Source organism: Taudactylus pleione, unplaced genomic scaffold, assembly GCF_031769625.1.
Source record: "Taudactylus pleione unplaced genomic scaffold, aTauple2 ptg000541l, whole genome shotgun sequence".
NCBI classification, from domain to species: domain Eukaryota; kingdom Metazoa; phylum Chordata; class Amphibia; order Anura; family Myobatrachidae; genus Taudactylus; species Taudactylus pleione.
The window spans coordinates 4,016,291-4,304,648 of record NW_028284943.1 but is presented as its reverse complement, the minus strand read 5'-3'; positions in this window follow the sequence as shown (position 1 = coordinate 4,304,648).

Below are 288,358 nucleotides of genomic sequence, written 5' to 3'. Positions count from 1 at the left end.
CCTTTGATAAAATATTTTTCTTCAAGCTGATGGCAGATTTCTTAAGACATAACACTATAAACCATGAGTGACAACTACCAGAAATTAAGTTATGTTTTTTTGAGCCCCTCCTCCAAACAAATGCTATGAAAGACTTCTGAAAACGCACCCCTCCATCTCTTTATCTTCTTTCACTTCCCTGTTTTCAATAGGAGCACCTCTCACCTCATGTGCAACCTGCTGCTCCCCCCAAAAGGCAGTCATCTTGGTCTGCACATCTAGGTGCACTTGTGCAAATGTAGGTGCGCTTGTGGAAAGTGAGGTATATGGCTTGCCCAAAGGTGTATTTGTGTTGCAGAGCAGCCATTTTGTACTTCGACAATTGCCTCCACTATGTTCTTCTCTGAGGACAAATTGTGATATGATGTAATTCATCTTGTAGTCCATCACTGGAAAGAAATAATACATTCCTAACTTTATAAGTTGTTTCATTTCTGTTTTCATTCTGTTAGCTGAATAATACATGTCTTCTTGTAACATTCATTATGTTACATTTATTGTAGTAATAAGAGCTGTGCCCTCCAGTTAAACTGAAAACATGTTGTGGTCCTGATTTTCTATAAGAACTTCACAAGCCTGATTTTAAGAAGTAACTAGTTTAGATTTTTGACTTTGGAACAGGCATGTGTTAACAGAGTTACTGATTATAAAAGCTTACTTCACAAAGCCAACTGGTGGCAATGTATGTGGTGACAGGGAATATATACAATCAGTTGATATGCTACTTATAATGATATTGTAGATCCCAATGCATGCAGCAAGTGCTACATTCTTCTTTCTCACCTTACTTACTGGTTGACTAGATTGTCAGCTCCCACCTCACTACTGATTACACTGCCTCCTGGCTACTTGTCAGCTGGCCCCAATTCTCCATGTTCTCCCTTCATATAATTTCTGTTTTCTTGCCAATATGAGCAGCTGAAATGCAATTACTATGTGAAGTAGGCTGGGGGGCCAAGTGAGACACGTACAAATCAGATTAGTCTCTCTGTTAGATGGACGAACAGTACCTACTTTGTAATTCTAAAATTTGTGGCTCTTCCACATAATGATCAAAAATATTAAATGAGTATGGTACATTGAAAATAGGGCCTAGATCTTATTGAAGCAGGTTCAGACCTGTATAAGAGCCAGTCTCTTGAGAATGTTCTGCTCTCCTCTTGACATTTCAATCCAGTATTTTGGCGGCAAAACTGGAAATATGCAGATGTCTTTTACTTCATGCTGCTTGATTCTCATATTGCCTGTATGTGATTTCCTGTGTTGCCAATATTTTGCAACATGTGACAACACTAGAGATAAGCGGATCAGTTTTGACTTGGATTTTCCCGGCAAGTTCAGATCTTAGAACAAGGTAAAATGTCATGTTCAAGGACATCTGTGCTGTGATGTCCATGAAAGATTAAGTTGTGCCTCGTTCCAAGATCCGAACTTCCCAGAAAAATTTGAGCCGCTCATCTTTAGACATGCCATGTCCTGTAAGCTTATCACATGTTTGCTTTTAAGGGTACCTATTAGCAGTGGCTAAAAAAAATATATTTAGTAGGGGCTGATTGTGAGTCAGACACAAAGTGGCTGTATATGCGTCAGACTCACAATCAGGAAGTCAGATTATACCTCATGCTATTTGTGCATCTGCAAGCAGAAAGCTGTGCCGTCCACAGATTTTACGCCAACCGCTACCACCGTCAACATTAGTACTGGCACTTGCACTAGTTTCATTCTAGATGCAAGAGATCTATCAGAAACAGGCTTGCCCTCACCATGCATATGACTCGCAGGGAATCCTAGCTACACTCCCATGATACTCCTACATGTCAGGACAGTTCCGTGTGATTGCACTGTCGCTGCCCACTTCCCTCCCTGAAATGCCCAATTTCAGGGAAGACAGGTCAAGTGGCATAAATTGGCATATGCGCATGCGCTAAAACTCACCATTTGTGTCCAAGGATCTGTCGACTCAGAATCAACCAAAAAGTTTGTTGACATATTGAGTGTCGACAAACTAACTACTTCCTCCTTATCCTTCATCCATTTACAAAGACTATGGGCCTCATTTATCAACGAGTTTTATCATTCACAACGAGTGATAAAACTCGTTGTGTGTCATAAATGGTGCTCCAGCCAATCAGCTCCCAAATGGCATCTGTTTGAAAAATGGCAGTTGGGAGCTGATTGGCTGGGGCACCAGTTATCACATGCAACAAGTTTTATCACCGTTGTGAATGATAAAACTCGTTGATAAATGAGGCCATATGTCATGAGTATCACTAGTAAATCACTAGTAAGTGGCTCTGGATGCAGGATTGATTGCAGTCCAATCTGTTTTTGCTTTATGCTATTTCTTCAAACTCCTTTCTCTGTTCACCAATCTCTCCTTTTTTCTTAATCTCAGCGGCTGTATGTAATCCCACTGCCAAGTCCTGGAGCTGTCTTTCTCCCCCTCGCAGATCACCTATTGCACCTTCTTGTCCAGCTCTAACTCCACTGTAACAGTCTCTAACTGCCCTCTCTGTAACTGTCACTACAGGCTATGCATGTGTTCATCTCCCTAGGCGTTCTAGGTGGCCGGCGGTGGCGGATCCAGGCACCGTCGGTCCCCTCCATCAAGCCCAGGCTTGGGAAATTACACCCACCCCTTTTCGGTGCTACAGAAGACTCCTGCGTCACACAGAGTGTACACTCAGGTGCTTTTGTGATCAAGATAGACAGTATCAGAAATGTTGTGGAAAAGTGATGGGCGTTTCTTGGCATTGACTGGGAGGTAGCTAGCAGTGAATGCAAAAATTAGCTATTCAATGGACATGTCACCAGGTCAAATGCTAGGTTTCTCAGCACCCAACGCCGTCCTGTGATACTGTACTCTCAGCCACAGGCATAGGAGGCCATGTTCAGACAGAAAAACTGCACCTGCCATAGTACTGGTGTAAGTTTAGATGGTGTGACCGATGGTGGTGTACAAGGACGCTAAAGATGGGCATCTCAGTCCTTGCACATTCAGCCACATGGATTTATACAAGGGAAGGAGTTTGTAGAGACATTTGTATAAACTGTCAGAAACCACCAATAGATGCTTCTGCATGTGATTCAGAATCAGGCACATGAATGTGCCAAGGTATTACTACAGCTGCAGATTCTGGGATCATTCATGCTCATATACGCTAATCTTTATACAGTATGCAGGCACTAAAATGATGTTCTCTGGGTCTTAGGTATGTGTTAGGGAAGGAAGTTTGGAAAAGGACATTTCAAATGTAGCTATGGTGCCCAACCTAATCCTAATCCCCCCTTTCCCCGCACCCTAAACCTAACCCTACCAGGGGGTGCCTAACCCTAACATCCCCCCCAGTGGTGCCTAACTCTAACCCTCCCCTAGCCTAACCCTAACTCCCCCGCCCTTACGTGATGCCTAAACCTTACCCTCGCCCCCGTGGCTAAGACCTAAGAAGCCCCGCTACACTTACATCTCGGCTGCCGGGATTCCGGCATCGGGATGTACACTTACTGTCGGTATCCCGGCGCCGGTCTTCTGGCCGGTAGTGGCATTTCGTCAGCCGGGCTGCCAGTTGTAGGTATCTTAACTATAAACCGTTTGACAGCCATTAGTCAAATTACAGGACTGTCCAGGACAAAATATTGTAAAACTACTAGTAATATTTTATTAGAGATGAGCGGGTCCGGTTCATAGGGGATTCGAATAGGATCTGAGTACGGTTCGGGTTTTCCCGCCTGACTCGGAATCCAAAATGAGGCAAATCGTCATCATCCCGCTGTTGGATTCTCGCAGGTTTGGGATTCTATAAAGGTCCCGGTGATCGGCGACATTTTCACTCCGGCTATAGAGAGTGTACAGAACAGACATGCTCTGTTCTTCTCTGTTGCTCAAGGGTGCAGTGTTTTCGGGCTGGGGCTGCAGTACATAAAGTGGGGGGTGCCGCTGCGTCACTGTTGTCCTGTCAATCAAGGGGCTCTGTTCTCTGTTGTTTAAGGGTGCAGTGTTGTAGTTGTTCAAGGGTGCAGAGTTGTCGGGCTGGGGCTGCAGTATATAATAAATAAATCTTTTTGTGTGTGTTAGCTACACAATTATTGTTCCGTTCGATGGAGATAAAGTGAACGGAGATAAAAAATCTTTTTAGCCAGACCGCAGTTTATCATCCACGTATTTGTGACTCTGCAGGTGGTCCATCCGGATTCCGCAGGGGTGCTTTGTTGTCCATAAAGGGGTGCTGTGTTGTTCACCAAGGGACTACTGCCTCGTCCAGTGGTGCTCTTCCCCAGTGTAAAAAAAATAAAAGTTAAATAAAATTAGCATTCCACAAAAAATTTAAATAAACAGATATTTTTTTCAGGTTTTTCTTGTGTGTGCTAGCTACGCTATTATTGTTCGGTGACACTGCCGGCTAGACCACAGTTTGTCATCCATGTGTTGTGACACTGTAAGCGGTAGCGCAATGTTTTACTCATAAAAATCTTGTGACACTGTAAGTGGTAGCGCAGTGTTTTACTCATAAAAAAATCTTGTGACACTGTAGGTCATTGATACCGCTGTGTAATATTTTAAATTGGTACAAATCGATATGGATGCTGTACCCCCCTTCATTTGTGTTTGTTTGTTAATATGGAGAACGGTCACCTGAACCAGAAACCATATACTAGGGTCGGAGCTGCTGCCAGTGCCACCAGTCATGACAATACTAGTCCATCTACGTCTACTAAAGCCGATGCCCAAGGGCATACAGGGCTTAAGTCGAGGCATCTAAAATCAAAGAACCAATCTTTTACATTGGTAAAGAAAAAAACATCAAAGAAAAGTTAGCTGCAGAAAGACATAAAATTAGCAATATGCCTTTCACCACACGAAGTGGCAAGGAAAGGCTAAGGCCTTGGCCTTTATTTATGACTGGTGGTTCTTCCTCTTACGATGATGTAAGCCCTTCTCCCTGTAGACATTTCAAAAAAATTAAAATCGTTAAGGCATAGAAACCAACTGTGCGCTCCGAAATGTCACAAATCCTTGAGGAGAGTCTAAGTGTGTCGGCGGGTGCCATGTGTGAGCCTGACCTTTCCAAAACTGTACTCAAAGAGGAGCCTTATTCCACATATTGTGCATCCTCTGCAAATGTGGGGATGAGCAGCACAAGTCAATATGCTTACATAAAAATTGAGGATGCTTCTGTGGAATTGTACCAGGATGAAAAGGATATTTGTGTAGCTGATACTAATAAGGATGTTGATGATGAGAATGTAGGAACCCTCCTACCTCTTACATCATCTACAGCGCATTCATCAAAAGTATTTGCAAAATTCAGAAACTGGCTAAAAAAGTAACAACAAGCAGTCCAGCATCAGCTAGCTCCCTTCTCTCTGCTATATCCAAGCACCTGACATCTTCACCACCAACACCTTCATCAACAATATCCTTAATCATGATCGGAAGTAGTCCTGCATCCAATTTGGTAAGGCTAACTCAGTCCTCCCCTGGATTCCTGGATTCCTCAGAAGAATCATTGAGTGCTACGCCTGCTGCTGGGAGTGGATCTTCATCCCAGAAGGGGACTAGGAAAACTACTAGTAGTTCTAAAAAACAATTGACTGTTAAACAATCCTTTGCAAGGGGAAGCAAATATGACAGCCGTCACCCAGTTGCACAGCGGATCACTGACACCATAACATCTATGCTGGTATTAGATGTGCGTCCGATATCTGCCATTAGTGCACTGGGTTTTAGACAGTTAATTGAGGTTCTCTGTCCTTGCTGCCAAAACCCATCTAGGTTCCACTTCACTAGAAAAGCAATTCCCAGCCTGTACAGGGACATATAAAAAACTTAATTAGTGTCCTCCTAAATGCCATTATACCCACTGTCCACTTAACCACAGATATGTGGACAAGTGGAACAGGGCAACAGCCCACTGGCTGGATGTATTGCCTTCAGTGGCACCAGCAGCAACAGCAGCAGCAACTAAGAAAAAGCAACTTATTCATAGGCAGGCTATTTTGTGTATAACTCGTTTCACTAAGAGGCATACTGCTGACAACCTTTTAGAAAAACTCAGGGAAGTCATTGCAAAATGGCTTAACCTGCTTGGACTCTCCTCGGGATTTGTGATTTCTGACAATGCCACCAATATTGTGAGAGCATTACAACTGGGTGAATTCCAACATGTCCCATGTTTTGCTCACACTATTAACTTGGTGGTGCAAATTTTTATTAAAAATGACAGGGCTGTGCAGGAGATGCTCTCCGTGGCCCGCAAAATATCTGGACATTTTCGCCATTCAACAGGTGCATGTAGAATATTGCAGCACCTGCAAGAAATGTTGAATTTGCCCTGTAACCAACTGAAGCAAGAGGTAGTTGCCAGGTGGAACTCCACCCTTTATATGCTTAAGGGGATGGAGGAACAGCAATAAGGCATCCAAAGCTGCATAACATAGTATGACATAGGAAGAGGAAGGGGACTGTACCTTACTCAAGCTCAGTGGAAAATACTTTCTGAGTGCTGAAACCCTTCAAAGTAGTCACCTGTGAAGTGAGTTCAGACACTGCCAGCTTGAATCAGGTAATTCCCCTCATTAGACTGTTGGAAAATCAGCTTGAGAAACTGAAGGAGGAGTTGAAACAAAGTGATTCCACTAAGCATGTCAGACTTGTAGATCAAGCCTTTCATTCACTCTGCCAGGATCCAAGGGTTGTCAGGATCTTCCAATCGGGGCAATACATTTTGGCGACCGTGCTCAATCCAAGGTTTAAGTCATACATCACATCTTTCTTCCAAACAGACACAGATCTAAAGAGATGCAAAGAGCTGTTGGTAAGCAAATTGTCAGCTCAAGCGGCACGTGATGCAGTGATGGCTTCTTCTTCAGTTTCTCCAGCAAGTGCGGCTGCCAGGAAAAAACTAAACTTTTCCCAAAAAAGACCCACTGGTGATGCAGATGAGTCAACACAACCAAGTTTTGACATCTGGTCAGGTCTAAAAGCATTGCCTACAATTAATGAGACCTCTACCATGACTCCAACTGATACAGTTACCATTCAAAGAATGGTTGAGGAATATTTTAATGATAGCGTCCAAACAGGCATGTCAGACAGTCCATTTCACTACTGGCAGGAAAAAAAGGCAATTTGGAGGCCCTTGAATAAACTGGCTTAGCTTTACTTGAGCTGCCCACCCTCCAGTGTGTGTGCTCAGAAAGAGTTTTCAGCACAGCCGGGAACCTTGTCAGCGATCGGCATAGGAGGCTACTTCCTCAAAATGTGGAAAAGATGATGTTCATCAAAATTAACTACAAATTTCACGAGGAAGACCTTTACCACCAAATACATCCAAAAATTAATGAGGCACCTGAGGCTGTAATGGTGGATTCCAGCGGGGATGAATTAATATTGTGTGAAGATGATGTACACACTGATGAGGGTGAGGAATCGGATGATGATGGCGACAACATCTTGCCTCTGTAAAGCCAGTTTGTATACAGAAGAGATCATTGCCAGCAATGTCAGCTGCCCATTGGTAGCTTGTTTTGTGGAGGCCCAAACAGACCCATCAATTCACCCCAATTTGCAATCCCTGTCGCTGAAGTCATTGGTTTGTTAAACTGTGCATGTCCTATATTCAACATTAGGGTGGGTGGAAGGGCCCAAGCACAATTCCACCATGGACCTTTTTTGTTTGCATTATGTGCTGTTTGGGCCATTGCTGCCTGACATTCTGCCAATGCTGTGTTGCAAAAGTTTAATAGGTGTCCTATATTTTTTTAAACTGCCGTGCTTTTGTGCCGCTGCTCTGATGCTTACTTTTTTTTGTTTCATACTGTATTTATTTAAACTAAAATCACAAATAGGTATACTTTCAAAATACTCTTATGCCATTTTGCAACCTCGATTTGTAGATACCAACCTGGTGGGCTTGGTTTTCCTTGATTATAACAGCCATGTTTAGACAGATCCAACTCAAACACCAGATGGAAGTATAGAAGCCGGATAATTGGCTGAGACAAGATCGATTTAAAATTAGATCAGGGCGACGCCATTTTACGAATGGCAATGAGACGCCATTTTGCGACTGGCCGCCCAGCGCCGTCTTAGTGAATCTCGCCCATTATAAGTACATACGGCGATGTTATTATATAGCGTCGTGCGATTTCCACGCAATAGAAAGAAGTTAAAAGTCCTCACCACATAAATGCAGACAGTCGCTAAAATATATAAACTGATTAAACCTGCAAAACACGTACCATGGTGTACTCCACAAAACACATAGTCGCACAGCGCTAACTAGCATCTTTTCCCAATTCCCCAATACTTACACACTGCACACTTACATAAAAGGTTCCCTAGTATTAAAGTGTAATATTCAAGGTTTATTCAGTAATTATTAATGTTGTGAAATAAAGGTTATTTGAGATCTAAGGTTTAGTACATGGTAAGCAGACCATGTTTGGTGTTGTACTGATCCACTGTGTCTCAACAGATTTCCAGTATCATCAGTGAGAAGATCGCAACATGCGTCTGCAAACTATGGACTATAGAGAGTTAGAACATTAAAATGTACTTTGTAATGTTACCAGCTTAGATTAGCATGCAGCGGGAAAAAGAATACAAAGGGCTGTTGGAGACTGAAATGTGTCCATTTGAATTTACCTATGGACTATCCTGTAACAAAAGCACCTTTAAGAAGAACCAATGGAATCATGCCAATCTGTTCTATTGTATTGCCTATCCCTGTAAGTGTATATATGTGCGCTCTCTGACCCCAGTTGAGAGTCTTCTTGCTGTGCTGTTGACGGAGGTTTCTATTGCTGATGCCGGTATCTGGGCCCAGAGCGCGTGCGTATGTAACAACTGTACCTTGGGTCTGTATGATTTATTTGCGCTAATTGTCTTTAGATCACAGGGTGAAACCATCTGTTTTTATATTGAATAATAACTTTTTGTGCTTTGGAACCACACTCAAAGTCTGAAAGCATTTATTTACTGTGCGACTCATTACGCTAAATAGCGACAATTTTAGAAGGTATAGGCAGGATTTTAGAAGGTATAGACAGGATTGCATAGAGATTTTAAATAGGTATCGATAGTTGGGGGCTCGCAGTGTGAAATCACGCTACAGGTCACTAGGTAACACTCGGTAGCGATCTCTCAGCAAAAGGGTGGAGGCGCCATAGCAGGAGAACACATTGTGCCTTCGAAATCTGCTACCACTGTGTTGCTGAGAGTCCGCTACCTGTTATTGTGGCTTTAGGACCACTGATTAAGAATCCAGGGATGAGGGAGGAAAAAGTTTGTTTTCCTTCATCGATAGTTTTTTGTGTGCTAAAAAGGGGAAGTCGCATTATTGTTTATGCGACCAGTCGCACTATAGCGTAAAAGTCATAATATGTTTTGTGTAGTGGTCGCATTATTGTGTATGCGACTAGTCGCACAATAGCGTATACATACTTCCGGTAGTGTTACTACGTGTTTTGAACAAAACCATTGAGAGCACATTGATAGATAGCATTGTTGTAAGCATTTTGATTAGTGTTGCCATAGTCTGGGAAAACGTGTATTTTTCTGCACAGGAAAAGGGTGTGTATCAGTGAGTATTTCTTGATAGGGACAACTGTTCCCTAGTTAAGGGTATTGTAGGAGCCTTAAGGACTAGGCGCAAGGGTCGACCTAGTAGCTCGGTAGTAGATACCGTTAACACATAAGCAGGTGTATTTGTTGTCTTTGTTGTAGGTTCGGCTCTCAGTGTGATTACAGCATTCAGTGATCAGTTAGGGTTATTTGAACATTGTAATTGAACCACACAGTTTTGGCTAAATTGTGTTTGTGAACTGAGTAGAGGGAGTATGAAATCACTGAAAAGGGTAGGTGTTATTGGAATGCATACATACTAGCAGTTGAAAAGTAGACAAAAAGGGAACAGGTGAGTGGAGGCATCTACACTTTCTTCCATAAGTGAGTGGAGGCATCTCGATTTTCTTCCATAGGTGAGTGGAGGCATCTAGACTATTCTTCCATAGGTGTGTGGGCACATCCTGTTAACATCGTCTGCAGGTAAGTGAGAGTATCTTGACTGTCTTTCACCAATTTAAATCTTTATCAAAAAGCTTAGGGCTCTCCCAGAATGGGGGCCAAGCAATTGTAGAGATGTTAGATGATGTGCTGCTGTTGGAAGCGCCACTTAGATCGACATGAGATATTATGCATACTAAGTACGGTGCTTAAGCAACTAGGTACTGTGATGTATGGTTTAAAATGACGTGAGGAGTGTTAGACCTTTTCCCAGAATTGGTAGCTTTGATAAGGAGGTATTGAACAATGGCCCTCATTCAGAGCCGCTCGTTAGCGGCAGTACGCTCGTTCCGAGCGATGTTTGCACATCTGCGCATGCGTACGGTTTTTAGTACGCATGCGCGAACCAGTCAGTGCGGCCGAAAATCGTTTGTACGCTATATAGCGAGTGCCTGCTATTTTGAGTGACAGAATGAGGCGTATGTGGGTGGTAACAGGGGAAGGTGCTTGAAAATGGGGAGTGGAGATCCGAACGCAGGCGTGCTTAAAGGTCAAAACGGGCGTTTTATGGGTGTGTATATTTAAAACAGCAGCGTCATTGACCACATCACTGGGTTATTTTAGAGCCAGAACTGCTCGCAAATTTGTGGTAGCAAACACCAACCACAAGAATAGCGAGCAGTTCATACGCTGGTCGATGTACTCGATTAATCTAATAAATAGCGGACATGACGTATGGTGCGAGCGGCCAGGGGGCGTTTTTAACAAATAAACGAGCGTATGTTTTGCTCGTTCGTTCAGACTTAGAGGTGTGAACAGACTGCAATGTGCGTACGGATCATTTGAATAGCCACCCCTTGTTTTTAAACGAACGACCGCAAATAGCGAACGGCTCTGAATGAGGGCCAATGTCCGAGATAGTATCTGTATGGTGCGTTCTCGAATGAAAAAGGTAAAATATAACGAGTGTTTAAAGTTATGGCAGCATGAGTGGGATGCATGGCTTAAAAGTGTGCACGCGACGCAAATTAGCATCAATGAGCATGTTACAGAAGAGCGCAACCGCAGCGCTAAACTGCGGTGCATGCGCGCTACAAAATGGCATGCACGTGCAGCAAGGTAGCATTGCGGAAGGTATTGCCAGTGGTTCACGCACACCACCACTGCCCTATGCGGATGGTGGTGCAGGTACAGTTGTTGAAAAAACCCATAAAAATGTAACAAGTAACTTATACCCTCTCTTGAGTAATCACAAAGCATATGTTTATGATGCGGATGATGAGCCTATTGTTATGTCTGCCATTTACCATGCTGTACACATGTTAGATGCTCCATCACAACAAGCACAAATGGTGGCCCCATCTTTATCAGTGACAGTACAGGAAGTGTTAACAGCCCCTGCACCCGTACATGAAGTTGTTAACCATATACGTAGCAGTAATAGGCTGAATCCCCAGCCAGGTAACAAGATCAAAAGTAGCAGTGCGGCCAGTCTGCATCCCATTAGGATAATAACTGTTCCGAATAGGAATGCGGATGCGAAAGGTGTAGTGCCCACAAGGGAGGTAGCAATGCATTGTCCTTGGACAAGAGCAGAGCTAAATTCCATAATGAATGATTTCCCTGACCCTAAAAAGGAATTAGCCAAATGCCAAAGATTTTTAAAGAATTTTGGTAGTGCTCACGAGCCAACCAATAAAGATTGGCGACTGGTGTTAAGGGCTTGTCTTCCACGCAATACCGACGTGAAAAAGGTTATCACGGATTGCATATTGGATGAGATGTTCCCTTAACAGACGAAATTAACCAAGGTAACATTACCCACATTATAACTCAATTGTATATTTTCCATTAGTAGTTAACTGGAGCAAAATTTTCACCATAAAACAAAAAGAGAGTGAATCTGCAGAGGATTATTGTAACCGAGCTCTGCAGGCTATCATCCAGTTAGAGGATATTAAACATAGCACTCATCACTGGGGAATGATCATCACTGTACTTATGGATGGTCTAAAAGAGAACCTAAAGACCCGAGTTCAGACCTCACTACCTGGCTGGAGGGGAGTCACTGTAGACAACCTCTTAGAATCCACTATTGAACATGATAAGAACATTCTTAAAAAGAGAGAGACCCAGAGCGAGAAGCTAATGGCTATTAGTATTCAAGCTATTGAAAGAATGACTGTGACATCACAGCCAACAGACACACTTGCACCTGTACAACTACACGTTCTCACCAATCCTGTACCACCACAAGCACAGCCCTACCCCACTTATCACACACAGCCACAAAACCCATACTATCCACAACCACTATATTTCCCTCAATATCCTTATCCACACCCACCATCTTTCCCTTCCACTCAACCAACACAGCAATCCTTTCACCCACCCCACTCACGAAGGTGCCTTAACTGCAACCAAGTGTAAGTAAGAACTGTAAGGTGAAGAGGGCGGGACCCCCTAACCAGGGAGTACCTGGATATCCCCATAAGGTACAGGAAACCCACAACTGTCACCAGCTCCAATTGTGGCCGTAAATGCTGTATTGGAGAGTGAGAGTCAATGCTAGGGGTCAGGTCATACCAGGCATTCTTTCCTCCTGGCAGCAGCGGCTCCTACTAACCTACTGGGAAGGGATTTGTTATGTAAAATGGGATGTATCATATATTGTACCCCTGATGGTATATTTCTAGATATCCCAGAGAGAGTTACGCACAAGGTGAGGGATATGTTGGACACTCCCCAAAGGATAATGTATCACTCTACTGGTTTAAGTAAAAATCCATCTCAGGTAGATCAAATGTTATCCCAAATTCCAGATTCACTTTGGACCAAGGATGGACAGGACACTGGATTAATGGCAAACGTAAGTCCCGTAATGGTAAATCTAAAACGTGGTAGGCAAGCTACAAAAATTCCCCAGTACCCATTAAAACAGGAAGTAGAATTAGGGGTTTATCCCATAATTGAGCGATTGTTACAGCAGGGAATTTTAGTTCTTACAGAAAGTGTAGTCAACAGTCCCATCTTTCCTGTGAAGAAGAGTGGTGGGAGGGGTTAAAGACTGCCACAAGACCTTAGAGGGGTTAATAAGGTGGTAGAGAGCAAATTTCCCATAGTGCCAAATCCATCTGTCATTCTCATGCAGATCCCACCAAATGCAACCCATTTCACTGTCATTGACCTCTGTTCTGCTTTCTTCTCTGTACCTCTTCATCCTGACTGTCAGTATCTATTCACTTTTACATACAGGGGTGTACAATATACATGGACACGATTGTCCCAGGGTTTCATAGACAGCCCCAGTATCTTCTCCCAGGCCTTACACGACTGTTTACAATCTTTTCAACCTGCCAATGGATCTATTCTAATACAATATGTGGACGATTTATTGTTATGTTCTGATTTGTTTATGTCATGTTTAAATGATACTAAACTTTTATTGCTTCATCTCTCACAAACAGGACACAAGGTTGCTAAGGACAAACTACAGCCATGCCAGTCCAGGGTTAAATACTTGGGTAACGACATCTCACAAATGACAGAATCCAGGCCATACAGAACATGACACTGCCACAGAACCAACAGCAAATTCGTACCTTCTTGGGAATGTGTGGATACTGCAGAATGTGGATCCCAGGTTTTTCTATTTTGGCCTTGCCATTACAGAACTTAGGGCCTCATTCAGAGGCGGTTGGAGGATGCAAGCGGTCGCTCAGAAACTGGGCGGCCTCTTGCATCTTGACTGCCCGCCTCTGTTGTGGTCGTTAGGCTGTGGGTTAACACCCACAGCTCTAACGACTGCTCCGGTGATGGTCACAATGGTCAGAGACCATCGCGACCATCGGGGCTTACGACGAGACCCTAGGGTAGGGTCTCCCTTGTCGTAAGCCCCGGAGAGCTTCTGGCTCTGTCAGAGCCGGAAGCTCTCCACTGACATCACTAGAGATGTCAGTGGAGCTGCCCCCAAACGGTAGGCGTTCCCATGGGAACGCCTCCATTTGGGCTGCCACCCCCCCGGCCCGCCTTCCAAACGGGGCGAGCTGTCAATCAACATCGACAGCTCGCCCCCTTTGGATCGAGACCCGCTACGACCAGCGCTGTCGGTCATAGCGGGCCTCACGCAAGCGCACGACGGCGCCGGCGCCATCGTGTGCATGCTCTGTGGGGGGCATCGACCCGGTCCGAGCGCATCGGCGCTAACAGCCGGGTCTGAATTACCCCCTTAGTCTCTTCCTCAAAGCCCGATCATGTCATGCACTCAGAGGAATCAGAGCAGGCTTTCCTTAATCATAAGGATAGTCTGACAAGAGCACCTGCATTGGGAATACCTGATTATGAAAAACCTTTTGATTTGTATTGTACGGAAGCTGATGGTTGTGCAGCAGGTGTCCTCACACAAAAACATGGTGATGCCAGTATGCACATAGCATACTACAGTGCACAATTGGACACTGTGGCAAGATCACTCCCAACATGTTTAAGAAGTGTAGTAGCCACTGCTCTATTGGTTAGTAAGAGTGAGGATGTGGTACTAGGCCATGATATGATTGTCTATACTCCCCATGCTGTATCTGCTTTGCTAGACTCTGCCCAAACCAGACATGTTTCCTCAGCTAGGTTCACAAAATGGGAACTAGCCTTAATGGCACCTGCAAACATCACCATCAAAAGGTGCAGTACGTTAAACCCAGCAATGTATTTACCATATGTGCAACATGATGCACAAAGAGTGGAGAGAGGTGTATCATTGGCGAAAGGTGAGTTCTGCAGGTATATTGATGCACATGATTGTATGGAATATCTGGATCAAACCTTTACTGCAAGTCCTGACATACAGGATACACCTTTAGAAAATGTAGATGTGACATTTTACAAGGATGGGAGTTGTCATAGACAAACTGAGACTGGAGAGCTATGTACAGGTTATGCTGTGGTAAATGACAAAGACATCATAGAGCCTCAACCTTTAGGCCCACCACACTCGGCTCAAGTGGCAGAACTGGTGGCAGTAAAGAGAGCATATGAATTATCAGAAGGTAAATCTGCTAATATCTACACTGACTCTAGGTACGCCTTCGGGGTAGTACATGATTTTGGTGTCCTATCGCGTCTGAGAAAGTTTATGACAGCAGTAGGCACACCAATTGCACATTCCAAACATATAAAAGGACTATTAACAGCAATCCAATTGCCAAAGGCAATGGCAGTAATTAAGTGTAAACCCCATACATGTGAGGATGATCCGGTGTCACTGGGCAACAACAGGGCAGACAAATCTGCAAGATGGGCAGCAGGGTTAAAAATGAATGTACCAACTGAACAAATCATGACTTTTCAAACAATTGACATGCTGAAATTAATTGAGATGCAAAATTTGTATTCCATTCATGAAAAGGCAGTCTGGAGGTCCAAGGGATGTGGGCAAGAGTCCTCTGGACTCTGGAAAGACGGACAAGGTAAGCCAGTGGCTCCCAAGGCATATTATTATTATTATTATTATTATCCTTTATTTATATGGCGCCACAAGTGTTCCGCAGCGCCTTACAAAGTACATAAACAAATAATTTGACAACTGACTTACAGTACAAAATTGGACAAGGACATTGATAATATACATTGATACATAAGTGACCATAACACCTAGATATGCAACAGAGTGTAAGCAACCAAGTGTTAGGTGCCCTGGAGGGGGGTAAGAAGTAGGCGAAAGTAATGTAAGGAGAAGCACAAGAGGGTAGAGGCCCTGCTCGTAAGAGCTTACATTCTAAAGGGGAGGGGCAGACAAACAGGTGTGACACAGATGGGTTAAACGGAGGAAGGAGCATGTTGCAGCAAGTTAGGATGGGAGCTGGAAGGCTTTGATGAAGTAGTGGGTCTTGAGAGCCCATTTGAAGGATTGTAAAGAGGAGGAGAGTCTGATGGAGAGAGAGAGAGAGAGTTCCAAAGGTCGTGAGCAGCACGGGCAAAATCTTGGAGGAAGTAATCAGTTGGCATGAGAGGTGGTGTGCATTGGTTGATCGAAGGGGGCGGCCAGGAGAGTGGAGGGAGATGAGGTCAGAGATGTAAATGGGAGAGGAATGGGTGAGGGCTTTGTAAGCAAGTGTGAGAACCTTGAATTGGGTTCTAAAAGGGAAGGGGAGCCAGTGGAGGGCTTGAAGGAGAGGGGAGGCAGATGTAGAGCATTTGGAGAGGAAGATGAGTCGAGCAGCAGCATTGAGGACAGACTGGAGAGGTGAGAGATGGGAGTTGGGGAGGCCAGATAGGAGAAGGTTACAGTAGTCCAATCTGGATATGACAGTGAGTGTCTGAGGGTTTTGGTGGCATCCTGGGTGAGAAAGGGTCTAATCTTGGAAATATTTTTTGAGATGGAAGCGACAGGACTGTGAGAGGCTCTGGATATGTGGATTGTAGGAGAGGGAGGAGTCCAGGATAACTCCAAGACAGCGCACTTTGGGGCTAGAAGAGATAGTTGTGCCATCAATTGTTAAAGAAATAGTGGGAAGTGAGGTTATGTTGGAGGGTGGAAAAATGATCAGCTCAGTCTTAGTCATATTGAGTTTAAGAAATCGCTGGGACATCCAGGAAGAAATAGCAGAGAGACAGTTGGAGATACGAGTGAGGAGAGAGGGGGAGAGGTCAGGGGAGGAAAGGTAGATCTGAGTATCATCAGCATAGAGATGATAATGGAGGTCTAATGAGCTGATGAGTTCACCTAGAGAGGACAAATAGATTGAGAATAGTAGAGGTCCAAGCATGGAACCTTGGGGAACACCTACTGTAAGAGGCTGTGGTGGGGAAGAGGAGTCATGAGAAGAGACAGAGAAGGACCGGTCTGAGAGGTAGGAAGACAGCCAGGAGAGAGCAGTGTCACGTAAACCAAGGGAGTGAAGGATTTGCAGCAGGAGAGGGTGGTCAACAGTGTCGAAGGCAGCAGAGAGGTCAAGGAGAATAAGCAGAGAGTAGTGGCCCAGGGATTTGGCAGCAAGGAGGTCAGTTTCAGTGGAGTGGAGAGAATGGAAGCTAGACTGAAAAGGATCAAGGAGGGAGTGGGAGGAAAGAAAGGTGGTAAGGCGTTTGTAAACAACACGCTCAAGGATCTTGGAGGCAAAAGGGAGGAGAGAGATGGGACAGTAGTTGGAGAGAGTGTTGGGATCAAGGGTAGGATTTTTAAGAATGGGGGAGACTATCGCATGTTTGAATGCAGAATGGACAGTGCCAGATGAGAGGGAGAGATTGAGGAGGTAGGCAAGATGGGAACAGGCACAAGGAGAGAGGTAGCGGAGGAGACGTGAAGGGATAGGGTCAAGGGGGGAGGTAGAAAGGGGGGAGGACCGGATGAGAGCCATTTCTTCCTCTCCAGATACAGGGGAGAAGGCTGTCAGAGTCGGTGAAATGGATGGAGATGGATGATCAGGGAAAGAAGGAGGTGTAGAGCAGGGGGACTGGTGGGATGTGATGTCCTGATGTATGGAATTGATTTTGGATGTAAAGTAGGTAGCAAAGTCAATGGCAGTGAGTGAGGAGGGGAGGCGGGGAGGGGGTGGACAGAGGAGGGAGTTGAAGGTGGTGAAGAGACGCTGAGGATTTGAAGACTGGGAGGAAATGAGGTTTTTGAAATAGGACTGTTTAGATAGGGAAAGGGCAACACTGTAGGATGAGAGCATAAATTTGAAGTGGAGAAAATCTGCCTTAGAGCGTGATCTTCTGCACTGTTGCTCGGCAGTTCTTGAACATTTTTGCAGATATCTGGTGCATTTGGAATGCCAGGGTTGTAGTGTGGATCTGCGAGGGTGAGTAGTGATTGTCGGTGCAACAGAGTCCAGAGCAGAAGTGAGGGAGGCATTATATAGGGAAGCAGCTTGTTCAGGGCAGGAGAGAGAGAGGATAGGTGAGAGAAGAGAGTCAAGCAGGGAAGATAGAGAAACAGCATTGATAGCCTCAATGTTATGCTTAGTGATGGTGGCCTTCGGAGGTAGAGGAGAGGAGGGAGAGAGAGAGAGGTTAAAAGAGAGAAGATGATGATCAGATAGAAGGAATGGGGAGTTGGAAAAATTAGAAATATTACAGCGGTGAGTGAAGACTAAATCAAGTGAGTGCCCACTCACATGTGAGGGTGAGGAGGTCCATTGTGAGAGACCAAATGAAGATGTGAGGGTAAGGAGTTTGGAGGCAGAGGATTTTGTGGGGATATCAATTGGAATATGGAAGTCACCAAGGATAATGGAGTGGAGGTCAGAGGAGAGAAAATGAGGGAGCCAGGAAGCAAAGTTGTCTATGAACTTAGAGGGAGGGCCAGGGGGATGGTAAATGACAGCTACTCGCAGGTGTACTGGTTGGAAGAGGCGAATAGCATGAACCTCAAATGTGGAGAATGTAAGAGATGGTTCAGAGGGTAGGAGTTGGTAGGAATAACCTGGGTATAGAAGGACCACCACCATGGCGACCCCCGGGGCGAGGGGTGTGAGAGAAGGTGAGGCCCCCAGAAGAGAGAGCTGCAAGGGATGTGGTGTCAGAGGGTGAAATCCAGGTTTCAGTAATGGCTAGGAGATGCAAGTTTTTGGAATTGAAAAGGTCATGGGTGGGAACCAGTTTATACACTGAGTGGAGGAGGAATTGGATGAAAACATGGTCATGGTGTGGCTGGGTAGAGTTTGGGGAGGCAATGTAGATGTAGGAAGAGAGTATATAGGTAAGAGAAAGTGCAGGAGATTTGCAGAGAATCAAGTAAAAGTACAGTGGAAGAAGGTTTATTTTTGTATTGATAAAAGGATATAATTGAGGGAAGGAAAAATTGAGATTTAGCAGGGAAAAAATGGATTATTAAAGTAAACTGTGTTAGAAGACAGATGACAGGCTTGGCAAATAATTAAGGTAGAGATAATTGGCACAGATACAGTACATTACGCTGTAAAATATTTGTGAAATCTCAGAGCCAGCCCAAATATTAGCAAGTAAAGTTCTTAGAGTGAGCAAACAGAGTCCAGTGATTATTGTCCAGGTTGAGCAGACAGCAGTTGCTTGTAGAGAAGAGATTGTGAAGTTACATATCTTGTTTATACTTTGTCCAGATGGTCTGGTTTTTTGGATGGGTTCAGGTTAGAGTAGTCTCCTTCTTTTTGACTTCGGTTTAACGCCGGTCTACCGCCAAAATATGGATACAGTGCACTTGTAAAATTATGTACTTATTAATATTATGCACCAGCAGCCTGCGGCCTGCAGCCTCTCAATGAAAGTTAAATAGTGAATGCTGACATGTGTATGCAATGATTGCAATCAACCCCCAAAACCCACCCACTAAAATGGCAAGTAAAAAAATTCCTAACACAAACAAACAATGAAAACCACAAAGCTAAGAGGAACTTGGTCTAGTTAGCAATACACTGTGCAGATAGTTTAGAAAGAGACATACTGCAGCAGTGATGGAATTTAGATAGCTATACCTAGTAATCAGTAGATAACTGCAAACATCAGAATATACTTCCAGCAATGTTTGGTTTTAGATATACCTAGTAATCAGTAGATAACTGCAAACATCAGAATATTACCCAAGCCTGGCTGAGGCAGCGCACGGTCTGACTCATTTGGGAAAGCAAGGTATGTGTAAATTGGTGAGAGCGTACTGGTGCACACCGGGTTTTTCTAATCAAGCGGAAAAGTGAGCAATGTCCTGTCTGATCTGCTTGAGGAAAAACATTGGGAAAATGATCCCTACCGAACCATCCCACATTCGACTAGGCAGATAACGTGCACCTGTCGATCGCGAGCTTATTCCGGGAAGGTTAAAAGGTTGCAGTGAGATATCTGAGCTAAAGATATTTGTAGGTCCTTGCTACGGCAATGGCCTGGTCTGCCGTGTTCATTTTTGTATTCTCTTCCAGAGTTTCCATCATCCTGGTTTGTTTGGGGATTTCTGGTTTCTGTGACAGGGGACCGATAGAGGAGATGGGAGATAATGGCAGTATTGATGGAGTGGAGTCGAGAGGAGGAGTGCTATGCCAATCAGGGGAGTGTCTGACCTATCTTAGTACAGTAATTATTAAGAGATCTGCTATTTTGGATACTCGTAGACAGTGTGATGGTTTATCGTCTGAGGATTATTGTATGTGTGAGTTCTGTGGGTCCGTAGTCAATGAGATATGCATCCAACAGTGTCAACCAAAGTATAATCAGTTTTGGGGTGGGTATCCTTTAGAGGATTATCACACCATGATGGGTAAAATTTTGAACCAAACCGACTGTTGGGTGTGCTCTCATGTGCCCCATGAAATTCTGCAGTTAAAATGGGAATTTTGGAAAAACCATAATGCTTCAGTGGCTGAAGTAGGGGAGAAGGTAGAGAAATGGGTTTCTTGGTTGAACCCAGTGAAATGGTTCTCAGGTCTAGGAGAGTGGGTCCAGGAAATGATTGCGAGTATAGGTAAACTCCTGATCCTCATACTGGTTGTCATCATAGTAATTGGCTTATGTGTCAGTTGTGTTCCTACTGTGTTGAAATGTGGAAAATGTAAAGATAAGGTGGATCAAAGGAATGAAATTATGATGGTGGTCAGTGGTAATGATATGACCCGAGGTAAATGTAGGACTGCATTACAACCCTGAACTAGGAAATACCATCATATAATGTATAATATTTAGACATGCATAAAATGTGTTATTAAAATGTTATTTTGAATAATGTAAGTCCCTATTCCCCCTCAAGACTTCCTTTATAGGATTGGTGCATCCCCACATCTTTCCCATGATCTCCCAAGAACCGAGGTGTGCATATAGGGGTAGTTTTATGTCCCTCCTAGAGACACATTATTGATGGATTAAGAACCACCTTGTGCCATCCCATAATATAACATTTAATAATATGTCATAATGTAAGCCTAAATTAATTTTTTTTAAATCAGAGTATGATAGCATGTTGTTTGCTATCAAAGGGTGGACTGTCGAAGCCAGATAATTGGCTGAGACAAGATCGGTTTAAAATTAGATCAGGGCGACACCATTTTGCAAATGGCAATGAGATGCCATTTTGCGACTGGACGCCCAGCGCCATTTTAGAGAATCTCGCCCATTATAAGTACATACGGCGATGCTATTATATAGCGTTGTGCGATTCAAACACAATAGAAAGAAGTTAAAAGTCCTCACCACATAAATGCAGACAGTCACTAAAACATATAAACTGATTAAACCTGCAAAACACGTACCATGGTGTACTCCACAAAACACATAGTCGCACAGCGCTAACTAATGTCTTTTCCCAATTCCCCAATACTTACACACTGCACACTTACATAAAAGGTTCCCTAGTATTAAAGTGTAATATTCAAGGTTTATTCAGTAATTATTAATGTTGTGAAATAAAGGTTATTTGAGATCTAAGGTTTAGTACATGGTAAGCAGACCATGTTTGGTGTTGTATTGATCCACTGTGTCTCAACAGATTTCCGGTATCATCGGTGAGAAGATCGCAACATGCGTCTGAAAATTATGGACTATAGAGAGTTAGAACATTAAAAGTACTTTGTAATGTTACCAGCTTAGATTAGCATGCAGCAGGAAAAAGGATACACAGGGCTGTTGGAGGCTAACTTGTGTCCATTTGAATTTACCTATGAACTATCCTGTAATAAAAGCACCATTAAGAAGAACCAGTGGAATCATGCCAATCTGTTCTATTGTATTGCCTATCCCTGTAAGTGTATATATGTGCGCTCTCTGACCCCAGTCGAGAGTCTTCTTGCTGTGCTGTTGACGGAGATTTCTATTGCTGATGCCGGTATCTGGGCCCAGAGCGCGTGCGTATGTAACAACTGTACCTTGGGTCTGTATGATTTATTTGTGCTAATTGTCTTTAGATCACAGTGTGTAACCATCTGTTTTTATATTGAATAATAACTTTTTGTGCTTTGGAAGCACACTCAAAGTCTGAAAGCATTTTATTTACTGTGCGACTCATTACGCTAAATAGTGACAATTTTAGAAGGTATAGGCAGGATTTTAGAAGGTATAGACAGGATTGCATAGAGATTTTAAATAGGTATCGATAGTTGGGGGCTCGCAGTGTGAAATCACGCTACCGGTCACTAGGTAAATAGCGACAATTTTAGAAGGTATAGACAGGATTGCATAGAGGTTTTAAATAGGTATCGATAGAAGGCTATTTTGTGATGGTATCTGGAGATGTTCTCTCTCCTCCTCTCCCAGCACATTGATAATAGATGATTAGTACCAGACTTTAAAAATCCCTCTGCCCCCTTCCTGATCAGAGCTTCCATTTTGTGTGCTGCCACAGACAGCATCTCCTGCATGCCCCTTTCATTTTTAAAAAAAAATGCTGGACCACCAAAAGAGCTCAACTGGGGCAAGGACTGATGTGAATGAGTCAAATATTCTTTGAAAATGACTCCCCACCTCCCTCCCTCATAAATTTGCTTTGAAATCCAAAACTTAAATTAAAGTTACTATAAAGTTGAACAGCCACGTGTTTGTGCCGGCCACTGCTGCCACCTAGCTTAGGCCCTCATTCAGAGCCGCTCGTAAGCAGCAGTACGCTCGTAGCGATCCGATGTTGTGAAACCACGCATGCGCCGGTGTTACACTGCGCATGTGCGTACGGCTGATTGCGAGCTTTTTTAAAGTCGTTCGTTGAATAGCGAACAGGAAGTGACATGTCAAATGTGATTGACAGAACAGGCCGTTTTTGGGCGGTGACGGGGGTGGAGATGCGAAAACGCAGGCGTGGCGAGGCATTTTGTGGGCGTCCCTAAATTATCTCATGTGAACGGCAAATGTGATCGGAACAAGTCATACGTCACTGTCTGATCCACTTTTGGTTCAAACTGCTCGCACAGCTTGTGGTATGGTATACTCTACCACAATGTCGATGGTCTCGTCCTCCTTCCCGTGCCTCTTCGATGTTTTTTTGATTAATCATTTCATGCCAGAAAAGCAATCAACTTAGAATTGAAAACAAGCTTGTAATGTGTCTAGCAACTAGTTTTTTTTTAGTAGCACAAAACCGTACGCAGGTGAAGTACTCAGCTGCTAATTTCTGGCTTAGACAATCAATTAGCGTTCCAATTTTTCATTTTAGATTTTTATTTGTTTGGTTTTTTTTGGTTTTGTGTTATTGCAACAATATTGTCATCATGTTTGTGTTTTAGCAACATTTTTAATGGTCCCGGAAATTTCTAATCCATTTTGTTTGGGCAAAGTGTTCCTTTAAACTCCTAAATGGTTTTTAACCCTTTGTAATCTTTTTTTTTTTTTTTCTATTTTGGTGCCGGGATTACCTAAAAACCATTTTCAGAATAATGTCACATTACAATGGAGAAGATTTTGAATTGTTTTTATTTTTTACACACATTTTTATATTTTCATGTGCATTTGCCAGTTTTCAGTTCTGGCTTACGTCAATAATTGTGCCAAAAATTGAAAACAAAAAATTTGTGGCATTTTGCATAAATAAAATAACACACATTAAAAACAATTCACAAGAAAGGAGAGGGAAGTTTTGGCCCTTAAGGAATATGGGGCAAGCACAGAAGGATTGTGGGAAAATTAGCCAGTGCTGTCATCGCTTTTTGCCCCGTTTGGCTGGGGTAGGGTGGGAGCCTGACCGGGTCCAGGATGTCCTTTGGCTGGCCTCTCCAGAGGCAGATGTTGGGGCCTCTGGAGTAGGCAGAGGGCTAGGCAAATTTGGAGGGATTGCTGTTGTTGTGCCAGAGGTGGAGGATCCTGATGTTCCGGCAGGAAGGGAGGGCGGCTCCACCATGTGCTGGCGAACGAGCTGCTCCAGGGCATTGGCAATTCGGATGTTGGCCCTGGTATTTACCGCCAGGGCCTGACCAATGGTCACGTTGGCCGCAGCATTTTGCGCAACATTAGAATCTACATATTGTCACAAACACATTTCAGAGTTGGTAACATAACAACATTTACCTGGGACAACATGAGGAGCCGCAAAGTCTGGCATGTCCGTATCCATGTTGGACACGCCAAACACCTCCTCATACTGCACACACCCCTGTGCCAGCTCTTCCAAGTCATTCAGCTCCAATGACACAGGGGTGGGACCCCCACCTGTCCCCCTTGCATGCCTAGCCCTCTCTGCCAGTATTTGTTTCAGCCGATATTTATAATCGGTCCATCTGTGGGTGAAAAAGTTGGCATTATTCCTGCAGTATTTGGTCCTGTAATGACTTTTTTAAAAAATTTAGTTTTTACGTACCGGCGTTTGACATCCCGGGGTAGACGTTCAAACTCACCCACCCTATTGACAGCACTGGCTATCTCCTCCCACATTTTCCACTTCTGGCTTGCACCCATATTCCGATCTGCCTGTGGCAGGTTGTCAACACACATTTGGACCAAAACCTCCATCTCCTTTCTTGTGAATTGTGGCTACCTTTTTTTTTTGGCTTCTTTTGTGGGCATACTCGGCCCAGCAGCCTCTTCCATGGCATCCTCAACACCTTTTTGCCAAAACATTGCTTAAATTTAGATGTTCAATTTTCTCTAAATTCTGGTTCTAAATAATCATTTAAGCCAAAAGAGTAAAATACTTACCGGGCGCCTCTTGGCCATTGTTTTGCTGCTCTGTAGCCATTTTGAGAACACCAACTTGAACTACAGCAGACCGTTTTGTTTTTTCCGTGACGTATTTATACATGCGTCCGTATTATTCGTCCGCATCATTGATTGTGCGCTCCTATGATCCGTCCTTAATTTGAGTGGGAAAATAAAGACTATTTATGGCTTTGGGCGACTCGAGTCGAGGTGGCGGGTGATGATTGTTGGAGGTTTTGTGTGTAGTAGTGGATTGTTGGCGGGATTAGTGGATTGAGGCGGGTTTTTGGAGTAGGAGTTGGTTGTTGTTTTTTTTTCCTTATTTTCCGTTCGCTTTTTTTTATTGCGGTTATTTTCTTTGTCAGTTATTTTTGGAGTAAGTATTTTTTACAACTCCTTTAAAAAATAAGGGATCGACAAACCAAATGTTCTTATTTTTTTTTGTATTTTTACTTTTTTACAGTTATTTTGGCTGGGCCCCATTGAATTTTTTGGACTGTGACTTATTAGTCGAATTTCTGTAAGTTTATCATTTTTCCAGATTTTCCAATTTTGATGTGTTGGTTTTCGCTTATATTTTGTACATTACTGTTTTATTTCTAAATTTAACAATCATGTATTAACACTAAATATAGCGTAATGTTTAGCCAAATATATTTCCTTTGTTTATCCCTTAAAAATGCGAACTATTTAGCGCACTAATGTTTCCTTATTCCCCATGTAAAAATGCAAACTATTTAGTGCACTAATGTTTCCTTATTCCCCATGTAAAAATGCGAACTATTTAGGGCACTAATGTTTCCTTCTTCCCCATGTAAAAATGCAAACTATTTAGCGCACTAATGTTTCCTTATTCCCCATGTAAAAATGCAAACTATTTAGGGCATTAATGTTTCCTTATTCCCCATGTAAAAATGCGAACTATTTAGCGCAAGATTGATTTTTATATTATAAATTTGGGCATTCTTGTTTGTCCACTCAATGTAGGGTGCATTTTCCAAATAATGTGTGCTCCACCCTATCTTTGAACGCATTTTGCCAATTTAAAAAAATTCAAATCTGGCCCCCCAAAATTCTAAAACGAATTTCTAATTTTGAACTGTAGGTTGTTGCACTCATGACAATACCCCGGCATGTAAGCATCTTTGGATTTTGCAGTAAAGATAAGTATTTTTTGGAAAGATCATTTTCAACAAACATTAACTACCTGACTTACCATTTCAGGTTGATGTTGGTCGTCTTATTTTGGCCATGCTTCCGGAACCCGACCAACCTCAACCTCGTCCCAGGCGTAGGCATCGTAGGTGTGCAAGGCCCAAGATATATAGAACACGTGTCACCCTTTTTGGAATGCCCGATGATGAGGTTTTAAGATGATACCGTCTTCCTCCACAAATCATCATAGACACTCTCTCATTAATAGAGAGTGATCTGGAGCGGCAAATTGACAGTCCTACAGCAATACCACCACTTACGCAATTAATGGCGGTGTTACATTTCTGTGCCTCAGGATCCTTTCAAACCACGGAGGGAATAGTGGCCGGAATCTCCCAATCCTCCTTTTCAAGGATCCTGAGGGCAGTGATGGAGGCCCTTTTCAAGCACCTCCATCATTTTATTAACATGCCATTGGATATGGGTTCCCTTAGTGTGGCAAAGGCCAATTTTTACCAAATAGCTGGCTTCCCACACATCATAGGGTTTGTGGATGGTACTCACATACCACTTCAGCCTCCAGCACGGCTGGAGGCAATATTTAGGAACCGCAAGCACTATCACTCACTGAATGTAATGGTGGTATGTGATGCCTCCCTCCAGATCCTGTCCCTGAATGCAAAATTACCCGGGAGTGCACATGACTCATTCGTCATCCGGCAATCAGGGATTTGGCATAAATTAGACAACCTACAAGCTGGTGATGCGTGGCTTCTGGGTAAGTGGAGCCCTTTAGTTGAAACCAATGCAAAGCTTGATACACAGTGATCCTGATTGTTGTATTTGTTTTTTCACAGGAGACAGTGGCTACCCTTGCACGCCCTGGCTGCTCACTCCTTATTTGGCTCCCACACCAGGGCCACAAAGTGAGTATAATTCCGCACTTACAGCCACCAGGCAGGTGGTGGAGCGCTGTATCGGCCTTTTAAAAGGCCGATTCAGATGCCTCCACCGCTCTGGTGGCGAACTCATGTATTTGCCGGCTATGGTTTTGAAAATTGTGGTCCTGTGTGGGATCTTTCACAACATCGCCATAAGGAGTGGTGTCCCAATGCAGCCAGAGGATGCCATACCTGAGGATGCCCCCCCCGAGGTTGGTCGGAGGTCAGTATGTGGGGGGGCCATACGCGATGATGTGGTGGCCAGATTTTTCAGGTAATTATTGACAAACATTTACTTAATTGTCCAAATGTCTACATGTACGATTGTAATGTGCCTTTTTAATCTTGTTTTTCTATTTTTTTTCTTGTCTTTCTTTTCAAACCATGTCAAAACGATGCCTACTACCTGATCCACTAAATTGTCTACATGTGGCCACATTGGAACTAACTTGTTGAAAAATTATTTCTTCACCTCATTTGTGGATTCATGTTGGCCTGCTACTTATTTCAACAGTTCTTGAGTGTTGTTTTTTTTTTTGAGTTTGGTGTAGGTTGTTTTTTGTAGTGTGTTTTCACTGTGTGAATTGCTTGTCACACTTTCTGTTTGTGTTTGCTGTGTATTAAAGTTTTCTTTTCCATTAAAAAGACTGTTTATTTACACATTACAAGCACGTGTAACCTAGCTCAAAAAATGCCACCTTTCCTAATGCCGAATCCTGTAATGTGTGAAATGGTTAAGTCTTTGAACATGCTTTGTGGCTTTGAAAAACAACAAAGGTATTAGGTTAAATCAGTAGTTTGTTAAAAATAGGCCTAAGCAGGTTTCAGTTTCTATTTACAATACTCACCACAAGAAAAACAACAAACTGTTGGTTTTTCAACAAACCAATTGGTATGGTGAGGTGTTTAATGTGGCAGCATACATACTTTCTAGCGCTTTGTACAATCTAATTTACCTTACTTTAAAGAACATGACCAAATAGTGGACTTATGGAAGGTTAAACAATGTCATATTTTCAGTCAAGAAATGAGACTCGTTAACATACAACGCTATTTTATTTTTAAAATAATACAAAATAGAATTCCAAACAAAAAAAAAATTAGATCCGAAGGAGCGCCGCCATGTTGTCCAGGACCACTAGCATGGCAATGACGTGGCCACGCAAGGCGGCCAAGCCCTCCTTAATACCATGCATCCGCCTCTGGTCCTCTGTTGGTATAAAAAAAAAAGGGATCCTTAATGAAATGACACCTTACATTATAAGTTTAATAAACAAACTAAACAAATAAATCTAGTTGCAAACAAGATCCAGTTTTGCAGAAAAAAAACAAGTACTGGCAAATGCTAAGATGGTATCAATACTAAATTATAAATGAACACACAAAAAGGCGACCCAAAAAGGACGAAGTACCCTTGTTAGGGTAAACCAAAAAACCCCAAGAATGAGTGTTTTCACATGTGTGATATGTATCAGTGGCAAATATCCTAGACATTGTATATCCAATTCAAAATGTATTTTTACAACAAAAGAAAGGGAAACATACCGTTCATTGGGCTGGATGGTCTTGGAGGCCCTCCATCCTCCTCCTCCTCGGAGGTGGGCTAGTGCTGGTGGGTTGAGGGAGGGGAGATGGCGGAAACGGGTGATGGGGTGGAAAATCAAGGGGGTGGTGGAGGGGAGGGGGAAGAAAAGAGAGGGGGTGGTGGAGGGGAGGGGGAAGAAAAGAGAGGGGGGGATGGAGGGGAGGGGAAATTTTGGGGGTGGGGCAAATTGGGAGAGGGAGGGGACTCAGCTATTGGCAGGGGTGGAGGGGGAATTGGGGGAAGGTTGGGGAGATGGGCTGGGACTGGTCGTCGGCGTCAGGGGCCGAGCCCGGCGACGAAGTCTGCGGCGAGGCCGGCTTCTGCGTTCAGCCCCTAAATGATTAATGAAAAATGTTTTTTTTTTTTTTTGGAGGGTGGGTGGAACACAAATTTTCAACCCAAAAATATTACAAACATTCAAAAAAAGGAAAACATGCACACACAGACATGTCAAAAAACAACAAACAGGGCTATACTGAAAACATGCACACATACATGTCAAAAAACAACAAACAGGGCTATACTGAAAACATGCACACATACATGTCAAAAAACAACAAACAGGGCTATACTGAAAATATGCACACACAGTCATGTCAAAAAACAACAAACAGGGCTATACTAAAAACATGCACACACAGACATGTCAAAAAACAACAAACAGGGCTATACTGAAACATGCACACACAGACATGTCAAAAAACAACAAACAGGGCTATACTGAAAACAAACATGCACACGCAGATAGGGCCGCAAAAAACAAACAGGGCTATACTGAAAACAAACATGCACACGCAGATAGGGCCGCAATAAACAAACAGGGCTATACTGGAAACAAGCACACGCAGATAGGGCCGAAAACAAATCATAAAACAAACAAAAAAAAACTTATTTGCCACGATCCGCAGCCGAAAACATGCCAGCAAGCGGGGGGTGCGGCACCGCAGATCCGACCACCTGCGCTCTAATTGGCCGATATTACGGCGTGAGCCGAGGGAGCGCAGGTGGTGGCGAACCTCCGCATAGGCCGATCGCTTGGCCCGGTTAGTGATGGGGGAAGGCTGGCTGGTGATCCTCCGGTCCATGACCTCGGTGAGGACCAACAGCTCCCGTGTGGTAAATGCGGAGGCTCTCATGATGGCAATGATTTTTTAACAACAAACAGTTTTAATAAAGGCCAGAGAAAACTTTTGATTGGCTAATGTACTTTGTAAATTAACAGGAACCATTGTATTGGTTATTGTATGAGTCATGTGTCCTACAGGCTCCAAAATATAATGTGAGTTATGATAGGCTTCATGCGGTGACATGCGTAAACTAATTTAAATAAAGAAATTAAAATCTGAAAATAGGAATATCCTAAACACAGGAAAACAATAGGATAATTGGTTACAACTAGGGGTGAGCGGGTTCGGATTTCTGAAATCCGAACGCCCCCCGAGCCCCCCCGATCTGAGCCGATCCGAGTCAGGCTTTTCCCGCCTGACTCGGATCTGAAATCGAGGCAAAACGTCTTCATCCCACCTTCCGGGTCTCGCGGGTTTTGGATCCTATATAAGGTACCCGCGTCGGTGCCATTTTCTCACTCGGCTGTGGACAGTGAAGAGGGAGGGTGGGAGTTAGGGCTGGCTGGGCTGTGTAGTGTAGTGTAGTGTAGTGCAGAGTAGTGTTGTGTTGTGCTGTGCTGTGCTGTGCTGCTGTTGTCCACTACTTCAAAGTCCATAGGGGCTGGGTGGACTGTGTTGTGCAGTCAGTTCTCCATAGGGGCTGTGTCCACTCCAAAGTCCTGTGCAGTGTCCCAGTCCTAAAGGGGTGCTGTAGTGTTGTCCAGGGGGTGCTCTGTCAATCAGGGGTGCTCCCCCCAAGTGCTAAAAAATAATATTTTTTCTGTGTTTGAGAATTGTGTGCGCAGTAGCCGCATGTGCATCAACAAAGTAGTGCCAAGCGTGCGCCTGTGTCATAAGTAAAGGGCCAGCTGGCTTGACCGTTAAAGGGTGCTGTAACCCCCAAAGTACACTCCAAACCAAATAACAAAATATTTTTTCTGTGTTTGTGAATTGTGTGCGCAGTAGCCGCACGTGCATCAACAAAGTAGTGCCAAGCGTGCGCCTGTGTCATAAGTAAAGGGCCGGCTGGCTTGACCGTTAAAGGGTGCAGTAACCCCCAAAGTACACTCCAGTCCAAACCAAAAAAATATATATTTTCTGTGTTTGTGAATTGTGTGCGCAGTAGCCGCACGTGCATCAACAAAGTAGTGCCAAGCATGCGCCTGTGTCATAAGTAAAGGGCCAGCTGGCTTGACCGTTAAAGGGTGCTGTAACCCCCAAAGTACACTCCAAACCAAATAACAAAATATTTTTTCTGTGTTTGTGAATTGTGTGCGCAGTAGCCGCACGTGCATCAACAAAGTAGTGCCAAGCGTGCGCCTGTGTCATAAGTAAAGGGCCGGCTGGCTTGACCGTTAAAGGGTGCTGTAACCCCCAAAGTACACTCCAGTCCAAACCCAAAAAAAAAATATTTTCTGTGTTTGTGAATTGTGTGCGCAGTAGCCGCACGTGCATCAACAAAGTAGTGCCAAGCGTGCACCTGTGTCATAAGTAAAGGGCCGGCTGGCTTGACCGTTAAAGGGTGCTGTAACCCCCAAAGTACACTCCAGTCCAGACCAAAAAAATATATATTTTCTGTGTTTGTGAATTGTGTGCGCAGTAGCCGCACGTGCATCAACAAAGTAGTGCCAAGCATGCGCCTGTGTCATAAGTAAAGGGCCGGCTGGCTTGACCGTTAAAGGGTGCTGTAACCCCCAAAGTACACTCCAAACCAAATAACAAAATATTTTTTCTGTGTTTGTGAATTGTGTGCGCAGTAGTCGCATGTGCATCAACAAAGTAGTGCCAAGCGTGCGCCTGTGTCATAAGTAAAGGGCCGGCTGGCTTGACCGTTAAAGGGTGCTGTAACCCCCAAAGTACACTCCAAACCAAATAACAAAATATTTTTTCTGTGTTTGTGAATTGTGTGCGCAGTAGTCGCATGTGCATCAACAAAGTAGTGCCAAGCGTGCGCCTGTGTCATAAGTAAAGGGCCGGCTGGCTTGACCGTTAAAGGGTGCTGTAACCCCCAAAGTACACTCCAGTCCAAACCAAAAAAATATATATTTTCTGTGTTTGTGACTTGTGTGCACTGTGGCTGCACGTGCATCAACAAAGGAGCAGCGCCAAGCGTGCGCCTGTGTCCCATAAGTAAAGAGCCGGCTGGCTCATTTCTTAAAGGGTGGTGTAACCCACAAAGTGCACTACTCTCCAGCAAAAATAAAAAAATATTTTCTGTGTTTGTGTGCGCTTTAGCCGCACGTATATATCAATATAACATAAATGGAGGACCAAACTTTCTCTGATAAAAATAAAATAGGGAAAGATCAAGAACCACTTCCTCCTAGTGCTGTTGCTGCTGCTGGGAGTTGTTCATCATCCCAGAGAGGAAGTAGGAACACCACCACTTTTACTAAACAATTGACCCTCCAACAGTCCCTAGCGATGAGGATGAAGTACGACAGCAGTCATCCTGAAGCAAAACGTATAACTGAGGCCTTGACTGCTATGTTGGTGTTAGACGTGGGTCCGGTATCCGCCATTAGTGCAGTGGGATTTAGACAATTGATGGAGGTAGTGTGTCCCCGGTTCCAAATCCCGTCTAGATTCCACCTGCGTCCTCAAAGCAGCAGCGACAAGCGTGCGTCTGTCTGTTAAAGGGTGGTGTAACCCTCAAAGTGCGCTCCACAAACAATAAAAAAAAAATTTTTTTTTTCTGTCTTTGTGAAATGTGTGGGCTGTAGCCGCACCTGCATCCTTAAAGCAGCAGCGACAAGCATGCGTCTGTCTGTTAAAAGGTGGTGTAACCCTCAAAGTGCGCTCCACAAACAATAAAAATATTCTTCTTTTTTTTTCTGTCTTTGTGAATTGTGTGGGCTCTAGCCGCACTTGCATCCTCAAAGCAGCAGCGACAAGCGTGCGTCTGTCTGTTAAAGGGTGGTGTAACCCTCAAAGTGCTCCAAAAAATAAAAAATATTTTTTTTATGTGTTTGTGACTTGAGTGCGATGTAGCCGCACGTGCAGCAACACAGTAGCAGCGCCAAGCGTGCGCCTGTGTCATAAGTCAAGGGCCGGTTTGGACATCTGGTCCGGACTGAAGGACGTGCCAACAATTTCTGACAAGTCTACTGTCACTGCATATGATACTGTCCTCAAAGCAGCAGCGACAAGCGTGCGTCTGTCTGTTAAAGGGTGGTGTAACCCTCAAAGTGCGCTCCACAAACAATTAAAAAATTCTTAATTTTTTTTCTGTCTTTGTGAAATGTGTGGGCTGTAGCCGCACCTGCATCCTTAAAGCAGCAGTGACAAGTGTGCGTCTGTCTGTTAATGGGTGGTGTAACCCTCAAAGTGCGCTCCACAAACAATTAAAAAATTCTTATTTTTTTTTCTGTCTTTGTGAAATGTGTGGGCTGTAGCCGCACCTGCATCCTTAAAGCAGCAGCGACAAGCGTGCGTCTGTCTGTTAAAGGGTGGTGTAACCCTCAAAGTGCGCTCCACAAACAATAAAAAAATTCTTATTTTTTTTTCTGTCTTTGTGAAATGTGTGGGCTGTAGCCGCACCTGCATCCTTAAAGCAGCAGCGACAAGCGTGCGTCTGTCTGTTAAAGGGTGGTGACACCCTCAAAGTGCGCTCCACAAACAATAAAAATATTCTTCTTTTTTTTCTGTCTTTGTGAAATGTGTGGGCTGTAGCCGCACCTGCATCCTTAAAGCAGCAGCGACAAGCGTGCGTCTGTCTGTTAAAGGTTTACATCGGTGACAGCATCCAAGTAGGCATGTCAGACAGTCCATACCTGTACTGGCAGGAAAAAGAATCAATTTGGAGGTCCCTGTACAAACTGGCTCTATTTTACCTGAGTTGCCCCCCCTCCAGTGTGTACTCCGAAAGAGTGTTTAGTGCAGCCGAGAACCTTGTCAGCAAAAGGCGTAGGAGGTTGCTTCCACAAAATGTGGAGAAGATGATGTTCATAAAATGAATTATCAACTCCAGAACGTACAGAGGGACCTGTGGTTGTGGATTCCAGCGGGGATGAATTAATACTCTGTGAGGATGAGGATGTACACAACACTGAAGAGGGTGAGGAATTGGAGGATGAGGACGACATCTTGCCTCCGTAGAGCCAGTTTGTGCAGGGACAGATTAATTGCCAGCTTGTTTTGTGGGGGCCCAAACGAACCAATCATTTCAGCCACAGTCGTGTGGCAGACCCTGGCGCTGAAATGTTTGGTTTGTTAAAGTGTGCATGTCAACATAAGGGTGGGTGGGAGGACAATTCCATCTTGCACCTCTTTTTTTTCTTTGAATTATGTACTGTTTGGGGCCTAGTTTTTCAAACTGCCATCCTGTCTGCCACTGCAGTGTCACTCCTAGATGGACCACGTGTTTGTGCCGCCCACTCGTGTCGCTTAGCATAATCATCCAGCTACCTCGGTGCAACCTTTTGGATATAAAAACACTATTGTGAGGTGTGAGGTGTTCAGAATAGACTGGAAATGAGTGGAAATTAAGGTTATTGAGGTTAATAATCGCATAGGAGCAGAAAAACACACAAATTCTGTGATTTTAGCTGTTTTTATGCTTTTTTTAAAAAAAATACAGATCCAAAACACAAAACCCAGAACCCAAAACACGGAAGGGTGGTTTTGGCAAAACCAATCCAGATCCAAAACACGAAGAAAGATCCAGATCCAAAACCAAAACACAAAACACGAAAAGCGGCCGGTGCACACCCCTAGTTACAACATGTATTTTTGATAAAGTAAACCATTGGTGAAACCGTACGTATTCTGTGGGAAAAATGACACACACGGACAAGAATAAAGTTTATTGAAAATGAAAAAAAAAATGGATTGCAAACATGTGAAGAGCAATTAAGCTAATTAATATATTGATTGGCATGATACGATTAAAGTATGTATGCAGAATGAACGAGCAGGTAATCGAAATCTGACAGGCCCACTTCCGGTTTGGACTTGTGCGAGCGTTCCCTGCAACCAAATTTGGAGATGGACGGTCGCAATTTTCCTCGTTCGTTAGCTATAGGAGGGGTTGGGAGACTTTGGGGCGGAAGATTAGCTACGAGCGAACTTACGAGCGAGCGCTTGAATTTACATTTTCTCGCTCGTTCGTCGAACGAGCGATCAGCCACTTGCGTACGGCTCTGAATCAGGCCCTTAGTCAGCCAGCTATCTTGGTGCAAATTATGGGCCTAAACCCCGGAGTGAAAACAATATTTTGAGCTGTGAGGTGGTCAAAATTGACTGGAAACGAGTGGAAATTAATATTATTGAGGTTAATAATGCTGTAGGAACAAAAACAGGCCCAAATTATGTGATTTTAGCTGTTTTTATGATTTTTTTAGAAGAAAATACAGATCCAAAACCAAATTCAGATCCAAAACCCAAAGGAGATACAGATCCAAAACCAAAACACTGGGGTCGGCACACATCCCTATAATTTATAGGGGATCGGTATGAAATACAGCCGGACCGATGCGGTTCAAATCCCAACGCTGGAAGCCCGGCAGCAGTGAAGAACCTGACAACTCCAAAGACTCATGCTGTGAGTTGAGTGTTTCATAATTATACCTTACATGCCCACTTTGACAACTATTAACCCATACATTTCTGGTCTGCTTTATTTCCTAGTGCATGCTGGGACTTACAGTATAATGACAATGTTTCTCTGATTATGTAGATCTCTTTGTAGGCTACTACTATATTTTGAAAACAATTCCCTGAGTGGGCCTATATTCGTACCTAGAATAATCTATTAGCAATTTGATCAATTCTCTCTGTACATTCTCATTGTTATTCTCTGTATGTGGGATAGGATTGCACACCATCAACAAATTAAAGAAATTGGATTTCAGGGCATTGTGTGGGATTTGCGTCTCTCCTTCTAATTTTGCTCTATTTCCCCTCTTCGCTTTCAAGCAATTTTCGTTATTTAGAGATTGAATGAAAGTCACAAGAAATTAACATAGTCTTGGATCAATAAAAAAAGGAACAAACTCCTGAGCTGAGAATTTATAGAATTTTCTGTGATAAAAACACAATAGTACACACCGCTCTCCTCTCAGAAAATGTGTGAAAGGCAGTTCTGTGCCAGTATAGCATATAGTTTAATATAACAGTCTGGATTCCTAGAGCAAGATTTAATAACACAGGGCATGCAGGGCTGAATCCAATGGTATAAAGTATTAGGGTGGGATGTTCTAGACACAGCAATGCAGTAAAACCCCAGAAAATGCAGTTTTTGAGGGTTTTACCACATACCCCATATGTACAGTACAAAGGTTCTTCCCCTAGGTAACGGCATCTTCAGGTGGTGTTATCCAATAGAAGCCTATGGACTTCTTTTATGGACACTCCCCCTGAGAGGGATCCAATCGGATCCCTCCCATCGCCACCCACGGCCTGAGGGCGCCACAGTTACTTCTGGGTGTTAAACCCGGAAGTCCCTCTCTCCGGGGGCAACGCAAAGGACAGCTCTTATCATGAGAGTTGTCCTTTGCGATATTCTAAGTGCATACTGCGGTAGTCAACTGCGGTATGTACCCAATGATAGGCGGGATGTACCACATTGCAGATGCGTTGCTTAGTACATCCCGCCCATGGTGGCATACACAAATGATCTAGATTTTTGATACACAAATACTATAGGTAAGCTTACCAATTTGCATTGTCTGTGGTAAAACTGGAGCATGGTCAGGTGGACCATTAGTGTGACTCAGCCAATTGCAGGATATGGTCAGATGCAGTGTGGCCACTGCATGTTGTTGGTGTAGCAGAATAGATGCTTCTTTGTTCAAGCATCAACCCGCAGGGAAAGATTGTGAGATAAACTTGACTGTGACTTGTACCAGGGCCGTAAGGAGGGCAGTGTGTGGAGAGACCTGCACAGATGCTCGCAGTACAGCAGTGCCCAGCAATGAAGGACCCCACACTCCACCGACCATCTGGGCGAGACTTTACAAAGGCAATGGTATGCGCTCAGGGGAAGGGATGGCAGTGGCAGTGTGGCACAGAGCGCATTGCTACCCTGTTATGGTGCTGACTTGTACATGTAAACTTTATAACATAACATGGAGGATAAACAGGAAGAATATATAAGAAAATACACTTTCACAATGCAGAGAACCTATATAACAGTTAAAGCATAAGATGCAGCACCATCTACTGTTTCTCCAGAGTAGCTTTTTAAATATACATAGGACTCATACTGTAACTGTATTAGCACTTGCTGAGGGGGCTATGAAATCTGAGTAGTATTTAGGAAATAGCAGTAGGTTTCGTTTACAGCACCTCTGTTTATTACTGTACTTCTTATACCTTCTATAGATGGTGTTAGCCATACGACCACCATTGCCAGAAATGGGTACGCAGCGAAGCCTTCCAGGCTTTACAGGTCCCAGCCAGGTTGAAGCACAAAGCTTCAGCAACCCGTTGCCGGCAGCATTAGGCAGAGGAGAGGAGGACGCTGTGGAGGAGGGGACCACTGGACCTCACCAGACAGGTAAATCATCTTAAATACCTGTGGCATACTTGTGTCACAGTCATACTACACCAAATATGCCACTGGTGTATAGTAACATTACATGGAGCTCTTAGTCTGCAGCTACTCCAATACCACTTCTCAACAGCAGAGTCTTAGAGGGAGATGTATCAAACCTTCTGCAGATGGAGAAATTGCCCATAGTAGCCAATCAGCTTCTAGCTGTCATATCTAGTACATATTAAGTGAGTTACAGGTGCGCTGCTGCACACAGGAAAGCAATGAGTGAGAATCCCAGAAATTAAACACCAGCTGCAGATATTCCTGTGCAGCCTCTGATCACATACACTAGCATCCAAGTCTCCTAGCAATGACCAGTATCAGTATGCACAGCAGTTACTGATGCTGGCATTCAGACCTCCTCGTAACCAGCGGGATCTGAGGAGGTAGTGAAATGCCATGCTGTCTACCGTGGTCCCTAACAATGAGAAGACCTGCTTGAGCCTTGAGTGGGAATAGTGGTGGCCAATCAGCTTCTAGCTATCATTCTATAGAATGCACTAGATAAATGATAGCTAGAAGTTGATTGGTTGCTATGGGCTACTTTTCCACTTGTCCTTTTTAAAAGGTTCATGACATCTCCCTACTGGAAGCTCAGTCAGTATCCATGTATGTTTGTCTATTGACCTTATTTCCTCCACAGTCATTTGTGTCCATCTGTTGACTTTCCTCTCTGATAGATTATATATTTCTTCCCAGGACATGGGTTAACGTATAATAATTGCTTTGTATGAGAGGCACACAGGTGGTTTCCCCTTGTTTAATTCCTTAATTTGGTCTCTGTTCCAGTCACGGTGCTCTCACCCATGGTGTCTGATCCTACAGCGAACTCAATTATTTGTTCAGCAAACATATTGGTAGCCTGTTTAGTATTGGATTTATCCACTGTACCTAAGTCTAGTGAGGTAATCACACCATCCCTCATTTCTTCAGCAAAAGTCACGCAAAAGGGTTAATGGTATTTGGAGTGTTACAGAAGTTGGACTTTGATATATTTAAACTTTCTCCAGTGTTCCTTGCAGAATTTTCCTCCTTTCCAATCGCCAAAGCTCGCTGCTAGGATGCAGATGCATTTACCTAAAGTGGAGGGTAGTGCACCTTGAAGTACATGGGTTCAGCCATCCAGATGCACAAGTGTGAAACCAAACCATGGTAGTTTGTGATTCATATCGCTGATGTTAACATACTTACCACAGGAAAACGCAGGAGGGGTTTCCAGTTGCATGGAAACCCCCCTCCCTAGCCTACACCATGATGACCACAATAGAAATAGCATAAAATACTAAAGTTGCATGTTTTTAAGATCTCAGTTTCACAAATGTGACAAATGTTGATCTTTTAAAATGTGTCAGACGGTAATGAATATACTTGTGCACAACTAGGAGATCTGGAGAACATGCACTGTTAGGGGTACACTGAAATAGACCATTTATAGGGTTAATCATTAATACTGTATAAGAATACACTATCCAGTACATAAGGAGACCAATCTGTACATATATGCCCAGGGCAGTGCAAGGTTTTCTTTACTAAGTACTGATAATCTGGGTTAGTAAAAGCATGCAATGATAGTCACTGTTAATTAGTCATTCATAATGCCGTTAGTGGCAAGTAGCCTACTTTATCTGCTTTACTTGTTATTCATGGCCAGGTAAAGTTTTTTAGTAAATCCAGTGTGTTAATCATGCACTCGTAGCAGGATAACAGTAATATCTCCCGGCTCCTGATGCTTTTCCAAAAATGGTAGCCTTATCTGGCGTATCCTTACTGTCAATCCTTCATCCGGGATGTTACTTTTGTGACAGTACCGGTTGCGGCGTTCAGAAGATCATGGCTCACGCGTTTCTCTGCTTATTCCGTGGCTTCATCAGAGGTCTGCAGAGTGATTTCAAGGGGTGATTCAGCTGCAGACACAATAGGGAATCTGCTCATGTGCCCGACCTGTACTGTGCATGGGCAGTACGGATCTGTGATCCAGCACGCAGTCTGGCAGCATACTGTCAGTGATTGACAGTCTGCTGCCGATTTTGGATGGAGAGTGGGCGGCAACAGCCTCCATTTCCAAAAACGGTGCCAGTGGGGAGTGGAGAGGGCAGGATCTCTATTGGCTGACGCCGATTTCCTGGCCTCTTATACTCATCTGTGGCAGCTGGCTTGCGTATCCCCATTGTCACTTAGCCGGCCGAAGGAGTTGCGAATGATCCAATGCTGTGACCTTGGACACAGCCCGGATCAGTAATGCATGTAGGAGATGTGACACCTCCTGCTGCATTACCATATTACAGCTATCACAGCTGCTATCACGTTAGCAGCAGCCATAGCATATCCGCAGCTGAATCTCCCCCTCTGTTCTGCAGTGATTTCTGTGACTTTGGAAGCTATACTGATTTCTGTTCTGTAAGTCAGTCTGCTCCTGATATGCCCCATTCCAAACGGTATGAGAATACGCTGCCTGCACTGTCACTTACTCCTAATGTGCATAGTTATCCAGGTTATAGGTGAGGACAATGTAAAAAAATTAAGGCTGCAGGTGTACTCCAGGGTCCAGTCTTCAACTCGGGCAACGCCGGGATCCCAGCTAGTATATACCAGGGTAAGTACTACTTTTCAAGGACATGAGGAAAGATAACATTTGGGCCTCCTGATAAATATATTTATGATCTGGTCATTCAAAAAGGGTCATGTGGGAAACACAGATGCCATACACAGTGAGCCACTGCCTATGGGTGCCTGTTTGCCATTATCAAAATGGAGAAGCCCAACTGTTTATTAACTAGTTGGACCACTCATGTCTTTCACGGGAAAAATTATCATTAAATAGATGTTACCATGGCCCTACCTGTGCGGAGTTTGTATATTCTCCCTGTGCTTGCGTGGGATTCCTCCGGGTACTCCGGTTTCCTCCCACACGCCAAAAACATACTGGTAGATTAATTGGCTCCCAACACAAATTAACCCTAATGTGTATGTGTTGGTGCATGTGATAGGGAATATAGAGTGTAAGCTCCACTGGGGCAGGGACTGATGTGAATGGTCAAATATTCTCTGTAAAGCGCTGCGGAATATGTGTGCGCTATATAAATAACTGGTAATAAATAAATAAAATGTTACCTGCTGTGCTGGATAAGAACCTGGGCTGTCCCTTTCATAATGGAAGCAGTTGTAACACAAAATCCTCTTTGTGGACAATTAAGTGGGTGTTCTTGGAGGCAAAGTCTGCAGGTAACTAGGATGCTGTGACTACATATATGATTATGTTATCGTATAACCTCCTCTTAGCTCTGTATTAAGAGGAATGAAGCTGTGCTCAGGTGAGTCATGTTTAACTTTCTGAGTGTTTTCCCTACATTAGGCAATGCCGCCTTGCTGACAGGATACATCTGCTGGCTTTCTGCACCGTGCTGTTACTGTTCTAGATTGCTGCTCAGCTGGATATGAAATGTGGCTTCATTTTCTGGGTAATAATGGTTAAAGTGTTTTATACCAGCTGTAATACAATAATACAGTGCACAGTGACAAGTCTTGCTAATTGCCTCTGTCTTTGTGCTAAGTGGCCTTTATTTAACTGGTTATTGTAAGGCTTTATTTTCTGCCCTCATTAGTTGGCATAAGGACCTCTCTCTAATGAGAGCTAGACGCGATCATTGTGAGGGGGTCTGTGAGATTAACACCATCCTTGCTGTACCCTTCAAAAACATAATAAACTAAGCAAGGTTTGTGAAAAAAAAATTTAACTAATGTATTCCACTTGTGTGATGCTGATTTTGTATCCCCTAAGTGTTTGCCTATACTAAAGTGTACATTTATTTAAAGTTGACACCAATATGTGTAAATTCATCAAGTACCTCCTAATTTGAGTATATTTAAACTAAGCTACTGCTTGTACATTAAAATGTATTAAAAATGCCTCTTCTATTTAGGATTACACAGTGTATATTTCAGTTTTTACTAAACACATTTAATTTATAATTAACAGATTAAGTACCCTTGAACCTATCAGAGTTTGCCCTTGGGGTGCACATTCCGTAAATTGAGATATTAACTCATAGGTCTACAAATAACAAATGAGGGTGGATAATGCAATCACCTGGCAGACTACTAATATGTTTCTTTTTATTTAATTTTTCATGTACTGAGAAGGTTCTATGCATGTGAAGAATGCTTTGATTGCATTTACATATACAGTAAGTAACTCCTACAGGGGACCTCAGTTAGAGAACACATTGGATGCATGCACAGAATGGTTTGGTTATGCATGGCTAAAAGGTCCAACCAGCGCATACAAAGGACCACACACATATAGGGCTTTATTTTGAGTCACGCGGATTTCATAGCAGGGACGCAAATGGTGAGGTTTGTCATACAGCGCATGCGCAGGAGTGAATTTACGCATTTTTGTGTATGTCAGTCCTATTCTGAATCGGACGGAACATTGTTGGATCTGTCTTTCCATCACATAAGGCGTTTCAGGGCAGGAGCTGGGCGGTGACAATACGATCGCATGTAACCACCCTGACTTGAGGAAGTGTCATGGGCAGGTATCAAAAGCTCTGTGCGATTCTAAGTCATGTATATGGGGAAGGGAAGCCTGTGTCTGGCATATCTCTTTCACCAGCATGGAGCTGATGGAACTTAGATAATAATATTGATGGTTGGGGCAGTTAGCTTAAAATCAATGGGCAGCACGGGTTTCTGCTTGCACATGCACAAAATCATATTTGTGGGATATCTCCTGAAAACACCTATTTTCGGGGGGTACCCACAAATATTACTTATCCCCTGAATGTATCTGCTGTGATCCCCCGTTTTCATTTGCAAAAGCAGCCACCATGCCATGGTGGCTTCTTCAGAATTTACCAAGCTTCGGATGCGAACCCATTGTACCCTATGGCAGGGGCGTATCTATAATGGGTGCAGGGTGTGCAGGGAACACGGGCCCCTGGTCCAGGGGGGCCCCGCACTGCACACCCTGCATCCATAATGTTACTTACCTCTCCGGAGTCCCACGTCGGCGCGGGGGTCCGGCGCTGTAAAACGACTGTAAAACCGTCGTCTTCGCATGCGCAGTACAAGGAAAATGGCCGCCACGGCAATTTTCCCGGTGATCTGTGCATACACTATAGACTCTAGGCACACTCTAGTGCCCAGAGTCTATAACTCCGGTGCTGGCCGCGCACAGCTCAGTGCGCTGCCGGCCGCCGGCCGGAGAGGAGGGGGGCCGCATATGCAATCACTTATTGATCGCCGGGACGGGCTCCTTCTGGAATCATACATTCCAGCAATCAGAGATTTCCTATTGCCCCAAAATGTAGCAATACAGAATCTTTGATACTAGGTGCTGGCCACAAGTCATAATGAATTTGTGCCTTAAGAAACTTTATCTGCACTACTGTACTTTATCTCATTTCAATTATCTTACTCACAAAATGAAATCTCATTTGTACACTGCTCCACACATGTAGGCACTCTTGTTCCTCCTCCGTACTTTGCAAGGCATGCACTCATAACGCTCAACTATTCCCCTCAGCCTGTAGGTGCTCAAACATTTGCACTTTGTAAATTACCTCAGTGTATGGAGGGAGATTATCCATGAAATAAATATTTTCAAGCACAGCAATAACAAGAAAATAGCAATCGTGACTAAAACTGTGACAGCTACACATAGGCTCTACATAACTATAGAGAGAACATAGAAACATGCTTCTATATGATTTTCTCTTTATTAAATAAATGTCAAAACTTCACTTAATATCACACTGAAGAAAAAAATACATTATTTATATTTTTGTGATTTCTCCCATCTAGATGTCCACAGTGAGTAGAACTGCAGTCTTGTCATCTATGTGCCTTAGCAACTAATTTTTGCACAATTTAATTTCATACATAATCCGAAGGTTCTACTACTACTAAGCACACAATCAATATCAAATGAGAAAAGAGAATTAAAATAGAGCAAGCACAATAAATCCCAAAGATCAGGATCAAACAGCCAATTATTCATGGAAACAGAGGCTAACATAAAGCTTCTTACAGCTTCCTACGTGAAATGTACATTGGTGCTTTGTGACTGTTTTAATTCTACCACACATTACGGTTTCTTAATATGTAATATCTAGGACAATGCTAGAGGTATTTCTTCATTGTTGTGGAAAAAGCTAACAAAATATATTTTTCCTTCCAAAGGCGGCAATGTAACTGCTGATAGAGTGCTGTATTGTTCTCAAGTAGCATATTGTCAATATGAAGTGCAGGTTTCTTCTGGAAAATTAATTATCCAAACGAATGCACCATGTATTTCTCATTAGAGCACAGATTAAAAGTTGTGATTTGCTATCTTTCGATTTTCTCTAAAATTTAGGAAGATAGTGTAGCTAAAAAAAATAAAAATGAAAACTCAAACAGAATACACAGGTTTTTATGTTGCAATATGGAATTATATATAGCTAGAGAATATTCTTTAGGCAAGGCACTTGCATTTTAGCTTCCGTTTCTTTTCAAATCTATCTGTATAAATATATGTTGATTTAACCGGAGTAAACTATGTTACTATATAGCAGTGGTAGGCAACCCTAGGCACTAGTGCCACAAAGTGGCCTCCGAGGATGTTTTAAGTGGCTCCCGCTGGATCATTCCCTCTTTTGCTATGCGTGCTGTGACAATACGACAAGAGGGAGAAATGTAATAGCCTGTGAGATGCAGGTATCGGCAAGATCTCAGTGAGCCTGTCCATATATATTCAAAGCGTCAATAACTTAAAATGCAAACCAATGTGGTTTGCCCATGGTTGTCTATTTATCAATGGGCAATAAGTCTTAGGATTGCTTTTCCCTTATTACTAATGGGGTCACCGCCTGTCTATTTTTTTCTGTATTAACCTCATTATTTTCAACAATTGTTCAGATAATTGCAAGATCATCTTTAGAATAAAAGAAAAGCACATTCAGCACAACCTCATTTATATACTATATAAATATATTCAAGGTCAAAACAAAGTACTATCTAATGTACTTTTCATAATCACATCTGTGCAAGGGACATCCACTAATCCTTTCATTACAAGCACAGACAAATGTTCTTTGTTGTAAATAACTGTGGAACACTTAAACAAGTGAAGGGGTGATGGACAATTCTTTAAATGATTTAGATTAATGTTGTGATTCCTTGCTTGCAATAATTGATATCTCCAGCTATGGCTTTTAGAAAGTATTATTGGTTAATCCAGGAACTTCATTGTATTGCTAGTCAGGGGATCAGTAAAGATTTTATTTTCACTATGAGGAATAAATTGCAGTTGACTTTTGTTTTGTCCTTCTCTGGACCAACACGGGTAGTTCATATAAGAATGGGTTGAATGTTTGTCTAAATCTGGCTTTTCTGAATTAGCATTTCATGTTTTCTGCAAAGAAGTGATTATGGGGTCTATTTACTAAGCTTTGTTAGGAGATAAAGTGAACTGTGATAATGTACCAGCCAATCATCTCCTAACTGCCATGTCACAGGCTGTGTTTGAAAAATGGCAGTTAGGAGCTGATTGGCTGGTACCTTATCACCGTTCACTTTATCTCCTAACAAAGCTTAGTAAATAGACCCCTATATAATAAACAGCTGGAATTGGTGTGGAAAATGGGAAGTTAGGAATTAGCGTTGGATTGAAACCTAAATTGGCAAAGAAAGAACTTTGAGAAATGTAGCTGTGTTCAGAGTAGTAATAAGCAAATTCAGAAGTGGGGAAAAAGGTCCATGGAATCACCATGAAGATAACTGTAATTATTGTTCATCTGATTAGGTCTTTCTGATACCAATTTGCATGTTGATGGAAAAAAGACAGATTATTATGACTCCAAGGGAGGAGCAGAAATTCTTTAAAAAATTGGATGTTCTGTGATGACTTATGGGATCTGGTGGGGTCTCTGGGCAGCACCTTCCAGCATTTTTTTGATGAAGTCTGGGGTTCATTAGACTCCGTGCTTTGATCCTGCCAGTGCAAAGCCTGGTCTGACAGCATCCTATCTGCCCAGAACGTGGTAAGGTGATTTGAACACCTCGATCTAAAACTATAGCACATTATCAGGAAAGCCAAATCTGAATATTTCCTAATTCAGTCATTCCACTGTCTGTTCAGCAGTGGCTACCCTTTTATTAGAAATAAATTAGCTACGTGTGTAAGATTATTGCCATGCCTTTAGAAAAAGGTAAATCAACAATGAAATCCACAGAAATTGAGCTCCAAGGGTGATTTTGGCAAGGAAGAGGTTGGGGTGAGTTATGTTAAATCTTGCTTCAGGAACATGTCAGACATGGAAAAACAAGTTTTTAAGATCTTTAAAAAAAAGAAGAAAAAAAGATGGCCACCAGGAAGAACATGTTAAACAATTCTACAAACAAAATGCAAAACGTCCAGTAGGTTTGGAGTCATGGAGAAATTTTAACACTTCTATTCCTGCTACCTATGGTACATAAAGACGATGAAGTAGAGTAAAATAGTCATTGTCATTAAATAAACACAGTATTTTTGAGAAAATGGTCAGTATAATACCCATCTATTACAAGTGTGAACAAATCCTTAGGAAATGTATCACTAAAAAAAATATTTTCTAGGAGAATAGTATTTCCAGAGTTTCCTTCTAGATAGGGTACCGAAAACATTCTATAGAGCTTTGTCATTTCTGTATCCAGGTCAATATGAGGTTATTAAATTAAAGTGAGGGAAAAATAAAGTCCACCTTGCTGGTCTAGGGCACAGTTGTTTAGAAGTGCGTATACATTCCAGATTTCTGCAATCAGAAGGACTGTGTCACTGAATGGACAGGATCCTCAAGATGGTATCTGCAATATGAAAAAGTACATTTGATGTCTAGTGCCTTATTGCCTTATTGGCAATACCATAACTCTGCACAGTCAATGTCATTTGGTGAGAAAAATAGGTACAGGGCAGTGGCAGATCCGGTGGGGGTGATCAGGCCGCTTCACCTCACAGATGAAGCAAACTGAGAGTTCGAGCAGCCTTCCAAAGACAAGTTGTGTGCATTATTCAGACTACCCTGGTCCCTGATAAGTTTGTCTGGTCACTGGTGCTTTGCTTCTGCTGACACTCCCAGGGGCAATCACAGGATTTCTAGAGGGAGTTTCCAAATACTTGGTTTGAGCGAGTGTGGCTAGCCCATGAAGAGGGCATAATTAGCACTTAACTAGCTGTTAGGGTTTCCTGGAGACCAAGTTTGGGAAACACTGATCTGTAGGGGAGAGGGTCTATGATACATATTTAACATAAGTGGTGGGGAAAAAGGTTGAATATCTGATTATAAATATATACATAATATAAACACTAGGAGATAAAGCTGAGCTTTCCAGGCACACATTTTCCACTTCATGTTAATACACCTGTCTCTTTATGCTGGCATCAGCTCTCTGGTCTGGTGCGCTAATTGAGCACTCAGATGAAAACACATAGAAGGCTTGGTAACAGAAGCTGCTGCCACTGGGCATGCACAGCAGCTCTGTTCCATTCCTTATACTGCATGTTGTGGCTGTATCTCTAGTAAAAATAATATTATATACTATTGCTATTGTGGTCATTATTCAAGCTGTTGGCTGGGACAGAGGGGAGGGTTTCCGGGCATCTGAAACCCCTCCTGCATTTGCCTAGGACTCCTACTGCTCATTTCTTCCTGTCCAACTAACTTCCTCTATGGTGCAGCCCAACAGTACTCCTCCCTCTCCCCACTGATGTTTGTAATGCGCAGCATCCAACCCCAACTGGGCAAGTCCAACAATGCTGGGGGCAGATCCCAGTCTAACTTCATCAGTAGAGCATTGATTAGGACCATTAAAACTTTGACCCATAGTAGAAATAAAGTATATAATAGTCTAGGCTTCACAAGATATCACTGTCTTGTACAACATAAGAGGCTCGGGCAAAGGCTTCCTCAGCCAAAATATTAATTATGAAGGAGATCTTCATCCTATCACTGAGGAAATCTTTGTACTGGCGACATTCCCCACTAAACTATAAAGGAGTAGGTAGATGTGGGAGTTGAGCAGCAGCAGACTCATTATTTCTTAAGGCTTCCTGAAACATAATTGTTTATTCTTGCTGAGATGGAACAAGGGTTTGTAATTCTTACTTTGCTAAACTCAAGCAAACTCTACTTCAATGTACTGTACATAATGGACTTCCTCCTTCAGGCCAGATTATTCTGCAGCGTATGAGGTTAGGCAAAGTCAAGGAAAATGTGTTAATGGTACACATGCAGATATTGAATAACTGAAGGTAGAATGCAGCAGAATACAGCAGTAATTAGATTACTGGGCACAAGTACAATAATCGGGTAAGACAAGGTCAGTCTTACATACTGGGGAGAGATGTATCAAATATTGGAGATAAATAAAGTGGAGAGAAATAAAAAACTAACCAATCAGCTTCTGTCATTTTTCTAGCATGGCCTGTAAAATGACAGTCAGAAGCTGATTGGTTGGTACATTCTGTTTCCACTTTATCTCTCTCCAAGATTTGATAACACTCCCCCAAAGTCTGGTGTGGAGATAGAACATGCTAGGATATAGTTCATCATGGTACTAGACTGAGCTAGACACAAAGCAAAAGCAAGGTACTGTCCAACAGCTAGACATACTGTGTGTGTGTGTGTGTGTGTGTGTGTGTGTGTGTGTGTGTGTGTGTGTGTGTGTGTGTGTGTGTGTGTGTGTGTGTGTGTGTGTGTGTGTGTGTGTGTGTGTGTGTGTGTGTGTGTGTATATATATATATAACAACAAGAATGGGATGGCACGCGATGAGACTCCAATAAAACCAAATAAATACAGCACTGCTTTGCTTTACTTGTCAACGTTTCAGTGTTCACACACTTTTATCAAGGATGTCTTGATAAAAGTGTGTGAACACTGAAACGTTGACAAGTAAAGCAAAGCAGTGCTGTATTTATTTGGTTTTATTGGAGTCTCATCGAGTGCCATCCCATTCTTGTTGTTATTTGACATACCTGCCAGGGGAAGTGCACCTGAGCATTCAGACTACAGAGCGAGTGCCTCTTCCACGAGACTTTATATATATATATATATATATATATTGTGACACAGTTAGGTTAGGGGGTCCCTCTCCTGGGTAGAGGACTCCTTCCTTTCACACAAAGCAGCTGGGAAACAGTACACCAGACTGGATGCAAGTACAAGCTGGTCGGCGCCAGTCTTTATTGTACAATGTCAGAAACAAACATAAAGAAAACATAAACATAAATCCTAGCCCTGTCGGGGAACTAACTTCACAGGTAGTTCCCTTACTACCAGAACCTGGTAGGGCCTAATGCCCTCACCAGCAACAAGGGCACAGCACATCACTTACAGTTAGGTTTTCAAGTGTCTCTGAGCAAACTCCCTGTCTGCTCTCCCAGGTGAGACAATCAGCCCTCAACACACTAGGCTTATATTGGCCACTCTCAGGTGGAAACCCTAACAAGCCTGTTACCAGGCTAAGAGAACCAAAACCTGGAGTGGCCATGGGTGGAGCCCTCCCTCTCCTCTCACCCACAACCCCCAGGTCCCAAACCGGCTTTTCAAAAAGCCGAGACTCAAGCCTGCTACACTGCAGACTTTCTCCTTTAGGTTTAAAACACATAAGACAGGAATCTGGGACAAATGTACCTGCCGCAGACCACTTTACCAATGATCCTATCACATATCCCCCCCCTTTGTTTCGACCTGTGGGGCGGAACAACTGAAGCCCCCAAACAATGAACGCGTGACAACGCGTCAGCATTGTCCAGCTGGCTTCCTGGCCTGTGTTCCACTGAAAATTTAAAAGTTTGTAACGCCAAGAACCATCTCGTAATTCTCGCATTACTGTCTTTATTTTCGGACATCCACTTCAAAGGGGCATGGTCAGTGATCAATTTGAACTTTCTTCCAACCAAGTAGTACCTGAGAGCCTCTAACGCCCACTTTATGGCCAACGCCTCCTTCTCCACTGTGGCATAGTTTCTCTCATGTACATTCAACTTTCTGCATAGATAGAAAATAGGGTGTTCCTCACCCTCCTTGTTCTGGGACAGGACCGCTCCTATACCTACTTCTGATGCATCGTTTTGAACTATGAATTCCCTGTCAAAATTAGGAGTCATCAGGACTGGTTGGGAACACAACGCTACTTTCAACTCCTGAAAAGCTTTCTCCGCCTCAGGACTCCATTCTACCATGACCTTTTGTTTGCCTTTGGTCAGGTCAGTCAGTGGGACTGCCATGGTGGCAAAGTTGGGTATAAACCTCCTGTAGTACCCCGTAATTCCCAAGAAGGCTCTCACCTGCTTCTTATTCAGAGGCCGTGGCCAGATTTGTATGGCATCAACTTTATTGAGCTGAGGCTTTATCAGGCCTCTGCCAATGGTGTATCCCAGATATTTTACTTCCTCCATGCCTAGACAACACTTTTTTGGGTTGGCTGTCAAACCTGCCTTATAGATGGAGTCCAAAACTGCTTGTACCCTGGGTAAGTGAGACTGCCATTCAGGACTATGAATGACCATGTCATCCAGATAAGCAGTCTATGGGGCCTTAGAATCCTGTCCATCATTCTTTGGAAGGTAGCAGGTGCCCCATGTAGCCCGAAGGGCAACATCTTGTACTGAAACAAGCCCTCTGGCACTGAAAAAGCTGTCTTTTGTTTGGCGCTCTCAGTTAACGGTACTTGCCAATACCCTTTGGTTAGGTCAAGAGTGATTAAATACCTTGCCGTCCCTAGTCTCTCAATCAATTCATCCACTCTTGGCATCGGGTAGGCATCGAATTTTGAAACACTGTTCAACTTTCGGAAGTCAATGCAGAAACGCACACTCCCGTCGGGCTTTGGAATCAACACAATGGGACTTGACCATTCACTATGTGATTCTTCAATAACCCCTAACTCTAGCATATTTTTAATTTCTTTCGACACCGATTCTCTTTGTGCTTCTGGCAACCTATAGGGCTTTAGATTAACTTTAACCCCTGGGTCAGTGATGATGTCATGTTTAATGACCGAGATTTTCCCAGGTACGTCAGAGAACAGCACCCTATTTCTGATCAGAAACTCATTCACCTCTTGTTGTTGAATTGCCGACAGGGTTTTTGCCACTGTCACTTCGGGAACTAAGGGCCCTGGATTTACTGGAGGGGCTCGGATGGCCGACAGTGCCGTTCTATCTTTCCAGGGCTTTAACAGATTTATATGGTATACCTGTTCCGGCTTTCTTTTCCCCGGCTGGTAAACTTTGTAATTGACCTGCCCCACTCTTTCTAAGATTTCAAAGGGCCCTTGCCATTTAGCCAAAAGTTTATTTTCCACAGTGGGAACCAATACTAACACTCTGTCCCCAGGAGCAAAGCTGCGTAACCGAGCATTGCGGTTGTATACCCTCTGCTGTGCCTGTTGAGCCTGTTCCAGGTGCTCTCTCACTATCGGCACTACCACAGCAATTCTCTCCTGCATTTGAGAAACATACTCAATCACGGTTTTGTAAGGACTAGACTGCCCCTCCCATGTCTCTTTGGCAATGTCCAGTAACCCCCTTGGGTGTCTCCCATACAACAAGTCGAAGGGTGAAAACCCGGTGGAGGACTGGGGAACTTCTCTTATAGTCAACAATCAATACAGCAATAAGTAATCCCAATCCCTACCATCCTTGTCGACCACTTTCCTAAGCATGTGTTTTAACATCTTGTTAAACCTCTCGACCAGCCCATCGGTTTGGAGGTGATAAACCGAAGTTCTTAACTGTTCAATTTTGAATAGGCGACATAACTCTTTCATGACTTTTGACATAAACGGTGTACCCTGGTCAGTTAGTATCTCCTTGGGTATACCCAGCCTGCTAAAGACATGAACTAGCTCTCTGGCAATGGTCTTGGTTGACGTATTGCGCAACGGGATTGCTTCCGGGTACCTGGTAGCGTAATCCATTATGACCAGAATATACTGGTGTCCCCTGGCAGACTTCATTAAGGGTCCAACCAAATACATCGCTATTCTTTCAAACGGCACCTCTATAATAGGCAATGGAACTAGTGGACCCTTAAAATGTGGCCTGGGAGCATGATACTGACACTCAGGGCAGGATACGCAAAAGTCAGACACCTCTTTATGAAGCCCGGGCCAGAAAAACCTCTGCATTATTCCCTCAGTGGTTTTCTCTACCCCTAGATGGCCTGCCGTTATATGACCATGGGCCAAATCCAACACTGTTCTTCTGAAGGCTTTGGGAACTATTAGTTGTTCCACAATATCTTCCCCCTTCTTAGTCACCTGATATAACAAATCCTGACACATTGCCATGTGGGGATAGGACAAAGGACTATCAGGGTCTACGGGTTTACCATCAACTACTTTTACATTCTCCCTGGCTTTTACCAAAGTAGGGTCATTCAACTGTTCCACGGCAAAGACCTCTCTTCTGACCTCTAAATCAGGCAGACGATCACCTGGCCCAACAACACTTCCCACCTCAATGGGAGGCACATCAGTTGGCGGGCCACCGTCACGTTCCGCAATCTCTAGTTCGCCAACCATAGTAGAAAAAGGGAATAACTCTGACTCAGAAGAAACTCCCTCCTCCACTACATCGACAACCTTCTCAAATGGATCGGGGTTGTTCACCTCTGGAACAAAACGGCTTTCCCACAACTTCCAGAAGTGAGCAAAGTCTCTCCCCAATATTGCATCGTACACCAGACCATGCACCAAACCCACAGAAACTATAGCAGAGCCACATGGTGTCTCGATGTTCACCTCGGCCATAACATAATATCGAGTATCCCCATGTATGCAGGTCACACCAACAGTTTTCCCTGTATGCCTCAAGGGGTTCACCAGCTCAGCTTTTATAAGTGTCACCAAGCTACCAGAGTCTAACAGTGCCTCTACTCGGTTGCCATCTACAGTGAGTACACACATGTGCTTATCAGTCTCAGCCTGTCTGTGCAAAGAAAGACCCCCTGCGGTAGACATGAGCAGTATCACATTGCATAGGTTCAGTTGTAAGTGAACAATTAGCGGCAATATGGCCGAAGCCACCACATCGGAAACACTGAGTCATATTAATGTCTAGTCATTTACGGGGCAAGAACCTTCATGGCCTGGCAGGCCTGTCTCCAGGTTCTACACCCTCAGTCTTAGGTACATTCCACCACCCAGCACCCTTCTCCCCTGGAACAGTCTTACCAGTGTCTGTGGGAGTTCGCCGGTGCGCCATCGGGGCTCGGTGGGGCATACTCATCAGCTCCTCAGCTGCCACGTACCTCTCCACCAGCTCGACCAACTGGTCCGCGGACTTAGGGTCCGCATGGCTCACCCACTTGCGCAGAGTCACAGGTAATGATTGCAGGTACCGGTCCATCACGACTCTTTCCACGATCTGTGGTCCCGTCAGCGTCTCGGGCTGTAGCCATTTTGAGGACAGATGGACGAGGTCATGCATCTGTGAACGTGGAGGCTTGTCCCTATGGAACTCCCAGCGGTGGACCCGTTGGGCATGAACAAAGGTGGTGACTCCCAAGTGAGTTAGGATCTCCTGTTTTAGTTTTTTATAGTCCTTGGCATCAGCCAGGCATAAGTCGAAATATGCTTTTTGTGGCTCCCCAGACAAAAAAGGTGCCACCAGACTTGCCCACTGCTCCTTGGGCCAACTCTCCCTTTCGGCCGTTCTTTCAAATGCGGCGAGATAGGCCTCCACATCATCGCCCGAAGTCATCTTTTGAAGGAAGTGACTGGCTCCTACGGAGTGAGTGGGGGTGGGAGGACCAGTAGCAACATCTCTGGGCCGTGCAACCAGGTGCTGTACCACCTCTTTTATGGCCTGGCAGGTTTCCTCGATGGCGACCTGTTGTTGCCTCTGGGCTGTCTCCAAGGCCAACAGTTGCACCCTGGTGGCTTCCTGCTGAGCTCAGGTAGATTCCTGCTGAAGTTTGTTCGTCTCCTGCTGAGCTCTGGTAGATTCCTGCTGAGCTGCTGTAGCTTGGAGCAAGGCCTTAATCATGTCCTCCATTTTGTCCTGGGGTGTAGGTTGGAAGCTGAACCTTGCCTCTATGAGCATTGGCTGACGCCTCCTCTATGGGACTCCAAGGACACAGTGTTATTTCCACACTCACAAATTGGGTGTCTGTCCCTTTAATTTTTAAACGGAAAGTTTTCCTCTTGCTGCAACTTCAGTGTGTGTGGTTGCCCGTATTCTCCACCATATTGTGACACAGTTAGGTTAGGGGGTCCCTCTCCTGGGTAGAGGACTCCTTCCTTTCACACACAGCAGCTGGGAAACAGTACGCCAGACTGGATGCAAGTACAAGCTGGTCGGCGCCAGTCTTTATTGTACAATGTCAGAAACAAACATAAAGAAAACATAAACATAAATCCTAGCCCTGTCGGGGCACTAACTTCACAGGTAGTTCCCTCACTACCAGAACCTGGCAGGGCCTAATGCCCTCACCAGCAACAAGGGCACAGCACATCACTTACAGTTAGGTTTTCAAGTGTCTCTGAGCAAACTCCCTGTCTGCTCTCCCAGGTGAGACAATCAGCCCTCAACACACTAGGCTTATATTGGCCACTCTCAGGTGGAAACCCTAACAAGCCTGTTACCAGGCTAAGAGAACCAAAACCTGGAGTGGCTGTGGGTGGAGCCCTCCCTCTCCTCTCACCCACAACCCCCAGGTCCCAAACCGGCTTTTCAAAAAGCCGAGACTCAAGCCTGCTAACTGCAGACTTTCTCCTGGAGGTTTAAAACACATAAGACAGGAATCTGGGACAAATGTATAAATCTTAGTCACCATGAAAACCTCAGATGGCCATTCGAGCACTTGGACAACATTACAATTTACCTGCCAATCCTGAAGCAGCTCTGTTACCAGCTGAAAGCTGCTCTATTTCCTGTTCTGCTCTTAACTCTCATTGACTGCTACAGTTACATTTAGGAAATGATTAGCCGTCAGTAAACAAAAGAAAAACCAAGGTATAGAGAAATACCAAGCGCCAAGAAGGAGTGTGAAACAGCTGCTATATGACTATAATAACAGTGTATACACCTGGGAGTATGTCACCACTCCCAATGAGCACAAAAGTGCCCGAAATGCAACAAATATAGGTGGGATGGTGCTAGTAACACGTGTTAAACATGAGATAAATATTATTGCATATAATGTTTATTGAAGGTAAAAATACACAATGCTAATAAGCAAAAATTAATAAAATGTAGGCAACCGACACAGACTTTCCAACAAGCCTGGGTAATCAGTAGATAGGTAGTTAGGTTTAGGGTGCTGGAAGGGGGTTTAGGTTTAGGCATCACCGGGGGGGAGGTTAGGGTTAGGCACCGATGGGGGAAGGTTAGGGTTAGGCACCACTAAGGGAGAGTTGGGGTGGGGGAGGGGAGGGTCAGGGTACTTACCAGCCCCAGTCGGGATTCTGACAGTTCGGGCTTCCAGCGTCGGTATTTAGTCTGCCTGCATTACAACCAGCGGCATTACAGACTGATTCCCCCCCCAAGGATGAGGCTCTCCAATGCTCAGCTATTGACACCAACTTATTATTACAGTGGTGTCCCCATTCCATAATATTTTTGGGAACAAAAGAGATACATTTTTATAACTAAATAAGGAAATACATTTTTATAATGAAATAAATATTGGTGAGCAGGGTGGGTGGATTAAAAATAATTCTTCCTTGGGGCTCTGACACCTGACATCCTCATACACCTCCTGCAAAAAATACAAACCAGAACAAATTATATGGAGCGTTTAACTTTTATGGTATATTTATTCACCAATACTGAAAACTCCTAATCCTAAAAAATAAATAAATAAAATAAACAATGAAATATTGTATTCCCCACATCATAAATACTGAAAGCAAATTATTTTTAGGTAGCAAAGATGAAGAAGCTCAAAAATTACATAACACAATCAACACTTTACTACTTATACACCTTCTTTCCTTTAACGTAGCATTTACTCTCCCCAAGCATCCACTTCCCTGCTTCAAGTATTCAAAAACACATTACTAAGTGATTTTATGGAGTCAGAAAACACTATTACAGGTGCTGCAGCTCTTATTTAAAATCAAGACTCAAGGGACTGGTCATATAAATAGCACACAAGATGTTCTAGTTGATTTCACATACTGTGGGTATCAGATGCTTCTCTCCTAGATTACCTTTATGAGCGGTCTAAATCCAACACTTATCTTTGCAATGCCGTTCCACCAGGAGGATTCTCAAATGATAACAATCAGCTTTTAATGTCTTCATTTAAACATGGAACATCAGTACAGGCACTAACGAGAAAAACAGAACCTTAATTAGTCTGCTTCATTTTCAGCAGGTTATTTGCATAAAGGATATTGTTATGCAATATTATGTAAGCAAAAATACAGAGCCTCATATACAAAGTGCACCATAGCAGCACATTGGTTGTGTTGCACACCCTGATTTCCTCCAAAGCATCTGGATTTGCAGAGCAAGAACATAGTAAGTACACTATTACGCCCTGTTATGCTGAGTAGTGCGAGACAAAATTTCATTGTAGAGCAAGTGATGGGGGTTACAGGGTGGTGACTGGGAGGTGCCCTGAAGTGAATGCAAAGAACGTATCATGGGCGTGTTATGGGAGTGTCACAGGCATGTTAGTGGAAGCAGCTGCGTTCTTAGATGCACAGCCGCAGCCACAGATGTACAGATGGAGAAACTGGACCTGCTATAGGGCTGATGTAAGTATTGATAGTGCACGTGATGGTGCATGTGATGGTGCACGTGATGGTGCATGTGGAGAACCACTGAAGGGGTTACAGTGCACACAGGGCTTGCATACTCAGACGCAGGCTACTGCACCAGGGGATGGCAGATACTAGCATTTGTATATTATCGCAGCCACAACTCCGGTAACAAATGCAAGAGCGGACGCAGTAGCCTACACCTCTGATTCAGGCCCCAAGTCTCATACTATACCTTTACAGAGAAAAGTATTCTGGGACCTCCTTGCCATGTCACAACAGACACACTAAAGTGCTACACCTCCCCTCAATGTTCTCATCATCTTTATAAATGGGGCTAAACAGCAGTATTTTAGGAGAAAAACATTTTTGTAATCTCCTAGAAATGGTTTGTATAAGAGCCAGTGGTAGCACCCTTGGTGCTCCCCAACCTTTGGTGCTGTGTCCCTAGCCTACCCTCCCCTACCATGATTATGAATGTGGCTAAATTGAGGAGCATTTTAGGAAAAAATAAAACAGAAATTCTAATCTTAAAAAGATCCATATCAGGGCCAGTGGAAGGGCCAGTGGAAGCTCCCTAAGTGCCTCCCTACCTTGGATGACCCTGAGGTGCTGTGCCTCAACTAACTATAATGGGTATAAAAGTTAAAACTAAGCAGTATTTTAGGACTGACACAAAGATTCTGAAAAGCAGCCATACCAGTGGAAGTGCCCTTGGTGACATCCATTGTGGGTGCTGCGTCTCAGGTAAGCCCCTAGCTTTTCCTCCCTTTTTATCTTTTATCTTTTTTATCTTGTATGCCTGAACTAGTTATTTTTTTTACTTACTTACTTACTTTACGTTCTGTGCTTGCACAGATACCAGCTGGGTGTCCCATTCATAAAGTAATCAACATGCTTCATCATCCCTATAAATATATAAATGGCTGGTCCCCAGAAAAAAACTGACGCTTAACAACCACTCTCCTTCTTTGTGTCTAGATCAAGGGGGATAACTAACAAGCTGAGCGGTGGCCAGCAGGAAGCTACTTTAATTAAGCTCTGCAGTCACAATCTGCATTGGACTTTGACATCTGATGGGCATATAAGGGGCATGTGGGGGCCATCATACGGGCATATAAAATGCACTTGGGACATTTGATGGGCATATACCAGGGCCGTGCAGTCAGGGGAGGCAGGGAAATGAGAGATGAGGCAGCAACAGCTCAGCCTCACTTCTGTATAGCCAGACACTGCTTGCAGAGTTGGGGGGACGGCCATACCACAAGTATTAAGCTGCACAGAAAGAGAGCTAATAGAGGCATGCCTCTGAGTATGGAGGGGCATGCCTTGAGCACTGAGGGACACCTAGGATGTGTCATGTGTCCAATAAGGGCACTACAGTGTTTAGAAACAAGAGTCCAGTCAGCAGCAGGTAGGAGAATCAATGGACACTGAAGTGAGGGGAAAGTTACAGTGTGAAGGGGATGAGACAGGCTCCCAGCACTCAGACCCATCTCCATGTGTGCCTCCCCAGCCATTGACCTCACTGCATAACACTGGCATATACGGGGCATGGGGGACATTTGACAAGCATATAAGGGGCATGGGGGACATTGACATATGATATATGACCCCGTCACTTTTGCAATATTCAATGTGTCACCACCTGATGGCGTCGGTACTGACAAGAGGGGGATGGCCAGGGGGGAGTCGGGATGGTCGTTTTCTGGTTTAAGTGCCTTGGGCCCCCAAAAGCTTAATCTGACCGTGTCACCAGCTGCCACTTCACTTGTATCTCCCCAAATCCTTGCGCCCTAGGATGCAGGCAAATGGTTGATCAGACACTCGCCCATCCCTTAGATTGTAAGTGGAATGGGCCTACTGGTCTTTGTATCCTCAATATAATTACATCATTTGAGCACTGTAAAGATATATTTATTTATTTATTTATTTATTTATTTATATATGTAAGTTTTTGTCTGTAGTTGCAGTTTGTTAAGTGTCACCCCTATGTACGGTGCTGCTAACCCTCGTGGCGCGATATAAATAAAATATCAAAATAAATTATTCCCTTGGCTTAATTGTCTGTATATTAGGTTAATAATCTGTCACCTAGGGTTAAGATTGAATGGTATGTTTGTTTTTTAGTTGTGTTTTTAATGTGTTCCCTGATCATACAGTGCTGTGGAATGCATTTGTCGGTCCTGAGAAAACATAAAAAAATAATACACATTTGATACCACTATGTAGAAAGCACAATAAAAGCAATGTGCTAATAAATAAAAACATAACTAACACAGTATATAGTAGTTTCCAATTTGTACAAACTCTTGCCACTGTTAGCAATAAATAATTGAAAGGTTAGAAGTAACTGCTTCAAATACAGTAACAGCAGGAGACCCTCACATTATGTAAAGATAACTATGCTTTTAATTTTCACTTAGACATATTGATTAATACTTAATATTTACTGTTCCTAGAGGTTTCATGAGGACATGATAATGATGCTGTGGATTATTTTATAATGCTAATTGTATGCTTTCATATTGTGCATGCAGATTTAGCACCCTGTTGTTTTATGTTATGGATTTATTATAATATCTTCTTTAGGTCTAGCACACACAGGTAGGTTACATCTAACCATGCTGCTTTGCCCTCCACTCTCAGTTCACAGCACAGTGAATAGAGTATTAAACAGAAATTATGTACAGAATTATTTCAATAACAAGGCATTTGCCCTTTAGACCATCAAGACATTTGGCACAGGGTTAAACTTCCTTATATGGTTCTAAAAAGCTCTCACATCAGTGCCGTAGTGTCCAGTGTCGGACTGGGACATGAAGGGCCCACAGCGGGAATGCAATGTTAGGGGCCCACTGAAGGGAGGTGGTGGAAAGCTAAAGGGGTGTGGCCAGCCAGGGGTGTGGCTAGCTAGCAGAGGAGCAGAAGTTATATTTAAAAAAAATGCACAGGTCCAGAGCCAAATAAAAAATAACATCAATAACGCTAAATCTGGTATTCTAGTTATAGTTTATAACCAGGTAAGTAATAATTTTTATGTCCAGTCTCCAGAAGACAGAGCGTTTAGAAGCTGTAGCTCTAGTCACCTTGGGCTAGCTTGTATACAGCTATCAGCATTGTCAAATCTGAAATGTATGTACGGTGAGGGAAAACCTATTGTTAGTCCTGTTATATTAAGGTGCCAGCGCCTGCTACACTGGCGCGACTGACTGGCCACCGCAGCATAAGTAGACTCTGGGCACTAGAGTGTGTCCAGAGTCTACTGCGCATGCGCAGATCATTTTCTGGCCTTTTGAGGACCACTGAGACACCCAACGCGGGACCTCGGAGAGGTAAGTTTTAGATAATTTGGGTGCAGGGTGTGCAGTGGGGCCCTCCTAGACCCAGGGGCCCGTGTGCACCACACACCCTGCACCCATTATAGATAGGCCCCTGGCAGAGAGTGCAGCAGTGCCCATCATATAATGCAGAGAGTGTCACAATACCCACCATATAATGCAGTGTCGCAGTACCCATAATATACATAATATAGAGTGCCACAGTCCCCACCATATAATGCATAGTGTCGCAGTGCCCATCATATAGTGCAGAGTGTCGCAATGCCCACCATATAATGCAGTGAGTGTCACAGTGCCTGCCATATACGTAATGCAGAGTGTCGCAGTGACCGCCATATAATACAGTGAGTGCCACAGTGCCAACTATATAATGCAGGGAATTGTCTTATTGCTCACTATATTATGCAGAGAGTATTGCAGTGCCCAGCATATAATGCAGAGTGTCGCAGTGCCCTCCATATATGTAATACAGAGTGTCACAATGCTCATCATATAATACAGAGTGTCGCAGTGATCACCATATAATCCAGATTGTGTTGCAGTGACCTCCATATAATGCAGAGTGCAGCAGTTACCATCATATAGAAGAGAGTGCCGCAGTACCTACCATATAATGCAGAGTGTTGCAGTGCTCACCATATAATGCAGAGTGTCGCAGTGACCGCCATATAATGCAGAGTGCCGCAGTTACCACCATATAGTAGAGAGTGCCACAGTACCTACCATATAATGCAGGGAGTGTCGCAGTGCTTACCATATATTGCAGAGTGTCACAGTGCTCAACATATAGTGCCGCAGTTACCACCATGTTACCACCAAGACTGAGCTGATCATTTGCCCACCCTCCCACATAACCTCACCTCCCACAATTTCTTTATCAATTGATGGCACAACTATCTCCTATAGCCACAAAGTGCACTGTCTTGGAGTTATCCTGGACTCCTCCCTCTCATTCAAACCACACATCCAGAATCTCTCACGTTTTCATCTTAAAAATATTTCCAAGATTTCCCTTTCTCACCCAGGATGCCACTAAAACCCTCATACACTCATTGGTCATCTCCAGATTGGACTACTGTAACCTCCTCCTATCTGGCCTCCCCAACTCCCTTCTCTCCCCTCTCCAGTCAGTCCTCAATGCTGCTGCTCAGCTCATCTCCCTCTTCCCATCAGACTCTCCACCACTCTACAATCCTTCAAATGGGCTCTCAAGACCCACTACTTCATCAAAGCCTTCCAGCTCTCATCTTAGCTTGCAGCTTTGCAGCTACTCCTTCCTCCCTGCCTACCCCATCTGTGTCACACCTGTTTGTCTGCCCCTCCCCTTTAAAATGTAAGCTCTTACGAGCAGGGCCCTCTACCCTTTTATGCTTCTCCTTGTATTGTACTGTAAGTCACTGGTCAACCTATTTGTTTATGTACTTTGTAAGGCGCTGCGGAACACATGTTTGCGCCATGCAAATAAATGATAATAATATGCCCACAAGACAGATTTTTTTTGCGTTCTCTTCAGTCCACCTCCCAGTTTGCAAACTGATAACCCATGTGCCTGACAAGTAGGCATGGTCTCGGCAGGGGTGTGGCATCAGGACATGTGCCCAGCGCACCCTAAGCAGCTGGCTGCCCCCAGGCTCTCGACCCTGCATTGTTTAGGATGCAGGATGTTTTTCCACAAAGTCTAAATGATAGCTTAGAGTAGAATAACATATGGGAGGTTTCAATTTTTTTTATAAATACACAATCAATATTTTATTTGTAATATGTTTCAAGCCACATGATTTGCTGTAATATATACATGGTGCTTGGTTTTGCTATGGATTTTTAGTTATTTTGTTGTTATATTCAAATGTATTTATATAGGAATATTCTATATCTAGATATGATGCTTCTAGAAATGTTATAAATGGTGCTATGGGGTAAATTTACTAAGAATCATGTTTGGTCGAGATTGCAATCTCGGGTGTGTTCAGGCATTTTTTTCAACTCGCAAATTTACTAAAGACAAACTCAGGTGAGTTTGGGAGAGATTTCTCTATGTACACAGTGTGATCTGTGTATTTTTCTGGGTCTATACATAGTTTGAAGTGTTCATTTAAAAAAAAAATTTACATAGGTCCTCCCCCAAAAAAGCATAACCAGCCCCGGGCTGCTCAGCCAGTTCTTCTACCTTAAAAATAGGGGGTTGAGAAATTGCATAGGGGTCCCCCTATTTTTAAAACCAGCACTGGACTCAATGACAGCTGGGGTGTAATGCCACAGCCAGGGGACCCTTTCACCGAGTCTCCCGGGCCAAAGCATTAGCACCCTAAGCCGGTTAGCCCAGCTGGAGATCTCAGGGGAGGTGGGGACTCCCACCAATAAAGTGGTCCCCAATTCCCTTCCCCCTATTTTTTAAACCAGGACTGGCTCAGCAGTGCTGGTTCCTAAAATACGGGGAAACCCTACTTGTTTATTTCCCCGTATTTTCATGAACCAGGATTGGCTGAGCAGCCCGGGGCTGGGTAAGCTTTTTTGGGGGGGGACCCTAGGTAATTTTTTTTTTAATTATCCCTTTTAATTACAATTAAAACACACAAGTAGAATTCACATATCTGACTGATATGTGCAGTCTGCTTGTTCGGGAGTGTTTGGTTGCGGTCAGACTCTGCAAACTCGGGTGAGAAAATCTCGATCAGATACACCATCAACCTTTAAGACAGTGTGGGCCACATTAAAAAATTCGACGAAGCCCGAGGACCACTAAGCTATACTGCGGTATTTAGACTCTGCCCCCTGCTAACACAATTATGTCCCATAACTGTCCCCTCCTACAATTTAAAATTAAGGCCCACCTCTTTTCACAATTATAATTATGCCCCATAACTGTCTCTCCTCCTCCATTAATTATGTCAGATAGTTGCCCCCATCCTCAAACAATTATGTCCCATAACTGCCCCTCTCTGCAGTGTCCACAGTAGTGCTACTTATACAGTGCCCCCAGTAGTGGTCCCCCCTATGCCGTGGCCCCAGTAGTGGTCCCCATTATGTAGTGCCCCCAGTAGTAGCCCACCCTATGCAGTGCCCCCCAGTAGTGTCCATTATATAGTCCCCCCAGTAGTAGTCCCTCCTATGCAGTGCACCCAGTAGTGCCCCCTTATATAGTACCCCCAGTAGTAGTCCACCTGTGCAGTGCCCCCAGTAGTGCCCCCAGTAGTGATCCCCCTTATGCAGTGCCCCCAGTAGTGGTCCCCCCTATGCAGTACCCCCAGTAGTAGTCCCCCTATGCAGTGCCCCCAGTAGTGCCCTCCATGTAGTGCCAGTGCCCCTTACATATATAAGACAAAGACACACAAAAATAAACCACTAACCCACTCCTGCGCCCACCACTGTCCCCTCCTCCATCCTCCCATTCCGCTCTGCACTATGGAAGAGACGTCATGACGTCTCCCCCTTAACCCACTGCAGAAGCCGGAAGGTGGAGCTCATGAGTGGTCCGGCCGTGGGTGCAGCAGCCAATGAGAGTCTGTCTGACTGTCATTGGCTGCTAAAACAAGCACACCGCCGCTGGGTAGTAGGAGTGCACTACCCGGCGCCGGCAGCAGTATGCTTGTTACTGTTTAGCGTGGACTGCACTCACTACAGTCCGCACTACACTAACTGAAATGGATCTGACCCGCGCCACTTGTGAGGGGGTGACATTAGGGTGCGCCTGTGCACACCATCAGCGAGCCACGGGTTGAAGAGCCCTGAGATACACCATCGGAAAACACACTCTCAGCAAAACATGATTCTTAGTAAATTTGAGTGTTTCAGACACCTAAAATCACACAAGTTTCAGCGAGTCAACTCAAGTTTAAAAATGGCAAAACTCGACCAAACATGATTCTTAGTAAATTTACCCCTATGAGTTTTATATTTTAATTTATGATTATGATGATTTTAGGGATTTCTTGATGAATATGTAATAATGTACAATGTCCATTTTTATACACAATGCATCTGCCTTTTTTATAATAAAATACTTCAGTTGTGATTTGGGCTACCTATTAGTGATATGAGTGTGTGCCTAAATCTCTGTGTACATATGGTTAAGGTATTTGTACTCCAAGAGAATGATGCTGAGTTGAGCATATCTTGTATTTACACAGGGGCATAACTATGGGGGAGATGGCAGGCAACCAGGGAGGGAGGCAGAGCCGGAATCGATATCATATACCGATGGATGGGATGCCGGCTGTCAGTACACTGACAGCGGCATCCCAATGGTTCAAATCCCAACAGGGGAACAGTGAGTAATGTTCCTCTGTCCTATTTACCCCCTAACCCTCCTTTCCTGCACCCTCATACTAACCTTCCTTACCATGCACCCTAACCCTCCCGCTAAGTGCCTAACCCTAACCCTCCCAACTTAGTGCCTAACCCTAACCCCCCCTGGTTGTGCCTGAACCTAACCCCCACTGTCTAGAGCCTAACCACAACCTCCCCCCTCCCGCAGCCTAACCCTGAGTCCCCCTGGAGTTCCTAAACTTAACCCTCCCCCCAGTGGCTGATACTTACCTTTCCCTGGTCCCCTTACGATCAGGATGCTGTCTGCCGGGATTCCGACGTCAGCATCCCCAGTCATGTCAGGATTCTGTTGCCAGTGTTTTCTCTCTCGGGGATCGGGATTCCAGTGCCAGGGTTCCGGCAGACAACATGCCAGTTGTCTGGATCTTAACCGCATCCCTCCAGAGCCACGGGGTGAGCAGGGAGGGAGGACATTCAGCAGCATACATCTTATCTCCTCCCAGGGCCTGTGCAGTGCAGCATCTCCCCTCTGATGACCTCTCCACACTCACAGTCTCTGCCAGACCTGCATGGCTGCTGCTTCCTGAACATTGATGTGGCTGCAACAATTGTAACAGATGAGATTACCAACAGGTAAGCTAGTGTATAGCGAGGAATGTATGTAGCTTACGCTAAGAATATAGGAGTAAGGGGTTAATGCTTTATTAAGGTTAATTAAGAAGTTTGTCTCTTATGAGACTGAAAGGGAGATGTATTGTATCAAATCTTCTAAAAGGGACAGGTGGAGAAGTTGTCCATAGCAACCAATCAGCTTTTAGCTATTATTTTATAGAATGTATGATGGCTAGAAGTCAATTGGTTGCTATGGACAAATTATCTCCCAGTCCTCATTAAAATTATTGATACAGCTTCCCCTGTGTTAATTAATTATTTGGTTAATGTACTGAATGTAATTATTTCATGATGTTGGAGCTAATTATGAAGGTAATGTTTGTAAATTGGTTATTTATATTAAATGGGGATTTTATGATAATGCTGAATTTAGTTAATAGTTTTTGATGAGGAGATAATAATTGACAAAGGTGATCAAAAATACTGTCTGTAACTACTCTCACTACTGTATGCAGGTCATTGATGTACTCTATATTATATGGCAGTCCTCCATGTTCCCTGTATTATATGACAGTCACTGGTGCTCTGATGCTCTCTGTATTATATGGCAGTCACTGATGCTCTCTGTGTTATATGACAGCCACTGTTGCTCTCTGTATTGTATGGCAGTCACCGATGCTTTCTGTATTATATCCAGTCACTAATTACCTCTGCTTTATATGGTGGTCACTGGTGCTGTCTTATATGACGGTCACTGTGATGTTCTCTTTATTATATGGCAATCATTACAATGTCTTATATGATGGTCACTGATGCTCTCTATTACAGTATATGATATTACTGATGCTCTTCGTATTATATGTCAGTCACTAATGCTATCTGTATTAAATGGCTGTCACTGATACTCTCTATATGGCAATCATTCCGATGTTCTCTATACAATATGGTAGTCAACTTTTGCTCTCTGTATTGTATTGCAGTCACTGATGCTCTCTGTATTATGGGATGCTCCATGTATTATTTTGTGGTCACTGCAATGCTCTGTGGTGGGTTAGGTGGTGTATTAAAGTCAGCAATACTTACTGAGTTTTGAGACAGTGGAGTCTGGTTGCTTCATTTAAATTAGAAGGTACCCCAGAATCACAGAATAAATGCAGCAGGTGCTGGCACCTCAATGTAATGGGACTAAACATTTGGTATCATCCTACTGTACTAACATTTTAGTTTTTACAATATTGACGTCTGACTGAAACAAGCCAAGGTGCCAAGCTGATTGTTTGCCCTGGGTGACAGAAAGCCTAGCTTCAACCCTGCCTCTGTTGAAACTGTTTTCAATGGGCTGTATTTCATTGTGTGTGTGTGTGTGTGTGTGTGTGTGTGTGTGTGTGTGTGTGTGTGTTTACATGCAAGTTGTCGACACATAAAAGGTTGACACTACTTTTATAATTTTCCTTGATTTTTAAGGTTAGGCAGTTGGCAGAGGGTTAGGCTGCGGAACGGGACGGTTAGGGTCAGTGGCGGCTCCAGAGGTGGGGCTGCAGTGCAGTCCAAAATTCAAATAGGGGAGCCACACCTATTTTACTTAATTACATGACTATATCCCAGAAATCACCTAAATACACAGAGACAACAATAGAAGAGAGGCCCCTGCTCATTACAGGATACATTCTGGAGGGATGGGATTACATAATGAGGGAATGGGGGAGCAGAGGTGGGGGGTGCAGGGGCTGATGCGTTAGTAGGAGGGCTGGTAAGCTTGTTTAAAGGCATTGTGGCTTATTGAAACTGAGCATATGGACCTCTATGTATTACAAATACATCTTTAGAATTAACCCTGTATTGTATAATGGTCACTATAATGCTCTATACATTGTATAGAAGTGCTTTATTGTACATTGTCCTAGGATGCTCTCTGTATTGTATTTTAATCGCTATGGGGCTGGTAGGTGTTGTAGTTGATTATAGCTATTTGACATAACAATGTTTCATATATTTCATTGGCTATATTACACCTACATTAGACAAAGTAGGTTCTCATATATTCTTTATGATAATTTTCCCATATTGGCATGCTGTTAAGAGAGCTTGGACCACTGGCTTGGGTTTGCACCCTGGGCCAAAAGTTGCCAGTCCTCATAGAGAGTCTACTACAGGTCTCTGTATACAGAGTTGTTAAATAAACAAATAGCTAACTTCTGGTGCTTCAAACTGCATTTAATGTATGATATTATACACAATGTACACACTGATGCATGAGTTACACTGAAAACAGAATTTGCTGGAATTGATGCAATAACGCTCCATGTTGCATTCTAAGTCAAAAACAAAAATCAGAAGAGGTTTACTAGTGTTAGGGGACCATAATCATCCTCCAACACATTTGCATCTGCCCCTGACCACTCCCATATGCAACTGTGTCCAAGTTCGTATATGTTTCCAATTGTGCAACCACACCCTTATTGTCCTTGCCTTATGCGAGAATGCTCCACCTATCCAGTAAGAGACACAATCATGCAAATCTGCAAAACCATTCTCTGAACTTGCGCAGAGCGTTTTCACGCAAGATACCCTTCATCAAGTAGTGTAATACAGTAGTTACTGCCATCAGGCCCACTGTTTGTAAAATGGAATCAGCAATTATTTCCTGTGAACCCATCTACAATAGAGAGAGAGTAATGCTCTGTATGGTAACATATGTTCCAGCTGTGCTTATAATTGTACTTAAAAAGCACATGTGTGAGCCCTGATATCCAATTTGTGTAATCGGGGTTTAATACCATCTGATAGTATAATGTATATTCATGATATGAAGCATTTTCTACAAAAAGTAATGAACTAGAAAACTGCAGCACAAATGCTGGCATGGGTTTGTAGGAGGTGCCTGCTGGTATGTACAATTTTTCACTAATTGACAGGAGGAGGACTTGTGCCATTTGTTGAGTATGGATTGACGCATGAGTATCTATAAGCCATATAAACATACTGTATACACTGTACAGGGGTTGGGTATGAAATACAGACGGCAACAAGCCGCCGGTTCAAATCACGACGAGAGAAGCCAGACAGGTGAAAATCAGGATAGTTGAAGTCCTCTCAACTATCCTTACAACATAATACTTATTCAATCCAGCAAACTAACTAAATTTATAGAAATGTGTACAGCCATACAGTCCCATCTCACAGACATCACTCTGCATACTCTTCACAGGCAATGCTGTTTAACGTAGTCTGAATCCAAAGATCTAATCCATATAAAGTCAACAATACAGTGCAGTCTCTTCTACAACCTACAAGAGCATGTATAACACCTGAAGAGTTATTTCTTATCGAATCAATTTAGCAACGGGTTGCATTCAAATCCGTACATCCTTTAAAGGATAGCTTACATTTTTTATTTTGTAGCGGCTGTAGGAAAGCCTTTACACTATATCTTATTACACCATAAACATGGTATTATACGGCTAGGTTTTCTGAGCAAACTACTTACAAATTAATAAATACATGCCATATCTAGTGTGGACTTCATTTTAATTCCAGGTACTTGTCAGTGGACCAGAAGTGCTTATCATATTGTATTTAATTAGTACAATGTTTAATTAGGTAATAATTTTCACTTAAGAGTGGGCTCTCAACCTATCCAAGTGGTGCCCACATGGTGGGGATAGTTGATTATTATTTTTCTGTGTTCTGCCGGCAGATGGGAAGACTGCCGAACACACAAGTGGCAGAGCTGTTAATTCTAGTCTTGCAAGAGCAGAGGCTTACATTTGGCACTCAAATGTTTCTGAAGGGAGAGCACACTGCGTTCATTCAGACTTATGGAAGAAATTGAACCCCAAGCAGTTATTAAGGAGGAACTGAGCTTAAAACCTGTGTTAGATAAAGGGCAACTAAAACAAAAGCAAAAATACATTCATAAAAACACATATGTACATGGTCCAATTACATGACACGGTTAGTTATGCAATCTTCATATTTGTGCACAATACGTGTTTATGTTCAAAACATGGATTTAAGGTTGGTATACTATAAATGTTATCTTATTTCCATAAAAATAATGAAACATCATGTTTACTCATGAGCTCATCCAGGAAAATTTATTTTCAGAACTGAATAACACAGTTAAACTGCAGTGAAATATAGCAATTAATTCATCCCTAAGCCATTTCCAAATGTGCAGTCTCAATGAAACACGCAGCACAGACATAAATGAAGAAAATGATATCTGCAAATTCAAATATAAGAGATGAAGGGGTCTATTTACTAAGCAGTGTTAGGAGACAGAGTGAAAAGTGATAAGGTTCAGCTCCCAACTGGCATCTCACAGACTGTGTTTAAAAATTGACAGTTGGGAGATGATTGGCTGACACCTTATCACTTTTCACTCTGTCTCCTAACACTGCTTAGTAAATAGACCCCCAAGAGTAGGTTCTGTAACACATTCCTGGCAGAGGACAAGTGGTTTGCTTAGTAGATGTTTGCTTACATACAGTATAGGAGTAAATGCTATAAGATGCGACTTTGAACAAGTGGTGCGATTCCGGGGTATTTCTGGTGGCTTTCAAGTATTTAATAGAATAAGAATACAGGTACATTCATCAGAATCGCGCTACTATCAATCTCACCGCAACTAACTTATTGGCCTGATTTTTCCAGTGCAAAATATACAACTTGCCAGATGTAATACATCAGTCGTGAGTTATAAACTCATTGAAAACGCGCCAGAATAACTCACCAAACAACAGATGGCTCTCAGTCTAAAGGCCCCCATACATCTGCGATGGATTGGAACTATTCCCCATTTTGCTGATTATTGGGGGGAAAAATTGGCAATGTATGAGATACATCATTCGGTAAATCTGGTTGTCCAACATGTTAGATCTCACAGACCAATCTGGTCTATAGATTGCTAGTGCATGGTAAAGATCAGCCAGGTTTGCAGACCGTTACAAGTACAATGATGAGCCTTTCAAGATTCACAGATCTGTCTTTCATTGGGCATTTTTAGATTGGGGGGAAAAAATTTGTGAATGCAGATGTATTTGCCCCTTAAGTCTGTATAAACCTTATAGCCCCAGGCTGTCAGTTTGAAACTTTTGGGAGTATTACATAAATGTGTATGACCAGAATCTTGTTGGATCTGCAGCTCCTCTTTTTTAAGATTACCGGATTACCATGGGAGCTTTTTCATATCTAAAAGTATAATAACAGAAGGGTATGATTCATTCAGTGTTTAAAAGTTTTAATGGATTAATTTAAACTATTTAAAATCAAACACAATCTTGCAATAGAACAAGTTTACATTCGTACAATGTTTTACAATAATAAAGGCATATCACCGACACCAAGCCACACAGAGAATCGCTTAGCCGCTGTATACTGCCTCCCAGCAATGACCTTCAGCCTTGTGCTTCACAACGCACCCAGGGCATTTGAATATCACAGCACAACAGCACACCCTAGAGTATATGTACTGTATATAGACAGAATAATAACGTGATGCAGCAATATACCAATAAGAAATTAGACTACTAGGGAGACTACCAGCATAACCAATATACAGTATATATATTGTTAAAGGGGAAATATATGAACGTGCCTAGTCATGCTGTCAGGAGTCACCGGCGCGCCTTGTTACATACCCGTGTTCCGCTTGTCTCTCCTCCTCCGGGTCATCCAGTTCGCCAGCCACACGCCCTGACTTCTGCTTCTGTGCAATGTACATGCCATATTGGGACGAAACCTTCAGTTTCTATGAGATTGGGACGCTGGACTGTGGCACGTAATACTGGGAATGCTGGATGAAATTTCCTATTCACCTTTGGATTATCAGCAATTATCTGAAGTGCAAGTCCATTGGTTCCTTACCTTTCTTAAGCCTGCTAGTTCATCACCGCCTTGCCAGCTATAGCGTATCTGTACGTGCCCTTCCAGTTCCTATCAGTCATGTTCCTGCTTGCCTGTGCCTGCCTCTACCTCCATTACGTAGAATATTTTCTCGTGCTCTCACTCCTCCATCTAAAGTTTGTTGTGTTAAAGCAGCGCTGCACTCCAGCTCGAACTGTCCCTGCGGCCTCACCGCTCGTGCGGCTACAGTATTCCATCTGGCTCTCATTTCGCACCTCGGCTTTCCAAGTCGCACCTCGGTCCTCAAAGCCGCATCTTACAGTCTAAATACACATCGGCTCTCAAAGCCGCGCTGCGACCCTCAAGGCGCATCTCACAGCCTAAATACACCTCTGCTCTCAATGCCGCATCTTGGCCCTCAAGGCCGCATCTCACAGCCTGAATACACATCGACTCTCAAACCTGCACCTCGGCCCTCAAGGCCGCATCTCGCAGCCTGAATACACATCGACTCTCAAAGCTGCACCTCGGCCCTCAAGGCCGCACCTTGCAGTCACAGTACTCATTGGCCCTCAAAGGCCACATCTCAGCTTCCAAAGCCGCACCTCGGCTCCTAGAGTTGCATCTGGGCACCCAAAGCTGCACCAAGGCTCCCTTAGCAGCACCTTGACTCTATTGTATTATCCTGTGCAGTGTGCACCCCATCCGCTTATACTTCCAGGATAGCCGTAGTTCTAAGACATCTACACGGTGATTCCTAGGAGACCGTAACACATACATAATCATATACATAATAAATGTAACACCGGGCATCATTTAAATTATTATGGACTGTTAACGAGTACATTTATTTCTGCAACAAATTTAAATATTATCTATTCCCATGCAGCTACTGAATTGTTATTATTAGCACGCATGTGTCTGCTAAGGACTTTTTTAACCACAAGATGATAATACTCAGGGCTGAGAATAATTAAAGTTAGCACTAAGAAGAGACAACTTAATATGTGATTAGATGAAATATCAGGACTGACCATTTTCAAGAAAAATGAAAGATAAAAACCAATCACAGACAGGCTGCTTTACATAATGAGCTCTAATGGACAACCGTAATTGAGACATTTCTCTTTAAGAGGCGATATCTGTCGATATCTCGGAATTGGAGTGACATGCTATCAATAATTATGAATATGTATTAGTCTAGATAGTTTGAAGTGAATAAATATCGGGTGAAGTTGAGATATGTTAGGATGTACTTACTGAAAACCTCTGAGAACGCATTACCCTGTGCTGCGACACACAAAGGGGCTGTTAAAATTCTTTATGAATACTTAAAGTAAAACTTTCAACTACTTCAATACTCACTGTGCGGACATTCAGTTATTATTACACTTTAATAACATATATATGGGTCTACTCTAGTCATGGAGCAGAGAAAAGCCTTGTTTTGCAGTAAACAGGGCTTTTCTCTGCTTGGTGCAATTCACAAAGCGGGTTACCATGGAGAAGTCAATACTTCTACAGCGGTACCTCTGCTCCATGGCTGAATTGCATCACCATATTTTCGAATCAATTTCTATTTATTAAAGAACGGAAAGCTCTGCTTTCCGCTTCTCCTTTGTGTTCAGATTCGCCGTCTCAGTACAGCATAATCTGAACAACGACACGAAGTGGGCAGGGAAGTTGCTTACCTCCCTGTCTTCTGCCCGGCACCTGGCGCTGGATCCGCCACCTTGATGTCCCAGCAGCCACTGCAGCCTCCCCTGACGTCATCCGCCGATGCATGCGCAGGAAGTACCTGCCTTCGCCTCCCGGCTTTTCACCCTGGACCTCAGCCGAAGACAGGACCGCCATACCCCTGGATACTGGATCAAATCACCGGAAAGGTAAGTATACATGAATTGTTACTTAACAAGGCTATATATCACATTGAACCATTGTAACAATTCAGTTTTAATTTTCTTAATGAATAGACCCCAAAAGAGAGTGATAATATGAGGAAGACCATCTCTGAGCAGACTGAAGTTTGAAAATTTTAATTTTTGGGTCACAACAGCAGAAGACCACACCGGATTCCACTCCTGTCAGCTAAGAACAGGGAACTAAGTCTACAATGTGGGACCAGGGCTTACAAGGGGCCTCAGTCATGAGTGAGAGACTAACTATACACACTCAGGACCTTATTCAGAGTCGGTCACGAGCGCTGAGCGCTCGCAACCGACTATGTTGGTCCACAGGGCATGCGCACGACAGAGACTGCTCCATCGTGCACATGCGCGAGCCCCCGCTAACGACGGATAACCCGTCGTTAGCGGGCTCAAAGCTGACGGAGCAAGCTGTCGATGTTGATTGACAGCTCGCTCCGTTTGCTGAGCGGGCAGGGGGCGTGCCCGGCCAAATGGAGGCGTTCCTTTCGGAATGCTTGCCGTTTTGTGGGCGTCCCACTGACATCATCAGTGATGTCAGTGGGGAGCTTCCTGCTCAAACAGAGCAGGAAGCTCCCTGGGGCTTAAGGTTGACGAGACCCTACCCTAGGGTCTCGTCGTAAGCTCCGATGGTCGCGATGGTCTTGACCATTGCGACCATCTCCCTTAGCAGTCGTTAGAGCTGTGGGTGTTAACCCACAGCCTAACGACCGACATGAAGGCGGCCGTTCAGGATGCAAACGGCCGCCCTGTTTCTGAGCGACCGCTTGCATCCTACGACCGCCTCTGAATGAGGCCCTCAATCCCTGACCTAATAAATGATGTTGCCACTGTGCTCTGGCTTCATTCTTCTAAGGCACAAACATGATACCATGAGGTAGCACCATAAAGAAAAGCCGACAAGAGCAGCAATACGAACACAAATGGGACGGACATGGGACACTAGTCATGGACAGAGAAGACTCAGAACAGCGTATATCTGCTGCAGTATCCCCTTGTTAGATAGCCCTGATACTAAAGAATGAGTTGATCCACCAAAAACAGCCATTTTCAGAGGCTTAAATAAATTTTTTAGCTTGACAAATAGGCCCTTCACTGTGTTCTATATCTGGCCACTTGACTACATCTTGTCCGTTTGGCTACCCATGTGTATGACCAAACTGGACAGTAATCTTATCTTTAGGCACCGCAATCGTACAGCAGAATGAACCTGTTTGCAGCCAATGTGACAAAAAAAAAAAAGTTAACTTTTAGAATTTTAAAGATGCATGACATGTAGAATTGTTACCTGAATATATGTTAAAGACTATCAGGTAGTGAAAAGCTTGGGCGTATGTAGTACCATAGGTGCAAGGGGTGCGGCTGCTATGGGACCCAGAGCTGAGGGGGGACCATCTTTCTTGTCAAAGTTACATGTGTTATATACATTTTTAACCATTGGGAGATACATAGGGGCCCTTACAAACTTTTGTTATGGGGCCTTCAAATACCTAGTTACGCATCTGCTTACATTGGTGATCTAAAATGTATTTGTTCATATCGCACATGTTTCGGAGAAACTACTTGGATATCAGCTATGTTCCCCCTTTAAACATGCTGCTTCCATCACCCTATGCTTCCTGCCAATAGCATGTCCTTTCTATAATTAATTAGTGGTAGGCCACACACAATTAAAAATATTTGTGTTGAAGAAAGGGGGAAAAATCTACAGAAATTGTATAAAAGTAATTGGAAGAGGAACAAGAGATAGTGTGATGTAGTCAAAAACTTGTTTCATCTGTAGAAAGACGGCTGCTTTGTCTCTTCAACTCAAATATGTTTATTTCAGAGATAATTAAGTTGCAATTACCACACAAATAACGGCCATGAAGCAATTAGGCAGAAAAGAATTGAAAGTTGTTTCTGACCTCCGCTTGCTCTTCAAATGTAGGTTCTATTTGGCTAAGTTTCTCCACACAGTCATGTGTACAGAAACAAATTAATGTTTTAAATTAAAATTCCTTTTTTTGTGTGTGTATCTAATTTTTTTGTGAACCAGTTACAAAGAAAAATATCCCCAAATTAACTTTGCTTAGAGCACATTATACAACAAAAATTGCTGTTTGAAAACTATACAATAAAATGGAAGGTACATTAAAATACATGTTTAATTCTTCTGCTGTTGTACAATTTGCTGAGTGCACCACAAGTTTCTGTCTTATACAGTATATTGAATTACAGTCAGGTGCATAAATATTGGGACATTGACAGAATTTTCATATTTTGGCCTCTATTCACCACCACAATGGCTTTGAAATGAAACAAACAAGATGTGCTTTAACTGCAGACTTTCAGATTTAATTTGAGGGTAATTACATCCAAATCAGGTGAACGGTGTAGGAATTACAACGGTTTCTATATGTGCCTCCCACTTTTTAAGGGGCCAAAAGTAATGGGACTATCAACTGAAAAGTTATTTCATGGACAGGTGTGGGCTATTCCCTCGTTATTTCATTATCAATTAAGTAGGTAAAAGGTCTGGAGTGGATTCTAGGTGTGACATTTGCATTTGGAATCAGTTGCTGTCGACTCTCAATATGAGATCCAAAGAGTTGTCACTATCAGTGAAGCAAGCTATCATTAGGCTGAAAAATCAAAACAAACCCATCAGAGAGATAGCAAAAACATTAGGTGTGGCCATATCAACTGTTTGAAACATTCTTAAAAAGAAAGAATGCAACGGAGAGCTCAGCAACACCAAAAGACTCGGAAGACCACGGAAAACAACTGTGGTGGATGACAGAAGAATTATTCCCTGGTGAAGAAAAACCCCTTCACAACAGTTGGCCAAATCAAGAACACTCTCCAGGAGGTAGGTGTATATGTGTCAAAGTCAACAATCAAGAGAAGAATTCATAAGAGTGAATATAGAGGGTTCACCACAAGATGTAAACCATTGGTGAGCCTCAAAAACAGGAAGACCAGATCTAAAAAATCCATTACAGTTCTGGAACAACATCCTATGGACAGATGAGACAAAGATCAACTTGTACCAGAGTGATGGGAAGAGAAGAGTATGTAGAAGGAAAGGAACTGCTCATGATCCAAAACATACCACCTCATCAGTGAAGCATGGTGGTGGTAGTGTCATGGTGTGGGCATGTATCGCTGCCAATGGAAATGGTTCCCTTGTATTTATTGATGATGTGACTGCTGACAAAAGCAGCACAATGAATTCTGAAGTGTTTCGGGACAATATTATATGCTCATATTTGGTCAAATGCTTCAGAACTCATTGGACGGTGCTTCACAGTGCAGATGGACAATGACCCGAAGCATACTGCAAAAGCAACCAAAGAGTTTAAGACTAAAAAGTCGAATGTTATGCAATGGCCAAGTCAATCCCCTGACCTGAATCCGATTGAGCATGCATTCCACTTGATGAAGACAAAACTGAAGGAAAAATGCCCCAAGAACAAGCAGGAACTGAAGACATTTGCAGTAGAGGCCTGGCAGAGCATCACCAGGGATGAAACCCAGCGTCTGGTGATGTCTTTGCGTTCCAGACTTCAGGCTGTAATTGCCTGCAAAGGATTTGCAACAAAGTATTAAAAAGTGAAAGTTAGATTTAGGGTTGTTTAGTTTGTCCCATTACTTTTGGCCCCTTAAAAAGTGGGAGGCACATATAGAAACCGTTGTAATTCCTACACCGTTCACCTGATTTGGATGTAATTACCCTCAAATTAAATTGAAAGTCTGCAGTTAAAGCACATCTTGTTTGTTTCATTTCAAAGCTATTGTGGTGGTGAATAGAGTCCAAAATATGAAAATTCTGTCAATGTCCCAATATTTATGCACCTGACTGTATATGTATGTATCATTGTCATTTTGCCTGTACTGCACTACAGACACTTGGTGGCGCCATATAAATAAAAGATAATACAAATAGCTATTATTTGTTAACCTGAACACAAGTTGCAAGCATATAAACATTCAGGGTCTGATTCAGTGATGGAAGATAATGAGAGCCATGACTGTGTCTTCTTACGCAGTGCGACTGCGCTTTTATGCTTATGCCGCAGCCAATGGGATTCATACAGAGACACCCACCAGCTGCGACTCAAATCCAATGCTTTGTGTAATAAGTCGCACCTTGGGACGCACATTGGTCGCACCGTCAGACATTAGAGCAGCCCTATAGTTGCTCAGAATGTACGTCAGAACATGGCCTCCGGTGCCAGTGCAACTGCGAAAAAAGACGCATTTGCTGGCTGTGACATGCCCGAGTGTAGCTAGACACCACCATCTCTTCTATCAGTGTGTCACATTGGAAAATGGGTACAACAAAAATGCAGTGGCATAGTTTGTAGGGGAAGCGGTTAATATCCCTGCAATTGGGATGCTGAATGCCGAAATCCCAGCGCCGGGATCCCGATTACTGAGAGAACACCAGTGCTGGAATCCCAACATGTCTCAGGATGCCGACATCACAGCAACCGGCATCCCGATCGTAAGGAGACCATGGCATGGTAAGTATTAGCTGCGGAGGGGGGAGGGGTTAGGTTTAGGCGCCTCAGGGGAATTTAGGGTTAGGCTGCGGGAGGGGGGAGGTTGGGTTTAGGCTCCAGACAAGCAGGTTAGGTTCAGGCACCACCGGGGGCGGAGGTTAGGGTTAGGCACTAAGGGGGAAGGGTTAGGGTAGGGGTAGGCACTAATGGGGGAGGATTAGGTTTAGGCACTTACTGGGAAGGTTAGGGAGGGCTAGTATGAGGATACAAAACAGGAAGGGTTAGGGTTAGGGGAATAATAGGACAGGGGAACAGTACTCACTGTCCCCCTGTCGGGATTCCAACCTTCGGGATGCGGCTGTCAGTGTACTGACAGCTGGCATCTCCGTCTGTATTTCTGTTAGGTAGGATGGCATGGGTTTATATAGCCAATTAAATATATGAAATATGAAGAATTATTATGTCAAAGATCTAAACTCAAATATAAATAACTACTAGCCCCATCTGGCTAGTATTCAATGCAGAGACTGTTTTGGTTAATTATGTACAATGCACAGAACTTTCTAGTGGCAGAGAGCATCCCAGTGATTTCTACATAATGCAGAACATTCTAGTGACTGCAATACAAAAAAGACAGCAGTGAATTTTCGAGTGATGTCTATACAATAGAGAGCAGTGGCAAAAGTACGATTTGCAAGAGGGGGGTTCCATATATATGTATGGGGAGGGTGCAGAGTCCAAATAACATGATATAAAGAATTATTGGCCCTGCCACCTCCACAGCTGCTGCTGAATGCATCTCTACAGGCTCATAGCAATTCTAAAATTTCATGAGTCACAGTTGTTCTTCTCTCCTTGTTACCTCTATTATGTGTGTTTTAAATGCTATTAACTAGTTTAGGTTGTGTGCATTAGGTGTAGGTGATTGCATATTTAAAGTGATTACTGAAGAAATCTTTAAAATGTGGCCTATTTGGGGGGGGGGGGATACCAGTCAGTACAAGGCTGTCCGAAGGCTGCCTAATGTGTTTTTTCACTGGGGTCTGAGAACAGAGGAGTCAAGGAGGGGTGGGCAGATAGGTAGGTGGGTGGGTGGACCATGGCTTGCCACAACCCAGATTGTGCAAATTATTCCTCCTCTCAGCCCCTCTCCTTATAAGGGCTGTGCACTTACAGTATTACTGTGATGTACTGTATGGCAGTCACTGCGATGTTGTATGTACTGTGTGGCAATCACTGGAGGCTCTGTTTACTTTATGGCAATTACTGAGTTCTGTATGTGTTGCTTCATACTGTTTTTGTACTGTGTGTGTTTGGGGTTCTTAATGTAATATCAGGGTTAATTATTGATGCAATTTGGATCCAAATGTATGTGACGTTATTTGTTATTATTTGCCAAATTCGCACCCTTCATGTCAAAAGCTGGCAATGCCACAACTGTTAAGCATGTTTAGGAGTCAATCCAATTCCACGCGAAGGGTGTGAGTTGCCGTTGCAACGGCGTAAAAACACAGGCAGTGACACCGTATCTCGCTCTCCTCACGTCCGGCTCCAAGCCCAAATTTGTATAATTTTGCTGAGAGCCCTATGGGGCTGTGAGCTCTTTTATGCGAATTCGGTCTGCCCTCAAGTGCCCCCGTTGTCACGATGACTTGCACCCGGAAGTACATTGTGTGGAATTGGATTGACCCTTTTATTTAAACCAGTCATATTGTTACATACTAATCTCTTGTATCATCATTATTGTGAGCTGAGTACTTTTGTTTTCAATACTTATGCTAATTGTCCTTAGTGATTGTAATACAATGTGCTCAAGTTCATATTAAACTTTTGTACTTAATTCTTCATTTTAATATTTTGGGGTCTATTCATCATCACTTATTTATCCAAAAGCAGGTAAAAATTATCACTTTCCCATACTTTTGTATAATTTAAGTGTAAGGGCCAATTATCAAGTTCAGAAAAAGCTTTTTTTTTTGTAACTTAGTGATCTATTTACTAAGCAGTGTTAGGAGACAGAGTGAAAAGTGATAAGAAAGTGATAAGGTGCCAGCCAATCAGCTCCCAACTGTCATTTTTCAAACACAGCTTGTGAGATGACAGTTGGGAGCTGATTGGCTGGCACCTTATCACTTTCTTATCACTTTTCACTCTGTCTTCTAACACTGCTTAGTAAATAGACCCCTTAGTGGTTTTACTGTATATCATCCTGAGATGGCGTACAGTCCCCAATAAGTTTCACAGGCTGCCGTTTACACAGCAGCATGTGAAGATTTACATGGCAGCCACTGCAGCCAGAACAGGGATCTATATCAGATACCTCCCTGCTGTATCTGCAGAGCTCCGTCGGCACCACAGCCCATTGCCCCCACACTGCCTCTGACTCAACACAGTTGCTCCTTCCAACCAGGATCTACGGCGCTGCTGCAAGGAAACAGGTGAGGTAATAGGATGCAAGGGGGAATACCAGAGAATAGGCACTGCAGAGAACAGTGGGGCGGCACAATACAAGTCCCTGCTTTACCTGTGCAGGAGGCGTGGCTCAGTACAAAGGAGCTGGTGTCTAAGTGGTAGAGATCACCAGAGTGCAGCCCACTGAGGAAGGAAGGCGACTGTCTAGGGAGAGACAGATCACTGACTTCCACCCAAGCGGAGCCGGATATATATATATACTGTGTATATATATATATATATATATATATATATATATATATAATATTGACTATTGAAAACAATGCTATATTCAAAGATATTCAATTATTCGATTTATTTTATTCTGTCATCGCCGTATTGTGGGAGTACATATTTGCAAGTTAAATAGGCTTCCCCATGTATGCACTGGAAAGGGTCTCCAGCAGTAGCTTCTTAATGTATAGAGCAAAACCCTATTGCTATAGAAAACATCCGTTTTCAGCAGCCATAAAATGTTTGTCCTTTCATACATAGGAGGAGGAGGGAAAATCTAGTGCTAGCTATTGTCTGTGTGCAGGATGCAGCATTTTACTGCATGCAAATAAGTTTGTATTTGTATTCCATGCAGTGCAAAATGGTTGCTGAACTGCTACCCTAAAGCTGGCCACACACTAGACCAACTTTCATCCAACCATCCAACTAGTTGATTGGTTGGAATAAAAATCTGGTAAGGAATAGGAGTAACTGATGATCAGCAATTTGCTCCTAAATGCCAGAAAACAGATGAAAGTGGTCGTCAGACAAGTTTGTTAAATGTTTGATCTAAACAATTTGTTCTAACAACAGTTTTTGTCCATTTTGCGTCGTTTGGGAGCAAATTGCTGATTGCCATTTGCTTTCATACCTTACCAGATTTTCATTCCACCCAATCAACTAGTTGGCTGGTTGGATGTAAGTTGGTCTAGTGTGTGGCCAGCTTTACTCTAAAGCTGGCCACACACTAGACCAACTTACATCCAACCAGCCAACTAGTTGATTGGTTGGAATAAAAATCTGGTAAGGAGTACAATCAGCAATTTGCTCCCAAACGCTGGAAAATGGACAAAAACTGTTGTTTGAACAAATAGTTTAGATCAAACATTTAACAAACTTGTCTGACAACCATTTTCATCTGTTTTCTGGTATTTAGGAGCAAATTGCTGATCATCAGTTGCTTCCATACATTACCAGATTTTCATTCCAACCAATCAACTAGTTGGAAGGTTGGACAGAAAATCTTTACGTGTGTACCCAGCTTAAGTCAGTCCCTATGTGTACTAAAGAATTCACAATGTTATTCCTCTGTCCATATAAATATATTGTTTAAGGCATGGAAATAGTTAAACTCTTTAATTTCCCTAATATCATTGAACAGAACCTGTAATGGGGGGGCAGCGAGCCATAGCTAATGGCCTGTAGATAATCATGCAGTGGAAATAACAGGACAAAAGAAGCCATTAGGAATGCCAGGTGATCTGTAATGTCTTATTATTTCTGGCCAATCAATACACTAATTAAATGATTTCTTAGTGCCAGGGCGGCAGTGATGGGTTTTATGGGCAACTGATCGTTTACATGACACTGTTACAGATGTATGTTAATTTTATTAGCTTTGGCTGGAGCACAATACGATAGATAGATAGATAGATAGATAGATAGATAGATAGATAGATAGATAGATAGATACTCAGACAGATATAGAAAGAGCTGGTGATATTGCTTTATCACTCTTCCCCATCTGCCGTCGGTGATAAGACTGTGGGGGTTACACCAGCGTTGTAAATGTGTAGGTTTTGGCAATGGCATGGGTAAAGCAATTCAACAAGCACTACTGAGTATGTATTAATGTTCCTATTTATCCTGCAAGCACCAGTGACGTAAATTCATCCCAGACGCCAGGAGGCAAGTTATAACTTGGTGCCCCCCCATCACAGTCGCTGACACTGTAATGTAGCAATTTGCATGCAGTCTATAGATAGACGAAGGCAGCAGCTGATGGTCTGACATGGAGCTCTCCACCAGTGTATGGTGGCTTCTCAGGTGCCGGGAAGGGGTGCCATGCATTGGGCGGCCGTAACGGTACACTCCGGGTACATAGTTACAGCCGTAAGTGGGCTGAATATGTTGTGGACAATGGAGGAGGTGCCCCTTCAGAGCTGGAACCCAGCAGCAGGCACTGCCATTGTCTCCCATAGTTCTGCCCCTGGCTAGCACACCTTATTGGCATGGTGTCAGAAAGTAGTTAATATTAGCACATTTCAAACTGAATAGGGGAGGGAGGGCAGAACAAAGAAGTATAATAGTAGATGCACATGTGTGGAAACAGAGTGAGAAGTACACATACAAAACTGGAGACAGAAACACAATCACAAAGGGTACATCAGAGGGTTCTTGATACATACAGACTGATGGGGCTGGAAAATACAAACACACAGGGGGTGACACAGAACAACATAAGGAGTGATGGAGGGAGGGAGGAGTCAGGGTTTGAGATGGAGAGGTAAGTCATAGATGATTGGTATGTAGGTAAGAAGGGACCAAGGGTGGGCAAGTTGTATGGCCACTGACCAGTTCCTCCTCTGTTGGAAGGGCTTATTATTGTGCACCACATATGGTCCCAGAGCAGGTCACTTACATTGACCTCTGCACAGTAATAGACCTGGCCAATAGAGGAAGGATGCCTGGGGTCTGTCTGCTGGGGCATCCATGTGCTGTTCTGTGATTTGGTTCCTGCGGTTACCATCATGGACGCAGCCATGACAGTCTACATCACCTGATTAGTCCTTTACCCAATGGTAGCATTGGTTGCAGTCAGCTGACACTATCCTCCAATGGACTGCTACCTTAGGGTATTTAGCTGGGCTCTGGACAACCGGAAGTCGCCTGTACAACGTTGTTACTTCCAGTGAACACTTGCCGTTCCAGGTTCCAAGCTCCTTTCTTCTAGTGATATATTGCTAGTGTTAGTCCACAGTGTGTGTACTCAGTACGTCATCCGAGTACTATCTCCTAAGCATCAAACTCCTGTGCCCGTTCTCCATCTGACACCACAGTGTGTGCACTCAGTATGTCATCTGAGTACAATCTCCTAGTGTCATCCTCCTGTGCCAGTTCTGTGTCTGGATCAACAGTGCATGTACTCAGTACATCACCCAAGTGCAAACTCCCAGTATCGTTCTCCTGTGCTTTCCCTGCAATTGTGTTCTTCCGTTTCCCACTTGTGCCGGATACCTGACTAAAGGGCCGCGACCTGCTTGCTGGGTACAGCTTAAATCCAAATCTAAATTGGATTTGGTCAGGTCTAGCCAACATCCGGTACTTGTGGATGAGGAAGGCATATATCCAGGCCCCTCACCTCCGGTTTCTTTCCCAACCTGGGACCCCGACTTCTAATCCCTCAGTAGAGGATCTCCACTCAGTAGAGGATCTCCATAGTCCAAATGTGACAGTGGAGAAGCTCTGGGGTGCTACATGTGCATGGCTTAATTGTGCATTGAGGGACCCAGAACAGGTAGAGGCTGTATAGGGCCATATGTTCATGCTTTCAAGGTTTGTAGTTGTATTCCATAAAATGCCCATATGATATGCTGCTAGGTTTTTGTTGTGACTGCACTTAAATAAAAACAATGACAATGACAAAATATCTCTGTGCCTATATACTCTAGAAAGCCTGCACAGAGTCTCTAATGACAATCAGTGCTTGTGCAAGTAAATTAGAACAAATAGATTCCACATTTGTATGGATAAAACATACAGGCACACAAAGGGCCTATGGGATATTAGTAATCATATACTTATAAGAGCATTACCAAGTTATCTAACATTTGTGAGGATTATATAAACAAAATTATTAATAAAAAGGAGAGCTAACATTCTTGCTTGTTCAATTAATATAATAGTTGCAGATACTGGGAATAGGAAGCTAAATCCCTATAAGCAATACCCACTTCCCCGCACCCTAAACCTTACCTTCCCCCTAGTGCCTAAACCTAACCTCCCCGTCCCCGCACCCTAAACCTAACCCTCCTCCCTTAGTGCCTAATCCTAACCCTCCCCCTAGTGCCTAATCCTAACCTTCCCCCTAGTGCCGAACCCTAATGCTAACCCTAACCCCTAACGCTAACCCTAACCCTCCCCCTAAATCAAGTACTTACTGAAGGGATGCCGGCAATGGGATTCAGACGGATGTTGGGATCTCGGCGCTGGCATTCTAAGGCATCCCGTTTGTCAGGATTTTGACAGGATCTTGTTAGGGATATACGGCAACAAATTAGTTACCTAGTATCAGTTATTTTCAAAATGAATCCCAGGGTTTAAAACGTGTGTTTAGAAAAGTCTATCTCTGAATGTCCCCATTTAGCATGATTGATCAACTGGTAAATAAAAATTCTGTTTATTCAAGTTAAATAAGATTTTTAGCCTCTGGACTTTATATAACTAATTATATTGAAGAGGAACATTTAAGTGAATATGTAATAATCAAATTAATTATACAGTAGTGCTTCATGCATAATGTGCTGGGACGCAGCAAAGTACCCCATGGAATTATTTGAAAATAATGGTAAGCATTTGATGTTGGAATGATGGAGTAATACAGAAAAAAGGATTTAGGTCTATTTACTTGGCAAGATGTTTGGGATCATAGACACGGGTACAAGGAGAAGTTAATGATAAACAGAAGGTACGTTATATGTCACTGTGTGCGATATGATGGACTTTGTTTTCCTAATGTATTGGTATATTATTATGCAGCTCAGCTGGTTCAATTAGTGCAGAGTCATGTCAGACTGTTCTGTACGGGGAAAGAGAATGAGTTACTGGCATTGTATCAAATAAAGGTCTTTCTTTGGCTGCAACCCCACAGCACATCACAGGCAACACAAATTAGGCTTATTATTGCTGCTTATAGTAAAAGACTGGACACAGTAAATATAGGTGTTCATTGAATTTTTTTTTCAAACATGATCAATGACTAAGATTAGAGACACTAAGGACTAAAGAACATTTTCTATATTTGTACCTAATATACTAAACCCATAGACCACCACACGCACTGAGCAAAGGTTTTAAGTGATCCTGTCTCCTACACACAGTGATCAGGACAAGTCCAGTTGAATGCATTCTTATGAATATTAGTTCAGGCCTTAAAATGTCTGCACTGTGTGTATGCATCTGTTACACTATTTTGTGCCCTATATGTATATATTTGCATATAGTTACCAGTACTATGAAAAAGGAACAGGTCAGGGCTTAATGTATTCCTAGAGAGGTGGTGGAACTCATCTCCCCTGCTGCCCTCCCACCCTCACGTTCGACGGAGCTTCTGTGAGATGGTGCCTTGCCACTGCCAGAGATATACAGTAACTAGGGTTGATGGCGCCCAGGGCAAATTAAGAGTATGTTGCAGCCTTAAAAACTGTTCTTTAAGATGTTGGCTCTATACTTATATTGGTACTGAAACACATATTGGAAACACAATAAGGAATGCACAAGAGCAAGCTAAAACCTTAATATCACTGGGATGAATACCATGTCTGCTGTTGATTATAGGAAAATCTAAAGTGAATGGCTGATTGCCACTTAGGTCGCTCAGATGCTTTAGGGACTACAGTATGATAGTGTGAAATACATTTTAGATGCTTTTTTAACACTCTTGCAACCAGCTGAGACAACATTAGGTCACTAACAAAGAAAAAAATGTTCTTTGCCATCAGTATCACTCTTAGTTATTTTTCTGCCATCCCTCTGAGTTTTATTTAAACGGGGAACCCCACCAAAACACTGCATAGCCTCAAACATGACCCCTTCCACCAGGTACAAAATTCTCCACTCCTGGACTTCATTCTTAATTGATTATTGCCGTCACCTGTGCTGAACCTGTGTTGAAACACCCTTCACATCAATTAATCAGTTCAACACAGGTGACTGCAATCATATGTTAAGAGGAAAATCCAGGAGCAGAGCACTTTGTACCTGGTTGAAGGGGTCATGTTGGAGGGTCTGACACTGTGGTTAAGCATATGGTGAGTATCACTAATGTATTTAAAACCCATATAAAAACAAAATATGTACTGATGCAGGTAGTATGTGGTGAGTCAGCAACTGACTTAGGGGTCTATTTACTAAGCAGTGTTAGGAGACAGAGTGAAAAGTTATAAGAAAGTGATAAGGTGCCAGCCAATCGGCTCCCAACTGTCATCTCACAGGCTGTGTTTGAAAAATGACAGTTGGGAGCTGATTGGCTGGCACCTTATCACTTTCTTATCACTTTTCACTCTGTCTCCTAACACTGCTTAGTAAATAGACCCCTTAGAACCTGCTGGAACCAGCTGCAGGTTCTGAGGGAGACAGTTATCTCAGTTATACCCCTTTTACACTGGAGCTAAAACCCGGGTTTTTGAAGGGTTAGCCCGGCAGCTCCCTGGTGTAAAAGGGGAGAGGGTTGGATTGCCGGGTCGAGTGACCCAGCAATCCAACCCAGGTAACTAGCAGGGTTTAACACGGACGTAGCCCATGAAACCCTGCTGTGAGAACAGCGCACTCTGGGTCACGATGACCTGGAGAGCGCTGCTAGCCGGCCGATTGGTCCGGCTTCAGTTGCGCTTGGAGATGACGTCATCTCCAAGCAACCACTTTCACTCTGGAAAAGCCGGGTCTATGCAGACCCGACTCCGGTGTGAGCGGCGCCGACTCAGGAATATCCCGAGTTTGCGCAGGCAAAATTCTGGGTCTGATCCGGATAGGAACTTTGTTCCAGCTCCAGGTCAGACCTGGAATTTAGGTGGAAAAGGGGTATTACAGGGAGTCTCCAGAGGTAACGGACAGTTAGGGAATCCTGAGGCAGCAGTCTAAAGGAGCAGTCACTCTGTGAGAGAAGGTGTGAGGAAGCGTGCATGTGTCCTGAGGCATGGTACCTGCGTCCTGAGACAGTCCAGGCTGCAGAGGGAAGCTGACTGTGGAGGCTGTGGCTGTGGAGCCATATCTGAGTGACAGAAGCCAGAGTCCTCTGCTTTACAGTCTGGGAAGGAGGCGCGGTTACTGGTGAGAGGAGGATGCTTCAAGCTCCCCTATGTGTACATTGACAGACTCTTATATACAGATACTTAGTGAAGACGTCCGGAGAGAGGTCTGTAATAATAAAATATCCATCATAGCCCTGCAGAGAGAGTTACTAACCTCATGTGCAGGATAAAGAGACATTGTTCATTGAGATAATTGGCAGTACCTCAGGAGACATTACTGTGTCACGGATTGCATCCTTAGTAATTAACTTTGAGGAACAGTTTTCTCAATTTAAAGCAACTCGGGCAATGAAAAGTGCACCATCGGTAAAGTAAGTGTTGAACTTTATTGAGGGCAATAATTCACATGTATACAGTAATTATATTCAGATAAATAGGGAACTAAGCAAAGGATTTACTTAAAGTGTAAATTGTACTGTGCATTTCTGTTATATTATTGCTTTATTTCTGTTTACAGTATATTGAAAGTTTAACGGGTAAAATTATACATAATGCGAACCATTGTTTATCATCCTGCTTAATTTGGTATGTTTATTGAAATAACCAATTCATTTCCACAGGCTTCCTAGTTTGCCTTTTGCTTAGATGCCAGGGCCATCCAGTGTTCTAGTGCAATAAAATATACATTTTGTTGGATGTGTAATTCACTTGTTAATGTAAAATTGGTAGTATTACACATTGTTGTGATGTTGTCAAATCTACATTAGTCTTCTGTATTAAAGAGTAACTTTAAAGTGAAGCTCAAAGTGGTAGCTTCATATGTCTGCTGCAACCTCCTTACCTCTCTGATCAACTAAAAAGCAACAAAGAACCTGTTTCGACTTGTTAAGAATAGACAATTCAACATCACACTTTTACTATTTCTTATGGGGGATATCACAGGAAGAAATGGAGATTGTCTTGTCAGTATTCAGTATGCATATAGGAGATCATGAGATACAGAAGCCACCTGTTTGTGTAGGAATAATATCTTTATATAACAGATATTCAATTAGATAATACATAGTAATAGTAGTTTTCGGTCAGGGCAAACTGTGAACTTCCTGATTAAAATTCCTGGAGAAATATCATCCTCCTATGTCTTTCTAGTACCATCCCTTGGAGTCTCTACAGCACCATCCCCTCTGTCTCTATAATGCTACCCCCCTTACAGTGCCATCCCCTCTACATTTCTCCAATACCATCTCCCCTGTGTTTCTCCAGCACCATCCTCCTACATCTCTCCAGGATCATGCTCCTGCATCTTTCCAGGACCATGCTCCTGTGTCTCTCCAGATTAGGCCCTGTGTCCCTGCACTTCAGCCCCCTACATCTCCAGCTCAGTCCTCTGCTTCTCTTCAGTGCCATCCACCATGCTTATATACAGCTGTATCCCCCCAGCATATCTCCAGAGCCATCTTCCTGCATCTCTCCAGCGCCATCCTCCTGGATCATTCCAGCACCATCCTCAACAGTATTCCCCCTCCATCTCTCCAGGATCAAGCTCCTGTGTTTTTCCAACTCAGTCATCTGCATCCCTCCAGCTCAATCCCCTGCGTCTCTCCAGCTCGGCCCCAAGCATCATTCCAGGTCAGCTCTATGAGGCTCTCCAGCTCACCACCCTAGTGTCTCTCCAGTTAACCCCTCTGCATCTCCCCAGCTATCCACTATGTATTGCTTGCTTATGCCCTTGTATCTGTCTAGTGCTCCCACCTGTGACTCTCCAGCCTCCTCTTACTTTCTTGCCATCAGCAGAGGCTAGTGGTCCCTGCTTCTGTTCACATCAGCAGCACAATGTCATGACATTATGTATGCCACACCACAAAGAAACCCAAGAAGCTGCTTGGATCTGAGGAGGGGGAGGTGACCACTGCCTGACAGACACTAGCGCCATCCACATCATCTATTTATGTGGGTGGTAGGGCTGGCAGGGTGATGGAACACAGTTCCGCCTAGTTCCTGCCCACTTTAACCCTCTGGTACCGGTACTCTCACCTGAATTTCTAATGGCCAGGTAAGTGTCTTACCAGTCTATACAGTAGATACAGTGGAGAAGTCTGGTTATACAAGTGCTTGGCAGGACTGATAAAATATACCAGCAATGATGATAGAAGAATTTCCAGTTTCCAGGAAAATATAATGGTGTCTGTGCTAGAGACCTATTAGAATAAACAAAGCACTGCCTGTAACTAAGTCGGTAATATAATGCTTATGTGTTAAAACAAGTTGAAAGACACTGAGCAAAGAGTGGGCTCCAATTTGTTTCAGCATATAATTGGAGGGAGTCAAACTGATGCTGTGGACTAATATGCAGTACAATGATTCTTGTGTCAACCAATTGTGACCTATGTGAGTATTATAAGTAATAGTATTAGTATAGGTATAGGTAGTATGCATGTCATCGTACAGCTTATGCATTATGTTGGTAGAAATATGTTTTAAAATACTAGATAATAATTTATGTGTTTTTGCAATGGGCTTTAGATTTCAGGAAAATAGCAAAGGCATTTTTTAAGAGACAGTGGAAAGTTATTGCTATAGTTTTTATATTAAAGCTATCTCAGTAAGCGGGCAGGAAATATATTGTAATCAGAAAAAGAAAAAAAACATGAAGAGTTCTGAGACATTCATATTGCAGTGAATGTGGTTAATAAAACGGTTTGGGCTGCAGCTGCTGTGAGCTATCATATATCTTGTGGTGAAAGCAAAAAGTGGAACTGTAGTTTAGCTCTAAAAATGTAATGTTATTTAACTGTATTTACGGCTGTTAGAAAACCCAAGTTTTGAATATGAATATGTTATAGTACTGCATTTTCTGTTCAGAGAGAAATAGTAAGTTTTATTTATAAAGTTTATTGTTAGAAGGTCATGTCAGATGATATGAAGTCCCTAGTGTAACAGTTCAAACAGAAAATACTAGAATTAGATAATTCAGTTAAACTCACTGTAGGTAGTACACTACAAAGTATTGAAGAAACACAAGAGTAAATAATAATCTTAGACAGATACTGCATAATCTGAAATAGAATTTCCAGATTAATGAAGGTATTTATTTTAACACATAATTCATTTCAGAGTTACATTGAATTAGATGAATAAATGTAAGTACCCAAGAGACATGTATAACCGGTGATTTAGAGGCATATTTACTCTATCAAATGATATTTGTGGGATATAACTAGTGTTCCACAACCTGGCACACTACAATATTCATCATCACTCTATATGCTTCAGGCTGCATCTGTCACTATAACTTTGTACTTGTTCAACCCTGTGTCTACAGCCACCTGTTTCTATCTGGTTAATAAACCATGAGACCAGGTTAAGTTGCCTGTTGTGTAGACTAATCATCAATCGCACACCCAATATATCATCATACACAAACCAGCATACTTCCATCCAGAACTCTGCTAAAATATTTTTGTTGTGTATTTTGTTGTGTTGTTTTTGATAAACTGATCTGTATATGACAATCACTCATATAGATATTTTAGGACCAGTGGGTGTTATGGTCGATCTGATTCCATACAACACTACAGAATGTTTTCATTAATCAAGAACTAGAGCAGAAGCCCGAGGCTAGCACAGGTAAATGGAGGTGGAGTATTTAGTGGAAGCCAGGTAAAGCATTGTTAAGAACAAACTATTAAAAAAACAAGCTTCTAAAATTCCAATGAGATTTTTAAAATGGAAACTGAATCCAAACAGCAAATCACAGGCCTCAGGACAATACAAGAGATTTAAGGCAAAGTAACAGCCTAGTCAAAGTAGATCATTTTTAATTATTTGATTATATGATTTATGATACTATTCTGTATCTGTGGAGAAGCTGCAGGAAACAAAGCCTATCTGCCTAGATAAGAAGCTGGAGATGGATGGTCTTGCAAGATACAAAATAATATGAATGCCCCAATAAAGTACAGTAATATGCAGGTCTTCTGCCTGTCAAACACACGCAACCTTGGGAAATCCCATAATGAAGAGTGGTGCACAATGGAATTGTCTTTGGAAACGCCCATCCACCCAACCTGTTTAATTTTGGGGAAAGTCCATTTTCCCTTGAAAGTTTAGATTATGACAATCAGTCAACATTCTCATTATAGTTATGTTTGAGTTTTTTGTTTAAGTAAATATTTATATTTATTTATTATTTATAGTTATGTTTGTGATTGGTTAATTACACAGGTCTACGATGAAAAAGCTTTTTTAACAAATTTATGTGGTACTTATACTGTAGACTTTTGGCTTCTGAACATGAAAATGACTCCCGATTTTGCATATCACATCACGTTTTTCTGCAAAACTTGTATTTATGAATTAGTCTTTTTTTTCATATTCTTTAAGGTAACAAATGTATTCTGCCTACATTTATTATAAAACATTGTCTCAAATGAATTCAGTCAGTAGTATAGAACGTTGCAATTCAGTTCTCGTCATAAAACTTCCCCCCACCCAGTGCCAGATTAAGGACCACATGGTCCTGGAGCTGAAATTTACAAAGGACCTAAACCCATACTGTCTAAAGAAAAATTGCACAGACTACAAGGTGAGCTGGCAAAGGTGGAACCAAATACAACAGATTGCCCTGTGCAGGCTCATTTTAACCCCTGCCTACCACCACATACACACACAGTACACACTACACTCACACAGTACACATATAGTACACACCACTCATACAGTACAAGTGATTTAAATATTTTTAGGCAATGTCAAGGATCCAAACTACAAAGAAATTGTCAGGGAAATGCTTAATATTTACAGAAACTTTGGCTGCAATATGAGTTTAAAGGTACATTTTTTTGAATTCCCATATTGAGCATTTCCAGAATAATCTCGGAGACTACAGTGAAGAACAGGGTGAACGGTTCCACCAAGACGTTAAAGATGTAGAAAGAAGATACCAGGGTCGTTGGGACACCAGCATGATGGCTGACTACTGCTGGATGATACACAGAGACGTCACAGAAAAAGCTTATAAGCGAAAAGCAACAAAACAAAGTTTGAAGACAAAAAAACAACATATTAACAATCTTTTCAATAATTAAGGTTTTGTTTCTATTATGGTTTGATTTTATTGTTATTTTATTATGTAATTAAGACAAAAACACAGTGATATCATTTACACTTATTCGTATTTCACAATAAATATGTCAAAAACAATTAAACTTCTTGTTTTTTCTTAAAATGTATGTAACCCCCTTATAGGTAAATGTGATGTGGGTAATATATATAGTATAATTAGGAATATAAAAGTATTATTAAAAAAAGCTTTCAATACCTTAAATTTCACAGACCTGTGTTATTTATGAATTTACTTGAAAAAAATAACATCTGTGTATTTACTTTATGAAAGTAAATATAAAGTAAATACACATTGCTCCTGAAGAAAAATACATGAAAGTAAATATAAAGTAAATACACATTGCTCCTGAAAAACTTGAGTTATTGCCTCACAGGTCTCAGGTATTATCTGTCGCAGGGCTTGCAAAGATATAGCTGTGCTGTACCTAAGATCAGGCAGTATCCAAAAAGCGTAATGCAGCCACCAGTCTATGCTTTGCAGAATTGGGTATCCCATACATCCCAACATGACCTTCTCCAGGAGGGACACAATGCTCTGGTCCTGGACTTCCCTGGTAAGAGGTGGGGCTGCAGCACAGTTCAAAATTCAAATAGGGGAGCAACACCAACTGTCATTTCACACGCTGCCAAACATCACTGGCTGGGACTCATTGGCAGTTGGTGTGACTCCCCTATTTGAATATTGGACTGTGCTGCAGCCTCACCCCTGGAGCCTCCACTAATCATAAATTACCAGGGAAGTCCAGGACCAGAGCATTGTGTCCCTACTGGAGAGGGTCATGTTGGGAGGTATGGTATCCTAAAATAGGTGCCCTCCTTTTCTATGAGTGGGGTGACCAGTTGGAGATGTTCCTGGTAGCTAGGGTCATCCATATGAAAGAAATTCCTGGGGCAGGATGCAGTAAACTAAAAATGCGGTAAAATCCCCGTTTACCGCATTCTCCATATGCATCAGTCTCCTGGCCGCCGGGCTCCGATGCGGAGTGTAACGCTAGCTTTTGCTGGCGTTACCCTATAGAAGCCTATGGGCTTCTACCACATTGCGCTGCTATGAGGGATCCGATCGGATCTCTCCCAGCATGCCCCGCGGCCGCCGCGTCACTCTGCGCATGCGCAGTTGGTCTCCCGGGTCATAAACCTGGAAGTCCACAAGGCAGCACAAATCACAAAGGACAGCTCTTATCGGAGGAGCTGTCCTTTGCTGTACTGATCGCATATGTTAGTGCATATACGATCAGTACAATTGCGATGTCCGGCGGTAAGTGTTACTGCTTCCCGCCCCTGATCACAAATTCCTGATCACAAATCTCCTGTAACAATGGTTTATGGGAATAGGTGTCTTGCCTCTGCAGCCAATCTTTGGTCCAGCTAATACGCTTCATGTTTAGCTTTTTTTTCCTGCAGTGCTGTCACCATAGCAACAATACAACAAGCACTAGTTTTTTTTTTTGTTCAAACTCATGATGGAGGCGTTAACAGAACTTATTCTACACTACACTACACTCAGCACTACTGTAGAAAATAGCAATGCTATGCTTCCAGTTCCCCAGTTCTCTTGCTGTATATTTGTTTATATGCTGTTAAACAAGCTCTTTTTCAGCCCATTATGCTAATTCTGTTTAGATTTGGCATCAGCAAAGCCTGAAATCTGTTGAGTGTGTATGATGGCACAATTTTATTTTCAGATATTTTGGACACATGGGGATTGAAATTAGTCATTTTGATTGTATAGGTGTGTACACACAGATCGGCAGTGTGACCGGGACTTCTGTACATACAGTAAGTGATATCAAAAGCAAAATAGCATCGGAAGTGTGATTGTGGAGGTGTGTACCAAGCATTACTGCCTATCGTGGAGATCCCCAAACATGCACTCAAGCTATTTAGACATATTACTATGAGTGATACAACCTGCTTGATCACTGCTGCTTGGAGAGCCCATCTCCCACCACTATTTCATTAGTCTGCAATAAAGTTTGCTACCAAATGTAGCACATTCCTGCAGATCTCCTCAGCATATTTTCTCAAAGTGTGGGCCCCTTGGACTTTATGGTTTAATCAACCTCTCTTTTTCTCTCATCTCATTACATTGAGACTGTCTTGCTCAGCTCTTAGCTTCTTGAACACACACAAACCAATCATCTTCTTCCCTCTTTATCTCCACTCTCCCCTCCCTTCAACTTATTGCTAAAATGCACATGACTGTTTCATAAGGGCCCCATACATCAGGCGGCCGTTTCCTTGATTTTCCGATCTGACCAGAACCTCTGATCGGCCGGTCGGAAACGCTGATGATTACGATGGATGATTGCCGATCCATCTGGGAATATTTTGGTCAGGATCTGCAAATCAGGGAAATCCAACATGTTGAATTTCACTGATGCCCCGACCCTGGCATCTGGGGATGGGGTATTGCAATAATCCATCGATGATGGATGGGGCACCAATATTTCTGTTTGTATTATTGAGTTAAAGTAACAATTTGCTTATCATTGATTAGGTAGTTAACCCATTGATGTAGGCTGCCAAGGAGTTGATAGGGAAAACATGATTAGTAATTGTTTTGCTAGTTTAAAAAAGTATTTTATCAATAGAGTAAACTATAGAATACAAATGGTTTGATGAACATTGTTGTCAGTTCCAGTCCTCTTGCTCATTGTGTGCACATATTTTTCTTTACTGTTACTTTATATCAATATACTGTATAGTTACCCACGTAGTAAGGGTGTAAGCACCTATTTGTACATGACATGATAGAAGACAGAGGAGTCACTAGGGGGGCGTGGATGCCAGATCCTCCACATGCACAGAAAGCTGGGTGCTGCACACTAACATCACAGTACAGCGCCAGGCTCCCGGTCACTGCGGAGGAGTTGGCAGTGCAGAGAGAAACTCTGGGAGCAGGCCAGCATCTGGGAACGCCCCTAGAGTGATGAAACCGTGGGCGTGCAGCAAGGCCATGCCCCTCCCAGTGGGGCCACAACACTTTTCAGCCATGCAGGTTACCTTGTTGCACTACGTGTCACTAACCCCAGTGCTGCCACTGATAGTAAATTTAGCAGTACTTGTTACAAAGGGCCTGATTCAGAGATGTACACTAATGCCAGCAGTGCTGCAAAATTGTATACAGTGGCTGTGTGAAAATATGCAAACTTCGGAGAGGCCGGGATTTGTATTGAGACGCCCACCGTCGCAAATCCAAGCAAATGCATGCAAAGACGCAGCATGGGTTGCTTTTCAGAGTTCTGAGTAACCCTATGGTTACACAGAATGGCCGCCAGGACTGAGACGCCAGATCTATTTCTACTGCATACGAGATTGCAGTCACAGTCTGCAACATGCCCGCAAAACGGTCACCACACGCCTCATCACTACTACCCAGTTACCTCCCCCAAACGTTCCCTCACTGTCAGTTACACTGCAGCCAAGTTCTCGCTGTGACCACCAATGGGAATGAAGCTTGACACGTACAAACATCGGGATTGCTTCCGTCACTGAATCAGGCCCAAAGTCTGCACTGCGGCAATGTGCTTTCATTGTGCTGTGTCATAAGCAAAACCCTCTTGCTGTCCAAATCTCATAGACATTCATTGTGGTGTAGGGCTCCACCTTGTTACTAGGTTGGAGTTGGTCCCTCTTTCCTGCAGTCACCACAGCTGTTTTGTTTTACAAGCTCGGCATGTACTTAATTAGTCTCATAATTCGCATGGGTTCATTAAGCCGCTGATTGAACCTTATAAGCATGTCTCTGATAATGAGGGGATGGGATTTAGATACATTGTGAAACCACCTGCTTTTTGCAAATAACCCTTTACTTGCTGTATTATCACTGAATTCCTACAAGTTTGTAAAAAGTAAGTCAGCGATTTACTGCTCTAATTTTGTTTTTAACTCCTTTGTTGTCACATTTAATAGCTTTGAAGTACAATAAAATGAATCTGAAAATTAGCCTCTAAGGGTAATTTATCAACCACAAAACCATACGCTGGTTTATATACAAGAGTGCTTACCTACTTTCCAAGCATATACTGTATACAGGTGCACAGAAGTTCTCTCATACAGGAACACTACCCCGTCCCACCCCTTCAAATATAATATAATAAAAATACATCTTGTTTTGCAGGTTCACAGATGTTCCAGAATCTACACAGGGTGGAAACAATAAATATATTCCTCTAAAGTATTGTTTAGTATAGATTAATTTATCATTGTAATTAATCATCAGATTAAAGGAATATTGGGACTGGTTTTATAGATGTATGACGTGTGTGGTTAAAGGTTTTTGTTACATTAGGCCTGAATCAGAGTTGTATTGTATTCGCAGCTGTGATCGCACTCACAATTTATGTGTGACAATACACTAATACCTGCTAACAGACTCACCACCTAATATAGTTTGCGACGAACTGAGCAAATGCTGCTACACCCACTTAATTTATCTCCGTGTGCTCTTCCCTGGTCGTCAATCTAAAAGGAGGACATTTTGACTTGTGTATTCCAATATACCATGACACAGTGACCTAATTTATATGTGTACTCACAATAAAATGTAATTCTGTGATAGCGGACTTACTTATTTTCTATTTCCTACATTCTGCATATAAGTAAAATAAGTAAAAACACTGGCTATAAGCTGTTCTAAATCAAAATACCAGGACCTCAGAGGTGGAGGTGATTTCTAGTTCCAAAAAATGATGTAAGCCTTCCGAGCAGAGAATGGCCCTATAAATGTGCTCTCTTTATTTTATTTTTCATTTAAATAATCACAACCAGCAAACTGAAATATAGTATCTGCACTTCAATGCAAAATAAAACACACTCACAAACCTAATCCACACATTGGGGCCTATTATTAAGAATGTGTGGTGAGAAAGGCTTTATATCGCCATTTTGTGCAGCAGTAGATAATCTTAGTAGGTCCAGTTTACCAGTAATATATGATTGGGGCAGCTCAGTGCTCCTTAGCTCTCCCTGTGATATAAGAGGACTGGTCCTGACTGTGCATTGGGTGACACACATACACACTGCACTGGAAACTTCCATTTGTAGATTAAAAATATTGGTAAAAAATATAAAAATATATTTTAATATAATTAGCTAGGAGAAAAATGCTTTAATGAAGTATGTTTTCCTGTTCAGACCCCTGCTGTTGCTATCCTGAGATGGCAGTAGTGATGTCAGGAAGGCAGCAGCAGCAGCAGAATGTGTTGCATGGGAAGCTATCACCAAAGAGCCCAAGCAATGCCGATGATGCTCAGTCTTAGCCACTGCCGGTGGTATGGTTTAATAAATTGCAATGAACCCTGTCTCGAAAATGTTTGATAAATAAGCCCCTTAGTAAGGAATGTCTTGGATCCACCCTACTCCTCATTGCAATTGTTGCCTTTGCAACTCTGTAGATGCTACCATATCACCCCACAAATCCATTCAATTCCCTATAAAAGCAGGTGCAATTGTGCAAACATAAGCATGTTCACTGTGATTATATCTTTGCAGTTGGTTAAATGAACAATTTAATTGATATTTATAGTAAAAATTAGTTAATGATAATACCTCCCTCTAAATTTGTCTTAATTTCACACCAAAGGCAAAAATATCTTTTTAAAACATGTTTTTTCTATTGTCTTACAATATTCTTCTGCCAATTACTGGTGTAAATGAGCCAATTACCTATATTAGCCTCTTCATATTAATACTTAATAATTGTTCTGTTCCTCTAATGTCAGCACTGGGATGTTTAATTACTTTTTTTCAATGTTTAAATTATTTAGTTTTGCATATGATTGTCTGAAATTCCTGTCTGTTTTGTTTTAGTGTGCATTGTTATTTGAGCTCTTTAATTCTAGGGGTCTATTTACTAAGCAGTGTTAGGAGACAAAGTGAAATGAGATAAGATACCAGCCAATCAGCTCCTAACTGCCATGTCACAGACTGTGTTTGAAAAATGACAGTTGGGAGCTGATTGGCTGGTACCTTATCTCCTTTCACTTTGTCTCCTAACACGGCTTAGTAAATAGACCCCCTAGACTCTTTACCGAATTTTCCTCCATGTCACGCATAGAACAATATTAAAGTGTTTGATTAGAAGACATATTTGGTAACATCTAGTATTGGGCTTGCAGAAGAGTGGAACTTCTTTTGATGCTACAATAAGCTAAAGAATTTAAAAAAATCTTCCAACAAGACGACTAATGCAATGAATGAAGCCGCTGATAAAATTCCATGGAATTATCCACCAAAGCAGAAACACTCCCACAAGACAGTAGTTCATGATCTGAAGACATAAAAATAGAGTATTCAATAAAACTAACCATCCAATAAATAAGAGAGCCCAAATCAGTCTCTGTGTTCCCAGCAAGATGAAGGAAGAAGCTCCCAGAATAATCTCTGGCAAGAGAAACAAGGCCACTGGAGAAACGTTGTAGAAAGCTAAGAATAGCACTTGTACAGTAGAACCGTTGCACAGACTACGAGCCAGCCATCGGAGAGCTTTCCATAGACTCCATTCTATCATAACCACCAACAAATGTAGCATATTCCAAATACTCTCATCCACTGTTGAAACAATCCTAGACATAGTGTCCTTCAGAAGTGTCGCAGAAGCAGTGTTTAGGCTTTGAACGTCCTTTAACATCTTCTGCAGAGGTAAAAGTATTTATTAAGGTCTTTAATGAGATTAAAACATTAACTTAATAAAAGTTTAAAACTGTTTACTTTCTGTCATCCATGACTTGGCATAACTGTATTACAATAATTCCTAAATAATACAAACAGCTTTGTGTCATACATACCCAGTGTTGTTCAAGAAAACTTCCTAACCTAGGTAGTTAAAAGGGCTTCCAAGAAAAATATTCTGCAGATAATTGTATCTTCACGCAGTCTCACACTCCTAAACTATAGGTTTCCCATGAGCAGCAAAAAGTAATTTCTGTTAGGGTTTCAGAACAGAGGACACAATACAGGAAGACACAATACAGGAGCTCATCCTACAGGGACCCCATAGACTTTGCTAACAAACACATCAAGCTTCTCAAAAAGCAGTGGGGCAAAGCAGAGAGCATTTAGAGGCATAACTAAACCACATCTCCCTCAAACAAAAACAGCTTTGCACACGTTAAGTACGGCTGGCTGCATAAAATCCATGTTTTCCCACCATTAAAACTATGGCTAGAATTCCCAAGGCGATCTATGCTTTAGCTTTTAATTCTGCTATAAAATCTCAGCCTGGCCAGAGATTGTTCTGTAAAAAAAAAACTGTACAAAAGGATTAAATGAGGCTTGCAAATAGGCTACAGGCTCAAAAATATAATTTCTTATAAAACCAAGTGGTGTGAGGAACTGCATCTTAGTAAGGGTTGCACGAAGTGAGAAGTACAGGTATTTGCCAATCACAGTGAATGATGGCCCAGTGAATAAAGCACTTAGTAATGTTATCATTACTGCATGGACAAAATGCAGTTACTTTCATAGATGTTCCCAGTCATAATTTAGCCCCAGTGATGCATATATGGTATACCATGCATGTAATGCATTTCATTAAGGTCTTAAAAAACCTCAGAGTAGATCATTCTTGCTGACTTTTTAACTAGGCCATCTGAGAGTGGTGGGTGTCAAGGTGAGAAGCAGTTTCGTATGAGTCATGACATTGAGAATCTCTTTACTGAGTACCTGGACTGGGAAGGGGACATATCCGGGAGGTTGGTCTACTACTCTCTTGGGAGTCTGGACATTTTTATAGAAAAGTAAAGTATAGTGCAGATTTACAGCATACACTAGAGTGTACAATATGAATATTATGAAAGTCTACGCTGTTAGAAACACATTACACTCAGTTATATAAAGGAACCTAATAATATTAACAACTGAAAAGGCCAACAAATAATAAATGTCCTGATAAATATTGGACCATAATATGTCCCCTTGTTTTGTTTGCAGCACCTGCTCATATCAAGTGGAAACTGTCTCGTTCCCACCTCTCATCACCTCCAGCTTATTGCTGATCTGCTTGTATCACATTCTAATTGTCACCATTCAGACCCAGACCTGTACCTTCCACTGAGCTAATCTGCGCACATGAAAAAAGGACTTATCGTGCTTCTAAGTGTGCTCTTTTAATTAGGAATAAGTAATTGGATACAGGCTGTATTACAAATCTAATTAAAGGGGGATTATATAGCTGGAGACATAATTTTAAAGACATGTCATATGCACAAATGGGTTAAAAACCAGTATGTTTGCTACCAGGAATGCTGAACAAAACTGGAGTATGGGAGAGAACTGAGGGCCTGATTCAGAGCCGGACGCTATTTGCGCTCGCTCGGTCAGACAAAGGGGCCGGCTATTTAAATTGAGCGCTCACTCTTTGCGGTCAGTTGACGCCTCTATGTCTGAGCGAGCAGACGAAACATGCGCTCGCTATTTTGTAAAGACGCCCCCTGGCCGCTCGCATCCTACATCATCTCCGCTATTTATTTGATTAATCGAGTACATCGAAAGGCATCTGAACTGCTCGCAGTGCTTGTGGTAGGTTTATCCTACCGCAATCATGTGAACAGTTCAGGCTAAGAGACAACCAAGTAACGTGGTCGATGACGCTGCTTTGTTAATTATGCACACCCTTAAAACGCCCGTTTTGGCCGTTTGGCACGCCTGCGTTCGGATCACCACTCCCCGTTTTCAAGCACCTTCCCCTGTTACCACCCACAAACGCCTCATCCTGTCACTCAAATTAGCAGGCACTAGCTATTTTGCGAGCGCTCAATTTCCGACCGCAATGACTGGTTGGCGCATGCGCATTACAACCCATACACATGCGCAGTTGTGCGAACATCGCTCGGAGCGAACGAGCGGCCGCTTACGAGCGGCTCTGAATCAGGCCCTGAGTACATTAATTAATATATAGAGAACTGAGAGTACATTAATTAATATATAGCCAAATACATTTTAATAACATTTCATAGAGTTACTCGGTTAACACACTGCTGAAAGATACACTGCTGTAAAGGTTGTGGGCAAAATTTACTTAGCGGCGGTTTGACGGCTGGTTCTATTTTGTTCTAAACCTCGCGGTCAGATCCACCAGTCAGAGCTACCGGTCAGATCTGCCGTACTGCGGTCCGGGCAGCGCTGAGCTCCTCTGGGAGTCTCAGGCGTGCCCGGGCCATCACCTATGCAGACGCGGCGGTGTGACATCACAGGTCACGCACGCCGCGTCTCTAGTCAGTCAGCCCGCCTGCCTGCTCCGCGGCCCCTAGAGAAGCCCTGCATGAAGGCCACCAGCACCCCCAGTCAACCAGCTTGCCTTGCCAGCCCTGTGGCCACCAGATCCACCAACACCGTCAGCCCGCCTGCCTGCCTGACCAGCCAGCAAGCCCTCGGCTACCAGCACAGCCAGCCCCACGCCCAACAGCACCCCCAACCAGCCCTCGGCCACCAGCCAGCGAGCCAGCCTGCCTGCACGCTGCACTCTACTGACAGCTCTGCTGACGAGGGACAGGTAGGGGCAGTAAAAAATTAAAATTTATATTTTATTTGTAGCAATGTGGGGTTTATTTTTCTTTGGGAGCCAGCAATATCTTTTTTTTTTTTTTCTGTGGGGGTCAGCCAATTTAATTTTTTTTTCTGTGGGGGCCAATGTATGTGTTTTATTCCTATGAGGGCCATTGTATGTGAGTTTTATTCCTATGGGGGGCAATTTATGTGTGTTTTATTCCTATGGGGGCCAATGTATGTGTGTTTATTTCTCTGGGGCCAATGTATGTGTGTTTTATTTCTCTGGGGCCAATGTATGTGCATCTTATTCCTATGGGGGCCAATGTATGTGTATTTTATTCCTATAGGGGCCAATGTATGTGTGTTTTATTCCTATGAGAGCCAATGTATGTGTGTTTTATTTCTCTGGGGGCCAATGTATGTGCGTTTTATTCCTATGGGGGCCAATGAATGTGCGTTTTATTTCTCTGGGGCCAATGTATGTAAGTTTTATTCCTGTGCAGGCCAATGTGTGTGTTTTTTTATGTGGGAGCCAATATGTATGTTTTCCATAGGTTGCGCACGCCGCATCGCCGGATGGTGTGCCTTGGCAATTTTAATATCTTGCGTAGTGTGCCTCAAGTTAAAAAAGGTTGAAAATCACTGGTGTACTGTATATGTGTGTCAGTGTACTGTATATGTCAGTGTGTATATGTCAGTGTGTATGTGGCAGTGTACTGTATATGTGTGTCAGTGTACTGTATATGTCAGTGTACTGTATATGTCAGTGTGTATGTGTCAGTGTACTGTATATGTGTGTCAGTGTACTGTATATGTCAGTGTACTGTATATGTGTGTCAGTGTACTGTATATGTAAGTGTGTATGTGTCAGTGTACCGTATATGTCAGTGTGTATGTGTCAGTGTACTGTATATGTGTCAGTGTGTATATATGTGTCAGTGTACTGTATGTGTCAGTGTGCATGTCTATATGTGTCAGTGTGTTGGTGTACTGTATATGTGTCAGTGTGTGTGTATGTATATGTCAGTGTATGTGTATATGTCAGTTTGTGTATGTGTCAGTGTGTGTGTGTATATGTCAGTGTGCGTATGTGTATATGTCAGTGTGTATGTGTCATGTATGTGTATATGTCAGTGTGTATGTGTCATTATGTATGTGTATATGTCAGTGTGTATGTCAGTGTGTATGTGTCAGTGTGTGCGTATGTGTATATGTCAGTGTGTATGTGTATGTGTCAGTGTGTATGTGTCAGTGTGTGTGTGTGTGATATATATATATATATATATATATATATATATATGTGTGTCAGTGTGTGTGTGTATATATATGTCAGTGTATGTGTATCTGTGTCTGTGTTGAGAGACAACGCAGGGGAAGATGATGGTGCGACTGAGAGACAATGCAGAGGGGGAGCTGATCGCCTGACTGAGAGACAATGCAGGGAGGGCGGTGATGTTGTGCTGAGAGACGACTAGGTGGGGAGTTGATGGTGTGTTGAGAATTGACGCAGGGGGGGGTGATGGTGTGCTGAGAGACGAGGCAGGGGGGGGGCGATGGTGTAGCTAAGAAGAGATGACACAGGGAGGGAGATGATGGTGTGGCTAAGAGAGGATGCAGTGAGATGATGGTGTGGCTGAGAGACGCAGGGGAAGGAAGTTACACAGGGGGAACGAGTCTGGTTGAACCGCTGTTTTATGCTGATTATTTTTTTAATACACAAACAGGCATGTTCCGGACGACGTGACCTACATGAATAGTGAATACCGACTGAAGACGCCATTGTCCCAGGGAGGATACATTTCTTCAGAGGTTCCACATTGTGAGAAACCACCGCAAAGGTAAGGTGCATATGGAATGTGAAGAAAGGTGTGTATGGAGCTCTAGTGAGGATCAGGTGACCACGATGTGTAAATTGTATTTATTAAACCTCTTATTAAAAATGACAACGTGCACACAGGATACAATAAGTGATAAGTATCAAATCACAATAACAGAAAAAACGTGGGTAAAGAGCATCTGAGAACACCTGGAGATGTAATACGGAACTGCTATGAAAGTCCCTCTCCTAAGACGGAGCTTAAGACGGAGTCTCTGCTACCTTTTATTTATCAGACGACAGCCCGGGGTGGAAGTCTCCACAGTGGTACACACAACACACGGCACCTCTGCTCTCAGTCGCAGTGATACATACAAGTGGCCTCCATACCCTCCACCAGGATATGTTACTAGCGGCAGATATTCGGGACACTCGGGAGCGATCTAAGCGCTATACAGGTGACTGTAATTTTTTTCACCCTAACGGGCTATTCACATCGGCCTACACTGTCTATAGGAATACTTCCCTCCCCATAGAGGCATTCAGCCCTTGGACCAGAGGATCACATACAGAGTGTGGATATACTACAGGGCTTGGGACATGGACACTATTTAGGAGAGGGACTTTCATAGCAGTTCCGTATTACATCTCCAGGTGTTCTCAGATGCTCTTTACCCACGTTTTTTCTTTTATTGTGATTTGATACTTATCATTTATTGTATCCTGTGTGCACGTTCTAATTTGTTATAAGAGTTTTAATAAATACAATTTACACATCGTGGTCACCTGATCTTGACTAGCGCTCCATACACGCCTTTTTTCTTGTTTATCATATTAGCAGGTGCAGATTCTGCTATAGGAGCAGCCTGTCATAATCACGTTGGCACGCCCCATTTTCAGCAGCCACGCCCCTTCTGGTAGGTGACCACGCCCATATTTTTGATATATCTGCCTATGTAGTGGGGAGGGGGCGCCAATCTGAAACTTGCCCTGGGCTCCGAAGACCCTAGTTACGCCACTGCACACACTACAATTCTTTACCCTTAACCCTGCTCACTGCACACACTACACTACACTATCCCTAGCCCAGCTGCCACTTCCCGCACACACTACACTACACTACCAGTAACCCTGCTCCCGCTGCCCACACACCCTGCATTACATTACCCCTAGCTCTGGTCCCGCTTCCCGCACACACTGCATTACACTACCCCCTAACCCTGAGCCCGCACACACTACACTACCCCTAACCCTGCTCCCGCTCCCCACACACACTACCCCTAACCCTAACCCTGACTGACTCACTTTTTCAATGCTTACTGCTTTCCACACTCTTTTGTCGCTGCATCCACAAAATATAGTCCATTGTGGGGTCTATTTACTAAGTCTGGGAGAGAGATAAAGTAACCCTGCTCCCGCTGCCCACACACCCTGCAATACATTACCCCTAGCTCTGGTCCCGCTTCCCGCACACACTGCATTACACTACCCCCTAACCCTGAGCCCGCACACACTACACTACCCCTAACCCTGCTCCCGCTCCCCACACACACTACCCCTAACCCTAACCCTGACTGACTCACTTTTTCAATGCTTACTGCTTTCCATACTCTTTTGTCGCTGCATCCACAAAATATAGTCCATTGTGGGGTCTATTTACTAAGTCTGGGAGAGAGATAAAGTGGACGTAGAACAATCAGCTCCTAATTGTCATTTTAACACAGCCTGTGAAGTGACAGTTAGGAGCTGATTGGTTGGTGCTTTATCTCCATCCACTTTATCTCTCTCCAAGGCTTAGTTCATAGACCCCTGTCTTCCCGCTCCCCGCACACACTACACTACCCATAACCCTGCTCCCGCTCCCCGCACACACTACACTACATTACCCGTAACCCTGTTCCCACTCCCCGCACACACTACACTACACTATCCCTAAGTTCAGGCTGAATGGGGGGGGGAAATCCCCTCCTGTGGGATTTTGCCCTCAAAAAACCCTGCAACCAATTTTTTTTATTTGGATACTGCAGGTATTGGGAGTGTGCATACTTGTAGTAATCCGAAATTGTTCGTGAGGTCTGCGTCATTTTTGCGGACAAAACTTTGCAGCCAATTGGAAATATTCCATAGATGTCTCCTAGAGGTGAGAGAAGATGTATAGCCAGCTTCCCGAACACACTACACTACTCCTATAGTATAGCCAGCCAACTGCTGTGATTACAAAGATTCAAAAAGTGTTATCATATACAGTATATTCCTATGGGGGATGGAACACCTCAAAATAATTTTATTAATTATTTTTATGTGCCTAGAGATCTGTATAATAATGGTTTCTGTGATGTTAGGCCTTATATATATGTTAAGATTAGAGTTCTCCTTAATATCCAACATACTGAAACCAATAATTAATTATTTTAAACAGTGATATTTGTTGTCAGTACATAGAAGGGATGTAATTAATAGACCGGCGGACTAAATGCCGCCGGTCTATTTCCTGACTGCTAAAGCCCGATAGGGGACTTAAGATAGTCAAAATACCGGCGCCTATCTTAATCCCGACACCGGAAGACAGACAACCGGACCGAACTAGGTAAGTCCGGGCATCTTAGCACTTAGCTGCGGGGGTTTAGGTTTAGGGACTCCCGGGGGGACTTAGGGTTAGGCACCTCCCGGGGAGGGTTAGGGTTAGGCTAGGGGAAGGAAGGGTTAGGCGCCACTGGGGGGAGGTTAAGGTTAGACACCCCCCAGGAGGGTTAGATTTACGGTGTGGGAAGAGGGGGTTAGATTTAGGCACCCCCAGTGGCAACTTAGGGATAGACATCACCCTGGGAGTTTTAGGGTTAGGCACCACTAAAGAAGAGTTAGGGGGGGGAGAGGGGAGGGTTAGGGTACTTAACAGCGCTAGTAGGCATCTTGTCCTGTAACTGCCGGTATTTCATACCCATTCCATATAGAATATGTACATTATGCTTATTGAAGGTAATATTGTGATTATGTGATGTTCGAGATTTAAAGCTTACAGTATATATGTATTTCTAGCTATTCCTGAATAGATTGTGATGCACACCCAGGTGTGATATCCTCCAATTTGGTATATACATTATCTGAGTGAACTCACAGGGAAGCCGAAGGAGCATCTCTACATTTCCATAGTATATTACAGAAATATTGTCATTCCTTTGGGAGTCATTTCATATAGAAGATTTTTTCAACTTTTCCAAGGTACAACAATATGAATATAAGAGACGTTTCTGTGTTTTTTTTATTTTAAGAAACATGTTTGCATTTTAATACTGTATGTATTTATGTAAGTATGTTTATTATTATTATTTATATATTTTGTTATCTTAAGCAGTGTTGCCATTTTGTCATTATAAATTCCATTTAATAATGTTCTGTTTCTGTGTTCTTAAGAAATGCATGTGTTAGGTAGCTCATATAAGATTAAAACTAAATAACTGTAATACAGGGTATTATTTAATTTATTGATATCTCTGATTGATGTAAGTTTGATGATAGGGCAGGATGTAACTGAAGGATTCCTGTAAGAGCTCCAGTCTTGATACAAATCTTGGTGTTGGTAGAATTTCAGAACTAATAGTCAGCATATAATATAAAAAGGGTATTTTAATCATTGCTAGACAGGCCAGGTGGGCGTGCTGTGATTAACTCTTTGTAATACATGCATCACACAGGCGAAAGGCCCCCATACATCAGAGATTGATTGCAGCAATCGTGCAATTTGCAATCGATTGTGTATAAAAATCTTTCCCTTTTTCAATCGATTGCAGTTGCAGAATTGCCACAATCGTTTGAAAAAGGGAAAGATTTTTATACACAATCGGTTGCAAATTGCACGATTGCTGCAATCAATTGCTGATGTATGGGGGCCTTTAGGTGGATGTTGTTCGTGACGCTGCAGCTGCATGTTCCTCTTGATTAAAAGTGCTAACCCAAGGCAAATGTTGGGATCTATGAGAAACCTCAAGTGTAACTTTAATGGAAGCAAAAACTTGAGGTAAAAATAATCAAACATTGCCCAATTTTATGCTATATTCATCTCTGTAGGTGGCGCATGCATCCAGTAGACTCTGGCACTGTGCCACAGTTGAGAGAGGCACATGATCCAGGATGACCACAGAACTTAAACTGGCACTCTGGGGTTCTGTATAGAATACAAACACCACACCCAGATCTCCATTTTTTCCTACAAATCATTACAATGAAAGCTCAACACTGCTTTCTACTGTTTATCAAAGTGGCTTAACCGCTTGCCTGGCAGTGCCATAACAGATGCCACCACGCCAAGGTGAGCTTTCCCTAATACAGACGTAGGGAAATATGTGGCTGCCAACGTTGGTTAATAGCGACATATTTACTGTTGGTATTTCTGTATAGAGCTGCTTCAATATCGTAGATAGATAGATAGATAGATAGATAGATATCACATGTAGACATGTAGATATATAGACAGACAGATTAGATACCAAAGAAAAGGCACTCTTTGGCAGAGCTGCTTTGTATGCAAAGGTCTAGAACAGTGGTTTTCAAACTCGGTCCTCAGGACCCCACATAGTTCACGTTTTGCAGGTCACCCAGAAGGTGCACAGGTGTATTCATTACTCACTGACACATTTTTAAGATCCACAAGTGGAGCTAATTATTTCACTTGTGATGCTGTAAGGGGACCTGGAAACATGCACGGTTTGGGATCCTGAGGACCAAGTTTGAGAACCTGTGGTCTAGACAAAAGACATGGACACTTCGCACTGGCTTTTTAGGGTCCAGAGCTGATGGGATGTCAGCAGTTTGTTATCCCAAGGGGCGCAGAGAGAGGGGGTGTACTGATTATCTGCCAAACATTTTGGGAAATTGTAAGTATGTACTGTCATGTTGTTCACCATAGGGCTCAATAATGTCAAATTTCACAGCAATATCTTCTGTGGTGAGAGCAGCTTGAACTGAAATTTCTATGGGCACGAAACTAATACCCACGTGTATATGCCTTTGCAGCTTTCAAACACAGACTGGTAACATACAATGCAAAGCAACAAAACAGCAATGTAAGTTGATTATGTTGTAGGATGCAGACACTTTTGGGAGACAGATCATTTTAGAACCAGGGAGGGACAACAGCTGGCAGTTCAAGGGAGAACAGTGATGTGTCAGAACATTTACTGCATTAAATAAAACTGAATATTCTTATTAAAGAAATGTAAGATACATAGTCCAAGCAATTGTCATGTAAGAAGAATATAGATGCAACGATTTTCACTTGCTTGCATGAATAATTAGTGCAGTCAAGTCAGTCTGTCAGTAGTGCCCACATGATTATATACTAGCCAGCAGTAACCATATAATTATATACCAGCCATGCAGAGTAAGCAAACTTATAAATAAAATCTTAGAGTGCGCCCATATAATTAAGTACATTCGACACAGTAGACATTTGATTATATGCCAGTCCGCTAAAGTGTTCATAGCATTATATACAAGTCCTGCAGAATCTATGGGGTCTGTTTACTGAACCTTGGATGGAGATAAAGTGAACGGAGATAAAGTACCAGCCAATCAGCTCCCAACTGCCATGTCACAGGCTGTGTTTGAAAAACATAGGGCCTGATTCATTACGGATCGCTATTGTGATCGCAGCTGCGATTACGCATGCAGGTCTGCTGTGAAAATATGCTAATGATTGCAATGGCAAAGCCATCACACGGTCAGCATAGAGACGCCCACTACCGTCCACTACCGAAATCTCACATCTGTAATACCTTGCAGTCCTGCGTATACATCGGGAATATCAAGTAACATCGGCCCCTCACGCACAATTACAACAGGTCTGACCTTACTCAAAAATTGCTAACCTCGTCACACGCAGTGAGCACTCAAGCTGCGTATGCTGTCGCAGTGGCTAATTTATGCACGCCCATCATACACATGACCACAGTAGAAATAGTAATATAATAGAATTTTGCTAGTGTTGCATGTTCTTCTCAGTATCACAAATAAAATAATTAGCACCATATGTGGATCTTTTAACATGTATCAGACAGTAATAAATAACCTGTGCACCAACTAGGAGATATGGAAAACATGCACTATTAGGGATGCACTGCTATAGAGCCCAATACATACATATACGTCCAGGGCAGTGCTAGGTTCTTCTGCTGCTCCTCCAGGCTCCCGGACTTGCTCCAATAGCCTGGAATGGTGCCCACATCTAAAAAAACCATCCAGCTCAGGCAGGATGGCCCGACTGCCGCATCTAATGGCTTATTGTGATCGCTGGTCCTGTATATGCTGGAATTATGATACACAATACACTTTGTATGACGCATAATAAAACTGGTTGAGTACTAATTCTGCTCTTTTCATTGACTGGCCACATTTTCTCTAAAATCAAGTATTTGGAAACCCCCCTCTAGAAATCCTGCGTTTGCCACTGCCCATGCAACAGCGTTCAAACGGACAGGCACGCCTGCGTTTCTCAATCCACTCCCCTGTCAACACCCCCCAAACGCTGACGTCCCGTCCCTCGGTCTGCGATGGCTTTGTATCTTCGTAGGTGATCGCAGTGCGACGGCAATGCTAACTCACGCATGCGCTCTGTGGTGCATGCGCAGTACGCACCATCGGCCAATCTGCATACACCCCATGGATCCCTACAGGAGTGGCTGGCTCTGAGAAGAACCCATAATAACTGTTACCTGGCACAAATTATTAAGGTACAGAGAAGCAGGAAGTGGCACCGCGGTTTGAATGAATCACTTCCACATTTTTACTAAATCTGTATATTACCCAGCCAGTCTGCACAGTAGACCCGCAGCATAAGCTTGGTTACTGCAAGGAGGGAAAAAGAGTTCTACTCAATGCAGGCATGGATACAGTTATGCCATGACAAAGGACTGAGCCAAACCAATACCATGGACAATTTGGTGGATTTTGACATTGCACCAAACTGAAAAAAGGATTTGATACACTACAAAAATAATATAATTTTGGCTGTATGTCACATCAAATCCTACTTCCTACCTATTTATTACTACATCTTTCAATTAAACAAACTTTTCCATTTGTCTTCTAAAATGCTGCTTGGGTTAGCCTTACTTTTAATGTAAATAATTCACAACATGCGCTATCGGCACTGTTACATATTAGTTTTGTGTCTACACTTCTTATTACATGACTTGGACGTGCTTCTTAACTTTAGTGCAACATAGAAACACAAAATGGTCATACAATGGCAATACCCCAACTCTGGTGCTGATCCTAACAGGGCCATAAATACAGTATTTAAAAAGTAAAAAAATAAATAAGAGACAGCATGCCAGCAAATCCTCCACAAGCCCTCAGACAGCTCCAGCACTGGACAGCTTGGGCTAGTATCCATTTTAACAGGCAGATCATAAACATGAGGTGAAACCAGCTCAATCCTGCTCAGCAGTGCACAAGACTCATGTCTGCACCGGAGCTATACACACACTAGGGATGGACATTGATGGTCGATGGTTATAAACCATCAACGTTTTACTTTCGATTGTAGTATTTTTACCATTTGATGGTGGCAATACAATGTTTGTCACCATCAAATTTTAATGATTCAATGATGTTCCAAACGTTAGCCTTTTTTTTATATGTGACAAATGTAACAGTAAACTTGTTACAGTCATATACTCAGCTCATCAGCACGAGGCCCGAGCAGCGAATGAGCGGAACAGTATGGCACACTAACGGCTGAGCAGTCACTGTGCTGTGTTGTGGGTGCATTTGCGCTTTGTTATGCTGTCAGTCACTGGCAGTCGGCATAGGCAAATGCAGGGGGGGTTTCCGGTTGCCTGGAAACCCCCCCTCCCCAGCCCATACCATGACAATAGAAAATGTAATATAATAGAATTTTACTAGTGCTGCATGTTCTTATCAGTATACAAATGAAATAATTAGCACCTCCTCTGGATCTTATAACATGTGTCAGTCAGTAATACATACACCTGTGCTCCAATTAGGAGATCTGGAAAACATGCACAGTTAGGAGTGCACTGCTATAGATTATCAATAGGGCTAATTATTAATACCAAATAATAATACACTCTCCAGTGCATAACAAGGCCAATATGTACATATATGTCCAGGGCAGTGCTAAGTTTTTCTGTGCTCCCCCAGACTCCCGGACTTGCTCCAATGCTCTGGAATGGTGCCCACATCTGAAATAAAAACATTCAGCCCAGGCAGGATAGACCTACTGCCGCATCTAATGACTTACTGTGATCGCTGGTCTTGTATATGCTGGAATTATGACACACAATACACTTTGTATGACGCATATTAACGCTGCTTAAGTGCTAGTTACGCCCTCTTCATGAACTGGCCACACTCGCTCTAAAATCAACCATTTGGAAACCCCCCCTCTAGAAATCCTGCGTTTGCCACTGCCCATGCAACAGCATTCAAATGGACAGGCACGCCTGCGTTTCTCTAACCACTGGTCGGGTCAGTGTTTTCCTGTCCTGCTCCATCTCCTCCAGTGATAGTCCAACTCTGCCCACTCTGGCCAGAGTATTGCTCACACCCAAATTCTGCTAACTGTGCATGTGCAAACCATCGCAATGCATTTACCATCAAATGCTTGTGATGTGATGGTTAACTACCATTGCATCGCAACATTCGATGGCGGAAGCCTGTCCCACCATTCGATGATGGGTTTCCATCCCTAACACACACAATTTTTTTTTTTTGTTAATATTTTATTGGAGTCAACACACCACAGAAAAAAAAAAAATCAAATAAAAACAGTGTGAAACAAAGATCTTGTTTTTGGCTATCATTAATTCCATTTAAACTGTATTTTGTATTATGACTCTATTACAATTGAAAATATTCTTACAATTACATTTATCATACCACTAAAGGTTAGAAAACTTAACAGAGAAATAATATTTTTTTTTAAAAAAGGGGAACAGGGAGGAGTGGATGGGGAGGGAGGAAATTATAGCAATCACTAAAACTTTATTACCATTAGAGAATCTTAGACTTTATTTACCATTCAGTATGTTCAAATATTTTATATGTGTGTTTGTGCCTGGGGTTCCAGTTGTTTAATATCCATTTTTCATTTAATATGGATTTTTTTAACACCTTCTTCTATATCTAATGTAGCTGATCTGTGATCAAAATATACAGTAATAGTAGCAATAAGAAGTCTTTAATGTCCGTAAGTGTAGGTGCAGTTTTAGTAATCCAATTACGCAGAATAGCCTTTTTTGCAATCGTAACAATAACCGTGAGTAGGGGGAGGATAGATTTTTTTCTCATAGCCTAGTTCCCAATTTTTAAAGTTAGCACATAGAAATGTTAAAAGGTCAGGTTGAACAGATAGAGAAAAAAGAGAATTGATAAATACTGTTAATATATTCCAAAATCTGCGTATTTTTAAGCATTCCCATAAATTATGAAGAATGGAAACAGAATGAAAGGGGATGTAGTTAATAACCGGGCGGACAAGATGCGGCAGTTGATATACTGAAGCCGGTATCCCATTGCCGGGCAAAATGCCTACGCCGCTATGTCTGCACGAATCAGGATACCGGTATCGAAATCCCGACAGCCAGCATGCCAATTGTAAGAGACCGGAGGCAGGTAAGTATGAGCCGCGGCAGGGGAGGGGTTAGGTTTAGGCACGTCCTGGGGGGACTTAGGGTTAGGCATCCCCCCTGGAGGGTTAGGTTAAAGGTGCGGGAAGGGGGGTTTAGGTTTAGGCACCCCAGGGGGGACTTAGGGTTAGGCACCACCACGGGAGTTTTAGGGTTATGCACCACCAAGGGAGGGTTAGGGGAGGGGGAAGACAGGATTAAGATACTTACCTTCCTTCGTCGGGATCTCCTCCTTTCGGGTTTCTGCGGCCGGTATTTCAATCCCATTCCAATGGGACATTTCGTCATTGGCCAGTTTCATCAGGAACCATATGTTTTCTTTGCAGTTGTAAAATGTAGGCTCTATTAATTGTTGTAAAATGTACCTCTTGTAGCATAGCAGATTCTAAAAATCTCTTTGTGGAATCAAAATGACAAAAAATATCAGTATAAGAAGGGCTGGTATTGATATCTTTACCCCAATTTTGGACAGTCAGACTCCATAGTTTCCCCGGGTTAGCAAAGATAAGTTCTTTATATAGGTATTTAGTATGGTGACAGTAATGTCTTTATAGGATCGAGCAAGTGTGCCTCCTTCATTGGTGGTGGCATAGAAGAAATGAAATGACGCATTTGCAAATACATAGTCAAAATTAATATGTAAATCAGTAAAAGATCTCAACTAATATTAAAAAAGATGAGGCATATACATATAACTTTGAAAGTAGTGAGTAAAAATTTTTTATCATATGTATTAGGAGCGTATACATTACATATTACGTAAGGTACATCATTAATAAGTATGTCTGCGATTAAGAAATAACCTGATGGATCACTGTAAAAAAAATGTATCATGACATTTAAGCATTTCTGTGTTAATACAACCCCACGAGATTTAGAAGAGTATGAGGCAGAGGTAATCACCTTCCAATTAAGCATATTAAGTTTCAAAATTTCTGGATCCAGAAGGCGTGTCTCTTGTTGACATATAATGTTATTTTTTAATTTAGAAAAGATAAAATTAGTTTTCTTTTAGTTGGAGAGTGTATTCCTCCAACATTTAAAGAACCAATTTTAAGTTGCGCCATAAACCACAATCAGTTTTGAAATCCGGTACATATGTCGGCATCAAGTGGAACACACATTTTTTAATCTTAAAATATCTTCGTAGACAATGTACACCACTGTGTGTCACGACAAAGAATATATAATAAACAAATTAATGTTACTAGTTATACTTCTAAAGGTGCATATCCACTTGTAGATCTTGGAACGATAGTACAATTACAACATTGTAATCGTACAGTCGTTCCTCATCCCCTGTAGTGCCTACACTGAATGATGTCGTTCAGTGCAAGCACCCTCCCTCATCCCTGGCCAATCTGTCGTTATCGGCAGATTGACCATCATGTTCAGGCGATGATTGATGTCGGAAATGACCAGCGGGAGAACGCATCATCGCTGGTCATTTCCGACATTATACTAGCCGATTTATGCACGATTAATGAGCGATTGAACGATTATGATGTCGTAATCGTTCAATCGCTCTGTTTAATCGGCAAGTAGATACGCGACTTTAGTTATGTATTAATGCCACTTATGCATTGTATCTTTTCATAAAATTGTCCCAAAGCAAAAACAGATTTGGAATTATGGATAAAGAGTTAATAGCAGATTTCCCAGCGGAAAGCTGACATTTGAGAAAGCAGGATAATTTCTTATAAGTGGCTACTGAGCTGCACTACTGTACAGCAGAAGAGCAATTAGCAGGCTTCAGTCACGTTTAGTATATCAAGTGGAAATTGCAGCTATGGCCTTCCCCTCCCACCCATTGTGCACTTTAATAATAACAGATCTTATCTGATATTTTATCTTGCATAAGATATGAAAGATTCACATAGATATCTAAATTAGCATTTCTATTTGCAAAGAAGGTGATTTCAAATCTCCATTAACACATATTTAAATTTTTTTTTTGTTTCAATATATACTGTATACTGTATACTGTATATATTTTTTTTGCTCCAGCCACGACCCCTCCAGCAAAAACATGGCCAATGAGTGTCTGAGGAATTACAATATATTCTTTTCTTTGTGCAATAATGGGTTTTTTTTTGTTTTTTTTCACCCTTATAAGCACCTGGGCCCTGGCTATGGATTAGTGTACTTTACCTTATTTTTAAGTACATAATAGTCATTGTCTAAATATTTTCTTTTATCCATTGCGATATTAAAGGGCACTTTTGGACATTTGTATAAGAGAGCCGGTGTTATAGAATATAAATTATTATATTCTTTAAGTGACACTCTCTTTACCAGGGTAATTTCTACAGAGATAGAACCTATAGTGATATCAGGCCACGTGTTGGTCTGGTTGTGATGGACGGTGTGTTTATATTTGATAGAAGACTAGGGCAGATGTATGAAGCTCTGGAAAGTTATAAAATGCAGAGTGATAAACGACCAGCCAATCAGCTCCCAAATGTCAAGTTACAGGCTGTGTTTGAATAATTACAGTAATGAGCTGTGGTTGGTCGTTTATCACTCTCCACTTTATCACTTTCCAGAGCTATAAACAATTCAATTCATCAGTTTTGAAAGGGATTCTTCCTGTGTGTTACATCACAAGCATATTTTGTCATATAGATTTAGTACACTATCTATCACAACGATTTAAAAAAAGAAATGTTTATTGTGAGATACAGATGTGTCCACCTACATCTAGTCTCCTTGTGCTGTATCTGCAGGTGAAATGCTACATTATAGCATCACAGAAACTGACACTGTAACGTAGCATTTCACCTGCAGATACAGTCGCACACAGAATATAGGCATGCCGCATATCATTTTAATCAGTATAAGCTGCTTGTGCATTATATTCACATTGCTTTACAAATAAGATGCATTCTAAGTGAAAAAGTTCCACAAAAAGACGTTCGGAGCTACCAAGTCACACAGTGCTCACAACTTGTCTCCACATACATCTATTCTCCGTGCGCTACATCTGTATAACACACCACCAAATAGCCAGGGATGCTGTAGCAGGCTGAGAATTGAATAGAAAATTTTAATTTATATTATGGAAAGATTCACTGTGACTGGTTATATATTACAGGCAGTGGCGGTTCTAGGGGCGGGCAAGCAGGGCAATTGCCCAGGGCGCTTCTACCTGAGGGCGCAGCAGCAGTGTCCCCTGCCAGCGCCATCTAATTAGACGGCGCCTGCCCGCTGCAGCACCACCATCTGAGACCACCACGGCGCCGCTGTCATGGACACTCATTCCCTCCCACTGCCCAGAATGCCGTTGCTTTACACCCCAAGTTATTGCGGCCGCGCCTGGCATCCTGGGAGTCCCAAAATGCCAGACGCGGACACCGGCTATGATGACGTCACTGGGACTGTGAGCGCAGGGGAGATGAGACCCAGATTACGAAGCCTGGGAGCAGCAACAGCTCGGCAGTGGATGTGGCACTACGCGTCCTCACATCACTTACTCATCAGCTCCAGTCCCTGCTCCCTGTTCAATAGGGTTATGAATTAGAAGAAAAGTTGTGACAGCCGCTACCTCCACCCGTGGCAGTGCTGCAGCTCCTGGCCCTGCTTGACTCCACTGAGAAACAGTGTGAGTTATGTTTCATAATGATTAATAATAATAATGAATCCTTCAACTTAAATCCACACAATCTATAGCTGCCCTTTAGCAGAAGTGCTGTCACTAAGGCTCAGGAGAGAGGCTATATGTATACATTTGATCAGCACTGTATAGCAGTGGCACTCGGCAGTATGGTATAATGTACAAGGCTCTGTAGTATTCAGGCAATGCACAATGATTTTCTAAATGATCTATCAATGTATAGTTGCTAGGTTTACTACATTGTAGAAATATGTCATGGATATCCATTTAGAAGCTTTTCATGAATGTTTAGTATTGAACAAGGCATAATGTAGAAGCTATTCCTATTCTGTATATTAAGACAGGTCTCTGCATCTAGGTACAATGATATACAAGGGGTCAATCCAAATACATGTGAAGGGTAAAAGTTGCCATTGCAACAGCGTTAAAAACCCTTCTCAGCCTGCTCCGAATTTGCCTAAATTAGCTTGGAGCCCTATGGGGCTGCGAGCACTTGTAAGCAAATCTGTGCTGCTGTCAGGCGGGCCCATTGTCACGGCACACGCAAGTACATCGCAAGTAATTGGATTGACTCCTAAGTCTTCAATTACAGCCTGGTATGCAGCAATGCATGGGACAGTGTGCTTTACTATATATTGTAGTTGGACTGGTTTTCTTCTAAATAAGAGGAACTTGGGACTCTGCGTGTGACAAGGAACGTGTGTCTATTTGTGTATAGCTCTGTGTAGGGACAGATTTTGGCACCACATTTACTCTCTCCCTGCCTTACCTTCACCTAAGTTTTACATATCCATTATTTAGTTTACTTTTCCCTACAGAGGCTTGTGAGTAATGCTAATGGCGCCCCTCCAATGCACACGGCCTCCTCCTCCTCTGGTAAATGGTGCCCTCCCTGTACAGTGCGAGCGGCCCCACATTTTGTATTTTATTTTGTTTGTATCTTTTTTTTTTTTAACCAGTGACCACGCCTCCAGTTAAGACACGCCCCCAAGCTCGGGGCGCCAAAGGAAACTTTCGCCCTGAGCTCCAGAATGTCTAGAACCGGCCCTGATTACAGGTTAGGTACAGGGCCAGTGCAAGGTGCAATGGCGCCCTTGGTAAAATGTTTAGCCTATCAACCCTCACCCTGACTTCTGAAAAAAAATTCTTACCCGATCCTGACTGGCGTGGCTGTGTTCCAGATACACGGATGTCTGATGCCAAATGCTGTCCATACTCCACTGCTGCGGTAAGATTTTCTAGCTGGAGGTAGTGGGGGACTTCATATTAGGACAAAGTGGCAGGCAACAGTAAGAAGAGACTTACAACATCACTTAGTCACTCAGGCATACTGCACTGGAAGCCCCGTCTGGTGCTGCCAGGTGCAGATTCAATAAAAACTAAAATTACTTTTTTTTAAAAAGAAAAAATGCTATTTTACTAATAAAGCAATGTTTTCCTACCTCACTCATCTTCTTAGTGTTACCTAATAGGTATCTATCTACCTATAGCCCCACAAGTGCGGCGCTCAGGGCTTGACTAAATAAATGTAGAATAGGGCAGATATACTGTATATCTAACACTTCAATGCCTTTCATTTATGGCATTGTCACCAGGGAGCACCCAAAGATTAAGGGCAATGAAACATTGGATATACAGTATACTGTATCTGTCTTATTCTACTTTTATTTTGTCAAGCCGTGAGTGCCGCACTTGTGGGATCTCTACAAAATTTTGGTCAGTGAGGGCACCAGGCACAGAAATCTATATGAAGTGGTGGTGCTGGACATTTTAGTCCAACAGGTCTGGAACTCACAGGAAAATTCCAATACTTCGTCCAGTTCCCTCACATGAAGATATCATATTCCAACAAGAGGTGCCGCTCTCACGGCCTATGGAAAATTATCCACAATGCAGCAGATGCATGCCAACCAGAGGCAGAACTATGGGAGACGATGCCGGGCTCCAGAACTGAAGGGGCACCTTCTCCATTGCCCACAATATATTCACCCCACTTGGGGCTGTAACTATGTACCCAGAGTGTACCATCACGGCCGCCCAATACATGGCACCTCTTCCCGGCACCTGAGAAATCACCATACATTAGTGGAGTGCCGTGGACCCTTGCAGTAGAGTCCTGAGTGGCTGGCCCGAGAAGAAGCACGGCAGCAGATCTTCTTCCAGGGGCTGGATATCAACAAGGATGCATCAAACGGAGCTGCGAGTAAGAAGGCATCGGAAGCTGGGGCCTGGGGAACCAACAACTCAGTCTGGGGGGCAGGTTTTTGGTGGAGCAACTTCCCGGCATGTGATGCAGTCGGCAGTAGACTGGGAATTTTGTGATTTGTAGTCCCACCACAGTGGCAGTCTTACAGTATTTTGTAAGTATCCTTAAACTAAGGAGCTGATTCAGACCTGTTTGCTAGTTGCGGCCGCTCGCTCCCAGCGTATGGAAATTCAGCTAAGTGACGCCAAGGCAGGCGATCGCATGGCACTTTGTGTTTATAGACGCCCACCAGCATATCTTTAGCTGCCCACTTGCAAATGTTATCTCCAGGAAGTTTGTACAACCATCGGTACATCGGGTTCCATCGAATCTGACTGCAGCGCTTGCAGTTTTCTGTACCCTACCACAAGCACTGTGAGCACTTCAGTGTAATCAACCAGGTGACGTGTACTATGATGCTGCCTGCTAATTATGCACACCCCAGAGACTGCATGAAAACATTCTGGCACGCCTGCGTCCGCAACTCCACTCCCCCGTTACTACTGGCCTGCCCCTGTTACCACCCACAAACAGCCTCTCCTGTCACTCATTACACTGGGCTGTCTTTGCAGGGCAAGCGAGAAATTTCTGATCGCTCATACTAGTTTGCGTACACTCACTGCGAACTAAACGCATGCGCACATTAGTGAACATCGTCTGCAACGAGCACCCGCTTGCTAGCGACCGGCTCTGAATGAGCTCCTAAGTCCTCAAAGCCAGCACATCAGGTGGTTTTCCCCTGAAAATCAGTGCTATCAGGAGGGCTCCCCACACCACATCAGGTGGCTTTCGTCATTTATCAGGAGGACTCTGAGACTCATGCTGATTGCACCACATAGGTCACTATCTAATCTGTGACTAATGCATACAGATGTGTCCACATTAGGGGTGTGCACCGGCCACTTTTCGTGTTTTGTGTTTTGGTTTTGGATCTGGATCTTTCTTCGTGTTTTGGATCTAGATTGGTTTTGCCAAAACCACCCTTCCGTGTTTTGGGTTCTGGGTTTTGTGTTTTGGATCTGTATTTTTTTTTAAAAAAGCATAAAAATAGCTAAAATCACAGAATTTGTAGGTTTTTCTGCTCCTATGCTATTATTAACCTCAATAACCTTAATTTCCACTCATTTCCAGTCTATTCTGAACACCTCACACCTCACAATAGTGTTTTTATGTCCAAAAGGTTGCACCGAGGTAGCTGGATGACTATGCTAAGCGACACGAGTGGGCGGCACAAACACGTGACCCATCTAGGAGTGACACTGCAGTGGCAGACAGGATGGCAGTTAGAAAAACTAGGCCCCAAACTGTACATAATGCAAAGAAAAAAAGAAGTGCAAGATGGAATTGTCCTTGGGCCCTCCCACCCACCCTTATGTTGTATAAACAGGACATGCACACTTTAACAAATCAATCATTTCAGCGCCAGGGTCTGCCACACAACTGTGGCTGAAATGATTGGTTCGTTTGGGCCCCCACAAAACAAGCTGGCAATTAACGTGTCCCTGCACAAACTGGCTCTACGGAGGCAAGATGTCATCCTCATCCTCCTCATCCACCGATTCCTCACCCTCTTCAGTGTGTACATCCTCATCCTCACAAAGTATTAACTCGTCCCCACTTGAATCCACCACCACAGGTCCCTCTGTACCTTCTGGAGGCTGGTCTCCCTGGAAGAGCTGATAATTCATTTTGATGAACATCATCTTCTCCACATTCTGTGGAAGCAACCTCCTACGCCTTTCGCTGACAAGGTTCCCGGCTGCACTAAACACTCTTTCGGAGTACACACTGGAGGGGGGGCAACTCAGGTAAAATAGAGCCAGTTTGTACAGGGGCCTCCAAATTGCCTCTTTTTCCTGCCAGTACAGGTATGGACTGTCTGACATGCCTACTTGGATGCTGTCACCGATGTAATCCTCCACCATTCTGTCAATGGTGACAGTATCATATGCAGTGACAGTAGACATGTCAGAAATTGTTGCCAGGTCCTTCAGTCCGGACCAGATGTCCAAACTTGGTCCTGCCTGCCCTGCATCACCGCCAGCGGGTTGCTTAGGAAACCTAAGTTTTTTCCTGGCAGCCCCAGTTGCGGGAGAAAATGAAGAAGGAGCCGTTGACGTGTCACGTTCCGCTTCAGCTGACAGTGTGTTCACCAGCAGGTCTTTGCACCTCTGCAGGCTTGTGTCGGCCGGAAAGAGAGACACCACATAGGCTTTAAACCTAGGACCAAGCACGGTGGCCAAAATGTAGTGGTCTGATTTCAACAGATTGACCACCCTGGAATCCTGGCAAAGGGAATGAAGGGCTTCATCCACAAGTCCCACATGCCGAGCGGAATCGCTCCATCTTAGCTCCTCCTTCACTTTCTCCAGCTGCTTCTGCAAAAGCCTGATGAGGGGAATGACCTGACTCAAGCTGGCTGTGTCTGAACTGACTTCACGTGTGGCAAGTTCGAAGGGCTGGAGAACCTTGCACAACACGGAAATCATTCTCCACTGCGCTTGAGTCAGGTGCATACCCCCTCCTTTGCCTATGTCATAGGTGGATGTATAGGCTTGTATGGCCTTTTGCTGCTCCTCCATCCTCTGAAGCATATAGAGGGTTGAGTTCCACCGCGTCACAACCTCTTGCTTCAGGTGATGGTGGGGCAGGTTCAAGAGTGTTTGCTGGTGCTCCAGTCTTCGGCACGCAGTCGCTGAATGGCGAAAGTGGCCAGAAATTTTTCGGGCCACCCAAAGCGTCTCCTGCACGCCCCTGTCGCTTTTCAGAAAATTCTGCACCACCAAGTTTATTGTGTGAGCAAAACATGGGACGTGCTGGAATTTGCCCAGATGTAATGCCCGCACAATATTGGTGGCGTTGTCAGGTATCACAAATCCCCAGGAGAGTCTAAGTGGGGTAAGCCACTGGGCGATGATTTCCCTCAGTTTCTCTAAGAGGTTGTCGGCGGTGTGCCTCTTACTGAAACTGGTGATACACAGCGTAGCCTGCCTTGGAACGAGCTGGCATTTCTGAGATGCTGCTACTGGTGACGCTGCTGCTGTTGCTGCGTAAGGTGATACATCTACCCAGTGGGCTGTCACAGTCATATAGTCCTTAGTCTGCCCTGTTCCACTTGTCCACATGTCCGTGGTTAAGTGGACATTGTGTACAACGGCATTTTTCAGGACACTGAGGACACTTTTTCTGACGTTTCTGTACAGTCTCGGTATCGCCTGCCTAGTGAAGTGGAATCTAGACGGGATTTGGAACCGGGGACACACTACCTCCATCAATTGTCTAAATCCCACTGCACTAATGGCGGATACCGGACACACGTCTAACACCAACATAGCAGTCAAGGCCTCAGTTATACGTTTTGCTTCAGGATGACTGCTGTCGTACTTCATCCTCCTCGCTAAGGACTGTTGGAGGGTCAATTGTTTAGTAAAAGTAGTGGTGTTCCTACTTCCTCTCTGGGATGATGAATGACTCCCAGCAGCAGCGGCAGCAGTAGGCGTAGCAATGCAGGATCCTCCAGAGGAATCCCGGATAGGAGAGTCAGTCATGCCAGTGACATGGCCTGCAGGACTACTTCCGATCCTGACTAAGGAGGAAATTGACGAGGAGGGAGTTGACGGTGTGGTTTGCAGGTGCTTGGATACAACAGGACAACGGGATTTAGGTGTCCCTGGACTGCTTACGGTCTTAGCCAAAGTTTCTGAACTTGACAGTAACTTTTTATGAACGCGCTGCAGGTGCCGTATAAGGGAGGATGTTCCTAGGTGGTTGACGTCCCTACCCCTACTTATTTCACCTTTACATATGGTACATATGGCAAGACAGTTGTTGTCCGGATTTGGATAGAAATATTGCCAGACCAAAGAGGTGGAATGTTTGGTCTTCTGCCCAGGCATGACCGTGATGGGCTTTTTCATCCCACGGACAACAACTGTCTCCCCCGGAGCCTGATTTAAACAAACCACATCACCATCAGAATCCTCCTCGCCAACTTCCTCCTCAGCGCCAGCTACACCAGTATCCTCATCCTGTTGTACTTCAACAGTGACATCTTCAATTTGCATATCAGCAAGTGGACTGTGGGTGCTCCTTTCAGCACTTGCAGGGGGCGTGCAAATGGTGGAAAGAGCCACCTCTTCCCGTCCAGTGCTGGGAAGGTCAGGCATCGCAACCACCACCACACTTGGACTCTCCTTGGGGATTTGTGATATCTTCTTAGAAAGCACAGTTCTTCGCTGTGCTTTTGCCAGCTTAACTCTTTTGATTTTTTTAGTGGGAGGAGGGCTTCCATCGTCATGTGAAGCTGAACAACTAGTCATGAACATACTAGGGATCGACCTTAGCCGTTCCTTGCCACTCCGTGTCGTAAATGGCATATTGGCAAGTTTACGTTTCTCTTCAGCTGATTTAAATGTCTTTTTCAAGGTCATTTTCCTGAACTTTGCCATTTGGGATTGTATGTGCCCTCTACTATGACATTGGGCATCGGCCTTGGCAGACGACGTTGATGGCATGTTATCGTCTATGTCATGACTAGTGGCAGCAGCTTCAGCACTAGGAGGAAGTGGTTCTTGATCTTTCTCTATTTTATTTTTATTGGAGAAAGTTTGGTCCTCCATTTATGTTATATCGATTTGATATATACGTGCGGCTAAACACAGAAAATATTTTTTTTTTTTGGTTTGGACTGGAGTGTACTTTGGGGGTTACAGCACCCTTTAACGGTCAAGCCAGCCGGCCCTTTACTTATGACACAGGCGCACGCTTGGCACTACTTTGTTGATGCACGTGCAGCTACTGCGCACACAATTCACAAACACAGAAAATATTTTTTTTTTTGGTTTGGACTGGAGTGTACTTTCGGGGGTTACAGCACCCTTAACGGTCAAGCCAGCCGGCCCTTTACTTATGACACAGGCGCACGCTTGGCACTACTTTGTTGATGCACGTGCAGCTACTGCGCACACAATTCACAAACACAGAAAATAATTTTTTTTTGGTTTGGATTGGAGTGTACTTTCGGGGGTTACAGCACCCTTTAACGGTCAAGCCAGCCGGCCCTTTACTTATGACACAGGCGCACGCTTGGCACTACTTTGTTGATGCACGTGCGGCTACTGCGCACACAATTCACAAACACAGAAAATAATTTTTTTTTTGGTTTGGACTGGAGTGTACTTTCGGGGGTTACAGCACCCTTAACGGTCAAGCCAGCCGGCCCTTTACTTATGACACAGGCGCACGCTTGGCACTACTTTGTTGATGCACGTGCGGCTACTGCGCACACAATTCACAAACACAGAAAATAATATTTTTTTTGGTTTGGACTGGAGTGTACTTTCGGGGGTTACAGCACCCTTTAACGGTCAAGCCAGCCGGCCCTTTACTTATGACACAGGCGCACGCTTGCCACTACTTTGTTGATGCACGTGCGGCTACTGCGCACACAATTCACAAACACAGAAAATAATTTTTTTTTTGGTTTGGACTGGAGTGTACTTTCGGGGGTTACAGCACCCTTAACGGTCAAGCCAGCCGGCCCTTTACTTATGACACAGGCGCACGCTTGGCACTACTTTGTTGATGCACGTGCGGCTACTGCGCACACAATTCACAAACACAGAAAATAATTTTTTTTTTTTGTTTGGACTGGAGTGTACTTTCGGGGGTTACTGCACCCTTTAACGGTCAAGCCAGCCGGCCCTTTACTTATGACACAGGCGCACGCTTGCCACTACTTTGTTGATGCACGTGCGGCTACTGCGCACACAATTCACAAACACAGAAAATAATTTTTTTTTTGGTTTGGACTGGAGTGTACTTTCGGGGGTTACAGCACCCTTAACGGTCAAGCCAGCCGGCCCTTTACTTATGACACAGGCGCACGCTTGGCACTACTTTGTTGATGCACGTGCGGCTACTGCGCACACAATTCACAAACACAGAAAATAATTTTTTTTTGGTTTGGATTGGAGTGTACTTTCGGGGGTTACAGCACCCTTTAACGGTCAAGCCAGCCGGCCCTTTACTTATGACACAGGCGCACGCTTGGCACTACTTTGTTGATGCACGTGCGGCTACTGCGCACACAATTCACAAACACAGAAAATATATTATTTTTTTAGCACTTGGGGGGAGCACCCCTGATGGACAGAGCACCCCCTGGACAACACTACAGCACCCCTTTAGGACTGGGACACTGCACAGGACTTTGGAGTGGACACAGCCCTTATGGAGAACTGACTGCACAACACAGTCCAGCCAGCCCCTATGGACTTTGAAGTAGTGGACACAGCCCCTATTAACAACAGCAGCACAGCACAACACAGCCAGCCCCTATGGACTTTGAAGTAGTGGACAACAGCAGCACTACACTACACTACACTACACAGCACTAACTCCCACCCTCCCTCTTCACTGTCCACAGCCGAGTGAGAAAATGGCGCCGACGCGGGTACCTTATATAGGATCCAAAACCCGCGAGACTCGGAAGGCGGGATGATGACGTTTTGCCTCGATTTCAGATCCGAGTCAGGCGGGAAAAGTCGAGCCTGACTCGGATCTGACTCGGATCGGGGGGGCTTGGGGGGGGTTGGATTTCAGAAATCCGAACCCGCTCACCCCTAGTCCACATACATCTATCCTCCGCGCAACACATAATGCATTAGCGTAGAGTGACTCGGTGGCGCTGAACATCTTTTAGTGCTAATTTTCCCCTTCAAATGGGTCTTATTTGCACAGCGTGGTGAATAGAATGCACAAGCAGCTTCTGATTAAAATGATATGCGGCATGCCTATACTCTGTGTACCACTGCGGGTGTATCTCCTCGTGAATTGCTACATTACAGTGTCAGCGGCTGTGACGGGGGGGGGGGGGGCACCAAATTATAACTTGCCTCTAGGCGTCTGTGATGAACTTACGACACTGATGCCAACGTTTTGATGCTTGATGACAGTACGGATATTAAAAAAGCACTGAAATGTAGCTGCATTGAGGATCATGTCCCGTAGGCCACGAGTGCCGCAATTCCTGCTGGAAGGGGGCAGAGATGGGCACTGCTGTAAAGAAAAGTGAGACTGTGACATGTCTGCAATGCAGTCTCAGCCAGACAGCAACTGACAAGTGTGGGGGCGGCAGCGGCGGCCACAGCTTACAGGATCTGTGGGCGCAGCCATTGTTAAGTAAAAGAGACATCCTTATTATTGTGTTGGCAGTCTCACTGCCTAAAACTGCCTAATGGAAGTGCCGGCCCAGGTTGGGTATGATATGTCGACAGTCAGAATGTCGACATGTTCATAATGTTTACATTGACATGTTGAGATTCATCATGTAGACAGTGATGAAATGCTGACATGTTAGGATGACGACATATCCTCTTTGGTGGCCCAGCTGCGACTTACCTGCTCCCGACAGCTGCACAGGCCCCAGCGGTGTCTTCCAGTCCCGGTGGTCATGTGACTGTGACTTCCAGGTAACACCTCTGATCTCTAGAATGTGTTTTATATGTGCATTAAGGATGAGTTAAGATCTACCTGTCTGACAGTAGACATGATTTCAGCACTACAGTATGTAAAAATAAATTAATTACTTATGATCAATTACTAAGGTTAGGAATACTTTCCAGAATATATTCAGACAGAGGTTATTTTCGAAATATTGCTGTCAAATTGTGTCAATATTATAGAAGCTTTAGGAAAAGTATGTAGAAAAGCAAATGAGAATAAGAAAAAGAAATAAAGTTAGCGAGATAGAGAAATATAGCAAGCTTGCCTAATGCAGGCCTGGGCAACCTCTGTCTCTCCAGGCTTTGAGGCTACATGTACCATCATACATTGTCATTTAATAGCTTTCAGAGCATGGGGAGAACCTCTGCTAACAGAAAGATTGTTCACATAATATTAATAAATATTAAGCAACCAATGAGATTACCATAATATTCATTTTATTTTTGTTTTTCATTACCTGAAACTGAATGTTTAACTTGTTCTAGGCTATTGTAAGTACAGTAGCTATTGAAAATGTTACATTTATTTACGTACAGATCTGTGAAACTAAAGAAAGAAAACATCAAAATTCATTAAAAGTAAATCTGCAACATCTAGTTCCATGCATCAAAAAGATGTCAGACAGCTGCTGTACCGTGTGTGGAGAATAGTGGTGAAGGCATAGGGAGTTTTTGACGGACCAATACATTGTTTTGAGATGGAGACATATACAGTCAGGTGCATAAATATTGGGACATTGACAGAATTTTCATATTTTGGCCTCTATTCACCACCACAATGGCTTTGAAATGAAACAAACAAGATGTGCTTTAACTGCAGACTTTCAGATTTAATTTGAGGGTAATTACATCCAAATAAGGTGAACGGTGTAGGAATTACATCGGTTTCTATATGTGCCTCCCACTTTTTAGGAGGCCAAAAGTGATGGGACTATCAACTCAAAAGCTATTTCATGGACAGGTGTGGGCTATTCCCTCATTATTTCATTATCAATTAAGGAGGTAAAAGGTCTGGAGTTGATTCTAGGTGTGATATTTGCATTGGAATCAGTTGCTGTCGACTCTCAATATGAGATCCAAAGAGCTGTCACTATCAGTGAAGCAAGCCATCATTAGGCTGAAAAATCAAAACAAACCCATCAGAGAGATAGCAAAAACATTAGGGTGGTCATTCAGACCCGGTCGTTAGCGCCGCTGCGCTCGGACCGGGTCGATGGCCCCCCACAGAGCATGCGCACGACGGCGCCGGCGCCGTCGTGCGCATGCGTGAGACCCGCTACGACCGACAGCGCCGGTCGTAGCGGGTCTCAATCCAAAGGGGCCGAGCTGTCGATGTTGATTGACAGCTCACCCCGTTTGGAAGGTGGGCTGGGGGGGTGGCAGCCCAAATGGAGGCGTTCCCGTGGGAACGCCTACCGTTTGGGGGCGGCCCCACTGACATCACTAGTGATGTCAGTGGAGAGCTTCCGGCTCAGACAGAGCCAGAAGCTCTCCGGGGCTTACGACAAGGGAGACCCTACCCTAGGGTCTCGTCGTAAGCCCCGATGGTCGCGATGGTCTCTGACCATCGCGACCATCACCAGAGCGGTCGTTAGAGCTCTGGGTGTTAACCCACAGCCTAACGACCGCAACAGAGGCGGGCGGTCAGGATGCAAGTGGCCGCCCAGTTTCAGAGCGACCGCTTGCATCCTCCGACCGCCTCTGAATGAGGCCCCAGGTGTGGCCAAATCAACTGTTTGGAATATTCTTAAAAAGAAAGAATGCACTGGAGAGCTCAGCAACACCAAAAGACCTGGAAGACCACGGAAAACAACTGTGGTGGATGACTGAAGAATTATTTGCCTGGTGAAGAAAAACCCCTTCACAACAGTTGGCCAAATCAAGAACACTCTCCAGGAGGTGGGTGTATATGTGTCAAAGTCAACAATCAAGAGAAGACTTCACAACAGTGAATATAGAGGGTTCACCACAAGATGTAAAACATTGGTGAGCCACAAAAACAGGAAGACCAGATTACAGTTTGCCAAACAACATCCAAAAAAGCCATTACAGTTCTGGAACAACATCCTATGGACAGATGAGACAAAGATCAACTTGTACCAGAGTGATGGGAAGAGAAGAGTATAGAGAAGGAAAGGAACTGCTCATGATCCAAAACATACCACCTCATCAGTGAAGCATGGTGGTGGTAGTGTCATGGTGTGGGCATGTATGGCTGCCAATGGAACTGGTTCCCTTGTATTTATTGATGATGTGACTGCTGACAAAAGCAGCACAATGAATTCTGAAGTGTTTCGGGACAATATTATATGCTCATATTCAGTCAAATGCTTCAAAACTCATTGGACGGTGCTTCACAGATCAGATGGACAATGACCCGAAGCATACTGCAAAAGCAACCAATGAGTTTTTTAAGGCTAAAAAGTGGAATGTTATGCAATGGCCAAGTCAATCCCCTGACCTGAATCCGAATGAGCATGCATTTCACTTGATGAAGACAAAACTGAAGGGAAAATGCCCCAAGAACAAGCAGGAACTGAAGACATTTGCAGTAGAGGCCTGGCAGAGCATCACCATGGATGAAACCCAGCGTCTGGTGATGTCTATGCGTTCCAGACTTCAGGCTGTAATTGCCTGCAAAGGATTTGCAACAAAGTATTAAAAAGTGAAAGTTAGATTTAGGATTGTTTAGTTTGTCCCATTACTTTTGGCCCCTTAAAAAGTGGGAGGCACATATAGAAATCGTTGTAATTCCTACACCGTTCACCTGATTTGGATGTAATTACCCTCAAATTAAATGTGAAAGTCTGCAGTTAAAGCACATCTTGTTTGTTTCATTTCAAAGCCATTGTGGTGGTGAATAGAGGCCAAAATATGAAAATTCTGTCAATGTCCCAATATTTATGCACCTAACTGTATGTCTCTGTCTCATCTCATCACTGGCCATGATCACGCATGCGTGGCAGCTCCTCTAACAGAGTACCCTGATCAGCTCTGTGCACCAAAGCTGGATTAAGGCTTTGGGGGGCCATGGGCACTTAAGACTAAGGGGCCTGAACAAAACATATCTTTTCCATTTTTGGGAAATCATCGATGGTGGAGTTCAATAATCTTAACGGATTGAGCTGATTATTAGAGACAAGCACCTGCTACATGAATGTTTGTCAGCGTGTATTTGTTAGTGGATTGGTGTGGGGGCAACCGCGATATTTTTTCTACATTCTAAAACATATGTCAGGAGAGAGCACATAGAGTTGATCCATTAAGAGTATTATCTTTTGCACACAATTTAAATATCAAAGTGTGAGTTGTATGCAAGGGGATTCCCCGAAAACATATAGCAACACTATTGGGACATTTATTTTATGTCTTAAAACATCTATATGTTAAAATTGGGTTATACTATGTTGTTTTGTTTTCTTCTCCTCTATATGTATGGCTCCGGTAACCATGGTGAAAGGCTGCTGGCTGGGTCAGTGAGTGCCCTACACTGTGCAAGTGCTTTAAACAAATTTGTTATTTTTCTGGAAGTCTCAGGCAGTGTGCTTCGGGGGGAGGGGGGCGGGTACAAATTACCCGGGCCTGGGCTTGCTTAAGGGGCCCGGCGGGGGCCCGGGTCTGGCACCACTCCTCCTTCCTCTTACATCACAGCAGCCCAGCACATGCTGCTGTGTGCTGGGCTGCACTGGGAGACTGCTCGCGGCTGCTAAGAAGCAGCCACAGCAGTCTCCTATGTCTCTGGGGGGAGCGATCAAGCTGATCACGCCCCCCACTGGTTATGCGCCGGGCTGAGGGGACTCACTGCGTCCCCCTCGCCAGCGCGCCAAAAACTGTTTTGTTTTGTATTTTTACCTAAGGGGACGTGACCACGCTTCCCGTGATTAGGCCACATCCCCTTTTTACCGTGGCGCGGCGCTCGATGGGCCTGGTGTGCTTCACCATTTTTCCCCAACATCAAGTTTAAAAGAGGATTATATTACTTTTATGTGAACTATGACTTAGCATGTTGGCTTTTGTGCTACTGTAAAGCATTTAAATTGGGGGTTTATTGTATTTTTTTTATTGTCTTAACTGTGATCTATTTATTGCATACTCTCACCAAAGTTTGACAATTGTACCAGTGTTTTTGCTTTTTCAGAAATCAACCATTTGGAACCCCCCTCTTTAACAATCCTGAATATGCCCCTGAGTAATTATCATTCCAACTGCCAGTTTGAGGACTAGGGGTTTGAGCTGCTGGGAGGTCTACATTCATAAATTGAGCTGTAAAAAGAAACAAGAAACGTCCGTACATAATGCACTAGGACATATTAAGCTTGACATAGAGGCTCATAATAACACCCCTTTTTCATCTCAATCTAAGACACTGTGATCCCCGGAATTGTGAAGAATGAAAATGACGACTATGTATCTTATTTTATGTGCTTTCTTCTGCCAATCTTATTAGCTATTAGTCAGGCTTTTGTCCTCAATACCTTTTATGTACTAAAAAATAAGGGGATATTTACATAAAGGCTTTTGACAAGCGCTGTTACTTTTGCTGCGCTTAATACATCAAAAGGGTTACAATGTCATTGCCAGCAATTGTAATAGCCCTGCCATTGTGGGATTAACCAAGCCTTGGGGAGGGTATGGTGGCTGTATCACAATGATACCACAGACCTGTTCTGTTATCCCCATCTAAGACATTTGTACATCTGCAGACATCTGTTTGGCAAAGTAATATGTTAATTGTTTACCCTCCCATCTAGTCGGCAATTTCTTTTGATAATTGGGTATGATAACTGTTTTCTATGTCCACTATATGCAGTGATAAAATGATCCTTATCATCTAGCTGGGCACTGCCATTGATAAGTATGCTGCTATGTTTAAATGTATTATTGAGTTTAAGTGGAAATGCTGTATGTTGGATTTGTATTCATGTTCACAATTTTTAAAGGTGGAATACAGTATAGTACTACTATTAACAGGGCCTTTTACAATATTGCCACAACTTCTACATTTAAAACAAACTTGGCCTCTGTAAGAACATGGGTATGACAACAGATGAAAGTAATCTGGAAAAGCATTTTTTTATCATCTGCATAATAAGTTATTTCTACTATTGCTTTAATATAATAACATTAGGAAATAGTTACTGTAATATTTGTATAATAAGTAATTTTTAATGCTCCACTTTACAAAAATGCTATTCATATTTCTGTATGGCTTACTGAGATAGCACTTGGCACGTTGATTATGTTTGTCAATGGTATAAAGACTGTTGTCATTATGATACATCCTGATTGCTATCAAAAACATTAAGAGGTCAATGGTAGTAACATTGCAGAAAAGCAAATGTTTTCTAGGATGAAACTACTTTTGCAATAACAGTTAGAGTTATTCGAACGGATGTGTTAATGGTTTAGATTTTCTGCTGGTCAGGGGAAAGTCATGGATATGATTGGTAAAGCGTGATACCTTTAGCCCTGATAATTCCGAAAAATATTTGTCTGGGGCTTTTATTATGACATCCCCTGTCCATCTAAATCAAGGTTGATATTACAATAAATGTCTCAATTGACTTTCAATATATTTAATATTAATACCAGTATTCTTAAATAGACATATTTTCTTTCAAGTTGGTAAGCTAATCAGTAGAAGCATATGTATATCTGAAATTATTCCACAACCATGCTGATTAGCTATGGTTTTTGTTGGCAATGTGACAAAAACACTGGAAAGGTTGTCAAGGGGAGATATATATACTCCATGTTTTTAGCTTCTGTCTAGTAGACAGAAGCTGATTAGCAGCCTTGATTGCCAAACCATCTGTGAGAAGCTGATAAAAGGATGTGTCAGTCTCTGTAGTCAGTCTCTCACTGCCTAGGGAGCAGGTCAGAGGCCTGTTGAGAGACACTGTGATTACTGAATGTAAGTAAAGACTTCTGTTTCGTTAGAGGGACGCTAAGTCCCTCCACTCAAAGAGGGAATAATTTTTTTTAGTTATAGCCCTGCAGGCCAGGAATTACTTATGTTTTGTTTATTTTGTGCTGCTAATAAAACTAGCTGCGGTTACTTGTACCAAGGCCCTGGACAGGTGTACTACTAATTGGCTGCTGCATGACAACGGCAACCATTTACTCCAGGAGACAGCACCTGTACCATTCCCTTGCCACAGCAACTTATTTTTTATTGATGACATATTCAGCATGTTATATATCAGTAGATAGTTCTTAAAGCACAACATCTTATACATATCAAACAGTCTTCACTACTGAGATCTCACTACTGAGAGCTAATGGCTTATAATTATAACTAGCAGATAGTTGTATTATTATAATTGATAAATACATTTTCTGAAAAAATGTGTTTGACATTGAGTATGTTTTGGAAAGTCCAGCAGGATATTACCTACAACTTTGGCGTATACTACAATGTGATGCAAGATCAAAATGCTGCGATGGAAATACACTTGGCGTTAAATAAACCAGTAATTTGTATGAGTAATGTGAACTGTTGTTTGGAGGGCTCTGAAAATCATGCTAAGGGACCTTTATATTAATAATCACAGAACTGAGGTGATTATTAAACTATCATTTGGTGGCAGATATTTTCATTTTTAATAAAATCATCTCTGTTATGTACTAAGAAAAACTCGCAGGGACAGTGGTAGTGATAACGGCCCTCCCTGTGAGTTGAAACCCCAGCATTTTGGAGGAGTCCTTCATATTTGGGCAGCACAGATGGTGTAATGGTTAGCTTTACTGCCTCACAGCACTGAGGTCGTTGGTTTGATACACACTACGGCCCTAACTGTGTGGAGTTTGTATATTCTCCCTGTGCTTGCGTGGGTTTCCTCCGAGTACTCCGGTTTCCTCCCACACTCCAAAAATATACTACTAGGTTAATTGGCTCCTAACAAAATTACCCCCAGTGTGTATGTGTGTGTGTGTGTGTGATAGGGAATATAGAGTGTAAGTTCGACTGGGGCAGGGACTGATGTGAATGGCCAAATATTCTCTGTAAAGCGCTGCGGAAAATGTGCGTGCTATATAAATAACTGGTAATAAATAAATACAAATTAAAAATTTGTGAAATCTGACAATGTGCATGTGTACAGAGACAGTTTCTGGTGCCAGCCAGATGCTGCGGGGAATGATATTAGAATATCTCTCTCCTATCCGTAAGCCTTATTAGGCTTAAAGCGGTTTTCATCGCTTTTCAGAGTTTGGTACATAGGGGACAGACCGTAGTCCCTATTAGCAATAATGGGGACTGCAATCTGCAGTGCTAATTATCATTCTGCAGGAGATTTTTTTTTAAATCCCCTGCATTATGCTTTTAGTACATAGCAACAAACCATAAAATTCCAAGTTTCTACATAATTTGATGAAAAAAAGCTTGATAAATAGGCCCCTAAGAGAGAGAGGGTGAAAATGAACAAGATGTTAAGTATTGGGGCAATTCATCATAAAGATAATGCAGGAGATATCACAGATATCTCCTGCTTACCTTTCTCTAGATGTGGCCCGCTGTCCCCATACATTAGCATGAGGGCCTAAATGCATCAAGCTCCGTAAATACAATATTTTCAGAGCTTAACTGCAGGAGCATTTGCCATCTTCAGCTTGCTCTCGCACACCCGTGTCTTCCCTATGGGAAGGAGTCCCGGGTTGCGAAGACAGGTCCTTTCTGATTCCTCTGCCCCTGGCTGGCTCCTTCTGCAAGATGCCGGGGCTTTGTGTGTCTGCGTGAACTCTAGACTAGGCAGTGCTAAGTTTCACTACTCCAAAAGGAGCAATGAAAACATTCGGGTGATTTTTGGTTTAGTTGCCTCTGCGCCGGAGCACTGATGAATTACTTTGGCGCTTGACACGAGTTAGAATGTTACTTATAGGGGACCGTCCAGACCCCAGTAATTAACATACTGAATATACCCCAGATTGAGGCTAGTGTAAAGACGGAGATACGTTTCAAAGAAAAAAAATTAGTTCATTAAGAGAGTTTCTGGCTACTCCGAAACCCCCCATGCATGTGCCACTGGTATCTTTACTGTAATAGAACAAAAATATAAATACATTTATTTTTAAAAAGAAGATGAATTCTCCCATAAATAACCAGCCCCAATGATATATTATGGGCTGTTGATTGTGAAAGTAGGCTATACCACTTGAGGGCTGGAGTTGGTTGGTACAAGCGTGGGAGGCTGAAGTGGAGCCTAGAGAAGCGTGATTAAATCTGGAAGGCTTGCGCCAGGACATTCTCATGCGATGAGGGACGATAGGAGGCAGTAGAACGGCTGGAGGTGTTGAGTTCGAAGGTGAGGACAGCAGGTTGGAATTAGAACTGACGAGTTAATGCACCTGATCGGTAGGGACCGATGGTTGGAGATATCGTCTGGGACCAATAATTGGAGATATCGTCTGGGACCGATGGTTAGAGTTAGGAACCTGTCTCTGTGGTAAAACCAGACTGGAGTACTAGATGGAATTGGAGACTTGATAACCAGACTTGAAACTGGAATTATACAGACTGGAACCGTAAAGATACAGAGAATCTGGGAGCTCAGCACAGAGCTGTATCTTCAGCAGAAGCGACGTTGTACTGGCAATGGAGGCCAGTCAGGAAGTGGAATTTATAGGGGTGGATCCCCAGGGATTGGATGCTGCAATCAGCTGGTCTGGGAGTAGCTCTCTGAGTGGAGGAGGAGAGTCAGGTGGCTGAATCCAACATAGCTGTGCCCATACTGAGGGCCCATGGGAACGCCTCCGTCTGGGCAGCAATGCCCTCAGCACGCCCACCAAAGGGGGCCATAGACAGCACGCCCCCTTGGGTGCGAGACCCATAGCGACAGCTCGGCTGAGTGACAGCATGCCCCCTTTGGTGGGCGTGCCGGGGGCGTTGCTGCCCAGACGGAGGGGTTCCCATGGGAACGCCTACCGTCTTGGGCCGGCCCCACTGACATCACTAGTGATGTCAGTGGGAGTGCTTTTGGCTCTGATAGAGCCAAAAGCACTCCAGGGCTTGCAGCAGCGAGACCCTACCGCAGGGTCTCGTCGCAAGCCCGATGGTCACGATGGTCTTGACCATCGCGACCATCTTTTTGGCCGCTCACATAAGCTGTGGGTGGTCACCCACAGCTATGCGAGCAGCCAGGAGGCCGCTCCATTTTTAGGTAGGAGGGCCCTGATTCAGAGCGAGCACTCTGGTCAGAGCGTCCGGCTCTGAATCAGGTCCTGAGTTTGGAGGGAAGTCAGGTGTGCAGCCTGAGCACTAGCATACTGAGTAAACACACTGAGAGCACAGTGCAGGAACTGTTTGGACAGACCTTATAGCCAGCTGGATGCAACGTACAGTGCAGGCGAATCTCTGCATCATCCAGGAGTGATGTGCGGTCACAGCGCTAGCTGAAACAACACCACAGAGGTAAAACTTAGGAGAATATGGGAAAAATGAGTCGGGATCGTTACATAGGGTCAACAAGCATGGGTCATCCTGTAAAAGAAACACCAAACTTTGCCAGATGCCTGGGCTGGTTGCACTATAGTAGGCAGACCTGCTGCCAGGAGTACTGCTGTCATAATGCGAACAGACATCGCAGCATGGGGTTTAAAATCACTAGAGGATCTAGGCCACACAAGTGCCACTGCTTCACCTGATGGGATGTGGGTGCTAGGGTGAAAAATAAAAATAAATGAATTACTATTGTGGAACTACAAGTCCGGTCATACCCTTGGAGCCAAGTCCCAAATGTAGTTCCTCAATACTAACACACACAGGCTATAAAATTAAAACACCTCCAAACCCCTTGTTTACTATATTTTGTGCATAAATCAAAAGGGAATATTGTTCCAGAAATACAGTAGTCCATAGGGAAATCAAATTAAAAAAAATGTAAGCCAAACACAATATGATCCTAGGGAAGCTGCTATGAGAATGATGGCGGAGATAGCTGGCGGCACTAATGACAAATACAGAAAAATGTTTTTGTTTTGTCCCATTTACTGTGTATAAACAAATACACTGGTGGATATTACAGTATATATTTTGTACACCTACTGTTTATATTTAATACTGTAGCTCTAATGACAAGTTCAGAAGCAAATGTTTGCTCCATCAGTGTTGTACGTGTATGTAAATAATATATATCAGGGACGTAATAGGGCTTAACACGACCCTGTGCTTAGTGAAGTGGGCAGAATGGGGAGTATTTTCTTGGTGCCAGTCACAAGCCAATCAGTGGTCGCGGACTGGCAGCCAATCAGCAGAGGCTGCCGGTCCATGAGCTCCAATTGGTTCGCGAGCAGCGCCACATTACAATGACGGCAGTACTGACAGTTCCCCAGCGTGTGGCATCCCTGTCCCGCGCCATCCCGAGCTCAACCACCGCACGGCCCTGGCAGGTAAGAGAAGGGAAATGGGGCCTTACTGTGGCTTAATGTAAAAGAGGCCTTACTGTGGCATAACGTGTAAGGGGCATTACTGTGCCATAAAGTATATGGGGCATTACTGTGGCATAAATGTATAAGGGGCATTACTGTGGCTTAATGCATAAGGGGAATTACTGTGGCTTAATGTATAAGGGGCATTACTGTGGCATAATGTGTTGTAAGGGGCATTACTGTGTTGCATAATGTGTTGTAAGGGACATTACTGTGACATAATGTTTTATAAGGGACATTACTGTGTGGCATAATGTGTTGTAAGGGTTATTATTGTGGCATAATGTGTTATAAGGGTCATTAATGTGTGGCATAATGTGTTGTAAGGGGCATTACTGTGGCATAATGTATTATAAGGGGCATTACTGTGTCACAAAACCACACACCCTTTTTCATCCTCTATATTTTTTCAGAACTTGCAAGTCTCATCACATGCAATGAGTACTCAAGATGCGTAAGCAATCGCATTAGCTAATTTATGCACGCCCAAGAAACGGCGTTCAAATGGACAGGCATGCCTACACTTCTTCAACCACTCCCCCGTCACCCCCCCCCCCCAAATGCTGACGGCCTGTCACTCACTCTGCAATGGATTCCTGTCTGTATCCGTAATCACAGTGCGAACACCGTGCACACGTAATGTGGTGCATATGCAGAAGGCAAAGAATCGGTTGATCTGCGAACGCATTTGCAATTTGCGATCCGTGCTGAATCAGGCCCAAAGTTTGGTACAGCTACCCAGTAGAAGCTGCAGCAGAATTGAACAATTTGTGAAATACAGTCTTATGGACATCCACATAGCCTTTATAGATCAGGGCTTCAATTTCGAGGATAGTGATATTCTCTAAATTGGCTGCCACACAAAGGCATACTATCTAAGAACTACAGTATAGTTAGTCAGTGCATCACCTCATGAGATACTATAACAAGGTAAGCAGTACACTGTATATTTGATGATAGCTATTTCAGAGTGTAACACAGTATGAGGCCTATTTATGAGATAGACCCCTAAGTATAAAATAATGTACTAATTGAGTACATTAAGGATAACACTGGGGAACAGTCAATCTGTTGCCAGGGATGTATGAGTCAATTTCGATTAATTTTGTGCTCCTGATCATGAATATGCCATGCTTATTTTTCAATTGGCTCTAGTTTTTGAGATAGACATGTCTTTAATATTTATGAAAAATTTAATTAAACAATGTTAAAAATTGTTAAAAAGATATTTTTTTTTATTCTGATTAAATTTGAATCATAAAATGTTCTAAAAAGACACAGGATAATTACATACATAAGTGTTAGGAAGCTACGAGAACTGTTTTTTGTAGGATTTTCTTTTGTATTCTTGTTGCGGGTAGTCCCTCTGCAGACTCCAACAGTAATTGGCCATCATGTGACGATCCCACCTTCCTTGATATCTTTCTTCCATTACCTGAATATCCTGGTGGAACCGTTCACCCTATTCTTCACTTAAATCTCCTAGAGTGGATGGGAAGTAATCTAAATGGTTGTACAAAAAATGTACTTTAATACTCATGTTGGCACCTACTTTCTCGAAACATTTTAGCATGTTGTGGGCTAATTCATGATAGTTGTCTGGTCTGCCTTGTGATTGCCTAAAAAATTTTGAATGACAGACACATTACTCAGCCATGCTTCAGATTAGGTTTCAGTCATAGATGTGGTAAAATTTGGATCCTTCACCAGTTTCCATATCTGTGTCCCATCAAAAATTCCTGCCTTTTATTTTTCAATACTAAGAGATGGAAATGTTCGACAAATATACGTGAACCAATCACCTGACTTGTACAAATTGTTTCATGAAACCCAGTTTGATATGGAGAGGTGGCAGTATGATAATTTTCCTGTCAATTAAGGGCTTATGAATGATGCTTGCTTCTCCTACAGTTATAATTTCTTTTGGAGGCCATACGGTTTGCTGCCAGTGCTTTAGTTTTGCACGACTATCCCATAAGCAAATGTGACAAAGATACTTAGTATATCCACTTTTCTGCCCAAGAAGAAAGTTTAACATTTTTAAATTGACACAAACAGACCACTGATGCTGAGAATAAGCAATTTTTTCTGAGACTAACTTGATATTTTCATACTGTTCTTTAAGTTTTGTTAAATGACCGATAGGAATCAACAAAATGTATTCTCATTGTGCAGCAATACGCATTTTAAGCTCCTTTTAGAACTATCCAAAATGAGCCGCAAGTCTTCTGCTCGATATTCTGGTCAGCCCATCCTCTGGAGAAGTTCCGGAATATTGTTGCAATACACAAGATTGCTATCTAAGAATGACAGTATGGCTTACTCTCTATTTCGATACGACGTTATAGTAACATCTGGCTCAAGACAGTGCTTTTCTTGAAGTCTGGATGCTAAAAGCTCAGCTCCTATTTTCGATAAATTCAAGTCAATATTTAAATCATTTAGTTCCTTTTGAGAAAATAGAGGAACTTTCTTCAAACTCACTTTCATCTGTGTTGTCACTTGCACTGGATGAAATTAACATTTCCACATCACATTCAACGTTGCACAAAGAACTGAATGATGGTACAGGTAAATCTTCGCTATGTGGTATCGGTTGTTTTGCCGAAATTCATACTTGGGTATTCCCATTTGTGTTTCTTAAATCGATTCATACCCTTCACATTTACAGCACAAAAATAGCAGTCACTCAAGTGATCTTTTGGCTCACACCACATCATAGGTATGCCGAAATTAAGTCCTTTTCGACCACCTTTAGTCCAATTGCGGAGTGATTCCACGCAGGTTTTACAAATCTTGTCCTGCTGGCTTATGTGAAGTCAAAAATAAGCCTGATACGCTTGTTTTACAAATACAGTTATATTTTTTCTTTCTTTGCAACACTATATTTGCCACAAATGTAACAAAAAACATCAGGGTTGTTAGTACACCGTCTCATTCAGTGCTAACTCCCAACATAAGCCGTAGACGTACTGAACAAAACAAACCCAAATGGCAGGAAATTGGTTGTGGTGGGACAGAGAGGGCCGACCAAAGGAACAGGAGGTGTGCTAACTGCGTCACTCAGTCCTCTCCGTTGCTCCTCTCTGTATGCTGGGAGTAGGCGTGGCTGTGGTCTGAGGATGTCCCAACAGGCTCAGCAGTGCACTGCTACACCTCCTCCCAGCGTTAGTGAGGAGATTTGAATGTGATATGTGTCTCAAAGGTGACTACCAGCTACGTTATCACAAATAAAGCAAATTTTTGTTATTGTTGAAAGACGGTAGTTGTTAAAAAAGCTGAGCTAAGTAGATTCTGCTAAGTAAAGCAGGCCTAGACTAGTAAGGTACTTCAAATGGAGAAAATAATAGAATTTTATAATTTTTCATTAATTTGAAAACTGGAGTCAATTCAACTATAGCGAAGATTTAATGAGAAAATTGGACCTGCGAGTATTCTCAAAATGATCTTTGGCAAGAAAAAAATATATTTTTTTTTGTTCCCCAGTGTAATATTTTCACTGCTTGAAATAAAGAAATTACCATAAGAAGCAGATATACAATAAATCCAGTGTTGGGTTCAGGGGCAGATTGGGGCCTTAATGTAGCCCTGGAAGGAATTATGAAGGTGGCATCATGTAAGCGGGACAAAGTCAACTGTCCAATGGGCCAACACAAATGATCACATGCGCATTCTCTGCAGGGGTTCTCCCGGAGAAGAAAATTAAAAAGTTGACAAGTATGGATGACAGTAACATGTTGTATACAACCTCAACTACAATGAGAGTTGGTCATGACATGGACTATCTATATCACCAAGGAGGCACAGCCTTTGGCACAGTGCAAAAGTGACCAGAGCTCCGTTGAAAATACTCCATGCCTCGAGAGGGGTTGATGTATCAGACAGTGTGGCTGCTCAGGAGGAAATGAGTCCCCAGCAGGACCGTAGCTAGGGTAGTGCGGCCGATAACATCGCACAGGGCACCACAGGTCAGGGGGCATTGCTTGGGCCTGTAAAATTTCTGTTTATTATCATTCTTGCTTGTAGCTTCCTCTTATTTCATCCCCAGCAGCTCCTGGCCTCTCCTATCTCTTCCCTGGCCCTTCCCCATGAAGCCATAGCCCTTTTCTTGGTGCATTATGTCCCTTTGAAAAGTGAGGGGGGCGCCAATGATCTTTCTGGCACAGGGCACCAAAAAGTCTAGTTACGGCTCTGGTCCCCAGGTCATATGGAGCAGAATATTGAGGAAAGGAGTACCCTGCTTCAGAGAAGGAACATGCCAGCATCTGCAGCAAGGTTACCAGCAAGTGACAGTACCAGTGTTATAAATGTATGGCTGTACATCATGCATACACTGTGTCAATTCATCAGAGTAAGTGTAAAGTACAAATAAAAGTTTTATTTTCTATGTGCAGGTGCACCTTGCCTGTATCCATTTGAAAGCACCCCATCGGCATAATCACATCTCATGTTTAATGATCATAATAAAAGCAACAATATAGTTGGCAAAATCATTTATGTGCATCTCAATTACTCCAAGGTCTCATAGCTCATGTCACAAGGTCACTAGTGCTGACTAGCTTTTCCTCACTGCTGGCATTAACATTAAAATGTTAAAAGTTTTTAGCTAAAGAGTATCCTTTGTTTTCCAAGACACGAACAGATCAATACTTGCAAAATGTTAAATTATGTGGCTATTGCTGTGTTAACACTGCTGTCAATTCCTTAACTTGACTTTCAAAGATCACATTAACTTCCAAAAACAGAAAGTTGTTGAAAGCTGTACCGCAGATTCCCTCTGTGTACACAGATCTTGTGTAAGGCAAACTATAATGAGTGAATGTTCCTTCCCCTTTTCCTATTTCATAAACCTGCCAATAGCCACATGCTTGCATTAAATGCCCTGATTTTTTTACTTCAGCCTCCATTATGCAAACATTTCAGAATATTTCTTGTTGACCATCAAATGCTCAATTCATGTGTCTCTTTTTTTTATTAATTTGCACTTGCTCAAGTGGGTTGGGTATGGGATCCCGGGGGTTTGGATACTGGCGGTCAGAATACTGACAGCGGCATCCCGACAGTCAGAATCCCAGCCCAATTAGGTTAGTGTCCTAAGCCTAGCCCCTAACCCTCCCCCTAACCCTTACCCACCTTCCCACAGCCTTACCCTACTAACTTTCCCCTCCCACAGCCTAACCCTCCCCCCCGCAGCCTAACTCCTATCCCTAAACCTAACCCTTCCCCTAACCCTAATACTTACCATTGGAATGTCAGTGGTTGGGATTCTGGAGGACTAGATTCCGGGTTTTCACAAAGTTTGCTGCTTCAGTGTTTTTAGACCTTTTTGTCAGATGTTACTATGTTATACTGAAGTAAAATTACAAGCTTTTCATAAGTGTCAAAGGCTTTTATTCACAATTACATTAAGTTTATGCAAAGAGTCAATATTTGCAGTGTTGATTCTTCTTTTTAAAGACCTCTGCAAATACTGACTGATAGCCGCAAATTCTTGCCTAATCAATGCTTGGAGTTTTGTCAGAATTTGTGGGTTTTTGTTTGTCCACCCGCCTCTTGAGGATTGACCAGAAGTTCTCAGTGGGATTAAGGTCTGGGGAGTCTCCTGGCCATAGACCCAAAATTCTGATGTTTTGTTCCCCAAGCCACTTAGTTGTACCTTTTGCCATATGGCACGGTGCTCCAGCATTCTGGAAAAGGCATTGTTAGTCACCAAACTGTTTTTGGATGGTTGGGAGAAGTTGCTCTTTGAGGATGTCTTGGTACCATTCTTTATTCATGGCTGTGTTCTTAGGCAAAATTGTGAGTGATTCCACTCCCTTGGCTGAGAAGCAACCCCACACATGAATGGTCTCAGGATGCTTTACTGTTGGCATGACACAGAACTGATGGTAGCGCTCACCTTTCCTTCTTCGGACAAGTGTTTTTCCAGATGCCCCAAACAATCTGAAAGGGGAAATAACTTTACCCCAGTCCTCAGCAGTCCAATCCCTGTACCTTTTGGAGAATATCAGTTTGTCCCTGATGTTTTTCCTGGAGAGAAGTGGCTTTTTTGCTGCCCTTCTTTACACCAGGCAATCCTCCAAACATCTTCATCCTGTGTCATGCCAACAGTAAAGCATCCTGAGACCATTCATGTGTGGCGTTGCTTCTCATCCAAGGGAGTGGGATCACTCACAATTTTGCTAAAGAATACAGCCATGATTAAAGAATGGTATCAAAACATCCTCCAAATTTTCCCAACCATCCAAGAACAGTTTGGTGATGAACATTGCCTTTTCCAGCATGATGGAGCACCTTGCCATAAGGCAAAAGTAATAACTAAGTGGCTCGGGGAACAAAACATCAAAATTTTTAATCCATGGCCAAGAAGCTCTCCAGACCTTAATCCCATTGAGAACTTGTGGTCAGTCCTCAAGAGGTGGGTGGAGAAACAAAAACCCACAAAGTCTGATAAACTCCAAGCAATGATTAGGCAAGAATGGGCGGCCATCAGTATGTGGCCCAGAATTTGATTGACAGCATGCCAGGGCGAATTGCAGAGGTCTTGAAAAGAAGGGTCAACACTGTAAATATTGACTCTTTGCATAAACTTAACATAATTGTCAATAAAAGCCTTTGACACTTATGAAATGCTTGTAATTTTACTTCAGTATACCATTGTAACATCTGCCAAAAAGGTCTAAAAACACTGAAGTAGCAAAACCAATACTTGTGTCATTCTGAAAACTTTTGACCATGGCTTTACAGTGATGGGAGTATAATTTACTAAGAACAAATTACTTATTGTAATGTCCAGAATAATAAACAAAGACAAAACATTGGGCTCTATCAGGCATATTACCTGCTATGAACTGTTGATAACCCCAGAAGAGCTCTACACTTCTCTAACAGAAACAAAGTAACAAGTATGGTAAATGGTATTACAGCAGAAAAAGAAAAATATTAGTAAAAATGAAATAAAAACAATTTTCTCATAAAAGTATGATAAAATATAACTGACTGCAGTCATTAACACAGTTTAAACATATATCAATCTATATAATAAAATAGATGACTTCAGATGTTTGCAAAATCTTAGAACTTGATCATAATTTAGTCGGTAATGTGTATATAAGTGCACTGTGCACTGTTCTCAAATGATAGATGGTAGTTATCCAACTTGTACACTGATTCCCAGTATCTGCAGAGTTTACCCCGGTGTTGATGGAATATATGTCCCTCGGGATATTAGCTCTCTGGGAGTAGAGTTGAAAGATGGTAAAACATAATCTACTTCAGTTAGGACCAAAATCCACAAAACAACATCCAAATATCTGAAATCACTGAGATGTAATGATTATGACTGAGGGTCTAATGCAGTACTGATCGCAAGGGCACAGCAGAGAGAGGAACATTCGGAACAGGTGAGTTTTTTTTCTTTTTTCTTCTCCCACTGATTTTGGCTGCAAAAAAACCTGCATCCAATGGGATACTGCGGGTATTGGGAGCGCGCATACCCATGGCACTTCAAATTGGTGTATTTTGTTTGCGGGCAAAATCTCACAGACAAATTGAATATGCCCCTTACGAAGTAAAGAAGGCTTCCAGGACCCACAAAGGTAAGGTAGGAAACATTATCATCAAAAATTCATGGCAGAACAGGTGGGGACCTAGATCTGAGAGACTCTCAGGGGTCTATGTACTAAGCAGTGATAAGAGACAGAGTGAAAAGTGATGTCAGTGATAAGGTGCCAGCCAATCAGCTCCCAACTGCCATCTCACAGACTGTGTTTGAAAAATGACAGTTGGGAGCTGACTGGCTGGCACCTTATCACAGACTTATCACTTTTCACTCTGTCTCTTATCACTGCTTAGTACATAGACCCCTCAATAAGATTAGGGAGAAGAAATGTCTTGACAAATTCCAGAACAGTGATTGCTAAAGTTGAAAGAGAAAATAAGCCATAATAAATTAAAAAGAAAGGAACACAGAAACACAGATGATAAAAGGGCAGAAAATGATCATATACAAATCAATGGGAAAATTATGTATTATACAGGCCTTATGGATGCATCCAGCGGGTATTAATGAAACCACCGAATTCCACTAATATTGTTTTATTTTCTTCCACATATTTATATTACTTAGAAAACCAACTAAAAAAATCTAAGTCAGCTTGGCGCTAGTTAAATTTTATATGTAAATGTATAAAAGTATAAATATGTAAAATAGCTGCATACACCTAAGAGTTTGTGAGGAACCCAAAAAAATTAGATTACCTAGGTAGTCTCAGACAAGCACAAGGAAAATGTTGGTGTTGCGCTTATAAATGACCAATTCAAATATTAAATTAATTAATAACTGGGCATGGCAGAAAATACAGTCAAGACACCAAATATATGATTAAGAAATCTCTCTTTATCTATTATTTAGCATTTGCACCAATATTACAATCACAAATATTTTAAAAATACTTCTCTAAAAGAAGTCTATACAGACTCGTCTAAGTAATATGTAGAAAAAATAACAGCAGCTGCTATATTCCTATTATATACTGTATATAAAAATCGATCCCTACTGGGAATCACATAAACTTTTAAAATATATGAAAAACGGCCAAAGACACAGTGATCTCACTGGACCATAATAATATTAATCCATCATCTCCGACCTCAATGTAGTGCTAGTTGGTCTTTACGGGATTAATCAAATGGGCAGCTGAAGTGGTTGCTCCCAATTTGGAACCGGTGACACACTGAGTTGCAGCCCCAAAGGGTGTGGAAGCTATAATAAAGTCAATTTGTGATCGCCTTCACCTGTCCCTGTGTTAATCCGTGTTAATCCAAGTCCAGCATCACCAAGCCGAGTATGATAATTGTATTTTGGCCGGCTTTCAAGTAATCAGAATTTTGGTTGTTTAAAGCAAAGTCCGGTGGATAAGGAAACAGCTTGTAGCAATGTGTAGCAGTAAGTGATGATCCTACATTGCTGTAAGTCCTAGAGGTGGTTATACCAGAAGCTTCACCTCGCTTCACACAGAGGACTACAAATATACATTTACTCAGCGCAAAGACCTGCAAGTCGGAGATGATGGATTAATATTATTATGGTCCGGTGAGATCACTGTGTCTTTGGACGTTTTTCATATATTTTAAAAGTTTATGTGATTCCCAGTAGGGATCATTTTTTATATACAGTATATAATAGGAATATAGCAGCTACTGTTGTTTTTTCTACATATTACTTAGACGAGTCTGTATAGACTTCTTTTAGAGAAGTATTTTTTAAATATTTATGATTGTAATATTGGTGCAAATGCTAAATAATATATAAAGATAAATTTCTTAATCATATATTTGGTGTCTTGACTATTTTCTGCCATGCCCAGTTATAAATTAATTTAATATTTGAATTGGTCATTTATAAACGCAACACCAACATTTTACTTACACATATACTAAGGGGGGTATCCAATTAGCAGCGCTGCTAGTTGATCATGGCGGGGCTATCCAAATAGCCCCGAAGTGCCGCCCAATACTGGCACTTATTGCGGATACTTTACGGGAACTGATGTGTCCCGCAAAGATAATCTACGATCAGTGCCTTTTTTTCACCACCTAAATGGCGAAAACACATAGTTCCGTGAGCTTATCACAGATCCTATATTGTATGTTTTTGGGGGACCTAAATAATAGGATAGGGGGAAAAAAACATTGGCGAAAAACAGGAATAATGGGTGAAAAATCCCCATTTTATGCCAATCCTGGCTAATTGGTTACCCCCCTAAATATTAATTTTCAAACCTACATACCAGAGGTTCCCAAACACGTTCCTCAAGGCTCCCCAACAGTTAAGGTATTAAATCCATGGTTGACCACAGGTGAATTAATTAGTACCTCAATCCATTTGATTTAACCACCTGTGTTCAACCATGGATATCTCTAAAACCTGAACTGTTTGGGACCCTTGAGGACCGTGTTTGGGAACCTCTGCCTTATACTATAGGCAGGGACGGACTGGAGCAGCTAAGCAATCCTGGCAGTCCCCGTGTGAGCGTGCCAAATGCGAGCGAGCGCGTGCCTGCAAAAGGGGCATGGCCTCATCTTCAATCGGGGTGGCCTCGACTCACAGTATCCCCTGCCGAGCAGAGCGCCGGGAGGCAGAGCTGCACGGTCAGGGTTTGATGCCGGCATTTGCCAGAAGTGCCAGATGGGCAGTCTGTATATATTAATGTGAATGTTCCATCAAGAACATTCACATTAATATATTAGTGGGGATCCATTCAGTTTGAATATGTTTGGAGATCTGATGTCAAACGTACTTCTAGCATTGTGTTTGGATCACTATAACCTTTAATTATTCCGACCTAATTCACTTTACAGCAACTCTTATATTATACACATAGGTGTCTCATATTGTTCAAAATCTATATTCTCATTAAATTAAACTATTTGTTCCTTTTTTATTAACTGGAAAATAATTAAATCTATCTACTTGTCAATTTATCCACTAATATAAACTAAATATAGATACCTTTTATCATTACAGAGATTGTATTTGGTTGGTTTAGAGCAGTGGTTCTCAAACTCGGTCCTCGGGACCCCAAACAGTGCATGTTTTCCAGGTCTCCTCACAGAATCGCAAGTGAAATAATTAGCTCCACCTGTGAAACTTTTAAAATGTGTCAGTGAGTAATGAATACACCTGTGCACCTTCTGCGTGACATGGAAAACATGACCTGTGTGGGGTCCTGATGATCAAGTTTGAGAACCTGTGGTTTATAGGATACCAAATATTTCAGATATAGGTGTTTAATTCTGTATGGTTCAGTTTTAAATTTTGGTTGGAGCTAAAATTTCCTTAAACAAAGAAAGCAAAACATAACAACATTAACTAGATTTCTAGCTACAGTCGGTCTCCATTATATTTTATTATAAATAAAAAATATTACATTAGATTTATTAGCTGGCATTTGCTTTTATTTAGTTTTGCTTTATATATTTTTTATTTCATACAATTTAGTTGTTTTTTCATACTGGAAGTCTCCTTTTGATCACTGTTATATCATTATGAGTTTATTGAGTTATTTGCATTATTGTGGCATATCTGCAACTACAATACAAATGGCACTTATCTGTGTGCCCAAGTCAAAACTTTATATACCGTATGTGGATTAATTAATCTGCTAACTAAAGTGACCTATATGATTGGTAATTTGCACTTTAATTAGACATAGATTTATATTGTATTTCCAAGGAAACCTTCTTAATACATGGAGAAACCCACCAAAGAATTCAGAACTGATTGACTACAGTTTGGTCTTTTAATCAAATCTATTTTGTCAAGTCACCCACAGGTTAATGAGAACCAGTCACAGCTGTCAATTTACAAACTTGCCATTGGATTATATAGGTGCTTCATTTTATGAGACTCTCCAGCCACTGGGGCACTTCAGTTCTTAGTGGGAGATGGTAAATCCTGGAACCAGCGCTTACCAGAGAGGCGAGCAGGAGATCTGAGAGTAATAGTAGACAGAGGGCCTGATTCAGAGCCGGACGCTCTGACCAGAGCGCTCGCTCTGAATCAGTGCCCTCCTACCTAAAAATGGAGCGGCCTCCTGGCCGCTCGCATAGCTGTGGGTGACTACTCACAGCATATGCGAGCGGCCAAAAAGATGGTCGCGATGGTCAAGACCATCGCGACCATCGGGCTTGCGATGAGACCCTGCGGTAGGGTCTCGGTGACCGCAAGCCCTGGAGTGATTTTGGCTCTATCAGAGCCAAAATCACTCCCACTGACATCACTAGTGATGTCAGTGGGGCCGGACCCAGACGCTAGGCGTTCCCATGGGAACGCCTCCGTCTGGCAGCCACGCCCAATAAGGGGGCGTGCTGTCAGTCACCATCGACAGCACGCCCCCTTTGGTGTGAGACCCGGAGCGACAGCTTGGCTGTCGCTGTCCGGGCCTCGCGCATGCGCACGATGGAGCTCCCTCCATTGGGGTAACATCGACACGCTTGCGAGCGTCCTGCGCTCATGAGCGGGTCTGAATGACCCCCAGAGTTCCAGACATAGGGCTAATGTAAAATAACCCGGGGCGCTGAGAACTACAATTCCAAGCAACCTTAAACTATGAAAATACAGGAAGTAACATCAAAGGAGGAAAGAGAGAAGAGAGGCCAGGTGGGGAAGAGGTGGTGAGGCCTCTAATACAGTGGTTCCCCAACTTTCTTGAATCACGGTGCCCTAGAGTACCAGCATTTTTTTTCCCTGCACCCCACCTTTTACCTGGCATTTGCATGCCAGGTTCTGTCTGATACCCCTTTCACACAGGAAAATGAAAATCCCGGGTAATTCACTTTTACCTGGTGATACCCTTTTCACACTGAAAATGAAAATCCTGGGTAATTCACTTTTACCCGGTAATTTTCTAAACAACCCAGGAATTTTCCCTGTGTGAAAGGGTCATCCCGGGACTAAGACCCTGATTCAGAGCCAGACGCCCTGATAGAGCGCTCGCACTGAATCAGGGCTGGCCTTCTTGTTTTTCAGAGCGGCCTCCTGGCCGCTCGCATAGCTGTGGGTAACCACCAACAGCTATAGCGAGCGGCCAGGAAGGTGGTCGAGATGGTCAAGACCATTGCGAACATTGGGCTTGCATGCGCACTGGGCCACCAACGACCCGCTTGCGAGCACATAGCCCTCGCGAGCGGGTCTGAATCAGGCCCTAAATTCCTGGGTCTCCGAGCCTGCACACAACCAGAGTCGGAGACCTGGGAATGTAGTCCCGGGATTACCCTTTCACACAGGGATAAATCCTGGGTTGTTTAGCAAATTACCGGGTAAAAGTGAATTACCCAGGATTTTCATTTTCAGTGTGAAAGGGTATTTTTGAGAAATTCAGGAAAAATGTGAAATTAAGTAAATTGTATTCACCTGTCATCCTTAGGTACAGTTATATGGTGACTGTGCTTCAGGTTGTCCACATATTTTATGATTTCAAGAAACAAAGAAAAAAGGGGAACATGGCATTATACAGAAAAAAATGTATAAAAAATATATAAAAGAAAATACCTTGAACTTAATAATGATAAATAATATATAAAAATTTTTTAAAGCTGCTAGTTCTGATGGATCAGTGAGATCCACGTGTAAATACAAGAGATAAAAAAGAAACCAGAAGTTGCAGAACAGCGCGAATACCTAAATGATTTTAAATATAAACCCCTGTTAGGGCAGAGATAATGATCAAATCGCAGTGACAATAAAAATATATTTACACAAGTATTTATTTACACGTGTATATATAGCACCAATATTCCAAAATATTACTGATATAAATAGTATCATAAAATGTCCAGGTTTATAAATCCAGCTCTTCTATAAGCAATTATATAATACTGGGACACCTGTGTAAAATCAAGTCCTTATGCACCCAGTATCCTGCGTGTAATCCGCCAGATAGAGGAGATAGTCTCTCATATATATCCCTTACAGATAGCACAGTGTCCCGAAGCCAGAAACCTGACATATGAGAAAGCTACCAGAGTGTTCAGCCGTGTATACAGTATAATCCCAAATGTGCAGCCAGATATAGTTGTCACCCAAGTGCTGGAGATTCAAGCCACACGCTTTCTCTAACCGGTGCCGAATGGAAGCACAGCCTGCCCAGCTGCCGGCTCCACGTACAGGCACAGTACTTCGGACAGGTAAGTATGTGGTTAATGGGATACATGGCGATCTCAGCAGGCGATTAGAGAATCACAGGTCGATGGTCCATGGCAGGGTCCCAGACATATTTTATGATTGGCAGCCACCAGTTCTGGTTTTGCCTACATTGACCATTATTAAATTATTTTATTTGGTCCTGGACCACAAACCCAATGCACCCTTGCAAGTGCCCTGTTGCACCACTGCCATGTTGTGATTAGCAAACCTACTCAAAGAGGCAACTTGCAACAAGAGTCTGCTACTCTGCTAAGCCAGCCTAAAAAGGGAAACACAGCCATTTACTGCACGTTTGAGAGTCCTGTAGTCTTTGGGAGTAGGAAAGAGAACATCCAGATGTGTCCTCACTCGTCTTTGCAGCAGTCGCGTCAAACAGACCTTCTTGGAGCACCTGGTCCCGTGAGACTGTGCTGCGACTAGGATGCACCAGTAGATTGTGATGATTAATTTGGTATGTGACACTTGTATATCTGTGTGCGACTGGGTCTCACTCAGCATGCAAAATGCAATGATTCAACGCCCAAGGTTTTTTTTCAATGCTAAGTTCCATTTACAGGCTCATTCGCACACAGATATATAAGGGTAACATATCAAATTAATTAGCTCGGTCTCCTGGTGCGTACTAGTTGCATCGCATTTTTGGCAAAAGAAGATGCCCGATTTTAGCAGACTTGTACAGGACTTGACAGCTCAGGCATATTGTGCTGCATGATGTTTTGAGGCTAGATAAGCACAGACACATCTGTACCAAGAAATGTTATTGGAAATGCTGGGGAATACAAAAGTGATCCTGCACTTGATTATATGCCTAATTCAGCAAGAATCGCAAATTGCGATCGTAGCTGCATAATCGCACGCAATGCAGCTGCGAAAATATGCTATTGCCTGCTACAGCTCAGCCAGCACACAAACATCTGTAAATAGAAAGAGTGGTAGTGCTCAGAACAAAGATTACAGCAATTTAACAATAATAAAATCAATAGTAGCTAATATTTAATATATCTGAAGAAACAATACAATTATAAGCAGTGTTGAAATACATGCATACAATGTATCATAAAAACAACAATAACATTGTTACAGATGAGTTTCACTTGGCATATGACAAGATTCTGTATAGTGAACGGCGCTTAGGCTTTACATGGATGTGTGTTTATATAGATAAATACACTTATCTCACAAGGTGTATTCATAAAAATAGACCAAAGTTTAATCCACTGATTAAAAATATTATATATACATAAAACATACATTAAAAATCATTCAAAAATCATAATTAGAATGTGCAAATATGCATAAGGGATTTCATCAAAGGCAAGATAATAAGGGGAGATTATTTAGTCCATGTTTTTCTCACCATATAAGAGTGTTGCAGTGGGCTAGCTTATGTAAAGCAGTGAGGTCCCGGGCCTTCCAGCTCGGCACCACTGCAAAAAAGTTTGAGACCAAATGGCAAATCCTCCTGCAACTTCTACTCTGTGATCCCAGCATCAGGATGTCCATGCAAAGCGTTTTGGTAGTTAAACCTTCTTCAGGAATGGATATCCTGCTCATACTTGGGGGGGGGTTAAATACCCCTGTATCCAGATGTCTCCTCCTTCAATTCCCGATAAAACCGGAAGTGACACGTGTCTCACCACTCACTTCTGGTTTCGGGCCGCTCCACTTCTGGTTTTGGTTCAAAACCGGAAGTGATGCATGCGGGTCATCATCCACTTCCTGTTTGCATTCAAAATAACAGCCATCTTAAAGGAAATACATTGGTGGCCATTTTATAGTAGGGCATAGCTTTTAATCCAATTCGGAGGGTCCAGAATGGATAAATCCAATACATAACTTTTGATGGAAATTTCACTCTTTAGATTTGCATCCATTTTTTTGTGATTTTATGGTAATTGCCCCTCCTCCATACCAAAATCTACTGCTGTACTTGGTATTCCAGCAGAGTCCTTCCCTATACCAAAGGAGGGGTTTTCCCATAAAGTGGTGTGAACAATTATCCATATGACATGTGAAAGATAAAAAATAAAATACAAATTAGTAAACAATAATCGCATTTTAAAATACACTTATATACCAGAAAAAATATAATTTAGAAAAATTAATCTAAAACCACTTAAGCTCAAAATCTACATTATGCCCCTTAGGTTTCAGGGTGTCTAAATTAAAAATCCACCTCATCTCGCTCTGGGCAAGGTTGGTTTCCACACTTTTGTTTTTCCAATTAGTTTTTATTTGTTGGATCCCTAAAAAACGCTTAATTTGATTCTCACACTTCTTATGTGTGCAAGCAAAATGCTCTGTTAAGGGATGGGTCTCCAAGCCCTTCCTGATGTTATATATGTGTTCGGATGCTCTGATCTTCAAACGTCTAGAAGTTTTGCCTATATAGATAAGGTCACACATACATTCCAACCAGTAAACCACAGTTTTTGAATGACAACTTATGAAGTTTTGAATCTTATACTTTTTACCCCTTACTTCAAATTCTGTGGTTTTTCTCTATATATTTTTATTTGTAGTGGTCGTACACATAAGGCATGAACCACACCTGTGGAATCCCTTATTCCTCAGACTGGTTTTGTTTGTTTCAGGTAGGCTACTCCTAACTAGCTTGTTTTTTAGAGATTGAGCCCTTTTGTAGATGAAAATTGGATTTTCTGGTATGTGATCCCCTAATATTGGATCATCTTGTAATATTTTCCAATTGTTCCTAATGGTTTGTTCCATTTTTTTATGATGGGTAACCTTTTTGGGTCAGGAAAGCCCAGTCATATACAAATTTTCCATCTTTTATTTTTTCCTTTTCTTTCAGCAGTTCTTTCCTTTCTATTACATCCAATTTTTTCTTGGCTTTGTCAAGATTATCACTTTTACACCCCTTCCCCTCAAATCTCTTTGTCATTTCCTCAATTTGTTCATTTAGAACCTTCTCATCTGTAAAATTTCTCTTTAAACATTTAAATTGTCTCAGGGGTATACTTTCAAGCCACCATAGGTGATGCTCACTGTTGACATTAATGTATGAATTTGAATCCATGGGCTTCCTGTGTGTTCTAGTGCAGATCCTGCCCGCATCTATATAAATGGCTAAATCCAAAAAATCCAACTCCGTAGAACTTATATTAAAAGTTAATTTGATATTAAAACTATGTTGATTTAATATTTGGCAAAATGAAGAAAGAGACTCTTGATCACCCTTCCAGATAAAAAGGACGTCATCAATAAAACGCCACCAACACACCAGGTTTGCCACATCTACTCTTTTGGCCTCTATCATGAACTCCTCCCAATACGCCATAAAGAGGTTGGTGTAACTGGGGGCAAACCTGGTGCCCATTGCTGTCCTGTTTTGCTGTAAAAAATACGGCCCATTAAAATAGAAATAATTGTTTCTTAAAATGAAAGCAATGGCTTCAACACTAAAATCTTTGAAATCATCAGAATAATCACTACTGGTTAAAAAATATTTTATGGCTTCTCCCCTTTATCCCAATCTATAATGGTGTAGAGGGTACTGACATCAGCACTTATTAGAGAAGAATTCTCCTCCCATTGGTACTGATCCAATTTTCTTAATACATCTCCTGTGTTTTTAGGAAAGAATGTGTCTTTTGTACCAATGGTTGGAGATAAGAGTCTACCATTGCAGACAAATTAGATGTTATACTATTTGAGCCTGTAATTATGGGTCGACCTGGAGGTTCCTTAGAGTCCTTGTGTATTTTTGGTAATACATATATCGTTGGTGTTGAAGGGTTTGTAATGCTAATAAAATATTTTTCTTCCTTAGTAATAATCCCCTTCTCCAGAGCTCTATCAGTTATGTTCATCAAATTCTTTTTAATATTCTAAATTGGGTCTCCTTTTAACTTTTTGGATGTTTCCTTACTCATGATAACAATCCCCCCCCCCCTTGTCAGCCAGTTTAATTATTATATCTTCATTGTCTTGAAGAGATTTTATGGCCAAATATTCCTTTTTGGTAATATTTATTTTCTTGGGGTTGGGGATTTCTTAAAGCTCTTTGGTTACCATTGAGTTGAAGCAATCGATGCTTCCACCTTTAACATGCTTTGGGTAAAATTTGGAACGGGGGTTGAATTTCGTTTTTGGTCGATTTTCATCCACCACTTCTGTATTTGTTTTTTTTTAGAGAAATTATTTTTTTACAGTAATCTTTCTAATAAGTTTTTGAACATCTACAAACATATCAAAAGGGTTAGGGTTCATTGTTGGGGCGAACTTAAGGCCCTTTTTAAGTATCATTTCATCCTCTTTGTTTAACTAATAATTACTCAAATTAAAGATTTTCATACTTTCCTCTGATACACTTACATGGCTGGTACATGTATTTTTACCCATTTTTTTATATTATTGTTAGTGTTCATCAATTTATTCTCCCCCCCCTCTTTTACCCCTTACATTTGTGTGTCATTTTCTCCTGGGGATCCTGGGTTCCCACTGTAAAAAAGGTGATGATGGGGGTTTTCTAGTTTCCCTATATTGTTGTTCTTTTTCCAATATTTCAAATCTATTCTTTATTGGGATTCTAAAATCTCTCTCTTCTACATGTCTCCTGGCCACATGTTTATCCCTCTCCATTTTATTGTATTTGATATGTTGATTAAAACCTTCTCTTTCAATTCCTTGTCTTGAGGTCCAAAATTTATGTGAATAACTGAACCTTTTGAATGATGGATTTAGAATTCTGTGCCGATTATTTTTAAAAGTCTGATTATTTATTTTCCATAATGGAATATGATTGGATCTTGATCTATCTAAATCAGTACTATGGTCTATGTTGTTTTCTTCTAGTATACTGACTGTTATATCAGACCCATTTTTATCTCTCTGATATTTTTTTCTGTTTTTTAAATCAAAGTTCTTTACTATTTTTCTCTAATTTATTGAGACTTTCTTTGTCCTTTACATGTTCCAAATCTGAAAAGGGTTCTATGAGAATTTGAAGGGAATCAATCTCCTTGTTTAATTCCACTAGATCTCCTTTTCGTTCTTTCACAATTAGTTCAATGAGAGCCAGTGATCAATTATCAAGGATATTGTCCCACTCCTTTTTGAATTTTTTTTTGAACTATCAAAAGATGTTTTTTTAACAATCTTGAGACCTTTTGGTATAAGGTGACTTGCATGGTAATGTTCCAATGTAATCACCTCCCAACAAACTCTATTTTCTTTCAGCATACATTTTTCCAATCTCATAAGAATGGATTTGAGATCCTCATCTTTTATATCTGGATCTTGAATTTCTCTATTATCAAAAAGTCCTTTAGCGAGATCCCTTCTGGAATCTTTAAAGGGAAACATCTCTGCTGCAGTGTGGTATATATCTAGTGTTAAATCTGTACTTCACAATAAAAAAAATTCAATATAACACCTGGCTGCACAATAAAAATGTAATGACCAGCTGCCTCACATATACAAAATGGGGTAAACACCAGCTCCCCCCAATATGATGGCATATGACAAGATTCAGTATAGTGAACGGTGCTTAGGCTTTACATGGATGTGTGTTTATATAGATAAATACACTTATCTCACAAAGTGTATTCATAAGAATAGACTAAAGTTCTAGACCAAATGGCAAATCTTCCTGCAACTTGTCATCTGTGATCCCAAATTCAGGATGTCCATGCAACGCGTTTCGGTAGTTGAACCTTCAGGAATGGATATCCTGCTTATCCTTGGGGGGATTTAAATACCCCTGTATTCAGATGTCTTCTCCTTCACTTCCCAATAAAACAAGAAGTGTCACTTGCTGTCGGGCCGCTCGCTTCCGGTTTTGGCCCAAAACCGGAAGTGACACATGCAGGTCATCATCCACTTCCTGTTTGCATTCCAAACAGCAGCCATCTTAAAGGAAATACATTGGTGGCCATTTTATGGTAGGGCATACTGTAGCTTTTAATCCAATTAATTGCCCCTCCTCTATACCAAATCTACTGCTGTACTTGGTATTCCAGCAGAGTCCTTCTCTATACCAGAGGAGGGGTTTTCCCATAAAGTGGTGTGAGCAATTATCCATATGACATGTCAAAGATAAAAACTAAAATACAAATTAGTAAACAATAATCGCATTTTAAAATAAACTTATATACCAGATAAAATATAATTTATAAAAATTAATCTAAAAACCACTTAAGCTCAAAATCTACATTATGCCCCTTAGGTTTCAGGGTATCTAAATTATCTACCTCATCTCGCTCTGGGCGAGGTTGGTTTCCACACTTCTGTTTTTCCAATTAGTTTTTATTTGTTGGATACCTAAAAAATGCTTAATTTGATTCTCACACTTCTTATGTGTGCAAGCAAAATGCTCTGATAAGGGATGGGTCTCCAAGCCCTTCCTGATGTTATATATATCTCACTAAAGGACTTTTTGACAATAGTGAAATTCAAGATGAAGAAATAAAGGATGAGGATCTCAAATCCATTCTTATGAGATTGGAAAAATGTATGCTGAAAGAAAATAGAGTTTGTTGGGAGGTGATTACATTGGAACATTACCATGCAAATCGCCTTATACCAAATGGTCTCAAGATTGTTAAAAAAAACATATTTTGATAGTTCAAAAGAAAAATTCAAAAAGGAGTGGGACAATATCCTTGATAATTGATCACTGGTCTCACTGAACTAATTATGAAAGAACAAAAAGGAGATCTAGTGGAATTAAACAAGGAGATTGATTCCCTTCAAATTCTCATAGAACCCTTTTCAGATTTGGAACATGTAAAGGACAAAGAAATTCTCAATAAATTAGAGAAAAATAGTAAAGAACTTTGATTTAAAAAACAGAAAAAAATATCAGAGAGATAAAAATGGGTCTGATAAAACAGTCAGTATACTAGAGGGAAATAATATAGACCATAATACTGATTTAGATAGATCAAGATCCAATCATATTCCATTATGGAAAATAAATAATCAGACTTTTAAAAATAATCAGCACAGAATTATAAATCCATCATTCAAAAGGTTCAGTTATTCACATAAATATTGAACCTCAAGAAAAGGAATTGAAAGAGAAGGTTTTAATCAACATATCAAATACAATAAAATGGAGAGGGAAAAACATGTGGCCAGGAGACATGTAGAAGAGAGAGATTTTAGAATCCCAATAAGGAATAGATTTGAAATATTGGAAAAATAACAACAATATAGGGAAACTAGAAAATCCCCATCATCACTTTTTTTTACAGAGGGAACCCAGGATCCACAGGAAAGCGTGACACACAAAAACAATATAGGGAAACTAGAAAATCCCCATCATCACCTTTATTACAGTGGGAACCCAGGATCCCCAGGAGGTAAAAGAGGGGGGGAGAAAACATTGAAGAAAACTATTATTTATTTATTTATTTATTTACAGTTTCTTAAATAGCCCAACAAATTCCGTCATACTTTACAACTAACAATAATATTTAAAAAATGGGTAGAAAATACATGTACCAACCATGTAAGTGTATCAGAGGAAAGTATGAAAATCTTTAATCTGAGTAATTATCGGTTAAACAAAGAGGAGAAAATGATACTTAAAAAGGGCCTTAAGTTCACCCTAACAACTAACCCTATCCCTTTTGATATGTTTGTAGATCTTCAAAAATGTATTAGAAAGATTACTGTAAAAAAATTCTCTCTCTCAAAATAACCAAATACTGAAGTGGTGGATGAAAATTGACCAAGACCAAAATTCAAACCCTGTTCCAAATTTTACCCTAAGCATGTTAAAGGTGGAAGCATTGATTGCTTCAACTCAATGGTAACCAAAGAACTTTAAAAAAATCAACCCCAAGAAAATAAATATTACCAAAAAGGAATATTTGGCCATAAAATCTCTTCAAGACAATGAAGATATAATAATGAAACCGGCTGACAAAGGGGGGGTTGTTATCATGAGTAAGAAAAATTATATTAATGAAATTAATAAACAATTGTGGGACTTAGAAACATACAAAAGTTAAAAGGAGACCCAATTTAGAATATTAAAAAGAATTTGATGAACATAACTGATAGAGCTCTGGAGAAGGGGTTTATTACTGAGGAAGAAAATTACAAACCCTTCAACACCAACGATATATGTATTAACAAAAATGCACAAGGACTCTAAGGAACCTCCAGGTTGACCCATAATTACAGGCACAAATAGTATAACATCTAATTTGTCTGCAAGGGTAGACTCTTATCTCCAACCAGAAGTGTAGTGGGGATAAGTAAGGGCGCTGTCTGTGAGTGAAACTCAGGGAAATATACAGGAGATATTTATCCTAAAATTAGTGGGATAGTGTTCTCCCTTCTGTTACAGGCATTGTTAATAGTCGTCTTCCTCAAAAGTCATCCATCCAGATGTATCTGTTTATATAGAAATAAATGATATGAGGAGGAAAAATGTGTAGTATCTTCTAATAAATCATGAATTATTAATGATATATTGAAATTGGTGCCCAAACGTTGTTTGAGTATATCCTTAAAGTATATTAACTTATTTCAGTACATAGAACAACACCGAGATTACTTGCATATTAATTTGTAACTTATAAAGGATATTTGTTCATACAAGTTCACAAAAACTTCCCTTCTATGGCGAGGTGTTTCATAACGTACTTATAGGTTTTTGTACTTAACCAGATGTCAAAGAACACGCACCTAACTTACACGTGTATGTTGTTATAAGAAACCTATAAGGGTATCTTTAATCTCCATAACTTTCACACTTCAATAATATTCCATATGAATGCGTACCCGTACTCACGATTAGTGGTGCATGATAGTTCTCATCAAGGTATCTTTTTAATTCTCCATATAGAGTCTCCAAACCAATCTCAAGTAAAATATGTGGATATTTTATTCAAAAGTAAACACAGCATAAAAAATTGAAGCTATTTAAAAATCATCAATATAGTCTTTTAAACAAAGGGGTACCAATTCCCCTAAAAAAATATTTTCTTTTTCCAGCACAGTGCAATAGGATAGGTGCTAACAGAGATGTTTCTGAGATATGTGCAAAAAAAGTTTGTGATAGCGCAGGTACCAGCTCCAGCCCAATCACAGCGATGGTAAAAAATGCAAACAGGAACAAAAAGCACATACCTCTTACTCAGTGTCACTGTACCTATCCATAGTGCCTCCAGGACCAATGCATTTCGGGATCAAAATTCCCTTTATCAAGGTATGGAGGTGCTGCTCCAGGTATCCCTTTATATAGTGATCATCTCTGGTAGAATTATTACATCACTTCCGGTTTCGTCTTTGCTGGGGAAATCTAATAATGTCCAGTTGAAGGTATTAACACCCACACTAGTGTGTAACCACACCAGTGTAACCTATTTCATTTAAACGGTATAACTTTTTTTAATTGTATAAGCAAACATCTTAGACTCATGTGCACTTATAAACAGCAAACCGGAAGTCCCTCAGACCGCAAAGGGTCATGGGAGTTGTAGTCCTGTCTATTGTCGCTTAAACGGAAGTCCTATTAAACGACCACCGCAATATTTACTCCTGACTCTTTTGTAATGTACTTGATTTCATTATAAAAACTGCATTTCCGCTGGTATATAAATATTCTACAGTGCTTTTTAACATTGTCTATAAAGGTAAAATTATTTCCAGGGACACTTGGGAATTGTAGTACCATCTGTCTCCATCTTTACGGAAGTCACTCTGAAAACAACTGGATACTTGGGAGTTGTAGTCCAATACAGTCACTTTGTATTTGAATATAAATAGTTCTTTATACTCTGAGATGTTTTCTCAACTATAAAGCGGCCATTGAGGATTCTAGATGATTGGTGGAGGTCCCATATAGATAATTCTAGAAAGATACCAGTCATCAGTATATAATATATAATACTCAAAGTAAATAAATATGAATAAATATAAAAATCCCCATTTCCTATATAAAATACCATTGAGATTCCCATATAAATATTTAAAATATATGCAAACTATTGTAAGAGCATGGAGGGGATCACAGAAACCATTTTAGTTCAAAATCTTGATTTAGACCTCTGGGATTTAATGTATTCAATTTAAAAATCAGCTTCATCTCTGTCTTAGCAAGGTTGGTTTCTATATTTTTATCTCTCCATGAAGCTTTTACATGTTGAATGCCCATGAATTTTCTAATATGTGCCGTGGAGTAGTCATGTACATTTCTAAAATGATTGGATAAATGATGTGTCTGGAGGCCTTTTCTTATATTTCTCAGATGTTCTGAAATTCTGGTTTTCAAGGGTCTTGTAGTACATCCAATATAAAATAAACCGCATGTACATTCAACTAAATATACTACGTTGGAAGTGTTACATGTAATAAAATCCCTTATTTTCATTGTTACTCCATTAATTAATATTTTGTTGTATTTAGTATGTTGGTCTTTAATGTTCCTACAGCCAATACACAGACCACAGCGATGAAATCCCTTAGTTCGAACCAAATTCCTTGAAGCAACGGGTAAGGTACTTTTAACCAGATGGGTTTTAAGATTTTTTGATTTCCTATATATGAAACATGGTTTTCCCGGAATGATCTCCTTTAGTATGGGATCTCTCGTTAAAAGATGCCAATGTTTCTGGAACAATTTCTCGACTTGTTTGTACTGAGTGTCATATTGTGTAATTAATGCCCACTTTTGTTTACTATTATAGTCAGGTCCATTTTCTTTTTTCTCCCTGGGCATAATTAACTGCATTCTGTCTTTGCTGAGAGTTTCTTTGATGGTTTTGTCTAGATCTTCACCATTGTAACCTTTTTCTACAAATTCATTTTTCATTTGTGTCATTTGTTCTACACAATCTTCGTTCTTACTGCAATTTCTTCTAACTCGAAGAAATTGACTTTTTGGGACACTTCTAAGCCATTGAAAATGATGTTGACTATTAGTGGGTATAAATGTGTTTACATCTGTTGGTTTCCGAAAGGTTTTTGTCTGAATGTTACCTTCTTCAACAAAAACTGTGAGGTCGAGAAAATTGATTTCTTTACTGTGCGTTAATGTAAAATTGATGTTCATCTCATTATTGTTGAGGGCTGCAAAGAATTCCTCTAGACTTTCTCCCGTACCATTCCACACAATGAGTACATCATCTATATAACGATACCATTTCAAAAGACTTGAGCCCCAAGCTACACCACCATAGACATGAGTCTCTTCCCAATAGCTCATGAAGAGGTTGGCGTAGCTTGGGGCAAACTTCGTGCCCATTGCTGTACCTGTACGCTGCAGGAAAAAGTCACCATTAAAGAAAAAATAATTATTTTCTAATATAAATTGGATTGCTTCTAGCAGAAAGTCTTTTTTTTCTTTGTTAAGATCTGTTTTATTCAAAGCCCAAGATACAGCTTCTAAGCCCTTAGAATGAATGATACATGTATATAACGAGGTGACATCCGCCGATGCTAATCTTGTATTTTCTGTCCATAGAAAGTCCTTTATTTTTATGAGGACATCTCCTGTATCTTTTAAGTATGATTGACTCTTCTGTACTAAAGGTTGTAGAGCCCCATCTATTAATGATAATAAGTTGGAGGTAAGGCTATCTGTTCCTGCAATGATCGGTCTACCTGGCGGATTGGTCGCATTTTTATGTACTTTCGGCAAAATATATAATGTCGGTATGATGGGATTTTCTACAGTTATATATTCACTTTCTACTTTCGATATTCCACCTTTTTCCAGATGTTTCTGTATTAATTGATGTAGTTCTTCTCTTATATGGTTAGTGGGATCCGTCTTTAATTTTGTGTATGTTGTGGTGTCCGATAGTTGTCTATATATTTCCTTGGTATAGTCTTCTTTATTCAGAATTACTATACCACCTCCCTTGTCACATGGTTTAATGACAATACTTTCATCTTTGCCGAGATCTTCTATTATTTCCCTCTCCTTTTTCGTGAGGTTAAATTTTGATCTTGGTTTTTTCAGTTTTTCCAATTCCTCTGTCACTACTTTGGCAAAAGTATCGATAAAATTGCCTCTAATATGGGTTGGATAAAAAGTAGATTTTTTCTTCTTTTTCTGTTGACAGCTTATTTCATCTGGTGGTGTTTCTATAATTTCTTCTATGTTTGTCCTGGCTGTTTGCTCTTTTCCTTTTTCTTTTAAAGTGAAGAATTTTTTCAAAGTGATCTTTCTTATAAATTTTTGAACGTCTATAAATTTTTCAAAATGATTCATATGGGCTGTGGGTGCATATTTGAGTCCCTTACTAAGGACATTTAGTTCTTCCTTTGATAAAACTCAACTACTCAGATTGAAAATATGTTTATTGTTGACATAATTAGTGTCACTTTTAGAGTTGGTCTTTTTTGGTGCTCTTTTATTTATGCCTGCCCTACAACCTCTCTTTTTAATATGGGTTTTCCTTCTTTTCTTTTTCTTTCTGATGTAGTTTTCATTTTCCACATTTAGCACTTGTTGTTCCGCCGTCTTTCTCGTAAACTCCAGATTCTCTTGTGTCGAATCGTCTTCAACAAGTACTAAATGTGGAAAATAGTCAACATCATTTTCAATGGCTTAGAAGTGTCCCAAAAAGTCAATTTCTTCGAGTTAGAAGAAATTGCAGTAAGAACGAAGATTGTGTAGAACAAATGACACAAATGAAAAATGACTTTGTAGAAAAAGGTTACAATGGTGAAGATCTAGACAAAACCATCAAAGAAACTCTCAGCAAAGACAGAATGCAGTTAATTATGCCCAGGGAGAAAAAAGAAAATGGACCTGACTATAATAGTAAACAAAAGTGGGCATTAATTACACAATATGACACTCAGCACAAACAAGTCGAGAAATTGTTCCAGAAACATTGGCATCTTTTAACGAGAGATCCCATACTAAAGGAGATCATTCCGGGAAAACCATGTTTCATATATAGGAAATCAAAAATCTTAAAACCCATCTGGTTAAAAGTACCTTACCCGTTGCTTCAAGGAATTTAGTTCGAACTAAGGGATTTCATCGCTGTGGTCTGTGTATTGGCTGTAGGAACATTAAAGACCAACATACTAAATACAACAAAATATTAATTAATGGAGTAACAATGAAAATAAGAGATTTTATTACATGTAACACTTCCAACGTAGTATATTTAGTTGAATGTACATGCGGTTTATTTTATATTGGATGTACTACAAGACCCTTGAAAACCAGAATTTCAGAACATCTGAGAAATATAAAAAAAGGCCTCCAGACACATCATTTATCCAATCATTTTAGAAATGTACATGACTGCTCCACGGCACATATTAGAAAATTCATGGGCATTCAACATGTAAAAGCTTCATGGAGAGATAAAAATATAGAAACCAACCTTGCTAAGACAGAGATGAAGCTGATTTTTAAATTGAATACATTAAATCCCAGAGGTCTAAATCAAGATTTTGAACTAAAATGGTTTCTGTGATCCCCTCCATGCTCTTACAATAGTTTGCATATATTTTAAATATTTATATGGGAATCTCAATGGTATTTTATATAGGAAATGGGGATTTTTATATTTATTCATATTTATTTACTTTGAGTATTATATATTATATACTGATGACTGGTATCTTTCTAGAATTATCTATATGGGACCTCCACCAATCATCTAGAATCCTCAATGGCCGCTTTATAGTTGAGAAAACATCTCAAAGTATAAAGAACTATTTATATTCAAATACAAAGTGACTGTATTGGACTACAACTCCCAAGTATCCAGTTGTTTTCAGAGTGACTTCCGTAAAGATGGAGACAGATGGTACTACAATTCCCAAGTGTCCCTGGAAATAATTTTACCTTTATAGACAATGTTAAAAAGCACTGTAGAATAATTATATACCAGCGGAAATGCAGTTTTTATAATGAAATCAAGTACATTACAAAAGAGTCAGGAGTAAATATTGCGGTGGTCGTTTAATAGGACTTCCGTTTAAGCGACAATAGACAGGACTACAACTCCCATGACCCTTTGCGGGACCTGAGGGACTTCAGGTTTGCTGTTTATAAGTGCACATGAGTCTAAGATGTTTGCTTATACAATTAAAAAAAGTTATACCGTTTAAATGAAATAGGTTACACTGGTGTGGTTACACACTAGTGCGGGTGTTAATACCTTCAACTGGACATTATTAGATTTCCCCAGCAAAGACGAAACCGGAAGTGATGTAATAATTCTACCAGAGACGATCACTATATAAAGGGATACCTGGAGCAGCACCTCCATACCTTGATAAAGGGAATTTTGATTCCGAAACGCATTGGTCCTGGAGGCACTAAGGATAGGTACAGTGACACTGAGTAAGAGGTATGTGCTTTATGTTCCTGTTTGCATTTTTTACCATCGCTGTGATTGGGCTGGAGCCGGCACCTGCGCTATCACAAACTTTTTTTGCACATATCTCAGAAACATCTCTGTTAGCACCTATCCTATTGCACTGTGCTGGAAAAAGAAAATAATTTTTTAGGCGAATTGGTATCCCTTTGTTTAAAAGACTATATTGACGATTTTTAAATAGCTTCAATTTTTTATGCTGTGTTTACTTTTGAATAAAATATCCACATATTTTACTTGAGATTTGTTTGGAGACTCTATATAGAGAATTAAAAAGATACCTTGATGAGAACTATCATGCACCACTAATCATGAGTACGGGTACGCATCCATATGGAATATTATTGAAGTGTGAAAGTTATGGAGATTAAAGATACCCTTATAGGTTTCTTATAACAACGTACACGTGTAAATTAGGTGCGTGTTCTTTGACATCTGGTTAAATACAAAAACCTATAAGTACGTTATAATACACCTCATATATAGAAGGGAAGTACGCCTTTTTGTGAACTTGTATGAACAAAAACCTTTATAAGTTACATATTAATACGCAAGTAATCTAGGTGTTGTTCTATGTACTGAAATAAGTTAATATACTTTAAGGATATACTCAAACAACGTTTGGGCACCAATTTCAATATATCATTAATAATTCATGATTTATTAGAAGATACTACACATTTTTTCTCCTCATATCATTTATTTCTATATAAGCGGATACATCTGGATGGATGACTTTTGAGGAAGATGACTATTAACAACGCCTGTAACAGAAGGGAGAACACTATCCCACTAATTTTAGGATAAGTATCTTTCCTGTATATTTCCATGAGTTTTACTCACAGACAGCGCCCTTACTTATCTCCACTACACTTTTTGTTCACCATTATTTGACCTATAGGGATAGGCCATTGGGGCTAGGTGGCAGAGGTATGTTTACAGCACCATCTCCTTCACCTATCTTGTTCTGGAGTGTCTTATCTCCAACCATTGGTACAAAAGACACATTCTTTCCTAAAAGACACAGGAGATGTATTAAGAAAATTGGATCAGATCCAATGGGAGGAGAATTCTTCTCTAATAAGTGCTTATGTCAGTACCCTCTGCACCATTATAGATTGGGATAAAGGGGAAGAAGCCATAAAATATTTTTTAACCAGTAGTGATTATTCTGATGATCTCAAAGATTTTAATGTTGAAGCCATTGCTTTCATTTTAAGAAACAATTATTTCTATTTTAATGGGACATATTTTTTACAGCAAAAGGGGACAGCAATGGGCACCAGTTTGGCCCCAGTTATGCCAACCTCTTTATGGCGTATTGGGAGGAGTTCATGATAGAGGCCAAAAGAGTAGATGGGGCAAACCTGTTGTGCTGGTGGCGTTTTATTGTTGACGTGCTTTTTATCTGGAAGGGTGATCAAGAGTCTCTTTCTTAGTTTTGCCAAATTTGAAATCAAAATAGTTTTAATATCAAATTGACTTTTAATATAAGTTCTACGGAGTTGGCTTTTTTGGATCTAGCCATTTATATAAATGCGGGTAGGATCTGCACTAGAACACACAGGAAGACCACGGATTCAAATTCCTACATTAATGTCAACAGCGAACATCACCTACGGTGGCTTGAAAGTATACCCCTGGGACAATTTAAACTTTTTAAAAAAAATTGTACAGATGAGAAGGTTCTAAATGAACAAATTGAGGAAATGTCAAAGAGATTTGAGAAGGGGTATAAAAGTGATAATCTTGACAAAGCCAAGAAAAAATTGGATGTAATAGAAAGGAAAGAACTGCTGAAAGAAAAGGAAAAGTATAAGATGGAAATTCTGTATACGACTGGGCTTTCCTGACCCAATACGGTGCCCATCATAAAAAAATGGAACAAACCATTAGGAACAATTGGAAAATATTACAAGATGATCCAATATTAGGGGATCACATACCAGGAAAGCCAATATTCTTCTACAAAAGGGCTCAATCCCTAAAAAACAAGCTAGTTAGGAGTAGCCTACCTTAAAAAAGCAAAACCAGTCTGAGGAATAAGGGATTCCACAGGTGTGGTTCATGCCTTATGTGTACGACCACTACAAAGAAAAAATATATAGAGAAAAACCACAGAATTTGAAGTAAGGGGGAAAAGTATAAGATTCATAACTTCATAAGTTGTCTTTCAAAAAATGTGGTTTACTTGTTGGAATGTATGTGCGGCCTTATCTATATAGGCAAAACTTCTAGATGTTTGAAGATCAGAGCATCCGAACACATATATAACATCAGGAAGGGCTTGGAGACCCATCCCTTATCAGAGCATTTTGCTTGCACACATAAGAAGTGTGAGAATCAAATTAAGATTTTTTAGGGATCCAACAAATAAAAACTAATTGGAAAAACAAAAGTGTGGAAACCAACCTTGCCCAGAGCGAGATGAGGTGGATTTTTAATTTAGACACCCTGAAACCTAAGGGGCATAATGTAGATTTTGAGCTTAAGTGGTTTTTAAACACATTTTTATAAATTATATTTTATCTGGTATATAAGTGTATTTTAAAATGTGATTATTGTTTACTAATTTGTATTTTATTTTTTATCTTTCACATGTCATATGGATAATTGTTCACACCACTTTATCAGAATACCAAGTACAGCAGTAGATTTTGGTATGGAGGAGGGACAATTACCATAAAATCACAAAAAATGGATGCAAATCTAAAGAGTGAAAATCCCATCAAAAGTTATGTATTGGATTTGGCCATTCTGGACCCTCAGAATTGGATTAAAAGCTATGCCCTACTATAAAATGGCCACCAATGCATTTTCTTTAAGATGGCTGCTGTTTGGAATGCAAACAGGAAGTGGATGATGACCCGCATGTGTCACTTCCGGTTTTGGACCAAAACCGGAAGTGAGCCACCCGAAACCGGAAGTGAGCGGTGAAACGCATGTGTCACTTCCGGTTTTATTGGGAATTGAAGGAGAAGACATCTGGATACAGGGGTATTTACCCCCCCCCCCCAAGGATAAGCAGGATATCCTTTCCTGAAGAAGGTTTAATTACCGAAATGCGTTGCATGGACATCCTGATGCTGGGATCACAGAGGACAAGTTGCAGGAGGATTTGCCATTTGGTCTAAAACTTTTTGCGGTGGCTTCGATTTGGAAGGCCCAGGACCTCACTGCTTTAAATAAGCTAGCACACTGCAACACCCTTATATGGTGAGAAAAACATGGACTAAATAATCTCCCTTTATTATCTTGCCTTTGATGAAATCCCTCATGCATATTTGCACATTCTAATTATGATTTTTGAATGATTTTTAATGTATGTTTTATGTATATATAATTTTTTTAATCAGTGGATTAAACTTTGGTCTATTCTTATGAATACACCTTCTGAGATAAGTGTATTTATCTATATAAACACACATCCATGTAAAGCCTAAGGACCATTCACTATACAGAATCTTGTCATCGTATTGGGGGGAACAGGTGTTTACCCCCTTTTGTATATGTAAGGCAGCTGGTCATTACATTTTTATTGCGCAGCCAGGTGTTATATCAATTTTTTTTTATTGGGAAAATGAGTATCACTTATTACAATGCCACTGGGTAAGTAATCAGCTAATAACCGCAAAAAAAATCATCTCACTCCCTGTGTATACCCCCTCAAGTCTCAGTTCCAATTTAGGAATGGCAATGTTCCTTATATATAGGGTAAAGATCCAGTCTAGGTATATAATTACCAGTTTATGCACCGATAGAGGAGTGTCCTTATGGAGAAGATGATATGTCTAGTATTTTATCCTCAGCTAGTACAGTGATCTTTATTGATGTTATGAACTGGTATGCCCAAGATGTAAAGGAGCTGCGCAATGAAAATGTTGAACAAATGGATGTTGGTCCGGATATTCCGTGGTACATCCAGAGTACGACTAGATACCATATATCCTGCTGGTTAGGTGTATTTCTCACATTAAGCATATAGATGCCCACTACTGCTTTCTTACATCTGTAATAACTCGCACTCCTACATATACATTGGTAACATCGAAGCACATCTGCCGCTCACGCACAATTACAGCAGCTCTGACCCGTCGCTGAAATTGCAAGTCTCGTCGCACGCAGTGAGTACTCAAGCTGCGCAGGCAATCGCAGTGGCTAAACATGCATACGCATGGCTAACAATTGCTCAATCTGCGTATCTAGTTGCAATTGCGATTGCTGCTGAATCAGGCCCTATATACACAGTTTCAATTAAATTTTTCCTTTAGTGTATATTTGTTCAGCTTTCACTTTTTCTGCTAAGTGCCAGAACATGCTTACTCTGGGTTTACCAATCTAGAGCTGCCTCTTTTATCCTTGATTGTTACCCTTTATTATGGTCTTTTTTGTATCAGAGCTGTGCAAAGTAATAATACCTGCTTGGTATTTGCACTGCAATTGCTGAGGATGCTGCTATATTCATCTACACTTTGGCTTAACCTCAACATTGATGTTGTGTTTCTGGGGCTAAATCACACATTTACTAATACTAAAAAACAAATAAAAATATTGTCTGTTAATAAATGTGTGAATTAGCCCCAGAAACACAACATCCATGTTGATCAATTTTGATCGTTGTATTTAAGGCCCACCGGGATGCCAATGTGGAGTGGGCACCATATTTGAGGGGTGTGGTGGTAACTGGAGAGTGATGCTGGCATTTTTGGGAAGAAGTCAGGTGGCTGCAGCAGCAATGACTTCAGTCACAGATCGGGCCTGCCCGTGAGCTGTCGACCGTCTCCTCCTAGCTCCAAGTCCTACTCCTCACTAGTCTACAGTCAGCTACCTTTGCAGTGACTGTGCCAGCCAACAGTGTGCTACCAACTGATTAAGTGGATGGGTGCCTAAGTCAGTGCCTACCATGCCAGATGCCACTGTGAGTGTGATTATATGGAAGCAGTAGCCAGGTGAGGTTTATTATATAATTACTGGGAGTTGGCTGGTGGGACACTGAGTGCTGGCTGAAGGGACACTTGGGCCTGGCTGGAGCCTAGAGGCACACTGGGGGCTGGCAGGAGGGATACTGTGAGGGCTGGCTGAAAATACCCATGGGGGTGCATTTTAACTGTTTGCACTGGGAGCCAGATTGTCTACAGATTGTCCCCAAACACATACTCTGTCTGTTCTGCTCTGTCCTGCCCCCTCCTCTGTATCGCCCTACCCTCTCTCTGCTCACTCCTTCGTTCCCACCCACTCTGTGTCCATTCCTCTTCCTCAGGCCACACTGCCCACTGTGTTGTGGGCACTCAAAAGGAAGTTACCAGCATGTTATATTGGATAAGATCTGGTTCCACATAGAATGCAATTAAAATAAACAATCAAAGTTAGGAAATCCACTACACTCTAAAAGACCTATGTAGCCCAGTTCTTAGAAGTGCTGCTCTCAACACAAATTGAATGCATTCCATATCTCTACTGGAGCTGGAGCTTATCTAATGTAACAGGCTCAAACTTAAGCCTTGGCCTCTACCTGTTTAGAGAAAAGGACATCTTCAGTGCTGTCGGTGTGCAGCGAATCTTCACGGGCAGCTTACATTTCATCGGACTGTTTGCACAGGTATCAATATCCTTGAACACTGTGAATCTCTGGATTCATTAACTGCACCTCATGTTGGTAAAACCCTGACTTTATTTTTTCCTTCGATTGTCTGCCTGATGGTTATTAGCTACATGGATATTTTGGATTGTATGTGTAGTATATAAATCATTGTGTATTGCCTTGACTCTTATATATACGATTTACGGTCAGCTCTCAAAAGTGTGCTCATTATAGCATTTTATTAACTTGGTATTATATAATTCATCTGAAACATATTAAATAGATTATATCTAAAAATACATGTGCCATGCATTATTAGAGTCTCTGTACTTCATTTGATACAGCGCTGACTTCAGTTTATTGGTTTTTCTTGCGAGTCTTTTGAAGATTTGTTGGAGCTCCTTTTTGATAGCAGCTAATTAACATACTAATTTCCAAACTAAATTATATTTTATAACAGTGCCTATTGCTATTTTCATTATTCTGCTTTATTTTATACATTAACTTCTATACCTGTGTCCTTAATAAAAACTATCACTTTCATCCTAGCTCCTGCCTTTGCTCTCAGTTCTGTGGCAGAATTATAGCACCTCTCCTGGACCTCTCAGGGGCCACACCTGTTCCTGTCCCCTCAGATGTCTCCCTGTTGCAGTCTATGCAGCTTGAAGTTATTCAGATATGTTTCCAACTGTCTCAAGTCCTGATCCTGCTCCCTGACCTGACAACTCCAGCTTTTTACTGTAGTCATTCAGAGATACTCCTTCCTGCCCAGAAAGACTGCAGATGAATGCCCAGAGAAACACTGAACTAGGGGGGTCATTCAGACCCACTCGCAAGCGGCAGTACGCTCGCAAGTGGGTCGATGTTCCCCACTGCGCATGCGCACGACGGAGGGAGCTCCGTCGTGCGCATGCGCGAGACCCGGACTGCGACAGCCAAGCTGTCGCTCCGGGTCTCGCACCAAAGGGGGCGTGCCGTTCGATGTTGATTGACAGCACGCCCACTTTGGTGGGCATGCTGGGGGCGTGCCTGCCAGATGGAGGCGTTCCCATGGGAACGCCTACCGTCTGAAGCCGGCCCCACTGACATCACTAGTGATGTCAGTGGGAGTGATTTTTGATCTGATAGAGCCAAAATGACTCCAGGGCTTGTGGCAGGGAGACCCTACCGCAGGATCTCCGTCGCAAGTCCAATGGTCGCGATGGTCAAGTCCATCGCGACCATCTTTTTGGACGCTCGTATATGCTGTGGGTGGTGACCTACAGCTATACGAGCGTCCAGGAGGACACTCCATTTTAATGGAGGAGGGCCCTGATTCAGAGCGAGCGCTCTGGTCAGAGCGTCCGGCTCTGACTCAGGCCCTAGGTCAACAGGAGTATCCTGCAACCCATTCTACATTATGTCATACGGTTGAAAACATGTCCTCAACAGTTGATAAAAATAAAGGCAGCAGAACCTCTCCAGTTCATTCAGAAAAGGACGTTACCTGATGATCCGTTACAGTCTTTCCCCTTGTGAGATGAGGTTTCAATGTAAATTTTACTTTTTTCTAGGATGTTGTTTTCTATATTGAGCTATTATATATTTCATATAATTATTGATGTACTGTATACTCCCAAAACGTAAAGTATATTAGTTCTAATTTGTTTTTATGTCATTATCTAGATATGACATTTTATTTTACGATTGAGGTTCAAGTTTAAACCGCCCCCATATGCCCCCCCACCCGCACAATGTACAATATTACTCAGTCCTCGGATCATAATTTGTGTTCCGTGATATCAGTCGCGGGTTTTTCAATGTTGTTGCTCTTCTTGCAAATTTGGTTAATGTTTGTACTCTATTATTTCTTTGTGTCAGGACTTTGACTATTTCAGTACATAAAGATAAACTACACTTGGCGAAGTTCCATTGTGGTCATTGGAGGATCTATCCTGGTTGCTGGCATTCATCACATGCAGTGTGCAGAGAGTTAAAGTGATCATCTGTTTCTTAGGTGTCGTTAGGTTGTTGGATTTCTTGATTGCTTATTATTCCAAACCTGATTCTATTTGGGTCACATGTTCTGAACTTCCTATGGATCACAGACCTCTAGTATAAAGCCTGTTACTGGCTATGCCTCATTGGGCTCGATTCTATTCAGCTATTCAATACACCGTGCTGACAAGTCTGACTAATGATTTCTTCTCTCATCCCTCCGGGGATGAGAGAAGAAATCCGACAAAAGTCCCGGCGCGAGGCTGTTTTCTGCCCTTAGCGCCGGGGAAAACAGCCTCGCGCCGGGAAGTAAGGTCGGGGAAAGCCCGTTATCGTGCCTAAACACCCTGTTTAAGGCGCGATAACGAGCCTTCCCCGACCTAACAACGCGATTAATTGAATAGCTCCGGGAGCTATCTCCCGGCGCTATTTATATTGCGCTGAATTGAATCGTGCCCATTGTCTGTGCAACGTTACTTTCAGGTCTTCCTTGGACTCCTGCCAGATCCCCGCTGTGCCTAGTATGTGCTGTGGACCTCACTACATTCCTGCTTGTGTTCCAGTTCAAGTTCTGATACAGGTTATCAGCTGCACTACAGAGCTCAGCATTGCCATTGTTTTTCCGTTGTTATCCTGCTCCATTACTACTATTCCATTCTACGCTACACTATTTCGTTTACTTGTTATTATTGTTATTATACGGACACTGGGGTTACTTCTTCTACAGTTGTCAACTGCACCGTTACAGTCTATCTTTACCGGAACCCCATTACGCCGCAGGGCTCAACCCTGCTCCGGACCTTCATCACATCGCAGGCCTCAACCCTGCTCCAGACCTTCATTGCGCCGCAAGGCTCAACCCTGCTCCGGACCTTCATCACATCGCAGGGCTCAACCCTGCTCCGGACCTTCGTCACATCACAGGGCTCAATCCTGCTCCAGGCTTTCATCCTGCTGCAGGGCTCAATCCTGTTCCGGATCTCCGTCACATCTCAAGGCTCAACTGAGTTCCGGACCCTCATCACGTCTCAGGGCTCAACCCAGTTCCCGGACCCTCATCACGTCTCAGGGCTCAACCCTGTTCCGGTTCTTCATTACGTCTCAGGGCTTAACCTCATTCCGGATCTTGTTACATCTCAGGGCTCAACCCTGTTCCAGACCTCCATCACGCTACAGGGCTCCATTCTATCCTGAGACCCTAGCCTCGTGTCGGACTCGGGGTTTCACCCCACACCAGTTCAGTGTGTACTTCGAACTTTGTTTCTCACAGGGGCATACCCCTGCACCTGTTAGTGCATATCATGAACTTTGTGATATTGAGATCTAATGTGGAACTTTGCCATACAGTTTTTGTTCTTGAATAAATTCTATTTACTTTTATTTCGTGCTAGTGATATTTCATGAAAAGGTCACTCCTAAAACCACCTCAGTTCATACTCCCTAGTAAGCCTGACTCTTCCCAGGGATCTCAAGTGTCTGTAGCGTGACACTTTGTCCCTATTTTCCGCCACTTTTTCTCCTCCCTTCCCACACATCGTCTATGCATTTTACAATTCCTATGCTCACCATGACGTCTCTTCCTACTAAACTTCTAGTTTCCTCTGTAAATGCTCGTGGGCTGAATACCCCTGAAAAACGTTCTAAGCTTTTGCACTCCTTATGGGCAAACCGGGTGGATGTAACGCTGGTCCAAGAAACCCACATTAAACTATCCGCTCGATACCCGTCCCCATGTGATAAGCATTACCCTACTGCCTATTATAATAATAACCCCGATGGGAAATCTAAGGATGTTGCAATCCTATTCTCACACAAACTCCCCATTTCTGACATACACATACACAGATTGATTCCAGGTAGACTCCTCTTGCTTACATGCCACATATATAACCAAGACTTCACATTCATTATTATATACTCCCCTAACCAAGCCCAGTATAATTTTCTTCGATCTGCCCTGGATATTCTTGATTCCTTAATTAAAGAAATTACACTTTTGGATGGAGATCTCAACTGGACGATAGACCCCCTACTAGATACATCTAATGGTGCACCTAGATACCCTTCCATTAAATACAAACAGGTGAAGGCATTGTTTCATAATTAATTACCAGTTGGCAGACTCATGGAGGACTGTATACCCCACAGGCCGCAACTATTCCTTCTACTCCCATACACACAACACTTACTCTCTTTTAGACTGTATTTTTCTCAGTCATAGACTTCTCCACATGCTCGCTGACACTGACATTGGCCCAATAACATGGTTGGACCATGCCCCCGTCTCCCTGACTCTGACTCTCCTGCATTTTTCCTCTATGCAATGGACATGGCTACTTAATGAGTCCCTACTGCAAGATGACTACTGTAAAGCCGAACTTGATACGGCCCTATCTGACTACATTGCCCATAATGTGACCCCGGAAGTTTCTCCAATTTAAATTTGGGAGGTGCACAAATGCGTTATCCGCGGCAAGCTTATTCAATTAGGCTCATATATTAAAAAACAAAAATCTGCACAGATTGCAGCCCTTTTACAACAAATCAAGTCGCTGGAGGTGTCTCATAAGCTGACCATGTCCAAAGACGACTACCATAAGCTTTTGGAAACCCGCAATGCTCTTAGCAAATTACATGTGGGCAACATCCAATCTTCCTTTAAAAAGTGTAGAAGCCGCTTCTACCAGTGGGGGAACAAACAGGGAAGACTTTTGGCTAGATCGCTAATAGCCCAGCGAGCATCTGGATTCATACATACACTCAAAGATAGCTAGGAATATCCCATGTTGAGACCTCCAAACTTGCTTCTTGTTTCCAACACTACTACTTTACCCTTTATAATCTGCCTGATCTTAATCCTGTCTCATCTGGGCCACTCACATCACAAGTTGTTCTAGATTAACTCTCTTCTATTTCCTTCCCTATCTCCCCTTCAGATAAACTTGACTTGGAAGGTCCGTTTTCTATGCAAGATGTAGAGCTAGCTATATCCTCTTCACCTGCGGTCAAAAGCTCTGGACCTGATGGCCTAACAATAGCCTACTACAAGATTTTTCAAGATAAATTGACCCCTATGATGTTAAACGCCTTTAACAATGTATCTGCAGAATCCGATTCTCTAAACAGTTTTTGGAAGCACACATTTCAGTAATTCCCAAAGCATGTAAGGACCCCTCCCTGTGCCCAAGCTATAGACCCATCTCATTATTAAATGTGGACCATAAAATATACGCCAAATTATTAGCCAATAGGCTAAATCTGCTCCTTCCTCAGTTGATCCATGATGACCAAGTTGGATTTGTCAAGGGTCATGAGGCACGCGATAACACCATGAAGGTCCTTAGCCTGGTACATTTTGCTACCTCTCAGACGAAGACCCCAATTATCCTCCTATCGACCGATGCAGAAAAAGCGTTTGATAGAATCAATTGTTCTTTTATGAGGTCTGTGCTTGTTCATATGGGATTGGGTCCTCTTGCCCTTCATAGGATTTTGACCCTATATTCATGTCCTTCAGCGAGGGTGATAGTCAATGGCGAATTATCTGGATCATTTTCCATAAACAATGGCACGCGACAGGGTTGCCCTTTGTCGCCGTTGATTTTCATCCTTTGCATGGAGACATTAGCAAGAGCTATACGAGGCAACCCTCATATTTCTGAGATCCTAGCAGATGACAGAGAACACAAATTGGCCCTTTTCGCAAATGACCTACTAGCTATTGTATCCCATCCAGTGACGTCTCTGCCTCATTTAATGCATGAATTTAAATATTTTGGACAACTGTCCAATTTCAAGATTAATTTTTCAAAATCTTGGGCCTTGAACCTGTTTGCTAAATCCTCCGTGATTTCAGGACTACAGTCTGCATTACCTTTCCCTTGGCATCCCTCCCAAATCACTTACTTAGGGGTCAAAATCACTAAAAACTTGTCACAACTTTTTGCCACCAATTTCTCGCCCCTCCTCTCATCCATTTGAACAGATTATTCCCATTGGCATTTAAAACACCTTTCATGGCTGGGGAGAATTAATGTAGTGAAAATGATTACGCTTCCCAAATGACCTCTTTCAATCTCTACCCATTCAGATTCCTGACTCTTGGTTTCGTTCACTGAATTTTTTAATCCAGCAATTTATCTGGTCCAGGAAAAAACCCCGGATTAGATGTGATCTTTTAGTACGGCCAAAACACATTTCCCTAATTGGGTAGGAGAAGGCTTTTTCAGAGTTGGCCAGGTGGTAAACAAGTCAGGTGTTAAATCCTTTACTGAACGCCAGGAAAATTGGTTAATCCCACATTCTTACTCTTGGAAATACTTACTGGTTTGACACTTTCTGACTTTTGCAGACAGATTAACAGCTTCTAACAGAACCTAACTCCATTTGAAATGGTGTATAGCACCAACTTCTCCTTTCCACACAATTTCTGCCATATATGAGCTACTCTTATCCAATCCTTCCTCTCCTATTCCTCCATGGGCAAAAAAATGGAAACTAGATTTTGGTATTTCCCTCACAGCTCAAGAATGGCAAACTATATTTCTTAAAACCCACCGTTTGCACAACGGTAAAGGAAACTCAATATAAGATCTTAATGAGATGGTATAGACACCCTACTCTACTACATGCCATGTTTCCAGTGAAATCCGGCTCTTGCTGGAGATGTCTTAAAGCCCCTGGATCCCTGCAACATATATGGTGGGACTGCCCCCAGTTATCTAAATTTTGATCAGAAGTTATCTCCACGTCGCGACGAATGAATTCTAGGCACCCCTGTCCCTACGGACCCGGCATTCTGGCTACTTATTCATTCACATACCCCATTGGGAAGTTACAAAGAAATCTTTATTGTGCCACCTCAGTAACGCAGCAAGGCCAGTTATTCCAATTTTTTGGAATTCCTGCAATTCCCCTACTCGTAAAGGATGGTTCCAGAGAATTGATTACTATCTCTCCATGGAAGACCACTTAACCTATTCTATCAACAGGCCCTCTATTTTCACAAACATTTGGTCCCAATGGTGAGAGTATAAAACCTCTGCGGAATTTAAAAACTATATGTCTTCAACCTACCCAACCACGTAACATGATCAGGATTACTTTCATTTAACTATAATTAATCTTCTAATACAAGATGACCCTCTTCCTTCCCTCCTCTCCCCCCTTCTGACAATCCTTCTGTTCTTTTTTCTTCCTTTATTTTGTCCTCCCTGTTTTATTCAATATAATTTGTGTTTTTCATATAAATTAGTAAAATTGGATACCAATATATATATATTTTGATATGGATATGTTGGTGTTATTGGTGCCTTTATATATCTGTACTTTCTCTTTTTGGAATCTTGAATACAAACAGATTGCACAAAAAAAAAATAAAGGCAGCCTATATAGTTCCTTCTCATAGCAGAAACACTCATCTGCTGAAGATTTCTACTGTGCCATATTGGTAACAGTGCTAAAATAAGAAACCTAAGAATCCTGTGGCGCATACCATAGTGCATTCTGCTACCATAAAGAAAAGTATTTATGCATCCTACTGATCCTGAGAGGTTGTCATCCTTTACATCACTCACTGCCTTCTGTTCCAAATTTCCAGCTGTTGTCTCCTATTCTAAGGTTCTAATCTCTGCCTCTTATTTTGAGGTTTCTGTTAATGCCTCCTGTTCAGTGGTTTCAGCGATGACAGGCTCATGTTCTAAAATTACAGAGAAGGTTGGCTCATGTTTTTGAGGTTCAAGAGATAACTGGTTTGCGCCTTGAGGTTCCAGAGTTGACTGCACAATGTCCTAAGGTTCCAGAGAACGGCACCATGTCCTAAGGTTCCAGAGATGACTGCATCATGTCCTAAGGTTCCAGAGGACTGCATCATGTCCTAAGGTTTCAGAGATGACTGCATCATGTCCTGAGGTTCTAGAAATAAATGCTGAACTGTCCAGCTTCAACATTGATTTCTGTTTGCAGACTGAGACTCATTTGCATGTAACAGGGGAGGGACAAAAACGGGAGGAGAGAGACATGTAGGCATAGGCTGAGGGGCTAATTCAGCATTGCACGCAAGTGCAATGCCTAACGTAGATTCCTGATTATCGAGAATCTGTGCGTCCATATCTCGGCCTGATTGATAGGCAGAAGCATTTAAGGGGCAGTGCAGGGGCGGGGATGGCTGACATTCCAGGAAACGAGGACGTGTCCACCTTGTTTTCCGGGAGTGGTAAGGCCAGGGGCTGCGTCCACGGATGCAGTTTTCTGGTCTCCCAAGCCGGTCAGCCTGAGCAAGCTGAGGCTTACTTAGCTGGCTGGCAGCCCAGCGCAGTCCACCATGTTTGCAATGCAGGGCAGGATTGTATTTGCATGTTTGCAAGGACAGAATTGTAAAGCTGCTTGCGTGCAGCTTTGGAATTCTGTACAGTACTGAATCACCCCTTGAGTTAACTAGGGATATGTTATTGCACATGACATGCCAAGTAGAGCTAGAAACTTTGCAGGCTCAAGCCTGCCGCAGCAAGAAGCATGGAGATGCTTACCACTATTGAAGCATCAGGACCAGGTAAGTAAACCTGTTCTCCTATGGTCACAGCTCTTCCTTCCTTCTCTTCCAGCGCTGGAATTCTTCCCTGGGCACCCTGCTACACATGCTCAAGCAGCTAATATTACACATGCCAATTACCACTGTGTATAGTGCAGTGTTTTAATACGTCTTAGGGGCACATTTATCACAATTCGCATCTCAGATGTGGATGGGATTTGATAATATCACCCATATTTGAACACATTGCAAGAATGTATCAAATATTGCATGCAGGGACAGAGCTTGCGAGAAAGCTCTGTCCCTGCATATCCTATCCCTGCACTTCTCAGGGTATTTTTCACAAAAAAATACAAAATGTGACCGCACATGCACCGCCAGCTATCCCCTGCTACCGGTCACCCCCCTTTGTGTGCAATCCCCCCTCCCCAGGACCCCCCTTTAACTAACACTTACCTGCATGATGATCGGAGTCACAGTAGATATCACTGGATAATGGTCAGCTGATTGCTTTGCTCCTGCGCTGTGACCTCAATCAACTGCTCTGTGCTGTGAACCAGCATCTCAGTTTACAGCACAGAGCAGCTGACTGGAGTCACAGAACAGGAGCCCAGTGATCAGCTGACCAGAGTCATGGAGGAGATCACCGATCACCAGCTCCTGGTACAGGTAAGTGTTATGATTTACTTATTTTTTATTGTTTTATTTTTTTTGGAATCAGCCTGTGGTCTATAAGACACACAGGCTGATCACAGAAGCCTACTCCGGGCTCTGCTTTCCCTGTCAGCAGGCAGGGAAGGCTAAGCTGGAGTAGGTGAAACTAGGGGAAAGCCTGCATAACACCATCTCCAGATACTGTTATTATTGCAGGACTCCCTCCCGGTATTGTTTTTCAAATTCTTTTAGCAAATGTAAAACAGATCACATTTCCCACGACAAGTATGCTTGCTAAAAGAATGCAAATGTAAGGGTTTGGAGGAGTTTTTTATAAATGGCATTACATGAATTTACAGGAATGCTGGAGCTTTGATTCAGCAGTGAAGGTTGCATACCAGGCTATGGGGATGCAATGCTAAATTAAATGACAGGAACCACAGGAGTAATCATTATTTTTCTGCAGCAGCCCTGTTGGTACATTGGCCAAAGCAGTGGAAAAAAAAAAAACCTTTTTCAGTCAACAATCCCTGAAAGATAGGTTATCACGGATTGATAAATAGACCCCATAGTTATAAGCCTAGTGAAGAAGGCTGTCAGTCTATCAGAATAGGCTGCAAGACTATTAGAGCTGATTGAAAGAAAATTATACAGGAGTGCAAATATTCAATATTCCGATAACTTGCCATGGATATTGTTCAAGCTGCAGAAGGGATAGAGGATATCCAGTTACTAATTAAGATTAAAATTTTAAGTTTCCCTTCATGTAAACTGGACTTTTTTTCTAATGCGCGCAAACACCAAACATTTTTATGCATCTGCCCCTATGGCAACTTTGATGCATTTTGGGCTATCTTGCTCCTTGCACTTAGGGAGGTAGAACAGGTTGGAGGGGGCGTGTAAGCAAGTGAATGTATATTTAGGGTGTGTATTTGTAGAATGCATACCATGCTGACCACAAGAGACACCTGTGCCTGTTTGGAAGCGGATCACTAACGAATATTCGACAAATTGTGCAAAATGCAAACTGATCATGACTACTTCTGAGTCTCATCCTAACCCACTGCCCCATGCTCCTTGCTCACTGTCTCTCCACTGTGTCACCCCTGTCTGTATACCACCTCCTTTAGACTATAAGCTCTCACGAGCAGGGCCCTCTTCCCTCAAGTGCTTTTCCTTCCCTTGCTTCTACCACCATATGCTCCTCACTGCCTACTGCAGCACCCAACCTTTGAGTTCTGCCATCCTGCTGCGTATTTGAGTCTTATGACTGCTGATACAGCAATGTTTATAAAAAATGTCCATGTTCTGCAATGTTCTGTATTGTATGTCACTTTCTCTCCTGTTTTGTGCTTTGTAAGGCGTTTCAGACCCTTTGTGGTGCCATATAAACAGTGCTTAAAGTGGCCCTAGAAACATGGTGGAACTCACCCCCTGTCCCTGGTACTTTTTTCAATAAAGGGACGTGATCTCAAAAGAAAGGGGCTTGGTGCCCCTTATGCAATGCCCCAGAAGTGGTGCCCTTTATGCAGTGCCCCTATTAATAGTGCCCCTTATGCAGTACCCACAGTAGTGGTGCCCCTTAGGCAGTGCCCCCTATGCAATTGCCCCAGTAGTAGTGCCCCCAGTAGTAGTGCCTCCAGCAGTAGTGTCCCCATTACTAATACCCCCAGCAGTAAGGCCCCATTAGTAGTGACCCAATTAATAGTGCCCCCAGTACTAGTAATACCCCCATTAGCAGTGCCCCCAGTACAAATGCCCCCACTAGTAGTGCCCCCAGTACTAATGCCCCCATTAGTAGTGCCCCCAGTAATAATGCCCCCATTTGTAGTGCCCCCAGTGGTAATGCCCCCATATGTAGTGCCCCCAGTGGTAATGCCCCCATTAGTAGTGCCCCTTACTCAAAAAAAAACACACAATACTTACCTTAAGGCCCGCTCCTGCGTCCACTGCCATCCTTTCCGACTGCTCCTCAGAACTCTGGGAGAGATGTCATGATGTCTCTCCCTTCAATCACTGCGGGGTCGGAAGGCGGAGCTCATGAGTGAGCTCCAGCCTCTGGCTGCTGCTGTAAGGAAGGTGCTGGGCGCCCACTGGAAACAAAATCTCCAGGCCGGCGCTTCGACTAGCCAGGTAATTGGGCTGGAGGATGACGGAACGCAGTTCTGCCCCGTTCCAGCCCTATTTAGCCCCTGCATATAAATAAAGGATTATAATAATAATAATGGTTGAGTATACCACTGATACTAATCCCTACCACTGATACAATATGCATTATTACGTTAATACTTAGTCTACTGCAAAAAAAACCAGATACCCATTTAATTTTTAGTGAGGAAAGCAATTTATGTTTGTAATAATTTGAACTTATTAAATACTTTCATTTTGTATTTGCATCTGGTTTCAATTTCTTTACATAGTATTATTTATTAATAACACTGTCCAGATTATATTGTGTATGAATTGTGTACTGTCACGTTAGCATGTATAGGTACTGCTACCACTGATAAGTCTCATTCCCTTATGTCTGAGACAGAGGCCCTGATTCAGAGCCGGACGCTCTGACAGAGTGCTCGTTCTGAATCAGGGCCGTCCCTCCTAGTTTTTGGAGCGGCCTCCTGGCCGCTCGCATAGCTGTGGGTGACCACCCACAGCTATAGCGAGCGGCCAAAATGATGGTCGCGATGGTCAAGACCATCACGACCATCGGGCTTGCGACGAGACCCTTGCGGTAGGGTCTCGCTGCTGCAAGCCCTGGAGTGCTTTTGGCTCTATCAGAGCCAAAAGCACTCCCACTGACATCACTAGTGATGTCAGTGGGGCCGGCCCCAGATGGTAGGCGTTCCCACGGGAACGCCTCCGTCTGGGCAGCCACGCTCCCGACACGCCCACCAAAGGGGGCGTGCTGTCAATCACCATCGACAGCACTCCCCCTTTGGTGCGAGACCCATAACAATGGCTTGGCCGTCGTTATTCGGGTCTCGCGCATGCACACGACGGAGCAGCCTCCGTCATGCGCATGCGCACTTGGGCAACATCGACCCGCTTGCGAGCGCTCAGCACTCGTGAGCGGGTCTGAATCAGGCCCAGAGTTACAACCTTGCATTAGAATACACTGCTGGGAGTACTTCTCCCTTATCCAATTTAAACATACATTTAGACTACTGTTTAAAGTCCTACTACAGTTTTTTCACTACATTTGTTCCCATTTGTATTACTTCTGTTTCTTGAACCACCAATTACCCCCACACAATAACTATAATGACGAAAAGTAATTTTGATGCCAAATTTAAAGCGGCACATTTTTTAAAGGCAAAACCAGTCTAGTGTTGGCCTTAAACAAACTAATTACTAAAAATTATTACTTTTGAAATCGTAAGCCATTACGTTACGCTGTCTGCCAATACAGAAATTATCCTCATAACAGAGAAGTTGCTATCATTATATATTACTTGCCAACTCTCCCTCATTGTCAGGGAGACTCCCTGAAATAGTAGCAATCTCCCTGTTTCCCTGAAGAGTCTAACAATCTCCATGATTGCAACTTACCCCTGTTATGTAGCTGTTACATTAAAAAAAAAACCAGAGATATATACATTCAAATGGGATCATTAGTATTATTTCCCTGCCTTGGTTATAAGGCACAATGGGGCAGATGTATGAAGCTCTGGGAAGTGATAAAGTGGAAACTGATAAACGAACAACCAATCAGCTCCCAACTGTCTTTTTTCAAAAACAACCTGTAACATGACAGTTGGGAGCTGAGTGGTTGGTCATTTATCACTCTGCACTTTATCACTTTCCAGAGCTTCATACATCTGTCCCAATAATCCCTATGGCTAAAAGCATTTTCATAAAAGTATTAGTGTGTTTTCATCAACAAATAGATTTTAATAACTACTTTGGGTCCCGTCTAAGGCCCGTGTATTCAATTAGCTGCGAAAAGTCGAAATCCGCAAAAATGTATCACGAATGACGTAATTTCGCCTGGCAGATAATTATCTCCATATTCAATTGCAAATACTTTTTGCGTCTGCGGAAAGTCAATGCAATGTAATAGGCGAAAAAGTTTTGCCTCTGAATAGGTGGTGAAAAAAAGTGCAAAATCGTTATTTTGTGGTGCAAAAGTGGGGAAACCACTCAGAACCCTTGAGACAGTCCCCCAAAGGATAACTGTGTCAAAAAATCCCTAAAAAAAACTTAAGAACACCTCAAAAAAGTACTTTCATTCTGGGGGCGAAAAAGTGCAAAGTTGGAGTACAAGCCTAAAAACCAGCGAAAATATACTTTTGGGGGGTCTGCAAGGATGGGTCAGGTGTTTTATTGATTGCAGGTGTTGCTGCTGGGGGTTTATTCAAGATTTTTAAAACTTCACTTTTGAGATGTTAAAATATCAGAGTACCCATTTTCAGGTACCCCAAATTAGACAGGACTACTTATTTTCACCAAAAAATACTGCTTAATGCCATTCTTCACCACTTGTGCAAAGATGTTGATTAGAGACTATTGACACAACTTAAGTACCCCAAATAGCTTTATTAGGGTTATTCGGAGACCTCTACATTAATCCCCAATGTTAGTGCATCTTTTTGGGGGTGTCAGGCTGATTGGTATGCAATTGGGAAGCCGGCGTACGTAAGCCCGACAGCCGGCTTCCCGACTGCTTCATCCCGGCGAGGGTTAAATAACAGGCGTCTAATTCTAGACGCCTGTCATTTTACCGGCATCCCGATCGAAGTGATGCCGGGCGCCGCTGTGGTGACAGCCGCGGGGAGAGGGTTAGGTTTAGGGCTCCCGGGGGGGACTTAGGGTTAGGCATCCCCCCGGGAGGTTAGGGTTAGTCTAGGGGGAGGGAGGGTTAGGGTTAGGCACCCCCGGGGGGGGACTTAGGGTTAGGCACCCCTCGGGGGACTTAGGTTTAGGCACCCCCCGGGGGACTTAGGTTTAGGCGGCGGGGAAGGAGGGGTTAGGTTTAGGCACTTAGAGGGGGGATTAGGGTTTGGCTCTGGGGGGAAGGTTAGGGTTAGGCACCCCTAAGGAGGGTTAGGGTTAGGGGGGTTAGGTTAGGTTAGTTGATACTTACCTGGGGACGATCGGGATTTTCAGCCGTGTCGGGCTGCCGCTGTCGGGATTTGAACCCGTCATCGTATGTATTCCGGCTGATTTCCCCATTTTTGAGTTTCGCCAGGAAGCGTTTTCACATCCTTTGGAATTGAATATGGCGAATAGTGCGGACGCGCACGATAAGTTTTTGCAGCCAAAACACGCGATGTAAACGAAAAGTCCGGCAGGCGGAAAAGTATCGCAGGTGCGAAACTAATTGAATACGGGCCTTTATATGGATGTAAATCAATTTTCTGGCACGTCTCTCAGATGTAGCAGTATGCATCCACTTTACCGCGCGCTCATAGGTGTTGTTTTCACAATCTCCCTGAAATGCTTTTTCAAATGCAGGCATACTTTTACCACTGTATTATTGACTGTGCATGTTTATTGTTATTGCATTATAATCCTATGCTATTGACTGTTTTGTTGTCAGTTATGTTCAGTTGTTATCCATTTTGATTTTGTTTTGTATTATTCTACTTGCATTCTACTCTAAGGGCTCAATTCATCATGTTGTCATTAAGCCGAAACAATTCATCATTGCTCCGGAACAGAGACAGTTGATCCGAAAATCAGCTGTCTCCCTGGAACTTTTCACTGCTCCTTTTGGAGAAGTAACTAGTGCGTATGCATGACCTACAGGTCACGCATTCTTACAAGAGCCCCAGCGTCCGGCAGAAGGAGCCAGACAGGGACGGAGGGACCTGAAAGGATCCCTTTTTGTGACCCAGGATGCCTAAGGAGCGCGATGCAGGATCACTCACCATCTAAAGGTGGTGAATGCTCCCACAGTCAAGCTCTGCGGGCCATTCTGCAAGAGGACGGTAAGCGGGAGATATCTGTGATATCTCCTGCTTTACCTTCTTGAACAATGGTCTGAAATCTCAATTTCTACAATTGCAGGTGAAAATGTAAATTTTCACCTGCTTTTGTAGAAACTAAGTGATGATGAATAGAGCCCTAAGAAGTAAATTTACTAAGCGGTGGTTAGCCTGCATTTATAAATCAATGGGCATTGCAAGCAGGTTTGGATGTTTACTATTCATCAGTCTTGATGGTGTTATGGAAACCACTATCGGCGTCCATCAGTTTCAAAATGTCCAAAACCTTGTCAGTTTGACTGAAACTGCACAGAAAACCAATGTCTGTTAATAAACACCCCACACTGTTTGAAGTTGGTTTCATCCCAATATGTGTGCAGTTTATAACTTCCAGGAGGTTGGGTACGGGATCCTGGCGGTTGGGATGCCGATGGTCAGAATACTGACAGCAGCATCCTGACAGTCAGAATCCCGATACCCGAAGGAAAGTAGCCTAACCCTGACCCTCCCTAACCTAAATTCACCTTTCTTGCAGCCCAACCCTAACCCTCCTCCCCACAGCCTAACCCTAACCCTCCTCCCCACAGCCTAACCCTAACCTTCCCCCCACAGCCTAACCCTAACCCTCCTCCCCACAGCCTAACCCTAACCTTCCCCCCACAGCCTAACCCTAACCTTCCTCTCACAGCCTAACCCTAAACCTCCCCCCGCAGCCTATCCCTAACCCCTAGTGCCTAACCCCTAACCCTCCCCCTAACCCTAATGCTTACCGTCGGGATGCCAGCAGTCTTGATTCTGGCACCGGGATTTTGAGCACGGTCATCCTGACCGACGGAATGTTTACTACATCCCCTCCCAGGACATTAGGCACATAGGCGAAACTAGAGATCTGGTAATGTGTGGTCCCAGTTTTAGTGTCCATCCCCATGGTGTCACCCGGTGCAGGGAGGCGTGCCGTGCACCAACAAAAAAGGGGATGTGGCCCCATGAACAGGGGGCTTGGTTACTTGAGAAGGGGGAATGGCCTCACAGCCCGAACCCCAGTGGTCGGGTGTGTGGAAGAAGTACGGGTGAGCTCTGTGCAGTGCCGGCTCCCTCACACTGTCAGGAGCCGAGTGCTGCATTTAATGCTACAGTGCAGCACCCGGCTCCTGTCACCTTGGTGTCACCCTTAGGTGGGTTTTTGGGACCACAGTCAGTTTGAAAGTCTTTTCTTATATGGTGGTTTCTCTGCAACTGGGAACCTCTAAGAAATTTGAGCCTCACTAGGCAGCATCTTCAGCATCTCTCAGCCCCATTCCACAGGCCCCAGTGTGTTTCTCTCAGCCCCATTGCACCGTCCCAGTGTGTCTCTAAGCCCCATTTCTCTGGCCCCAGTGCGCGTCTCTCAGCCCCATTCCCCTGGCCCCAGTGCGCGTCTCTCAGCCTCAGTGTGTATCTAAGCCCCATTCCCCCAACCCCAGTGTGAATCTCTCTGCCCCAGTGTGTATCTCTTTGCCCCAGTGTATCTCTCACCCCCATTCCCCTGGCCCCAGTGTGTGTCTCTTTGCCCCATTCCTCCGACCCCGTTGTGCGCCTCTCAGCCCCAGTGTACATCCCAGTATGTCTCTAAGCCCCATTTCTCTGGCCCCAGTGTGTGTCTCTCAGCCCCATTCCCCCGGCCCCAGTGTGCGTCTCTCAGCCCCATTCCCCCGGCCCCAGTGTGCATCTCTCTGCCCCCAGTGCACCTCTTAGCCCCATTCCCCTGGCCCCAGTGTGTGTTTCTCTGTCCCATTCCCCCAGCCACAGTGTGCTTCAGTGTCATTCCCCAACCCGTGTCACCCCAGCCCTGTGTTAACTCCAACCCCCCCAGCCCTTTGCAGTCAGCTCCAACCATACCCCCCAGCCCACTGTGCAGTAAGCTCCAATCCCCCCTCCCCCCCAGCCCTGTACAGTGAGCTCCAATCCCCCCAGCCCTGTGCAGTTAGCTCCAACCTTCCTCCCCAGCCCCCTGTGCAGTCAGCTCCAATCCCCCCTCAGCACTATGCACAGCTCCAATCCTCTCCTCCCCCTCAGCACTGTGCAAAGCTCCAACCCCACCCCCCCCACCCCCTCCCTGTTGTCACCGCCAGCACTTACCTACTGCTCCGTTGTTTTGCTGCTTGTGGGAAGAGCTGCTGCTGGACAAACGCAGCAGCTCCCCTGGTGGCCATATTTTTTTTTTTAAAGTGAACTGGGCTAATAGGGGGTAGTGTGCACCCCCAGACCACCCCCCAGTTTCGCCTATGATTAGGCATACTTTTGAGACTATACAATGCTACCTTTAGCTCATGCCATTGTGATGTCTGTATGGGGAAGCAAACTGAGTAATGTGAGTAAGAGCACACAGCAGCTTGTATAGGCTCGAAACTGAATGAAAGCATATTGTGTTTGGCTCTAAATGCTGTTTGTTGAGGTTATACAAACTCTTTAAGTTTTTACAGTTGAGACAAAACATCTGCCTGACCTCGCCATCAGACAAGGCATAGAGGTTTATTCGCCCCCTCAAGAACCTAGGCCTGGGAAGCTGGCACAGGAACTGTACCTGCTGCTTCTAGTGCTCCTCTGGTCAGCTGCCGGTGGTATGCTGCATACATGCCATATGCACTATGCATATTGTTGCCCAAATATGCCATATGCCCTACAGCTAAAATCTAGCACGTTTATGCCCTTTTTAACCTTCCATGAGCCAGGTGGAAACAACATGGCGAACCATGTGGGGTATCTCATACCCCCTGCTATGCAGTGGTGCCTAACCCTAACCCTCCTCCCTAGGGGTGCCTATCCCTAACCCCCCCAAAACCTAACCCCATTATGCTCCCTAAACCTAACCCAACTCCGCAGATAATGTTAAGAGCACCCCGGACTTACCTCATTTGGGCTGGCATCCTTCAGTGTTCCAGTGTCCGGATTAAGATAGGCATCGGTATTTCAAAGCCTATCTTAAGTCCCTTGTCAGGATTCCCCTGTCGGTATTGAGGACAGTGGCATCGCGGCCGCTGGTCTCATAACTACTGTACATCCCAAATTTGGTGCTATTCAAAAGGGATGACCATCCTCTTTAGCAAATTGGGTAGCTTTGCGAGGAAGGTAAATTGGGTAGTGTCAGGACTTGTGGACAGGAACTATATTAATGACATCAGACAATGTTAGCTATTAGAATGATGTGTTGTACTGTTTATTTCAATATTACATGTTCATATTTGATTCATTTTGATAATTTTACTCTTAATAGCCTCCTAGTGCCCAGAGGGACAGACAGTCCTTGAAGCCAAGGGTCCCCAGAGGTTTCCTCCACAGGGGTTTTTTCCTCTCCTGAGCACTGAAGGATGGCTCTTTGTGAATCATGAGGCTTCCACCATTTTGGTCCTCTTATAGGACAAGCTTTTAAGAGCTGTCAGCCAAAGTTTGGTCAATAATTTCCTATTTCTCTTTCAGTGCCCAGAAACTTTTAATATTGTATTTCAGTGTTTCACCATGTCCCATAGAGTGGGTTCCAGAGCTGTCTCACGGAAGGGTGCTTCATTTAAGTCCCTTTCCTGTGAAAAATGCTAAGATTTTTTTGTGCTTTCCACTCAGCACCATGGGGGCTTGTGTGGTTCCTGCTCCACCACAGTTCTGCAGCCCAAACCCCAGGTAGTAAATCCCCCCCTCTAGGACTTGCGGCAACGAGACCCTACCACAAGGGTCTCATCACAAGACCATCACGACCTTCTTCCTGGCCGCTCGCTATAGCTGTGGGTGGTCACCCACAGCTATGCGAGCGGCCAGGAGGCCGCTCTAAAAAAACAGAAGGCCGGCCCTGATTCAGAGTGAGCGCTCTGAATCAGGCCCACAGACCCTCTTTCAGACTGTTCAGGACCTAGTCCAGATGTCCACCTCCCCCCAACAGTTGTTGGATCCTGCTGCATATCCATGTTCATTTAAGCAATCATTGCCCTTGCCCCCCTAGTCCAACTACGAATCAGATTCTGGTGCTTCCTCTCTTCCTGAAAACAATTTTCAACAGGATTCTGATCCAGAAATGTCTTCTGCTGTGAAGGAGGAAAATACTAGTGCCATAAATGTGGAAGCCTTAATAGCAGCTGTTCATTCTGTTCTGCTTATTAAGGATTCTGAAGATGCTCCATCTCAGGATGCCTCTCTCTACAAGTGCAAAAAAAAGGAGGCAATAACTTTCACTTCTTCGGCACGGTTGGAGGATTTTCTCATGGAACAGTGGACCCTTCCTACCAGGAGATTCAAGATTTTTTTTATCTTTTTGTCCTCTCCTGTCATCAGATAGGTCTAAATGGGAGACACTCCACCTGTGGACACTCCCATAACTCAGTTAACTAAGGCCACCATTCCTTCTAATGTAGCCTCTTTGAAGGATGCTATGCATAGAAAACTGGAAGTTTCCTGAAGGATATTTTTTCATCCACTGGAGCTTCCTTGAGACCAGCTCTAGCTGGGCCTTAGAGAGATGGGCTGACTCTCTATATGAGGGTCTTCATTCTGGAGCACCGCAATCTGACCTGCTGTCTACAATGGAAAGTGTCAGGGAGACAGAGGCCTATCTAGGAGATGTGTCTTTGGACTCCAGTATTCTTTCAGCTTGGATTTTGGCATCTGTAGTAGTGGCCAGAAGATCCCTCTGGCTTTGCACTTGGTGAGCTGACACTGAGCCTAAAAAAGCTTTAGAGTCTCTCCCATTCACTGGTGAGATACTTTTTTGCCCTGAACTGGATAAGATCATTGCTTCTGTGGCTGCATTCTTGCCAACTAAAGCGGCCAAAATGATATTTCCTCCCTTTGGGTCCTTTCATTCCCAAGGACGTCCCAGGTTCCAACCTTCCTTTCGTGGTCATACTTCCTCTTCTCATGATGGATCACCTAAAACTATATAACAATGGACAGGCACCAAGCCTATCCCCAAGCCCACTGAAAAGCAAACTCCATGATGGGCTGGACTCCCACCTGTCTTCCTCAAATGTCCAGGTTTCTGCATTCTCTGTGTATTTTTAGAGATTCTTGGTGATCATTCCAGCCATTTAAACTTTCCTCCAGGGGTCATCCAAATCCAGCCCCCAATTTGTGCTTCCAGTCAAACCCTGGGATTTATTTGTCATTCTCTGGGTCTCCAGCACTCTCCATTTGAACATTTGGAGTTAAATGGACCTAAATGGCTTCTGTGGAAAACTGTTTTTTTTGTGGGCTATTTCTTCGTCCCGAGTTTCTGGACTGAGTGTTTTATCTTATAGGTCTCCATTCTCAGTTGGATCTGGCAGTATTGCAGACTATCTATTCTTTCCTTCCTAAAGCCATTTTCAAGTTTCATGTAAATCAGGAGATTGTTGTCCTTTCAGAACTCCAGTGTTTCACAATCTACTCTTGAGTACTTGGACATTGTAAGGGCTCATTTACGTAGAAAGATCTAGTTCGTCATTCAGATTCTCTGTTCGTTCTCTATTCAGTGGTTAAGAGAGGTTTGTCTGCCTCCAAACAAACCATATCTCGCTGGATTCAAGAAGTCATATGTCAGGCCTACACTTTAGCTGACCTTCATGTTCCTCCTTTGGTTGCCGAATACTCTTCTCAGTCGGTTGGGTCATCCAGGGCAGCTTAGTGGGGGGAGCCTCCATGGAGCAGATGTTCAGGGCTGCCACTTGGTCCTCGGCACACATTTTTATTTGTTTTTACCGCTTTGACTCCTTTGCATCTAGGGATGCAGGTTTTGGTTGGAGTGTACTCCATGCAGCTCAGGAGTGTTTCTTCCCTTTGTGGACAGCTTTAGGATGTCCCCATGGTATCTCTCCAGTTTCTCCATGAACTGAAAGAAAATACAGGATTTTGGTTCTTACCTGATAAATCTGTTTCTCTGAAATCCTGGGGGACACTGAACACCCTCCCATTCACTCCTAGTTTTCCTGGGTGCGTTCGGGTTTGCATTTGCTCAGATTCCTCACCCTCTTGTCTGATTGTGATGTGTGCCTAGGTTTTCCCCTCCTCTCCTTTTTCTCTACCTCTTGGGCTTTGCTAAATGAAAAGTGCCTGGCCTGTGTAGGGGCGGGGTATAGGGAAGGAGGAGCCTGGGATGCCCTGAAAAGTTAACCTTTTAATGCCAGCCTCCTGCAACATTGCTATACACCATGGTATCTCTCCAGTGTCCCCCAGGACTTCAGAGAAACACATTTATCAGGCAAAAACAAAAATCTTGTTTTTTGTAATGCAGATTAAAATAAAGTGTAATTTTTCTTGTGGCAAAATAAACTCTTAATAAATGTATTTTAAAATAGATTTTGCTTGATTGGATTTTTGTTTTATAAAAAGAGGCCCTCAGAAGGTGAAGAGGCTGTGCGGCCTAGCAAGGTCAGTGAGAACAGAGTGGGTAATGAAAAATAGCAGAAAAGAGAAAGTTTTGCTATATACAGTACAGAGCATGGGTACAGGTGTACAATTTGAAGATTCTAAAAATTAGGATATTTAAGGAGAAATTATGAAAATGGATGGATGCTTCTGCTATGTAGTCAATAATTGGTAGGGAAACATTTTATTTGTAATTAAAAGATATGTGAAAGGCAATAATAATTATATCCTATATGGGTGATAAACACGTAAGTATATCTGCTGCTACAGAATCAATAATATGGTCTTACTCTGTACTTGCTGTTACACACTTTATACTCCTTTACAACAATGTTAAAATTAGGGATGAGCGGGTTCGGTTCCCTGAGAACCGAACCCACCCGAACTTCGGGGATCCGGGGCGATCCGAGCCCAAGCTCGGATCTGATCTCCCTGTCTGCCCCGGATCCCTCTCCCGAGGCAAAACCTCGAGATCTGCTGTCGGATCTCGAGGTTTTGCCTCGAGCGGCCATTTAAAAAAAAATGCCTTTGCCTTTAATGGGCAAAGTGCTGATTGGCTGACAGAGCCGTCTGTCACGGCTCTCAGCCAATCAGCATTATGGTGCTCATTTGCATGTAGCACGGACTCGTGAGATCCGTGCTACATGCATCTGTGTGACTGACAGTGACACAGAGCACAGATGGGTCAGTGAGACCCGTCTGTGCTGCAGTGTATTTCAATGACACAGATGCACGCACGGACCAGGAGATCTGTGCTACTTGCATCTGTGTCATTGACACAGCAGAGCAATGACAGGTCCGTGAGACCCGTCTGTGCTGCTGTGGTAAAAAAAAAAAAAAAAACCTGTGTAAAAAAAGAAAAAAATGGCGTGCCCCGCCCCAAAAAAAAGAACAACCAACCCCGGGCATTAGTGACCCAGTGCTGGGTGTGCTTAAATACAGGGGACAAATGACGTAGGGGTCCCCTGTACTTAAGCACAACCAGCACCGGGCTAGTCAGAACCAGCGCTGGTTGCCAAAATACGGGGGACAAACGACGTAGGGGTCCCCCGTATTCTGTGCAACCAGCTCTGGGCTCTGATCCGGTCCTGGTTCTGGAAATACAGGGGAAAAATATTAGTAGGGTTCCCCTGTATGTTCCAGAACCAGCACTGGACTTTTTCTAGCGGGGGGCTGATGCCACAGCCAGGGGAGCCCTTTAACCGGGCCCCCCCAGCCGCAGCATCAGCCCTGACCGCTAGTCAGCCCAGGCCGGGTGGCGGGGATAGCCCCGGGCTATCAGCCTGGGCCTGGCATGCCCTGGAGAGGGTGACCCCTTTATTGGGGGGGTCCCCAGCTCTCCAGGGATCCCCGGCCTGGGCTGACTAGCGGTCAGGGCTGATGCTGCGGCTGGGGGGCCCGGTGAAAGGGCTCCCCTGGCTGTGGCATCAGCCCCCCGCTAGAAAAAGTCCAGTGCTGGTTCTGGAACATACAGGGGAACCCTACTAATTTTTTTCCCCTGTATTTCCAGAACCAGGACCGGATCAGAGCCCAGAGCTGGTTGCGCAGAATACGGGGGACCCCTATGTCGTTTGTCCCCCGTATTTTGGCAACCAGCGCTGGTTCTGACTAGCCCGGTGCTGGTTGTGCTTAAGTACAGGGGACCCCTACGTCATTTGTCCCCTGTATTTAAGCACACCCAGCACTGGGTTACTAATGCCCGGGGCTGGTTGCTCTTTTTTGGGGGGGTGCACAAAATTTTTTTCTTTTTTTACACAGGTTTTTTTTTTTTTTTTTTACCACAGCAGCACAGACGGGTCTCACGGACCTGTCATTGCTCTGTGCCAATCACACAGATGCATGTAGCACGGATCTCCCGGGTTCGTGCTACATTCAAATGGGCACCATAACGCTGATTGGCTTCCTGTCTGCCACTGCAGTGCCACTCCTAGATGGGCCACGTGCTTGTGCCGCCCACTTGTGTCGCTTAGCATAGTCATCCAGCTACCTCGGTGCAACCTTTTGGCCTAAAAACAATATTGTGAAGTGTGAGGTGTTCAGAATAGAGTGGAAATTAGTGGAAATTAATGTTATTGGGGTTATTAATAGCGTAGGAACAAAAAAAGGCCCATTTTATGTGATTTTAGCGGGTTTTTTTATTTTTTAAGAAAAAATCCAGATCCAAAACACAAAGCCCAGAACCCAAAACACGGAAGGGTGGTTTTGGCAAAACCAATCCAGATCCAAAACACGAAGAAAGATCCAGATCCAAAACCAAAACACAAAACACGAAAAGTGGCCGGTGCACACCCCTAGTTAAAATTAGTTGATTGGAAAATATCAAAAGAGGATCCAGGGACATTTTGCAAATGTTTAAAAAAAAACAAAGTCTGACCGAAAAATAAGAAAAAAATAAAACACAAACAAAAATGTTATGTTACACTCACAAAGCATTAAAGGTAATGTATTCAGAATTACATAAAATACTTGTATGAAGCCCACTTTGATTACAGACACCTCAGGAGTGATGTCATAACATTGAGCTGTGGTAAGCGGCCCAATGACAAACACTCTTTTTATGTGCAACTTGGGTCATGATATTAAAGGGACTCCTACCGTGTATTCAGTGCTATGGGGCCCGGAGGCTTAAGGGGCCTGCCCGCCCAGCAAGCAAAGCAATTAAATAGCAAGACTCCTGGTGCTGTGTACCTGATGATAAGAACCTTCACTTACGGGGTTAAATATTAAGGTTGCAGCATAGACTTTATACAAATTCTGTGTAGATTTGCAATGTCAACAGCTAGATACTGTATATACACAAAATAGTCTGTGCATCCACTAATTACTAGGGGTGTGCACCGGCCACTTTTCGTGTTTTGTGTTTTGGTTTTGGATCTGGATCTTTCTTCGTGTTTTGGATCTGGATTGGTTTTGCCAAAACCACCCTTCCGTGTTTTGGGTTCTGGGTTTTGTGTTTTGGATCTGTATTTTTTTGAAAAAAAGCATAAAAACAGCTAAAATCACAGAATTTGTAGGTTTTTCTGCTCCTATGCTATTATTAACCTCAATAACCTTAATTTCCACTCATTTCCAGTCTATTCTGAATACCTCACACCTCACAATAGTGTTTTTATGTCCAAAAGGTTGCACCGAGGTAGCTGGATGACTATGCTAAGCGACACGAGTGGGCGGCACAAACACGTGACCCATCTAGGCGTGAAACTGCAGTGGCAGACAGGATGGCATTGAAAAACTAGGCCCCAAACTGTACATAATGCAAAGAAAAAAAAGAGGTGCAAGATGGAATTGTCCTTGGGCCCTCCTACCCACCCTTATGTTGTATAAACAGGACATGCACACTTTAACAAACCAATCATTTCAGCGCCAGGGTCTGCCACACAACTGTGGCTGAAATGATTGGTTCATTTGGGCCCCCACAAAACAAGCTGGCAATTAATCTGTCCCTGCACAAACTGGCTCTACGGAGGCAAGAAGTCGTCCTCATCCTCCTCATCCACAGATTCCTCACCCTCTTCAGTGTTATGTACATCCTCATCCTCACAGAGTATTAATTCGTCCCTGCTGGAACCACAGGTCCCTTTGTACGTTCTGGAGGCTGGTCTCCCTGGAAGAGTTGATCATTCATTTTATGAACATCATCTTCTCCACATTTTGTGGAAGCAACCTCCTACGCCTTTCACTAACAAGGTTCCCGGCTGCACTAAACACTCTTTCGGAGTACACACTGGAGGGGGGGCAACTCAGGTAAAATAGAGCCAGTTTGTACAGGGACCTCCAAATTGCTTCTTTTTCCTGCCAGTACAGGTACGGACTGTCTGACATGCCTACTTGGATGCTGTCACCGATGTAATCCTTTAACAGACAGACGCACGCTTGTCGCTGCTGCTTTGAGGATTCAAGTGCGGCTACAGCCCACACAATTCACAAAGACAGGAAAAAAAAAAGAATATTTTTATTGTTTGTGGAGCACACTTTGAGGGTTACACCACCCTCTAACAGACACACGCACGCTTGTCGCTGCTGCTTTGAGGATGCAAGTGCGGCTACAGCCCACACAATTCACAAAGACAGAAAAAAGAAGAAGAATATTTTTATTCTTTGTGTAGCACACTTTGAGGGTGTCACCACCCTTTAACAGACAGACGCACGCTTGTCGCTGCTGCTTTAAGGATGCAGGTGCGGCTACAGCCCACACATTTCACAAAGACCGAAAAAAAAAGAACAATATTTTAATTGTTTGTGTAGCACACTTTGAGGGTGTCACCACCCTTTAACAGACAGACGCACGCTTGTCGCTGCTGCTTTAAGGATGCAGGTGCGGCTACAGCCCACACAATTCACAAAGACAGAAAAAAGAAGAATATTTTTATTGTTTGTGTAGCACACTTTGAGGGTGTCACCACCCTTTAACAGACAGACGCACGCTTGTCGCTGCTGCTTTGAGGATGCAAGTGCGGCTACATCGCACACAAGTCACAAACACATTAAAAAAATAGTTTTTTATTTTTTGGAGCACTTTGAGAGTTACACCACCCTTTAACAGACAGACGCACGCTTGTCGCTGCTGCTTTAAGGATGCAGGTGCGGCTACAGCCCACACATTTCACAAAGACCGAAAAAAAAGAACAATATTTTAATTGTTTGTGTAGAACACTTTGAGGGTGTCACCACCCTTTAACAGACAGACGCACGCTTGTCGCTGCTGCTTTAAGGATGCAGGTGCGGCTACAGCCCACACAATTCACATAGACAGATAAAAGAAGAAGAATATTTTTATTGTTTGTGTAGCACACTTTGAGGGTGTCACCACCCTTTAACAGACAGACGCACGCTTGTCGCTGCTGCTTTAAGGATGCAGGTGCGGCTACAGCCCACACATTTCACAAAGACCGAAAAAAAAAGAACAATATTTTAATTGTTTGTGTAGCACACTTTGAGGGTGTCACCACCCTTTAACAGACAGACGCACGCTTGTCGCAGCTGCTTTAAGGATGCAGATGCGGCTACAGCCCACACAATTCACAAAGACAGAAAAAAGAACAATATTTTAATTGTTTGTGTAGCACACTTTGAGGGTGTCACCACCCTTTAACAGACAGACGCACGCTTGTCGCTGCTGCTTTAAGGATGCAGGTGCGGCTACAGCCCACACAATTCACAAAGACAGAAAAAAGAAGAATATTTTTATTGTTTGTGTAGCACACTTTGAGGGTGTCACCACCCTTTAACAGACAGACGCACGCTTGTCGCTGCTGCTTTGAGGATGCAAGTGCGGCTACATCGCACACAAGTCACAAACACATTAAAAAAATAGTTTTTTATTTTTTGGAGCACTTCGTGAGTTACACCACCCTTTAACAGACAGACGCACGCTTGTCGCTGCTGCTTTAAGGATGCAGGTGCGGCTACAGCCCACACAATTCACAAAGACAGAAAAAAGAAGAAGAATATTTTTATTGTTTGTGGAGCACACTTTGAGGGTGTCACCACCCTTTAACAGACAGACGCACGCTTGTCGCTGCTGCTTTGAGGATGCAAGTGTGGCTACATCGCACACAAGTCACAAACACATTAAAAAAATAGTTTTTTATTTTTTGGAGCACTTTGAGAGTTACACCACCCTTTAACAGACAGACGCACGCTTGTCGCTGCTGCTTTAAGGATGCAGGTGCGGCTACAGCCCACACCTTTCACAAAGACCGAAAAAAAAAGAAGAATATTTTTATTGTTTGTGTAGCACACTTTGAGGGTGTCACCACCCTTTAACAGACAGACGCACGCTTGTCGCTGCTGCTTTAAGGATGCAGGTGCGGCTACAGCCCACACATTTCACAAAGACCGAAAAAAAAAGAACAATATTTTAATTGTTTGTGTAGCACACTTTGAGGGTGTCACCACCCTTTAACAGACAGACGCACGCTTGTCGCTGCTGCTTTGAGGATGCAGGTGGAATCTAGACGGGATTTGGAACCGAGGACACACTACCTCCATCAATTGTCTAAATCCCACTGCACTAATGTCGGATACCGGACGCACGTCTAACACCAACATAGCAGTCAAGGCCTCAGTTATACGTTTTGCTTCAGGATGACTGCTGTCGTACTTCATCCTCATCGCTAGGGACTGTTGGAGGGTCAATTGTTTAGTAAAAGTAGTGATGTTCCTACTTCCTCTCTGGGATGATGAACAACTCCCAGCAGCAGCAACAGCACTAGTAGGAAGTGGTTCTTGATCTTTCCCTATTTTATTTTTATCAGAGAAAGTTTGGTCCTCCATTTATGTTATATTGATATATATACGTGCGGCTAAAGCGCACACAAACACAGAAAATATTATTTTATTTTTGCTGGAGAGTAGTGCACTTTGTGGGTTACACCACCCTTTAAGAAATGAGCCAGCCGGCTCTTTACTTATGGGACACAGGCGCACGCTTGGCGCTGCTCCTTTGTTGATGCACGTGCAGCCACAGTGCACACAAGTCACAAACACAGAAAATATATATTTTTTTGGTTTGGAGTGTACTTTCGGGGGTTACAGCACCCTTTAACGGTCAAGCCAGCCGGCCCTTTACTTATGACACAGGCGCACACTTGGCACTACTTTGTTGATGCACGTGCGGCTACTGCGCACACAATTCACAAACACAGAAAATAATTTTTTTTCGGTTTGGACTGGAGTGTACTTTGGGGGTTACAGCACCCTTTAATGGTCAAGCCAGCCGGCCCTTTACTTATGACACAGGCGCACGCTTGGCACTACTTTGTTGATGCACGTGCGGCTACTGCGCACACAATTCACAAACACAGAAAATAATTTTTTTTTTGGTTTGGACTGGAGTGTACTTTCGGGGGTTACAGCACCCTTTAACGGTCAAGCCAGCCGGCCCTTTACTTATGACACAGGCGCATGCTTGGCACTACTTTGTTGATGCACGTGCGGCTACTGCGCACACAATTCACAAACACAGAAAATAAATTTTTTTTTGGTTTGGACTGGAGTGTACTTTGGGGGTTACAGCACCCTTTAACGGTCAAGCCAGCTGGCCCTTTACTTATGACACAGGCGCACGCTTGGCACTACTTTGTTGATGCACATGCGGCTACTGCGCACACAATTCACAAACACAGAAAATAATTTTTTTTTTGGTTTGGACTGGAGTGTACTTTGGGGGTTACAGCACCCTTTAACGGTCAAGCCAGCCGGCCCTTTACTTATGACACAGGCGCACGCTTGGCACTACTTTGTTGATGCACGTGCGGCTACTGCGCACACAATTCACAAACACAGAAAATAATTTTTTTTTGGTTTGGACTGGAGTGTACTTTCGGGGGTTACAGCACCCTTAATGGTCAAGCCAGCCGGCCCTTTACTTATGACACAGGCGCACGCTTGGCACTACTTTGTTGATGCACGTGCGGCTACTGCGCACACAATTCACAAACACAGAAAATAATTTTTTTTTGGTTTGGACTGGAGTGTACTTTCGGGGGTTACAGCACCCTTTAACGGTCAAGCCAGCCGGCCCTTTACTTATGACACAGGCGCACGCTTGGCACTACTTTGTTGATGCATGTGCGGCTACTGCGCACACAATTCACAAACACAGAAAATATATTATTTTTTTAGCACTTGGGGGGAGCACCCCTGATGGACAGAGCACCCCCTGGACAACACTACAGCACCTCTTTAGGACTGGGACACTGCACAGGACTTTGGAGTGGACACAGCCCCTATGGAGAACTGACTGCACAACACAGTCCAGCCAGCCCCTATGGACTTTGAAGTAGTGGACACAGTCCCTATTAACAACAGCAGCACAGCACAACACAGCCAGCCCCTATGGACTTTGAAGTAGTGGACAACAGCAGCACTACACTACACTACACTACACTACACAGCCCTAACTCCCACCCTCCCTCTTCACTGTCCACAGCCGAGTGAGAAAATGGCGCCGACGTGGGTACCTTATATAGGATCCAAAACCCGCGAGACTCGGAAGGCGGGATGATGACGTTTTGCCTCGATTTCAGATCCGAGTCAGGCGGGAAAAGTCGAGCCTGATTCGGATCGGACTCGGATCGGGGGGGTTCGGATTTCAGAAATTTGAACCCGCTCACCCCTACTAATTACTAACCCTCTCGATAGATAATAATAAATTAAAAAAACAACTCACAAAGTTTTAAATAAATTAAGACAAAATATACATATGGTGCTGTCGAATAGTAAAAAAATACATATAAACAAAAAAAAAATAAAAATAAAACTATCGATAAAAAAGCAGATGTGTCAAATATTAAATAAATTTAATTTACCCTTTTAAAATCTTATTATTAATAAATGTAACACATAACATTCACAATGTACCAAGTAATTTGCTCATAATAACAGATAAATACATGCTGTAATGACAAAATTGTTGCAGATCTCTTTGATTCTTAAAAATAGTATAAATCACTCAATGGATTCCTTTCTAACATTCGGTGCCCAGCAAGCAAACCACCGCACCCTGCAGACTTCTTTTTTATTTCGCACTGTGTTTATTTAAACTCCGCTGACCGCGGGCAAACTCACTGACACTGTCCGGCTTCCACCCGACGCGCAGAGCTACTGGTCTCATGAGATGATGACATCATCATCTCACGAGTCTCTCTCTTCTTTGGGCAGCAGGCAGGAACTGGTAGTGGGAGGGTCTTGTGGCCCAGCAGGTAGCGGCTTCGCATTGGCGCCGGTTTTTAAAAGAGTTTCTGTCTGTGAGCGAAACAAACTGTGCAGCTGCAGCTGCTGGCAGCCTGCTCATGAATCTAATTTATAATTTCTTTATAAATATAATATGCCCATTATTATATATTATATACAGTAACATGTATATACCTATATACAGTATATATATATATGATTATTATCCGTTTAGTCGACATCGACTTTCGGACACTTTATGGATCAGTGAACGCTGCCCTTCTCTTTCTCTGACCGCTTCCTTCAGGTCATTTATGGGCATGTTCGTGTCAGCCTTTATTGTGTCCAGCCAACGAGTTCTTTGGCGTCCTCTTCTTCTGGACCTGCTGACAATTCCAAGCTTTAGCACTGTTTCTAGGGAATTAGCCCGCATGACATGTCCAAAATACGAGAGTCGTTGTTTGGTAATCTTGCCTTCTAATGATATTTTTGGTTTGACCCGCTCTAGGACTGCCTTGTTCGTATTCATTGCTGTCCATGGTATGCGCAGCATTCGCCTCCAGCACCACAATTCTGGCTGTGATACGCCAGCTCCTTAGGACAACAGCATGCCTGTTCCATGGTGGTGACTATGCATGAGAATATTGCAGCTGCCTTTATTATATTATTGGAACCTCGCTGTTTGTTCCCTATGCTTGAATAAGCTTAAGGAGCCTGTTGACTGTATACTGCTGCTGAGTACACTAGCACATTCATTATATGTGACTGTACCTGTTCATGCTATTGTGTATTTCAACACTAAAGGAATCTTTTTTGGAATATTTGGAGTGCTGGTTTTTTCTGTGGATGCAGAGAATTTCTTTTATATTTATTGAACCGTGCACCCGTTCTTTGGATATTGGGAGTGTGCACATTTGTTCTATGGACTATATGACAATATTTATGAAGTGACAGCACCTCAAGGAATTTAATACTTTTATATGGAATTGTTTTGACATTTTTTATCGGTGGTAATTCATTTATTTGAGTAACCATGGAAACACAATTGTCTGAAATTGGAGATATCACTGGAACCAAAAGATTTTGTGAAAAAGACATCACTCAGATTCTTGTTGCCAATACAGAATCCCTTGAATTGATGTGGATAGTCCGAGTGAGATATTCAATGACTTATTGAAACTTAAGAAGAGGCATGTGGAGTTAACACTCCATGGTTTAACATTATCACAATACCATAAGGAGAACTTTATCCCACGAGGATTTAGAATTAAAAATCAACCCACACTAGGAAGAAACAACAAGGACTTTTGTCGCGAGTGGTGCATGATTTTAAATCCGTGTTCTTTTGATCTGATGATTCTGGTGATCCAACAAGTTAATACATAAATTGTGTCTTTGGAGAGAGAGATTAAGTTATGTGAAGACACAGGTTTGAATGTGTTATGTTCAGATACAGATACTGAATGGCTAAAAAAACTAGAAACAGCTGTGAACAATTTTAAATCAGATTTACTAGTGTTCAAAAAGTGTCGAAGCTGAATAATTGAGTAAGACAAGTTCAGTTTAAAATTCAATCACAGCAATGCCATCTTGCGACTGGCCGCAAGACTCCATTTTAGAAATGCGATCGCAAGACGCCATTTTGCGAATGGCCGCCCAAGCGCCATTTTAGATAAACTCACATTTTAGTACATGTGTCGATAATGCCATTAGCATCATGCGAAGGCATCTGTGACCATTATCATATGAAGCAAGTGGCCAGGTGACAACTGGCTTGGGTAGATAAGTTTCCTGCATAGTGTTTGTTCACTACAGGTGGTCTGGCTAGAATAAATAAGCAAGCTTCCTGCAATGACACAGGAAAGGTGGGAGGGACTGCTGACAGGACATGTAGAACTATCTAACCCAGCATGCCACACTGCTAAAATGTTCACTCAGTTAGAGACAAATGCATTTTCATACACACATTAAATATGTCTTTATACCAAACCCTGAATACCCACACATTTCATATTCATACGTAAGGTTCAGTAAGCTTTAAAGTGTATGATTCAAGAAGGTTCAGTTAGTTTAAATGCTAAGAAATAAAGATATTTGTTAACTAAGGATTTATACAAGATAAACACGTCATTCTTGGAGTTGTTCTGATGCATACTCTTTCCACAGTTTCCCGGTGCTATCGGTGAGGAGATCGCATTATGCATTCTCGAGTTATGGACCGCAGAACCTACAAGCAACCAAAATGTATATTTTAGATTCAACTGTTAGGATGCTGAAGAAGGCGTGAGGAGGAAGACCCCTAGCTGTTAGAGGCAGGGAAAGTCTGTTTAAACCAGCCTGTTAGATGCACTGTAACAGATGCTTCACCTCTGAGAACCAATGACATCAGCAACAGACATACCTTTTGTCTTGTTTATACTGGGGGGGTTTAAGTATGGGTGCACGGACACTATTTGGGAGTCTTTGTGCTGAATGCTGAATGATGAGGGGTCTCTTGCTGAAGCCTATCTCTGGGTCCAGAAGCGCCTGCGTACGTATACTGTACTTGTGGTCTGTATGATTTACTTTTGCGCCTAAATTGTGTCTTGATCAATTGCGTGTAACTGTCTGAACTTTTACCTGAATATCACTTGTGCTTTGGAACCACAGGTTCTATGTCTAAGTCTTTATTTATGGTGTGACTGCGTACGCAAATTAGCGTCATCCTTAGAGGTTTATAGGAAGGATTTTAGAAGGTACAAGCAGGGGTACATAGAGGTTAATTTCTAATATTGTTAGTTGGGGGCTTGTGAAGAAGTCACTTACCTGCTCACACGGTACATACGGTCATCGATATTTCAGCAAAGGGTGGAGTGGCCACATGCAGGGTTTGCCTGCAACCGCTTTGTGCTGAAAGATCGCTATCCATCTCCGTGTGAATTAAGGAAGCTGACTAGAATCCAGGGACAAGAGAGGAAAAAGTTTGTTTTCCTCTGTTGATAGAACCTTGTGTGTAGAGGGGTGCCGCAGTATTGTGTACGCGGCTAAAACGCATTTTTGCGTATGCAGTTAAAAAGTCATTATACGGTTGTGTGGTAGTCGCATAATTGTGTATGCGGCCGTTCGCACAATAGCGTATACGCACTTCCGGTTTTGCTGCCACGTGTTTGAACAAAGCCATTGAGGTTTACATTTTTTTTTCTATTACCAATATCTGGGTTAAACGTGTATTGTTCTGCGCAGGAAAAAGTGTGTAACAGCGAGTGTATTGTTGGTAGGGGTAATTTATTCCCTAAAGTTAAGGGTATTCTATGATCCTTAAGGGCTAGGTGCAAGGGTTAGCCTAGTCGCTCGGTAAGCAGCTTACCGTTCTAAACAGGTGTACATGTTGTCTTTGTTGTATAGAGGTGCGTGAGAGTGGCCGACATATAAACTCTCATAGGTCTAGAAGTTATGTTTCTAAAGCTTATCCGGGTGTGGAAGTGGCCTGCTTCAAATCTTATCCAGGTGTGGAAGTTGCCTTACTAAATCTTATCCAGGTGTGTGGGTGCCGCCGACTTAAATCGTCCACAGGTAAGTGAAAGTGTCTTGATTGTCTTTCACCGGTTTAAATTTTTATTGAAAAGCGTAGGAGTTGTCTCAGAATGGGAGCCACGCAAACAGTAGAGATGTTAAGCAATGATGTGCTGCTAATAGAGGCGCCGATCGGATTGGCCCGTCGTATCATGCATACCAAGTACGGTACTTATGCAATAAGGTATTGTGATATATGGTTTAATATGACGAGGAAGAGTGTTAGACCGTTTCCCAGAATTGGTAGTTTTGACATAAATGTGTTAGATAATGTCCAGGATCACATCAGTATGGTGCGATCCCGAGAGAAAAATATTAAGTATTTTGAATGTTTAAAACTATGGCAGCATGAAGGGGATGCTTGGCTTAAAAATGTGCAAACGACGCAAACTAGCGTTGCGAACGCATTGCCAGAAAATACATCCATGACGCTGAATTGCAATACGGGCGAGCCGCAAATTGGCGCGCACGTGCGGCAAGGTAGCATCATGGAGAGTATTGCCAGCAGTTCACGCTCACCTCCCCCACCTTATGTGGACGGAGGTGCAAGTACAGTTACCAAAAATACCAACAAAAATGTAACAAGTAATTTGTACCCCCTCTTAAGTAACCATAAAGAAAATGTTTATGACGTAGATGATGAGCCTATTGTAATGTCTGCCATTTCCCATGCTGTGCAAATGATAGATGCTGCATTACCACAATCACGGGTGGTGCCGCCATCTCCATCGGTAACAGCAAGGGAAGTGTTAATACACTCTGCACCCATTGAGGAAGTTGTTAATACCATACGTAGCAGCAACAGATTAAACCCCCAGCCAGGAAATCAGGTCAGAGGTAGCAACGGTCTGCATCCCATTCGGACAATAACTGTTCCGAATGGAAATGCAGATGCAAACGGTGTAGTGCCCACTAGGGAAGTAGTAATGCATTGTCCATGGACAAGGGCAGAACTAAATTCCATCATAAATGATTTCCCTGATCCAAAAAAGGAATTAGCCAAATCTCAAAGATTTTTGAGAAATTTGGGTAGTTCTCATGAGCCCACTAATAAAGATTGGCGTGTAGTGTTAAGGGCCTGTCTACCACGCAATACCAACGTGACAAAATTTATCACGGATTGTGTATTGGATGGCGACGTTCCCTTAACAGACCAAGTAAACCAAGGTAACATTTCCCGCATTGTGACTCAATTGGGTATATATTTTCTGGTAGTAGTTGACTGGAACAAAATCTTCACAATCAAACAAAAGGAGAGTGAAACTGCAGAAGACTATTGCGATCGGGCTCTGCAGGCTATCACCCAGTACACTGGGATAGAAAATATTAAAGATAGCATTCACCACAGGGGAATGATAGTCACGATATTAATGGATGGTTTAAAAGAGAATTTAAAAACTCGGGTTCAGACCTCACAGCCTGGCTGGAGGGGACTTACAATAGATAACCTCATAGAGTCTGCCATAGAACATGACAAAAACATCTCAAAAAAGAGGGAGACCCAGAGCGAAAAATGAATGGCTGTCAGTATACAAGCTCTGGAGGGAATGACGGTAACACCACAGCCAACAGACACGCTTGCACTTGCACACACACTCATGTCAGAACAAGTTGCTCTCACTAACCCCACTCAACAACAAACACAACTCTATCCTACTAACCCAATGCAACCACAGGTCCCAGGATATCCACCTACTTGTTATCCCCCACAATACCCTTACCCTCCCTATCCTTACCCATATCCACCACCAATACCCTCTGCTCAAACTCCACAACAACACATGCTTTCACCTGAATCACGGACATGTTTTAATTGCAAACAAACAGGACACTTAAGTAGAAACTGCACAGTAAAAAGACTATGGACCCCACACCAAGGGAAACCTGGATATCCCCATAAGGGATATGCACAGAGATCAGCAAATATTCAGCAAGCACCAGCTCCAATTGTAGCCGTAAATGCTTTATTGGAGAATGGTAGCCAACGATAGGGGTCAGGTCATACCTGTAGTCTACAGATAGTCAGGTTAACGGGAAGTACTAGGGAAGAACCGGTCTTGATGGTTGATGTAGCTGGTACTGAATATCCTTTTCTTGTAGACACAGGGGCGATCAAGTCAGTGATGAAATCTCCCGTTAATTTACAGGTGACCAACGAGACAATACCAACAATGGGTGTGACAGGTAGAGTGGAACGTTATCCTTTAACAAAGTCCGCAGAGGTTAGTATTGGGCCGTTGCATACCAGACATTCTTTTCTCCTGGCTGCTGCGGCTCCTACTAACCTGCTGGGCAGAGACTTGTTATGTAAAATGGTATGTGTCATATATTGCACCTCTGATGGTGTATATTTAGATATCCCAGAGAAAATGGTATACGAGGTGCGGGATATGTTAGACACTCCTCAAAGGATATGTATCACTACCGTTTTAAAAGAAAATCCATCACAAGTAGATGAAATGTTGTCCCAAATTCCAGATTCCCTTTGGACAAAAGATGGACAGGACACTGGATTAATGGCAAACGTAAACCCGGTAATGGTAAACTTAAAAAGCGGTAGGCAAGCTCCAAAAATTCCCCAGTACCCACTAAAACAGGAAGTAGAACTAGGGGTGTTTCCAATAATCGAGCGATTATTGCAACAGGGAATTTTAGTTCATACAGCTAGTGTAGCCAACAGTCCCATCTTTCCAGTAAAGAAGAGTGGTGGGAGGGGTTATAGGCTGGTGCAAGACCTTAGAGGTGTTAATAAGGTAGTAGAGAGCCAATTCCCTGTAGTGCCGAATCCAGCTGTCATCCTGATGCAGATCCCACCAAATGCAACCCATTTCACTGTCATTGACCTCTGTTCTGCTTTCTTCTCTGTGCCTCTCCACCCTGACTGTCAGTACCTATTCGCATTCACATACAGAGGTGTGCAATATACATGGACACGATTGCCCCAAGGTTTCATAGACAGCCCCAGTATTTTCTCCCAGGCATTGCATGACTGTTTACAAGCTTTTCAACCTGCCAACGGATCAGTTCTAATTCAATATGTGGACGATTTATTGCTATGTTCTGACTCTTTTATGTCATGTGTGAATGATACTAAACTTTTGTTACTTCATCTCTCGCATACAGGACACAAAGTGGCTAAGGACAAGTTACAGCCGTGCCAGCCCAGAGTAAAATATTTGGGACACTGCCTAACCCAGGGGTTACAACATCTCACAAATGATAGAATCCAGACCATACAAAACATGACACTGCCGCAGAATCAACAGCAAATTCGTACCTTCTTGGGAATGTGTGGATATTGCCGAACGTGGATCCCAGGTTTTTCTATTTTGGCCTTGCCTTTACGGGAACTAGTCTCTTCCTCAAAGCCCAATCGCATCACACACACTGAGGAATCAGAACAGGCTTTTCTTAATCTTAAGGATAGTCTGACAAAAGCTCCTGCATTGGGAATACCCGATTATGAAAAACCTTTTGATTTATATTGTACGGAAGCCGATGGTTGTGCTGCAGATGTCCTTACACAAAAACATGGTGATGCCAGTAGGCCCGTAGCATACCACAGTGCCCAATTCTACACGGTAGCAAGATCACTCCCCACCTGTTTGAGAAGTGTAGCAGCTACCGCTTTATTGGTGAGTAAAAGTGAGGACGTAGTATTGGGCCATGATATGATTGTCTACACTCCCCATGCTGTATCTGCTCTGTTGAACTCAGCTCAAACCAGACACGTCTCCTCGGCTAGGTTCACCAAATGGGAAATAGCCCTAATCGCTCCTGCAAATATTACTGTTAAACGTTGCAGTACGCTGAATCCAGCAACATACCTACCATATGTACAACATGATGTACAAAGGGTGGAAGGAGAGGAGTTGCTGGCGGGAGGTGAGTTCAGCAGACATGATGATACTCATGATTGTATGACATATCTGAATCAGACCTTTACTGCTAGACCTGACATACATGACACACCTTTAGAGAATGTGGATGTGACTTTCTATACAGGTGGGAGTTGTCATAGACAAACAGACACAGGTGAATTATGTACAGGTTATGCTGTTGTAAATGACACAGACATCATGGAAGCTAAACCTCTCGATCCTCCTCACTCAGCCCAGGTGGCAGAGTTAGTAGCACTGACTAGAGCATGTAAACTGGCAGCAGGCAAATCTGCTAACATTTACACTGACTCGAGGTACGCGTTCAGGGTGGTGCACGATTTTGGGGCTCTATGGCGTCTGAGAAATTTTATGACAGCAGCAGGCACACCAGTTGCACACTCCCGACACATAAAACATCTCTTAGAAGCAATCCAACTGCCCAAGGCAGTGGCAGTAATTAAATGCAAAGCCCACACATGTGAGGATGACCCGGTGTCACTGGGCAACAACAGAGCTGATGAAGCTGCAAAATGGGAAGCAGGGTTAAAAATGTCTTCCCCGATTGAAACAATTATGTCATTCCAAACCATTGATATGCTGAAATTAATTGAGATGCAAAATTTGTGTTCAATTCAGGAAAAATCCATATGGAAGTCCAAGGGGTGTGGGCAAGAGTCCTCTGGGCTCTGGAGGGATGGACATGGTAAGCCAGTAGCCCCCAAGGCATATTACCCCAGCCTGGCTGAGGCGGCACACGGTCTGACTCACCTGGGCAAACAGGGTATGTGCAAGTTGGTGAGGGCATACTGGTGTGCACCAGGTTTTTCTTCACAAGCAGAGAAGATAGCAATGTCCTGTCTGACCTGCTTGAGAAAGAACATAGGGAAAGCGATCCCTACCGAACCGTCCCACATTCCTCCGACTGATGGACCTTTCCAGGTGATACAAATTGATTTCATCCAATTACCACCCTGCAGGAACCTTAAGTATGTACTAGTGTGCACAGACGTATTTTCTAACTGGGTTGAGGCCTACCCAGTGGCCACTAACACTGCTGCGTTTACTGCCAAGAAAATAGTTCAGGAATTTGTATGCAGGTACGGTGTCCCTAGAATCATTGAGAGTGATAGGGGTACCCATTTCACAGGTGATGTTTTTCAAAATATGTGTAAGCTGATGGGTATTAATAGCTGACTTCACACCCCCTACCGACCGCAAGCCAGTGCCAAGGTAGAGAGGATGAACGGGACTATTAAAAATAAGCTAAGTAAAATCATGGCAGAGACTGGACTAGGATGGCCAGAAGCGTTACCTTTGGTCCTACATAGCATAAGGACCACCCCTAGGCTTCCTCTGAATCTGTCCCCATTTGAAATACTATTCAGCAGGCAACTTCATTTGATTATAAGTCCCCAGGAAGACTTGAAGGGTAACAACGAGGTAACTGTAAAGTATCTTATATCAATGAGTAGGCAGTTAAAGCAACAGCAGCAGAAATTGAAATTGTTGTCTAATGATATGCCTGAAACTAACTGTCATGATGTTGAGCCAGGAGAATATGTAATGGTCAGAAATTTCTTGTGTTCAGGTTGTTTGACTGATCGGTGGGAATCTCCATACCAGGTGCTGCTGACGAGTACTACATCTTTGAAGGTGGCCGAGAGAGATACCTGGGTCCATTCCACTCACTGCAAAAAGGTCAATCAACCGGTGGAGAAACAAGGCGGAGACAAGGCTGATAGTGTGGACCTGTCACTCGCGAACTTTTTCCGGGAGGATTGAAAAGGTCGTAGTGAGATACCTGAACCGAGAGAAATTTTGCAGGACTTGTTGTTAAAATGGACAGGCCTGCTGTGTTCATTCTCATATTCTCTTTTAGAGTGTTCACCATCCTGGTCAGTTCAGGAATATCCAGTGTCTGTGATGGGGGACCGATTGAGGAAACAGGAGCTGATGGCAGTGCTGATGGAGTGGAGAAAGGAGGAGTGCAATGCCAATCAGGGGAGTGTCTGACCAATCTTAGTACTGTTATTGTTAAGAGAGCTGTCATTCCGGATACTTGGGGAAGGTGTGGAGGTTTATCGTCTGAAGATTCCTGTATTTGTGAGTTTTGTGGGTCCCTAGTTGATGAGAACTGTATCCAATGGTGCCAACCTAAAAATAACCCGTACTGGGGAGGGTATCCTTTAGAGGATTATCACAGCATGGTAGGCAAAGTGTTAAATCAAACTGATTGCTGTGTGTTCACATGTGCTACAGGGACAGCATAATGTAGGGTTGGTGCCATTTCCGCTGAATACCACGGAAATTTTAGATTTACAAAAAGGGAAAACTTTGGATGGAAAATTCCTCTCATCTAAACTACCTCATTTCAAACTCTATCAATTCCAAGTAGATAGATCACTTTTGTGTTTAAACATAACCAACCCCAATAAACCCGGAGGTTGGGAAGTGACGTGGAATAACCAGATGATGACCTTCTCACAAAGAGCTGATAATAAGTCCATAAACTATGATCTGTTACACTCAATTAAATCAAGTGGGAAGCATTTTAGGTACCGGTATACATTGATACATTGATGTACCAGATGGTTATTGTGCTAAAATAATACAACCCGATACTTGCATATACCAAATGGAAGAGCCTGAGATAGGATTGTTTGCAAGAGAAATGTGTTTAATGATAATGATGCATACTATTCCTTATGCTCTCCCTGATAATGTATATTTTATATGTGGAAGAAAACCGTATAAATGGCTCTCCCCAAGTTCTGAAGGTTTGTGTTATCTGGGAAGAGTAGTCCCAGAAGTTATGACCCTCACATATGTTGAAATGTTGGGAATACATAAAAACACACCATCACCATATCTTCACACGCAATATGAACTCAGAGGCAAGAGAAATATGATACCTGGTGATATGCATAAAGCCGCTCAGTTAATCAGTGAGACAACTGGCTTCCAAGTTTTAGTCACCCTGGATCCCACCAGAATTGCTAGGGGTACATTAAATTTTAGATATATCCAGGAACTTGCTAAATTAATAGATAATATCACCGAGATGTACGATGACACATTCAGGTACACGGGGAGAGAATTGCAAGCGTACAAGAAAGAACTAGTGCAACACAGGCTAGTGTTGAATTATTTAACCGCTGTTACTGGAGGGTATTGCGTAACGTTAGCCACCCAATTTGGAGTAAAATGTTGCACTTATGTCACCAATGATACCAGCGACCCTAAGGAGGTGATAGACCAGAAGATGGATGAGATTCTGCAGCTAAAGTGGGAATTTCGTAAGAACCATAACGCATCAGTGGCTGAAGCAGGGGAAAAGATAGAAGGATGGGTGTCATGGCTGAACCCAGTTAAATGGTTCTCGGGTCTAGGGGAATGGGTCCAGGAAGTGATCGCCAGCATAGGCAAATTCTTGATCCTTATACTGATTGTCATCATAATAATTGGAATATGCGTCCGGTGTGTTCCTATTGTGTTGAAGTGTGGAAAATGTAAAAATAGAGTAAAACGAAAGAATGAAATTATGATGGTGGTCAGAAATTATAATATGTATACCAAGGTAGATACAGAACTGCATTACAACCCTGAGCTAGGAAGTACCATCATTTAAATGTATAATATTTAGACATGCATAGAAGATATTATTGAAATGTTATTTATAGAACACCTCAGATAATGTAAAGTCTCAAATTCCCCTTCAAGACTGCTGTTATAAGACTGGTGCATTCCCACACCTGTCACATGATCTCCCAAGATCCGCGGTGTGCGTATAATAGTAGTTTTATGTCCCCACCCAGAGACACATTATTGATGGATTAAGGAACACCTTGTGCCATCCCAGAATAACACTAAATAATAGGTAAATGTAAGCCTAAAATAAATTTATATAACAGATTGTGATAGCATGTTGTTTGCTATCAAAGGGTGGACTGTCGAAGCTGAATAATTGAGTAAGACAAGTTCAGTTAAAATTCAATCACAGCGACGCCATCTTGCGACTGGCCGCAAGACTCCATTTTAGAAATGCGATCGCAAGACGCCATTTTGTGAATGGCCGCCTAAGTGCCATTTTAGATAAACTCACATTTTAGTACATGTGGCGATAATACCATTAGCATCATGCAAAGGCATCTGTGACCATTATCATATGAAGCAAGTGGCCAGGTGACAACTGGCTTGGGTAGATAAGTTTCCTGCATAGTGTTTGTTCACTACAGGTGGTCTGGCTAGAATAAATAAGCAAGCTTCCTGCAATGACACAGGAAAGGTGGGAGGGCCTGCTGACAGGATATGTAGAACTATCTAACCCAGCATGCCACACTACTAAAATGTTCACTCAGTTAGAGACAAATGCATTTTCATACACACATTAAATATGTCTTTATACCAAACCCTGAATACCCACACATTTCATATTCATACATAAGGTTCAATAAGCTTTAAAGTGTATGATTCAAGAAGGTTCAGTTAGTTTAAATGCTAAGAAATAAAGATATTTGTTAACTAAGGAATTATACAAGATAAACACGTCATTCTTGGAGTTGTTCTGATGCATACTCTTTCCACAGTTTCCCGGTGCTATCGGTGAGGAGATCGCATTATGCATTCTCGAGTTATAGACTGCAGAACCTACAAGCAACCAAAATGTATATTTTAGATTCAACTGTTAGGATGCTGAAGAAGGCGTGAGGAGGAAGACCCCTAGCTGTTAGAGGCAGGGAAAGTCTGTTTAAACCAGCCTGTTAGATGCACTGTAACAGATGCTTCACCTCTGAGAACCAATGACATCAGCAACAGACATACCTTTTGTCTTGTTTATACTGGGGGGGTTTAAGTATGGGTGCACGGACACTATTTGGGAGTCTTTGTGCTGAATGCTGAATGACGAGAGGTCTCTTGCTGAAGCCTATCTCTGGGTCCAGAAGCGCCTGCGTACGTATACTGTACTTGTGGTCTGTATGATTTACTTTTGCGCCTAAATTGTGTTTTGATCAATTGCGTGTAACTGTCTGAACTTTTACCTGAATATCACTTGTGCTTTGGAACCACAGGTTCTATGTCTAAGTCTTTATTTATGGTGTGACTGCATACGCAAATTAGCGTCATCCTTAGAGGTTTACAGGAAGGATTTTAGAAGGTACAGGCAGGGGCACATAGAGGTTCATTTCTAATATTGTTAAAAGAATAAATATAAGCTTGTCTGGGAGGACTATAAAGATCATAAGGTTTATCAATGGTTAACCGGTAATGAAGTCAGACATCCCTGGAGGATGACTACTGGGTTTAAGAAAAACCATAATCACAGATCCTTTATGGATCTAGATTCACAGACATCCCAGAGTGATTCTAACAATACACATTCTAAAAAATCTTTTTTAATGGAAGTTGTGGGAACTCGGAGCAAACTACAAAAAAACGTAGGTGCAGAAGAGAAGGGACACGATCCAAGTCCCAAAGAAGGGCTAAACAGGAACAGAAACCGAAACAAGAAGAAGTAGTTATTTTTAATCTCTCTAAATACATTCCAACAGATGTTGAATTATCAGTACTATCTAAAGGTTTAACGTTTGTAAAAACCTTTAAGCAAAAACCATTTGATTTAGAAATAGACTTAAATAAGTTTCAGAGGCAGTAGAGATTAAAAAATTTTTTTATTCTAAATCAACTAGTAATATAAAATATGACTTCAACCCTAAGAGTACATTTGACCCTATAGTCAATAATTTGTATATAGATACTTTCATTAATCTAGTTAAGAGAGATACTATACCCATTATCAAGCGACAGAAGACCTCATTTTCTAATTTGTCAAAATCACAAATTGATGCGATAAAAGACTTAAAGGATAACAATGACATCATCATTCACCCCGCCGATAAAGGCGGGGGCATAGTAATCCTTGATAGAGAGAAGTATATACAAGAAGTCTATAGACAGCTAGCAGATATGGGTTGTTAGAAAAAATTATTTTTATTTTAATTAATTTTAAAAAAGAAATAGATAATGTGATCAATATGGGTCTAAGTAATTCATTGTTAAATGAACATACAGCAGCCTTTTTGACACAAGAGTATCCTGTTGTACCCCTTTTGTACATTTTACCAAAAGTACACAAAACCCTACATGACCCACCTGGGAGACCCATCATCTCCTCACATGGGTCATTATGTCAGACTCTGTCTCAGTATGTTGACTTTATTTTACAGCCATTAGTTCAAAATACTGAATTTTATCTGAGAGATACAACTAATTTTTTTAATAAATTTACTAATTTACCGATACCGGGCGATGGTACTATTCTAGTTACGCTAGATATAGTGAATTTGTACACTAATATCCCTCATAACTTAGGGATGGAGGCTATTAGGAACATTGCCACTAATAATCCGCATTATTCAGGGCCGCCTGTTGATTATCTGCTTTTGCTTATCAATATCATACTACATAAAAATTATTTTATGTTTGATAATACCTTTTATTTACAAGTACGAGGGACTGTGATGGGGTCTAATATGGCCCCATCGTATGCCAATCTTTTCATGTATGAATTCGAGAAGAAATCAATTTTACAACATCCTTTGGCCAATTATATTCAATTTTATGTTCGATTCATTGATGATATCTTTATAGTTTGGACAGGTAATCAGATGGAATTGTTCACATTCTTTGAGAGTCTCAATACTATCAGTGATGATATCAAATTTACATTAAACTTTAGTGATAAGGTCATAAGTTATTTGGATGTCAATATTGATATATCCACTGGTCAGTATGAGACCACTGTGTTTACTAAGATGACAGACAGGAACACATTGTTATCTGCAGATAGTTTTCACCCTATGCCCCTTAAGAGAGGATTACCCTTCTCCCAAATGGTGAAAACAGTAAGAATTACTTTGGATAAAGACAAGTTACCTTTAGCATTGAAACATATGGGTGAGAAATTTTTACAAAGGGGTTATGATTATAGAGTAATTAGAGAGGCTACTGAGAAGTGTTTGAAATTGGATAGAAGAGAGTTGTTTGCTAAAATGAAAAGCATTGATCAATCTGATCGTATGATTTTTTCAACTACATTTTCTATTGGATCTCATATAGTTAAAAGAGCGGTCATGAAACATTGGCATATAATTCAGTCGGATCCTACATTGGCTAGAGTGTGTCAAGAGCCACCAATGTTTTGTTATAGACGTAGTAGTAATATTAAAGATGAAATTACTGCTTCAGACATTGGATTAAGGAAACAAGCTGGCTGGCTATCTTTAAAACATGGGGCATTCCGATGTTCCGGATGCATTAATTGTCATTTTATGCTAACGGGCACAGAATTTAAAGATGACAACTCTGGCAGAGTAGTAAAAATGCAGCATCATTTTAACTGCGAAAGCAGATATGTTATTTATATTATAGTGTGCCCTTGTAAACGCTTATATATAGGGAAAACCATAAGAATGCTTAAGGAACGTATAGCATTACACAGATCATCCATTAAAAAGGCATATGTGAGTCTAGATACAAGCACTCCTCCAGTGGCAAGACACTTCGTAAAAATGAAACATAGTATGATGGACTTTCGTGTCATACCCATTGATCATGTTCCTCCTTTAAAAAGAGGGGGTAATAGGGAACAATTACTTCTGCAATGGGAATCTAGATGGATTTACGAGTTTAATTCTATGTCACCAAATGGTTTGATTGAGGAATTTAACCTGTCTTGTTTTCTTTAACTTAAGGATATCGCTCTTTAAATATTTTCCTGTTTAATCTTATTTATGATATATTATAATTGTATTGTGTGTGCTGGTTATATTTTTTTTTATATGTAACATCTGTGGGTGAGTCCGCATATTGATTACTCTATACCTGACTAATTCCCCACCTGGATGCTAGGTTAGCATCTTTGTTACTGTAGTAATAAGTTTCACAAGCATTGGCATTGAGTACAGCTATTCATGCTGTTTTAATCCCGATTGGAATGCAAACATGGGTTCCGGGTTGTGTGATTGAACCCCATACGTCATTTCCGGCACATTGGTTTGCCGATTAGATGGAAGTCATCATTATGCCATATGCCGGGGTTAATATGTATCAGGTGAGTGATTGTGCGGACTCTCTACACATGTGTCATTATCACTGGTGTGTATATTTACTGTTGGGTTAGCTGCAGTGTTATCATTCTGTGCTCCGTGATGAAGGTGTGAGAAAGCACCGAAACAGCTGTCGGGCTGTGATACGCCGGCTCCTTAGGACAACAGCACGCCTGTTCCATGGTGGTGACTATGCATGAGAATATTGCAGCTGCCTTTATTATATTATTGGAACCTCGCTGTTTGTTCCCTATGCTTGAATAAGCTTATAGGAGCCTGTTGACTATATACTGCTGCTGAGTACACTAGCCATTCGTTATATGTGACTGTACCTGTTCATGCTATTGTGTATTTCAACACTAAAGGAATCTTTTTTGGAATATTTGGAGTGCTGGTTTTTTTCTGTGGATGCAGAGAAATTTTATTGAATCGTGCACCCATTCTTTGGATATTGGGAGTGTGCACATTTGTTCTATGGAATATGTTCTATGGAATATATATATATATATATATATAGAGAGAGAGAGAGAGAGAGAGAGAGCAGCAATACTCCAGATGTCCAAATAAGGTAAGACCTGAAGAACCAGCACACCACCAAATCCGGTAGTTTTAAACAAGTATCTTTAATGTAGCATCTGTAAAACCCATCATAGGGCCAACTTCAGTAAATTGTAGTAAAGTACTCATCCATCACTGTAGGATATTTTGTAAAGTACTCATCCATCACTGTAGATAAGAACCGGCCATACCAACAGGCCGTTTCGGCACATCTAGCCTTTGTCAAGGGTCAGCCTCAATAAAGCTCACTATGTTAAGGCTTAATATAGTATAAATAATTAGAAAGTGTTGCACTGTCTGTGCCGGAAGTGACGCGACGGGACCGCCGCTACTACACTTCCGGACAGACAGAAGGCAGTCACACCTATAACAGTAACGTGGGGAGTGGTCAGGCACTTACAAGGAGGCGGTACCCGGGTGACCAAGGCAGTGGCGCGCATGTAAACAAGAACGGGCATTGACATACAATTGGATGTTAAATATCAATAGATCTCATAATGAAGTCCATATGTAATATGTAAACAAATCACATTCCTTATCAACAAAAATAATTATTCATATTAACTTAAAAGACACTACTGATTTTTTGCTCAAATTAAAACAATTTGAGCGTCCACCAAGTGGTTGTTTCTTGGTATCTATGGATGTTTCAAGCCTTTACACAAATATAGAGCACAGTAAGGGTCTTCAAGCGGTGAGGTGGGTGATCACTGGTAATGCATGTTATAATGGGCCTCCTGTTGATTATTTAATATTGCTGATGGATGTCATTTTGCATAAAAAAAAATTTTTATTTAACAGTACTTTTTATTTGCAAGTCAAAGGCACAGCCATGGGGTCTAATATGGCCCCAGCTTACACCAATCTTTACATGCATTTCTTTGAGACCATATACATCACCAGTGACCCCATTTTTTCAAAATATATTGCTTGTTATTTTCGCTTTATTGACGATCTTTTTTTGATCTGGACGGGTAGCTCAGTGGAATTAGAAACATTCATAGGTGAACTCAATTTAAAGGAACCTCTCATTAAGTTCACACACAAATGGAGCCCTAACAATATTGAGTTTCTTGATGTCCTGGTCTCTATTTTGGGTCAAAAATTAAAGACAACAATCTTCAGAAAGCCAACTGATAAAAATACCATCCTAAGTGCCAAAAGTTTCTATCCCCCAGCCCTCAAGTCAGGACTCCCATACTCGCAGTTGCTGAGAGTGGTAAGGATTACCTCTAATGGAGAAGATCTTCCGAAAGCCCTCAAAGACATGGGATCTAAATTCATACAGAGAGGATATGATAGCTGTGAAGTCAATGCGGCTATTGACAGGTGTTTATCTCTCAGGCGAGAGGAACTGTTATCTAATAATTCCAAAAGAGAAGTGGAAGATAGGCTGTTGTTCCCTATTACTTATTCGATGACTTTGGGACTTATTCATAAGGCCGTATTAAAACATTGGCACATCCTACAGACTGATCCTACCATTGGCAGTGACTGTGCTCTTCCACCGATGTTTTGTTATAAGCGAAGCTATAACTTAAAAGAACGGCTTACTTATTCGGACATTAGCCCAGGGGTCGGCGTTAATTCCAATTGGTTGTCGCTACAGATTGGGGCTTACAAATGTGTTGGATGTGTTAACTGTCGCTATTTAATGGTTGGCGACGAATTCTGCCATACACACATGGGTAGAACTTTCAGTCTGAAGCATCGAATGACATGTGAGTCGAAGTACATCGTATATGTGATCATGTGCCCTTGCAACAAATTGTATGTGGGCAAAACCATTCGTATGCTTAAGGAAAGGATTGGTATGCATAGGAGTTCCATAAAAAAAGCCACATTTAAAATTGACACCAGCACACCACCTGTTGCCAAGCATTTTATCTCTTGTGGACACACAATTAAGGATTTTCGTTTTATGCCTATAGACCATGTGCCTCCATTATGTAGAGGGGGTGACAGGCATCGATTATTGTTACAGAGAGAATGTGAGTGGAATTATAAATTAAACTCGTTGGCTCCGTGTGGCCTTAATGAGGAACTATCATTCACTTCATTTATTTGAAGATTTGCTTTTGTTTCTATGTTTTTGTTATTTTTTGCTACATCATGTCCAATTATTCTGTGTATATATATGACTTTATGTAGACAGTATTGGCTATTCTATATTAGTTTAACTACCTTTTTTCAATGTTTGCATATATGTGTGTCTTGTGGTATTATATGTACTTTTGTAATGTTTGTCGTATATGTCTTTAGGAGATTGTTTCATGAGATTAATTATATAGCAGTCAATTTTTTTTAGGGATTTGTTATTTTCATTAATTGAGATTATGTTTTTTGTTAATATGAATAATTATTTTTGTTGATAAGGAATGTGATTTGTTTACATATTGTATATGGACTTCATTATGAGATCTATTGATATTTAACATCCAATTGTATGTCAATGCCCATTCTTGTTTACATGCGCGCCATTGCCTTGGTCACCCAGGTACCGCCTCCTTGTAAGTGCCTGACTACTCCCCACGTTACTGTTGTAGGTGTGACTGCCTTCTGTCTGTCCGGAAGTGTAGTAGCGGCGGTCCCGTCGCGTCACTTCCGGCACAGCGGAACGAACAGTGTGACCTCCGGGAACTGTGGTGAATCGGCGGGTTCCGCTTTGACGCTGACTTCCGGGATTGGAGTTTGGCGGCGACGCGCAGGTGAACAGGTGAGTGCAACACTTTCTAATTATTTATACTATATTAAGCCTTAACATAGTGAGCTTTATTGAGGCTGACCCTTGACAAAGGCTAGATGTGCCGAAACGGCCCGTTGGGATGGCCGGTTCTTATCTACAGTGATGGATGAGTACTTTACAAAATATCCTACAGTGATGGATGAGTACTTTACTACAATTTACTGAAGTTGGCTCTATGATGGCTTTTATATAACTTTTTACAGATGCTACATTAAAGATACTTTTTTAAAACTACCGGATTTGGTGGTGTGCTGGTTCTTCAGGTCTTACCTTATTGGGACATCTGGAGTATTGCTGCTATATCAATAATTACCGGGCACCCACACTCAAGTTTTGTATAAAGTGTGCGACCTGTTTATTTGCTTTTTATATATATATATTAGGGATGTGCAGGCTCGGTTCTACTCGGTTCCGTTCGGTTCTTTTTACCGGATCTTATTGGGTTTCAGCTGTCACGAGTTTTGGATAGCCAATAAGATTCAATATATATTGATCTAGGTGCTCAATTGGTATAACATATAAATTTCTCTAGTCTCAATATGTATATTATTAGTATAATGAATATTGAATTAGAGCTTAATGTCCTGAAAATGGGATTTGTGACTACCCAATATCTAAAATTCAAAACAGACATATATATATATATATATATATATATCAAGAGGACTGCGCTAATGAAAATCTAACAATTGTGAGATGACAGAGCAAGACGATATAGCAATCAAAGCTCTGTTGATTATAGATAAATTAATTTATTATATTACTCGCAATTAATAGATGTAATGTAATATAATTATCTCTCATACTAGATGCACATAGATAAACAATACATATTAAACAACATGATAATTATAAAAAATAATAAAAATAGAAATTAATTATAAAGAATATATATTTAAATAAATGAACAACGGGTGACGGAGGACTTGCTTATTCAGCTTCTACCTGGCTCCGGCGGCTGCCTTCGGAGACACAAGTAGCCAGATCCATTCTCACCTTCTAACAGTGGTTTGAGACACTCGCTACTAATGCAATACTGCAGGTATTTTGGAACTATTCCTAGCTACATCACAGCTTGTTCACTTACTAACCAATCCAATTGGATAATTTGTGGAACTTTAAACTGGATTAATTATCACTGTTAAAGCAATTTCCATGCAAAGCTGCAGTATAAATGATGTGTGCACACACAAAAAGACATTCCTTTATAAATTATCATTATTGCACTATATGTGTGGATAATTAATATTTATGTTCATATAGATCTGCAAGATTTATTATATTTATATTTATATACATTTCCAGTATTTAATATTTATTATATAGATGTGTTCATTTATTTACATATATATTCTTTATAATTCATTTCTATTTTTATTATTTGTTATAATTATCATGTTGTTTAATATGTATTGTTTATCTGTGTGCATCTAGTATGAGAGATCTTTATATTACATCTATTAATTGCGAGTAATACAATAAATTAATTTATCTATAAACAACGGAGCTTTGATTGCTGTATCATATTGTTCTGTCATCTCACAATTGTTAGGTTTTCATTAGCGCAGTCCTATTGATATATATATATATATATATATATAATATATATATATGTCTATTTGTCTGCAGTGCTGGGTATGTTTTTATCTTCATGCGGTGGACAATGTGTTTTTATAATGTGGGGTCAATCAAATGTGTGTTTTGCTGACAATTTGTGCAGCAAAAATAAGAGTTAAAATGCCTGAGTCGCAGAAAATGTGTTCTTCATCTTTGTTATTTTCAATTTAAAGCTAGTCTTCTATTTTTTATGCAAATTGAACGTTCTAAATAAATGTATGATAAATAAACAGATCTTCCAACATGTTCTCATCTATATACATTACCGTAAAGCTGGCTCTGTGGTTTTGGCTTATCCTCACTGCATACAATACTGTATATGAACAAGGCTACAATGAATTTTAATAATGATATTAACTACATCCTACACTATAAGAACTGACTTGTCATTACAGCAAACTGTATATGTTTCAGATAACAGGATAGAATAATGGTAGTGTATGTGCATAATGTATCTGAGCAAAGAGTCCCTCAGTACAAGCTGCGCTTTATAATGTGCACTATGTAACGCTCTGCTAGCTATGCATTTCATGGGTTTGCTTGGTTGCGATCGATTGTTCCACAGGGAGTATTTACATGTAATAAACTTAAGACTTTGCTTTGCACAATAGGAACAGAGATGGAGCAGAGACTGGCCTGGAATTTGTATGAGTACATAGATTAAAAGCTCAGCAGGCCTACGTCAGAGGCTGCTGGCCTGCAGCTGATATTGTGCGTTTGTTTGCTGATTTATGTGCATCCACCTAATCTACAGAAATCTTTCTACCAGTCACAAGACTTCATGCACTAGCTACAAACCTGTTAATACTGGGCGGGCCTGTACAGCCTCTGCAAACCCAGGAAACACAAAGCTATTGTAATAAAAGTATTTTTATAAACTACCTAACTGCCTTTGTTGAGGGCTTAGCTCTTGTTCCCTGCTGCACTCCTTACCTGAGGGAGACGCATGACCAGTGACGTCATCAGCTGTCTCAGTATTCCTTTGTGTGAGAGAGGCTGTAAGCATGCAGCAGTTTTGCTCCATAGGTACAATCTGAGCCTGTGAGTTCCTTATATCAGCACACAAGCCTGATACTGCTGTATATGTGTTACTCCATCACTGTATTACCGCTTTTATAACTCACTCCAAAATAAAAGCCACCAACACCCACACCTCCACCTACATATAGTACTTACCTTAATAGGTTATGAACCCAAGTACTAGCAAAGGTAGTAGAGAGGGATTCCAAGCCGCAGTACCATAGATGGGATAAGAAATTAACCCTCTACACTACTATTACTTTATTAAAGGTAAAAAAAAAAGCTTTATGAAAAATGCACAGTGCAGGTGCAAGCGTGAGTTTTGCCATACTGGCAGACTTAGAGAATTATGTCACATGGAAGTTTGCTATGGAGAGAAAGCTATGGAGAGTCAATTCTGGTGACACACCAAATGTGGATGATATGGACAGAGGAAAGAGCAATGGGAACCATTGGTTTGGCTGTGCAACAGAATGTGTACTCTATAATCCATGGTCAAACAACAGCGCATAAAATGTGGATTGCTTTGTAGATATCTTATGAGGATAAAGGCCTGGTGAGGAGAATCAACAAGGCACACTTTGTATGGAAGACAAATAAGGGCATGTAAGGACAAAAAACAAAAATATAGTCAGAATGCTGTCATTATCAGAGTAGTTGACTTTAATAGGAGATCAAATGGACAGGGAGACCGCGATGGTAATGCTGCAAAATGTTACATCGGAACATGATTTCCCAGTGGTTGCTATGGAGTCCTGTACTGTAAAAAGTACACTGTATCTGTGGAAATGACTGCTGAAAGTTCTGCCTTAATCACCAAAAGACCAAGAAGCTAAAGTTCAAGTCTTTTATGTCACAAAATGGGACACAAACCCTCAGAGTATAGCTCAAGTGGACTAAATAATAGTTAATAGAATCATGACAAAAAGAATGAGTTAGCCCTGAATGTACCCGGCAGCCAGACAATTAGCACTGGTACATGGACTCGGAAGTCACAACCCACATCAGCTGCAACAAATGTTAATAACATGTGATCTCACATGGAATGGTTAGAGGCATCTCTCCAAAAAGAGGCCCATGTTAAAAAAAAAATGTTATCCTATGACAGTTAAAGGAATAGGTAAAAATAGTTTTAGTGCCACAGAGGATGGGACATTAACTGTTCATTTAGAAATCTGAGGCAAGAGAGTAGTCACCGACATTGAAGATGTATTGTATGTACCAGATTTGAGAACTAATATGATAGACATTAGCATGTTAAATTAATTCCACTTCATTACGTTTTTGTCTTGGAATGTAGCAGGTCTCAATTCGGCTATTAAAAGACGGAAGGTGTTATGTCACCTTAAACGTTTTCATCCCGACATTGGAATGCTCCAGGAGACTCACTGGTTGAAAGGAACTCAGGGCCTGATTCAGAAACGCTCGTGAGCGCTGAGCGCTCGCAAGCAGGTCGATGGTGCCCTAGTGCACATGCACACAACGGAGGGAGCTCCGTCGTGTGCATGCGCGAGACCCACAAAGCGACGGCCAAGTCTCGCACCAAAGCGGGCGTGCTGTCGATGGTGAGTGACAGCACGCCCCCTTTGGTGGGTGTGCCGGGGCGTTGCTGCCCAGACGGAGGCGTTCCCATGGGAACGCCTACCGTCTGGGGCCGGCCCCACTGACATCACTAGTGATGTCAGTGGGAGTGCTTTTGGCTCTGATAGAGCCAAAAGCACTCCTGGGCTTCCGGCAGCGAGACCCTACCGAAGGGTCTTGTCGCAAGCCCGATGGTCGCGATGGTCTTGACCATCACGACCATCTTTTTGGCCGCTCGCATAAGCTGTGGGTGGTCACTCACAGCTATGCGAGCGGCCAGGAGGCCGCTCCAATTTTAGGTAGGAGGGCCCTGATTCAGAGCGAGCGCTCTTGTCAGAGTGTCCGGCTCTGAATCAGGCCCTCAATCCACACTGAAAAGTGCCTGGATACAGGAATGTATGTCTACTTCATATGGTAAGAAAAAGAGAGGTGTGGCTATCTTGTTCAATAAACAATTATCATATACAATTACAAACACTTTAGCAGATCAGGAGGGCAGGTATCTTCTGATTCATGTTACAATCCAGGGGGAACATTTCACGCTTCTTAATTTATATGCACCAAACTACCATAATATCTCATTTTATAAAATACCCTCCAATTTGCTTATGAAAGCTGATACCACCAATCTAATTATTGGAGGCGACTTCAATACATTACATGACATTTCTTTAGATCATTCCAACCCCCCCACTCGACCTTTAAATTTTTCTCATGAAGCATACCTCTGTTATTCTCGCACCTCGCTTTAATTGATGCCTGGAAATTGAGGGATGCATCTAATCGGGAATTCACTTACCACTCACGGATCATGACTCATTCACCAGAAGTGACTACATACTGGTTGCGGAGACTTTATTTCCAAGAATTGCAAATGCTTTCATAGATAATATTAGAATCTCTGGCCATGCTCCGGTTGTACTAGATCTAGAGCGGATGAATCCTTTGACTACCTCCTGCCTTTGGCGCTTCCCTTCATTTCTATCACAAAGGGAAGACTTTCAGACATATTTAAAGGCAAAATGGCAAGACTATTTGGATGATAACATAGAACACTGGGATAATCCAGTGCTATTCTGGTAAGCGTCCAAGGCAGTCATGAGAGGACATATTATATCTTATTTAGCTAAACATAACAGGGAGCAGAAAGAAAGATTACACTCTTTAAATAGTAAACTACGCCAATCTCATCAACAATTTTATATCTTGTAACACAGAAGCCAAGGTAAATTATCTTCAAAGTAAACAAGTTTTGGAGACCTTTCTCTTACAGGAGTCAAACTTAAAACAGATCATACTAAAACAATTATTTTCGATGGGGGGGGTAAAACTGGGAAACTTCTGGCATTTATGGCCAAACAATAAACCAAAAAACACTATATTACTAAACTTTGCGAATACTCCATATGTATAACTCACACCTCACAATCTGATATTTTTCGATTTTTGGATTCTTATTTTCAAACACTGTATACAGCAGACTCGCAGCTCTGATACTACAAATATTTTTCTTAAGGAAGCTTTATTACCTAAACTTACTGGCGAGCAGAGGGAGTGTTTGGAGGATGACATTACAGAAGAGGAAGTCGTCAGGGCTATTGACTCACCAAATTCAAAAAACTCCCATGGTCCTGAGGGATTTAACTATAATTAATATAAAATTTTAAAGGTAGATGTAGGACCTCATTTAGAGTCAGTCGTAAGCGGCCGCTCGGTTGTACGTCTAACGACTGAGAAACTGAAAAAGGAAGCAATTGCATGGCCGGTCGGTCAGAACCAAATTGACGCCCATACGTGGACAATGCACCTCCTCTAGCTAGCGAGTGATAGCAGCTAGCGATCGAGTCAATCGTTGTCAGAAGATGTATGTTAATTTTCTTCTGATGGTTGCGACCGCTTGTGTTGTATTGTTCAAATGTCATTTAGTTCATGCTGATGTTTTACTGGTAGTGCGTTTGTTACTAAAAAAGATTTTAAACCCGGATTTTGTAATAATAATGCAATTGACACCAAAAATGAACAAAAAAATGCAGAGAATAAGCCATCCCCATGAAATTTATTTATTCTTATTATTCGCTAATGCAAACGTAGCTGAATCAATTACAAGCCATTTAGCAATGTTATTAGCTTCAACAAACGATTATTAGCTGCTTGCATTGTGTGGCTCAAAATAGAAACATCAATCCTAACATCGATAACATTCGATAGTATCGATTATACTCTGGGGCTTGCGAGAGTACGTACCCAACCTCAAGCTGGACGATCAGCCAGGCCTCGTACCTGCTCGCAGAGTGACGTTTTACTACTTAAAGCCTATGTCGGTCGTAGCAGGTCATTTCTGTACGCCCCTAAAACGCCCTCAAAAAGCTGAGGCATGCCTGCGTTTTCAGACCACCACCCCCGTCAACACCCACAAACGGCCTTTCATGTCAATCGACTCTTGGAAGCCACTTCCTGCTCGTAAGCTGTACGATCTAGAGCATTTTGGATTGCAAAGCCTCGTACACATATGCGCACAACTAACCGTGCACGTGCGTGGTTTGGAAACATCGGATGTGTACGAATGAGCGGCCGCTTACGACCGACTCTGAATGAGGTCCATAGTCCCTATTCTCACTATTCTATTCCAAAACATATATACCCAGAATATACCATATTCTTCTTTCAATGAAGCAATGACGATTTTTATACCCAAACCAAATAGGGACACCTCATTGCCACCCTCATATAGACCTATTACGTTACTTAACCAGGACTACAAAATCTTGGCAAAAATTATTTCTAATAGATTGCAGGAGCTGATGCCCTCTCTTCTATCTTCACACTAGCTTGGATTTACGCAGGGACGTCAGTCTGTGAGATCTGCAATTGCAGTTTTGGCATCAGCTCCTGCTAGTGTGAAGTCTTCCACTGTTTTACTAAGTTTGGATGCCAAAAAGGCCTACGACATATTCTCTGGGAATATTTGTTTTCAGTCTTAAATGAAAGAGAATTTGGGCCTACTTTTGTCAACATAATTAAATACATTTATTTGAATCCTTGGACTAAATTGCTGATAAACGGCCTTCTGGGAAATTCTATAAAAATGTTCAGAGGAACTAGACAGGGATGCCAACTTTCTCCCCTGCTTTTTAATTTAGCATTAGATTCTTTAATACGGACATTACAGGACTGGTCGTTGTTAAAAGGTGCCTTTATAGACAATCAAGAAATAAAACTCCTAGCCTTTGCGGACTATCTTTTGCTGATTGTATCGAATCCGTAGGTCAGCCTTCTCCTCTCTTTGACAAACTTACTAATTTTGGGTGATTTCCGGATTGACAATAAATTTTGCCAAATCTACCGCATTAGCGCTGGGTTGTGGACCTAGTCGATCCCCAGTTAATTTGGGTGGGTTGAGGTGGTCCACTTCTAGTATTCCTTACTTGGGTATACAACTGCCTAAAAACCTTTATAATTTATATTTGTTTAATATTACTCCCATTTTGAACAAGATTTTTGCTCAAATGGACAATTGGCAACATTTCCAACTTTCATATTTAGAAAGGGCCAATCTCATAAAAATGATTATAATCCCGAAACTACTATATCAGTTGCAAGTTTTGCCGCTTATCCTAACATCGGAAGATGAAAAAAGGGTAACCGCTGCCTTTAGAAAATTCATTTGGAACAACAAAAAAACTATAATCATTTAAAAAATCCTCCAACGAACTAGAGAGGAAGGTGGGATTAACTTCCCCAACATACTTCTCTACAACCATGCTGATATTTGCAGATACAGTATATTAAGGATTGGATCTTGGGTACTAATCTGTATGCAAACTACACCTTAGAATCACAATTTATCTCTAATTTAAATTTAGTTAGTTTTTTGCATATGCATAAATGTGACATTCCTCCGTATTTGCTTGACAATCCTCTACTGATGTCCACATGGTCCAGATGGCACTCTGGCCCTGATTTAGACCCGCTCGCTGCCGGAGGCAGCTCGCAGGTCTGAAGGGCGTTTTTTTTTTTTGCAGTCCGGCCTCCCGGCCACTCGCTAAGCTGTGGGTGACCACCCACAGCTTTAGCGAGCGGCCAGGTGATGGTCGCCATAGTTGCGGCCATCGCGACCATCGGGGCTTGCGACGAGACTCTTGTGGTAGGATTACATCTGCCGCAAGCCCCAGTGAGCTTCCGGCTCGTGATTTCAGTGGGGCCGCCCCCAAACAGCAGGCGATCCTTCAGGAACGCATCAGTTTGGCAGCCACCCCCCCCCCTCGACCCGCCTACCAAATGGGGCGAGCTGTCGAACAACATCGACAGCCGACCCTTTTGGATGCGAGCGCCTGAGCGAGTGATTTCTTGCTCGCTCCGGGTCTCGCGCACGTGCAGTGGGCACATCACACGTGCGCACTGCCCGGCCATCGGCCCACTTGCGAGCGGGTCTGAATCAGGCCCTCTATTCGTAATAATTTTACACTACATACTGCCTACTCCTTTTATCTCCCTCTGCTTGGCAATAATAATTTCCAAAATGGTGCTGCGGCACATCCCTTCCAACTATGGGAATCTCAAGGTTTACACATGATCAGACAGCTTTCTGACTCCTCACTTAGATGCCCTCTCACATTTACACAAGCTCATAATAATTTTGATTTCCTTCACACTTGCAATTTAGCCTTCCTCCGAGCACAACACTACACTAGTAAGGTTATATCTTTCCTATCTCCCCTGGATTGGGACAATCAATTGGATAACGCTCTTCTACTGGTAGGATACTCTGGCAAAGCCATAGACAATTTTTATGGCATATTAAGGATCCTCTATTTCTCAGGAAAGTTTACTACGGGTATTACTAAATGGCAGACACACTTCCCGCATCTCACGGAAGAGGACATCGGCCCTCATTCAGAGCTGCTCGTAAGTGGTCGTACGCTCGTAGTCATCCGATGTTGTTAAACCACGCATGCGTCGGTGTAACAGTGCGCATGTGCATACGGCTGATTGCGATCACTTTTTCAGTCGTTCGTCGAATAGCGAACAGGAAGTGACATGTCAAATGTGATCGACAGAACTGTCCGTTTTGGGGCGGTGACGGGGGTGGAGATGGGAAAACGCAGGCGTGTCGAGGAGTTTTTTGGGCGTACATAAATTATCTGATGCGAATGGCCAATGTGAACGGAACAAGTGTTACGTCACTGTCTGATCCACTTTCCATTAAAACTGCTCGCTCAGCTTGTGGTCTGGTATTCTCTACCGCAATGACGATGGTCTCTTCGTTCTTCCCGAGGCTCATCGATGGTTTTCCGATTTATCAATTGAGGCCTCAAAAACAATCAGTTTTGAATTGCAAAAATGCTTGTAAGGTGTTTAGCCAATAGCCTTTTTTTAGTAGCAAAAAACCATACACAGGTGAACTACTCAGCTACTAATTTCTGGGTTAGACAATCAATTAGCTTACAAATTTATTTTACATTTGCGTGTTTTTGCCAAATTTGTTTTCTTTTTTTTTTAGGGCAACAATATTGTACGCAGGTTTGTTGTTTTTCTTCATTTTTTAGGGGCCAAGAAAATAATCGTCCTTTTGTTTTTTGCTAAGTGTTAATTAAAACTCATAAATTGTTTTTAACTCTTGTTTTTTTTTTTTCAAAAATAATGTTTAGATTTCCGTTGTATTGTTTGTAATGTTGTTTGCGGGATTACCTTTTAACCAGTTTCTGAATAAATTAACAATAGAATTGTGCAGATTTTGAACTTAATTTTTTTAATTTTTTTTTTTAATTTTGGGGAAATAAAAAAAACTTGATAACGTAAAAAAAAATAACAAATGATTTTAGAAACACACAAACAAAATAAGTGGCATTTGAAATCCACAAACAAACACAATTAATAAAAAAGAAAGGAGAGGGAGGTTTTGGGCAATAAGGAATATGGGGCAAACACTGAGAAGGATTGTGGGAAAATTAGCCAGTGCTGTCATCGCCTTTTGGCCGGGGTAGGGAGGGAGCCTGAACGGGTCCAGGATGTCCTTCTGATGGCCTGGCCAGAGGTAGATGTTGTGGCCTCTGGACTAGGCATAGGACTAGGAACAGTTGGAGGGATGGCTGTTGTTGTGCCAGAGGTGGAGGGTCCTGATGTTCCGGCAGGAAGGGAGGCCGGCTCCAACATGTGCTGGTGAACGAGCTGCTCCAGGGCATTTGCTATTCGCACGTTGGCCCCAGTATTTTCCGCCAGGGCCTTAGCAATGGTCACGTTGGCCGCAGCACTTTGCTCCAGGGCGTCCGCCACCTGTAGCAGACTGGCATCCATCCTCAGCAGAATCTCGGTCTGCTGATCCGTTTTAATATTGAGATCAGTGAGGAGGCCCAGAGAAAGAGAAAAGAGTAACATTATAATCTAGATATTGTCCCAAACACATTTCTGAGTTGTTAACATTACAACATTTACCTGGGGCAACATGAGGAGCCGCAAAGTCGGGCATGTCGGTATCCATGTTCGACACGCCAAACACCTCCTCATCCTGCACACACCCCTGGGCCATCTCCTCCAAATCTGTGAGCTCCAGTTACACAGGGGTGGGACCCCCACCTGTCCCCCCTGCATGCCTAGCCCTATCAGCCAGTTTTTGCTTAAGACGATATTTGAAGTCGCTCCATCTGTGGGGTAAAAAGTTGGCATTATTCCGGCAGTATTTGGACCTGTAAACACTTTTTACTAAAATGCAGTTTTTACGTACCAGCGTTTGACCTCCCGGGTTGAACGTTCACAATCACCCACCCTATTGACACCACTGGCTATGTCATCCCACATTTTCCATTTCTGGCTTGCACCCATATTCCTTGTTGCCTGTGGCAGGTTGTCATTGCACATTTGCACCAAAACCTCCATCTCCTTTCTTGTGAATTGTGGCTGCCTTTTTTTTTTTTGTTTAGTTGGCCTACTAGGCCCAGCAGCCTTTTCCATGGCATCCTCAACACCTTTTTTGAAAATGGGATTAAAATTTATAATGTAAAATGTTCCCCAAATTATTGTTAAACAGAATCCTTTTGCCCAAAAAAGAGAAATACTTACCTGGCGCCTCTTGGCCACTGCTTTGCTGCTCTGTAGTCATTTTGGACTTTCAGGTCTCACTACAGCAGACCGATTTGGCTTTTCAGTGACGTTTTTATACATGCGTCAGCATTATTCGGCCGCATCCTTGACTGTGCACTCCTATTGTCCGTCCTTAATTTGAGCGGGAAAATAAAGACTATTTATGGCTTGGTGTGACTGGAGTCGATGTGGCATGTTGTTTGTTGGAGGTTTGGCGTTGGAGTGGCTTTGAGGCTTAGTGAGTAGAAGGAGGACATTTCCGGTGCAATATTTTTTTTTTTTTTCTAGCTTCTTTCTTTTCTGTTGTTTTTTTTTATTATTGTTTGGCTATTTTTTGGTGATTTTTGGAGTAAGTATTGTAAAAAACCACCGTAAAAAAAATAGTAAATAGTTTTCAAATGTTTTTAATATTTTTTGGGGGGGTTTACAGTTAGTTTGGCATTGCCCCAGTGAAGTTTTTGAACTTTGGGATATTTGTCTGTTTTCATGATTTTACAAATTAGATGTGTTGTTATTAGCATATGTTTTGCAAAGTAATGTTTTTTTTTTTCGGGGAACAATCATGTCTTACCACTAAATGTAGCGTACTATTCATCGAAATAATGTTTGAGTGGTTTTAATTGTAAAAGTAGCGTACTATTTTGCGAACTAATGTGTCTTGATTTAACTGTAAAAGTAGCGTACTATTATACGAACTAATGTGTCTTGATTTAACTGTAAAAGTAGCGTACTATTTTGCGAACTAATGTGTCTTGATTTAACTGTAAAAGTAGCGTACTATTTTGCGAACTAATGTGTCTTGTTTTAACTGTAAAAGTAGCGTACTATTTTACGAACTAATGTTTCTTGATTTAACTGTAAAAGTAGCGTACTATTTTACAAACTAATTTTTTTTTAAATTTCCAGTGTAAAATCATGTCTTAACACTAAATGTAGCGTACTATTTTCTGAACTAATGTGTGCTCCCTTCTTTATTTTTTCACGAAAACAATTTGTTTACAATCATATTTTATTTAATGAATCTTAAACATATTTTCTACTTTTGAAATGTAGGGTGTTTTGCACATGACACGTTCCAGGCCTGTAAGCATCTTTGGATTTCTGAGAAAAGATAAGTATATTTTTCTTAACACATTTGTGTAAAACAATAACTACCTGGCTTATCATTTCAGGTTGATGTTGGTCGTATAATATTGGCCATGGTTCCAGAACCCGACCAACCTCAACTTCGTCCCAGGCATAGGCCTCGTAGGCGTGCAAGGCCCCAGATATATAGAACACGTGTCACCCTTTTTGGAATGCCAGATGATGAGGTATTAAGGCGATAGCGTCTGCCGCCACAAATCATCATAGACACTCTCTCATTAATAGAGAGTGATCTTGAACGGCAAATTGAAAGTCCTACAGCAATACCACCACTTACTCAATTAATGTCGGTGTTACATTTTTGTGCCTCAGGATCCTTTCAAACCACTGTGGGAATAGTTGTGGGAATATCCCAATCCTTTTCAAGGATCCTGAGGGCAGTGATGGAGGCCCTTTTTAAACACCTCCATCATTTTATTAAAATGCCATTGGATATGGGTACCCTTAATGTGGCGAAGGCCAATTTTTACCAAATAGCTGGCTTCCCACACATCATAGGGGTTGTGGATGGCACTCACATGCCACTTCAGCCTCCAGCAAGGCTGGAGGTTATTTTTAGGAACCGAAAGCACTTTCATTCACTGAATGTAATGGTGGTATGTGATGCCTCCCTCCAGATCCTGTCCCTGAATGCCAAATTCCCCTGCAGTGCACATGATTCCTTCGTCATCCGGCAATCAGGGATTTGGCACAAATTAAACAACCTACAAGCTGGTGATGCGTGGCTTCTGGGTAAGTTGAAACCTTCTGTTGAAACCAATGCAAAGCTTGTTACACAATGGTTCTGATGTTTGTTTTTATATTTTCACAGGAGACAGTGGTTACCCTTGCACGCCCTGGCTGCTCACTCCTTATTTGGTTCCCACACCAGGGCCACAAAGTGAGTATAATTCCGCACTTACAGCCACCAGGCAGGTGGTGGAGCACTATATCGGCCTTTTAAAAGGCCGATTCAGATGGCTCCACCGCTCTGGTGGCGAGCTCATGTATTTACCGGATATGGTTTCGAAAATTGTGGTCCTGTGTGGGATATTTCACAACATCGCCATAAGGAGTGGTGTCCCAAGGCAGCCAGAGAATGCCTTGCCTGAGGATGGCCCCCCCGAGGTTGGTCGGAGGTCAGTATGTGGGGGGGCCATACGCGATGATGTGGTGGCCAGATTTTTTTAGGTCATTATTTTAAAAAATTAAGTTAATTGACACAATGTAGACATGTAAGATTTTAATGGCCAATTTTAATGTGTGTTTTCTATTTTTTTTGTCTTTTATTCCATAAAATTAACCTAAAAAACGATGCCTACTACCTGATCCAAAAAGTTTACTTCATGTGGCCACATTGGATATAACTTCTGGAACAATGATTTCTTTGCCTCATTTGTGGATTCATGTTGGCATGCTACTTCTTCAAACAGTTCTTGATTGTTGTTGTTATTTTGTTCTTTTTGGTGTTGGTTGTATTTTTGAGTGTGTTTTCACTGTGTGAATTGATTGTGACAATTCACTTTGTGTTTATTATTTGTTCGCATTAAATTTTTGTTTAAAGTTAAACAAACATTTCCTTGGTAAATTACAAGCAAGTGTAACCTGGTCCAAAAAAGGCAAACTTGCTTAATGGCTAATCCTGTAATGTGTTAAATTGTAAAGTATTTTACCCTGCATTGTGGCTAAAAACAAACACCAAAGGTATTATGGTGAATCAGTATGTTTTCTAATCTAGGCCTAAGCAGGTTTGATTTAATTTTTACATTACCCACAAAAAATTTTGAACAAAAATTGCTGTTAATTCAACAAACCTATTGGTATTGTTAGGTGTTTAATGTGCCAGCTTACATACTTACTTGAGCTTTCTACAATCTAATTTACATTACTTAAAAAATCATGCTACAATAGTCGACTTATGTAAGGTTCAACAATCTAATATTTACAGACAAGGAATGAGAGAGACTTTAATAAATCAAAATATATATTTTTTTTAACATTTTTTTTGCGGAAAAAAAAAATTAGTGGCGATGGAGCGCCAACAAATGATCCAGGACCACTAGCATGCCTACTACATGGCCCCTCAAGTTCTAAAAGCTGGAAAACAGTTCTTGGTTCCGCTTCTGGTCCTCTGTGGGTTAAAAAAATGTGTGGATTACTAAAATGACACCTTAATTTATGTTACCAAACAACTTAAAAATCAGACTATACTTAAAAAAAAGAGAAAAAAAAAAAACAACACCAAAGTAATGCCAAACGCAAAGATTGTATAAAAAAAACCACGAAAAAAAGGGAGAACTACGCAAAAATACTACATTTGTTGGCACCGTAAACAAGAAAGACACAAGTATGAGTGTTTGGACATGTGTCATATGTGTAAGGGGAAAACATCCTAGACATTGTTTCACAAAGATATATATCCAAAACATTAGAAATACTTAACAAATTTGAAATGCACAGGCAAAAGGACAACATCAACCAAAAACAAAATAATGCAAAAGCAACCATAGTTTAAAAGGGAAACATACCGGTCATAATGATGACTGGGCCTGGAGCCCCGACATCGTCCTCCTCAGAGGTGGGCCAGTGCTGCTCGGATGGAGGAGGGGTGATTTGGCTGGAGGTTGAGGAAAAGAGAGGGGTGGGTGGAGGGGAGGGTGATGAACATAGAGGGGGGGTGGAGGGGAGGGTGAATTTTGAGGGATGGGAATGTGATGAGAGGGAGGGGCATCACGGTCTACCAGGTCTGGGGTGGAGGGGGAATTTGGGGAAGGTTGGGGAGAGGAGGTTTGGGTGGGAGTGGGGGATAGGGGACGAGCCCGACGTCGTTGACGTCGTAGACTGCACTCAGCCCCTAAATGATGGATAAAAATTTATCTTATTAAATATTTAATATTTTTATTAAAAAATGTACACACCCAAAAAAAAAAAAAAAAGCGCTATACGGGAAACATGCACACGCAGGTATGTCCAAAATAAAGAAACAGGGCTAGACGGAAAACATGCACACGCAGGTATGCTTACATTTGAAATGTTAAAAAAAAATACACTTACTTTCCAGAATTTGCTGATGCAAATTGGCCAAAAGGCGTGGGGATCTGCGGCGTAGATCTGACCATCGTCTTTCGAGCTGGCTGATATTGCGGCGGTAGCCCAACGTACGCAGCCGGCGCTGCACCTCCGCATAGGCTTGCCGCTTGCGGAGGTTAGTGATGGGGGCCGGATGCTCTGTTATTCTCCGGTCCACCACATCTGTGAGGACCAGGAGTTCGCAGCGACAAAATGCTGCGGCTCTCATGATGGCAATGATTTTTTCAACACAAAACAGTTTTAATAAAGGTCCCAGAAAAAATATGATTGGCTAATGTACTTTGAAAATTAACAGAAAGCATTCTATTGGTTATTGTATGAGTCATGTGACCTACACCCTCACAAATATAATGTGAGTTATGATAGGCTTGATGCAGTGACATGCGTAAGCTAATTTAAATATTATTAATAAAGATGAAAAATCTGCATATAAACAAACGCAAAACAATAGTAGCATTTAAACAAACTTTAAAATGTGAAAAACCATCCCCTTGGTACAAACGTACGTATTCTGTGGAAGGAATGACACACACGAACAAAAATAAAGTTTATTGACATTGTAAAAAAAAACGGATTGCAAAGATGTGAATACCAATTAAGCTAATGAATATACTGATTGCTATTAATCGATTCAAGTATGTTTGCAGAATTAAATAGCAGGCAATCGAAAAATTACAGGCCCACTTCCGGATTTGAATTGTGCGAGCGTTCCCTGCAACCAAAGAGGAGATGGACGGTCGCTATTTTGAACGTCTCCTCTAGAGGAGGGGTTGGGAGACTATGGGGCGGAAGATTAGCTGCGAGCGAACATATGAGCGAGCGCTTGATTTTAAATTTTTTCGATCGTACGCCGAATGAACGGCCACTTGCGTCCGGGTCTGAATGAGGTCCATCATGCGCACTCTTCAATACTCTCTTCATACTGTTCCGGCTACTACCTATAGAGTGATGTTTTATAGATTGTTCTATAGAGGCTACCTATCTCCTAACCATTGCCAGTTAATTGGTATGACAAGCTCCTCAGTATGTCCAAAATGTGCTCTTCCTGGAGCAACACTATTTCATTGCTTATGGATAGCTGTGAAGCAATTCGCTTTGGAGGATCTAGTCAATTACCTTCTACTAACCCCAGAATGGGCAATGTTGGGACACCTCACAGTAAGCTCTAGAGTCTCTGTGGGTTGTAGAAAACTGCTATTGATCATCTCTGCTGTGGCCAAGAAGTGCATCAATGGATTCAGCCCACTCCACCCTCACTTTCTATGTTTAAAGATAAATTATTCTACGTATTTCGGATGGACTGGGTTGAATCATCCCTTCACAAAACTGAAAAAACTGAACATTTCTTCTCTGTTTGGGAAAGCTTTAGTTATAAATGATGATCTAATGAAACAAATACAACACTGCTTTAAGTCAACATTATGGTATGAGACAAGATTACTGCTACAGGATCCGTCTATTAATTTCCTTTAATGTATGATGAAGAGGCCTTGGACCGGACACAAGCGGCTCCTCTTTTACTCCTCTTTCTCTCTTTCTCTTCTTCTCTCTTTCTTTTTGTTTTTTCTTTTTTAGTTCTCTCAGCTTCTGTTCAATGTTGGAACTAGATGCAGGTATTTAATTTATCTGGTAACTATATGAATATAGTAGGTTGAGGATCCAAGCCCACACAATTTACTGTGTACTTCTACGCCTCATGTTATGTAAAACAACAATTTGATACAGTTGTATTTAACATTTTATGTGTTATACATCTCTGTATATTCTACAAGTTTAGGAAATTGTACACAAAAAATTGAGAAACATCTTTGAACCATTTAATATCTTTGTACAATGTATATAGCGTTAATATTATATCTAAAAATTGTGTTTATATTTTTTCTTTTGTCTCTCAATATTTTTGAGGCAATGGGCTCTGTTTATTAACATTATTTTTACTAAAATAATGTGAAAAAGTGTGTTTTCACACCCTTTTCACATTATTTTAGTATCACCTACAGTTACCAAAGGGCAATTGGAGTAGAATTCATAAAATTCTACTACAACCCCTAATTTTCACTTATTTTTAGTAAGCAGATCGCATTTCCCATAATTGTAAAGGGAAATGTGATCTGTCTGCAAGTTACTAAAAATAAAATGTGAAAAAATACCGGGGAAAGCCCTATGATAAAAACGCCACCTGGAGGTGGCGTTATCCAGGGTCTCCCCCGGTTACCGGACTCCTGCTCCGCTATAATGGGCAGAACAGAGCCTGGAGCCGGCCCCAGTAAACAGACCAGACGCTGATACACTGTAAAAAAAAGTACAAAAAAACAAACTTACCTGAGTCCAGTGACTAGAGTTCGGGGCTCCGGTGATGTCCTCACTCTGGTCAGCTGGTCTCCCATGCTGCACTGTGGCCCGATCGTCACCTGACAGGGTCCCAGTGCAGTATGGGATGTCAGCTGACCGGAGCAACAGAGGACATCAACAGAGGCCCGATAACTGCAGGAAAGTGTAATTAAGGGAGGGGGGTCACGTGGGGGGAAGGGGGTCGCGGGGGGTCCGCGATCATGGATGGGTGGGGCTTAGTGATGGGGCGGGGCTTGGGACAGGGGGGGTAGCAGCGGTGGTCGGTCGGCGCATGCGCGGGGAACTTGTCACGGTATTTTTTGCAAAAATACAGTGATAAGGCTCCGTAGGGGATTCGCAGGGATAGAGCTTTATCGCAAGCTCTGTCCCTGCAAGGGATTTGTAGTAAATCCCTGCGATATTGCCTGAATTCGCAATGCGAATTCAGTCGGTAATATCACATTACAATCTGCATTACAAATGCGGATTGTAGTAAATAGAACCCTAGGTATTCTATATATTTTAAGCACAAACTATTGTAAAACCTATTTTTAATATAATGCATTGTATTATAATGAATCTGTTTCCAATAAAAACATTTTGGAAAAAAAGAAAGAAATGAAAGGTTTCAAAGCCCAATTTGCAAGAGAGCAATGTGTTATAAAATTAAAGAGGGACTCTAATAGCTTCTGCAACCTGATGCCAAAAACTGTATGTTCTAGACACAGAGATGTGCAATGTTGGCTTCTGATACAAAATGATGGCAGGAATGTCAGTAAAAGACTTTGAAATTCCTACCTGTAAGCATTGTGTAATGGGGAGGAAAACCTGCTGCATGATTCAAAAGTTAGTGACCAGAGCTGAACAACCACTGGCACTAGTGCATACAGATGTCTGTGGGCCAATGGAAATAGAATTGATGAGCAGCTTCAGAAACTGTACTTCATGGCACTCATTAATGATGCAACTAGAATTACATATGTATACTTAATTAAAAATTACAGTGAAATATTCCATCTTCTACCACACTTGGCACCTCTTTTCTCTAACATTTTCTGCCCACCATCTAGTGTTCCTCATGGTACTTTTTCTTTTCATGTAGTCCTGTTCCCCCTTGTACCCCTACCCTTCCCCTTAACCCTCCACTTATGTACTATTTTCCATTCAGTTTATGTAATGTAAACTATTGTATTCATCCAATCTGAAAAAATTGGCTCACTTGTATTGCTCATTGTACTTTGTTTTTTTTTCTGTCTACTTCTGTGTGAATTAAAAAATAAATAAATAAAAGTAAAGTAACTGCTAAAATAATCAAGTACAAGACCTTGGTGAAGAGCCATACAAGTTTCAAGATTAAAGTTCTGAGATCCAACAATGGTGCAGGATATAATTACAGTGATCTATAAGTCTTTCGTAAAAAGAATGATGTCCAACATCAGTTCACTATTGCTTACACTCCTGAACAAATGGCATCAGTGAGTCAACAGAACAATTGCTGATAAGGTACAAACAATGGTTAATGACAAAGAAATTCAGGGCAGAGGCGGTATCAACTGCATTTACCTTAAAATCCACACACCAACATTGGCTGTAAGGTAAAACTCAATGTATATCTGTAGCCCTATGCACACATTGCAAAAGAAAGAAGACACAAACTAGATTCAAAATCAGTACAGCATCACGTTGGGATTCTGTACTGAAAGTAAAGGCTACAGATTGTGGGACATTAAAAATCAAAGCTCTTTAAAGCCAAAAGATGATACAGTAAACTCCACATCATCAAAAGCATTTGTTACTGTAGATATGCCTGTGAATGGTAGCATTGATGTATACGAACCTATAGGTGATGGTTGTTCTGAGTATGCTTAAGTACATACTGAACAAATTGCCAATGAGATACTATTGGGAATATGCTTATTGTGAATCTTAAAACATACAAAAAGCAAAAAACAGTGATAATTGGGAATAATGTAAATGTGCAATTGACAAGGAGTTAATGGCAAATGACAATGACACATGGATCATTGAAGACAAACAAAAAGTTACTAGCAAACCATCAAAAATAAGTGTTTGCATTCTTTTTGTAAAATACTGAACACATCATTGCAAAGCCCATTTTGTTATCAAGGGATACACCCAAATGTCTGATATTGATTACAGAAAGATCTTCTCACTTTTACAGTATCCTACATCATGTCATAGCCATATCTGCTGTTGCTGGTACATAAAGTGGATTTTATACATTCAGAGAATGACCATTGCTTGCACTATACAAGGTTAAAAGAAAACTGTTCAGCTTAGTTGTGTACTGTATGTTGATGACTTGTTGCTTGCAGGTCAGGATGATCAGATAACTAATGTGAAAGAATTGCTGAGTGAGTGATTCAAGTTGAAAGATATAGGACCAGCACACCAGCTGATAGGTCTGGGAATTATACAAGGCAGACAAGAAGGAATCATTTAAATTAACCAGCAATGGTTCATTGAAGGGATGCTTTCAAAGTTAATGAAAGACATATGCTAAAACAGTATGCCTATAGCTAAAACTGTAAAGATATGTAAAGCTATATGTTTGATTTCAGAAGCAGAAATTGAGTAAATGAGAGAAATTCCTTATTTGAGAGCTGTTAGAACTTTAATGTATGCATGTATCGGCAGGGCCGTAACTAAGGTAGTGCGACCAGTGCCTTGGCACAGGGCACCGCAGGGCAGGGGGCACTGTTTGGGCCTGTCAATTTTCCTTTTTATTATGATTCTCACTTCTAGCCTCCTCTTCTTATGTCCCTATTTAAAAAATGGGACGGGGGGGCACCAATGCTCTCTCTGGCACAGGGCATCAAAAAGTCTAGTTACGGCTCTGTGTATCGGCACAACACCAGACATCACACATGCAATGAGTCCAGTGAGCCAACTTGCACTTAATCCCATAAAGCAGCATTGGATATCAGTAAAATGGATTCTGAGATACCTAAAAGGGAGAGCTTCATTAAAGCTAAAGTTCACAAAAGGCAGAAACTCAAGGCCTGATTCAGAAGTGAAAAATAATGCAGCAGTGACTGCAACTTTTTATGCAGCTCTACTGGATCTTTATGCTAATGCCCCAGCCAATGGTATTCATACAGAGACGGCCACCGGGTGTGGCACTAATCCGCCACTTTGCATAGAAAACCACACCAACCGTCACACCATTGAACATTGCACCAACCCTAAGGAGGCGCAGAATGTCCATCTGAGAATGGCTGCTAGAATCAGTGCAACTATAGAAAAAGTCACAGTCGCTGACCACGTCTGCTCAGCCACCCAGAAACACCCACTGAAGTTCTGAATTAGGCCCCCAATGTTGAAATCATACTGTGATGCCGACTGGGGATCTGATGTGATTGATCTATGATCCTGAAAGCCATCAGCTGGGCAAGTAGGAAAGAGATAAACAATGAGGCAAATGGGACTAAAACCCCAGGCCTCCACATAAAAATATGCCAATCATCATGACCGCATGATGTTGACCAGCCGCCCAGCTAGTTACATGGTCAGCCATAAATCATTAGGTATTAAAATTGTATTTCTATTTTCCTCTCAAAATTATAAAATTTTTCTGCATTTACTTATTTAGGGAGACATTGGGGCTGATAATGTAGGGGATGTACACGCCCATATGGCACTGGCCGCACCCACGCAGCACAGGCCAGTTCCTCCACTTCCCACAACAGGCCTTTGATCATTTTCAGACCTAGGCCCATGTGACCTTTAATCTAGCCCTGCCCAGCATAGCTTTGTCCACAACTGAAGCAGAATAAATTTCTGTTGTGATTATGTTATGGATCATGATATATTAGGCAACATAGAATCCTGTATGTTTATGAACTATTTATTTTAATTACCAGCATGGAGAAATGCGAATTAACCTTTACATATATGTCTAACTGCAATATTAGTCTGAAAAAGCTCACAACGTGGAGAGAAACTAGTCGATGAAAGGGTTACTATCGCTGGAATAGATGAAGATACCCAACCCACTCAAGCCCGTCACTTTGCACCTTTGGCTATTGAAGTGAATCCTGCAGACCAGACAAACAAACAGCCACGGAGGGATTGACCGGGTGCTAGCAAGCGGCCGCTGCATCATCTCCACCCTGGTCTCCCTGAAGTATGGACCTACTATACATCAGTGTGCCAGTACAGGACCATGGTATTATTCCGGAGCTACAGCCGCACAGGATTAACAGCCATATATCATTACCATCTGTGGCAACTAAGACTGAACTATCTGCAGAAGGGTAAGGACACTTTGATACGGGCTGTGCAAGCACTTACATTGCACAAATCTCCAGTGGAGAGATATACATCCACTAAGAACTAAACATATGACTGTGGATTTTGGACATTCTCTAACATACAGTATTCCAACATGACATATATATACTAAACAGTTTTTGTTCAGCGTAACAACTGGGCGCTACAGAGCCAGCTTGTGTGTATTACATGTTTTTAGTGTTGTGAGTCAAGTTAAAGAGAATCGGTATGATGGTTCCCGACAGCGGAAGCCCGACAGCGCTGGAAATCCCGATTGTCGATAGGTAAGTACTTACTAACCTAACCCCCTAACCCTAACCCTCCTTAGGGGTGCCTAAACCTAAGGAGGACTGGATCTTTTAACAGTATACCCCAATGGGGATTCAAAATCTTAATAATAAGATGATATGATGACTCTATCTATTGTATTGTGTAATGAATGGTCTACTAGACCATTTCCTAGACTCCATTTGAGAATCAGTTCTTCTATATTTACCAAGAAGTTTTGTTAATGCTTTAGATCTAGCTTCCTCAATTCTTGATATATCATACCCTCTATCAAAAAACCTGTCTCTAAGCAAGAGCAACTGTTTCCAGTAATCTTCAACTGTGCTACAATTTTTCCTTAATCGAAGAAATTGAGCATAAGGTACACTATTTATCCACAATGGGTGATGACAAATTTTAGAAGGGATGAAGCTATTTGCGTCTTCTTTGAAAAATGTGCACATTTTGATCACTTTGTTGGTTTTATCCTCAAGTACCAAATCCAGATAATCAATTCACACACAATCAAACTTATGTGTAAAACTAAGATTGAAATAATTTTTGTAGTCCTCAATACTGGAAGTGTCACCCCTCCAAATGAAGATTAAATCATCTATATATCACCTATAGAACTTTATATTAATAGACTCAAATTCAGTATTGTAGTTGAACGTTTCCTCCCAATCCCCCATCAGCAGGTTCACGTACAATGGGGCAAACTTAGTCCCCATCGTCATTCCCTGCTTCTGGAGGAAGAAACTACCCTCATATTCAAAAACATTATGGTATAAAATATACACGATACTTTTGATGATGAAAGATATCTGCGCTGGTGATTTCTCTGGATCTAACATAAGATTTTTTCAACTGCTTGTAGACCCTTTTGATGCGGAATGGTTGAATAAAGAGCCTGGACATCAATTGTTAGCCATTTAACTTCAGGGGACCAGTTGGAATCTTTGACTCTTCTCAGGAGGCTGGGGGAGTCTTTTAAATGTGACTTCTGGTTTAACTTCAGGGGACCAGTTGGAATCTTTGACTCTTCTCAGGAGTCTTTTAAATGTGACTTCTGTTTTTTTACATATGGCTGTAATTTTAAATCAATGTAGTGTGACAACTTAGCAGTCAATGAGTTAATCCCGATGATAATTGGTCTCCCCGGGGGACTTTTTTTGTCCTTATTGACTTTAGGAATATGATAAAACATAGGTAATACCGGAAATTTGACATATAGGTATTGAAATTCATCATCACAAATTATATTATTTATTTTAGCTTCAAACAGCAAATCATAAAGTTCTTCTTGATAAAGACCTGTGGGATTCTCTTGTAATCTATTATAAATGGACTGATCATCTAATATTTTCAAAGCCTCTTCTAAATATGCTTGTCTATCTTGTAGCACCATAGCACCTCCCTTTTCCGCAGTTTTTATTACTACATTACAATCTTTCTTTAGTTGATTACTTGCTTGTTTTTCACCTACATTTAGATTACCATTGTGTTTATTATTCTGAATTTTAATCGATCTGAAATCATCTCTCACTGATTGATAAAAAAATATCCATATATTACTTCCCCTAGATTCTACAGGGTAGAATCTAGAAGGGGGGCAACCAAAGGTTTAATTTGAGGTGTATAAGGCAATTTGGGTATCGGATTTTAAAAAAAATGTCTTTGTAAAGTTAAACTGCGAATATATTTGTTGAGATCAATAAAAAGATTAAATTTGTTCACATGTTGATCTGGCGCAAATTTTTGACCTTTGTCCAATAGCGTGACCTATGAGGTGGATAATTCCTTCTGAGTTGTTAATGATCCCTGTTTGGGAATGACTTGTTGATGGAATAATGGTATTTTTTTTCCTCTTCTCCTAAACGGAACCCTCTTTTGATGCCTTGTGAGGAATCTAAATGGACAAAAAGTTTTTCCATCCATAGGGAATGGGGAAGAATAAGGATGGGAAGTGCTGGGGGAAGGAGATCTTAACGCTTCATACCTATTATGGAGGGGTAAGTGTTTACCACCCCGAAAACCATAATGGGAAGGAATACGTTCTCTTTGTCCGCCATACTGGTGGTGAGGGACTCTTTCCTTTTGTCGATCATGATATGGCGAATAATTTGAAGAGTTCCTTCTTCAATTACAGTTAGTTTGTTGCCATTCAGATCTCCGGCTGGAGAAATTAAAAGGCTTTTTCACCTGATCATCATAGAATCCATTATTCATTGTTGATTGTCTATTAATTTGAGAGGTTTTCATAGGTTATCTCATTTTCGGACCAATTGTGCACCCTCCCACTAGAATAATCTTTGGTCACGGAACCGTCATTAATGCGTTTCAAGAGAGGGTAAAACAACCCTTATATGCACTCAGCGGATCTATAGGGGACCATTGGTAAGATGTGGGACCTCATCGAACCTATAAAGAAAGTTTGGGGGAACTGAAAATACATTATCTAGGATGTTAACGGAACATTTACAATAATTATTATTATACATGACTTAGCCTGTTCACATATTATTATCTGATGGCACATTCAATTTCAGGATTGTAATGCAGTTCTTTATCAACCTTTAGTATCTATACCACCACCACTCACCACCATCATGATCTAATTTTCACGATTTACCTTGGTGTTACATTTTCCACTTTTTACCACAGTAAGAACACATCTGACACATAAGCCAATTACTAAAATGATAACAAGTATAAGAATAAGGAGCTTAGGGTTTCCGGTGGGCGGGGCGCCCAGAGTGGCCGCATTTTACTTGGGCTCCAGCCTTGAATGCTATAAATGACCCAGACTTGGGCTTCTTCACCCGAATATATCACCCAAAAGTTGCCTACTGCAACGCCACTGTAGTACAGAGTGGCTTGTTCCAGTTATTGGGTCTGGAGCCAGAATCTATCCACTGGAATCCAGCCTGAAAAGTTCAGGTGTATATGACCGCCCCCCGCCATCTTGGGCGTGAAAAGCTGGGAGAAGACTCTCCTCCTGCTATAACAGCTATTCCTGCCTTCTCCGGAGTCACATCACAGAGATTGCTAGCCCCCTTGAAGACTACACCCACATGGGATAATTGTCTGTGGCAGCAGAAAACTGGCCTGCATTCACGGACCATTTGCTTCACCCACTGCTGACGTCTGGGCCTGAAGTGGTTAACGCACGGAGGCACTGTACCTGTGACCGCTCCCTTTGATCGGCGGAGTAGGTGCTCGGGCAGTGCGTTGCAAGTCTGGAGCCTCTCCTCTGGTCATCGGCGGTGGAGATCATCGATCCCTTCCGATACTCTACCATAACCTGAGGATATTCTAGTGGCCGCACATCTGTTATACTTGGCGAAACCTACCTGCCGGATGTGGGCTGAAGTTCCAGGGTGCGATGTCCAGGAGATAGGGGTGCGCTTGTTCGTTGCATCTCCTGGATCCCACTGCATACCCAGCCGCTGACGGGACTGTCCATCTGGGCACCTCTGCTGCAAGCTGCGCGGCCTGATACTCGAGGAGCTGTTAGAGGGACTGTGTTGCACATTTTATCTTTGGCACTGTTAGCCCGGGACTCCACTTCTGCCGTTGGCGAAGGAACTCTGAAACTGTAAGAGGGACTCTGTTTTGAAGGGACTCCTAAGCTGTAAGAGCTTGACTAGCTGCTGATCTGTTAGTCACCTCTGCCCGTTCTGAAGTGGTCACTTACCTGCTGTCCTTTCAGTGGCTTCTTGCATGGTTGCCTAAAGTAGTGGCCACTTCATCATCTCCACAGACATCCGTGATGTTCATTATGGGGGACCATATCGAGTTCTACATGGAAGCCGAATCTGTCACTCGTCTGGCTATGGAGTTATGTGACATCCTCCTGCCTTACATGGATGAAAGTTTTAACTGTATTTTGACTTCTTTGGACTCCATTCTGGACTCCTCTGGTCCTGTATCCTGTGATGCTGATCAATTGAGGGAGGTGGATGGGCCTATGGTAGAGGCCCGCTTGTCTGCTGGGGCATTCACACCCAATGCTCTGAGTCCTAAGCGTTTGGAAGAAGTCTATCCCCTACCCCTCCAGCCACCTTCCTGCACTTTGTGTCCGAGCCTATGGTGGAACCAGACTTTGTCTTTTGGGAGGTTGGACAACCCAAGACCTGATTTCCCTCCAGCACAGATGAACCGCGACCCGGGACTGATCCTTGTGATGGATTTATGTTGGCCATGCGCTGTTACCAAGTGTAAACCTGGTTTGTCTTATTTAGATTTTTGGAATATTCCTCAAGTTGAAGAAATGCTACTGTTGCACACTTGGTGGCTTGACTTACCCCACACTGTATATGTTCAACCTTTATTTCAAGGACTCATTGGCTCTGTTACTTGAATGAATTAAATGTATTGGTATATATAACCCATCTTGGCTTCATACTGTAATGGCTATTATTCTTTAATTGTCAAATCCTATGCCACATTATCTCACATCCTATTCCACATTCCTATTCAGATTGTTAGCTTATACTCAAAAGTGTGATGGGAATGGGGAGGGGAAAAGAAACAAGATAAAATATATATATATTATCCTTTTAGTTCACCCATATTTCTAATATGTCTATGGAGAAATTTCCCTATCTGACAGCCTTTCATATATTTATGTGTTATCTGTTGAGGGTTTTTTTTTATTTTATTTTTCTATTATGTTATGGTATCACAAATTTTCAGGGACTGGTTATAGTAACAGATCCAGTTTAGATTGTGTGTGTTTTTCAATGTACACAGTATTCTAGTGTAATAGTATACGGTTTCTTCTCAGGACGTGGGCTGAGTTTGACACCCCCGTCTTTTTTGTTTTGGTTTGGAAATTTAGAAAAGTAGGAGGTTATGAAGTAGTGCATCAGCACATTCATCTGTATTGAGTGTCTATTTTAACTTTAGCTCTCTCTCATATCTCTCATACGAATCTCTGTTGTGTATTACATGATATGTCTTATTGTGCTTGTCGAACTGTCATTAGTCACACTGTATTACTTAATGTCAAAATTCTTTATTTTGTATACTATGTGATGTGTATTGGTGCATTTGCTTCAATAAAAAATGTTTAAAAAAAAAAAAAAGAATAAGGAGCTTACCTACACTAGCAACCATCTCCTGTACCCACTCTCCCAGACCGGCGAACCATTTGACAGGGTTTAACAATGAGAACCATTTCTCTACCTTTTCCTCTGTCTCATACATTAAAATATTATGGTTCTTCCGAAACTCCCACTTCAGTTGTAGGATTTCATCCATTTTCCGGTCTATCATCTCTTTGGGGTCATTAGTATTATTGGTGATGTACGTGCAACACTTGACACCAAATTGGGTGGCCAAAGTCACACAATATCCACCAGCAACAGCTGTCAGGTAGTTTAACAGTAGCCTATGTTGTACTAATTCCTGTTTATAGGCCTGTAGCTCCTTACCAGTATACTTGAAAGTGTCATCATACATCTCAGTGATGTTGTCTATTAATTTAGCCAGGTCTTGGATGTATCTAAAATTTTAAGTTCCCCGAGTGATCCTGGTGGGATCTAATGCTACCAAAATTTGGAAGCCAGTTGTCTCACTAATCAACTGTGTGGCTATATGTTCTTCACCAGGGATCATATTTCTTTTGTCACGATGTTCATACTGTGTGTGCATGTATGGAGGTGGTGCGGTTTTATGGATACCAATCATTTCATCATGTGTAAGGGTCATAATTTCCGGTACCACCTTTCCAAGATAACATAAACCTTCAGAACTCAGAGAGAGCCACTTGTAAGCTTTCCTTCCACATATAAAATACACATCATCTGGGAGAATGTAAGGAATAGAATGCATCATTATCATAGAACACATTATTCTAACAAAGGATCCTGCTCCTATTTCTCTCATTTGACTGGTACACGTTTCTGGCTGTATAACATTTGCACAGTATCCTAATGCTACTCTGCCAACTATTAATTTGTTGTAACTACGCATGTACCGATACCAGAAGTATCTCCCACTTGCAATAATACTGCATACAAGTTCAGAATCGATTGGCTCATTATCTGCTCCGTGTGAAAAGGTCATTGTCTGATTGTTCCCGGTCACTTCCCAATGTCCTGGTTTTCTGAAATTTGTGACATTTAAGCATACCAGGGATCTATCTACTGGTGGAGCTTAAGACTAGGGGGTCTAGATATATAAAAAATTTTGTCCACCGTTCTTCCCCCATGTAATCCAAGTACCTCTGCTAACTTTAATGGGTATGACACTAATCCTGAATTACTATGTCATTGAGGTACTTGTGCGCACACCCAACATTCAGTCTGGTTTAAGACCTTACCTACTAAGGAATGGTAATCCTCTAAAGGATGCCTGCCCACATACAGGTTACTCTTGGACTTTCATTGTTGGATGCATTTCTCATCAATTAGGGACCCACAGTATTCACAAGTACAATATTCATCAGACAATAACCCATCACACTGTCTCCGAGTTACATGGCGAACAGATCTCTTAACAATTCCTGTACTGAATTTGACCATATACCGCCCTAATTGTTTTATCGCTCTCTCTCCCAACCCCACTCCATCGTTATCACTATTGGCCTCCGTCTCCATCATCTGTCCTCCGTCACAGGAACAGGAAAGCCCGAAACAAATAAGGATGAGGAGAACCCTGGAAGGAAGCAAAAGACACAAAAACAGCCTGCCACTCCATTGCTGGAATAGTGATCTGCACACGCCTCTAGCTCAGGTGTTTCACTGCAGTCTCTAGCTCTCCCAGAACAGGCTCGCAATCGACAGGTCCACGTTATCTGTCTCAACTACGCCTTGTATCTCCTCCGGGTGGGTGACCTTTCTGCAGTGAGTGGAATGGACCCAGGTATCTCTTTCCGCTACCTTCAACAATGTGGTACTTGTCATCAACACCTGATATGGACCTTCCCACCAGTCTGTCAAACAACCTGAGCATAAGAAATTTCGGATCATAACATATTCTCCAGGTTCAACATCATGACAGCTTGTTTCTGGCATATCAGGTGACAACATTTTCAATTTCTGTTGCTGTTGTTTCAGCTGTTTACTCATTTTTATAAGATATTTCACAGTAACCTCATTATTACTCTTCAACTCATCCTGTGGACTTATAATCAAATGAGGTTGTCTCCCAAACAGTATCTCAAAGGGGGACAGATTAAAAGGAGATCTAGGAGTGGTTCCAATGCTATGGAGGACTAGCGGTAAGGCTTCTGGCCATCCTAATCCAGTTTCAGCTAGTTTATTCTTAAAACTACAGTTCACTCTCTCCACCTTTTCACTGGCTTGAGGGCGGTAGGGGGTGTGAAGTCTAATATTGATACCCATAAGCTTACACATGTTCTGGAAAACATCACCAGTGAAATTAGTACCCCTGTCACTTTCTATAATTCTAGGGATACCGTATCTGCATACAAATTCCTGAACAATCTTTTTAGCAGTAAACACAGCAGTATTAGTGGCAGCTGGATATGCCTCTACCCAATTAGAAAATACATCAGTACTAACTAATACATACTTAAGATTCCTGCAAGGTGGTAATTGGATTAAGTCAATTTGTATTACCTGAAAAGGACCGTCTGTCAGAGGGATATGGGATGGCTTGGTAGGGATTGTCTTCCCGACAATTTTCCTCAAACAAGTCAGACAGGACATTGCTATCTTTCCAGCCTGAGAAGAAAAGCCTGGTGCACACCAATATGCTCTGATCAACTTGCACATACCTTCTTTTCCTAGATAAGTCAGCCAGGCTTGGGTAGTATGCCTTGGGAGCAATAGGCCTACCTTGTCCATCTTTCCAGAGTCCGGAGGACTCCTGAACACATCCCTTCGATCTCCAGAGTGCCTTTTCCTGTAGGGAACACAAATTTTGCATCTCAATTAATTTCTGCATGTCTATTGTCTGGAAGACCATCATTTTATCAGTTGTTAATTTTATGCGCAACCCTGCTGCCCATTTGTTTCATCTGATGTTATTGCCCATTGACACCTTGTCTTCCTCACATGTGTGGGCTTTGCATTTGATGACAGCTACTGCCTTTGGTAACTTTAATGCATAAGTTTCACTGCAGATATGCTGCAGGATTTAATAAAAATGGAGTGATATACCATGAATGTATGTGTTTGAAGTGTACATGTGTGTGTGTTTGGGGGAATATATGATATATTGTATGTTTATTTTAAGGGAATTTTAATTATTCACCTGCACTTCCGGCCTGACTATTGGTCTAGAGATAAATTGTGGAGAGCAATCTATCAGAGAAAATAATTATTTGTGCACATATGTGTGTGTGTGGGTTAGTGGGGTCTCATGGTAATGAAGCCATGATGGTATAAAGAGATCTATTGTACCAAGTGTGAATGAGTTTATTGCATATATGATATAGGCAGCACAGAAATTGTTCCTCATCATTTACAACAGCATAACCTGTGCATAATTCTCCTGTGTCAGGTTGTCTATGACAACTCCCATCCGTGTAAAATGTCACTTGCAGTAAAGGTCTGATTCAGATACTCCATACAATCATGTGTGTCAGTATACCTGCAAAACTCACCTTCAACCAGAGACTCACCGTCCTCCACTCTTTGTGCATCTCGAGGCACATATGGTAACCTTGCTGACGAGACATGTCTGGTTTGGGCAGAATTTAAAAAAGTAGATACTGCATGCGCTGTATAGACAGTTGTATCATGCCCTAATACTACATCCTCACTCTTATTTACCAGAAGAGCAGTTGCAGCTACACTTCTTAAACATGTTGGGAGTGATCTTGCTACAGTGTTCAATTGTGCACTGTAGTATGCTACAGGTCTGCTAGCATCACCATGTTTCTGTGTGAGGACACCTGCTGCGCAGCCATCAGCTTCCATACAAAATAACTGAAAGGGTTTTTTTATAATATGGTATTCCCAGGGCAGGTGCTCTTGTCAGACTATCCTTAAGGTTAAGGAAAGCCTGCTCTGTGTCCTCAGTGTGTATGACACAGTCGGGTTTTGAGGATGAAACTAATTCCTGCAATGGTAAAGCCAAAATAGAAAAACCTGGGATCCATGTCCTGTAGTATCCACACATGCCCAAGAAGGTATGGATTTGCTGTTGGCTTTGCACCAGTGTCATGGTCTGTATGGCGTGTATTCTGTCAGTTGTCAAGTTTCATAGCCCCTGGGTTAGACAGTGTCCCAAGTATTTAACCTTAGTCTGGCTTGGCTGTAATTTGTCCTTTGCAACCTTGTGCCCTGTTTTTGAGAGATGAAGCAACAACAGTTTAGTATCATTTAAACATGACATAAACGAATCAGAGCACAACAACAAATCATCTACAAACTGGATGAGGACAGACCCATTGCTTGGTTGAAAAGATTGCATGTAAGGCCTGAGAGAAACTACTGAGGCTATCTATGAAACCATGGGGCAATCATGTCCATGTGTATTATACCCCTCTGTAGGAAAATGCAAACAGATATTAACAGTCAAGGTGAAGAGAAACAGAGAAATGCAGAAAATAAATAATGACAGTAAAATGAGTACTTGACCCCTAGCACTGATATCATCCTCCAGCAGAGCATTCGCTGTCACTATGTGAGCGGGTGACTATTGGAAATTTCCTGAATCTTGTGAGTGCCCTCTCTGAGTGTACCTAGGTGTTCCCTTCTTAGGTGACCCCGATTTCTTGACCTGCAATTCCTTCTTGTGTGTCCCTCTTTCTTACAATTATAACACTTTTGTGGTTTATGTGTATTGTAAGTTTGGGTCTGTGTACATACTTCCTGTAGAGCCTGAATACTTGCTGCCATTAACTTCTCACTCTGTGCCTCTTTCTTCCTGAAAATGTTCTTATCATGTTTTATGGCATATTCTCTAAGTGCAGCTACAGTAGTTCCTCTCCAGTTAGGCAGAGAGGTTTGCACTCTAGTTTTTAGATTGTCTTTGAGACCATCCATAAGTACCGTAACAGCTACTTCCCTGTGGTGTACATCATTTTTAATATCTGCTATCCCAGTGTACCGGGTTATTGCAAGCAGCGCTCGGGCAAAATAATCTGATGCCAATTCACTATCCTTTTATTTAATAGTGAAGATTTTACTCCAGTTAACTACCACTGGGAAATATATAGCCAATTGTGTTATTATACTTTCTATGTTTACCTGGTTACCCTCATCCATTAAGGATTCATCCTCCTCCAATACACAATCCTTAATAGACTTTTGTACATCAGTATTGGAGGGGAGACAGGCCCTTAACACCACTCGCCAATCCTTATTAGTTGGCTCATGAGCATTACCTAAATCTTTAATACATTTCTGGCATTTGGCTAACTGTTTCCTAGGGTCTGGAAAATCTGACATAATTGAATGTAATTCTGCTCTCGTCCATGGACAATGCATTTCTACATTCCTTATGGGAACTATACCATCTTTGTCCGGTTTCCCATTGGGAACTGCAATTGTACGGACAGGATGTACACCTACCACATAATTTTGTTCAAGATTACTAATTATTTCGGTGCTATGGGTGTTGGCCTCTCCTAGTACGGTCTCCACTAGTCTCACCAATTTCAGCTGGTGGCCCTGCTGGTTGGATCGCTGCCTTTCCTCTCTGTGAAACATCTAATATATTAACAGCATGTGCAATAGCTGAAATTACAGTAGGTTCATCATCATCTTCTTTAATAACATTTTCCTTGAGGGGACTTAAAACAGTGTATAAGTTACTTATTACGATTTTTTTATTTTTGGTATCGGCTGTACTTTCACTTGTGGCCGCATAAGGCGGAGGTGGTGCGCATGCGCTATGTTGCGGCACGCAATTTTAAACAGCTTTAAACAATCATTATACTTTACTCTCTTTTTCAAAGATTTGGCTAAACATGTGTTATCTCTAACATTACTCAGTACCTCTGAATCGAAACTGCCAACTTTGGGAAAGGGTTTCATACATTCTTTGGTCATCTTGACCCATATGTCGCAGTACACAGTTGCATACTCGCCATACTTCTCATTCATTATATACCTTGCCGATCCAATCGGCCCATTCATAAGCAGCTCTCCCTCAACCATCCCTTGCGATTGCTTAGCACCCATCTGGGCCCACGCTTTTGCTTCTTTCACTAGGGATTTTGGCGTTGGACAAATTAAATAAGATGAGTCCACTCACTTCAACCCGTTGTGCGCCACCAACCGCTAAGCATTTTTCCATTAGCGTGCACAACGAGGGAACAGAAAATAGCCTATGCAATTGTTCTGCTTTCCGTACAACTTCAACTTTCCACTTCCTACTTTGAGTTACTCTCCACTGGTAGAATTTAAGTATTCCAATAAAACTTACCCTTTCCAGGGATTTCCTACCATGACCCCCAAGTCACAATCACGGTTTACACTACCATGCGTCCGATCGCATTGCCCAGAGACACTACCACTTATCAATGGACTTTGCGATTACTATTGGGGGTTCTGCCAAGAAAAGCGCCTTCATTTTCTCGCTCAATATACCTGCTGTGTATACCTACTCGGTAGTAGCTGTGCCTCGTCAGACACCTACCGAGTCTCTCCTGTCACTCCCTCTGACAGTGAAGAAAAAAACTTTTTCGTTTTTCTATTCCCTCTTTTCACATCACAAGCATACATTCACATCCATATACCCTTGTTTTCTGTGCAGAAAAATGCTTTCCCTCCATGACAATATCTATTCAGAGGTTTTAACAAGCGATACATGACTATCTATCAAAACGATTGCTTAAACATGTGGCAGTATTGCAGGGAAGATGCATATGCTATTTGCAAATCGCCTATTGCAGCGCAGTGACAATAAAAGAAACAGACTTTTCTCTCTTGTCCCTGGATTCTAGTCAGCGCTCCTTAGATCACCCAAAGAACGGATATTCGATTTCAAAACACTGAGTACAAAACAGGTTTAAAACACATTGCGTTCTTACCCGTATGTGACGCGCCCACCCTTTGTTGAGTAAATCGTAATCCGGTCGACGCTTTGAGTAATTTCCGGTAGCGTGACCTCAAGGCCGAGCCCCCAGCTATTGATTCCTAATAGTCGCTATTTAGTGCTGCAAGTCGCTTAAGAAAGAATTGCTTTCCAGTCCAATCGTGTGGTTCCAAAGCACAAAAAGTTATTTATGTAAAGAAAAAGTAACACGGTGAAAGATTTAACAACTAGAGTAAAAAGCAATCAATAACAGTACAAGCCGATACATACGCATGCGCACTGGTCCCAGTATACAGTCATCAATCCAGAAGTCTGTGATCATCAAAGAGGATGTCCGTACACTGAGATCAGGTCACTGCTTATATACCTTACAGAGTTCTACGTTAACAAAGGAACTAGTTTACAGGTTTCCATTGGTTCTTGCTTCTGGATAATCTGGTCATTGGTTGATTCATACGTTGTCATCAGGGGCGTGGCTCAGTTCTCCAACGGTCTCTTTGTATAGTTTCCCGCTGAACAGCTGGCTAATACTGGCTACAACACTGCATATTGATAATAACATTCTATGCAATAAATCCCTATCATCCATAACTAGCGGACGCAAGATGCGATACCTTTGCCGATAGGAACAGGAGTCTGCAAATAAACAGGGATTTAGTATGATACCAAACATGACATGTCCACTATGTTCTAAACCTTAGATCTCGCTTAAGTACATATTACATCATAATTATTAGCTAAAAATACTTTTAATACCACTGGTTATTAACTATAATGTGTGGGAACCATCTTGCACATATGCGTCCGCATATGTGCATCTGTGTGTTGAATTAGCAACTATATACAAATGAGTGTCCATGTGTAAGTATGTGCATACGCATATGAGCGTCCGTGTATATATGTATATATACATTTATATGTGTGTGCGTTATGTGCGTTTGTGAATACGCAGTTTAGCGCATCGGATTGCACCGACGCAAAGTAGCGTCGTGGTTTACTCGATATCAGACTATGGACGACCAGATCGTCAGATAATAATTGTGAGCGATCATATTCAATTATTTGACTTCGACACTGTCATCAAAGCAGAAGGGGGCTACTTTGAGGAATCTAAAATATAAAACATATTTTGATTTGTTTAACACTTTTTTGTTTACAACATAATTCCATATGTGTTCTTTCATAGTTTTGATGTATTAATCTACTATGTTGAAAATAATTGAAATAAACAAAAACCATTGAATGAGAGGGAGTGTTCAAACTTTTGACTGGTATTGTGTGTATGTATATATATATATATATATACATATATATATATATATATATATATATATATATAATGCATACTTGCCAACTCTCCTTCATTGTCAGGGAGACTCCCTGAAATAGTAGCAATCTCCCTGTCTCCCTGAAGAGTCTAGCAATCTCCCTCATTTCATCCTTACCCCCATTATGAAGCTGTTATATTAAAAAACAGAGATATATACATTCAAATGGGATCATTAGTGTCATTTCCTTGCATTGGTTATTAAAAGGCACAGTGATCCCTATGAATTTCTGAAAAGTATTAGTGTGTTTTCAGCAACAAACAGATCTTACTAACTGCTTTTGGGCTGGTTTACATTTGGATGTAAGTCAGGTTTAGGACACGCCTCTCAGATTTATCAGTACACACCCACTGTAAGACGCGCTCAGAATTGTGGCTTTCAAAATCTCCCTGAAATCCTTTCTCAAAAGTAGGCAAGTATGATATAATGGTGTGGTATACTGAGAGAGTTATAACCGACATGATTGGACACACTAGATCACATGACCGTGCATTTTTTCCCAACGACTGAACACCTCAGGCCTGGTCTACTTTTAATTGTAATCTGATCCTCATCATAAAGCCACAGTTGTATCACTCCACAAGTGTAAACAATGACATCTCTGAGACAGAGACACAATGCCCACAGAAAAGCACCCCATCAATGCCTCACACATCACTGCCTCACATATCACTGCCTCACTGACATACACATTTCTGGCAGAAAAAAATTAAAAAATGCCCAAATTACTTCATAACTCAATGTACATGACTTTAGTCCTCACCAAAGAAACATGAACAGGACTTACCTGAGCAGCCACTTCAGACCCTAACACAGCAAACAGTGAGCAGACATGCCAGCCCTGACCCTGAAGAAGCATTAATTACTTCCTGCCAGTACAATTCACTGTACAGTACAACACATGTTTTCTTTCCAAAATGAACCACAGTGACAGAAGTCATTAATGTTCAACTGTATTATTCACTTTACACTGTATTCCAGTTAAATGTTTATTCATTAAACATAATTCAAAGTAAACAGCCTATTCTGAACTATTTTCACCTCCTATTCTGTATCTGTTTCACCATCATGCATTCTCCACATAGAGTACACAGGAACAGATGTGCTTATAAATTGGTAGTGACCTTGTCCATAACAGGCAGCTTACTCAGAGGGACTCTGCAAAAAATCCCCCAAATAGATAGAGAAAAAAAAAGTTTGATTTGAGTCTGCGCTACCTATTGACAAATCCTTATAAAAAATGTGTTTAAAAAGTGCTAAAATATCCCATGAGCTGTTTAAATAGTCACAAAAATATTTATTCAAACAGAATAGCATATAATATTACCAAAAAATATCAGTCACTTCAATACAGTGCCACTATGTAACAATTACAAGATATTGCTTAGTTGGTTAGATATGTTGAGATAATTGTAGCAATACCCATAATATTATAAAAGGTAGTCCAAATAATCACTGTATATATATATATATATATATATATATATACATATATATATATATATATGCGGTTATCTGGCTATTTGGACCCTTAATATAAGACCCCTTCATAAAAAATATGAACCTCACATATATAGGGAAGGAGCAAGACGGCTGGAGCAAGCACCGTCTGAAGATGGCGAATGCACCGCAGTCAAGCTCCAAAAATACTATATTTTCGGAGCTTGATGAATTTAGGTCCCCATATTAGTGTGTGGGGACTGCGGGACAGATTGGGGCTGAAAGGTAAGCAGGAGATAGCAGTGATATCTCCTGAATTATCTTTATAATGAATGGTCCCGATTCTTAATTTCTACAAAAGTAGGTGAAAATGTTTGTTTTCGTATGCTTTTGTAGAAATAAAGTGGTGATGAATGGATCCCCCAGTGAGGATCATTTACCAGCTGAAATAGTTTTTAACAGTCGGTGTGTTCATTGATATGTACTTTGGATTACCTTTTGCTGTCTACATATTGACTAATCACTTATCTGTTAATCTATACTTTGTTTTATTTCATATACAAATGAATGTGGATTATCTATCAGCTACAATACATTCCTTTCATGGTTACTGGTCCAGACATTGATCCTTTTTGCAAGGCACTAATTACCACCTATTACTACATCTTAACAATACAGTTTATATTTAGGGCAGAGGTTCCCAAACGCGATCCTCAAGGCACCCCCAACAGTTCAAGTCTTAGAGATATCCATGCTTGTCCACAGGTACCTCAGTCATGTTGATTTAACAAACTATGCTCAACCCCGGGTCGTAACTATGGTGGTGCGACATGTGCCATTGCACAGGGCACCACAGGGCAGGGGGCACTGTTTGGGCTTGTTAGTTTTTTGTGTATAACCACTCTCACTTGTAGCTTCCTCTTCTTTTATTCCCGGCATCTCATGATCGTCCCTATCTCCTCCCTGGCTGACTCCCCCTCCATCTGGCCACCTCACTAAGCACCTTCAGTCACATCCTTTTTTATTTAACACACACAGCTCTCTGCTCTACTGAGTTCTGGTGGCAGCCCTGAACACAGCCACCGATTCCCGGCCCAGCCTTGCTGGTGAGTTCAGCTGTCAGCGCAGGGTACATACACGGATCTCCCCGCCGCTGATATTTGCTGGATATATACTACAAGTAGCGCTCTTTCTATACCTTTAATTGGTGATCTTCACTGCTGGCTCCAGGCTTGTGCATGACTATTCTGACAGACAAATCCTGCTGCAGGTGCAGCTTCACCAGCACTCTCCTACATTAAACTACCTATCGGCAGATAATGTATGCAACCATAAACATATTATAACAACTTAACTAAAATAAAGAGACAAACCAGGTATATGCGATAAAAATAAATGGTCAGCTTTATTTATTTTACAACATAGTATGGTGGAATAAGAAAGAACGGCAAGTCATCTGACGCCCCACTTGACTTAAGCAAGGATGTAATGCACTCACTGATAAGGGCCACTATCCCAATTCAAGTGTCAGAGTGATGTAAAACTTGCAAGGGCTGATAACCCTCTCTGGCAAGTTAGATGGTATCCAGCCCCTATCCCAATGCACTATTATTAGCCCACTCCGACGAGAGGTGCCGCTGACCCTAGTAGGGAAAAATCAGCCTAACCAGTGCATTGAAGGGGGGCACACCACCAATTACTGCAGCAAGGTGGACGCTTTATATAGACTGCCATTCTTTCTCGCCACACATGTTCCCAATGGAAACATGCCCGCCACCATACCACCTAACAAACTAAACCTCCCAACACTAAACATATACTTTCAAGAAATAAAAATTGCCCCTCCTCCGTGAGGTGAACTCCATCACTACGAAAAAGATGGCCACTTGTACCCTAATTAGAGGGTGATGCACGACCAAACCTCCCATTTTTTAAACTCTCTCGGCCACCCATCTATTCACTCTCTTTCTGGCCTTGTCCAGCCCCACCACACTACACCTGCACCTCCAGGAAAGCCTGGCAATAATGTCGGACTATACAATCACACAATCAGGTCACAGACTGAGCAACTCACCAAAATCTCTGATAATAGCATGCCGCAACTCGAGAGACGTCTGCTGGCACAGATCATTCCCGCCCAGGTGAAACTCCAAGACTATAGAAGACCCGAAATTCTCCGCTGCCATCTGTAGACAGGGCAATAACAATCCCCAACACATACCTCTTTGTCCTAACCACCTCACTCTATCCCAATGAGGGAAAACAGAAGCATCTGATGCAAAGCGGGACTGCCCCACCCAAAATATGAAGGAGTGACCAACAAACCAAATGGGCTTACAATCCTGGATGCCACCTGCAATACACAGAAAAATACATGAGATACTGTGACTAAATTATTGCAGAGGGAGATGGTGGGTGGGGTGGGTAGAGGGGGAAGGAAGGCTTGACCCAAGGTACAAACCTACAAAAAAACCAGCTGGATCTTTTCATTTTTCGACTATCATATTCATAATTAGTTTTATGTAGATAACCAATCATTGTCCAATGCAGGGCAAAAAAGGTGATGAGTTGGCCGAAGCACTCAAGCCTGAAACAAAGTACATCAAGATTCCACACGAACATATCTTCTGAATGCGTTGGACTTCCACCGTCCCAGGGCCTGGATCTCCTGTGGAGAAGAACCTGAAGAAGCTGCAAAAGTCGCCCCGCCAATCCGAAAGGAATGAGTACCGAACTCGAGGTGGAAAGCCCGATGTGCCGGATGCAACGATTGAAAACAGACCAAAACTGAAATTTAGTTAGAGGGGAACCATCTAAATGCATGAGCCAAGCCCCTTCAAGCGAGGGGCGGCAATTGCTATACTGGGATGCAAGGTGCACCGGACAGATCCCCTCCACCGGATAGAATCGCAGGGACACCCATCGACCCCTGCCCATCTGATCAGTCTTAGACCGTTGAATCCGGCAGAGCATGGAGCCACGAAGGACAATGTGAGATCGCAGCAGCAGGGGAGGGGCGGAACGCGACTGTGCTACCAACTCGCTGATGCGAAATGCCCCATGGAAGGCCATCGCAAAAGCAAGCCGGAAAAGCGACGCTTCAAAAGGGGACGAACATATAACTGGCAAACACTCAATTAACCGTACTAATAGGTCCAGACCAATGGGGCGTCGACGATCATCCGTCGCCGGGCGTGCGCGCGACCAGCCTCTAAGAGCCTTTTGGATCAAAAAACCCTTAGTGACATCTTTACTTCCTGCCAGTTGCAAAAAGAAAGAAATGCCTGCCAGCCTCTGGGCCACATAAGCCCACGACCTGCCATCACCAACAGCATTATCAGCCCCAGGTACGTGCCTGGCGGTAAAGCTAATATTCATTTGCAACGCATGCAGCACCAGGTAAGCCAAAAGTCGCAGCATCGGGAGACACGAAGATCATTGGTTGCTGATGGCCTGTACAACCCCCAAATTATTGCACCAGAACACAACTGACTGGTTGCGCAACCGCCAACCCCAGAGTTCAAGGGATACAATGATGGGAAAGAGCTCAAGGAGAAGCAAGTTTGTGGTCAGTCCTGACCTTCCCACTCCTCTGGCCATTTGGCGAAGCAGCAAGACCCATTCAAGAAGGCCCCAAAACCAGAGGAAACTGCAGCATCTGTGATGAGCTGCAGGCCACGGCTCGTTTGTGGAACTGATGGGCAAATACGCACCCCATTGAACCCTGACAGAAAAACATCCCAAACTACGAGATCAAGTTTTTGCTCCACGGACAGACACAGAAAATGATGAGGTAAACGCAAAGTCCCTAAAGCACGCTGTAGCTTGCGACAGAAGACCCTCCCCATAGGGATAACCTTGCAAGCAAAGTTCAACAATCCAAGCAAAGATTGACCCTGTCTGAGAGTGACCTTCCCTGATGCTAGCGCAAGAAGGATGGCATCCTGCAAACGACAAACTTTGTCCTGAGGCAGGCGACAACACCCAGCAATAGTATCGATCTCAATACCTAAGAAGATTAAACAAGTGGAAGGACCGCGATTGGGACCCCAAATTCCGTGAAGAGAGCTTGCAGCGAAAAAAGGAGGCGATCGCAACGATCAGAATTGGAAGGACCCACACATAAAAAATCATCTAAGTAGTGAGCCAGACCCACCTCACCAGAGCCCGTGGTTACGCACCAATGGAGGAAGGAACTAAACCGCTCAAAGAAAGCACATGATGCTGAGCAACCCATCGGGAGACATTTATCCAAATAATACCCATCCGCCAACCTAAAACCCATGAAAAGGAAGGAATCCGGATGCAAAGATAACAGCCTGAATGCGGATTCGATATCCACTTTGGCTAAAAGCGAACCAGTGCCTGAGGCGGAAACCAGCCCGAGAGCCGCGGCAGACGATTGATAATGTACGGAACATTCATCCTCGGCAATGGCATCGTTGACCGACATTCCTGGGGGGTGGGATAGATGTTGTATAAGCCGGTAACTACCTGGGGTTTTTTTGGGAACCACTCCTACAGGGGAAAGAATCAGGCACGTGACCGGAGGTAAGTCAAAAGGCCCAATCATGCGCCCTAGACTGACCTCCTTCATCACCTTGTCTCTAACTATTTGTGGTAAAATGTAGGCAGAACGGAGATTCCTGGGAAATCTTGAACTTACTACTCCCAAAAATGGAAGACGAAACCCCTCTGTAAACCCTGAAAAATTCTGCATCATCGCGTAATGGATACCAATTAAGCCACCTGGCCATGGTATCCATCCGAATCGGGGACATAGCCTTACTTAGAGGATCTAGAGGTAACCCGAATAGGTGCGGGCCCAGAGCCAGCTGCCGGGGGACCCCTGCTGTTTCTGGGGCAATCCTTGCTGGGGTGGGCTGCGTTGCAACGGATACAGAGGTGTCGAAAACGACACCGACCCCCCATCGTGCAGTTAGTGGTGGTTGAAGGTGAAACACTTTCCTTTCGCCTGAGTATTACTAGTAGTCCTTGCGGGCAACATGGCCGCAGATTGCACCTGACGACCTTGGATCGGTTCAGGCTTACCCCCCGCAGACTGAGAAACCTCCATCCAGACTTCTACATCTTTACAACCCAGCTCAAGATTTACTACCCCGTCCTGTTTCCTGTGAAATTCCTCATCATAGTGACGCCAGGCCGCACCCAGAGACGACTGGAACAGACTGTGAATCAAGTGGAGGTATCGAATAACATTAAGGTATCCGGATGGTCTAGTTTTTAAATAGCAGGCAGAAAAGACACAAAAGCCCGACAACCAGTTAGTATAGCACTTATAAGCCTCCATCCCTATGCCTCCTTTCTTTTTTGCTGCGGCGGACTCTTTTTTTAGCTTTAGCTGTGAGGGTGAACATGTCCACATTGCGCCCTATGTGAATGCATTTTTTAACACGCGTACATAAACCCCTTGTGACTTCTGTATTTGTGTAGTGTACTGCGTCGGCTGGACCGGCCCCACCCTCCACGCTAGTAGTACTACTTCCTGAGGATCTGTCACTGGAATGACGGCATCTCCTTGAATGATCGCTTAGATCACCTGTGCCGGGCCCTGCGGGAACTATCATCTGAAGAAGACGTAGAACTGGAAGAAGAAATAATATCAGATGAACTATTGCACTCACCAGCATATACATCAACCACATACCGGGAACCAGGATCCGCGATGACGCCAACCCCGGGGGATCCCGAGGTAGCTGGGTTGACCGTGACCACAGGAGGTGCGACAAAGGGAGCGTCCACCCCGCTTTCAGCTGTAACAGAAGATACAGATGCGGAATCATGTGAATCATTACCCGTATCGACTACTGGAGCAAAGGAAACCACGGAAACAGGTGAGGCTGCGAGGGGGAGGCCGCACAAATTTCCTAACTGCTGTAGGATTGGACCTAGCTGTGCCCACATATTGTCCGACGCATTCCCTGAAGAGGCCACAGGTGTTCCTGCAGCCCCATGCTGCTGAGACAACAGGGGTGTGAGAGCACCCACCACTGCCACCAGCAGCCCTGCAATGGCATTGTTATCTAGTGCTGCACCTGCCTGACCAGCCTGGCCGGCTGGTCTTATATCATTGTTGACTAAAGGGGGTACAGGAGCTGTCATAGGGGATCCCATAGCAGCAAGCAGACCAAGCTGCCCCTGATTCAAACCCCTGCTCCTGTAAGATGGCTGCTGGCCCCGCCCCTGAGAAGATGGCCGCTGGCTCCGCCCCCCCGCCATTATGGAGTGAGCCGGAGCCCTGACAGGCTCCTGACTCACTCCCTTATGCCGGGTGGGCTCAGCCGGGGTGACCAATACTGTAGTGTTGCCGTAGGCAGGTCGCGCGCGTCCACGCGGCCTGTTCTCCTCAGTCCCCCGGCTGATTAGATCCCCAGAGCGGGACTCAGCCTGGGTGACCGGTGGCAGCGTGGAGTGGACACTGCACCGCGCATGCCCATGAGAGTGGCGCGCGTGGATCTGAGCGGCGCCACCCGCACCTTCCCCGTCGGCACCTCCAGTTCTATGGGAGGACCGGCGGGGGTGACTAGCGCTGGGGGCAGGCTGAGGGACCAGCGGCATGAGCCCCAGCCCGGCAGCATCAGCCAGCCGGGCGGGGACAGAGCAGGCATGTTGGGGGCGAGACATAGTTAGATCAGACAGAGAAAGAAAGGAATAGACAGGTTAGATAGGAAGAAGAAAGATGAAGTTTAAGATGGGAGAATAGAGAGGGAAAGAATATGAGAATATAAAATGAAAAGCTCTCAAAACTCAGAACTGTACAACCCGCGTCCGAACAGCACGCAGATCAAGTTCAAAAGAGGCAGAGTAACTCTACAGACCTACCCACTCTCCTACTAACCACACCCCTTAAATCAGCACTCACCAATCCTTACTCAGTGACAACCTGTCAATCATTAAACTAACTGTCCTACATAACTTATTAACTCCACATATTCCTGCCTAGGTGTTTATATGCCCTCAGATCTATCTGAACTTCGGTTATTTATAGAGCTGGTGAGTTATACTGCATAATTATTGTGTATCATCACTGCAGCCATTGGATTCACACTGTATTTGGCAGTGGCACCTGGATACAGAGGTATTCTTCATTATCGTATGAGACAAATCAGATTTGTCAAGGCCCCTTGAAAAATAAGGGGTCACCAAAGCTCTTTTGGCCCAGGGCACCAAAATGTCTAGTTACAGCTCTGGCTCAACCATAGGTTAAAACCTGAACTGTTGAGGTGCCATTTGGGAACCTCTGGTTTAGAGTTTCACCAAGGAACTTCTAGTTACACGAATACTAGTTGGCACACAGATGTGTCCTTTCTCTTCTAGTATCAATACTCCATGCAGCGTGATATTCCTGGTGTAAGTGAGCCGCCAGGTCCCGTGCAACTCTGCTGGGTACACGCTATACAGGGGCGGATCTAGCGGCAGTGCAGCCGGTGCCTTGCACCATGGCCCACCGTGGTGCAGGGGCCCATGGCCGCCTGCATCCGACAGTGCCGCCGCCGCTACCCGCCGAACCGCTCCCTTTTTAAGTAATTGGATGGAGCCAGAGCTGGCCGCTCCGGCTCCACCATGACGCACAGTAACACCCGCCGTCCTTGTGTTGACACAGCGCGTGTGAGACGTCATGACGTCGCACGCGCGTGTGATGTCATGACGTTACTCACGCTCCTGTAGAGTTGCGGATCGAGAGGAGCGGCGCCGGGGAAGAAGCGGTCTCTGTCAAGAAGAAGCCGAATTGAAGGTAAGTGACTGTGAGTATTGTTAGTGGCAAAACAAATCCTGGACGGGCAGCGGGAGGGGGTTTACGGGCAGCGGACGGACGGACCACCACCACCACGTGTGACAACTGACAAAAATGGCTGGGCTGCGCAACGGGGGGGTGGGGTCGGGCATTGTGGGCAGCTCTGTTGCGGTGGCCTGTGGTGGTGAAAATAAAAAGGCTGGGCAGCAAGGGGGGGGAGCAGTATTGCGGTAGTGCGTGGTGGTGAAAAAAAGAATAGGCTGGGCAGCGAGGGAGGGGGTGTTGCGGCAGAGAAACTGGATTTGACTGGGGGGGAGGAGTGAGATGGTGAAAAACAAAAGGCTGTGCAGCAGGGGAGGACAGAGACTGGATTTATTGATGGTTATGACTAGAATGGGCTGCAGGGGACCTGTGATGTCACACCCATGTGACCCGGCATGAAAGGGGGAGGGGCGGGGATGTTAACGGGGGACCAAAAGTGTCCCCTCGCGGGCTCGCAGGGTTTGTTCACCCTCTATGCCCTCATGGATGGTAACGCAGGGGCGCTCCAGCCCTCCTGCAGCGCTCACATGGTTGATATGTCACAGCGGTCCTTTCTGCACATAGTATCTAGCGGAGTGAGGTGGTGAAAAACAAAAGGCTGTACTGTAAACATGCTTGAAAGGAAGTAACCAATGCAACAAGGTCCTGACGTCTCTTGTTTTTCTTCTGTGGGTTTGTCTCAGATGTTGGGGTGTGGGGGTGCCAGGAATGGGGGGGGGCCAAAGCATATTCTTGCACCTGGGCCCACCACTCTCTAGTTCCGCCACTGACGCTATATGTCTTTTTGAAGTTTATCCATGGCTTTATAATTATTCTAGTGGTTCAACACACATTATTCTCATTATCAGAAGTGAGTTCTCAGTGCTGCTATGTGTCGTGTCTTATGCTGGCCATATCATAGTATGACCAGCATAAGATAAGATTCATTTTGTGATTTCCCGTGAACTCCCAGGCAGTCCCGGCCACACGATTGACGCACGATGTACATTCAATCTCACGATACGATGCATCGTTTTGCGACCGGCGTCATTTGTTAAGAAAAAAAAAAGACAGATGCAAGCATCATGGATCTCCCCGTGCGTGCATCTGTCTTTAATAAAATAAACACAGATGCAGGGATGGTTCAGTGAGAACCATCCGTGCATCTGTGAAAAAAAAGTTAAAAAAGAGTGTTTTGAAAAAAAAACGGCGTGCCACCCCCCCCTGAAAGAGCAACGGGCCCCGAGCTTTTAGTGACCCAGTGCTGGTTGTGCAATATACAGGGGACAAACGATGTAGGGGTCCCCCGTATGTAAGCACAACCAGTACCAGGCTATCAGCCTGGGCCTGGGGTGCCTTGGAGGGCGGACCCCTTTATTGGGGGACTCCCCAGGGACCTCCGGCCTGGGTTGACTAGCGGTCAGGGTCGATGCTTCAGCTGCCCATCATATCTATCTATAACAATAGATTTGATGGGCTGCACATCTGATCATAAAATAAGTTTTAAGAGCTGCGGGAGCTCGCATTGGATCGTATCCTACCTTAAAAACGACACGATTTCCACACGATTCATCGTACGGCGCATCGCAAATCAGCCGAAAATCACACTAGTGTATGGCCAGCATTAGAGGAAGTTACAGACTCCCTTTGCAGCAGCAGGGGCCACTCCCTAGTAGGAGACTATATAAATATAAATATATATATATATATATATATATACATACATAATAAACATTTACAATTGTCAGTTCAGTGCTTTTTCGGAAACCATTTAATATATTTATATTATTATTATCATCACATCCGTAGAAGTTAGGTTCTTTCTGCTTGTGCCAGAATAGGGACAAATCTGAGAGTCAGCTGGCCACTTTTTGGAGTAATAGAATAAAGTATGTATTTAGCTCCCATTTTGTCTCACTATAGGGACTTTTTTTCAGATTTTTGGGGTTCCCGTTTTTGTCTCTTAGAGGACGCCATATATTCAATTTTCACCTTTTAAAAATAATAGGTTTGAGTGGTCACTGAGCAGCTCTTATATATTTGTGTTGATTGTTTGAGTTGAAAACCATCACAAGAGGTTTAATTGGGCCTGCAACTGATTGATTATAGGAGTGACAGATTGGAGGCTCTTTATCTCAGAAATATATTGCTGTATATGAGTGGTCTCCTATTGATTTGATATTCAACAGCAAAGATTCCAGCAATATATCAGTTTGCATTTTGTTAGGGCGAATGTAGTCGGCATCTCAACCGCCAGGATGCCGACGGTCTGAATACCGGCTCCGGAATCCAGGAGGTCATCAGAATACCGGCACCGGCATCCCGATAGCTGGAATCACAACGGTAAGTATCATGACTTAGGAGTTATGTTTAGGGTTAGGCACTAGGGGGAGGGTTAGAGTTAGGCTGCAGGATGGGAGGGTTAGGGTTAGGCTGCGGGAGGGGAGGAATCTGGTTAGCGGGAGGGTTAGGGTAAGGGTTATAATCTCTCTAGTAATCTGTTGGGATTCTGACTGTTAGTATCCTGATTTTCGGGATCCCTTACCCAACCCGTTTTAAGTATTTCTTAGATGTGTACAAAGTCCTGGCGTATAGCCTTCTTTTCTTTGCCATTCTCCGGAATGCCTTTTTGCATTGTATTCGTAAGCTCATATCTCGCAGAATTTGCATCTCTGTATAGAGAGGTGACAATGTTTAATCGAGTCTTCTGTGCAGGATGCACATTCCTCCACAGGAGCGTGTGAAATATTACACAAGAAAGTGAAGTGAGGCAAATATTTTGTAGAATGACTGTGAAACTTTTTTCCCATCTCTTCTGAACAATACTGTAAGCACAAATAATACATAAAGCTATTATACTGAGTCTGAAACCACTCTACACACACAGCTTGTCAAACAGGCCTGCAAGATAGCACCACATGTCTCCTTCCTTGGAGGAAATTTACACAGCAAGAGGATATTAAAAAATAGTCACTCTGAAAGCTTCTAAAATGCAGAAAAATAACTGCTGTGTACACAAACACACACACACAGATAATGCAGAGCACTGGAAACAATACGTGTGTGTGTGTATACAGGTCTATTCATCATCCCTTAATCTCTACAAAAGTAGGTGAAAATTAACATTTTCACATACTTTGAATAATTTAAGTTTCAGGGCCATTCGTTAACTGTGTAACACGGCAGATATCAATTTTCCCCTAACAACTTCCGCAGTCCCCATACTTTAATAGATATTACGCCATTCATCAAGTGCTGAAAAAACATTTGCCGTACAGCACACGAAATCCATCACAGGCTGCCTCTCACATTGCACCTTGTGCAGTGTAAAAGGTCTGTGTACTCCCTGCAGCTCTCAGCTAAACCTCCGTTCCTCCTCCCACTCCACTGTACCCGTCGCCACTTGAGCAGTTAGTCCAGACAGGGCTCACCTGCTAGCTGTGTCTTCGGGCTAGAGGGAGAGAAGAACCGTCACCTGGAGTTGGGGGAAAAGCAGCAGAGAGGACTTCTGCTGCAGACTGTTTCGCAGCTGTCAGTGGCTGGAAAGGGAGCAGGCACACTGGGCAGAGGATGTGGGAGGGAGCTGACACACTGGGCAGAGGATGCTGGGAGGGAGTAGGCACACTGGGCAGCAGATGCGGGTAGGGCCAGACACAGTGGGCAGAGGATGTGGGGAGGGAGCGGACACACTGGGCAGAGGATGTGGGGAGGGAGTGGGCACACTGGGCAGAGGATGTGGGGAGGGAGTGGGCACACTGGGCAGAGGATGTGGGGAGGGAGTGGGCACACTGGGCAGAGGATGCGGCGAGGTAGCTCCGGGGAACTATCGCACACTTCCAAAAAGCTGTCTCCGCAGGGAGAGGAGCTTTTCAGAAGTGATAATCAATTAAAGTAGGCATGATGAATGCCTCCGATACTCACATTGAGCTTACAGCGAGTTCAGGGTCTGATTCAGAGCCGCTCGTAAGCGGCCGCTCGTTCGCTCCGAGCGATGTTCGCACAACTGCGCATGCATATGGGTCGTAATGCGCATACGCCAACCAGTCAGTGTGGTCGGAAATCGAGCGCTCGCAAAATAGCGAGTGCCTGCTAATTTGAGTGACAGGATGAGGCGTTTGTGGGTGGTAACAGGGGATGGTGCTTGAAAACGGGGAGTGGAGATCCGAATGCAGGCGTGCCAAATGGTCCAAACGGGCGTTTTAAGGGTCTGCATAATTAACAAAGCAGCGTCATCGGCCACGTCACTTGGTTGTCTCTTAGCCTGAACTGTTCGCATGATTGCGGTAGGAAAATCCTACCACAAGCACTGCGAGCAGTTCAGACGCCTTTTGATGTACTCGATTAATCTAATAAATAGCGGAGATGACGTAGGATGCGAGCGGCCAGGGGGCGTCTTTACAAAATAGCGAGCGCATGTTTCGTTCGCTCGCTCAGACATAGAGGCGTCAACAGACCACAAAGAGCGAGCGCTCAATTTAAATAGCCGGCCCCTTTTTCAAATAGCGTCCGGCTCTGAATCAGGCCCTCAATCCATAATTGTCACCACACACATTTTTTTCATCATGAATTGGCCTCATAGTGACACTGAAAGCATTTCTCTGTGAGTCAATATGGCAGACAACTCACATAAACAATTTATTTATGGCAATCCCTATCACTAGACTACATGCTGAATTCACACTAAGCAATATATCGTTCGCACAGCCAACAAACTATATATCTTTCAGTCCATCTGGCAGTGTGTACACACAATATATCTCTGAAAGACGTCTATCACAGATATATTGCTTCGGCTGTGCTGCACGGCAAATGCAATATATCTGAAAGATATATCTTTCATATCTGCTTGTGTGTACACATGACCAACCGAATGAGCCATATGCTGGCCACAGGAACCAGCGATAATGACATCACAGCTGGTTCTTCTGGCCAGACATATCAGGCGGTCTATTGGTAAGCGTGTATGCACAAGGTCATTTGTGCATAACCTTTCCAATTTGTTAGATCGATTGGCCGATCTGAAGATTTGCTGATCAAGTGTGTACCCCACATAACAGAGCACATAACAGAGCTTATCTCTGGTTAGCTTGTTCAGCATCAGTTGTATCAATTGTAATCTGCAGGTTTATAAAGCCTAAACTCCACCACAGCCCTTTCCTATTGGCTGATATTAGACCCATGCCTACTTTTCCCTGAATCTGACAGATCCCTCTTTCTTCTTCAGGGTCATAGGGCTCCACAGGGAGACCTTGGGGTGTAGGTGATGGATCTGGAATCCGGGCACCACACAGTTAAAAGCTTTCAGCTCCCAGGATGCACTAGGTCCACTCTCCCTATACCCCGCCCCCGAGCCAGAGGCACCTCAGTTTTCGTTGGTGCCCGGCCGGAGTCGGTCACTGTTACGCAGAGGGCTGCTTAGACAGCGCTTAAGCTTTAGTTTTATGATTTCTTTGTTTTACTTTTACAATCTTAGAGCACACAGCAGCAGACTCTCCGTGGGACGTCTGCGCTGCCGATCCGTCACCCCTCCGATGCCGCAACGCCAGTACTGAGCTGGGGATCTCGGCTGGCATTTTTGGTGTCAGCGCTAGCCATTAAGGTAGTCGATACCTCCAGTCTCAGTGGACAGACCGGAGGTGGCTGAGAGTGGATGCAGGCTCTAGCCACCGCGATCCACTAGACCACCAGGGAAAGTGAAGTAGGTGCGGGTACCAGCGCGTCGGGAGGTTAAAAATCAGCAAGGGGAGATGGCTTCCCCATTTCAAGCTGCTCCGCCCCTCAGCTCAGGGCACCTTTCCTCTGAAGTCTGGCTTCTCTGAGCTGCTCTCCTCCTGTGGCCATGCCCCCTCTGAGGTTTCCGGCAGCCATTTTCTTCAAGTGGTGCAGTCGCAGCTCTCTCAGGACAGTGCAAGCTCCGGTCCCCCTACATACCTCTCCCTTGGGTTAGTGTATGTAGCGCTATATCCTACCAGACACTGAGTTTGTGATGTTGATTGTAGTGCCAATTTGCAGTATGTATTCTGCATTGTATGTGTCTTATGCTAGCGTTGCCTGTCTGTGTCTTATTTTCCTGTCAGCATATATCTATACCTTTCCTCTCATCTGCCCTAATTCAGGTGTAGTTAGGGTGGTTCCTATACCTCACATATATAAAAAGATATTTGTGAGGTCTGTCACATACTGTTGTGTGCTGCATTGTGCCATATTTATGCAAAGGTTCCTGCAGCTTACCCAGGCATCAGACAGGACCAGTGGTTAGCATATTTAGGCAGTGGGCTCCTGCAGTTTATCCAAGCATCAGTCAGGACCAGGGTTGTGCTCTCAGACTAGTATTCTATATACTCATGATTGCATCATACCCAGTGCCATATTGTGTGTCAGACATGTTTGACAAGGGTAACGAACACACTTCTGAACCCATTCTGCTATCTTGCAGGTTATGTGCTGCAGGTTTAAATGAGGAGGATTTGGTTCGGGAGGGATTATGGGCCTAATTCAGACCCGCTCGCGAGCGCTGAGCGCTCGCAAGCGGGTCGATGTTGCCCAAGTGCGCATGCGCACAACGGAGGCGGCTCCGTCGTGCGCATGCGCGAGACCCGAATAACGACGGCCAAGCTGTCGTTATGGGTCTCGCACCAAAGGGGGCGTGCTGTCGATGGTGATTGACAGCACGCCCCCTTTGGTGGGCGTGGCTGCCCAGACGGAGGCGTTCCCATGGGAACGCCTACCGTCTGGGGCCGGCTTCACTGACATCACTAGTGATGTCAGTGGGAGTGCTTTTGGCTCTGATAGAGCCAAAAGCAACCCAGGGCTTGCGGCAGCGAGACCCTACCACAAGGGTCTTGTCGCAAGTCCGATGGTCACAATAGTCTTGACCATCGTGACTATAATTTTGGCCGCTCGCTATAGCTGTGGTCACCCACAGCTATGCGAGCGGCCAGGAGGCCACTCCAAAAAGAAGGAGGGACAGCCCTGATTCAGAGCGAGCGTGTGAAGTGTTATAATCCTCCAGGCACTTCATACCCCCCAACAACGGTACAAGAACCCGCTTGGTCTGCTTTTTCTCAGGTCCTGGCCACCATTGCGGGACGTCTGGCGGTCCCAACTGTATTTCCCCAGATGGGGTTACATCAGCAGACCATTATGCCCTCTCAGGGTCTGTCTCAGATTATGCAGACTACTCCTGTACCTCAGCAGTCTGTCATTCCCTTACAGGGATTACCACAGGCTATGCATCCACCATAGGTAGATATTTTCTCTACTTCAGTGCAGAGCCTGGCGACTTCCTCTACTGCCCTTCAGTCTATACTGCAGGGGAGGAAACCCCTGAAGCCAGCTAAGCGTCATGTGGCGTCATCTCAGTCCATTCAACTCTCAGAGTCTGAGATGTCATCTGACCACGGAGAGATTGCTGATGCCTCCATCTCTGACTCACCTCTGCAAGAGGTGGTGACTAGGTCAAATATTAATATTACTGCCTTGGTAAGTGGTGTCAGACCCATTTTGGTAATAGAGGATGACGAGCCAGCCCCTCAGTCCAAACACCCTCAGTTTAAACAGCATTGGCAGCGCAGTGGCTTGTGACAGTCCCCCCCCCCCTTGACAAGGGGTTAAGGAACCCCTAGAGCCTGGTTTGTTCAGAAAGTTCTCAAAGAATCTTCTCTGCAAGGTGGGAGCATGCAGAGATCTTTCTGGAACCCAAGAATGCTCCTTTGGTAAACCCAGGATGAGCACTAGAGGAGGTCTGACTGGTCATCTAGAAGTGAGCCTGGAGGAAAAGAACACCGGCTTGAGGAGAGAACAATGAAATGTGTTGTTGATCCTAAGGGTCTTTGGTAACTTCAGCCTGAAGGCTACGGGATTTATCTGGGCAATGATGTGAAATGGCCCGATGAACTTTGGCCCCAATTTCTGTGACCTCTGGCGCAAATTGATGTTCCTTGAAGATAGCCACCCAAATCACCAAATATGAAATTACACGGTCTCCGATGCTTGTCTGCCTGTACCTTGGATCGTCCAGACGCTTGAAGGAGAGCATGGTGTATCTTCTTCCATACTGACTGTAGCCTAGACACAGAAGAAGAAACCTGAGTTCCAGTAGTAGAAGGCTCGAATGAATTACTCCTAGGATGTGTTCCATAGGGTCAATAAAACGGAGAGACAGAGGATGCAGAATGGCAGGAGTTGTATGCAAATTCTGCAAAGTACAGAAGTGGAACCCAATCGTCGTGACATTTGGAAACGAAGCAGCAGAGGAACTGTTCCAACAACTGATTGGCCTGCTCTGTCTGTCCATTGGACTGTGGATGGTATCCAGAGGATAGGCTGATATTGATACCCAGATCGGCACAGAAGCATCTCCAAAACCGGGCAATGAACTGCGTACCATGATCTGAAACGATGTCTACTGGAAGTTCATTGAGCCTGAAGACACGGTGGATAAATAGTGTAGACAACTCCTTAGCAGATGGTAACTTGCTCAAGGGAACAAAGTGCACCATTTTGGAGAACTGATACACAATAGTCCAGATGAAAGAGCAATGTGAGGACACTGGCAGGTCAACAACAAAGTCCATAGCAATATGGGACCATGGCTTACAGGGCATAGGAAGAGGACACAGCAACCCTTGAGGAGTGGTCCGGAGAGTTTTATTTCTCGAGCAGACATCACATGCCAAGATTAATTCCCGAGTGTCCCATGACATGGACTGCCACCAGACAGAACGGGACATCAGCTCCAGAGTTCTGGTGATGCCAAGATGACCCCCCATCTTGGAAGAATGAAAATCCTTTAGCACTTCCTTGCACAGTCTCTCAGGTACAAAGAGCACTCCAAATGGTGTCTCACGAGGGGCTTCCGACTGACATGCGCTAAGAGAATCCGCCAAGGTCCTGGTCACAGCAGAATGGATTCTGGAAGTTAGCACGATATTCTCTTCTGAGGCCCTTGGAGGATGAGTGGTGGAAAAACTTCGAGACAGGGCATCTACCTTGACATTCTTAGATCCCGGTCTGAACGAGATCACATAGTTGAATCGAGTAAAGAACAAGGCCCAGCGGGTCTGTTTTGCATTCAGCCTTTTAGCAGTCTCAATATAGGTGAGCTTCTTATGGTCCGTGAGAACCGTCACCACATGAATAGCCCCCTCTAACCAGTGTCTCCAGTCATCAAAGGCCCACTTGATGGCCAACAGCTCTCAATTGCCCATGTCATAGTTTTTCTCTGCTGAATCAAATTTCTGGGAGAAAAAGGAGCACAGGTGAAGCTTGCCATCTTTGACATCTTTCTGCAGCAGGATAGCACCTACTCCAACTTCCGATGCACCAACCTCGACAATGAAAGGAAACTCAGGATTGGAATACCGGAGAACAGGAGCTGACACAAATGCCTCCTTCAAGGTTTTAAAGGCCCGAATAGCCTCAGGAGACCAATTTGCAACCTCTGCTCCTTTCTTTGTTAACTCCACAATGGGTGACACAATCGAGGAGAAGGACTTAATGAACCTCCGATAACAATTAGCAAAGCCCAAGAATCGCTGGATGCCCTTCAGCGTTGTGGGTTGTTTCCAATCCGAGATGGCTTTTACCTTGCCAGGGTCCATAGAGAAGCCTTGCAAAGAGATTATATATCCCAAGAATGACACCTCCTTCACATCAAATTCGCACTTCTCAAGTTTGGCATATAGGTTGTTAGACAAGAGTCTTTGTAAGATCTGTCGCACGTGCCCACGGTGTTCCTCTACAGACTTTGAATAGATGAGGATGTCGTCTAAGTAAACTAATTCAAAGACTCAGAAGAAATCCCTTAGAACCTCATTGATGAAATCTTGGAAGACGGCAGGGGCGTTGGAGAGGCCAAACAGCATGACGAGGTATTCAAAGTGTCCAGAATGCGTGTGGAAAGCTTTCTTCCACTCATCTCCTTTTCTGATGCGAATGAGGTTGTATGCGCCTCTAAGATCCATTTTAGAAAAGATGGAAGCCTCTCATAGTTGGTCAAACAGAACAGAGATGAGCGGTAAGGGTTATGCATTTTTAACTGTGATCTGATTTAGTCCACGGAAGTCAATGCAGGGTCTGAGGGATCCATCTTCTCCACAAAGAAAAATCCCATTCCCACTGGGGATTTAGATGGACGAATGAAGCCTTTCTCCAGGGCCTCCTGAATATAGTCCTGCATGGCTTTGTCCTCCGGTATGGATAAGGCATAGAATCGGCCTTTGGGATGTCTGGCACCTGGCAGTAAATTAATGGCGCAGTCAAAGGCACGGTGAGGAGGCAGGACATCGGCTTTTTTCTTAGAAAAAACTTTGGCTAGGTCATGGTATGGAGCCGGAATAGAAGGAGCAACTGTAGCAGCAGCTAGCCAGATAGGCCGAGACAGACATTGGGAGAAGCATGACGTGCACCATTCCAGAATTTCATCGGTCTGCCATTGGATCATAGGGTTATGTTTCTTCAACCAGGGTAACCCCAAGACCACTGGAGCCAGTGGACACTGCAAGAGCAAATAGGAGAGTTCCTCACGATGGAGAGCCCCGACTGACAGCTGCACATGAAGAGTCCGATAGAGCACTGGGATTTTGGAAAGACTGGACCCATCCAATCCAATTACTGATACAGGCGAGGACAATGACAGCGGAGTCAAACCCAGGGTTTGGAAAAAAGACAAATCCATAAAATTGTCCGCTGCACTACTGTCGAGAAATGCTAGGATGGAGACCTGTGTGTTGGACAAATTAATGACTGCGTGGACCAGGACAGAATTTTCTGGGGAGACAGATGCAAGGCATAGATGAATCTCCCCAAGTTCACCTAGACCTTGCCTTTTCCTGACTTCAGAGGGCAAGCTGGGCCATATGACCTTTACCTCCACGGTAAAGGCATAAGCCCAAAAAACGTCTCCTGCGTTTCTCCTCAGGGGAAGGCAAAATGCTCCCAGCTGCATTGGTTCATCGAAGTCAGGTGGCGCAGTCCATAATGGAGACCTAGGGGCTTGAGGAGGTAACTTCTCCATTATGCGTTCCCAAAGCCGTCGATCAACACAAATGGCCAGGCTCATGAGATCATCCAGAGAACTTGGGACTGGATATTGGACCAGGATATCCTTGATTTCATTTGACAAGCCCCACTGGAACTGACTACACAAAGCCGGATCGTTCCACCCAGAATCGACAGCCCATTTGCGGAACTCCGTGCAAAAGTCTTCTGCAGCTTGCCTCCGCCAAAGGTGCCTTATCTGGGTCATCGTAGATTAGTCCTAGTGCCTTGAAAAATGCATCAACAGTCAAAAGAGCCAGACTGGAGGTCGGGAGCCCAAAGGTCCAGGTTTGTGGGTCACCTTGCAGCAGGGAAATGACGATGCTTACTCGTTGGTTCTCTGAACCCGAGGACCTGGGTCGGAGTTTGAAATAGTGCATGCAGCTCTCTTTGAAATTTAAAAAGTCTTTTCCAGTTTCCCGAGAACCGGTCAGGTAGGTTCAGTTTAGGCTCCACTATAGTGGATGTAGTGGCACCACGGGTTTCCTCCACTCGGAGAAACAGTTCCTGCACTTTTTGTGTCAAAATCTGGATCTGGCTAGCCAGGATCTGAGCCGGATACTGACTGGGGTCCATGATGGAAAAGATCACAAACCCTGCGGATATATAATTTCTTTTTGGCCAGTGATAATGTTAAGGGCTCAGAGTCACTAGTGGGGAAAAGTCCTGCAAAGCCTTGAGAGCTGGAATATCTTGGCAAGATGTAGCCGTATAATTGTGATGTGGCCTCTGGGGCCTGTTGCAGCCTCTGGGCTGGTTGAGGCCTGAGGGCCTATGAGTTAAGATGCTGCATTTGGGCCGGTAGCAGCCTCCGGGCTGGTTGAGGCCTGAGGGCCTGAAAGTAGTGATGCGGCCTTTGGGCCGGTAGCAGCCTCTGGGCCGGTTGAGGCCTGTGGGCCTGAAAGTAGTGATGTGGCCTTTGGGCTGGTAGCAGCCTCTGGGCTGGTTGAGACCAGTGGGCCTAGGAGTTCTGATGCGGCCTTTGGGGCCGGTAGCAGCCTCTGGGCTGGTTGTTGCCTTGAGGGCATAACGACTTGGCAGGAGGATGCTGGGTATCTACCAGTGCCGCCAGGATGACACTGGCGACAGTGCACTGGATTGCGCACTGAAGATGCTGAGTCGCTACCAGCATCGCCGGGATGACGCTGGCAACGGAGCGCTGGAGTGCGCACGTGGACAGCTGAGTCGCTACCAGTGTCACCGGGATGACACTGGCGATGGTGCGCTGGAGTGACAGACTGGTGCTTCAGGTGGAGAAAGCGCACTGTGCCACCTAGATGACACAAGCAGCATGAGCAGGTGGAATGCAGACTGCGCCACCTGGATGGGACAAAAGGTAGTAGATAAACACTGTAGACTGGCTCTGGAACTCGACTGGAAAACAGGAGACTGGAACAACCGGAAGTACGAGAAACTCTATCACCGGCAAGGAGTAGAAGGGCTGGTTGGAATATAACAGAAACAGGGCCCAACCAGAGCAAGTTTCCCTAATGACAAATTATTGAGCACCTAGGCTGTATTCAGACAGGAGAATCAATCAGTGTGCACCTGATAGTGCACACAGACAGGCAGAAATTAGTGCATAGGCTCAGCAGGAACCAAGATTGGAACTGCAACAATATGCTGCTAACCACTGATCCTAACAGGAGGAAGGAGGAGACTTCATCGAACGCTTGTCCGGCGTTCACCCCGGACAGCATTGGCATCGCGGCAGCTTGTGACAGATGCTGTGGCAACCTTGGTGGACGCTTTGTCAGTAAAGTGGACCTTCCAGTTTGCGTACCTGTTTCCTCCAGCCTCCCTTATTCCTCGAGTTCTTCGGAAGTTCAAACATGATGGTGGCACTGTCCTGCTAATGGCTCCACCATGGCCCTGGCATCATTGGTACTCAGATCTTTGGAGTCTCTCCATCGAGACTCCATTCCTACTGCCTCAACGTCCGGACTTGTTGTCTCAGGGTCCTTGCCTTTACCCATACCTGGATCGTCTGTCTTTGACAGCGTGGCTCTTGAGACATCCCTCCTAAGGTCCAAAGGATTCTCTTGCTCGGTCATCAACATGATGCTTAGAGGGTATAAGCCAGCTTCTGCTAGGATCTACCAGAGTGTGGCATACATATTTCCCAGATATTATGACCCTCAGGTGTTTTGGATTTCCAGAGTCCTGTCCTTTCTTCAAGCTGGAATGGACCTCAGACTCTGCCTGGTCTCGCTGAAAATGCATGTCTCTGCTCTTTTGGTATGGTTTCAACTGAGACTTCCGGATATCCACACCTTCCTCCAGGGTGTACTCTGGTTGCAACCTCCCTTTGTCCCCCAAGTGGCTCCTTGGATTTAGCAGTAGTTCTTTGGGCCCTCTTGGGTCCTCCATTTGAACCACTAGATTCAGTGGAGCTCAAGTGGTTAAACACTAAGACTCTTTTTCTTCTGGCAATTGCATCTGCCAGGAGAGTTTCAGAGTTGGGGGCGCTTTCCTGTCGCTCCCATTTTCTGATATTTCACAAGAACAGGACAGTGCTTCGCACTCGCCCTGGGGTCCTTCCTAAAGTTGCTTCTAGTTTCCACATTAATGAGGAAATTATAGTTCCGGCCTTTCAGTCACTGGACCTCTCAGCAGGTGAGGCCTCTTTGGATGTGTTCCGTGCCTTTAGGATTTATGTGGACCGTACCAGTTCCCATACGAAAATCGGATTCCTTATTTGTGCTCTATGGATTTCACAAGAAAGGATGGACAGCCAATAAACAAACATTGGCTAGATGGCTTCATATGACTATTTCAGAGACCTACACGCAGGCTGGCCTTCCTGTCCCGGCTTCTATTAATGGTCATTCCACTCAGTCTGTGGGTCCCTCATGGGCAGCTCGCCGTGGCACCTCGGCTGTTCAGCTGTGTAAGGCGGCGACGTGGTCTTCTGCCCAGACTTTTCTAAGGTTCTATGCATTTCACACCTTCGCCTCTCAGGATGCTTCCATTGGGTGCTGGATTCTCCTCTCAGTGCAGGGTCGTCCTCACCCTTAATAGGACTGCTTTGGGACATCCCAAAGGTCTTCCTGTGGAGCCCTATGGACCCTAAAGAAGAAAATGAGAGTTATGGTAAGAACTTACCTTTGTTAACTCTCTTTCTTCGAAGTCCATAGGGTCCTTAGGGCATATGGGCTATGTTGCTGGTCACCGGTTTTCCGTCTCCTTCTTTGTGAGAATGTGATTCTTGAGTGTACCAATCTTCCTTCTCTCTTATTCTCCTCCGGCCTTTGGCTTATTATGAACTGAGGTGACTCTGGCTCGGGGGCGGGGTATAAGGAGAGTGGACCTAGTGCATCCAGGGAGCTGAAAGCTTTTAACTGCATGGTGCTCGGATTCCAGATCCATCACCTACACCCCAAGGTCTCCCTGTGGACCCTATGGACTTCAAAGAAAGAGAGTTAACAAAGGTAAGCTCTTACCATAACTCTAATTTTCCCTATTTAAAGTTGACCAGCCCTAGTGTTCTGATAAACTTGTTTGAATTCTGACCCAACCTGAAGCCTAGCAGCAGGGGTGAGAGCAAAATCTCCTCCAGAATGCTGTGACTATGTTCCTTTTGTTCTTTTTTTTATACATATACACACAGGCACATACAGTATATATATGTACTTATGGGATGGTGTGTCTCCTACTGTATGGTCATTTAAGTCACAGAGGGTTCCAATTAATACTGTACAAGTGATGGATCACTATTGTGAATTCAATTATATATAATAATGTACAGTAGGGGTGAGTAATTCAATATAGAACACAACTTTTTTCAAAAACCCAATAATCATAAGCAATTAAATCAACCATTTATACAGATATTACAGATGATTACACATATATTCAGAAGTGGATCACAATGTCACAGAGCCCTCCTCAAAATGCTGTTTTCCACCCTTGAATATATGTATAAATGTCTGTAAATATTATCTGTATAAAAGTTACATTCTAATGTCATTGCTTATCGTGGAGTCGTCACTTCAGTATATCTTTGAGTTACCATTTGCTGGGTAAACCTCTGCTTTTCTGTGATCGAATTTGAAATGAGCACTGTATCACGAACTACAGTATCATGCCACATTACTTTTTTAGAATAAGTTGAATGAATTATGATACAACACCTGGGTGGTGTTAATAAATGCAGTGGCTGAACTACAATGGCTGGGGGTGGTGCACTCACTATGGGGCCTGGTGTGGCAGGAATTAGTAATGCCAAAACACCCTCCCGAGGGGACCATTCTGCACCTCTGAGCATAGGTGGGGTCCAGCACATGCTCAGTGAAGCATTAGAGCAGGGCCCTGGGGCGACTAAGATGGCATTGTTGAGAGAGCTGCAGATACATAAAGCGGAACCGGGTGCTAGAGGGGGCGTAGCCAAAAACACGGCATGACCATGCACACTTGTTGAAACTTTTTGAAAATACTACTGTATAGCATTCCTGGGACTCCCAAACAAACATATATAATTAGTACCCGCCCCTCACACCTCTAGGCACTCCTGACTGTTTCTGCACTAATCTCTGATCCCCGTGGCTGCTGCACTACTGGAACTGTTGTAGTTTAGCCACTGCATCTATTAACATCTTATGTGATTGATATTTCAGAATTAATTGTATTATTTCGCTTATGCTAAAAATCAATGTGGCATAATAGTTCACAGAAAAACAGAGGCTTACACAGTCAATGCTTTTGGTAGCTCATCAGATAACACAAAGATATATTATGTATCAGGTTCACATTTCTTTGCTCTCTTTAAGTTGTCAGAAAAGAGGGTATTAGCATACCTTAGGGGCTCTGTTGGAAAGTTAAGAAAAACCTGTTTTTGATAGATAAAAATTAAATTTCCAAAAATTCTGCATATTGAAAGAGACACAATGCTAATAAGCAGGCTGCTTAAAGAGAGATTGCATTATTAACAACCAAATATATATTTTTAACTCTTGTTCATAATTAACCTACAAATTAGTGAATATCAAAAATTAATAATAAGCTTAACAAGACTCATTTCAAACTGTACAGATTCAAATTAACCCTACATTGGATATAACACAAGTGAGGTAATGGTGAGAAAATAATGTAATGTGATATAGTGTAATGTGATGGGTATTAATGTTATGTAGGGGCTAGTGGGTGCTATTAATGTAATATGGATGTGCTGGAGATGCTGTTAATAAACTGTGGTAACTAGTAGAGGTAATAATGTAATGTGGTTATTCAAGTAACATAGTGGCTGTTGTGAACTATTAAGTTAACATGAGGATCTCTGTTATTAAATATGGGTGGGTATATGTGGGTTTGGTGGGGGGTGTAGAAATATGTGCAGTTTCAGTATTAAATATGGGGCTTCAAATTTCATTACGGGACTGGTTGGAGGAGGAGGCTGATTTGTTAAATGTGGGTGTTATTGATTTAATATTGGGTCAGATTGGGGGAAAATGCCTAGACTGTTCACTTGTTAAGTTGCCTGGCTTTCTAGAAGGTGAGTAATACCTATCTCTTTTCCAAACAGGGTCATAACATTCCAGGTTCCAGCCAAGCAACAAAAGAGATTAGGGGCTCAATTTACTACAATCCGCATTTTTAATGCAGATTGTAGTGTGATATTACCGACTGAATTTGCATTGCGAATTCAGGCAATATCACAGGTATTTACTAAAAATCCCTTGCAAGGACAGAGCTTGCGATAAAGCTCTGTCCCTGCGAATTCCCTCCGCAGCCTTATCACGGTATTTTCGCAAAAAATACTGTGAGAAGTGCCTGAGCATGCGCCGACCAGCCTCCACTAAGCCCCGCCCCAGTGATCACAACCCCCCTCCCTTAATTACACTTACCTCCGGTGATCGGTGCTCCGGTGATGTCCTCCGTGGCTCCGGTCAGCTGACATCCCATCCTGCCCTGGGACCCGGTCAGGTAACCACAGGGCTTTCCCCGGTATTTTTTCACAATTTATTTTAGTAACTTTGGCCAGATCACATTTCCCATTACAATTATGGGAAATGCGATCTGATTACTAAAAATAAATTATAATTAGGGCTTGGAGAAGAATTTTACGAATTCTACTCCAATTGCCCTTGATGAACTTTAGGTGATACTAAAATAATATGAAAAGGGTGTGAAAACACCCTTTTTCATTTTATTTTAGTAAAAATAATGTTAATAAATAGACCCCTAAGACACTGACAATACAGGTAATCAAAGTTGTAAGAACAGGTAAGAAAAAGTAGCCATCTGTCAACTTCTACAACAGTCTTGATTTTAAGGGTCTAACTCGTCCTGACTGCAGTCAGGAGGTTTGTCTCATTTCCCAGTGCTCTGGTTGTTAACTGTAGTGCAAGTGTCATTTCTTACGTGTTTGAAGCAAAAGCAATTTGAGGGCGACAGAGTATTATCTAAAGAGGTGTTTATTTGCTATGCAGCAGTACATCTATGACTAAACCTAATGCCAATTTGATCCCACCTATTAAAAATATTGCCCTGCCTCCAATATGCAGCTGCTTTTGCTTCGGTAGATAACATACTAATATTGCATTCAATTGTATTGTAGTTGCTGGTGTCTAGATACTGTACATCAGGAGCAGAGCTACATCATACTACAGTATACAGTGAATGATACTGCACTAACAGTAGGTAAATGATTGCAAAAAGTGTGGTGGTTGCTCAAATCAGCTTAATGACTTAGCACAGGTGCTTGTAAAAGGGCGGGGTTTACACTGAACACAGAAAAAAGGGATTTGCCCCCCAGCACACTGTAGCTAAATCAAAAAATACTTAAATCCTACATTATAATAGAGATTCAGAGGTATTAGTTACATACATTTGCAAATATATGAATAAGCGCCAGGCCAAACGTCAAGGCTCCTCTATACTGGTGTCCCTAATATTAAGGGTATCACATCCGAGAAGCAGGGTACCCAAAAAAAATTCCAGCCAAGGACCATCCCCAGGGCATCACACGAAAAGAGGAAAAAAGGTGATAGTGAAGTGTAAAGAATAGATGTGTAAGAATAAATCAATAAGTGTTAATGAAATGTGAAATAATTAAAATGACATAAATAATAAACGAACAATTGGGGATGGTCCTTGGCTGGAATTTTTTTGGGGTACCCTGCTTCTCGGACGTGAACCCCTTAATGTTAGGGACGCCAGTATAGAGGAGCCTTGACAATTGGCCTGGCGCTTATTCATATATTTGCAAATGTATGTAACTAATACCTCTGAATCTCTATTATTATGTAAGATTTAAGTATTTTTTGATTTAGCTACAGTGTGCTGGGGGGCAAATCCCTTTTTTCTGTGTTTTCGGTAGGTAAATGATGCAAGGCTTTTCATTTAGTAGTGGTTACTGTAAGGATATGAGTTCATCTCTTAGTTTTTTATTTTGTTTCCTTTTGATTGATGGTGTGGATGAACATTTCCTATGGACTACCCTAAGAAGAGAATTCCATTTGAATCTAGCAGAGTAAAAAAATTATAAACCAAGGATAGGGAGTGTTATTTTAATTAAATAGATTGTAAAATATGTCAGGTTTTCCTTTCTATTAGGTACATTTGTGAAATTACATATTCATTTGGGACCCTGGCTATCAGGATATGCTGGCATGTGATATGATGTGTTCCATGGGGACCCTTCCTGAGGGTGCTTCACTTTGACATTCATATCAACAATGTAGACTTGGATATCAATGAAGCAAAATGTATTTGTTCACAGATTATACAGTCATCTAATTAAACCGCACAGCCTGTAGAGGCTATCAAGCTATTGAAAATTCTTCAATGCAATTAAACAATGGCTACACGATGCCAGAAAGGTAAAGGTGAAGCTACTTTCACCTATTAACAATGTAGCCTACACTGCTCTACCCCTAACACTATCCTCCTAGGAGAAACACTGGAGTTTGTATAAGATCCAAATACCTGGAGGTTTGGATTGAATTGACCAAACTCTCCTGGGGTTCACAGAGAGGATTGGTCAAAAATGTAGGCAGAGGCTAGGGACTTTCTTCTATTATACCATCTACTAATAACAAATGCCAATAGATTGTTGTTTTAAAATCAAGTAGTTTTTTAATTGGAAAACAGTTTCCAAAATTACACACATATAAACAATACATACAAAATAAAACAAAACAAAGTCATCAGTTGCGTACATGATAAGATATACATATGATACAAATAGACAAAAAAGCATAAAGAATATCTGTTAATCAGGCGAGATACAAAAATCACAAAGTAGATATCGAAAAAATCACCTCAATACAGAAGCCATACAATATAACAGTAATTAAGTAATATAGATACGCCATTATATCAAGGGAAATACTATATATTTGGAAAAGTCGGTTGTCTCCACCTGAGCCCAGACAGACACATCCCATCCAAAACTGAAAAAAGGAAAAATAATTATACAGTCGTGACGTCACCAGTATCTTTGCCCAATCTTGAGTGGCACCACCTATCCCATTTATCAAGAAATTTAGATATTGCATTACGGGAATTGAACATATGTTTTTCGTGTATAATCACATCACTGACCAAGATTCTCCAATTAAGAACATTAGGAGGGTCAGACGTAAGCCATCTTCGAGCTATAATTACCTTGGCCAATGTAAAAAGATACATAACATATCGGTACAATATTAGGGAGTGTGTTTCCTCCAGGCCGAGTCCAAAAAACAAACTTCAGGGCTAAAGCTTGGTAAAGAGGGGTCTGTGATCAGGATGTCTCTCCATACAAGCTCCCAAAATATATGAACTAGCAGGCACTCCCATATCAGATGCCAGAAACCAGCACTCTCCTCCCCACATCTAGGACAGGTAGAATCCTCCCTAAGTCCAGCACGGTACAGAAGAACAGGTGTACGGTATATCCTATGCAGGACATAAAAATGTACCTGTTGATACCTAACACAGGGTGTAGTATATTTAATTGAACCTAATATTTGAGACCAATGTTCGTCAGAAAGCCTGTTTCCCATTTTAGCCTAAGGGGAATAAGCAATTCTGGTGAAATTCTAACATTGAGAACTGCATAGATAGAGGACACCCTACCCCTAGAACCCAAACTGGAAACCAAGAACTTAACAGGAGACAGGGAAAATACAGGAGAAACACAGGCAAATTGTGTATGTATAGCATGTCTTAGTTGCAAGTAGCGAAAAAAAGCTGTATTAGGAATATCAAAGTCAATTTGCAGCTGTTGAAAAGACTTAAAGTTCGCACCCTCATACACTTGGCCCACAGTCCTAACACCTTTCAGAAGCCATATATTATCCGCTGATAATTTAAGTACTGTAGTTCTTGATATGATCTATTAAACCAAAGAGGGGAATCAGTATCAGTATCAGACCAGTCAAAGAGGGTATGAGAGTAGCGCCAGATTAGCAGAGCCCGACAAAGTAAAGGGGGTAGCCCAGGGGCAGATATACCAGAAAGTAAAAACAATAAAGGGGTAAGGAAAGATCCCACCTGTTCAACTAAGAAGCCCAGTAACGTTGGACTAGCGGACCCAGACACCCAATCAGACAAATGGACTAACTGAGCAGCTATGTAGTATAACCGAAGATTGGGAAGAGCCAGTCCCCCAGAAGCTCTAGATCTATAAAGGACCTTAATGGATATTCTAGCAGATCTATTACCCCATATAAAAGAAGAAAGTATACTATCAATAGCAGAAAACACCCTCTTGGGAACATAAACTGGAGAATGTTGCAGAATATATAGATACTTGGGTTGGATAGACATTTTAAATAGGTTTATTCATCCTACAACCGACAAAGGCAGTTTTTCCAAACATGTACCTTCGCTTTGAATTTTGCTGTTATAGGATCAAGATTTTGTGAAATATAATCCGAAACCATGGGCGTAATCCACACACCCAGATATTTAAATCTTATGGTCCACTGCAAGGGGCAAGACAACTGCCCTTGTTCCGGGATACAGCCTGAAATGGGAAATATACTGGACTTATCCTAGTTTATAAGCAGTCCTGAAAAAACACCAAATATATTAATAATGCGCAACACCGACTCCAATAAATCCTCAGAATCTTGTAAAAACAAAAGCATATTATCAGCGTATAAGGCCACAATATCCTCAGCTACACCAGTTTTAATACCTCTAACAGCAGGGTCTGCATGTTACAAACAAGCCAGTGGCTCAATAGCTATGGCAAAAAGAGCAGGAGACAGTGGACAGCCCTGACGAGTCCCCCTAGCTAAAGGAAATGGAGCTGACATATTCCCATTTACTGACACACGAGCTGCCGGAGAAGAATATAGGAGCTGAATCCAGTGAATGAAGCGGGGACCAAGAGCAAACCTGTGGAGCACAGCCCACAAATAACCCCATTCCACCGAGTCGAAGGCCTTGGCGGCATCCAAAGATACCACCACTGTCTCCTCCCCAATTATATTGCTTCTCTGCAAATGGTAACATAGTCTGCGAAGATTCTGAACCGTAGACTTTCCCGGCATAAAACCAGTTTGGTTAGGATGGATGAGTGATGTAATTATTGAGTTCAAACGTGTAGCAAATATTTTGGCTAAAATCTTTACGTCGGTAGAAAATAGTGAAATAGGACGGTAAGACTTAGGGAGGGTAGGATCCTTCCCAGGTTTGGCCAATATCACAATAATAAAGAACTAAATAAATCCAATAAATACGGAACAAAGTAATCTCTAAATTGTCCTCCACAGGAATCCCATCACAACCGGGAGCCTAAGAAGTGGGAGAAGAAGAGATAGCTGCAACAATTTCCTCCAACGTGAAAGGAGCACCTAAATATGTAATAACTTCTTGAGTAAGCTTTGGCAAAACAACCTGATCCAGGTAGTCCTGCAGCTGATCAGATGAGTAGGACACTCTGGAGGCGTACAGAGAATAATAGTATTTGCAAAACACATCAGAGATTCCAACTCCTGAACAACACGATTAACCACTAGAATTGAAAATACACTGTACAGCATTGGAATGAGAATCCTCCCTAGCTAGAAACGCCAAATAGCGGCAACTCACCTTGGCCTGAAAATATTGATTGTGTCTAGAGAAAAGTAGTCTACGCCTAGATTTCTCAAAGAGATACTCCAACCACTCCTTCAGAGCCTCCAACCACAACCCACGATCAAGGGGCAATTGAGTTAGGATATATTGAGATTCCAGCTGCGTACACTGGAGTTCAAGTCGAGTCTCCTCCTTCCTATTATGCATTTTAATTTCAGAAATGCGCTTAATAAAGGAATCCCACATAAAAGCTTTAAGGGCATCATGCTTAATAGTAAGATCCTGATAAGGAATATTATCTGAATTGAAGTCCTTCCACATCGCCACAATATCAAAACTAGCCCCCATTATGGATAACCGGTGTAGCTTCCAAAATTTAACCCCACTATCCTGGGACAAGCTTAAGGTAAGTAATACAGGAGAGGGATTGGAGATACCTCTGGACAAATAAGCCACCTCAGTTACCATGAACGATATACAAAGGGAAATCAATACTAGGTCTATACGAGATAATGTATGGAAGGAAGCAGAGTGACTTGAGTAATGATTAATAGATGGATTCTTGCAAAGCCAGATATCAATCAAATCCAGTTCATCAACAAGATTGGCAAATGGAGTGGGAGAAGGAGAAGACACAGCAAAATTAGTGTTCTCCCTCCACCGATCCAAATGACGATCCATGACATTATTAAAGCCACTGATACATATTACAGGGGTGCCAGGGGGCTGAGCAATAAATAGAGCAGCTTGTCAGAGATCCTCATTATTGTACGGAGGATGAATGTATACAGCCAATATATGAAAGAGAACACGATTAATAGTGGCCCTCAGAAAAGCATACCTGCCATGGGCATCAACTAAACTAGATTCCAAGTGGAATTGCAAAGACCTTTTAAATAAAACCGTGACCCCCCCCTTGCATTATGTGAGAATGTGGAATGAAACACATGCCCTATCCAGGGTTTTTTAAGTGCCAAAACTTTACTACCATATAAATGGGTTTCTGACAGACAAATAATTTTCTGCATGATACTTTTTAACTTGGGATATAACCAGTGAACGTTTAATTCTATAATTTAGACCCCGAATGTTCCAACCAAGGAGATGAAGTGCACCAACATCAGCAATCACTGGAACTAAGGAACGGCATCAAATAGAGGATATAATAATAATAATAATAATAATAATAATAATAATAAACGAAGGGGAGGAGACAACAAGATGTGGGACCAGGCAAACACACCGAGCACATATAGCATATCATACCACAGGAAGCAATGAAAATAAAAACACATAAACACACTTATGACAAAAATAAAAAACAAAAAAGAGCAAACAAATGAACCCATCCCTAACCAACCCTATATGACCTACAAAACCTGAGGTATACGTGTTCCCCATGCCCTTCTCCCAACCCCTAATAACCTAACTAAACAAACTAATAATTCAATCTAAACTCTACATAGAGCACAGAGTACTGAGGGTATAGAAAATATATTCCTACAACTATATCCAGCAGGAAACTCCCTCAAAAGTAATTAGAACCGGTCCCCTGGTGGAACAAACATTAATAAAACTTACATCTAAAAAACAAAAACTGTAGACTGATTTAGGGTATTATACATTATATGCAATCCAGTGTTATATAGACTAACATACCATAGTAATCAAATATAAAATATACCCTATTAGAATACCAAACAGCAAAAAATAGAAATTACTTGTATAAATTGCTACAGTGTTCTGTAGCAGCATAATGGGCAAGCACCTAAATTGAAAAAATTCAAATAGTTTTGAGGCATAAAAGATTTTCAACCAGGAGGACAGGGCTGCCTCTCCAACCACACCTCCGCATCATGGTGGGTAGTAAAAGTAAAACATTGTATATTGTGTATCACACACCACAGTATTAATATACATACTGTATTAAAAGATCAAATAGGAAAACATGAAAACCTGCATGGATTATTACATAGACCAATAGTAGCATATGAATAACCACTTACAGCAAGCAAAAGACCAAAAGAGATTTAAACAATTTAAAACAAAGACATTTCAGCGAGGAGCACGCGGCTGACGTTCCAGCCAAGCCTCCACATCTTTAGGAGTAGCGAAAAAATGGGTATTATTGTCGTGCACCACTCGTAATCTTGCAGGGAATAGCATGGAGTACTGGATATTACAGTCACAGAGTTTATGTTTGACTTGCAAGAACTGTGAATGACTCTTCTGTACCTCCAATGCGAAGTCAGGAAAAATTGAGATGGAATGGTTCTCAAGTGGGATCGGTATGAATTACCGCTGGCCCTGTGGCCGGCAGTTTGCATCCCAGCAGCGGCAGGCCGACAGAAGCAGAGTTCCCCGCAGTGGAAGCCCGACAGCGCTGGAAATCCCGATCGTCCTAAAGGTAAGTAAAAACTAACCTAACCCTCTAACCCTAACCCTCCTTAGGGGTGCCTAACCCTAAGCTCCCCCCCAAGTGCCTAACCCCCCCTTCCCTGCTGCCTAAACCTAAGTCCCCCGGGGGGGTGCCTAACCCTAAGTCCCCCCTGGGGGTGCCTCCGGGGGGTGCCTAACCCTAAGTCCCCCCCGGGTGCCCTAAACCTAACCCTCCCCCCCAGCGGCTGTCCGCTCGCGGCACCCGACATCCCTTCGATCGGGATACCGGGCGCCGGTCTCCCAGCGTCGGGAAAATGACAGGCATCTAGAAATAGACACCTGTCATTTAACCCACGCCGGGATAAAGCAATCGGGAAGCCGGCTGTCGGGTTTAAGACAGCCGGTTTCCCGATTGCATCCCTCTCAAACTGCAGGGGGCCTTTTGTACGAGTTGGAGAACAGTGTCCCGATCTTTGAAATAAAGGTTCAATAAAGGTTCTAGCATGAGCCCCGGGTGGAGGAGGCCTAGAAGGGAGCCTATGAGCGCCCTCCACAGCAAATTGAGGACTGAATGCCTCCCGGGAGAATAAATGAATTAGCCAGTCCTCGAGAAACTTCTCAGGCGTTAAGCCCTCAGCCCGCTCAGGAAGCGTAACAAGACGGATATTGTTGCGCCTAAGCCAACCTTCAACAACGGAAAGTTTAGCCTGAATAGACACAACTTGAGAAGATAAATTATCAACCTTATGCTTTAAAGGTGAGGTAGCATCTTCCAGATCAGAAATATGGAGTTCTGTTTCGCCAACTCTCTCCCTTATGTTTTGTAAATCCTGACGAAGTAGGGACACATCAATCTGCACTTGATCAGTTTTGTCGGTAACTCTTTGTTCAGATGTAGAGATGGCCTGCAAAATTTGCTGAGTGGAATGTGATGCATCATTATGGTCAGCATCACCCCCACTGGATATAGGAGAAGGGGGATTAGCAACACCCTGGCTAGA